A 288,358-nucleotide genomic window follows, 5' to 3' on the forward strand; every position below is an offset into this window, starting at 1 on the left:
CAAAATCCGAAATGGAGCGAAATGGACCTTCAAAATCATCCGAAATGGACTCAAAATCCGAAATGGAGCGAAATGGACCTTCAAAATCATCCGAAATGGACTCAAAATCCGAAATGGAGCGAAATGGACCTTCAAAATCATCCGAAATGGACTCAAAATCCGAAATGGAGCGGAATGGACCTTCAAAATCATCCGAAATGGATTAGGGTTAGGGTTAGGGTTAGGGTTGTTAGGGTTAGGGTTAGGGTTAGGGTTAGGGTTGTTAGGGTTAGGGTTGTTAGGGTTAGGGTTAGGGGTACTTAATTAACATTACATTTTATTCATTCCTCACCTGTTTTAGATCAGTATTTTAACATTTAATTTTACTACTGAATCACCATCCATTTCGGATGTTATTGAGGTTGGTTTAATATGTTGTGTATGAAATGAAATGAAAAGTGTAGGCTATGGGGAAGTTATTGGTTATTTTGAGGTCCATTTCGCTCCATTTCGGATTTTGAGGTCCATTTCGCTCCATTTCGGATTTTGAGGTCCATTTCGCTCCATTTCGGATTTTAGTGAGACCCCGTAGGGAGAGGAACATGGCGGCTGGTCCACAAGAGTTAGCAAAAGGGGACAGCATGAATCGGAGACCACATAGGGAGAGGAACATGGCGGCTGGTCCGCAAGAGTTAGTAAAAAGGAACAGGATGAATCGGAGACCACATAGGGAGAGGAACATGGCGGCTGGTCGACAAGAGTTAGTAAAAAGGGACAGGATGAATCGGAGACCACATCGGGAGAGGAACATGGCAGCTGGTCCACAAGAGTTAGTAACAAGTACAAAAAGTTTTAATTAAAACAAAAGCCGCGTCGATATTACACAATGCCTAGATGCAGCTGTGCCTATAACGTCGATGTTATAGGCACAGGACATTCCTATTGATTCGATTACTTGATGTTATTTTTGTGCAAAGTGAAAATATATCTCGGCAATTTCCCGTGTGTGGCGACGAATTTTTAATATATCTCGGCATTTTCCCTTCTGTTATTTCAGGCGGTGTATGACTGACCATGCCACGATTTAAAAAATGTATATCTCGGCAATTTCCCGTGTGTGGCGACACGTGAACGAAGCTATGCTCCTCTCTCCACATTATTGTGACGACGTATAAATTAAATATTTCATCGTGACGATTGTCATCAAATGGACGAATTTTTAATATATCTCGGCATTTTCCCATCTGTTATTTCGGGCGGTGTATGACTGACCATGCCGCGATTTAAACAAAATATATATATCTCGGCATTTTCCCGTCTCTTATTTCGGGCGGTGTATGAGTGACCATGCCGCGATTTAAAAAAAAAAATCTCAATGGACTTGAAGTTACAGGCCTTTGAGGATTCATTTCGTTCTATAAAGGGCAACTTTCATCGGATTTTCTTCCCGTTTTTTTTCAACCGAGTCTAAAACTATGTTAGCGACTGTGAAAAATGAAATGATATATCGAATTTTATTTAAAATAAAACTGTGTGAGAGAGGAAGACACCACGGGCCTACAAAACAGGCCTCAAAGCTATGCGAGTTAATAAAATGGTGGATATTTGTTTATATGAAGGCTCTCCCAGAATGGGTGGAGCTATGGTTCCCAGAATGGGTGGAGCTTTGAGGTTTTGTCTTCTCTGCAAGAACAAGAACAACAAGAAGAAGAACAACAACAACAGCAGCGGGCACTCTATGAGCAGCGTCTGTGACGCAGCTAAAAAAGGGACAGGATGAATCTGAGACCACATCGGGAGAGGAACATGGCGGCTGGTCCACACGAGATAGTAAAAAGGGAAAGGATGAACCGGAGAACACATCGGGAGAGGAGCATGGCGGCTTGTCCACAAGAGTTAGTAAAAAGGGACATTGTAGCGGTTACCGCTGGATGCACACAATCGCCTTGCACCGGCCAGAACACGGCCAGACACGCCTCTCCCGAGCATGCCCGGACTCACTGTTCCCGGGCACGCCCGAACCTCCCGGGCACGCCCGGTCTCGTCTTTCCCGGGCATGCCCGCTCTCGCCTTTCCAGGGCTCGCCCAGAGCGTCCGAGCATGCCCGCTATCGCCTTTCCAGGGCTCGCCCAGAGCGTCCGGGCATGCCCGCTATCGCCTTTCCAGGGCTCGCCCAGAGCGTCCGGGCATGCCCGCTATCGCCTTTCCAGGGCTCGCCCAGAGCATCCGGGCATGCCCGCTCTCGCCTTTCCAGTGCTCGTCCAGAGCACCCGGGCACGCCCAGCCTCGACTGGCCAGGCCGCAGCCAAACATGCCCGGGCAGGTCCAGACTCGCCTTTCCAAGGCTCGCCCTTGACACCCGGGCATGCCCGGTATAGCTTTTGCCGGGCAAACCTCCCGACATAAATGTGTATATATATTGCTGCCCGATAAACGGGCTTTTGTCAGAATACCTGAGCTGTTTTGTTTTAATAAAGCAACTCGGACGAATTCCGTCTTTGGTCGCGTCACTTCTTTCGACTCGCGTTGGAGCGCAGCTCCTTCACTGGTGACCTACCGACATGGACACGGCAGTGACTCTTAAACTGCCTACCTTCTGGGAGGCTCACGCGGCTGTTTGGTTCGCCCAGACGGACTCCCAGTTCGCCCTGCGAGGCATCACCGCGGACGACACCCGCTTCCACCACGTCGTGGCAGCGCTCGGTTCCGCCACCGCGGCCCGCGCCCTGAGCCTCCTCGAGCACCCGCCGGCTGCCGACAAGTATGACGCGCTGAAGACGCTCCTCCTCGATGCTTTCACCCTCTCATCGGCGGCACGCGCACGGCGCCTGCTCGACCTGCCGAGCTCGGCGACACGCGCCCGTCCGAGCGCATGGACTATATGCTCTCGTTGCTCGGTGAGCACTCTCCGGATTTTCTGTTCTGCGAGTTGTTCCTTCACCAGCTTCCGACACGACGGCCGGGGCCTCCACCTGACCAGGCGTGGTGTTATTTCCACGCCAGGTTCAGACAGAAGGCTCGGACGTGCCGACCCCCGTGCACTTTCGGCAAGTCGGGAAACGGCCGGGCCGGCGTTCATTCCCAGCCATGAGCGCCGGCCATTCGGGCAACTTGCTTTTTATTTGGGACAAAGCGTCCGGGCGGCGTTTCCTTTGTGACACCGGCACCCAACTGAGCGTCATACCCGCCTCCGAGCAGGACAGGCGGGACGCCGTTTGCGGCCCCTCTTTGGTCGCTGCTAATGGCTCGGCCATACGCACTTTCGGCCCGCGCAACGTCACCCTCTGCTTCGGCAGCCAGCGCTTTCAGTGGACCTTTGTGACCGCCTGCGTCCCCATGGCTTTGCTGGGCGCCGACTTCCTCTGCGCGCACGGGCTGCTGGTCGACGTCAAACGTCATCGCCTTGTCAACGCCGAGACCTTCAGCTCCCTGGCGTGCACGATGAGCATCTCCGCGCCGACCGAACTGGCGTGCGCCCTCCCGACGGCGAACGTGTTCGCTCACCTGCTCGTGGAATTCCCGGCCCTCACACGGCCGATGTTTTCGGCCGTCGCAGTGCGGCATGGGATCGAGCACCACATACCCACTACGGGCCCGCCGGTCTACGCCAGGGCCCGCCGCCTCGACCCGGCCAAGCTCGCCATGGCAAAGGCCGAGTTCGACGCATTGGAGCACCTCGGCATCGTGCGGCGCTCCAATAGCGCGTGGGCCTCACCACTGCACATCGTGCCAAAGCCGGGGGGCGGATGGCGCCCGTGTGGCGACTACCGCCGCCTCAACGACGCTACCACCCCCGACAGGTACCCGATCCCGCACATCCAGGACTTTTCCACCCGTTTGGCGGGACGGGTCATATTTTCCAAAATTGACCTGATACGGGGATACCACCAGGTACCTGTCCGGGCGGCCGACGTCCCGAAGACGGCCGTCATCACGCCGTTCGGCCTGTTCGAATTTTTGAGGATGCCGTTTGGCCTCAAGAACGCGGCCCAGGCGTTCCAGCGCTTAATGGACGGCGTGCTGCGCGACCTGCCATTTCTTTTCGTCTATCTGGACGACATCCTCGTCGCCAGCACGTCCCGCGCCGAGCACCTCCTCCACCTCCGAACACTGTTCGGTCGCCTCAGCGAGCATGGCTTAATTGTCAACCCGGCCAAATGCCACTTCGGCACGACGACCGTTGACTTTTTGGGCCACCGCATCACCAAGACCGGGGCCGTGCCGCTGCCGACCAAGGTCGAGGCCATCACCACGTTCCCGCGTCCCCGTTCCATCAAGGCCCTACAAGAGTTCCTCGGCATGGTGAATTTTTATCACCGATTCGTGCCCCGCGCTGCTCAGCTCATGCGGCCCCTTTACGAGGCCCTCCGGGGCAAGCCTGCCAAGCATGACATCGTTTGGTCCGCAGCCATGGACGCGGCCTTCGCGAGCGCAAAACGGGCCCTTGCAGACGCAACGCTGCTGGCTCACCCGGTGCTCAACGCGCCCATCGCCCTCACTATGGACACCTCCAACTACGCGGTGGGCGCCGTCCATGAACAATGGGTGGACAGGGTTTGGCAGCCACTCGCTTTTTTCAGCCGGCAGCTCCGGCCGAACGAGTTAAAATACAGCACGTTCGACCGCGAGCTGCTCGGTCTATTCCTGGCCGTTCGCCATTTCCGACACCTCCTGGAGGGCCGCCCGTTCACGGCTTTCGTCGACCACAAGCCGTTGGTCTACGCAATGGCCAAAGTCACGGAGCCGTGGTCGGCCCGCCAGCAGCGCCACCTCTCCGCCGTGTCTGAATTCACCACGGACATCCGGCACGTCGCCGGCAAAGGCAACGCTGTGGCCGACTGTCTTTCTCGGGCCAGCGTGAACGCGGTCCACCTCGGCGTGGACTTCACGCTCATGGCGGCCGACCAGACCACCGACACCTCGGTGCAGGCCCTCCGGGCGGTGGACACGGGCCTCCGCCTGGCCGACATCCCCTTCGCGGGCACCGTCCTGCTCTGCGACGTCTCCCAGGGCCAGTCTCGCCCCATCGTGCCCGTTTCCTGGCAGCGCCGCATCTTCGCCTCCATCCATGGCCTTTCTCACCCGGGCCGGAAAGCTTCTCAGAAGCTGGTGTCGGCGCGTTTCGTCTGGCACGGCCTTCGACGGAACGTCCGCGACTGGGCCAACGCCTGCACGGCCTGCCAGCGGGCCAAGGTCCACCGCCACACCCAGGCCCCGCTGGCACCTTTCACCGTGCCTGCACGGCGTTTCGACCACGTCCACGTGGACCTGGTGGGTCCCCTGCCCCCATCGCGGGGGTTCACCCACCTGCTCACCATGGTGGACAGGACCACCAGGTGGGCGGAGGCCGTGCCCCTCACCTCCACCACCACTGCCGACGTGGCGCAGGCGTTCATCGCCACCTGGTTCACGCGCTTCGGTGCACCGGCGGACATCTCGTCCGACCGCGGCCCACAGTTCACGTACGAACTTTGGGGCGTGGTCGCCCGCTCTTTGGGGGTCACGCTGCACCACACCACGGCCTGCCACCCCCAAGCCAACGGGTTGTGCGAGCGGTTTCACCGCTCCAGGAAGGCCGCACTCATGGCCGGCCTTCAGGACGACGGTTGGACCGACCGGCTGCCGTGGGTCCTTTTGGGCCTCTGCACGGCCCCCAAGGAGGACCTCCGGGCGTCCGCCGCCGAGCTCGTCTACGGCCAGCCGCTCCGCTTCCCGGGCGAGTTCGTGCCCGACGCTACCAGTCCCTGGTCCGCCGCACACCAGCGCTCGGACCTCCAGGAGGCCGCCCGCCGATTTGCCCCCGTGCCAACGTCCCGCCACGGTGGCCCCCAGTCCTACGTCCCCCCGGCGCTTCGCACAGCGGAGTACGTCTTTGTGCATCATGACGCGCACCGGGGGCAACTCCGGCCGCCGTACGACGGGCCCTTCCGGGTCCTGCGACGGGGCGACAAGTCCTTTGTCGTCGACGTTGGCGGCCGGTCGGACCGGATCTCTGTGGACCGCCTCAAACCAGCGCACATGGACGTCGACGCACCACCACGTCGGACCCCTCCCCATGACCCTCCAGGGGTCGCTTCGGCCGGGTCATCCGGACCCCCCTTAAATTGACCCTGCCGGTGCAGGTCGATTCTGGAGGGGCGTGTGTAGTGGTTACCGCTGGATGCACACAATCGCCTTGCACCGGCCAGAACACGGCCAGACGCGCCTCTCCCGGGCATGCCCGGACTCACTGTTCCCGGGCACGCCCGAACCTCCCGGGCACGCCCAGTCTCGTCTTTCCCGGGCTCGCCCAGAGCGTCCGGGCATGCCCGCTCTCGCCTTTCCAGGGCTCGCCCAGAGCGTCCGGGCATGCCCGCTATCGCCTTTCCAGGGCTCGTCCAGAGCGTCCGGGCATGTCCGCTATCGCCTTTCCAGGGCTCGCCCAGAGCGTCCGGGCATGCCCGCTATCGCCTTTCCAGGGCTCGCCCAGAGCGTCCGCGCATGCCCGCTCTCGCCTTTCCAGTGCTCGTCCAGAGCGCCCGGGCACGCCCAGCCTCGACTGGCCAGGCCGCAGCCAAACACGCCCGGGCAGGTCCAGACTCGCCTTTCCAAGGCTCGCCCTTGACACCCGGGCATGCCCGGTATAGCTTTTGCCGGGCAAACCTCCCGACATAAATGTGTATATATATTGCTGCCCGATAAACGGGCTTTTGTCAGAATACCTGAGCTGTTTTGTTTTAATAAAGCAACTCGGACGAATTCCGTCTTTGGTCGCGTCACTTCTTTCGACTCGCGTTGGAGCGCAGCTCCTTCAACATGATGAATCTGAGACCACATAGGGAGAGGAATATGGCGACTGGTCCACAAGAGTTAGTAAAAAGGGACAAGATGAATCTGAGACCACATAGGGAGAGGAACATAAGGGCTTGTCCACAAGAGTTAGTAAAAAGGGACATCCGTGTCCTTTCCTCCGTGTCCTTTCCTCCTGACAAGGTGGAAAAGTTTCTGTCAACCCTCGACTCTGATTCTGCAACTGGACCCGACGGCATCAGCCCACGGGTCCTAAAATCCTGCTCTGCTGCTCTGTCTCACCCTCTCTCTGTTCTCTTCACCCTCTCTTTTGCTCAAGGTCAACTGCCATCTGCTTGGAAATCAGCCAACATCACCGCTTTGCACAAAAAAGGTGCAAAAACAGATCCTAGCAACTACAGACCAATCAGCCTTCTCCCAATTATCAGCAAAGTCATGGAATCCATCATTGCTTCGGATATGAAATCTTTCCTCTTCTCCAATGGCTTGATCTCTGATCATCAATTTGGTTTCAGACCAGGTCACTCTACTCTGGACATGCTGCTTCTGCTGTCTCAACAATGGATGGAGGTCCTCAATGCCAAACAGGAAATTAGAGCTGTCTCCCTCGACATATCACGTGCCTTCGACACGGTCTGGCACCCCGCTCTGCTCACCAAACTCTCCTCCTTTGGTATCCATGGAAATCTCCACGCATGGCTGGCGGACTTCCTCTCTAGTCGTCGTCAACGTGTGGCCCTGAATGGGTTTCTCTCATCTCCTCTTCCTGTTCAGGCTGGAGTTCCCCAAGGCAGTGTTCTGGGCCCCGTGCTTTTTCTGGTCTTCATCAATGATCTCTCTGACTCTCTCGAAAATCCTCTCTATCTCTTTGCTGATGACTCCACTCTCTGCCGCTCCATTCCTCTTCCCTCAGATCGGCAGTCTGCTGCCTCCTCACTCTCTGAAGACCTGGACAAAATCACAGACTGGTCAAACAAGTGGAACATGTCTTTCAATCCTGACAAATCTCACACTCTTACTATGTCTCTCCGAAAAGATCGACTGGACAACCCTCCCATCTACTTTCTCAACAATCCTCTCCAAGAAGTTCTGTCGCTCAAGATTTTGGGTCTCACTATCTGCCATGATCTTTCTTGGGAAAACCACATTTCCAAGCTGGCCTCCAAAGCCAGTCGCCGACTGGGCATCCTCCGTCGTGCGAAGTCCTTCCTCGGCACACCTGAGCTCCTCACCACATACAAGGCTTTCATCCGCAGCTCAATGGAATACTGTTCTCCCCTATGGGCCGGTGTTCCTGCCTCACACCTAGCTCGGCTTCACGCTGTTGAAACCAAAGCTTTCAGAATTATTGGAATCTCCCGCGATGAAGCTATCTCTGAGGGCCTTTCACTCACTCACCGCAGGCAGGTAGGTGGTCTTTCTGTCTTCTACCGACTCCTCTCCGGCCTTGCACCCCCAGCTCTCTCTGTGCTCTGTCCCCCAAATATTCCTACAGGTCGCACAAGATCTGCCAGCAACCCTCTGATGGTTAAACTGCCGAAATCTCGGCTCTCTGCTCACCTTCACTCTTTCATTCCTCTTTTCTCCCGCCTCTGGAACAAACTCCCTCACTCCCTTCAATCCCACTCCTCCCTCCAGGTCTTTAAAACAGCTGTTCACCACCATCTCTTATCTTCCCCCATCCAAAACCTTGATCTTTTCTACCCCCGCTAATTCACCCCAGATCCACCTTGTTTGAAATTCCAACTTCTTTCCTGGAAGTCCTGGCAGTGTCCATATGTTTTATACCTCTCCCACCGCCCCCTTCCCACGCCCCCCCCCCCAAGCCCTCGCCCTCTCTCAGATCTCTCGATGTCTCCATGTCTCTCGGTCACTGCTCTCAAATGTTGTGTTTGTGTCCTTCCCCCTCTCTCCCCATCTTGTCTACCGCTCCCTATGTTATATGTTTTATGTGTCGGTTTGTCTTTCTGTGTGATTAATGTTCGCTCTTTCACGAGCCTCGACCTTGTATACAAAAAAAAAAAAAAAAAAAAAAAAAAGGGACATGATGAATCTGAGACCACATAGGGAGAGGAATATGGCGACTGGTCCACAAGAGTTAGTAAAAAGGGACAGGATGAATCTGAGAACACATCGGGAGCGGAACATGGCGGCTGGTCCACAAGAGTTAGTAAAAAGGGACAGGATTAATCTGAGAACACATCGGGAGCGGAACATGGCGACTGGTCCACAAGAGTTAGTAAAAAGGGACAGGATGAATCTGAGAACACATCGGGAGCGGAACATGGCGACTGGTCCACAAGAGTTAGTAAAAAGGGACAGGATGAATCTGAGAACACATCGGGAGCGGAACATGGCGACTGGTCCACAAGAGTTAGTAAAAAGGGACAGGATGAATCTGAGACCACATAGGGAGAGGAGCATGGCGGCTTGTCCACAACAGTTAGTAAAAAGGGACAGGATGAATCTGAGAACACATCGGGAGCGGAACATGGCGGCTGGTCCACAAGAGTTAGTAAAAAGGGACATGTTGAATAGGAGACCACATCGGGAGAGGAACATGGCGGCTGGTCCACAAGAGTTAGTAAAAAGGGACAGGATGAATCGGAGAACACATCGGGAGAGGAACATGGCGGCTGGTCCAAAAGAGTTAGTAAAAAGGGACAGGATGAATCTGAGACCACATAGGGAGAGGAGCATGGCGGCTTGTCCACAACAGTTAGTAAAAAGGGACAGCATGAATCGGAGACCACATTCGGAGAGGAACATGGCGGCTGGTCCACAAGAGTTAGTAAAAAGGGACAGGATGAATCTGAGACCACATAGGGAGAGGAGCATGGCGGCTTGTCCACAACAGTTAGTAAAAAGGGACAGGATGAATCTGAGACCACCTAGGGAGAGGAACATTGCGGCTGGTCTACAAGAGTTAGTAAAAAGGGACAGCATGAATCGGAGACCACATTCGGAGAGGAACATGGCGGCTGGTCCACAACAGTTAGTAAAAAGGGACAGGATGAATCGGAGACCACCAAGTGGTTCTTGGCAGAACATCGAGTCACTAAAATGCAGGTTTTCACCAAACGGTGGCACCGTTGAATATACAGGTGTCACCGTGGTATGAAAATTAGGTTCATGATGATTGCAACTTTTGCTTTAAATCATTTGACATTTTATTCAATTATGGGCTTTGTCGAAGTTCAGCTCTCAATGTGAACAGTAGCGATAAAACCGGGTTCAATGGGTCATGCTCACACATCGTCACCAAGGTAAGAGCTGAATCACAAGTTTCTCGATCCTTGGGAATCAAGGAATCCCTCGACGGGCTAGAATTCCTCGTACAGTCACACCAAATATGTTACGTTTAAAACATGGCGGCCTACACAGGCAGCAAACATGGAATCCAATGTTAAATACACATGCAATCACATGACATGTAGGAAACAAACAACTGGATATAAACAAGTCTTTGATGTTTGTTAGGATGCGTGTTCTGCTTAGTGTTAGGATGAGTGTTAGGATGAGTGTTCGGATGAGTGTTCGGATGAGTGTTCGGATGAGTGTTCGGATGAGTGTTAGGATGATTGTTCGGATGATTGTTAGAATGATTGTTAGAATGATTGTTTGAATGATTGTTAGAATGATTGTTGGAATGATTGTTGGAATGATTGTTAGAATGATTGTTAGAATGATTGTTGAAATAATTGTTGGAATGATTGTTGGAATGATTGTCAAGCATGATTGTCAAGGATGATTGTTCGGTTAATTGTTCGATTGTTTGTTCAGATGAGTGTTAGAATAAGTGTTAGAATGAGTGTTAGAATAAGTGTTAGAATGAGTGTTAGAATGAGTGTGAGGATGTTTCTTAGGATGTTTGTTCGGATGATTGTTAGGATGAGTGTTAGGATGAGTGTTAGAATGAGTGTGAGGATGTTTCTTAGGATGTTTGTTTGGATGAGTGTTAGGATGAGTGTTATGATGAGTGTTAGGATGAGTGTTAGGATGAGTGTTAGAATGAGTGTTAGGATGTTTCTCAGGATGTTTGTTCGGATGAGTGTTAGGATGAGTGTTAGAATGAATCATTTCATTTTCATTTCATTCATTTTCATTTCATTCATTTTCATTTCATTTTCAGAATCATTGGAATCTCCCGCGATGACGCTATCTCCGAGGGCCTTTCACTTACTCACCGCAGGCAGGTTGGTGGTCTTTCCGTCTTCTACCGACTCCTCTCCGGCCTTGCTCCCCCAGCTCTCTCTGGGCTCTGTCCCCCAAATATTCCCGCAGGTCGCACAAGATCTGCCTGCAACCCTCGTATGGTTAAACTGCCAAAATCAAGACTCTCTGCTCACCTTCACTCCTTCATTCCTCTTTTCTCCCGCCTCTGGAACAAACTCCCTCACTCTCTTCAATCCCACTCCTCCCTCCAGGTCTTTAAAACGGATGTTCACCACCATCTCTTATCTTCCCCAATCCAAAACCTTGATCTTTTCTACCCCCGCTAATTTCACCCCAAATCCACTTTTTTGAGGTGACTTTTGTCTTCTTTCCTGGAAGTCCTTGCGTTTTATACCTATCTTGCCTCCCCCCAGGCCCTCTCCCTCCCACACATCTCCCGATGTCCCTGCTTAAAATGTTGTGTTTGTGTGCTTCCTCCCCTTCTCTCCCAATCTTGTCGACCGCTCCCCAATTTATATACTTTGTTTGCTTGTTTGTTTGATTTGTTTGCTTGATAAATGTTAGCTCTTTCACGAGCCTCGACTCTGTATGCAAAAAAAAAGAAAAAAGAAAAAAAAGAGTGTTGGAATGAGTGTTAGATTGAGTGTTAGAATGAGTGTTAGAATGAGTGTTAGAATGAGTGTTAGGATGTTTCTTAGGATGTTTGTTCAGGTGAGTGTTAGGGTGAGTGTTAGGATGAGTGTTAGAATGAGTGTTAGAATGAGTGTTAGAATGAGTGTTAGAATGAGTGTTAGAATGAGTGTTAGGATGATTGTTAGGATGATTGTTAGGATGTTTGTTAGGTTGATTGTTAGGATGTTTGTTAGGATGAGTGTTGGGATGAGTGTTAAGATGAGTGTTAATATGAGTGTCAGGATGCTTGTTCGGATGATTGTTGGGATGTTTGTTAGGATGATTGTTTGTTTAATTAGGAAGATTGTTGGGATGATTGTTGGGATGAGTGTTGGGATGATTGTCAGGATGATTGTCAGGATGATTGTTAGATTGTTTATTAGGATGATTGTTGGGATGATTGTTCGGATGTTTGTTAGGATGTTTGTTCGGATGATTGTTGGGATGAGTGTTAGGATGTTTCTTAGGATATTTGTTCGGATGAGTGTTAGGATGAGTGTTAGGATGCTTGTTGGGATGTTTGTTAGGATGATTGTTAGGATGAGTGTTAGGATGAGTGTAAGGATGAGTGTTGGGATGATTTTTAGGATGATTGTTTGTTTAATCAGGAAGATTGTTGGGATGATTGTTTTGATGATTGTTGGGATGATTGTTGGGATGATTGTTTGGCTGATTGTTAGGATATTTGTTAGGATGATTGTTTGGCTGAGTGTTGGGATGTTTGTTAGGATGTTTGTTAGGATGATTGTTAGGATGAGTGTTGGGATGAGTGTTGGGATGAGTGTTGGGATGAGTGTTGGGATAAGTGTTGGGATAAGTGTTGGGATAAGTGTTAGGATGAGTGTTAAATGTGACCTGGGTTTTTATCTACAACGGGGAGAGTAATAGTTGGAGATGTTCGATTGTTGTGTTGTTTGTGTTGTTTGTGTTGATCGTTTTGGGAACCAGTACGCATAATCACGTGGTTCTGGCATTAACACTAACAATGGAAATCAAGATGGTGGCAAATGAGGAAACTCGGAGGTGGAACGGAGAATAATTATACATTTTCATCAACTTTATGCTGATGATGATTACCTGTCCATGACATCCGCATTTGAGATGTAAAAAATGACTAAAGATGGAGGTGGAAGCGCACACACTGAAGCACCTTGATAAACAATGCAAACACAAAGTCGGATGAACATCTCACCTTGACTATCACAAGGTGTCCTGCGCTGTAAACTGAGATAATTTAAAAATGTAATGTATGTATCGTTATTTAGTTATACAAGCTTTAATTACATTTAAATGAAAGTCCTGGTAAAATTCTGATTATGATTCTGATGTAGCAGATTCTTTACAGAGTGTTGGTGCTGCAAAGCAGTTTCTTAGCAAGGGTTAGACTGGGTGGTTTGCTATTGCCTTCCCAGCACTAATGAAGGGAGGAATTTGTAATTTGTTCAGGGTGCCGGCGATAGCTCGCCTACTCTTCGTGAAGGACATCGAGGTGTCTTTAACGTTCACCAACTAATGTTGGCCTGTTTAACGTACACCCTAGGGAAGGCACACACATTAATGATTCACCTAATATGTGATACACTATGTGTGTGTGTGTGTGTGTGTGTGTGTGTGTGTGTGTGTGTGTGTGTGTGTGTGTGTGCGCTTCTGTGCATGTGCTTGGGTGTGTGTGTATGTGTGTGTATGTGTGTGTATGTGTGTGTGCGTGTGTGTGTGTGTGTGTGTGTGTGTGTGTGTGTGTGCATCGGCGGCACAGTCGCGCTTCCAAAAATGATGCAGCCACAGGTTGCATACGCAATGACAATCCAGGTGTTACACTTGATTGCATGACCAGGAATGGAGGAACTGTCGTTTACTTTATTAGTGTATTATAGTATTACTTTGTATATAGTATTACTTTAGTAAAAAAAAAAAAAAATAGTATTACTTTGCAGATTTGAAACAATAACTTTTTGATTTTCAAGTAAATTATGCATTGAGCGTTGAGGGACATGTTAAGGATGCGACACCGAACGTATCGCGCACCGATGTAAACATTAAATCAAATGTTCCAGAAAGATCTCCAAGGTGCATTTGAGATTTTGAATCAATTCCATCTCAAAACTAGATGGTATTCACAGAATACTTACACTGCGCAGTCAACTTGTTGCGTGCCAACTCTTTTGTTTTTGAAGGCTTTTTTTTCTTTGATCCAATATGGCTGCCCGACCACGTGACCTATGACGTCATAGTTATCATTATAATATTCTACAGGAGGAGGTGATACCTTGGTCAAAATTTCGTGTCCATTGGAATAAACAATTGCAGAGAAAAAAAAATTTCATACCGATTGGATGAAGCATTATACTTGTCGAATGATGACGTCATAATGAAGGTACCGATGACATCATCATTATCATAACTTACTCCCCATGGGGATTACTTGACACGTTTTTCCAAGATTACATCCGTACCATGTGACCTATGACGCCATAGTTACGAATAAAAAATTCTACATGCGGAGGCGCTCCTATGGTAAAATCTCTTATCAATCGGACCAACGCGAAGAAAATGAACTTTAAAAATTCATACACATATGTTACGTGTACGCAACCGATCGCCTAACCGTGTTTCGCTTCACAAGTACAGGGAAACTAGCAAATTGTGAGGGTTCAATAAACATTTTGGCCTATCATTACCTATATAAACATATTAACACCTCTCTTCTTGAGTCTGATCATCATAATCATCATCATTACATGCATGCATAATCATCATTACATGCATGCATAATCATCATCATTACATGCATGCATAATCATTATTACATTTATTCGAATTTAATGGAATGTAATCGAATCATCAATCATCATTACGAATCTGGATCTTCACCAATATCTCATCATTTTGTCCTTGTCACATACGCTACATCTCTGCCAAATTTCGTCCGAATCCGTCCACAACGTTTTGAGATATATTGTTCACAAACGGACACACAGACAGGGGTGAAAACATAACCTACATCTACCTTTGATGGCGGAGGTAATAACAATAATGTTGATGATGATGATGATGATGATGCATGCAGGTAATGATGATGATGCATGCAGATAATGATGATTATGATGCATGCATGTAATGATGATGCGTGCATGTAATGATGATCATTATGCATGCATGTGATGATGATTATGCATGCATGTGATGATGATGATTATGCATGCAAGTATGATGATGATTATGCATGCATGTAATGATGATTATGCATGCATGTAATGATGATGATTATGCACGCATGTAACGATGATGATTCTGCATGCATGTAATAATGATGATTGTGCATGTATATAATGATGATTCTGCATGCATGTAATGATGATGATTATGCATGCATGTAACGGATGATTATGCATGCATGTAATGATTATGCATGCACGTAATGATGATGATTATGCATGCATGTAATGATGATGATTATGCATGCATGTAATGATGATGATTATTGTTGCGTGTAATGATGATGATTATGCATGCATGTAATAATGATGATTGTGCATGCATATAATGATGATTCTGCATGCATGTAATGATGATGATTATGCACGCATGTAACGGATGATTATGCATGTATGTAATGATTATGCATGCATGTAATGATGATGATTATGCATGCATGTAATGATGATGATTATGCATGCATGTAATGATGATGATTATTGTTGCGTGTAATGATGATGATTATGCATGCATGTGATGATGATGATTATGCATGCATGTAATGGTGATGATTATGCATGCATGTAATGATGATGATTATGCACGCATGTAACGATGATGATTCTGCATGCATGTAATGATGATGATTATGCATGCAAATAACGATGATGATTCTGCATGCATGTAATAATGATGATTATGCATGCATGTAACGATGATGATTATGCATGCATGTAACGATGATGATTCTGCATGCATGTAATGATGATGATTATGCATGCATGTAATAATGATGATTATGCATGCATGTAATAATGATGATTATGCATGCATGTGATGATTATGCATGCATGTAACGATGATGATTATGCATGCATGTAACGATGATGATTCTGCATGCATGTAATAATGATGATTCTGCATGCATGTAATAATGATGATTATGCATGCATGTAATAATGATGATTATGCATGTATGTGATGATTATGTATGCACGTCATGATGATGATGCATGCATGCATGTAATGCTGATGATGCATGCATGCATGTAATGATGATGATGATTCTGCAATGATGATGACTCGAAGACGATTCGATTAAATTTTGGTGAAGAATGTTTCTACATTATATAAATTCTGTATTGTGATTTTCTGGTCCACTCTGAGATACAAAAGGTAAACTGTTCACCAGGTGGAGGAATATGCTCTCTACTGAGTACCGTTCTAGTTATTACATTATTAACATACACCTATGGTTTGTTATACTCAGAAAGGTTTTGAGATGATTTCATGGGATGTAATGTTCATATTAAAGAATGACTGAATAAAGTGTAAAAGACAGGTACAAACAGGATTGGATAAGATGGCTAAATAGGGTGTGCAGGTGTGCGCACGAACATAAAGCACAGACACACTGCGGGTTTAAATCTCTCTCTGCACATTAACGTTCTTGGGGGAAAATGTTAAAACCCCAACACAAGCCGTTGATAAATGGAAGAGATTGCGAATCGTCGGACAAACAGCAGCAACATATTCCGGGGATGTTAACAGGTCATTATGAGCTCCTGTTACGCTTTGTCACAGGCATATGAGCAAAAGGTGTTTAATAGATTACCTGGGCATTAAATCTGCTGCACTTTTCCTTTTATTTTGTCTATGCCATGTTTCCTTATTAACCCTTTCCTTTGTGTGTGCGCATCTTAATCATTGTACCTGAGCTGTTACCTTTTAAATAATCCTGGCTTGGCATAGTTTGTCTCCCCAACTGAACACCTGGATCATGATGCAGGTAATGATGATGATGATGCACGCAGGTAATTGAGGTTCGAATCCCGCGTACCATACATTGTCTACCGATGTGTTTGTAATTCATGTAAAAGTGCATTGATATCTACTCATGTCTTTGTCCGGCATGTGTTGTATGCACATGTGATGTGATGTATGCACATGTAATGTGATGTGATGTATGCACATGTGATGTGATGTATGCACATGTGATGTGATGTGATGTGATGTATGCACATGTGATGTGATGTATGCACATGTGATGTGATGTGTTGTATGCACATGTGATGTGATGTATGCACATGTGATGTGATGTGATGTGATGTGATGTGATGTATGCACATGTGATGTGGTGTGATGTATGCACATGTGATGTGGTGTGATGTATGCACATGTGATGTGGTGTGATGTATGCACATGTGATGTGATGTGATGTATGCACATGTGATGTGATGTGATGTATGCACATGTGATGTGATGTAATGTATGCACATGTGATGTGACGTGTTGTATGCACATGATCCTTCATGACCTGATATCGCATTGTCTGGTATGCAGCCTCTGGCTGCTGGTTGCATCATTTCTGGAAGCACGGCTGTTAGTTAACTTTTGCCCATTTTGCCGACATCGGAAGGATGACAGGCTAAGTAAACCGACTTGGTGTTATTTTACAGTCCGACGGGGTCTCAAACCCAGGACCCTAAGATGTTAAACGAACCACCTTAACAGTTAAGCCACCACCAATCCAAAAATACTGCCTCGCTGCCAAATCAAACTACTGGCTTGCCACCACCAATTCAAACTACTGCCTCACCACCACCAATTCAAACTACTGCCTCACCACCACCAATTCAAACTTCTCCCTTGCCACCACCAATTCAAACTACTGCCTCACCACCACCAATTCAAACTACTGCCTCACCACCATTTGCAACTTTTGGTAACCATGTCCTTGGTGCCTAATTTTGAAATACTCACTTGCTGCTTGCATCAGACGAATGAGGGTGGCTTACCTCGGAGGCTATGCTGGGCTGCCTCTCCCACCTTCCGGTTACACTTGTGGACATTAAAGACCGGACAACACTTTTACATTTGTGGGAACTTGTACCATGGCTAAAGATGAAATCCCTCAATTGGTTGAAGGCCTCGGTCGGTTGCACCTTACAATAAATATCATAACGACCTTGCTGTTGACATCTCTCAAGAAACAAACACCGACTTTGCCCGAAGTTTCAATGTTTGGAAATCTTCTGGAACAACCTATGGTTTTGTGTTTGTATGAAACATTTCCAAAAGAGGGATAGTTGTCGCTCTCATAAAACAAGGACCTGCGCACCAAACACAATCAGTACAAGTGAAGTACACTCGAGGTAGTTGAAGCACAGGCCAGAAAATGGATTCAAAATCAATTAATATTTTGGCTTCAGAAGATTTTCGATGGTAGATTTAATGATTATGATTAGTTCAGTCGCAGCTTAAATTAATTCCTATGACACTGCATGCAAGTTCTCTAAATATCAATGTGTGTGTTTGAATTCAGGTTATGATACTCCATTGAACAAAGAAGATCCGGAAAAGTACTTCAACAGCACTCAGGTAGAAGGAAGGAACCTATCGAAATGAAAATGATGGATTCTACCAACTGAAAACCGATGGTGTCAGAGAACCTCAGTGTGAGGCACGGCCGAAGTTTCGAGCGTTCGCCCATCATCAGTTCCTTATGCCCTGCCAAAGGTCGAAAGCAGAGTGGACCACTCAGCCACATTCCACGGTGCCCTCCTCTCAAGCTGTGCAGGTCTGCTTTTCTCCACTGCCGGTGTGCACACCTGTCGTCTCCAGGAGAATTGGCCACCACATCCTCGTTTTTTCTCCACTGCCGGTGTGCACACCTGTCATCTCCAGGAGAATAGGCCACCACATCCTCGTTTTTTATCCACTGCCGGTGTGCACACCTGTCATCTCCAGGAGAATAGGCCACCACATCCTCGTTTTTTCTCCACTGCCGGTGTGCACACCTGTCATCTCCAGGAGAATAGGCCACCACATCCTCGTTTTTTATCGACTGCCGGTGTGCACACCTGTCGTCTCCAGGAGAATAGGCCACAACATCCTCGTTTTTTCTCCACTGCCGGTGTGCACACCTATCGTCTCCAGAATAGGCCACCACATCCTCGTTTTTTCTCCACTGCCGGCGTGCACACCTGTCATCTCCAGGAGAATAGGCCACCACATCCTCGTTTTTTCTCCACTGCCGGGGTGCACACCTGTCGTCTCCAGAATAGGCCACCACATCCACGTTTTTTCTCCACTGCCGGCGTGCACACCTGTCATCTCCAGGAGAATAGGCCACCACATCCTCGTTTTTTCTCCACTGCCGGTGTGCACACCTGTCATCTCCAGGAGAATAGGCCACCACATCCTCGTTTTTTATCGACTGCCGGTGTGCACACCTGTCGTCTCCAGGAGAATAGGCCACAACATCCTCGTTTTTTCTCCACTGCCGGTGTGCACACCTGTCGTCTCCAGAATAGGCCACCACATCCACGTTTTTTCTCCACTGCCGGCATGCACACCTGTCATCTCCAGAACATTAGGTCACCACGTACTCGTTGTTTCACTGATGGATGATCTGAGAGGTACAGATGCTTGATTGTGTGCTACTTCGGGGACAAACTGGACGGGCGTTAATTGGTTCATTTGATTGCAGAACTGGGCCTAGAGCGTAGCGGGCATTAATTGCAGTAGTTGAATCCACTTCTGGACCCATTTTGATTACAAAATCAAATCCTTTCGCTGCATGTATTTGTGCGCTCTCTTGATGAAGATTTCGTTTTGTTAGCGGGACTTTAATGGGTTTTAAAGATTGCTTAGGCTTTACAACACCGCGCCACCCCTCCGGTGGCATTACATCGATTACGTGCCACATGTCGATGTTCAGGCGTTTTGCTTTTTCTCTTAGTCCTGACCAAGGTGGGTTCCTGCAGTTGTTACAAGTTGAAGATTTCCCTTTCCTGTTCATTCTCCGGGCCGGTGTGCCGCCCTGGGACGTAGGCAGTGGTACTGCGAAAACGAACTGTTATTTGCACCAAAAAGAACAAATTACATGTCCTGTCGTACAAATTTCCCCAAGGGTCATCACCTGACACTCGAGGGTACTCACAAAACTACAAAACACGATAAAGAACGACTGAATCCATCATGGTGCCGTAGCATCGAAAATGCACAAGATGTGTATATATATATATATATATATATACACTAGCCGAAAGCACCCGGCGTTGCCCGAGTTCTTTTTGAATGATTTTACTACTATAATTCAGCTTTTACACACGGCCGTAGAAGATTGACTACTATAATTCAGCTCAGCTTTTAATTGCGAAATGGGCCCAGCCCGGCCGAGGTGGGCCTCGACCGGTCTCGCCACCTAGCCTATAACCTTCCCAGGGCCCGTCCTGACATTTTTTGTTGTCGAGGTTTCCTCCTATCTTTCACCGTTCAGGAGATTAGCGCGTGCAGACAAACAAACAAACAAACAAACAAGAAGACGTCATGTGCACGATACTTGCAAAAACCGCCCCCCCCCCCCCCCAAAAAGTTTTCCATTGATTCAGCAAATTGTACATTTCATGAAGATTAAAATTTACAATCTTGATCAAAGCTCGGGTCAACAGGATGAAAACTGACGATTTTTCAGATGAAAAATGATGATTTTGGAAGGTTGACCTTGAGTTGACCTTTGACATTTTGACCTCAAAAATAGTTAGTTTCCCTATTTAGTGACTCAATGTGCAAATGCTGTTCAATTTTAAAGTCAATCGGATGAAAATTGAGGATATTAAAAATTTGGCCTATGTTGACCTCAAAAATAGATGGTGGTTGAATTCAGTGACCATATATATAAATCCTCTTAGAAGTTCAAGTCAATCAAATGAAAATTGGTGATTTTAGAAATTTGGCCTATGTTGACCTTTTGGCCTGTGTTTACCTAAAATATAATACGTGGTTGAATTCAGTGACCAGATATGCAAGTCCTCTTCAAATTTCAAGTCAATTGGATGAAAATTGAGGATTTTAGAAATTTGGCCTATGTTGACCTTTTGGCCTATGTTGACCTTTTGGCCTATGTTGACCTCAAGTATACTTGGTGGTTGAATTCAGTGACCAGATTATGCAAGTCCTCTTCAAATTTCAAGTCAATTGGATGAAAATTGAGGATTTTAGAAATTTGGCCTATGTTGACCATTTGGCCTATTTTGACCTCAAGAATACTTGCTGGTTGAATTCATTGACCAGATATGCAAGTCCTCTTAAAATTTCAAGTCAATTGGATGAAAATTGAGGATTTTAGAAATTTAGCAAAGTTGGTGACCTTTGGCCTATGTTGACCTTTTGACCTATTGACCCCAAAAACAATGCTGTTCAATTTTAAAGTCAATTGGATGACAAATAGGCAAATAGGCAATAGGCAAAAAGTATGCTTTTGACCAACTCTACAATTTGGTGAAGTTTCGTGAAGATCAGTTGAAAATTGTGACCTGCAGATCGGTGACAAACAAACAGACAAACAGAACCACAAACACAACCGACCAATATACTTGAAAAATCTTCGATTTTGCAACTAACAAACAAAAACTTTCTTTTATATATATAGAAGATAGAAGATATATATATAAATTATTGTAGGGCACCATCATGATCATCCTGACACCACAAGTTCAAATCACACACACACACACACACACACACACACACACACACACACACACACACACACACACACACACACACACACACACACACACACACACACACACACACACACACACACACACTCCAAATTTAGAGCCAAATTGAGTTAAATGCACCAAAATAATATTTTGAGTCAATGTTGCTCTTCATGACTCTTCGGAACCAAACATTTGTATCTATAATGCCCCTTATTAAAGGGAAGCTGAACTTCAAGTCCAATTTGCTCCAAATTATGGACATGTCTTGGTTTTCTTTCTCAGGAGGTTCATGTCCAAGTCCCGACACAATAATCTCTCTCCAGTGAAAAAGTTTCAGCGAAAGCGAGTGTCGTTGTCATGAAAGATAAACATCATCTCCCGGGTCCGTTACCGATTGTAAAAATTGGATTGGTGATTTCAAACTTATCAAAATAGATGGACACAAACCCAAAGTTACCCTTATCCAAGGAGCTCGTCTGATTTTGTCCAATGGTAACATATCACGAATGAGCATTGGCTGGATCTATACGGATCGAGGTGCAGTTTAAATATGTTCAAGGAATCAATGGGTAGATAGAATGGGAAAATTAAATTTTTCACATTCCGGAAATGGTCGGGAAATGGTCGGGGAATGGTCTGGAAATGGTCTGGAAATGGTCGGCAAATGGTCGGCAAATGGTCGGGGAATGGTCTGGGAATGGTCTGGGAATGGTCATGGATTAGGCGTAGATTGGTCTGGAAATGGTCTGCGAATGGTCATGGATTAGTCATAGATTGGTCTGGAAATGGTCATGATTAGTCGTGGAATGGTCTGGGAATGGTCTGGGAATGGTCATGGATTAGTCGTAGATTGGTCTGGAAATGGTCATGATTAGTCGTGGAATGGTCTGGGAATGGTCTGGGAATCGCCTGGGAATCGTTTGAGAATGGTCAATTATGCTATTGTAATTGTATTTAAAAATAAACACTCAATTGTTAAAACATAGCCATGATGATTCTATTACTCCAGAGATTATAAATTTCTAATCTGGGCTAAGTTAATGATATAGGAGAGAAATATATGATAAAACCGTGTAATTGTCATCGGGGAGCTCCAGGAACATTGGCATATTTGAATGAGTCGACTTCACGGCGAGGACAGCGATTCGTGGATCCCACAAGGAGCACGTTAAGGACTTCATATTACTATATAGAGCTCATTGGGATGGACCCCAATAATGTATGGACACACAATTGAACATCCTCAACCAGGTGACCCTCTGTACATCAAAGTACCTCCGGTGTTCGAATCTCCCCGAGCGAGTGTAACATCCACAGTTTCAGAGCCTTCGTGCATCCTTCCCCACATCAGCACCTTTAGCCGCCCACACTCCCCCCTCTCCTCCTCGGCTGACAGATAATATACTGACTTCTCCACAATGAGCTCCAAGGAGGCCATTTTTCTGACAGATAGACGCGGCTCGCCGCGGTACGTTGAAGGACAAAGCAGATGGAGGGTAGTTAACAGTGCCGAATGGAAGGCAATAAAATATCCCTGTGACTACGGTTTAACCCGCTCAGCCTCCCATCCTCCTGGAAAATGCTTCTTTCTTGTCACTTCCTCGCAGCACGAACCAAGGTGGCGAGCAATTCGACCTGTGGCCTCGGAAACCAATTTTTGGATCCTTCTGCCATTATTTTACCTCTCGAACGTGATCTGCAAGTCCTGGGTTTTAGGCATTGCTCGTGATCGTTAACACACCTTAGAAGTTATAGTCCTTGGCAACAAACATTCGGTTTAACAAGACCAATGGTCTAACAATGGCGTAGCCAGGCTTGTTTGGTATGTCAGTTGAAGACCTGGGTGAGGATACCAGTTAGCAGGTAGTAAATAATGCAAGTATTAAATTTTTTACAATCAATTTCACATTCCTGTGCCACCTTCAGTCGAACGTCAGGCATTGACAGCAGGTTCGTGAAGGACTTGGACAAACAAACATGCCCAGTCTGATTGCTGCTACATCAAGTCAATGGCGAAACTGAATATGGTGAATCCGCGAATGTCATGGATGGAAACCCTTAAGTCATTTCCTCATTCAGCTTTAAACTCGATATCTCCATATTTTCATTTCAAACAGAATCATTCCAATCACAAATTAATACTATGGTATTAATAAATCAAATATATCATGTTAAATCACGTCTGTATTGAGATATTATCAAACCAGCAAAACATTATCATCCATCCACTTCCGGATTCGGGAGCAATGTCGGTGTCGATCGCATTTCAAAATCATAATTGTATTGAGGAATTTCGGGAATATCCTACCTACCTTACGACACCAGCTGGGACCCCAAAACATTCCACAGAAGGTTATTGTCCCCCGTCGCACAGCGTAGCGAAAGGGGGACTATAGCTTTCCCCTCCGTCCGTGTGTCCGTGCGTGCGTGCGTGTGTGCGTGCGTGTTTGCGGGCGTGCGTGCGTAAGCGAAGGACCGCATTCGAATTTGGTGTGTGGGTGCAACCCACGTCAAAATCCAAGATGGCCGCCGCCATGTATGTCTGATGCCATGTATGTCCTAACCTTGTGAGATGAATATCTTGAAAAATAAGCGAAGTACCAACTTCTAATCTGGTGTGTGGGTGTATCTCGGCATAAGGAAGAACGCTATTGAAAATTGGGTCGCCACGTCAAAATCCAAGATGGCCGCCGCCATGTATGTCTGAACCTTGTAAGATGAATATCTTGAAAAATAAGCGAAGTACCAACTTCTAATCTGGTGTGTGGGTGTATCTCGGCATAAGGAAGAACGCTGTTTACAATTGGGTCGCCACGTCAAAATCCAAGATGGCCGCCGCCATGTATGTCTGAACCTTGTGAGATGAATATCTTGAAAACTAAGCGAAGTACCAACTTCTAATTTGATGTGTGGGTGTATCTCGGCATAAGGAAGAACGCTATTGAAAATTGGGTCGCCACGTCAAAATCCAAGATGGCTGCCGCCATGTATGTCTGAACCTTGTAAGATGAATATCTTGAAAAATAAGCGAAGTACCAACTTCTAATCTGGTGTGTGGGTGTATCTCTGCATAAGGACGAACGCTGTTTACAATTGGGTCGCCACGTCAAAATCCAAGATGGCCGCCGCCATGTATGTCTGAACTTTGTAAGATGAATATCTTGAAAAATAAGCGAAGTACCAACTTCTAATCTGGTGTGTGGGTGTATCTCGGCATAAGGAAGAACACTATTGTAAATTGGGTCGCCACGTCAAAATCCAAGATGGCCGCCACCATATATATGTCTGCAACTTGTGAGCGTAATATCTTGAAAAATAAGCAAAGTACCAACTTCTAATCTGGTGTGTGGGTGTATCTAGGCATACGGAAGAACGCTATTGAAAATTGGGTCGCCACGTCAAAATCCAAGATGGCCGCCGCCATGTATGTCTGAACCTTGTGAGCAGAATATCTTGAAAAATACGTGAGGTACCAACTTCTAATCTGGTGTGTGGGTGTATCTAGGCATACGGAAGAACGCTATTGAAAATTGGGTGGCCACGTCAAAATCCAAGATGGCCGCCTCCATGTATGTCTGAACCTTGTGAGCGAAATATCATATCATCGCATGTTTTCTGCATCTTCCACTTTGTCAACTCACATCACTTCACCGACAGGGGACCTAGGCGTAACGCTTTTTATATTGCCTTTTAGTTAGACATGCAACTGTAATGGTTCCTAAACCCTGTCCCCTTGTCATGTGACCAGATCCTCAGCTCTGATTAGTGGACGCTTGTGAGAGACGTGCACTACGTCATCAAAAGTATGCGGACACCCCTTCTAATTAGTGGACTCGCTATTTCAGCCACACCCATTGTTGACAGGTATATATAATCAAGCACACATCCATGCAATCTCCATAGACAAACATTGGCAGTAGAATGGACTGTACAGAAGAGCTCAGTGACTTTCAACGTGGCACCATCATAGGATGCCATCTTTCCAACAAGTCAGTTTGTCAAATTTCTGCCCTGCTAGAGCTGCCCGGGTCAACCTTAAGTGCTGTTACTGTGAAGTGGAAACGTCTAGGAGCAACAACAGCTCAGCCGCAGAGTGGTAGGCCACGCAAGCTCGCAGAACAGGACCGCCGAGTGCTGAACCACGTAGCAGGTAAAAATCGTCTGTCCTCGGTTGCAACACTCACTACCAAGTTCCAACACTCACTGCTCACTACCGAGTTGCAACACTCACGACCAAGTGAGCAGAACAACTGTTCGTCGGGAGCTTCAGGAAATGGGTTTCCATTCCTGAGCAGCCATACACAAGCCTAAGATCACCATGCGCAATGCCAAGCATCGGCTGGAGTGGTGTAAAGCTCGCCGCCATTGGACTTGAGCAGTTGAAACATGTTCTCTGGAGTGATGAATCACGCTTCACCATCTGGCAGTCCGACAGACGAATCTGGGTTTGGCGGATGCCAGGAGAACGCTACCTTCCCGAATGCATAGTGCCAACTGTGAAGTTTGGTGGAGGGGGAATAATGGTCTGGGGCTGTTTTTCCTGGTTCGGGCTAGGCCCCTTAGTTCCAGTGAAGGGAAATCTTAACGCTGCAGCATACAATGACATTCTAGAGATTGTGTGCTTCCAACTTTGTGGCAACAGTTTGTGGAAGGCCCTTTTCTGTTTCAGCATGACAATGCCCCCATGCACAAAGTGAGGTCCATACAGAAATGGTTTGTCGAGATAGGTGTGGATGAACTTGACTGGCCTGCACAGAGCCCTGACCTCAACCCCATCGAACACCTTTGGAATGAATTGGAACGCCGACTGTGAGCCAGGCCCAATCACCCAACATCAGTGCCCGACCCACCAATGCTCTTGTGACTGAATGGAAGCAAATCCCCACAGTAATGTTCCAACATCTAGTGGAAAGCCTTCCCAGAAGAGTGGAGGCTGTTATAGCAGCAAAAAGGGGGGTTTGGGGGGGGGGTGGACCATCTCCATATTAATGCCCATGATTTTGGTATGAGATATTTGATGCTCGGATGTCCACATACTTTTGGTCATGTAGTGTACATACAAACACCGGATGACAGACAAACGCTGTTGCAGATGGCATTTCCCTATGGGCTACACCGTAAAAACTGTATCACACTACCACATACCGCTACTGGGCCTTGCTTTACCTCCTTGACCTTGCACCTCCTCTATGACCAGTGGGCAACTGGAAACTCCAGCAGTTGGAAGCTGCAATACTGAGCAATACCTCTAACTGTCCAACTCAAGGAGGTCACCACTGAGTAATATTCACTCCCAGAAGGCACAGGTTTGATTCCCATGTCCTTTTTTGTATACATTGTCAAGGCTCATGGAAGAGCCAGAACACTAACAGGATCAGGATGTAAATGATAAAAACAGGACGCAGAACATGCATGCATGGAGTGGACAAGATAGACACGGAAGGAAACTCCAAGGAGGGAAAACTGGTAAATTGGAAGGACGAGGGATTTGGATGGAGTTTGTTAATGCGTTACAATTGATCAAGTTATTGTACTTTCCATGACGTACGTACATGTCTTTTTTGTGAAAGTCATGAAGTCATACAATGGATTTTAAAAAATACAAAGTTTAGGCTCATTGAAGAACAGGCATGTAATGTGACAGAGGGAATAACGGCAATGTACAGACAGTGGGACAACAGGTGGATATAATAAGCAGGTAAATAAATGTTGAAAGAAAGTAGGATAGAGGAGAGCAGAGTGGAGGTATCGCAATAACCTGGAGAATGACCTGAGATGGTGATACACTACCACCTTGGAGTCCTGGAAGGATGAGACAACCTGAGATGGTGATAGACTACCACCTTGAAATCCTGGAAGGAAGAGTGGAATTCACTGCCTCAGGAGGAAGTTCCACAAGCAGGAGAAGGCAAGTATTGGGTCTGGATTTGGGGAGTTCAACAAGGAGGTTATTGATGAAACAATGCTGGGAAGGTAAGGAGGTTGGAAGAGCAGGGGCAGCAAGACTGGTATAGAGGAGGTAGAAAAAGAAAAAGGCCACCAACCTCTCTGTCAATGGGAGAGCATCAGGCCTTGTGCTTCAGCTTTTGTGCATGGAAATGGAAATGACATTGAAGGATTTGGATTGCACAGAATCCCTGAGAAGGCAAGATGGGAGGAAGGGCAGACAGTGGCCCATAGAGGAGAACAGTATTCCATTAAGTTTAGAGCAATTGGGTCTTTTAGATCTTTCAAGAGAGGCAGTGCAAGAGAGAGACAGACAGACAGAGAGATTCTTCTTCTTTTTTTGACTTTTGACTTTTGAGGTCCTTTTATTACAAAATTATAAAAGTGTGTATGTACAATTTAAAAATCGAAAATCCCAACAAAACGGGAGAGAATATGAAAGCAAGGAAACATCGAATATAACAATTAATCAGTTCATTTACAAAACATAAAATAAAGCAATACTACCAAAACTATATAAAGACTCGGTTATTTAAGAAAGAGATAATACCAACTCATTTTGGCGAACTTCACCAACATTTTCTAAACACCATTTTCCCACAAACACATCAAGTTCAGCCATCGTCTTGGAAAAATTAAATTCAAGATTTAACCTTGCAGAAACAAGCACAGCAAAAAACGTCATGACGTTGCATTGGTGAAGCGGTTTACCGTTACGCTTCTCCTTTCTGGACAAGTATGTAGCAAGTTTTGCTGTTGCGACAAAAAAAACACAACAGTTCATATTTTTTGTCTTGTGTACATTTCTTTTTGAACCCAAAAATAAAGGAACGAAAAGTAAATCTGAAATTCAATTTGTGAGACACAAAGTTCAACCAGTTAAATAATGGAAAGAGTCTTTCACAGCCAATGGATGAATGAAATACATCCTCATTTACAGAGCAAAAGAGGCAGCATGCAGATATTGGGGCAAAATTCCTCACATATGTATTGCATGGGATGATCCAGTGGGCAATGCGCCACTGGAGATCCCCTGTTCTTTTGGTGATTTGCTTACAATACATCGCTTCCCATACAGGTTCAGTGGGGGGCCCGGCAGGGAGTAGTCTCTTCCAGCGTGCTACTCCGTTTAATGGAGAAACACCGAGAATTAGGGACACGCAACACCTATACAGGCTCTTGCTGCTAGCAGCTTGCAATTCATTTGTCCCTGTGCTAACAGGTGGAAGTTCTCTGCAGGAGCAGTCAAAAATCCGTTTCGGCATATATGACTCATCATATATGAAATATGACCCTTTCCAGGCATCCAGGGGATGGCCATGTGTGTTCTGAGTCCATAATACCCATAGCTGATGACCTTTTTGTACGACTTTCCTCCGTATTAAGCCGATTGTCCTCTTGGATCGAATTCCTGTCATATTTGAAATTTCTTCCACAGTCTTCCACCCTACACCAGAATTTGGCCGTAGGTGCCATACTTTGTTCATCCCTGCATCAATGAAGTGTTGGCACAAATCACGGCTCTTGAATACATCGGGAAGAGAGGGTTGAAAAAAAGAGGTTCAGGTTCAACTTCAACATCCCTGGGGAGTATGTGTCCACTTTGCGACTGACGGTAAGACCTTTCCAGGCATAGAGAAGGCTCTGGTAGAATATAGGGAGCGTTGAAGTATCCACATACTTGAGGTGGGTCAGGAATACTTCAAGACAGGAATACTTCAAGGTCAAGAATACTTCAAGTATCAATGATTTTTCAGAATCATTGGAATCTCCCGCGATGAAGCTAACTCCGAGGGCCTTTCACTCACTCACCGCAGGCAGATTGGTGGTCTTTCTGTCTTCTACCGACTCCTCTCCGGCCTTGCTCCCCCAGCTCTCTCTGGGCTCTGTCCCCCAAATATTCCTACAGGTCGCACAAGATCTGCCTGCAACCCTCTTATGGTTAAACTGCCGAAATCTAGGCTCTCTGCTCACCTTCACTCCTTCTTTCCTCTTTTCTCCCGCCTCTGGAACAAACTCCCCCCACTTCCTTCAATCCCACTCCTCCCTCCATGTCTTTAAAACAGCTGTTCACCACCATCTCTTATCTTCCCCTATACAAAACCTTGATCTTTTCTACCCCCGCTAATTCACCTCAGATCCACTTTTTTGAAATTCCAACTTCGCTCCTGGAAGTCCTTGCAGTGTGCATATGTTTTATACCTCTCCCACCTCCCCCCAAACCCTCTCCCTCCCACAGATCTCTCGATGTCCCTGCCCTCAAATGTTGTGTTTTTGTCCTTCCCCCTCTCTCCCCATCTTGTCTACCGCTCCCCTTATTATATGTTTTATGTGCCGGTTTGACTTTTTGTGTGATTAATGTTAGCTCATTCACGAGCCTCGATCTTGTATCCAAAATAAATAAATAAATAAAAAGACCATAGGCGAGTCTGCCCGCCTGTTGCAAAATATGACAGGCCAATGGGTGGTTTGGCAGGTGCTCAACATATAGAAGGTGCTGAATGGACCACAAGCGAAAGGCCATGAGGCAGGATTTCACGTGAACAAGGCCTTGGCCTCCTTCAGATGAAGTATGGCATATTACGATTGGCCGCAGCCAATGATGGCCTCCCCCAAAAAAGTCCACAAGTTTGGTCTGGATCATTCAAAGCAGCACTTCCTGCGGTTGTAGGCAAATACAACGATCCCATAAAGTTGCACCAACCAAGTTATTGGCAACTAAGACACGGCCCTTAAATGAAAGGCGCGGTCGGGCTCTTTTCCACAGGTTCAGTCTCCTCTCCATTTCTCCAATCAAGCCTTCCCAATTGTTGTTCATAAATTGTGTGGAACCAAGGGACACACCAAGGTAGTCGATACCATCTGCCTTCCATTCTAAGTTTTCTGGAAGAATAGGTAGATGTGTCAAGACAGGGAGGCAACTATTAAGGTAAGGCACCCAAATAGCTTTGCTTTTCCTCCAATTAACTTTCAGGGAAGAAGCCTGGTAAAGGTTCTCAAGGATTTAACAAGAGCATCAATATCCTGTTTGCTTCTGATTATGACGGACACATCATCTGCATACGCTGATATAGCCAATGGTGGACTCCTTGGGAAACACGTCAGGCCAGAGATATTCTCCCTGAGCGTACAAAGTAATGACTCCATCGCTAATGCAAAAAGCAATCCTGAGACTGGGCAACCCTGCCGTACCCCTCTCTGAACCTGTATGGGGGAAACGAGTTCATTGTTTACCTTAATTACACTAGAGATGTCAGTGTACAATAGAGATATTAAGGCTCTGAAATTAACCCCACACCCACATGCTTCCAGAACACGCCACAAAAAAAACATGATCAATACTGTCAAAGGCTTTTTCAAGGTCTAGAAACATTATTCCAAAATCATTTTGATCGTGGTGAGTGCCCATTAAATCCCAAACAAAAAAAATGTTGTTGTAAATGGATCGACTGGGGATGCAGAAAGTCTGATCCGGTAGGACCAGGTCAATGACCCTCTCAATGACTTTCAGACGATTTGCCATCGCTTTTGAAAACAGTTTGTAGTCGGTGCACAATACTGAAACTGGTCTCCAATTCTTCATCCGCCGGAGATCTCCTGACTTTGGGAGGAGACTCACCACTGCTCTCCTTAGACTTAATGGCATTGCACCAGTTCGCAGGGATTCTTGGATTACATTTAAGAGTTCTGGACCTAAAAGGTCCCAAAATTCCAAGTAAAACTCAGCTGGTAGGCCATCAATTCCTGGAGCTTTTCCAGATTCCATTTCAGCCGGAGCACATTCTAATTCAGGAAGGGTTAATGGCACATCCAGCTCCAGCCGTTATCTCAGTCAGGGATGGGAGATGGGAGGTAAAGAGTTTCATCTTATCCTCACAAACATCTTTTTTTGGAAACAGTTCTGAAAAACAACTACTGCTATCCATAGATTGCGAAAGGCTTCCTTAAAAAAGGCTTCATCCAAAAGCCTCGTGTTAAATTTCCAATAGGCACTAGTATGCTTAAACTGAGGAAAGGATAAGCCCATAGTGACCAGGTGGTGGTCAGAGAAGATAGATGGGACAATATTTGAGAAGGTTATCATATTCCTAAAACGTGGGGTGATGTACCATCTGTCAAGCCTCGGTAAGGACACTTGACCATTGGAACATCGACACCATGTGTATTGTTGGTCATTTGGGTGTATCAAGCGCCATACATCAAGAAAACCCACGACGGAAAGTAAATGGGAGAGGTCACCATGGGCTTCGGGATGTGGTTCTGGTGAGTTTCTGTCCAATTTGGGCTCAAATGTGCAATTAAAATCACCCCCCATGCATATGCACTGATTGAGGTCAAACAATTTTAATTGGTTTACCACGACAGTAAAGAAAGTTTTACGGTCAGTACTTTCACTCGGTGCATATACATTAAAAATAATAAATTTTAGGTTATTAATCACCAGTTCCAGGGAAGCAATCCGGCCCTTTATCACCTCCTGAAAGAGGCAAGAGTCAGGTACAAGTCCTGGTTTTAACAAGAACCCAACTCCCGCAGATACAGACGACATGTTACTGAAGAAGCATTTACCTTTAAAAATGCTGCTCCAGTCATGTTCAACCTTCTCAATGATACGAGTTTCCTGCAGTAAGATCACATCAACTTGTTTCCGTTTGAATAAACTATTTACTTGGATCCGGTGGATGTTATTCACCCCACCACCATTTATATTAAGAGTTGCCAGAGTGAGCGTCTCCATATTTGTTTGTGAATTTTGTCTGACGCTGAGAAAACTTAAACTTTGCCTTTGTTATTATTTTATTTTGTCGATGGAACTCTGATTTTGTTTGGTTTAGTTCCTCAGATTTTTTTTAGGACCAGTTTTGCAGCCTGAATAAAGGAAGCCAAGTTGGGGAAATGATCAAAAATGACAACATTCCGTTGTCTGTACGTTTCATTGAGAAAAGAGAGCACAAGATGAGGAGGGACTTGGGGCTGAACTTCCATTGATTGTGATACAACCGTCACATCCACCTCCTCCTCTGATTCCGATAAGTCAGACATTGCCCCAGAGGGGTCTGGGTCAATACCCACAGCAATTCCTGTTTTACGAACAAGTCTGCCAGCGTCTGGGGGGTCCCCAGATTGTTGGGTTTGGGAAACATCGGCAGTCTGACTGCGACTTTCCTCAAATGGAGTCAAATCTTTGTTTCCACACTCCTGTGGATTTGCGTTTACACCCTCATTTGCTAAAAGGGCATAATTATGTTGGACCATAGTGTGATCACCTTCAGGTGGTCGGATCAATGACGTATCATTCACTGACTCACTGTCAGCCATATTTACATCATCACCCTCGTCCGTGCGGGAAATGGAAGCACTTTGTTGTACCATTTGAATCCCGTTACACTTTTCCAGGTGTTCCGTTTCATTTATTTGGTCCACGTTTTGCATTGAGATTTCAGGAGTATCCTGAAGAGTTTCTGCACGGAAGGTCTGCACATCGAGCATAACCTTTTTAACCGCACCAGGTGTGCACTCATCAATCTGCACTCATCAAGTGCTCTTCGTTTACCAGTCATTAACTTAGACTCAGTATCCATAGCAACGCTTTGCAGAGGAGGAATAACATTGGAGGTTGAGCTGCTGGTTTCACCCTCATTGGGAACATTAAGCCGTGCATTAACGTGTACCTCCTCCTCATTGGGAATGTTAATTTGTGGAGTCACGGAAACCTCCTCCTTACACACCGCATCAGTGTGACCTTTTTTTCCACACCTGACACACGAGGGTTTGGGACAAAACCGTTTTAAATGCCCAAACACTCCGCACTGAAAACACGTTAAGGTGGCGGACGATGCGTACAGCTGGTAGTTTGTGTCCTCAAGGTTTATTTTGAACGAGATATTGAGACCCGTATCGTCCCCACGGTCTGGTAGGACCATGTACACCTGCCTCGGGAAACTCATGAGGTGTTTAACACGTTCATTCCGACAGCCAAGAGGAATTGTGGAGATTCTGGACACCATTTTACCATAATGCGATAACACGGTCATAATCCTGTCATTGGAAATAAATGGAGGGGCGTTCGATATAATGACTCTCGTCGTGGGAGTCAACATCGGCGACGCCATCATGAAATGACCACTCGCTGTGCTTATTCCGGCACTTACAACGTAATGGATGAGTTCATCATCTGAAACGAAAACAACTACCTTCTGATTCATACGTGACGCAGCACGAATATTTTCATCACCAATAATATTCCAAACTGCGAGAATAATGTCCTCTTGTCGGCGTTCTTGCCGCGTTCTTGAGCCCAAAAGGCATACGGAGGAATTCGAAAAGCCCGAACGGTGTAATCACCGCGGTCTTAGGAACGTCCTGCGGCTGGACGGGGACCTGGTGGTAACCACGAACGAGGTCCACCTTAGGAAAAAAAAACTTTACCAGCCAAACGGGCAGAAAAATCCTGGATGTGCGGGATTGGGTAGCGGTCAGGGGTAGTAGCGTCGTTAAGGCGGCGATAATCCCCGCACAGGCGCCAACCGCCACCCGGCTTCGGCGCAATGTGGAGAGGCGAGGCCCACGGGCTGTCGGACCGTCGCACGATGCCAAGGCGCTCCATGTCGAACTCCGCCTTTGCGATAGCGAGTTTCGCCAGGTCGAGGCGCCGAGCCCGGGCGTAGACAGGTGGAGCGGTGGTTGGAATGTGATGCACCACCCCGTGCTTGACGGCAACGGCCGAAAAGGTGGGCCGTGTAAGGGCTGGGAACTCGGTGAGGAGGCGGCGAACTTATCGGAGGTCGAGAGCGTGCACGCAAGCCTCGTCAAGGCAGACCCGCTCATCGAGCATGGAAGATAACTGAATGTCTCCGCATTAATGAGCCGCCGATTTTTGACATCCACCAATAGGCCGTTGGCGCAGAGGAAATCAGCGCCCAGCAAGGGGGTGGACACCCTCGACGTGACAAAATCCCATGTAAACCGCTGCCCGCCCAAGCACAGTGCCACGGTCCATTTGCCAAATGTCTGAATAGCACTGCCGTTGGCGGCTTCCAGGGCGGGGCTGTGACTCCCGGCCTCCTGGTCCGATTCCGACGCAGGTAGAATGCTCACCTGGGCCCCTGTGTCGCAGAGGACACGACGTCCGGAGTCGGTGTCTGAAATGAACAACAAACTTCCCGAATGGCTGACGCTCATGGCAGTTAACGAGTGCCAGCCATCCAGTTTCCCGACTCGCTGAAGCTGCAGGGTGGCCGGCATGCCTTGGCCTTGGGCCCAAACCTTGCGTGATAAAAGCACAAGCCTGGGGCCTTCCGCCACTGGGCCGTAATGGCGGCCGCGACGGTGTCCGCCAGCGGCGCAGGCTCGACGGGGCCAAAGTCCCATGCAGCCACACTACATTGCTGTCTGGGGGAGAAATACTTGTCTGCTTCCCTGACCAGGGCGCAGAAATCCTTAATAGACGAGTTGGCCAGGGCTGTCCGTACCTGACCTGGTAGCTGTTGCAGGAACAGTTCTTTGAAGAGGAAACATGGCCGGTGGCTGCCCAGGAGAGACAACATGTGGTCCATCAGCTCCGACGGCTTGGAGTCGCCCAGCCTGGGTAGAGAAAGTAGCTGACAGGCGCGCTCGGCCTCAGTGAGCTCGAAGGTTTCGAGCAGCAGCACCTTTAGCGTCTCGTACTTGCGGCCCTTCGGAGGATCCTGGAGAAGGCTCACCACTCTGGTCGCAGTGGAGCCGCTGAGCGCAGACACGACATAATAATACTTCGTGTCATTGGCAGAAATGCTCCGAATGGCGAATTGAGCCTCAGCTTGTGCGAACCAAATGGCAGCTTGTCGTTCCCAAAACTCTGGCAGTTTAATCAAAACTGCGCTTGTCGCCATGTTCGTTTGAAGCTCCGAAAACGTTCGGGAGCAAGTCGGGGTCACCAATGTAGGAGTTGTGGACAACGAGAGGGCGAGACACTTCGTGGGTTGATCAAAGCTCCTTTATTCCAACAGAACTAAACTAATACCGGAACTCATGCATCTTTTATAACACAAAATCACTCTTAAGGGGGCGTGGCTCCAACAACCGAGCGCACGCCACGCCCATACCATCAATAGCCCCAATGGCCCCGTGCCTGTGGATTATGTCTCAATGGGGTAACCCCCACACTCTACAGGAACTCCGTCGGGAGGAACGCACACGAACGCATGCTTCCTGGTTAAACCCTCAGATCCCTCACATCAAGAGCATGCATTCGCCATGTCTGGGATATTATCGCCCCCTTCTTGTCCGAACCGGACAAGAAGGTATCAAATCTAAATAAATCAAGCAAAAATGAAAAACCAAAAACGCATTACAAGCATAAACAGGGCTTACAAAGCGTCGTCAAAATCGGGTAGGCCGCACCTAAAATAGGCCCGCTCTCAATCTCTCTCTCTCTCGAACACAAAGGAGTCGAAAACCAGAGAACAAAACACCAGAGGCACATGGGATGTAGAAGGAAAGGAGAAAAGGGATGGGGGGGGGGGGGGGCTGTAGGGACAAAACCAATACACTGACGGCTCACCACAAAACAGAGCAGCTGCATATGGCGGCCATGACGCCACACCCAAATCACAACAGCCAGCAGGGGGTGAGAGAGAGAGAGAGACAGAGACAGAGAGACAGAGACAGAGGCAGACATACACAGACGCACACAAACACAAACACAAACACATACACATACATATACACATACAGTCACGTGAAAAAGTAAGTACACCCCAAGTAAAGTTTTGACTTTTTCAACATATTTCAACATACAGCTATTTGATCTTCATTTCAACAATATTGAGAGATAAAGGTGATATAAGATAACAAATATCATGAAACATTTACATTTTGTAGTCTATTGTATAATTTAAATAAACATAAATGCAAATTTCACATGTGGAAAAAGTAAGTACTACATGTAACTACATGTATCACCACTTCAAATACCTAAAATTAGAATCGGGTGCACCAGCTCAGGTACAAATGATTAGAACATCGTCAGAGAGGATCTTGGAGGAACCTGTCTTATTTAAACCTCAGACATTTAGGTTGGTTTGCTCTTTGTTGTTGAAGTGTGCGGCGTCACCATGCCTAGATCAAAAGAGCTCTGTGAGGCCTTCAGAAAGAAGGTTATAGATACCTACAAGTCTGGGAAGGGATTTAAAAAGATCTCCAAATAATTTGAAATCAATCATTCGACTGTCCGGAAGATCATCTACAGGTGGAGAAGATTCCAAACAACTGCCAACTTGTTCAGGCCAGGCCGCCCCAGCAAGGTCAGCCCGAGAGCAGACCACAAGATGCTGAAAGAAGTCTCTAAGAACCCCAGAATGTCATCACGGAACCTACAGGTAGCTCTTGCCACTGTTGATGTCAAAGTGCACGAGTCTACCATTAGAAAGAGGCTGCACAAATTTGATCTACATGGGAGGTGTGCCAGGAGGAAACGTTTGCTGTCCAGAAAGAACATCAGGGCAAGACTAAAGTTTGCCAATGAATACCTCGGCAAAGACCAGCACTTCTGGAACAATGTGCTCTGGACAGATGAGTCAAAGGTAGAGCTATTTGGCCACAGTACCAGAAGACATGTTTGGCGAAAACCAAAGACAGCATTTGGCCACAAGAACCTGATACCAACTGTAAAGCATGGTGGTGGAAATATTATGGTTTGGGGCAGCTTTGCTGCATCAGGGCCTGGGCAGCTCAACATCATAGAACCCACGATGAATTCTTCATTGTACCAGAGGGTGCTTGAGGATAATGTGAGGCCATCTGTCGGAAAGTTGAAGCTCAACCGAAGGTGGACCTTACAACATGACAATGACCCTAAACATACCAGTAAATCCACCAAGGAATGGCTGAAAAGAAAGAAATGGAGGGTTCTGGAATGGCCAAGTCAAAGCCCGGATCTAAATCCCATCGAGATGTTGTGGGGGGATTTGAAACGAGCTGTGCATGCAAGAAACCCCTCAAACATCGCACACCTGAAAGAATTCTGCATGGAGGAGTGGGCAAAAATTTCTCCCAGTCGATGTCAGAGACTGGTAGACAGTTATTAGAAACACCTACTTGAGGTTGTTTCTGCCAAAGGGGGCAATACCACCTATTAGAGCCAAGGGTGTACTTACTTTTTCCACATGCGAAATTTGCATTTATGTTTATTTAAATTATACAATGGAGTAGAAAATGTAAATGTTTCATGATATTTGTTATATTATATCACCTTTATCTCTCAATATTGTTGAAATGAAGATCAAATAGCTGTATGTTGAAATATGTTGAAAAAGTCAAAACTTTACATGGGGTGTACTTAATTTTTCACGTGACTGGTCTCCCATCTCGACCACCTCTGACATCAACTCATCCTGGGAATTCTTCCAAAGTAAATTGCTCTCTCTCATGCACAGATTTATCCCATCTCGTCTTCAGTTGTCATACCCTTCCTCCCGTCCATGGTACACGGAATCTTGTGGTGAGGCTGTTGCCCAGAAACAACTTGCCTTCGTCTCCTGGAAAGCAAATCCAACGGAGGGAAATCTCATTTCCTTTCACAAAGCCCGAAACAAGTGTGTGTCCACCCTCAGGAGAGCCAGGAAACAATATCTCTCCGTTCTCAAGACCGAACTCTCTTATCTGTCTCTCTCTTCCAAATCCTGGTGGCATCTGGTCAAATCTGTTTCTGGTGTTTGTTCCCCCTCCATCCCCTCCCTTACCTCAAACGGCTACACAGCTGACTCCACACGTGAAAAAGCTGAATGCCTCAACTCTGTGTTTGCCTCTAAATCTTGTGTCCCAAACCCATCCCTCTCTGTACCCACCATACCCAGTCGTACCCAGCTGCTCCTGGACTCCGTGTCCTTTCCTCCTGACAAGGTGGAAAAGTTTCTGTCAACCCTCGACTCTGATTCGACAACTGGACCTGACGGCATCAGCCCACGGGTCCTAAAATCATGTTCTTCCGCTCTTTCACTCCCTCTCTCTGTTCTCTTCACCCTCTCTTTTGCTCAAGGTCAACTGCCATCTGCTTGGAAATCAGCCAACATCACCGCTTTGCACAAAAAAGGTGCAAAAACAGATCCTAGCAACTACAGACCAATCAGCCTTCTCCCAATTATCAGCAAAGTCATGGAATCCATCATTGCTTTGGATATGAAATCTTTCCTCTTCTCCAATGGCTTGATCTCTGATCATCAATTTGGTTTTAGACCAGGTCACTCTACTCTGGACATGCTGCTTCTGCTGTCTCAACAATGGATGGAGGTCCTCAATGCCAAACAGGAAATTAGAGCTGTCACCCTCGACATATCACGTGCCTTCGATACGGTCTGGCACCCCGCTCTGCTCACCAAACTCTCCTCCTTTGGTATCCATGGAAATCTCCACGCATGGCTGGCGGACTTCCTCTCTAGTCGTCGTCAACGTGTGGCCCTGAATGGGTTTCTCTCATCTCCTCTTCCTGTTCAGGCTGGAGTTCCCCAAGGCAGAGTTCTGGGCCCTGTGCTTTTTCTGGTCTTCATCAATGATCTCTCTGACTCTCTTGAAAATCCTCTCTATCTCTTTGCTGATGACTCCACTCTCTGCCGCTCCATTCCTCATCCCTCAGATCGGCAGTCTGCAGCCTCCTCACTCTCTGCAGACCTGGACAAAATCACAGACTGGGCAAACAAGTGGAACATGTCTTTCAATCCTGACAAATCTCACACTCTTACGATGTCTCTCCGAAAAGACCGCCTGGACAACCCTCCCATCTACTTTCTGAATAATCCTCTCCAAGAAGTTCTGTCACTCAAGCTTTTGGGTCTCACTATCTGCCATGATCTTTCCTGGGAAAACCACATTTCCAAGCTGGCCTCCAAAGCCAGTCGCTGACTGGGCATCCTCCGTCGTGCGAAGTCCTTCCTTGGCACCCCTGAGCTCCTCACCACATACAAGCCTTTCATACGCAGCTCAATGGAGTACTGCTCTCCCCTCTGGGCTGGTGCTCCTGCCTCACACCTTGCTCGTCTTCACGCTGTTGAAACCAAAGCGTTCAGAATCATTGGAATCTCCCGCGATGACGCTATCTCCGAGGGCCTTTCACTTAATCACCGCAGGCAGGTTGGTGGTCTTTCCGTCTTCTACCGACTCCTCTCCGGCCTTGCTCCCCCAGCTCTCTCTGGGCTCTGTCCCCCAAATATTCCTGCAGGTCGCACAAGATCTGCCTGCAACCCTCTTATGGTTAAACTGCCAAAATCAAGACTCTCTGCTCACCTTCACTCCGTCATTCCTCTTTTCTCCTGCCTCTGGAACAAACTCCCTCACTCTCTTCAATCCCACTCCTCCCTCCAGGTATTTAAAACAGCTGTTCACCACCATCTCTTATCTTCCCCAATCCAAAACCTTGATCTTTTCTACCCCCGCTAATTTCACCCCAAATCCACTTTTTTGAGGTGAATTCTGACTTCTTTCCTGGAAGTCCTTGGTGTCCTTGCGTTTTATACCTATCCTGCCTCCCCCCAGGCCCTCTCCCTCCAAAAACATCTCCCGATGTCCCTGCTCTCAAATGTTGTGTTTGTGTGCTTCCTCCCCTTCTCTCCCCATCTTGTCGACCGCTCCCCTTTATATATACTTTGTTTGCTCGTTTGTTTGATTTGTTTGTTTGATAAATGTTGGCTCTTTCACGAGCCTCGACTCTGTATACAAAAAAAAAAAAAAAAAAAAAAAGACTGTACACACACACACACACACACACACACACACACACACACACACACACACACACACACACACACACACACACACACACACACACACACACACACACACGTTTAGCCTCACCCATCAACTCAGCTGTACGCTCCTCCAGGAGTGTCCGGTAAAGTACACGTGTCTCATGTAGCGGCTACGAAAACTCGTCACATTCAGTAGCAGAGCCTGCTAGGACATGCATAAGGAGTGGATGGTAAGGTGTGCAATTTTACCATTCGAGTAAATGTCTGAGTGGTACCTGTTATTTAAAATATGCCTGTCGCTGCACTCACTATAGCATTACCGAGATTAAAACACCTGTCCCAACGAGGTGTGTTTTTGCCCCCTCACCTTTAAACATCCCCAAACAGTATGAAAAGATAGCGATCGATTAGCAAAGTTAGGAGCAGCCATGGAGCAGAGAATAGCGCGGTTTAACATGAGCGCATCTGACTCGCACTCGAATTCCAGCGCGGCGGTGGCTGAGCCCCCCATGCGGTGCTTCGCCCTGGCATGGCAATTTATTTCGCACGTTCCGCGGCTGCCAGCGATAAGCGCAGGAGCAGACTCTCATTTCATGGCTGCCCGCCGAGCCGGGCACAGGCACCCTGCGTCTCCTCACCGGGAGAGACTAATGCGATCGGGACTCCCGGCTTTTCCTCGCTCGGCTAAAAACCGCCGGCCCCTGTGAATCTCGCCGCACTTCTGGCATAAACTTACCTTTTTATTCACCTTGGAGTTCGTTTCAGGTGAATGCGTACGAGGCGTGATGCAAAGCCGCGCGAGCAGGTCCTCCCTCGAAGGACGAACTGCTTTGGTGAACTCAAACAATTATGCGAGGAAGGGCTGGGGAGATAAACCGCTCAACGGATGTTCCTCGAAACCTCGTTGTTTATAAACGAGTCTCACACCGAGCATGAAGGAGCATTCGGTCCATTTTCGGGAAACATTCTTGGTGTTTGCGCATCACCTGGGGCACTGCGATGATCCCATCGACTTGGGACCTCGGTATCTGCTCCATTTATTTATACAAGCAAGAAACGTGAAAATAATCGACTTCTACTTTCAGGAAGAACATGCCCTTGGAAGTACAATTTGGGATTTTAAAATTGGAGTTGTACAGATTTTATCATTTCGGTTGAGCCAGGAAAACGCAGGGGTCGGCCAGGTGGCGGCCGAAGAGATGCAGTCGCCAAATGGCCAAGGATGACCCGTGCGATTTCATGAAACATCACTTTGTTCCGATCTAGATCTACACTTCACGTCCATCCGTCATACAGGTGAAGTTAACAGGACACATGTCGATGTATTTCCACAGTGTCATTGAATCGACTTCCTGGTTTTCAGCTCACCTGGAACGTAGTTCTTGGGGATCTTATACGATGGCGCGCGTCCGTCCGTCACTCCGTAAACACTTGCAACTTCTTCTCCGAAACTGCTGAACGGATTGTGACCAAACTTGGCACAAATGATACTTGGTATGTTGTGACTAAAGTTTGTTCACGGCATTAAAAAAGGGTCAGGGTCTAAGGGGGTTTACCGGGGGTCAAAGTGGATCCAGGTTTGACCCCCCAAAAAGGGTATTTGCTTTTTCCTCTGAAACCACACACACGATTTCGATGAAACTTGACCTCAACCTTCATCACCCGTGAACCTTCATCACCCTTCATCATCAACGATTTGAGGTCTAAGGAGGTCTCAGGTGGGGATAAGGAGGGGGCGGGGAGTTCCCCCCAAAATAGGTATTTTGTTTGTTTTTTGAAGTCTCATGATTATGTTAGAATGATTCTGTATGCTGCCCTGTCTCCTAGCAACCATTGAAATTGTTTTAAAATACCTTTAGTCAGTGCAGTATACTGTTTATTCTACCAGGTGAGCGACAGGGGTATTGCCCCTATTTATTTAACAATAACCAAAAACTCAAGACCGTTAACAGTTCCATTCTTCCATGAGCCTCAACTTCGTATTAAAATAAAGTTTGATTATTAAAAAGCTATTGAAATCCTTAACGTTCCACATTCGAATTGAACATCCAAACATTTATACCAACAATAAAACACAATGTCTATCGAATACCAGAAGTCACATGATGTTGGTAACAACAAACCCTTTAAAAACAACTGGATATCCTGAGTTGTAGACCACTTTTTCACAAATCAACCACTAATGATCGATCTGATCATTCTCACCTGAATTGATTGCTCAAGATACCTGGAACTCGAGTTCAAATCACACGTGTTTAATATATAACTATCATAATTCGTGCATTGTCTGTGAATGTCTGAAGTCACATGAAAGTACACACATGAATGTCTGTTCACGTCTTTGTCCTGCAGGTAGTTTGTGCAGTCCATGCTCCTCAATGAAGCTTAAAATCAACGTAAACAACAACAACATTAAAACAACGCATCGCCTTCAACATTCTACTTAATCGTCTCACAAGGGACCGTCCTATTGATGAAAGGTCGGATCCAATCAAATATCAAAACTTTCGAGGACTCACGTGGGATAGAAAGCACCAGCAAGATGGCGGAAGAGCGAGGGAACGATGAAAAATGATGGTCGGAAAGGAGGCTGCAGGTATTGAATGTTCAGCAAAAGCAAACCTGATCCAAAATGAAACCAGAGCGACGTCGACGGAGATGGCGCACTATCACAAATCCCCACGCTTCCCACTTAACGTAAAGTTAAAAGTTGACAAAAAAGTCCCTCCAGGAATGGCCCAAAGTCAAATTTTGAGTTACATTTTTATGCCTCCACCGACAAAGTCGCCGGAGGCATTATGTTTTCGGGTTGTCCGTCCATCCATCCATCCTTCCGTCCGTCCGTACGGGCTAAACCTCGTTTTTCTCAGCAACCATATGTCCGATTGAGACGAAACTTTCAGGGTAGGAGTGACACCCATGCAGAATGTTTTTATGATAATTGTGATGTCATAGGTCACGTGGTATTACAGCCATCTTGGATTAAACGTAAATAATGAAATAATTATTTCTCGGAAACCGCTGAATGGAAAACTTTGAAACTTGGCACATTGTCAAGTACTCCCAATGGGGAACGAAAGCATAATAATGATGACATAATGGGTGAAGTGGTATACCAGCCAAAAATGTTTTAATGGAATTCCTTATCCTAAAAATCGGAAATTGCATGCACATCATCTATGACCAATTTGTATTGAAATATTAAATTTATGACATCATAGGTCACATGGTTTGGCAGCCATATTGGATTGAAGGAAAATATTAAATAATTATATCCCTGAAACCGCTCACCCTATCGATGCGAAATTTTACAAACTAGCAACGGTACCCACCCTATGGGTGGGGCTTCAATTGGGAGGCCCAAATGAAAAGGTAAAATATCAGAAATTGAAGGCTTTTTTTATTTTAAATGATTCATATAAACATCAGTTAAATCATATCACACGCAAATCATCAAAATCTAAACAGTATCTTACTATAATTCACCAAATGTCCCACAATGATCGATACACTATGATCGTGATGATCGTGATCATGAATCGTGATCGATAATCGTGTTCACAATCGCTATGTCGTATGTACTCCCAATACGTGTTTCCTTCAGTTGAAATGGGTTAGAATTCTCTCAAGCAGGGATTCAACCCGTGTCCTTATAAAAGGTCTTTGTCCGAGGTCACCGAGTTCGATCCGTGCAGCGATCGGTGCAGCTGTTTGTGCAGCACCCGGGAAAACAACATCGTCACAATGAAAACATCATCACAATGAACGTTATGCGAACGCCAATGTAATGCGGGAGTCCAAACCTGAGAATTCTGGAGACTAAAGCTGAAATTGGGAAAACTAAATAGCCTATTTTACTCCTGGAGATCCCAGGATTATCCACCCAAAATATCGTTGCGATCGGTTCAGCAGTTTTTACGGTACCGTCAAACAGACAGACAGACGGACATTTGGTGAATTATAGTAAGATATCATCTAACAGCACTGTTGCATATAGTTTGAAAATGATGATGTCATAGGTCATGTGGTTTAGCAGCCATCTTGGATAGAAAAACGAACCTTATCCAATCAACACAAAACTTCACAAATGTGATCCCTTACCCATACATATGCAGAGTGAGGGCATCTACCCGTTGTGGGCCTATGTGGAGGCATATTGGTGACACAGTCGCATTGTTTTAGTTTTTCCCATTTTGACCCCTGTGACCCCAAGTCACCACCCCCAGGGGGTGGGGCCAAAATGATACTGCTCTTGCACCGTTGTGCCAGGTGGTGATCATAACTACCAAGTTTGGTGAGTTTCTACCCAACTGTTTAGGAGGAGATAGTGTGACGGACGGACAGAGATGGAGCCGATTACAATAGCTACCTGTTTTTTTTTTTACCAAAAAGCAGGGGAATAATACCATTACATACAATATAACTACAACGGCACTCCGTAGAGTGTATACCACTGCCAGGATGAACAGTTTATGATTTGAATCACACTGATAGGCCAGATCTGGAGCGGTACCTGAACCAAAACTGAATCAGCTTCTTCTGGTCACCTACCCAACTCAGGTCCCAAGATTTCAATTGAATCCATCGACAACATTTTGAGATATCGTGCTATTTATCATTTTTGGCCCTATCTATCAATTGTGAGGAATCACTAAAATTCTAGTGTCCGTATCCGCATCTTCTTCAAAATCGAATCAATTATTCATTGTCACACACACATCCTGTCCACCAGGTTTTGTCTGAATCAGTCCATAGCTTTTTGAGATGTCTTGCTCACAGTCAAACAAACAGACAGACAGACAGAGAAACAGGTCTACCTTCAGTGGCGGAGGTATTTACTACCATTTTCTTAAGCTGATCATACCTATAGAAGCATAACGATGATGGCATTTTGTTCTGACTGTCACTTGGAAATCGTTTTCATGAGACAGTTCAGGACTGACAGCTGACTGGGGAAGCAAAAGGACTTCCTGCAATCATGAATCAGGCACCTTGTCACGGCTTTATCTTGATTTGAAAAAAACAGACCAACCATCTTGTCTGCTCGGTGTATTTAAAACGACCTCTCAGAGAGGACGACGTGGCAATGACATGGCATTGAAAGCACATCCCAAAGGAAGCCACAGACTGGACTCTCAGGGGAACTTATCGGGTTCAAATGAGCCTGACAAACCCCCCACTAGTCTCTGATTAACAGTTAACAGTTCCACTTAACAAAACGTTTTATGCAATAGGCTTTTCACCTCCCAGCAGAATTGATATTGAGTGTTCATGCTGAGAAAATGTAAATTCCATCTTCTAAAGCTGTCTCTTGCCAAGGAGGCAAAACTTCAACTGATTAAAGTAAATGTGCTCTTCCTTCCCCACCCAACTCCAAATCAATGGAACATCAGAGGCTTGCATTCTGGGTAAATGACTACAGCGCACCGTTCAGAGGTGCCGCTTACAACATCTGTTGATGATCCTTCAGGAGCGACAAGGTGAGTCCAAGATGCTTCAGCATTGAAATACATGTTAACAGATAAAAAATCTACATGTAGATCGAGCTGTTTGAAAAGGAGGAAAGGATTGAAGGCCGGACAGAACTTTCTTCATCTTCTGGGGCAAGAAAGGCACAGAGTCCGGGAGGACGTCGGTGTTAGGTTGAGGATCGAGAGGGAATGGACATTCAAATTTCAGAGATGAACACCGAGCTGAGATAGTCAGTTTTATCTCGAACAGTCTGCAGTGAAGTCCTTTGTGGTGAGGGAAGCGACGGAGGAGGAACGAACACCAAAGGTGGACTTGACAAGACACCACCATGACTTTGTGCCACAAGGTTTGTGGAAGGAGACTGCTTGTAGAGATCCATCCTGAGATTTACCAAATGGTGTTTTATGGCTTACTGAAGGATGGACTTGTACGCAAGCTTTACGATCGAAAGTTATGTCCAACAAAACATAAAAGTTGCTCTAAGTCAGGTTAGCCTTCCATTTTGAAAAAGGAAGGTGCTCGGACGCAACCGCTCCAGTTCAGTGTACTAGGACCAAGAGGATGGATGGGGTAGCTGAAGACAGGATGGGATATTGGGATAACCAGGTGCATGGAAGAGTAAGGTCTTATGAGATTTGGTGAGGAATGAGGGAAGGAGTTAGAGGATGAGCAGGATGGGGCGGCCACTGGTCAATCGTGCAAAGCTCAACCCGAGCATGCAGGTACAAGGTACGACAAAGCAACCTCGTGTACACCTGCAGGAGTAAAAATCTTCCAAACTATCCAGACATGGCAGGAACGTTTCTCTCATGGGATTCATGTCCCAGGCAATGCACTCTCAAAAGAGCAAAATTAATATTTTATTATGTACGAAGATTGCTGCAGTTCATCACAAAAGGCGTCGCTCCAAGACACTTTCATACAACGTGACAATGGAGAAAAACTTGTTTGAACCGGAATTTATGTTTTTGCCTCATTGATGTCCGGACGTGGCTTCCACATCTTGCAATTCTATTATTGATAAATGGCAGAGAGGCCAATTATGTAATCCAGCACATCATGTAGGTTGAAGCATTTAAATGCAAATTTATTGAGTTAGGGGCCATCTATTAATTACTTATGCAAATATGGTGAAATTTTTGACTCCATCCCCCCCACTCAATTTCCCATATCCTCCCATTAACCCATCTCCTCTCAACCTCATTCCAATTTGCTCTCCACTCTCTCCCATCTCTCATCTATCATCTTTCATTCCCATCCTTCTCCCGATTTCAAGTTTCTCACGTTAGAACCCCTGAGATTTTACGGTTAAGTCATAAATAGAGGCCAATAACTCACTTTTGATTAGAACTCTTCAAATTACATCACGCGTTCAACAATAGAAGTGTATCTTTCTGTGCTGTTGTCATGAACACAGTTATCACAAAGCAAAGGTTATCAGCATCACTGCACTACGCACACATTATAACATCAATATCTACTCCTGCTTTGTCCTCTACTTAAAAATTGCCTTCGTTTTAAATTTGGAGCACTGCCTCTACTCCACACTGCGCCATCAGGTCAACCATACACTGCACCAATGAATGTAACATCTGCACCTGCCTCAATGTCTCACTGCACCATCATGTTCGATTATAACATCTCAAGGTGCTCACATACTGTGGCTGGGTCGTTGCCCTGGTTTTATAATTCAGACTTTGTACTGACGAAAGTTTGTAAACCATCTCGTCTTCATGTTCGCTTCGTTAAACGGGCCATTTCCTCCAACTACTTGGAATCATCTGCTCCTCAACTGGCTCTGTTACTTGGAGCGTGGTTACCATCTTCAGGATGTGATCATCCAGCTACGACGCTGGATGCTGGATCACATTCTAAACGCTGGATCACATCCTAAAGATGGTAACCACACGTGTGTGTGTGATTACCGTAAACTGGGGCTACTTTGAATCACAGCGCTACTTTGAACACACATGTAAGAAAATGATTTATGATATACACTTAGTTAATAATAAAAAAGTTTTAAATAAAACAAGATATTATTTAGTTTAATTGATTTTGTGTTTGTTTATTATTTAAAATGTGGACATTAATGATATTGACCAAGCCCGATTCAAAATGGCCGACACCTCATGCTGAGCACATGGTATGCAGCAAACTGTCTTAAACTTTCACCTCCTGACTTGTAAGTATAACTCATTTTTTCCTAAAATACTAACATAATATTAAGTAATAATTACTCTATTGGGGTACCAAATCTTAGTCAATATGGTTTGGGTATAGGATCACAGGGGTCAATTGACCATTACCCATGCATGTTTTCGTCACAATCGGGGTTATTTTGAACGTGTTCAAAGTAACCCCGGTAATAGAAAATCGTGTAACACCAAGGAAATAATACATTGATTGACAAATGTAAAGCTGTTCTTTGGATGTCTGTAAGCACAAATATTATATTAAAGTCTGTATTCTATACCTCACCCGACACGTGTTCATTTTCAGGTATCCGATCTGGTAAAACATGGTCCGAACGTACAAACGGGTTGAAGGTCCCAGGCAGTACCGCAACTACACAACTGAGCAACTACATATGGCAGTCCGTGCAGTGGAGCAAGGCACAATGAGCCAAAGAGAGGCACACAAATCATTCAACATTCCAGCGAGAACACTGCACAATAAACTCAAGGGAAAACATACCAAAAAACCCGGACATCCTACAGTATTCACTATTGAAGAGGAGCAGGCTTTTGCCGATCATTTGAAGATTGTCGCTGATTGGGGATTTCCATTCGATTTAAAAGACCTCCGGATGTTGGCACATTCCTATCTGGAAAAACAAGGGAGAATGGTGGCGCAGTTCCACAATAATTTTCCATCATTTGATTGGGCAAATTATTTCATGAAGCGTCACCCCACTCTAGGACACGGGGTTATTAAGCGGCTACCAGACAGTGACGAAAATGATGCTGCCATACCTACAACGGTGTCAGAAGTAGTCGTAGGGATTCTGAAGAATATGCGTGGGGTTGGAGACCAGCAAGATCCCCCCAAAAAGAGAAGGAAGAAAATATCTGTAGAGCCGGGGAAAAGCATAAGTGCAGAGGACTTACAGGAACCAACCAGCAATGCCATCGATGACATAATCAGTCATGGGTCACAGAGTGATGATGGCAGCATTGATGACGCAGAGACAGAATCAAGCGAAGTAGAAGAAAGCGAGGATCAGATAAGTGATAGCATCGAGTCTGAAGAGGAAGTCCTGCCAGATGACATAGTACCATCCATTGGCAACTATTATGTTGTAAAATTCCAAGTGAAAACTTCTGTCAAATTTGATGTGGCCAAATTAGTGATAGTCGATGAAGATGAATGCACTATGAAGTTCATGAGGTCATCGAAGAAAGTTGACAATAAATTTGTTTGGCCATCCGTACCTGATGAGGGTAATGTTACTGTAAACCAGTTGGTTAGACTGCTGAGTCCCCCAAAAGAGGAAATAAGGGGTTGACTTACATTCAATGCGAAGGAACTGCAAAACTTTAAAATGCAGTAGGAGGGGAGGGTGGGGACACATACCCCAATGTGATATGACCACTATACAAAGGGTTATTTTGCACCGTCCATTCCGTCGATTTGTTCTTCACTATTGGAACCGTATTACTGTAATTTCACATGTTTCTTGTGATTGTATTGCCTTGGTAAAGCGCAATACAAGTAATATAATTGTTAACGGAAGTTTTATGATAAAATGGTGCCATATTCCTCATTATGCCGATTTTCAAATTTTTCACAATCCAAAATTGATATCCAGTACCGGTATTATTTTTAAAAAGTTTTCTGAAATGTTGTTTTTGATTCATTTTATTTTTTAAAACAGTTATAGCGTTCAATGACACCCCAACAGAGGGGTTCCTTTGACTATGTATAGCAAATTCACACAGATTCAAAGTAGCCCCATTCGCGGGGTTACTGTGAACACCTAATTTCTTTAAAATATATATATTTATATGCACAGCTAAGCAGTTTTGATGCATGCTATCATTAGCTTCATTCAGTCCCCCTATTTGAGTAATGAAAGGAGTGAGATATATTTATTACATTAGCCAGGGTTCTATGGGAAAGGGAAAAAATGTTCAAAGTAGCCCCAGTTTACGGTACCATCTTTAGGATGTGATCATCCATCGATGACGTGTGTGTGGTTACCACGTTTAGTATGTCATCATCCCTCTATGACGTGTGTGGTTGTGAACTCCAAGTATCTGAGATATGTTAAAAGAAAGAAGTAAAGATTAACAACACCATATCATGTACGATAGAGCTACTATTCAACGAGATCTGAGCAAAGAGTTGATGTATGATTACCTGGAGAATAATCAGAAGATAAGGTATGGAGAGTGGTGTGAACTTGTGTAATATTGATACCGATAGTTTCATAGTAGATATTTTAAAAATGAAGATTATTATCAAGATATTAAAGATTTTGATACATTATATGATACCTTAGATTATCGAGGAGGTGAACCTCTCTTTTAGCGCTGGAAACAAAATGGTAATTGGAAAGTTTCAGGATGAACTTAGACACAAGATAATAACACAATTTTATGCATTAAAATATAAAATGTCTGCCTTGGAAACGGGTGATAATGAAAATAAATCAAAACGAATCAAGAAAGGGGCCGTAAACAAAATGATCATTCTCCCGTACTATCATTATTCTATTGTGATGAAAAATAAAGAATACACAAAGATGAATACACGAGGAAGTTATAAACACGACAATAAGTTGTAAAAATAATAAGTCATAAACACCATAAGTTATAAACACGATAACAAGTTATAAACACAATAATAAATTATAAAAATAACAAGTTATAAACACCATAACAAGTTATAAACACGATAACAAGTTGTAAACACAATAATAAGTTATAAACACAATAATAAATTATAAAAATAACAAGTTATAAACACCATAACAAGTTATAAACACGATAACAAGTTATAAACACGATAACAAGTTTTAAACACAATAATAAGTTATAAACATGATAAGTTATAAACACGATAATAAGTTATAAAAATAACAAGTTATAAACACAATAATAAGTTATAAACATGATAAGTTATAAACACGATAATAAGTTATAAAAATAATAAGTCATAAACACCATAAGTTATAAACACGATAACAAGTTATAAACACAATAACAAATTATAAAAATAACAAGTTATAAACACCATAACAAGTTATAAACACGATAACAAGTTATAAACACGATAACAAGTTTTAAACACAATAATAAGTTATAAACATGATAAGTTATAAACACGATAATAAGTTATAAAAATAACAAGTTATAAACACAATAATAAGTTATAAACATGATAAGTTATAAACACGATAATAAGTTATAAAAATAACAAGTTATAAACACAATAATAAGTTATAAACATGATAAGTTATAAACACGATAATAAGTTATAAAAATAATAAGTCATAAACACCATAAGTTATAAACACGATAACAAGTTATAAACACAATAACAAATTATAAAAATAACAAGTCATAAACACCATAACAAGTTATAAACACGATAACAAGTTATAAACACGATAACAAGTTTTAAACACAATAACAAGTTATAAACATGATAAGTTATAAACACGATAATAAGTTATAAAAATAACAAGTTATAAACACAATAATAAGTTATAAACATGATAAGTTATAAACACGATAATAAGTTATAAAAATAATAAGTCATAAACACCATAAGTTATAAACACGATAACAAGTTATAAACACAATAACAAATTATAAAAATAACAAGTTATAAACACCATAACAAGTTATAAACACGATAACAAGTTATAAACACGATAACAAGTTATAAACACAATAATAAGTTATAAACACAATAATAAATTATAAAAATAACACGTTATAAACACAATAATAAGTTATAAACACAATAATAAGTTATAAACACAATAATAAATTATAAAAATAACAAGTTATAAACACGATAACAAGTTATAAACACGATAACAAGTTATAAACACGATAACAAGTTATAAACACAATAATAAGTTATAAACACAATAATAACTTATAAACACAATAATAACTTATAAACATGATAAGTTATACACACCATAACAAGTTATAAACACGATAATAAGTGATAAACATGATAAGTTAAAACACCATAACTTAAAACACATTAATAAGTTAAAACACCATAACAAGTTATAAACACAATAATAAGTTATAAACACAATAATAAGTTATAAACACAATAACAAGAAGACGTCATGTGGAGCACGATACTTCCAAAATCCGCTCCCCACCCCCAAGAAAAAAATTTCCATTGATAAAGCAAATTGTTCATTTCATCAAGATTAAAATTGACAATCTTGAACAAGCTCGGGTCAACACGAAGAAAAGTGACGATTTTTCAGATGAAAAATGATGATTTTGTAAGGTTGACCTTGAGTTGACCTTTGACCTTATGACCTCAAAAATAGTTCGTTTCCCTATTTAGTGACTCAATGTGCAAATGCTGTTCAATGTTCAAGTCAATCGGATGAAAAGTGAGGATTTAAAAAACTTGGCCTATGTTGACCTTTTGGCCTACGTTGACCTCAAAAATAGTTGGTGGTTGAATTCAGTGCCCATCCATGTAAATCCTCTTAGAATTTCAAATCAATCAAATGAAAGTTGTTGATTTTAGAAATTCGGCCTATGTTGACCTTTTGGCCGATGTTCACCTAAATTATAATTTGTGGTTGAATTCAGTGACCAGATATGCAAGTCATCTTCAAATTTCAAGTCAAGTGTATGAAAATTGAGGATTTTAGAAATTTGGCCTATGTTGACCTTTTGGCCAATGTTGACCTATTGGCCGATGTTGACCTCAAAAATACTTGGTGGTTGAATTCAGTGACCAGATATGCAAGTCCTCTTCAAATTTCAAGTCAATCGGATGAAAATTGAGGATTTTAGAAATTTGGCCTATGTTGACGTTTTGGCCTATGTTGACCTCAAATATACTTGGTGGTTGAATTCATTGACCAGATATGCAAGTCCTCTTCAAATTTCAAGTCAATCGGATGAAAATTGAGGATTTTAGAAATTTGGCCGATGTTGACCTTTTGGCCTATGTTGACCTTTTGGCCTATGTTGACCTCAAATATAATTGGTGGTTGAATTCAGTGACCAGATATGCAAGTTCTCTTCAAATTTCAAGTCAATCGGATGAAAATTGAGGATTTTAGAAATTTGGCCTATGTTGACCTTTTGGCCTATGTTGACCTCAAATATACTTGGTGGTTGAATTCAGTGACCAGATATGCAAGTCCTCTTCAAAATTTCAAGTCAATCAGATGAAAATTGAGGATTTTAGAAATTTGGCCTATGTTGACCTTTTGGCCTATGTTGACCTCAAATATACTTGGTGATTGAATTCAGTGACCAGATATGCAAGTCCTCTTCAAATTTCAAGTCAATCGGATGAAAATTGAGGATTTTAGAAATTTGGCCGATGTTGACCTTTTGGCCTATGTTGACCTCAAATATACTTGGTGATTGAATTCATTGACCAGATATGCAATTCCTCTTCAAATTTCAAGTCAATCGGATGAAAATTGAGGATTTTAGAAATTTGGCCGATGTTGACCTTTTGGCCTATGTTGACCTTTTAGCCTATGTTGACCTCAAATATAATTGGTGGTTGAATTCAGTGACCAGATATGCAAGTTCTCTTCAAATTTCAAGTGAATCGGATGAAAATTGAGGATTTTAGAAATTTGGCCTATGTTGACCTTTTGGCCTATGTTGACCTCAAATATACTTGGTGGTTGAATTCAGTGACCAGATATGCAAGTCCTCTTCAAATTTCAAGTCAATCAGATGAAAATTGAGGATTTTAGAAATTTGGCCTATGTTGACCTTTTGGCCTATGTTGACCTCAAATATACTTGGTGGTTGAATTTAGTGGCCCATCTCCACCGATTGCTCAGTTTGGCCGGGCGGCCAGCTCGAGGAAGAGTCCAGGTTGTTCCAAACTTCTTCCATTGAATTATGGAGGTCAATGTGCTCTTGGGAACCTTCAATGCAACAGAGATTTTTGTTATAGGCTTCCCCAGATCTGTGCCTCGACACAATCCTGTCTCTGAGCTCTGCAGGCAGTTCCTTCGACCTCATGGCTTGGTTTTTACTCTGATACGCATTGTCAGCTGTGAGACCTTATATAGACAGGTGTGTGCCTTTCCAAATCATGTCCAATCAATTCAATTTACCACAGGTGGACTCCAATCAAGGTGTAGAAACATCTCAAAGACGATCAAGAGAAATGGGAGGCACCTGAGCTAAATTTCAAGTGTCATAGCAAAGGGTATGAATACTTATGTAAATGTGATATTTCAGTTTTTTCTTTTTAATAAATTTGCAAATCTTTCTAAAATCCTGTTTTCTCTTTGTCATTATGGGGTATTGAGTGTAGATTGATGAGGGAAAAAATGAATTTAAACGATTTCAGCATAAGGCTGCAACATAACAAAATGTGAAAAAAGTGGAAGGGTCTGAATACTTTCTGAATGCACTGTATATGGACATGCCGCTGCCAACTGATCTTGTTGCAGATTTCTTTTTTGCTAGACAGAGTTAAGAGCGAGGGGCATCCTTTCACGCTTTTCTCAAGTCCCTTCTGCTGTTGTGCACCGCCCCCTTCCTATTTCATCTTCAGGCAGGCGCTACATGATGTCATCCTTAGAGAATAATCAGTTTTCACTCCATTTGCTTGTTGTACACCGCTCCTTTCCTATGCCATCTTCAAACGCTGCATGACGTCATTGCTGGACACCGAAGGGGGTGTGACGATGACACGCACTGTAAGGGAGTACTCAGTTTTCACTCCGGTTGTTTTCTTTTCTTTCTTTCTTTCTTTCTTGTTTGTTTTCTCGTTTGTCCGGGCGATATCTCAGCCACCTTTTGAGCGAGGAAGCTGCAATTTCGGCACAATAGTGAGCAAGTACTTTGGCAAAAATTGTATGTTTTGGTTTTTGATTATCAATTAATTGATTAATTACTTAATTATTATCAATTTATTAATTACTTATTTTCTCTCATCTGGGCAATATCTCTGGCACCTTTTGAGTTCGGAAGCTGATATTTGGACACGACAATGATCAAGTGATTTGGCTGTAAACAGTATTTTCGATTTATTGACTAATTAATTATTTATTGAATTTTTCGATTAACTAATTTATTCATTGATTAAATAATTTTGAAAAAGTTACAGATTTGGATAAAACAGTGGTGTTTTAGGTGTGGTATTTGATTAATAAATTTATTATTTTATAATTATTATTCATTTTAATTATACAATTAATCAATCAATTAATTGTACACCGCTCCCTCCCAATTGCGTCTCCATGTGCGGCAAGGCAGCATCGCCAGGCAATGCAGATAATAATTTGCCAGGCGATGGAGGGCACCACGTCAATGTCACGTGCTGGAGGATATGTTATTTATTTATTTGGCATGAGGGCAGTGTAATGTACTTTTAATGTGTCTGTACTTGTTTGCTTTTTCGTTACTCCGGCCCTGATATCCGTCTTTTCATGATTATGGAGCTGCTAACTCACAGTTGTTTTTATTCTCATAAGTCCTCGTTGTTTTGTGATTTGATGCATCATTGCACTATAACCATTTTTTTTTAGAAGTGAATTAGGTATTTGCATGCAGGACACCTATATATTAATATTTGTGTACTTCAGTGGCACCTGAAAATAATGTCTAACCCCCCCCCCCCCAAAAAAAAAACAAACAAACTAGGTCCTGTAGCAATGCTAATTACCAGTGAAAAATCACCTTCCAAAATAAAAATAAAAATTTTTTTGGCCAGAAATTATGGAAAATAAATTTTCCCTAAATATTGTGGTAGTCTGAGCAATGACGGTACATACTCATTTTCCTCTTCCCACCCCCATTGGATCCTCAGATCTTGGATCTTCGAGCCATTATATAGATCTTGGATCCTCAGAACATCCGGGTGTTTTGGTTGAGTAAAATAAATTTGGGCCTGGCCTTGTCTGGTATGTTTCCCTGTGTCACCTCTTTCATTATCCACCCTCCTCTTTATTCTGTTATTTCCCCCAGTCACCTGTTATTATACCAGTCTGCCACTCCTCCAGAATCTTACCTTCTCTCAACCATATATGCAACAGCCTTTTCGGCCAACTTACTTCAATCTCTCCCACTGCAATTATTATCTCCACACGTACCTCATGAATGTCCGGCGCTTTCCCCCTTTTTCCTTTTTAATGCTGTCTGCACCTCTGCCTCCTTAATCTAAACTACTTACACATTCCCATCTACATAGCTTGGTAACTCCAGCTCATCATTACCTACTCTCTGGTTCAACAACTCCTAGAAATAGCATTCAATATCTGCAGTACAGCCCCATCGGTGTTACTTCCCGTCTCCATCCTTGATTGCCAGCCCACCTCAACGTCACGTCCTCACAATACTCATCACAGCTGTCTCGAGCTATTATATAGATCATAGCCTTCCCACCATCCTCATCTAACTTGCTGTACATATCCGCTTCCATATCATTCCTTACCTTATCCACACCTCTCTTTGCTACTTTCTTCTTCTGCCCATACAAGTGCAACAATGCTGTTGACCTCCTACCTCCTAGATCTTCTTAATCCTCTTCCAAATGTCCTCCTTCTCGGAAACTACCTTTGCTACATTCTCCATCCACCAAGATGAATATAATACTTTTAAAATAAGGAGAAGTTTTAAAATGTCATAACCCCGTGGTTTTAGTAATTTTGCTGTACGGAGTTAAAGGTCGCCAGTTAGCCATCTTTGTTCGGATTACAAAAGAAAATCTTCTGCATACTGTTATTAATTTTGGGGTAGTAATATATAGATTCAGGTAGATCTGTATAGGTAGATGCTCCGATGATCAGGGGTGGGAAGAACCATTTCCATGTACATAAGTAGAGGACCTGTTTAGCCCAGATGACGGATTAGGCTTGTACATTTGTGGTCATACGAGGATGGCCTTGTGCTAATTATCGTAGGGATTATGTTAATTCCCCTGTGTGTAAGCTCTTGTGATTTATTTATCCTTCGTCCCATATGGCAACGCACGTAGACACTAGGCAGGCCCAAAAGCACCACACACACTAATTAAATTACCCTACAATAAAACTCACTGGAAGTGCAGGCAGGAAGCACCCACGCATTGCGCCAACATGGCTATAAAACATCGCTCAGGCAAGCCGAGAGCCACGCCCAGAAGGACTCGCTATTGGGCGGGAGTTGACCAATGAAAGGCCAGAGAAAGGAAGGACTTGTGATTGGCCAGGGGCGGAGCAAGGAGCGACCCGCTGATTGGTAGAAGAAAGCGATGGACTGATTGGCCACCGACCGATGGCATGAGGAGGAGAGCGTGAAGCGCTCGGCCGATGGTGAAGGACTGATGTGGGAAGAACATTCTAGAGGTCGAGAGGCGATGGACTGATTGGAAGGGAGGACCGATGACGTCGGGACAGAGGACGTAAAAACCACGGCTGACCGGCATTTTCCCCCTCTCGTTTTTGGATCTCTTTGCGCCCGGACCTCGTTCTTCTCATTGACCCTGGACTCTTGCTGGTTGGACGATGGACGGTGGAGAGACAGTGGAGCGCTGACGATTTCCGTCCACTGCGTTCACATGCGAGCCACGAGCGTACAAGTGAGGCTTGCTGCTGCAGTGTATGCTGGCCTAGCAGCGCGGAACAAGAGGTTCGCGCCAACGACCGGGCTGCCTTCTTCCCGCCAAGCACGGAGCCGCATCTGGACGGCGAGTTTGGGGCCGACACTGTTCCTGACAGGATACTTCAGCCCATTTGAGCTAGGTGCACTAAATAAAATCACACACCATTCCTTTCCACGTTATTTTATCCCTTCGTCCATGTTTAAGTCTGGTGTGAGGGATCGCAATTTAGGATATTTATTTACCGTCGCGTTCTTGTTACCGGCGTTCTGTTAAATAAACCTGTTTATTTTTGTATATTCTAAATCTGTTTTCATGTGAGTTTATTTCCTGCAGGCTTTAAAGACTGCTCGGTGGATCGCGTCAGGTAAAACTTCCAGCTTCTTCTTCTTTCTTACTCCCACGTGTAGATATAAAATGCACTATTGAACCGAACGCCTTGAATTAACGCTTGATTTACTTACCGTGATTTCCCGGTCTTCACCCAGGGGAATCACGCGACAATATGTATACTCTCATGGATTGTCTTTGTGCCAAGTTTGAACAAAATCAGACCATACATGTTCCTTGTCTTTAAAAAGTGAAAGCTGAAATATAAACTTGAAGATTAATTAAAATAAATACATTAGTAGATGCAGGTAGGCCTTGCAATGTCGGCCTGACACGTGGACCCCCTCTTACCACCAGTTCCTCACCTACCAAGAGTGACTCTCACACAGAGATATACCAATCAGTAATGGACACACAAACGCCGAAACGAGCCAGGAGGTGAGTGGTGAGTTGCGGAAGGGGGAGACAATAGGGCTGCGCAAGTCTTGGTGATCGGCCATGAAATGTCAAAGTTCATTTTAAAGGGATAGTGTGGTTCAATTCGATTCGATTCAAGGTAGGAATGGGTAGATTTAGACATAGAGCAAACTGATCGATTATATCAACGAGGGAGGGCTTAAAATAAATGTAATAACTTCTTTAGTACTCGAAGTGCCACTTAATCAAAACAAAGCCAAAAATTCCAGGAACGTTGGTGAAAAACACCACCAATGAAATGTTAATGATATCATCACATATGATATATTCACGTGTCCTTAAACCTTTAGTTCCCACACATTTGAAAACAAAGAAAAACTTTGGAGTCACGTTCATCCAAAGTGTCTTGTGGTCGAGACCCCAGGGTCGAATTGTTCCTGCCGAAGGGTTCGTGCGCCATGTTTGTTCGCTAGCAATGGCGTGGACTTACACACAACTTTAATTACCAAAACTGCTTCTTTTCTTTGGCCCTAAAGTACCATCGGGATTAACGCACGAGTGTTGGGCGCACACGAACAAACCGCTGACATGGGAATTGTGGGCCGCCTCGTACAATGGATTCCTGTCCAAATTAAATTAAACAGGGGACTATTGAGCTGTACACGGCACCTCTTCGATTCGTGCTCGTTCAGACTTTTAACTCCTTCCTTGTCCTCGAGACTGAACTTAGGGTATGGCAATGTGATGGGAACGCTTTACTCAGACTTGGGATGTGCTGTTCCGATTAGGGCTCACTTTCAAATGAGGAACACGTGGTGAACAAGAGAAACAAACAGATATAGAAAGGACCTCCTGACAACTGAAATTGTGTGTACACACACACACACACACACACACACACACACACACACACACACACACACACACACACACACACACACACCCATACAATACACACACACAGACACAGACACAGACAATACACACACACAGACACAGACAATACACACACAGACACAGACAATACACACACAGACACAGACACAGACAATACACACACACAATCACAGACAATACACACAGACAATACACGCAGACACAGACAATACACACACAGATACAGGACACACACACACACACACACACACACACACACACATCACACACACACACATCACACACACACATCACACACACACCAACCACACGTACACACATACAAAGACACAAATCAAACACAAACACAAACACACACACACCCACACAATAGACACACAGACGCAGCCAATACAAACACAGACACAGACAATACAAACAAAGACACAGACAATACACACAGATACAGGACACACACACACACACACACACACACACACACACACAGACGCAGCCAATACAAACACAGACGCAGACAATACACACACACACACACACACACACACACACACACACACACACACACACACACACACACACACACACACACACACATACAAACACACAAAACACACACCAACCACACACACACACATACAAACAAACAAATCAAACACAAACACACACAAACAAACACCAACCCTCCAAACCACAATGTGCATATTTTTCCCACAATGCAAAGCTTCATCTGTTTGATAAAGGGGGGCAGCATGTATTTTAAAAGTCAGTTGTAATGGAGATACCACGAGGTGAAGAAGTGGATGAAGTTGAGCCCACAATGGTTATTTGGTGCCAGAGGGTCGTGACATTTCCATCCCTCTGGGCCTTCCCAGGTCAATTGTGAGTAATGACCTTGGGAAATGGCAGTCCACAGGTCATGTGGATGTTGAAAACAAAAGAGGAAAAAATATTGACAGATGGGTCCAGAGGAATGTGAAATAATGGAATGGCTCAACATGACACTTCGTACCATATCACAGGTACCAATATTGGGTGGAAAGTGTGGCTAACAGGAAGTACCACCATATTAGAAATGCAATCAACGGTTCCAAAGTACTCGCATTACGTATTCGTCCTTACTGTCCCAATACTTTCAACAATATAATAAAGATGTAAGTTATCCAGAGCAATGTGTGCAATCCTAAAATAAGCACCATCATGAAATAGTGAAACGAATCTTTTCTGCTTCATTAGTTGTGGCTAATTGTTTGCTTTATGACTCATTCATTATCATCACATACCAAACGCTACCATTTGGGAGATGAACATCGAAGTGCTGGAGCTACAGTTATAGGAGATGGTAAATTAAATTGGAGGGTGTGGGGTGTGGGTCACGATGGGGTGTGGGTGAGGGTGGGGTGTGGGTGAGGGTGGCATGTGGGTGGCATGTGGGTGAGGGTGGCATGTGGGTGAGGGTGGCATGTGGGTGAGGGTGGCATGTGGGTGAGGGTGGCATGTGGGTGAGGGTGGCATGTGGGTGAGGGTGGCATGTGGGTGAGGTTACAACCTCGAGGTAAAAGTCATGGACACAAAATGCACATTAAATAACTTTTATTCTCTTATAATCACAGTCAGGTGGGTATGCGGTCATGCTGCGTGTACCGACGACCTGGTGATGTCACCTGGACAAGTTTGCTTGATTCTCTTGATAAAATGTTCCTAAGATGAGCCAGGTTTGGGGCAGATTCGGTACTATCAGAGGCTTTGGGTCCGGAGGTTGAACTGGTGTTGTTTCGAGGCAACTCAAGAGGTATCCTGAATCATGCTAGCCCTACATTTCCAGCACCAGGTATCACAACTATAGGCCAACTATCGGGGCAGCCTCTTCATGGTGGCTTGACCTCCCAACGCAAGTCGGGGGCCAAATCTTCCCCATCCTCATACTAACAGATCAGATGTACTAGAATCCTCAGACAAACAGAACAGATTTACTAGGATCGTCAGACAAACAGAACAGATTTACGAGAATCCTCAGACAAACAGAACAGATTTACTAGGATCCACAGACAAACAGAACAGATTTACGAGAATCCTCAGACAAACAGAACAGATTTACTAGGATCCTCAGACAAACAGATCAGATTTACCAGGATCCTCAGAATAATAGATCAGATTTATGAGGATCCTCAGACTAACGGATCAGATCTACTAGGCTCCTCAGACAAACAGAACATATTTACTAGGATCCTCAGACTAACAGATCAGATTTACTAGAATCCTCAGACGAACAGATCAGATTTACTAGGATCCTCAGACTAACAGGTCAGATTTTCCAGGATCCTCAGACAAACAGATCAGATTTACCAGGATCCTCAGACAAACAGAACAGATTTACCAGGACCCTCAGACAAACAGAACAGATTTACTAGGATCCTCAGACTAACAGATCGATTTACTGAGATCCTCCGACTAACAGATCAGATTTACTAGGATCCTCACACTAACAGATCAATTTACCGAGATCCTCCGACTAACAGATCAGATTTACTAGGATCCTCAGACAAACAGAACAGATTTACTAGGATCCTCAGACTAACAGTTCGATTTACCGAGATCCTCCGACTCACAGATCGATTTACTGAGATCCTCCGACTAACAGATCAGATTTACTAGGATCCTCAGACTAACAGATCGATTTACCGAGATCCTCAGACTAACAGATCAGATTCACTGAGATCCTCCGACTAACAGATCGATTTACCGAGATCCTCCGACATAACAGATCAGATTTACTAGGATCCTCAGACTAACAGATCGATTTACCGAGATCCTCAGACTAACAGATCAGATTCACCGAGATCCTCCGACTAACAGATCGATTTACCGAGATCCTCCGACTCACAGATCGATTTACCGAGATCCTCCGACTAACAGATCAGATTTACCGGATCCTCAGACTAACAGATCGATTTAGCGGGATCCTCAAACTAACAAATCAGATTTTGTGTGGTGTTTATTCGATGCTGTGTTTGTGTGGTTTATTGACGATGTAGATTTATGTTCAATCCAACATGGCTGCCGAACCACGTGACCGATGACGTCATCAATTTAATTCTCCCATACATTTTTTGGGTAGATGGCGCTCAACAAATTTCAAATTGATCGGATCGAGCGTTCTACTTGTCTAATTATGAGGTCATAATTAAGGCACCGATGACACCATCATGAATATATGTTGTGCCCTCTGGGGAGTGCTTGACAATGAGCCAAGTTTCAATTTTTTTCCCATGGAGTGGTTTCAGAGATAAAGAGGTGAATTGTTTTTAGTTTTTTTTTTCCAATATGGCTGCCGAACTATGTGAGGTATGACCTCAGAATTAACATATTCTACAAGAGTCACTGCATGCATCGGACCAACGATTGAAGAACTTCCGTTTTAAACTTCCGTTTTGGTTCTCCGGGTGAGGTTGTGCATCTCTGAGCTCGTCCACGTCGATCAAAGTTAAGTTCTTTTTTCTCAAAGTTAAGTATTTTGTTTTGCTGTGTTTGTGCCCACTGTGTTTCTGGTTCGTCGATTTTGCATTTCGTGCAAAATTGGGTATTAGTCAGTCTGTTTAGTCGTTTGTGTTTTTGGGGCCTGGTTAGCCTCGAGGCCTGCCCAATCACGTCGTATGGTCTTTTGTTATTCACGTTCGATCTCTCTCTGGATTGTTTTTTTTCACCCCCTACTTTTTCCCGAACCTCTTTGTTTGATGTCTTAAATACAAAAAGAAAAAGAAAAAATAATAATAATAATTACCTGCTCTCGTGTTCTTCCCGCCCATGCCGACGTGTTCTTCCCACCCGTGTAAACGTGTTCTTCCCTCCCCCGCCGTGTCCACGTGTTCAAACGGTGGTTTTTCTTTTAAAATGTTTAAACTCCCCTCTGCCATGTTGTATTCATTTGTATAGACAACTCACTTTTTGTCTTCCTGTTCAAAAGGCTGCAATCAATTTGCTCATTAAATCCTTCCATCACAAAAAAAATTTCAATCTCGTACAGTTCTTTCTTTCTTCATTCTCTAAACTCACACTCATTCCACCCACCCCTCCTGAAACGTTCTCAAACAGATCTCTGATTTGAATATCTCAAGAAACCCAGTCTGTAACAAATGTTTGATTTTCTCTAATCATTCAAAACTTTCAAATTTTTCCCCCATCCCTCCCCTCAAATCTCTCCCCTCACCCCTCTCCTTCAAAACTCCCAACCCACCCCTTCTCTTCAAAACTCCCAACTCACCCTCAAATTTCCCCCCTCACCCCTCTCCTCAAATGTCCCTGCTCACCACTCCCCCTCAATTTCCCTCCCCTCACCCCTAAAATTTTCCACCTCACCCCACCCCTTCAAAACTCCCGCCTCACCATTTTTCTTCAATTCTCCCCTCTCCCCCCTCCTCCTCAAAGTTGTCTCTTGACTCCTCCACAAAGCTGCCTCCTCCCCGCTTCCTCTCCCTTCCAACTCATTCCTCCACATCCTCCAACCATCGACTTCACTCTGCCGCCCCTCAAACAACACCTCACTGTGCCTCATCCCATCACCTTTTGTCCTCCTCATCCTTTCCCTTCTCCTAGCTTTCCTGCAATCTCTGACACACTGTCAACAACTCTCCCTACCTCCCCCTCTCCTCCCTCATCTTTCCATATCCCTCCCCTCCCCTGTCCTGTATCCGATGCTTCCCCTCCCTCTTCCTTAATGGTATGGACCTCAAACATCCGCGGTCTTCACTCAAACCTGATTGATCTCTCCATACAGGTTGCTTCTGACAAACCAGACTTAATCTGCTTAACATAAACTTTCCTCCTTCATGATGTCTTTGATTCCTTAATTTATCTTCCTGGTTACTCCCTCCTCCGGTATGATAGACCTGAGCCTCGTCCTGGTGGCAAGGTTGCTATTTTTTTATCAAAAACTCTCTTCCTCACTGTCCCTGCACTGCACTCTCTCCACCCCAACCCCAGGAGTACCTCTGGCTACGGCTTCCCCTACCACCTTCTATCCACTCATCCAAACTCTCTCTTCCTCATATGTGGCGCCTTCAACTGTCATCATGCCAGCTGGCTGGGGGTGGGTACCTCTCTCACCAGCCATGGCTCTTCAGCAAAGGACTTCTGCAACTCGTTAGGACTGACACAATTTGTCAATTTCCCGACCCGGATCTCAGTCAACGGATCATCTTCTCTTCTAGACTTGGTTATGACAAACTTCCCTGCAAATGTCTGCTGCTCTTCTTCTGCTCCAATCGGTTCGTCTGATCATGTGCTTGTTAAAGTGGACATCTCTCTGGCCATTCTCAGAGAGCCTCCTCAGTGTCGATGAGTCTGGCATTCAGGCATTAATCACCCGGACTGGTCTTCCATCTCCACTGGCTGACATCAACTCATCCTGGGAATTCTTCCAAAGAAAACTTGCTCTCTCTCTCATGCACAGATTTATCCCATCTCGTCTTCAGTTGTCATACTCTTCCTCTCGTCCATGGTACACTGAATCTTGTGGTGAGGCAGTTGCCATGAAACAACTTGCCTTTGCCTCATGGAAGGAAAATCCAACGGAAGGCAATCTCATTTCCTTTCACAAAGCCCGAAACAAGTGTGTGTCCACCCTCAGGAGAGCCAGGAAACAATATCTCTCTACTCTCAAGACTGAACTCTCAAACCTGTCTCCCTCTTCCAAATCCTGTCTCCCTCTTCCAAATCCTGTCTCCCTCTTCCAAATGTCTCTCAAAAGACCATCTGGAAAACCCTCCTATCTACTTTCTCAACAATCCTCTCCAAGAAGTTCTGTCGCTCAAGCTTTTGGGTCTCACTATCTGACATGATCTTTCTTGGCAAAACCACATTTCCAAGCTGGCCTCCAAAGCCAGTCGCCGACTGGGCATCCTCCGTCGTGCGAAGTCCTACCTTGGCACACCTGAGCTCCTCACCACATACAAGGCTTTCATCCGCAGCTCAATGTAATACTGTCCCCCCCTCTGGGCCGGTGCACCTGCCTCACACTTGGCTCGGCTTCACGCTGTATAAACCAAAGCTTTTAGGATCATTGGAATCTCCCGCGATGAAGCTGATTCTGAGGGCCTTTCACTCTCTCACCACACCCGTTAATACACCTCAAATCCACCTCTTTCAATCCTTAACTACATTCCTGAAATTCCTTGGAGTGTCAATTTGTTTCGTACCATGTACCCCTTCCCTCCCTCCAGCCCTCTCCCTTCGAACAGATCTCCCGATGTTCCTGTCCTCTACTGTTGTGCTTGTGTGCTTCCCTCTCTCTCCCCATCTGGTCTCCCTCCCCACCTTATTGTTTTACGTATCCGTTTATGTTTTTTGTTTATGTGCTAATATGTGTGTGATGTGCTAGCTCTTAAACGAGCCTCGATCTTGTATACAAAAAAAATAAAAAATTATCATGTTCTGTGCAGAGAAACAAACACAAACACAGACAGACAAACAAACAAACAAACAAACAAACGGACACGAATGCAATTTGGGTAATAAACCTTCATTTTGTCATATCAATAACCCAAATATTTGGATGCACTGCAATGGAATCTTTGAAGGACAATTCCAACAGCGAGAAATCCACCCGACATTACTATTGACAACCACACATAAGGGAAACCAGTCACGTGGATTATCACAAGGTTAGATTAACAACAGTCCTTGGACAGTGCTGTTTCTGCCTTTGTCTCGAAAAATGCCATGCCACCTAAAAAAAAAAAAAGTAAATCCAAACGTTACGATAAACCTAAGCACATGTACTATAGGCTGAGGACCAAAGTACATGGTAAACCTTACCTGAGTGATACACCCTGCATCTTGAGTCAAAGGCCAAAGATGAACCGTCTAACAACAAACACAGGCATGCTGACCCCAAGGCCCCAATGCAAGGTGTAACAAGCTCCACATGCTGTTTCTGCCTTAATGGCATCATCAGCGGGACAGGTGAAAAAAAAATACCCAGCTTACAGGCAAGGTCCACCATGAATGCAAGGGTGATGAAAACATTGAAAAGTGTCACTAGCACAGATAGAAAGAAGCAAAAATAGAAACAAACAAGAAAGAGCAATCAGAGATTGCAGACCCTTGCCAGGATGTTTTCAGTGGTTTTTAAGGCTTTTGTGTTAAAACAAATATGGCGGCAGAACCACGTGACCGATGACGTCATCATTATTTGTTTTCTAAACTAATTTATTCCTAGATTATGCTCAAGAAATTTCATCTTGATCGGATGAAGTTTTGTATTTGTCAAATTATGACGCCATAATTGAGGCACCTATGGCATCATCATTAACATATTTTATTCCCCATGGAGAATTATTTACAATGAGCCATGTCTCAATTTTTTCTATGCAGCACTTTCGGAGATATAGAGGTGCAAAGGTTTTCGTTTTTTTCAAGATGGCGCCCATACCACGTGACCTATGACGTCAAAATTATCATTAAAAAAATTATACACTTGGAGTTGCACCTATGGTGGAAATTTCCTGTCTATCGAACCAACGGTTGCCGAGAAAATCATATTTATTCTGTGTGGACAAACAGACAAACAAACAGACAGACAGAAAAATGAAAAATCGGTTAGAGACTGAGGACTTGTCGGAATGTACTTTTCTTTTTTGATTTGCCAACCACTCCCCGCCATCACAGTCGTCTCTCCAATGCACAATCCCACGAGATATGCGGAAAGGACGACCCAAAACCAATTATCTTCTTTTTGATTCGTATATAAACATCATTAAAAGTAAATAATGACCTCTGCCAAAGTTAAAACGACGTGGGTTTAATCCCCACATGAGAGAATTCCACATAGCTATTTGGGCGGTGTATAAGCTGACAGATCGCTGTCTCCATCGATCTTGCCAAGGCCGTAACACCTGTCGGCTCAAAATCCTTCTAACTGTTGACTTGGTAGTTTTTACAATGAAGGAAACACGTATTGGGAGTACATATGACATAGCGATTGTGAATGTGACAGCTCTGAGGCGTGTTTCGCTTCGCATCGCAGTGACGGCGAGCACCAACATGGCGGCTGTAAGATTAAAATCTGGCTTCAAGCCCTCTCACTACCCAAAGCCTTCAACCAGACATATTAACATGCTCCTCCCCCTTCATTCCCAGTCTTCAAAGCAAAGCGGTAAAAATTGTTGTGTCGCCATTATATATTACGAGCAACGGTACCCGCCCTAAGGGCGGGGCTTCAATTTGACGTTCAATTCAAACATTTTGGGTGACCTTGAGCTTGACCTTGGGCCTAGAGAGTTAAAAACTGAGCACTGTCTATTCCAGGGCAAGACAAATGTGTGTAATTATTTGTTTTCTAAACTATTTTATTCCTAGATTATGCTCAATAAATTTCATCTTGATCGGATGAAGTTTTGTACTTGTCGAATTATGACATCATAATGGAGGCACCTACGACATCATCATTAACATATTTTATTCCCCATGGAGAGTTCTTTACAATGAGCCATGTCTCAACTTTTTCTATTCAGCACTTTCGGAGATATAGAGGTGCAAAGTCTTTCGGTTTTCCAAGATGGCGGTCGAACCATGTGACCGATGATGTCATTATTTTTTTTTTCTCCACCAGTTTATGCTGAAAAGGCGCTCAAGAAATTTCATCTTGATTGGATGAAGTTTTGTACTTGTAGAATTATCGAATTATGACGTCATAATGGAGGCCTCAGGCCCAGAGAGTTAAAAATTGGGCATAGTCTATTCCAGGGCAAGGCAACTATGTGTGTAAAGTATGGCGATGGTATGTGCAACGATGTAGACGTAGTACTGCGCACAGACAGACAGACGGACAGACAAACCAACCAACCAACATACTTGCCGGAATTTTTTTCCGGCAGGTAACAAAGAGACAAAGAAACGGACTCAACTGCAATTCCTTCTCCTGCGAGGGTAACAAGTTGGAAAGGAAGTGAAGACACAAGGATAAAACTGAAAAAAGAAGAAGAAGAAGGGGTATTTATAATGTCGAAGAGCTAACAAACTGTTTTGGCAAACATGGCATTCATTAGCATAATGATTAGATTAACGAATCACAGGGAAGATTACTTAGTGCGTCACTTCCTCAAGCTGCCATCAGCCAAGGCTTCAGTGTTGTGACGTTTGTGACGACTTGATTTGACCAATCACACAAGGGGCCTGTTCCCTAGTTAGCCGCACGGATTATGGATCCTTTGGATTAAGCTGAAATGACAAGGCATGTTCATTATGACTTCGTAATAAGGCATCATGTCTGACACATCAATGTTGTTACTGCATTCTATTTGATATTGGGCCAGATTTTTAACGAGTGTCGCTTGACCCGTGTAATGGCACGACGAGGGATGCTCGAGCAGGTGTTTCATCGTCCCCAGGTGGACATCGTGTAAAGATCACGCCATGCGCTCCATCTCTCAGCTCCACTTCCAGAATTCTTAGAACCCGGCCTGAAATTCCCTCTTTTGGAGGAGAACACAATGGCCGACAGAGGACCGATGCCCATAATACCTATCTGTAGGATTTTCATAGGATATGATCCACTGAAGACTTTGTGGACAAAAGGAACTTATCGTATAGCAGAAAGACATGTTAATGGTCTCCACAGTGAAATGTTTAAATAGTGACACTATACATGACGTCACAATACCTGGGATAAATATTAATTGTGTTAGACCTATAGCTCGACTTGATATGATAAATACATCCATCTTTTGGGGTTGCACCTGCGAAATAAGCCATTTTGAGTCTCTCAAACATACAAAAACACGAACAAATCATTCATTTATTCATTATGAGAATGACATCTTTCATTCAGGATAACATGCACAAAAGTACGTTCCATCGAGTACAAATGTACCATGCACGAACAAACTGCACAAACAAACACCGATCCATTTGCTTTTGCTGTTATAAAAATGTCAAAGATGTCGCCTCCTTGCCCGCCATTAATGAGAAACACATCACTGACGAGAGTGGTGAGAGGAGGATGCTGGGACGGTGGTGAGAGGGGGATGCTGGGACGGTGGTGAGAGGGGGATGCTGGGACGGTGGTGAGAGGGGGATGCTGGGACGGTGGTGAGAGGGGGATGCTGGGACGATGGTGAGAGGGGGATGCTGGGACGGTGGTGAGAGGGGGATCCTGGGACGGTGGTGAGAGGGGGATCCTGGGACGGTGGTGAGAGGGGGATCCTGGGCACAGGAAGGCATTACCATGGGATAATCAGCATTTCTCGATACCCCGCCCATGCAGTTTGCATTTTGGGTCCCGCACAGGGGTCCAGCACACGACAGCATAGATGTCCAGAACAGGGGTCCAGAACAGGGGTCCAGAACAGGGGTCCAGAACAGGGGTCTAGAACAGGGGTCTAGAACAGGGGTTCAGAACAGGGGTGCAGAACAGGGGGTCCAGAACAGGGTTCCAGAACAGGGGTGCAGAACAGGAGTCTAGAACAGCAGTCCCACACTGAAGTCCTGTACAGGGGTCCAGCACAGAGGTCCCGTAAAAGGGCCCCACACAGGGTTCCAGAACAGGGGTCAAGAAGGACCAGCATAGGAGTCCAACACTCCACAGCATAGAGGTCCCACAAAGGTGTCCTGCACACGGGTCTAGTCCATGGGTCCAGAACAGGGGTCCCACACTGGAGTTCCACACTGGGTCCCGCACTGGGGTCCCACACTGGGGTCCCACACTGGGGTCCCACACTGGGGTGCCACACTGGGGTTCCACACTGCGGTCCCACACTGGGGTCCCACACTGGGGTTCCACACTGGGGTTCCACGCTGGGGTTCCACGCTGGGGTTCCACGCTGGGGTTCCACGCTGGGTCCCGCGCAGGGGTCCCGCGCAGGGGTCCCGTGCAGGGGTCCCGTGCAGGGGTCCCGTGCAGGAGTCTCGCACAGGAGTCCCGCACAGGAGTCCCGCACAGGGGCCCCGCACAGGGGACCCGCACAGGAGTCCCACACAGGAATCCTTCACAGGGGTCCCATCATCCATTAAACGCCACCGGAAATTTGGGAAGTTTTGAAGTCGATAAATGCGAAAAAATGCGATTGGTCACACATTTGTGAGCAGAATGTTTGTGATTCGATTTTGGAAAAATAGTAAAATGTTCTCATTTGCTGTGGCGACATTTGTCCCTTTTCAATATAAAAATCAGGAAAACAAATGTTGAAAACACCATGATGTTGTGGGAGCTGTGCTCGCACGATAAAATCGGACAAAATGGACGACGACAGGAATTAGGTTTCTCTGAGCTATTTATTCCCAGCTCACTCAAACGAACTCCAAAGCACTGAATCAGCCCATCGAACGGGCGGAAATATATATCAGAAACTCAACACACAAAAGCCACGCATCTCAGGCAGGGCGTGGTATGCAAATAGATAAGCCACGCCTCTCAACGGGGCGTGGTATGCAAGGCAAGCGTTCGCCCGGTAAAGGCAAGTCTCAACACGCCCGGGCGAGTCCGGACACGTGACCGCTCGCCGGTTGCGTCATCGGCCGGTGCAGGGTAATTGTGTCATGCTACCGGTAACCGCTACACGTGCCCCCCCCCCAGAATTAACATGCACCGGGAGAGTCAGTTTGGGGGGGGGTCTTGATGACCCGGCCGAAACGACCCCTGACGATTCGTGTGGGGGTGGTAGGTGGCGGGGCGGTGGATGGTCGGGCGGGGGGCCTGGTTGACGGGGGACGGCCCCGACGTGGAGGAAGGGCCAACCGTGGAGGTTGGTCGAGGTCCAAATGGGCCGGCTTGAGGCGGTCCACGGAGATGCAGTCCGCCTTGCCGCCGATGTCGATGGTGAACGACTTGTCGTCCCTTTTCAGGACCCGGAAAGGTCCATCGTACGGCGGCCGGAGCGGTCCCCGGTGTGCGTCGTGCCGGATAAAAACGTACTCCGCAGTGCGAAGTGCTGGGGGGACGTGGGGTTGGGGGCAGCCATGGTGGGACGTGGGCATGGGGGCAAATCTCCTGGCGGCCTCCTGGAGGACCGAGCGTTGGCGAGCCGCGGCCCAGGGGCCGGTGGCATCAGGGATGAATTCGCCCGGCACGCGCAGTGGCTGGCCGTAGACCAGCTCGGCGGTGGAAGACTGGAGGTCCTCTTTAGGGACCGTTCGGAGGCCCAATAGGACCCACGGGAGCCTGTCGGCCCAACCGTCATCCTGGAGGCTGGCCCTGAGAGCGGCCTTCATCGAGCGGTGGAACCGCTTGCACAAGCCGTTGGCTTGGGGATGGTAGGCCGTGGTGCGGTGAAGCTTGACCCCCAAGGCCTCGGCGACCGTGCCCCAAAGCTCGGAGGTGAATTGCGGGCCTCTATCGGAGGAGATGTCCGAGGGGGCGCCGAAACGGGCAATCCAGGTGCCAATTAAGGCCTGCGCCACGTCGGCGGATGTTGTTGATGCCAGCGGGACGGCCTCCAGCCACCTGGTGGTCCTGTCCATCATTGTGAGGAGGGGGGTGAAGCCCCGCGAGGAGGGAAGAGGTCCCACCAGGTCCACCTTGACGTGGTCGAAGCTCCGCGCGGGCACGTCGAATGGTGCCAACGGGGCCTGGGTGTGCCGGTGGACCTTCGTGCGCTGGCAGGCAACACAGGCATTGGCCCAGTCGCGGACGTCTTTACGGAGCCCGTGCCAGACGAATTTCTCTGCCTCGAGCTTCTGTGATGCTTTCCGGCCCGGGTGGGAAAGGCCATGGAGGGCGTCAAAAATGTGCCGCCGCCATCCGGTGAGCACGATGGGGCGAGGTTGGCCCAGGGAGACGTCGCACAGGAGAACTGTGCCTGTGTCCTCGAAGGGGACATCGGCCAACCGCAGGCCTGTGTCCGCTGTCCGGAGGGCTTGCACCGTGGGGTCGGTGGTCTGGTCGGCCACCATGCGGGCGAAGTCCACACCCAGGTGGACGGCGTTCGTGCCGGACCGGGAGAGGCAATCGGCCACAGCGTTGTCCTTGCCCGCGACATGCCGGATGTCCGTCATAAATTCGGACACGGCAGAGAGGTGGCGCTGCTGGCGGGCCGACCATGGCTCCGTAACCTTGGCCATGGAGAAGACCAGGGGTTTGTGGTCCACAAACGCCGTGAACGGGCGGCCCTCCAAAAGATGGCGGAAGTGGCGAACAGCCAGGTAAAGGCCGAGGAGCTCGCGGTCGAAAGCGCTATACTTGCGCTCGTTAGGGCGAAGCTGCCGGCTGAAGAAGGCCAGCGGTTGCCAAGTTCCGTTCACCCACTGTTCATGCACGGCGCCCACCGCGTAGTCGGAAGCATCCGTGGTGAGGGCGATGGATGCGTCGAGCACCGGGTGCGCCAGCATGGTCGCGTTGGCGAGGGCCAGATTAGCGCCCGTGAACGCTGCTTCCATCTCTGTGGTCCAGGCGACGACGTGCTTGGCCGGCTTGCCCCGGAGGGCTTCGTACAGGGGGAGCATGAGTTGGGGGGCGCGAGGCACGAACTGGTGGTAGAAATTTACCATCCCCAAAAATTCCTGTAGGGCCTTGATGGAGCGAGGGCGTGGGAAACTTGTGACTGCCTCCACCTTGGTAGGCAGCGGGATGGCCCCGCGCTTCGTGATGCGGTGCCCCAGGAAGTCGACGGCCGTTACGCCAAACTGCATTTCACTGGGATGATGATGAGGCCGTGCTGGCCGAGGCGCTCAAAAAGCGTGCGCAGGTGGACGAGGTGCTCTGCCTGGGAAATGCTGGCGATGAGCATGTCATCCAGGTAGACGAACAGAAAGGTGAGATCGCGTAGCACACTGTCCATCAGCCGCTGGAAGGCCTGGGCCGTGTTCTTAAGGCCGAACGGCATTCAGAGGAACACGAAGAGGCCAAAAGGTGTAATTACAGCTGTCTTTGGAACGTCGGCCGGCCGGACAGGAACCTGGTGGTAGCCCCGAATGAGGTCGACCTTGGAGAAGATCACCCGCCCCGCCAAACGGGCGGAAAAGTCCTGTATGTGTGGTATCGGGTACCGGTCGGGGGTGGTGGCGTCGTTGAGGCGGCGGTAATCGCCGCATGTTCGCCATCCTCCACCCGGTTTGGGCACAATGTGCAGTGGCGAGGCCCACGTGCTATTCGAGCACCGCACAATTCCCAATCGCTCCAGCGCGTCGAATTCCACCTTCACTACGGCGAGTTTGGCCGGGTCGAGGCGGCGAGCCCTGGCGTAGACCGGTGGACCTGTGGTCGGGATGTGGTGTTTGACGCCGTGCTTGATGGCGACGGCCGAAAACGTCGGCTGCGTGAGGGCGGGAAACTCGGCGAGTAGGCGGGTGAAATCGTCCACGGCCGGGAGCGCGCAGGCTAGCTTGGTCGGAGCGGCGCTGCTCAATGAGCAAGCGAGCGAGCTGAAGGTCTCCGCGTTGATGAGCCGACGCCGTTTGACGTCGACCAAAAGCCCATGCGCGCAAAGAAAATCTGCACCCAGCAAGGCCGTGGGCACGTTCGCCGTGATGAAGTCCCACCTGAAGCACTGGCCCCCGAAGCAGAATGCGACGCTGCGCGAACCGAAGGTGCGGATGGAGGAACCGTTTGCGGCGACCAAAGCGGGGCCGCAAAGCACGGCCTGTTTTCCTCCACCGAGGCGGGTATCATGCTCAGCTGAGCGCCGGTGTCACACAAAAAACGCCGCCCGGACTCCGTGTCCGTGATAAACAGAAGGCTGCCTGAATGGCCGACGCCCATGGCAGGCAGCGAGTGCCGGCCTGGTCGTTTCCCGACCTGCCAAAAGTGCATGGTGGGCGGCAAGTTCTGGCCTTCTGCCCGAACCTGGCGTGGTAATAGCACATGGTCTGCTCTGGTGGAGGCTCCAGCGGTCGCGTCGGCTTCGGTCGACTGGGCGTCGCGGCGGCCGCTGCCGCCAGTGGCGCTGACTCAGCCGGTGGAGGCGCCGGTTGTGGCGCGGGCGTTGCCTCGGTCGGCCCAGGGTCCCAGGCGGCCGCTCCGACGTGTTGCCTGGCCGAGCAAAATTTATCGGCCTCCTTGGCCAGGGCGCGAGGGTCCGTGATGGGCGAATTAGCCAAAGCTAACCGTACCTGCCTGGGTAGCCACTCGAGGAACAGCTTGCGGAAGAGGAAGTCCGGGCTGTGGTCACCGAGAAGAGCAAGCATGCGGTCCATGCTTTTGGACGGACAGGCTTCGCCCAGCTCCGGGAGTTCGAGTAGTTGTCGTGCGCGTTCAGTCTCCGTGAGTCCAAACGCACCGAGGAGTAGGTCTTTGAGCGCGCCGTATTTGTCGGCGTCCGGCGGGTGCTGTAGGAAGCTCAGAACCCGGGAAGCGGAGGAGGCGTTGAGCGCGGAGACCACGTGGTGGTAGCGCGTCGTGTCCTCCGTAATGTTCCGCAGGGCAAATTGAGAATCCGCTTGAGCAAACCAAACGGCTGCATGAGATTCCCAAAAGCCCGGCAGCTTCAAAGCTACAGCTGACTCCATCGCCGTGTTCGTAGAAAGGGGTCACCAATTGTGGGAGCTGTGCTCGCACGATAAAATCGGCCAAAATGGATGACGCCAGGAATTAGGTTTCTCTGAGCTATTTATTCCCAGCTCACTCAAACGAACTCCAAAGCACTGAATACGCCCATCGAACGGGCGGCAATATATCAGAAACTCAACACACAAAAGCCACGCCTCTCAGGCGGGGCGTGGTATGCAAATAGATAAGCCACGTCTCTCAACGGGGCGTGGTATGCAAGGCAAGCGTTCGCCTGGTAAAGGCAAGTCTCAACACGCCCGGGCGAGTCCGGACACGTGACCGCTCGCCGGTTGCGTCATCGGCCGGTGCAGGGTAATTGTGTCATGCTACCGGTAACCGCTACAGTCATATTATATCGGAATTTTACAAGCGAAAAGGAAATGCAAGCATTCCATTGTGATAACCAACACCTCGTCCGATTATCCCCCAAAAGCAAGATGACAACGACGTGATTGGTAAACATTTCAATACTGAAAGGTAAGAGCGTCACGTGATTCAACTGAATAACCTTCGGTGGATCAGGGATGACACGTTACGTGTCAGTACGCCAGGTGTGCCCTCACTGGGACTCCATCAGCGACTCGGCGTTTGCAAAACGCGGACGCGAAGACAATCGGACACAGTGAAAGGAGAGAAATTTAAATAGCACCAGACTTGTTTGGGATGCTAAGCTAGCACAACAGAGAAAAGGCCTCAATGTGAAAATGACGGAGTGTCGGTTTGAGACGTGCCATCTGACCAGGCGGCGCATGCGGCGAGCCGAGCGGAGAATGGGCCGCCGCTGGATATGCGACGAGATAAAAACACCGCGCCTTTATCTCCATCCAGCAGGCATTCGCCTCGGAGAGGAAGAGCACAAACGGCTCCGCTCGCAATTGCGCGGACCAGGCCGCCAGTGGACGCACGCACGCACAGTCTGGTGATAAAAGGTACGCCGCAGCTGCAGTAACTCTTTCAATAATTGTCTGCGAATAACAATTTGTACAATTTATTCCAAAGCGAACATCTTCTTTTTTTAAACCCCGGCTATTAAACACTTCATTTGGACGCCATTGTGTGTCACAGATCGTAGTTGAGGGCTTGGATCCACCGCTGGGCCCATATCCATTCGATCCGATGGAGAAATACTCTCACATTGGTCAAAGACTTGGATTTACATCCCAATACCACAAACTCGAATGTTAAAGCATTGTCCCACTTCATCATGTGTCAGAATCCAAACATCACGATACATACGGCAGACGAGAGTTTAACCAAGTGATTGATAAAGGAGGAATCGATAGGAAAGGGAACCTTTTGTTCATTGAGTAAGTATGGTATGGATTGCTTCATTTCACATTCCATGCACCCATGACCACACTCTGTTTCAAGAATGTCCATTTGTCCACAAGTCCTGATTGACCAGCGGTTGAGAACCAATCCAAGACGGATCACCACATTATGGTAAGGTGATGGATGGCAGGGATTGACGATTGGTAAGGTGATGGATGGCAGGGATTGACGAAAATGCCAAGGAACGATGAAACATTGGAGGATCCACTGGTGAGTGCTAGCAAATAGGACATCCGGCTCCAAAGGATAGCCTACTCATGAATACAAAGCCATTCCTGTGAAGCACCAGGGATAAGAGTATGATCGGGTCGAAAATCAAACCCAGGTTGAACACTTCAAAGGTGAGTTCACAACACCTGAGCTATCTTGTCAGACCAGGTTCAACATCGATGAAGAAGAATTGATTTCATGTCACTCATTTTCCTTTACGGCAAATAAAATGTTAATAACGGACGTCACGTCTTATTGGCCAGAACTACGGACGGATTAATTCCACCAGAACTACGGACGGGATAATTCCACCAGAACTATGGACGGGATAATTCCACCAGAACTACGGACGGGATAATTCCAGCAGAACTGCGGACGGGATAATTCCACCAGAACTACGGACGGGATAAATCCACCAGAACTACGGACGGATTAATTCCACCAGAACTACGGACGGATTAATTCCACCAGAACTACGGACGGATTAATTCCACCAGAACTACGGACGGGATATTTCCACCAGAACTACGGATGGGATAATTCCACCAGAACTATGGAGGGTTAATTCCAAAAGAACTACGGACGGGATAATTCCACCAGAACTACGGACGGGATAATTCCAACAGAACTACGGACGGGATAATTCCACCAGAACTACGGACGGGATAATTCCACCAGAACTATGGACGGGTTAATTCCACCAGAACTACGGACGGGTTAATTCCACCAGAACTACGGACGGATTAATTCCACCAGAACTACGGACGGGATAATTCCACCAGAACTATGGACGGGATAATTCCACCAGAACTACGGACGGGATAATTCCAGCAGAACTACGGACGGGATAATTCTACCAGAACTATGGAGGGTTAATTCCACCAGAACTACGGATGGGATAATTCTACCAGAACTACGGACGGATTAATTCCACCAGAACTACGGATGGGATAATTCCACCAGAACTATGGAGGGTTAATTCCAAAAGAACTACGGACGGGATAATTCCACCAGAACTACGGACGGGATAATTCCACCAGAACTACGGATGGGATAATTCCACCAGAACTACGGAGGGTTAATTCCACCAGAACTACGGACACGATAATTCCACAAGAAATACGGACGGGATAATTCCACCAGAACTATGGACGGGTTAATTCCACCAGAACTACGGACGGGATATTTCCACCAGAACTACGGAGGGTTAATTCCTCCGGAACTACGGATGGGATAATTCCACCGGAACTACGGACGGGATAATTCCACCAGAACTACGGACGCGATAATTCCACCGGAACTACGGACGGGTTAATTCCACCAGAACTACGGATGGGTTAATTCCACCAGAACTACAGATGGGTTAATTCCACCAGAATTATCTTTCTTGGGAAAACCACATTTCCAAGCTGACCTCCAAAGCCAGTCGCCGACTGGGCATCCTCCGTCGTGCGAAGTCCTTCCTAGGCACACCTGAGCTCCTCACCACATACAAGGCTTTCATCCGCAGCTCAATGGAATACTGTTCTCCCCTATGGGCTGGTGCTCCTGCCTCACAACTGGCTCGGCTTCACGCTGTTGAATCCAAAGCTTTCAGAATCATTGGAATCTCCCGCGATGAAGCTATCTCTGAGGGCCTTTCACTCACTCACCGCAGGCAGGTAGGTGGTCTTTCTGTCTTCTACCGACTCCTCTCCGGCCTTGCTCCCCCAGCTCTCTCTGTGCTCTGTCCCCCAAATATTCCTACAGGTCGCACAAGATCTGCCAGCAACCCTCTGATGGTTAAACTGCCGAAATCTCGGCTCTCTGCTCACCTTCACTCTTTCATTCCTCTTTTCTCCTGCCTCTGGAACAAACTCCCACACTCCCTTCAATCCCACTCCTCCCTCCAGGTCTTTAAAACAGCTGTTCACCACCATCTCTTATCTTCCCCCATCCAAAACCTTGATCTTTTTTACCCCCACTAATTCACCCCAGATCCACCTTGCTTGAAATTCCAACTTCCTTCCTGGAAGTCCTGGCAGTGTCCATATGTTTTATACCTCTCCCACCCCCCCCCCCCCCCGCTTCCCATGCCTCCCCCCCAAAGCCCTCTCCCTCCCACAGATCTCTCGATGTCTCCATGTCTCTCGGTCCCTGCTCTCAAATGTTGTGTTTGTGTCCTTCCCCCTCTCTCCCCATCTTGTCTACAGCTCCCGATGTTATTTGTTTTATGTGTCTCTTTGTCTTTCTGTGTGATTAATGTTCGCTCTTTCACGAGCCTCGATCTTGTATACAACAAAAAAACAAAACAAAAAACAAAAAAAAAACTACAGATGGGTTAATTCCACCAGAACTATGGAAGGGTTAATTCCACCAGAACTACGGACGGATTAATTCCACCAGAACTACGGACGGATTAATTCCACCAGAACTACGGACGGGATAATTCCACCAGAACTACGGACGGGATAATTCCACCAGAACTACGGACGGGATAATTCCACCAGAACTACGGAAGGGATAATTCCACCAGAACTACGGACGGGATAATTCCACCAGAACTACGGACGGGTTTATTCCATCAGAACTACGGACGGGTTAATTCCACCAGAACTACGGACGGGATAATTCCAGCAGAACTACGGACAGGATAATTCCACCAGAACTACGGACGGGTTAATTCCACCAGAACTATGGACGGGATAATTCCACCAGAACTATGGACGTGTTAATTCCACCAGAACTACGGACGGGATAATTCCACCAGAACTACGGACGGGATAATTCCACCAGAACTACGGACGGGATAATTCCACCAGAACTACAGACGGGATAATTCCACCAGAACGACGGAGGGATAATTTCACCGGAACTACGGACGGGATAATTCCACCGGAACTACGGACGGGATAATTCCACCAGAACTACGGACGAGATAATTCCACCGGAACTACGGACGGGTTAATTCCACCGGAAACTACGGATGGGTTAATTCCACCAGAACTACGGACGGGTTAATTCCACCAGAACTACGGATGGGTTAATTCCACCAGAACTACGGAAGGGTTAATTCCACCAGAACTACGGATGGGATAATTCCACCAGCTCTACGGATGGGTTTATTCCACCAGAACTACGGACGGGATAATTCTACCAGAACTACGGACGGGATAATTCCACCAGAACTACGGACGGGATAATTCCACCAGAACTACGGATGGGATAATTCCACCAGAACTATGGACGGGATAATTCCACCAGAACTACGGACGGGTTTATTCCACCAGAACTACGGATGGGATAATTCCCCGGAACTACGGACGGGATAATTCCACCAGAACTACGGAGGGTTAATTCCACCAGAACTACGGACGGGATAATTCCACCAGAACTACGGACAGGATAATTCCACCAGAACTACGGATGGGTTAATTCCACCAGAACTACGGACGGGATAATTCCACCAGAACTACGGAGGTTTAATTCCACCAGAACTACGGACGGGATAATTCCACTGGAACTACGGACGGGATAATTCCACCAGAACTACAGACGAGATAATTCCACCAGAACTACGGAGGGTTAATTCCACCGGAACTACGGACGGGATAATTCCACCGGAACTACGGACGGGATAATTCCACCAGAACTACAGACGAGATAATTCCACCGGAACTATGGATGGGTTAATTCCACCAGAACTACGGATGGGTTAATTCCAGCAGAACTACGGACGGGATAATTCTACCAGAGCTACGGATGGATTAATTCCACCAGAACTGCGGATGGATTTATTCCACCAGAACTACGGACGGGATAATTCCACCAGAACTACGGACGGGATAATTCCACCAGAACTACGGACGGGATAATTCCACCAGAACTACGGATGGGTTTATTCCATCAGAACTACGGACGGGTTAATTCCACCAGAACTATGGACGGGATAATTCCACCAGAACTACGGACGGGACAATTCCACCAGAACTACTGACGGGGTAATTCCACCAGAACTACGGACTGGTTAATTCCACCAGAACTACGGACGGGATAATTCCACCAGAACTACTGATGGGGTAATTCCACCAGAACTACGGCCTGGTTTTTCCACCAGAACTACAGAAGGGATAATTCCACCAGAACTACGGACGGATTAATTCCACCAGAACTATGGATGGGTTTATTCCACCAGAACTACGGAAGGGATAATTCCACCAGAACTACGGATGGGATAATTCCACCAGAACTACGGACGGGGTAATTCCACCAGAACTACGGACTGGTTAATTCCACCAGAACTACGGACGGGATAATTCCACCAGAACTACGGACGGGGTAATTCCACCAGAACTACGGACTGGTTAATTCCACCAGAACTACGGACGGGATAATTCTACCAGAACTATGGACGGATTAATTCCACCAGAACTACGGATGGGTTTATTCCACCAGAACTACGGAAGGGATAATTCCACCAGAACTACGGATGGCTTTATTCCATCAGAACTACGGAAGGGATAATTCCACCAGAACTACGGACGGGATAATTCCACCAGAACTACGGACGGGATAATTCCACCGGAACTACGGAGGGTTAATTCCACCGGAACTACGGATGGGTTAATTCCACCAGAAATACGGATGGGTTAATTCCACCAGAACTACGGACGGGTTAATTCCACCAGAACTACGGACGGGATAATTCCACCAGAACTACGGACGGGATAATTCCACCAGAACTACGGACGGAATAATTCCACCAGAACTACGGACGGGATAATTCCACCAGAACTTTGGAGATCTCGCGAGATCTCGGAGACGGTGGGAGGGATTTTCGAAGCTCCACACGGTCTCCACGTTTTTCGAAGTTAAGTCTGTTCACAATTGTATTTTGTCGAAACTGTATTTATCTTTCGGTGTGTGAAGTTATTGTGTGCAACTTTGGTTGTTTCTCGGTGTTTATCTTTCATAAATTGATCGTCTGTTTGCCGTGTCGCGAGCAAGGCCTTTGCCGCGTCGCGAACGATTTGAAATCGAAGTTAAGTGATTGTTCCCATTTGTATTTTCGTTAAAACTGTATTTATTTATGGTGTTGTACGTATATTGTGTCCCGACGAAGATTTTTCGGTGCAAATCTTTCATACCTGTATTGAAAATCGTGTTAATTCGTGTCGTGTCTTGAGGCCTTGTACAGTGTGCACTGTACAACCTTGAGGCTTTGTTTTTCTCTCAGTGGTCCGTCGTTTGTGATCCAATAACTTTCGTTCTCTGTATTCCCAGGCTTTTCACCCATAGCCTACTTCCTTGTGTAAATCTCAACTCAAAAAAAAACAAACAAACAAAAAAAACAACAACATTTCCTTCTCTGTTCTCATTCGTTTATTCATTCTTATTCGTTCGTTCGTTCTTCGACCACGTGTTTCTCCCCCATTTCCCCAGATAGTTTTCACTCATTAACCTTCAATGTTTACACTTTCCCCTCAAGTTATGTATTCCGTCATATTTTATAACACCTTTTTCTTCTTCTTCTTTAAAAGGCTGCTTTCGACTTGCTCACCAAATCAATTCATCCCAAAAAAAATATCCATCTCCTATAGTGCCTTTTTTCTACATTCCCTAAACTCTCCTGCACTCCATCCTCCATCCAGCGTCCTTAAACGTATTTTTAACTCGAAGGTCACAAGAAACTCATTTTGCAATAAATGTTCGTTTCCCATAAATCGTACACTTTCAAAAATCCAATCTCACCCCTCCCCTCCAAATCTTCCCCATAACCCCTCCCCTCCAAATCTTCCCCATCACCCCTCCCCTCCAAATCTTCCCCATCACCCATCCCTTTCAAATCTCCCCCCTTGCCCCCTCCCTCCTAAACTACCCCCTCACCCCTCCCCGCCAAGACGCCCCCTCGCCCCTCCCCTCCTAGACTCCTGCCTCACCCCTCCCCTCCAAATCTCCCCCATATCCCATCCCTTTCAAATCCCTCCCCTTGTCCCTTCCCTCCCAAACTCCCCCCTCACCCCTCCCCTTCAAATCTCCCCACCCTCATTGCTTCTCAATTTCCCCCCTCTCACTCCCCCTCCTCAAAGCGTCCTCCCCGCTTCTTCCCCCTTCAAACTCTCACCTCCATCTCCCCCAACCTTCTGCCTCGCTCTTCCCCCTCCTCAAATAACACCTCATTGTGGCTCACCCAATCACCATCAAACCTTTTGTCCGCCCCATCCTTCCCTTTCTCCGAGCTATTCTGAAATCTCTGACACACCTTCAACAGCTCTCCCTACCTCTTCCACCTCTTCCACATCTTACCCTACCCCTCCTCCCCCCTGTTCTGTATCTGATGCTCCCCCTTCCTCTTCATTAACGGTATGGACCTCAAACATCCGGGGCCTTCGTTCAAACTTAACTGATCTCTCCATACAGGTTGCTTCTGTCAAACCAGACGTGATCTGCTTAACAGAAACTTTCCTCCTTTATGATGTCTCTGATTCCATAGTATCTCTCCCGGGCTACTCCCTCCTCCGGTATGATAGACCTGAGCCTCGTCCTGGAGGCGGGGTTGCTATCTTTATCAAAAACTCTCTTCCTCACTCGCCCTGCACTGCACTCTCTCCACCTCACCCCCAGGAATACCTCTGGCTACGGCTTCCCCTTCGCTCCCACCTCTTGTTCATATGTGTGTTGTACCGTCCACCAAACAGTGATGACTCCATCTACATCTCGCTGTCTGATGATATGGACCAACTTCTATCTACTCATCCCAACTCTCTCTTCCTCATATGTGGTGATTTCAACTGTCATCATGCCAGTTGGCTGGGTGTGGGTACCTCTCTCACCAGCCATGGCTCCTCAGCAAAGGACTTCTGCGACTCACTGGGACTGACACAATCTGTCAATTTCCCGACCCGGATCTCAGTCAACGGAACATCTTCTCTTCTGGACTTGGTTATGACTAACTTCCCTGAAAATGTCTGCTGCTCTTCTTCTGCTCCGATCGGATCATCTGATCATGTCCTTGTTAAAGTGGACATCTCTCTGACCATCCTCAGGGAGCCTGCTCAGCGTCGACGAGTCTGGCATTTCACTCAGGCCAACTGGCACGGTCTTCAAGCAGCCATCAATCATCTGGACTGGTCTCCCATCTCTACCACCTCTGACATCAACTCATCCTGGGAATTCTTCCAAAGTAAATTGCTCTCTCTCATGCACAGATTTATCCCATCTCGTCTTCAGTTGTCATACCCTTCCTCCCATCCATGGTACACGGAATCTTGTGGTGAGGCTGTTGCCCAGAAACAACTTGCCTTCGTCTCCTGGAAAGCAAATCCAACGGAAGGAAATCTCATTTCCTTTCACAAAGCCCGAAACAAGTGTGTGTCCACCCTCAGGAGAGCCAGGAAACAATATCTCTCCGTTCTCAAGACCGAACTCTCTTATCTGTCTCCCTCTTCCAAATCCTGGTGGCGTCTGGTCAAATCCGTTTCTGGTGTTTGTTCCCCCTCCATCCCCTCCCTTACCTCAAACGGCTACACAGCTGACTCCGCACGTGAAAAAGCTGAATGCCTCAACTCTGTGTTTGCCTCTAAATCTTGTGTCCCAAACCCATCCCTCTCTGTACCCACCATACCCAGTCGTACCCTGCTGCTCCTGGACTCCGTGTCCTTTCCTCCTGACAAGGTGGAAAAGTTTCTGTCAACCCTCGACTCTGATTCTGCAACTGGACCCGACGGCATCAGCCCACGGGTCCTAAAATCCTGCTCTGCTGCTCTATCGCACCCTCTCTCTGTTCTCTTCACCCTCTCTTTTGCTCAAGGTTAACTGCCATCTGCTTGGAAATCAGCCAACATCACCGCTTTGCACAAAAAAGGTGCAAAAACAGATCCTAGCAACTACAGACCAATCAGCCTTCTCCCAATTATCAGCAAAGTCATGGAATCCATCATTGCTTCGGATATGAAATCTTTCCTCTTCTCCAATGGCTTGATCTCTGATCATCAATTTGGTTTCAGACCAGGTCACTCTACTCTGGACATGCTGCTTCTGCTGTCTCAACAATGGATGGAGGTCCTCAATGCCAAACAGGAAATTAGAGCTGTCTCCCTCGACATATCACGTGCCTTCGACACGGTCTGGCACCCCGCTCTGCTCACCAAACTCTCCTCCTTTGGTATCCATGGAAATCTGCACGCATGGCTGGCGGACTTCCTCTCTAGTCGTCGTCAATGTGTGGCCCTGAATGGGTTTCTCTCATCTCCTCTTCCTGTTCAGGCTGGAGTTCCCCAAGGCAGTGTTCTGGGCCCCGTGCTTTTTCTGGTCTTCATCAATGATCTCTCTGACTCTCTCGAAAATCCTCTCTATCTCTTTGCTGATGACTCCACTCTCTGCCGCTCCATTCCTCTTCCCTCAGATCGGCAGTCTGCAGCCTCCTCACTCTCTGAAGACCTGGACAAAATCACAGACTGGTCAAACAAATGGAACATGTCTTTCAATCCTGACAAATCTCACACTCTTACTATGTCTCTCCGAAAAGATCGACTGGACAACCCTCCCATCTACTTTCTCAACAATCCTCTCCAAGAAGTTCTGTCGCTCAAGATTTTGGGTCTCACTATCTGCCATGATCTTTCTTGGGAAAACCACATTTCCAAGCTGGCCTCCAAAGCCAGTCGCCGACTGGGCATCCTCCGTCGTGCGAAGTCCTTCCTCGGCACACCTGAGCTCCTCACCACATACAAGGCTTTCATCCGCAGCTCAATGGAATACTGTTCTCCCCTATGGGCCGGTGCTCCTGCCTCACACCTAGCTCGGCTTCACGCTGTTGAAACCAAAGCTTTCAGAATTATTGGAATCTCCCGCGATGAAGCTATCTCTGAGGGCCTTTCACTCACTCACCGCAGGCAGGTAGGTGGTCTTTCTGTCTTCTACCGACTCCTCTCCGGCCTTGCACCCCCAGCTCTCTCTGTGCTCTGTCCCCCAAATATTCCTACAGGTCGCACAAGATCTGCCAGCAACCCTCTGATGGTTAAACTGCCGAAATCTCGGCTCTCTGCTCACCTTCACTCTTTCATTCCTCTTTTCTCCCGCCTCTGGAACAAACTCCCTCACTCCCTTCAATCCCACTCCTCCCTCCAGGTCTTTAAAACAGCTGTTCACCACCATCTCTTATCTTCCCCCATCCAAAACCTTGAACTTTTCTACCCCCGCTAATTCACCCCAGATCCACCTTGTTTGAAATTCCAACTTCTTTCCTGGAAGTCCTGGCAGTGTCCATATGTTTTATACCTCTCCCACCGCCCCCTTCCCATGCCCCCCCCCCCCAAAGCCCTCGCCTTCTCTCAGATCTCTCTATGTCTCCATGTCTCTCGGTCCCTGCTTTCAAATGTTGTGTTTGTGTCCTTCCCCCTCTCTCCCCATCTTGTCTACCGCTCCCGATGTTATATGTTTTATGTGTCGGTTTGTCTTTGTGTGTGATTAATGTTCGCTCTTTCACGAGCCTCGATCTTGTATACAAAAAAAAAAAAAAAAAAAAAAAAAAAAAACTACGGACGGGTTAATTCCACCAGAACTATGGACGGGTTAATTCCACCAGAACTACGGACGGGATAATTCAACCAGAACTCGGACGGGTTAATTCCACCAGAACTACGGATGGGATAATTCCACCAGAACTACGGACGGGATAATTCCACCAGAACTACGGACGGGTTAATTCCACCAGAAATACGGACGGGATAATTCCACCAGAAATACGGAGGGTTAATTCCACCGGAACTACGGATGGGATAATTCCACCGGAACTACGGACGGGATAATTCCACCGGAACTACGGACGAGATAATTCCACCGGAACTACGGACGGGTTAATTCCACCAGAACTACGGATGGGTTAATTCCACCAGAACTACGGATGGGATAATCTACCAGAACTATGGAAGGATTAATTCCACCAGAACTATGGATGGGTTTATTCCACAAGAACTACGGACGGGATAATTCCACCAGAACTACGGACGGGATAATTCCACCAGACCTACGGACGGGATAATTCCACCAGAACTACGGACAGGTTAATTCCACCAGAACTACGGACGGGTTAATTCCACCAGAACTACGGAAGGGGATAATTCCACCAGAACTACTGATGGGGTAAAATCTAGCAGAACTACGGACTGCTTAATTCCACCAGAACTACGGACGGGATAATTCTACCAGAACTACAGATGGGTTTCTTCCACCAGAACTACGGATGGGATAATTCCACCAGAACTACGGATGGGATAATTCCACCAAAACTACGGACGGGATAATTCCACCAGAACTACGGACAGGTTTATTCCACCAGAACTACTGACGGGTTTATTCCATCAGAACTACGGATGGGTTAATTCCACTAGAAATACGGATGGGTTAATTCCACCAGAACTACAGACAGATTAATTCCACCAGAACTACGGACGGGATAATTCCACCAGAACTACGGATGGGATAATTCCACCAGAACTACGGACGGGATAATTCCACCAGAACTTCGGACGGGATAATTCCACCAGAACTACAGACGGGATAATTCCACCAGAACTACGGACGGGATAATTCCACCAGAACTACCGATGGGATAATTCCACCAGAACTATGGACGGGTTAATTCCACCAGAACTACAGATGGGTTAATTCCACCATAACTACAGACGGGATAATTACACCAGAACTATGGATGGGATAATTCCACCAGAACTACGGACGGGATAATTCCACCAGAACTACGGACTGGTTAATTCCACCAGAACTACGGACGGCTTAATTCCACCAGAACTACGGACGGCTTAATTCCATCAGAACTACGGACGGGTTAATTCCACCAGAACTACAGACGGGTTAATTCCACCAGAACTACGGTCGGGTTAATTACACCAGAACTACGGACGGGTTAATTCCACCAGAACTATGGATGGGTTAATTCCACCAGAACTACGGACGAGTTAATTCCACCAGAACTACGGACGGATTAATTCCACCAGAACTACGGACAGGATAATTCCACCAGAACTACGGATGGGATAATTCCACCGTACACCGTAGTTCTGCGGACGGGATAATTCCACCAGTTAATGTTTGTGGAGGAAAAAGAAAAAACGCGGCAAAGAAACACACACACACAGGCACACCACACACACTATCACAAACACAGAGAGAGAGAGAGAGAGAGAGAGAGAGAGAGAGAGAGAGAGAGAGAGCGAGAGTGCGAGAGATAGAGAGAGCGAGAGCGCGAGAGAGAGAGAGAGAGAGAGAGCGAGAACGCGAGAGAGAGAGAGAGAGAGAGAGCGAGAACGCGAGAGAGAGAGAGAGAGAGCGAGAACGCGAGAGAGAGAGAGAGAGAGAGAGAGAGAGAGAGAGAGAGAGAGAGCGAGAGAGAGGACGACCATGAGAGAGGTGTACTTACTTGGGGTGTACCCTTTCATGGGGTGTACTTACTTTTTCACGTGACTGTACAGCCGTGAAGCGCATCGAGGCTGCGAGCGGACTTATTTGATATTGGTCGTGAATGAGTTGAGGCTAACCGGGGGGAGGGATTGCCCGCGACATCGTCCTTTATTGCAATTGCAATTAAACCCGAGTCTCAGGTTTTATTACCAAGCGTGAGTTATTGTTGGAGAAAAAGCAAGAACCTCCATTACAGGCCTATATGCCATTTTGTCCTTGGAGACTGTCCACTTGGTAAAGCTTGTTTTGTCATTGGAATTCCCATATCGACATTGCCATGTGGAGCACCGTTGGTTTACATATAGGTTCAATTCCCATATCGACCTCTCTCCTCGTAACTCCTCGTCTGCCTCCATGCTGATACCTGCCTGTTCTCGTTGTTCTGCACGGCTTCAACCAGGATGGGGATCCATGCACAGTCTTTGGGGAATGGTGCATTCCACTCACCTTTGGAGTGTCGTGAGTTTATTACTTTCAGAGTAATGGGGGGAATGATGGTACCATCATATGTATTGTTCATTTGATGCAAGTGATATTTTCATTGTAATTTCTTTAATAGTGTTATCATTGTGTATGTGTGAGTTCTTAATAGAATTACTTGTTTTGTTCCACCATTGTATTCGTGTGGTTTTAAAATGACTTATTAGAACACTCAAAATAACAAATCTTTCTGCCGCATTCCCTCTCAAGACTCTGAGGTGCAACTTAACCGGGGTTTAGGGAGGTAATACATAATATATATATATATATATATATATACTAGCTGAGGTACCCGGCTTTGCCTGGGTTGAATAAGAATAATACAAATATATGATGAAAAGAACATGTATATTTTAGAGCAATATCACAGTACATTTCCTACATGACGTTTTTTCAATTTTCAATTTCTCAAAACCTCTGGGTATACAACATTTCTGGTTTTCTTACGTGGTGCCAAGACATAAAGATTGCTTGGTTTTCCAACCCTCGAGCAGCCCACGTACAGCTGGCCATGGGCAAACACTTGTTCTGTGAAGTTCAGGCCTACAACCTTCATTGATTGCCCCTGCGCCATGTTGATGGACATAGCAAAACATAGCCTGATGGGGGAACTGAATCCTCTTGAAGGAGAATGGAAGGTCAGGTGGAATAAGTGGTATCCTTGGAATGAATACTTTCTCTCCTCTGTATTGTCCTGAGAGGATGGTTGCCTCTAGGACATGCGGCATCATTTGCTGGATTGTCAATCGTGTTCCATTACACAGCTTTGGTGGATCAAGATTCCTTCGAAGCATGATTGGTGCTCCCACCTTGAGAATCAACCTGTGTGTTGGGAGTCCTTGAGGCTGACGACTGTTGAGAAACTCAGTTGGGAGGTTTACTGCCTGATCTTCATGTCACTTTGGCAAGAGAATCATAATTTCTTTCATGACCGGGCAGCGAACGTCACTATGTGCGACATTACGTCACTCCTACGGACGTGAAAACATTTGTTTTCCTTAAAATAAATAAAATAGTACATAAATTAACAATAAAAGAAGCTAAAAACAATTTAAAATACAATAAAAAGCACATTAAAATATATAAATATGTACGTACAGTATACTGTACGTATGCGCAACCGCTGATTCTCATTCAAAACAGAGGCGACGTACAGTATTCCTTTACTGTCTGTGTTAGCCATGTGTCCGAAGAAGGATAATGCTAGTGTTTCCAAGCGTAATGTGGTTACGATGGACGACAAGGTAAATCTGATTAAAAGGTATGGAAAAGGTGGAAAAGTGTCGGTGATAGCGCATAGACCTTATCGCGAATCGGAACCGCAATGCGTCATGGGATCGGAAAGGGGCAATAGCGCCGCCACAAACTACACCATGGAATTGCAGCTGGCCAGTTTTTTAAACCATTGATATTAAAATAAAAAGTAGCCTATAACCACTGGAATTTTTTGCTGATTCCGAATTTGTATCTAAAACTTTTCTCCGATGTGTAGTTCTTGAGTTATAAGTGGACATCCAGACAGACAGACACACACACACACACACAGACACTCCTCCTTTATATATATGTATATATATATATATATATATATATATATATATATATATATATATACATACATATATATATATACATATATATATATATATATATATATATATATATATATATATATATATATATATATATATATATATATATATATATATATATATATATATATATATATATTATAGATAGATATATATATTGTTAGGGTTTTGAGAACCCTGCACTTTGTAAATTGTTGTAAGTTGTAAATATAGCCCTTTGTAAATCATTCCTTTTTGTAAATACCTCCATTCTTTGTAAAGGTCAAAGGTCGTCCCCTAGTTTGTCCACATTGCAACACGTAGCAAATCATAGGCCCTCTTCGTAGTTATTTCATTAGTATGTGTTTCAGGTAAGGCTGTGTTTCCAATAGTTGACTCTACATTGCATCAATCAACTAAGATAGGTCCCCTTCCAATGCCCCAATCGTCTCTTCAAAGTGCCAGTAACAGTTGGGCTGTTTTCGTTGGCGTCCGTCGCCATTGCATTGGGCTGTTTTCAGCGGCGTTCGCCGCCGTTGCATTAGGCTGTTTCGTTGGCATTACACCGCCAAAACTCCATTGCACACGAGGCCAAGATCGGAGAAGAAGGGGGGAAGAGCCGCCACATCACGGGCGTGGGACCTCATTGTCATCAAAGGTGGAGACAGAGAGCCCTTGCCGGCCAACCAGCGCTGAGGTGAGACAACCGGTAGGCGTGTCATCGGAGTTGGCGGCTGGATCGCACCACGCGCAATATAAGCGCGAGCACAAGCCTTTTCATGGCAGATGAGTGAGGGAGCACGACCCGAGAAGTTCAGAGAGGAGGGAGAGAGGATCGACCATTCATTTTCTTGACGCGAACATCCTGCGGCGAATGAGAGTCGGCACGCTCGTGGGCGATACCAACCAGCACTGACGACCGGGTTTTCGCCACTGAACCAAGGGCGAGGGCGTGCACGCGGGGCACCGACGTCGTGCCGCGATCCCCGGACCTCCCTGCCGCCAGCTCTGTGGACCGTCTGCCCTTCTCATCCCTCCAGCCATTCCTGCCTGCAATTCCCTATCCGTGTGAGTCTGTCTGTATTGTCCTGTGGGTTTAAGTAAGACTGTTTAAGGATTTGCTCTGTGTCTTCTTCTTCTTCTGTAAATTACTTTCGTTCCCTTCTTCTTTGGTTTTGGTTTTTGTGTAAATAATTAATAAATCCCTGCTCCTTCTTATTCGTTGGTTTCTTTCTCGTCCGATCGTCTTCGTGTTTTCCCTATTGAATATCTGTGGCACGATTTCGGCAGAACCGTTTTTGAATCGGGTTAGTCTATTGCTAACGGCTCGGATTCCGGATTGCTAAACCGCTCAGCAAACTCCATCTCGTCCGGGATTCGAGCAGTACTTGTCTCCCTGTTTTGTGGAGGGATTGATAAAGGTATTCGGGATAATACCTGGACCAATAACCCTGATCAATCCCACCCCGCAAAAGAGCGTTACAAGTACCAGGACCGGTCGGACGGCCAGCTTAAGACAAGGGGATTAACCCCCCCTTGCTAACGGGAGTGCTGTCACCCGGATCCGTAACAATATATATATATATATATATATATATATACATATATATACATATATATACATATACATACATATATATACATAACATATATACATACATATAATACATATACATATATATACATATATATATATATATATATATATATATATACATATATATACATATACATATATATATATATATATATATATATATACATATATATACATATACATATATATATATATATATATATATATACATATATATACATATACATATATATATATATATATATATATATATATATATATATATACATATATATACATATACATATACATATATATACATATACATATATATATATATATATATATATATATATAATATATATATATATATATATAATATATATATATATATATATATACATATATATACATATACATATATATATATATATATATATATATATATATATATATATATATATACATACATATACATATATATATATATATATATATATATATATATATATATATATATATATATATATATATACATACATATACATATATATATATATATATATATATATATATATATATATATATAATATACATATATATATACATATATATATATGCCATGTGGCAAACTATAGAAAATAAGGTACATTCGAAAATCTCATGTGCATACTGCACTACCCTTGTGTTATTAAGAGGAACCACGTAATGCTCCAGAAAAGTTCATAAAAAGGGCGCTCTACATACGTATATAGGTTAAAATACATTTAATTCTTCATGCAGGTGGATGAATTAAATTGTCAGCCCTTTATTTCATGAAAAATAAGAACTACTCACAGTCGACAAGATTTGGAATACTGCTTTCCTTTATTGGCTGGCTCCCCAGCATCATATACATCTCCAGGATTCTGTGGAATCGCAAGCTCAACATTATTGGCATCTTCTGCGATGATGGCGAAGCACAAAGCCTGCTGCGCTCTCAGGACAGACAGTGTCAGTGGCCTCCCTGTTTATAACCCCATCTCCTCCGGTCTGGCTCCCTCTACTCTCTCAGCCTTCGTATCCTTACCAACTCCAGAACACACGCTTTACCCTAACCCCATCAAAGTTAAACTCACAAAATCCAGACCAAGTGCACATTCCAAGTCCTTTGTTCCCTCTTTGTCTCATTTGTGGAACCCTTTTCCATAGACTGTTCAATCACTCTTTTGCCCTCTCCTCTTTTCTTATATGTTCATTCCCTTGAATATTGCATCCCTCTGTTAACGCACTGTCTTCAATATGAGATTATTGCCATCTTGTCACTTCAATTTTTCATGAGTCTCAATCTTGTATTGAAGAATATGAAAAGAGAAAAGGACCCACAGTAGCCTGGAGCATGTACTGGGTTCAGTCGGGTTAATGGGGATAGAAAAGATTGCATTTATGGATGGGGAATGACATGACATGAAAGGATGTTGCACCGTTTGCTTGAAGCCTTCAAGGAACAGTGGGATTGAGTAACCTCAAGAAGGCAGGTCCAGAAACGGGAAGAAAAGAGTTGAGGTGAGCAGTTAACCTGGATTTTGGAAATTTAACCAGGAGGGGGTTATTGGAAGAATGCGTGCATCCTGGAGTTGCTGGAAGGTGTCATAGGGCTGAGAGAGCAGATGGAGCTAGACCCCAGTGAAAATGACCCAGCATGCCATGCAGAAGTGCAAATGGGCATTTTGTATTACCTAAGTTTACCTTAAGGTGTAATTCAATGTGAAACGATTGGAATTAGATCAAAACAACTGGGCCGTTCAAGATATTTTTGGGTCACGTCGCAGGTTCCACCGTTTTGCTCACCTGTGTGCACCACACAAGCGACCGGTATGCTTGCGAGCGCATCAAAGGTGCAGAATATAAACCACAATTTTATTTAAAATGGATGCAAGCCATAAAATATTGATGTGCAATTTTCATTGTACACACATTCCTGGATGTTCTTGTTTTTAGAAATGAAATCACTTTGCAGGTGTGCTTGAATGCCATAAATATATGAATCGGTGAATACGACCACTGTGGGAAACATATTAGCGTTTAAACTTTTGATGGGGTTAGGTCTTTCATTGCAATAAATCTGGCATTTCTTTTGAAAACCAAAATACCACTGATTTGATCTCTGACGTTTAATTTATGAATGGCTTGATCATTATAACCAGGGTAAAGTAACTTGATGACAGCTATCTGATGTCGCAGCAATTAGTCGCGGCAGAACCATTGCAAAAAAAACCAAAAAAAAAAAACCATCGCAAGGTGCTCGTTGGATGATCCAAAGGTAGCTGATTGGAAGGCGCACAGAGGATGATTCAACCATCACCGATTGGAAGGCGCACTGAGGATGATCCAACTATCGGTGATTGGAAGGCGCACAGAGGATGATTCAACTATCGGTGATTGGAAGGCGCACTGAGGATGATCCAACTATCGGTGATTGGAAGGCGCACAGAGGATGATTCAACTATCGGTGATTGGAAGGCGCACAGAGGACGATTCAACCATCGGTGATTGGAAGGCGCACAGAGGACGATTCAACTATCGGTGATTGGAAGGCGCACAGAGGATGATTCAACTATCGGTGATTGGAAGGCGCACAGAGGACGATTCAACCATCACCGATTGGAAGGCGCACTGAGGATGATCCAACTATCGGTGATTGGAAGGCGCACAGAGGATGATTCAATCATCACCGATTGGAAGGCGCACAGAGGATGATTCAACCATCACCGATCGGAAGGCGCACTGGGGATGATCCAACTATCGGTGATTGGAAGGCGCACAGAGGATGATTCAATCATCACCGATTGGAAGGCGCACAGAGGATGATTCAACCATCACCGATTGGAAGGCGCAAAGAGGATGATTCAATCATCACCGATTGGAAGGTGCACAGAGGATGATTCACCCATCACCGATTGGAAGGCACACAGAGGATGATTCAACCATCACCGATTGGAAGACCTGCACAGAGGATGATCCAACCATCACCGATTGGGTGGTGCACAGAGGATGATCCAACTATCGGTGATTGGAAGGCGCACAGAGGATGATTAAACCATCACCGATTGGAAGGCGCACTGAGGATGATCCAACTGTCGGTGATTGGAAGGCGCACTGAGGATGATCCATCTATCGGTGATCGGAAGGCGCACAGAGGATGATTCAACCATCACCGATTGGAAGGCGCACTGAGGATGAACTAACTATCGGTGATTGGAGGTGCACTGAGGATGATCCAACTATTGGTGATTGAAGGCACACAGAGGATGATTCAACCATCACCGATTGGAAGGCACACTGAGGATGATCCAACTATCGGTGATTGGAAGGCGCACAGAGGATGATTCAACCATCACCGATTGGAAGGCACACAGAGGATGATTCAACCATCACCGATTGGAAGGCGCACAGAGGATGATTCAACCATCACCGATTGGAAGGCGCACAGAGGATGATTCAATCATCACCGATTGGAAGGTGCACACAGGATGATTCAACCATCACCGATTGGAAGGCGCACAGAGGATGATTCAACCATCACCGATTGGAAGGCACACAGAGGATGATCCAACCATCACCGATTTGAAGGCGCACAGAGGATGATCCAACCATCACGGATTAGGTGGTGCACAGGGGATGTTTATTTTGACTAAATCAAGATATCTTCTGGCACTCGAGATACCTTGTCGGGAATGTTTCTGCTCGAGGGGTCGAAGATGAAATTAGATATTTACTGTGTGCATACAAACATAGACAAGAGATGATAAAACAGCCGCACACACAGGTGGAGACGCATGACGATAGGTGCAAAGACTATGATCGGAATTTCGCTGAAAAACATGGCGTCGGTCGATGAAGCTGAAACCGCTGGTACTCATTAATCAATTGTGTTGCAGTAATGAAAAAAAATTGATTGGTGAGGAAAGTGTGATTTTTTATTACAAAATGTAACCCACAAATCTGATCACCTTATAACGCGTGAAGAAAGGAATGAAATAAATGACCAAATACAGCATTGAAGTATCAAGAGGAACCCCAAAAGTCAAAGATGGAGTCATCAGGAAGTACCCAGATAGGATTCGGATTTCAACTGCTACCGGTACTCGTATACCCTCAAACCAATCCAGGCACAGTCAGATAAACTTTACAAAAAATATATGCAAGATAGCACGCACACACAGACAGACAGGACAGGACAGACAGACACACACACACACACACACACACACACACACACACACACACACACACAGAAAGAGACAGACAGACACAGACAGACAGACAGGACAGCCTGGACAGACACAGAGAAAGACAGACAGACAGACACTCACACACACACACACACACACACACACACACACACACACACACACACAGAAACAGAAACAGACACAGACAGACACCGAAACACACACATGACCTGATTGTAGTTCACCTGACCTGATTGTCGTTCACCTGATCCAGGATAACACGAATGATTTATTTCCCCTCATGTTTCCCCTACGAGAGACGTGTACGGTGTACCATACTCCACCAATTAAAAATGTAAATGGTGGGAAGGAATTTCGGTTTATATGATGCTCACTCCTGGGATGTCTCTACCTCGGTTGCTTGTACTACCACTCCACTGGGGGCCTTTTGTACGCAACATTTGATGCCTACCTCAAGGTGCATTGAATCGTTCAAGAGCCAATGGTGAAATGTGGACTCGAACCACGTGGACAACAAAATGTGGACTCGTACCAAGTGGACAACAGAATGTGAACTCATACCACGTGGACAACAAAATGTGGACTCGTACCACGTGGAGAACAAAATGTGGACTCGTACCAGGTGGAGAACAAAATGGGGACTCGTACCACGTGGAAAACAAAATGTGGACTCGTACCACGTGGACAACAAAATGCGGACTCGTACCACATGGACAACAAAATGCGGACTTGTACCATGTGGAAAACTAAATGTGGACTCGTACCACGTGGACAACAAAATGTGGACTCGTACCATGTGGACAACAAAATGCGGACTCGTACCATGTGGAGAACAAAATGTGGACTCGTACCATGTGGAGAACAAAATGCGGACTCATACCACGTGGAAAACAAAATGTGGACTCGTACCACATGGAGAACAAAATGTGGACTCGTACCATGTGGAGAACAAAATGTGGACTCGTACCACGTGGAAAACAAAATGCGGACTCGTACCACGTGGAAAACAAAATGCGGACTCGTACCACGTGGAGAACAAAATGCCGACTCGTACCACGTGGACAACAAAATGCGGACTCGTACCATGTGGAGAACAAAATGTGGACTCGTACCACTTGGACAACAAAATGTGGACTCGTACCATGTGGAGAACAAAATGTGGACTCGTACCATGTGGAGAACAAAATGCGGAATCGTACCACGTGGAGAACAAAATGCGGACTCGTACCACGTGGAGAACAAAATGTGGACTCGTACCACGTGGAAAACAAAATGCGGACTCGTACCACGTGGAGAACAAAATGTGGACTCGTACCATGTGGAGAACAAAATGTGGACACGTACCACATGGAAAACAAAATGCGGACTCGGACCACGTGGAGACCAAAATGTGGACTCGTACCAGGTGGAGAACAAAATGGGGACTCGTACCACGTGGACAACAAAATGCGGACTCGTACCACATGGACTACAAACTGTGGACAACAAAATGAGGAGTATGTGAATTACCTGCTCAATGAAGGTGATTAGTAAGCCAGTTAGGTTTACTGAATCCTAACAGAGACAAGGTAATTATTGTGAACGTCACAAGTAAAATGTTCAGTAGTAGTGTCTCAAACTCCCAAATGTGGTGGTTGGCAGGTCTAGTGTGCCTTCGGTCTAGTGTGCCTTCGGTCTAGTGTGCCTAGTGTTACCCTGACAATGAATAAAGATCACACATTCACACCAAAAACACACCATGATAATGAATAAAGATCAGAGATTCACACCAAAAACCCACCCTGATAATGAATAAAGAGCACAGATTCACACCAAAAACACACCATGATAATGAATAAAGATCACACATTCACACCAAAAACCCACCCTGATAATGAATAAAGATCACACGTTCACACCAAAAACCGACCCTGATAATGAATAAAGATCACACATTCACACCAAAAACCCACCCTGATAATGAATAAAGATCACACATTCACACCAAAAACCGACCCTGATAATGAATAAAGATCACACATTCACACCAAAAACGCACCCTGATAATGAATAAAGATCACACATTCACACCAAAAACCCACCCTGATAATGAATAAAGATCACACATTCACACCAAAAACACACCATGATATAATGAATAAAGATCACACATTCACACCAAAAACACACCATGATAATGAATAAAGATCACACATTCACACCAAAAACACACCCTGAAAATGAATAAATATCACACATTCACACCAAAAACCCACCCTGATAATGAATAAAGATCACACATTCACACCAAAAACACACCATGATAATGAATAAAGATCACACATTCACACCAAAAACACACCATGATAATGAATAAATGTCACACATTCACACCAAAAACACACCCTGAAAATGAATAAATATCACACATTCACACCAAAAACCCACCCTGATAATGAATAAAGATCACACATTCACACCAAAAACCCACCCTGATAATGAATAAAGATCACACATTCACACCAAAAACCCACCCTGATAATGAATAAAGATCACACATTCACACCAAAAACCCACCCTGAAAATGAATAAATATCACACATTCACACCAAAAACCCACCCTGATAATGAATAAAGATCACACATTCACACCAAAAACCCACTCTGATAATGAATAAATATCACACATTCACACCAAAAACCCACCCTGATAATGAATAAAGATCACACGTTCACACCAAAAACCCACCCTGAAAATGAATAAATATCACACATTCACACCAAAAACCCACCCTGATAATGAATAAAGATCACACATTCACACCAAAAACCCACCCTGAAAATGAATAAAGATCACACATTCACACCAAAAACCCACCCTGATAATGAATAAAGATCACACGTTCACACCAAAAACCCACCCTGATAATGAATAAAGATCACACATTCACACCAAAAACCCACCCTGATAATGAATAAAGATCACACATTCACACCAAAAACCCACCTTGATAATGAATAAAGATCACACATTCACACCAAAAACCCACCCTGATAATGAATAAAGATCACACATTCACACCAAAAACCCACCCTGATAATGAATAAAGATCACACGTTCACACCAAAAACCTACCATGATAATGAATAAAGATCACACGTTCACACCAAAAACCCACCCTGATAATGAATAAAGATCACACGTTCACACCAAAAACCCACCCTGATAATGAATAAAGATCACACGTTCACACCAAAAACCCACCCTGATAATGAATAAAGATCACACGTTCACACCAAAAACCCACCCTGATAATGAATAAAGATCACACGTTCACACCAAAAACCTACCATGATAATGAATAAAGATCACACGTTCACACCAAAAACCCACCCTGATAATGAATAAAGATCACACGTTCACACCAAAAACCCACCCTGATAATGAATAAAGATCACACGTTCACACCAAAAACCTACCATGATAATGAATAAAGATCACACGTTCACACCAAAAACCCACCCTGATAATGAATAAAGATCACACGTTCACACCAAAAACCCACCCTGATAATGAATAAAGATCACACGTTCACACCAAAAACCTACCATGATAATGAATAAAGATCACACATTCACACCAAAAACCCACCCTGATAATGAATAAAGATCACACGTTCACACCAAAAACCCACCCTGATAATGAATAAAGATCACACATTCACACCAAAAACCCACCCTGATAATGAATAAAGATCACACATTCACACCAAAAACCTACCATGATTATGAATAAAGATCACACGTTCACACCAAAAACCCACCCTGATAATGAATAAAGATCACACGTTCACACCAAAAACCCACCCTGATAATGAATAAAGATCACACATTCACACCAAAAACCCACCCTGATAATGAATAAAGATCACACGTTCACACCAAAAACCTACCATGATAATGAATAAAGATCACACGTTCACACCAAAACCCACCCTGATAATGAATAAAGATCACACGTTCACACCAAAAACCCACCCTGATAATGAATAAAGATCACACGTTCACACCAAAAACCTACCATGATAATGAATAAAGATCACACATTCACACCAAAAACCCACCCTGATAATGAATAAAGATCACACATTCACACCAAAAACCCACCCTGATAATGAATAAAGATCACACGTTCACACCAAAAACACACCCTGATAATGAATAAAGATCACACATTCACACCAAAAACCCACCCTGATAATGAATAAAGATCACACATTCACACCAAAAACCCACCCTGATAATGAATATAGATCACACGTTCACACCAAAAACCCACCCTGATAATGAATAAAGATCACACATTCACACCAAAAACCCACCCTGATAATGAATAAAGATTACACGTTCACACCAAAAACCCACCCTGATAATGAATAAAGATCACACATTCACACCAAAAACCCACCCTGATAATGAATAAAGATCACACGTTCACACCAAAAACCTACCATGATAATGAATAAAGATCACACATTCACACCAAAAACCCACCCTGATAATGAATAAAGATCACACATTCACACCAAAAACCCACCCTGATAATGAATAAAGATCACACGTTCACACCAAAAACACACCCTGATAATGAATAAAGATCACACATTCACACCAAAAACCCACCCTGATAATGAATAAAGATCACACATTCACACCAAAAACCCACCCTGATAATGAATAAAGATCACACATTCACACCAAAAACCCACCCTGATAATGAATAAATATCACACATTCACACCAAAAACCCACCCTGATAATGAATAAATATCACACATTCACACCAAAAACCCACCCTGATAATGAATAAAGATCACACATTCACACCAAAAACCCACCCTGATAATGAATAAAGATCACACATTCACACCAAAAACCCACCCTGATAATGAATAAAGATCACACATTCACACCAAAAACACACCATGATAATGAATAAAGATCACACATTCACACCAAAAACCCACCCTGATAATGAATAAAGATCACACATTCACACCAAAAACCCACCCTGATAATGAATAAATATCACACATTCACACCAAAAACCCACCCTGATAATGAATAAATATCACACATTCACACCAAAAACCCACCCTGATAAAGAATAAAGATCACACGTTCACACCAAAAACCCACCCTGATAATGAATAAAGATCACACATTCACACCAAAAACCCACCCTGATAATGAATAAAGATCACACATTCACACCAAAAACCCACCCTGATAATGAATAAATATCACACATTCACACCAAAAACCTACCATGATAATGAATAAATATCACACATTCACACCAAAAACCCACCCTGATAATGAATAAAGATCACACGTTCACACCAAAAACCCACCCTGATAATGAATAAAGATCACACATTCACACCAAAAACCCACCCTGATAATGAATAAAGATCACACATTCACACCAAAAACCCACCCTGATAATGAATAAAGATCACACGTTCACACCAAAAACCCACCCTGATAATGAATAAAGATCACACGTTCACACCAAAAACCCACCCTGATAATGAATAAAGATCACACGTTCACACCAAAAACCCACCCTGATAATGAATAAAGATCACACATTCACACCAAAAACCCACCCTGATAATGAATAAAGATCACACATTCACACCAAAAACCCACCCTGATAATGAATAAAGATCACACATTCACACCAAAAACCCACCCTGATAATGAATAAAGATCACACATTCACACCAAAAACCCACCCTGATAATGAATAAAGATCACACATTCACACCAAAAACCCACCCTGATAATGAATAAATATCACACATTCACACCAAAAACCCACCCTGATAATGAATAAATATCACACATTCACACCAAAAACCCACCCTGATAATGAATAAAGATCACACGTTCACACCAAAAACACACCATGATAATGAATAAAGATCACACATTCACACCAAAAACACACCATGATAATGAATAAAGATCACACGTTCACACCAAAAACCCACCCTGATAATGAATAAAGATCACACATTCACACCAAAAACACACCATGATAATGAATAAAGATCACACATTCACACCAAAAACCCACCCTGATAATGAATAAAGATCACACATTCACACCAAAAACCCACCCTGATAATGAATAAATATCACACATTCACACCAAAAACCCACCCTGATAATGAATAAATATCACACATTCACACCAAAAACCCACCCTGATAATGAATAAAGATCACACGTTCACACCAAAAACCCACCCTGATAATGAATAAAGATCACACATTCACACCAAAAACCCACCCTGATAATGAATAAAGATCACACGTTCACACCAAAAACCCACCCTGATAATGAATAAAGATCACACGTTCACACCAAAAACCCACCCTGATAATGAATAAAGATCACACATTCACACCAAAAACCCACCCTGATAATGAATAAAGATCACACATTCACACCAAAAACCCAACCTGATAATGAATAAAGATCACACGTTCACACCAAAAACCCACCCTGATAATGAATAAAGATCACACGTTCACACCAAAAACCCACCCTGATAATGAATAAAGATCACACGTTCACACCAAAAACCCACCCTGATAATGAATAAAGATCACACATTCACACCAAAAACCCACCCTGATAATGAATAAAGATCACACATTCACACCAAAAACCCACCCTGATAATGAATAAAGATCACACATTCACACCAAAAACCCACCCTGATAATGAATAAAGATCACACATTCACACCAAAAAGCCACCCTGATAATGAATAAAGATCACACGTTCACACCAAAAACCCACCCTGATAATGAATAAAGATCACACGTTCACACCAAAAACCCACCCTGACAATGAATAAAGATCACACATTCACACCAAAAACCCACCCTGATAATGAATAAAGATCACACGTTCACACCAAAAACCCACCCTGATAATGAATAAAGATCACACGTTCACACCAAAAACCCACCCTGATAATGAATAAAGATCACACATTCACACCAAAAACCCACCCTGATTAATGAATAAAGATCACACATTCACACCAAAAACCCACCCTGATAATGAATAAAGATCACACATTCACACCAAAAACCCAACCTGATAATGAATAAAGATCACACGTTCACACCAAAAACCCACCCTGATAATGAATAAAGATCACACGTTCACACCAAAAACCCACCCTGATAATGAATAAAGATCACACGTTCACACCAAAAACCCACCCTGATAATGAATAAAGATCACACGTTCACACCAAAAACCCACCCTGATAATGAATAAAGATCACACATTCACACCAAAAACCCACCCTGATAATGAATAAAGATCACACATTCACACCAAAAACACACCCTGATAATGAATAAAGATCACACATTCACACCAAAAACCCACCCTGATAATGAATAAAGATCACACGTTCACACCAAAAACCCACCCTGATAATGAATAAAGATCACACGTTCACACCAAAAACCCACCCTGATAATGAATAAAGATCACACGTTCACACCAAAAACCCACCCTGATAATGAATAAAGATCACACGTTCACACCAAAAACCCACCCTGATAATGAATAAAGATCACACATTCACACCAAAAACCCACCCTGATAATGAATAAAGATCACACATTCACACCAAAAACACACCCTGATAATGAATAAAGATCACACATTCACACCAAAAACCCACCCTGATAATGAATAAAGATCACACATTCACACCAAAAACACACCCTGATAATGAATAAAGATCACACATTCACACCAAAAACCCACCCTGATAATGAATAAAGATCACACGTTCACACCAAAAACCCACCCTGATAATGAATAAAGATCACACATTCACACCAAAAACCCACCATGATAATGAATAAAGATCACACATTCACACCAAAAACCCACCCTGATAATGAATAAAGATCACACATTCACACCAAAAACCCACCCTGATAATGAATAAAGATCACACATTCACACCAAAAACCCACCCTGATAATGAATAAAGATCACACATTCACACCAAAAACCCACCCTGATAATGAATAAAGATCACACATTCACACCAAAAACCCACCATGATAATGAATAAAGATCACACATTCACACCAAAAACCCACCCTGATAATGAATAAAGATCACACATTCACACCAAAAACCCACCATGATAATGAATAAAGATCACACGTTCACACCAAAAACCCACCCTGATAATGAATAAAGATCACACATTCACACCAAAAACCCACCATGATAATGAATAAAGATCACATATTCACACCAAAAACCCACCCTGATAATGAATAAAGATCACACATTCACACCAAAAACCCACCATGATAATGAATAAAGATCACACATTCACACCAAAAACCCACCCTGATAATGAATAAAGATCACACATTCACACTAAAAACCCACCATGATAATGAATAAAGATCACACATTCACACCAAAAACCCACCCTGATAATGAATAAAGATCACACATTCACACCAAAAACCCACCATGATAATGAATAAAGATCACACATTCACACCAAAAACCCACCCTGATAATGAATAAAGATCACACATTCACACCAAAAACCCACCATGATAATGAATAAAGATCACACGTTCACACCAAAAACCCACCCTGATAATGAATAAAGATCACACATTCACACCAAAAACCCACCATGATAATGAATAAAGATCACATATTCACACCAAAAACCCACCCTGATAATGAATAAAGATCACACATTCACACCAAAAACCCACCCTGATAATGAATAAAGATCACACATTCACACCAAAAACCCACCATGATAATGAATAAAGATCACACATTCACACCAAAAACCCACCCTGATAATGAATAAAGATCACACATTCACACCAAAAACACACCCTGATAATGAATAAAGATCACATATTCACACCAAAAACCCACCCTGATAATGAATAAAGATCACACATTCACACCAAAAACCCACCCTGATAATGAATAAAGATCACACGTTCACAGGAAGCAGCACAAGTTCTTCTTATCGTGTAATTACAGGGCAATGCGAGAGAGCTTAGTGCTCGTCGAATAACGTTACTGAAGATAATTATTATCGCTTTACATCATGGGGTTTCGGGTTAAAACAGTCCATGGTAAAGTGAAAAATTGAATAACATTCACTGTGGCAGAGGCCTTCCCCGGCGGGCCGCACCGACACAAGGCTACGCGAGAGGTAGGCCCTACGGGCTAGGCCTCGGCCTCGTTGCGGACATCGGCCTCTCTGCCGGAGCGGTGGACTTCACAAGGCCAGAACCCGGAAAGGCACAGAGCATGGCACGGCCAACTAAAGGGTTAATACGAGCCGTGCGTCTCCTTTATTGCAGGAAAATTATGCAAACGTGGATGAAATATTTCCACAAATGCGCAAATCATTAAGGCCGCGGTCAAAACTGCTGGCACCCTTTTTCACAAGACGAATTGAAGCAGTTAACGAGCACATTAGGCACAACTTGCACCTCGAGCGGCGCAATTGCAGGTTGTGTTTGCGATATCGCTTTCGCAGCATGAATATTGCAATGTGCGATGACTCATTAAATACCATTATTCATGGCGCATTTATTATGTTAATGAGTCACACAGCTGCTCGAGCAATAGCGACTTGCTGCTCACGGACAGAGCAACGAGGTCAGCTTTTCCTTTAACAAATACACTCCGGATGCCAACAAGTCCGTTAGAAACACACTATTACCTGGACGACTCGGGCCTGGTGACCGATCCGAGGGTGAACCTAGTCCGGGTAACGAGGGGATGTTCGTGAGAATAAATATCACTCACAGCAAATCATTTAGAGTGGGGATAATTCGGTAAAAACAAAATGGCATCGAAAAACCACGTTTCCAAACTGGAAAAGGGCATTATGACATCATAATGCGCAATATGAAATGGTTTATGGGATACCGGGAAAATGAATATGATGAGATATCGATGATCCAAATTATATTGTTTTGTCCCTTTGAAAAAAGGCACACAGGAAAAACACCAGTGTCAGCCAGATACACGAGATGGGCATGTATACATATACATACACACGCACACACACACACACACACACACACACACACACACACACACACACACACACACACACACACACACACACACACACAGCTTTTCACAGTGTCTCACATTCGTGGATGATAAAATGCATGCAAATATACAAAATAAATCCCCAAATAATCAAACTGATTGAGAAAGCAATGGAGCTCTGGAATCCCACATTGATATTACAGCACTCAGAAGGGAATATAGAAATACCAGATGTGAAGATACGGAGTGGAATCCTCCAGGGGGACAGTCATTCCCCCTCCCCCCTCTGTTTTGTCGGGCTCTGGACCCAGTAAGTAACCTCATCAATAAACTAGAACGGCACTCAGTAGAGAACATACCTCCGCCTGGTTGGCCATATCACTCAATGGTGAAGAATCACTTTAAAAATAATATAATTCTCATATCCGAATCCATATTCAGATGTTCACAAAAATCGAATCTGTTTGTCCTTGTCAGACACCCAACCAGTCTACCAAGTTTCGTCCAAATCCGTCCACAACCTTTTGAGATATCGTCGCGCGGACCCTTCCGGTTAACACCAGGGACCGCGGATGGACCAGAACCGCTTTAATGGAGGCGACGACCAAACACGGAATTCTACTTATGTAGCGCGAGAAGAAGAATGGAAGTGGAAGCTGTGGTAAAAGCGCTTACCTTCAGCGAACCGACGGCAGCTTCGATCCTGCAGGGAATTAATGAACTCACGAACGCCGAATCAGAATGTACAAAAATTAAGATTTAGTCACGGCACCCGATAACAAGGAACGTTGCCTAAATTGGGAACGTTGCCTAAATAATGGGCCTAAATTGGGATCCCACACACCTCACTTCGAATACGCACACAGGAATGGATGAAGGGAAAAGAATCGTCGTGTGGTGGAATGTGGTGCGTCTTAACTGTCCGTCGTCTTGTGTTGTCTGCCGTCCAAACACGGCTCCGTTCGGCCCCGCTCACGCGCCACCAGGCCTCGCTCCAATGCCCTCTCCGTTGCACACGAGGTCCCGCCCGTTCACAGCACCGTGCCCCGCTCCTGCACAAGCACCGAGCACCGCTCCAAGCACCGAGCACCGCTCCAAGCACAACGCAGATGGCGAGCCAACGACCACCAGGACCTCTCAAGACCAAGAAGAAGCGCAATAGCTTCAAGCATGTCGAGACAGCCAGAGAGCACAAGGGCTAGAGCTGCTGAAATGTCGTGCAGCGCACTTTTTAATCACCTGGGCGGTGACGTCAGCCTTGGCGCGCCACCAACCAGCGCCTTCCACCGAACCTTCCAGCGACTTCCCTCCAATGAAAAACCTCCTTCTTAGTTGCGTCTTTGCGCCTCCCGCACTGGTTGGCTGGAGGTTCGCGCCTAATGCGCTGACCAATCACAGGCGTCCTTGGCATGTTGCTATGCAAGTTCGTGATGCGACCGGCGGCAGCCATCATCGGCGGTGTCCTGGCCTGGTTTCCTGGCCGTTTTCTTCCAAAGTCATTGTCAGGGAAGGGAATTTAATTACTGTGTGCAATAAAGGGCCTATCTAAGTGTCTACAGGTGTGCGTTGCCATAAGGGACAACGGTTTGATCACCAGGTTTGACACACAAGGGTTTATCTTTATCCCTACACTATCTAACACTCGAACATCCTGGTATGTTCACAGGTATACTCTTACCCGACAAACCGGACTAAACACAGAACTTATTACAGGTAGATTCCCTATCGTGACAGACGAAGCATGTTACCTATTCAGATCTACCTGACTCTAGATATTGCTCTACCCTCCCGACATAACAATATTTTGTTCACAATTAAACAGACAGACAAACAGAAAATCGGTCAGAGACCGAGGACTTGCCGGAATGTACCTTTTTTTTTTAAATCGGCCATTTTGGATCAAAATGGCGGGAAATCTATACATGTATATACGCTAAGCAATTGAAGGTAACTGAGTAAGTGTATGCATATCTCTTGTCCTTTCAGAGTTATAGTGGTTTGAAATTATTTTAAATGAAAACTCAACCCCCCTGATTTCAAGTTTGGGTGACCTTGACAATAAGGATAATAAGAAAAAGAGCAATCAGAGATTGCAAACCCTCGCCAGGAGGTATTTTCAGTGGTTTTTAAGGCTTTTGTGTTAAAACAAATATGGCGGCCAAACTACGTGACCGATGACGTCATCATTATTTGTTTTCTAAAGTAATTTATTCCTTGATGATGCTCAAGAAATTCATCTTGATCGGATGAAGTTTTGTACTTGTCGAATTATGACATCATAATGGAGGCACCTATGACATCATCATTAACATATTTTATTCCCCATGGAGAGTTCTTTACAATGAGCCATGTCTCAATTTTTTCTATTCAGCACTTTCAGAGATAGAGGTGCAAAGTTTTTCGGTTTTTCCAAGATGGCGGCCGAACCACGTGACCGATGACGTCATCATTAATTTTTTTCTCCACCAGTTTATGCCGACATGTCGCTCAAGAAATTGCATTTTGATTGGATGAAGTTTTGTATTTGTCGAATTATCAAATTATGACGTCATAATGGAGGCCTTGGGCCGAGAGAGTTAAAAATTTGGCACAGTCTATTCCAGGGCAAGACAAATATGTGTGTAAAGTTTGGCGATTCTATGTGCAATGATGTAGATGTAGTACTGCGCACAGACAGACAAACAGACAAACCAACCAACATACTTGCCGGAATAGATTCCGGCAAGTAACAAACAGACAGGGGTGAAAACATAATCTCCATCCACCTTTGGTGGTGGAGGTAACAAGGACACGGATACACCCTAACAACCAATAGACAAACATCCAAAGAAATAGGAAAGGTGACACATCTACTCTACATGGATAATTTATAGCTCTTCTAGCCAAATGACAAAAAAAATCGACAAAAAAAGAAAAAAAAACTAGTAAAACGGTTTTCGGAGGACATTCAAATCGAATTTTGACTAGACAAGTGCACCAGGTGCACATTGATACAAGGTAAACCAACAAAAACAGACAACATGAGAATTGACCTTGAAACAACAATATAAGAGCGAGAAAACAGAGCTTCAAATACCTCGGAGTAGAAGACGGCCACCAAAATATGTCACAAACAAATGCACAGAATAACTACCAAGGAATACCTACGTAGAACGAAGCTGGTCCTGAAAACATACCGCTCCCCAAGAAACAAAATCAAAGCCATAAACCAACTCACAGTACCCAGTGTTCCAATATACTGTAGCTGCGGAATAATAAACCGGGCCCAATCAGAAATCAACAAGTTAGACATCAAAACAAGAAAACTCCTCACCATCCACAAAATGCTTTACAAAAACCAATGCATCCTGTACCTGCCAAGATGAGAGGGAGGGAGCGGCCTGTTGGAACTCAACCAGGTTCACAGAGCGACGAGTGAAGGACTAGCTGAGTATGTGAAATGCTCAACAGACAATCGGATGCAATTTGTAAATAAAGATGAACACAACAAACCTGAAAAAGTATCCCTAACTCACCTTGCAAAGAATTTCCAAAAACAGGTGTGAATAGAAGATTCCGCACAAGAAAATGAAACGGCAACAAATACAGCCTCAACAATTGCAAAAAAGACAAAATTAATATATAAAAAGAAATATCAAGAAATACACACCAACAACTGGGAGAATGCCAACAGAGCAGGAAAATACAAAAAATAAATGGACAGAGTCGGGATAGACAAAGAAGACTAAAAAGAGGTCAGCTCAACTGGGACGGAGAACGAATCATATTAAATGCCGAAGACCAAGGACACTGAATGGCATTTCTTGGCATTTCCTGGACTCCAATGAGCTTTGAGTATCTTGTTCCTGAACCTTATTAATTATTATTTCTTTCAATGAGCGACTCAGTGGTTGAGCGTGTAAAAGGCTCATTGTATTGACCTCATTGTATTGACCTCATTGTATTGATCCAGCCCATTTGGGTTAAATTGCCATGGATGTGCAGCTGAGAAGACAATAGAATACCACCCAAGTATTCCTTCCTACCCATGAACCTGGTGTTCGCTTAACAGCTAAGGTGTCTGGCTTAGACCACAATGTCCTGAGTTCAAGTTTCAAGGCTGGTACTCATTACCAGGTGGGTTGACTCAACCTGTCATCCTTCCATGGTTGGCAAAATGAGTACCAGCTTTCTGGGATGAATGAGCCATTCGGGTATCCTGTGTTGGAGTGGCGATCCGTCCAGGATTGTGCCCAATAGCCAAGAAACTACTCCGGCAGCCATATGAATCTGATGATTCCCTATATGTATCTGGAGATGCCAAAAGGAGTGATCATCATCATCATCATCATCATCATCATCATCATCATCATCATCATCCCATGCACTATATGGCTGAGTATGGTACATGGCATTGATGTATTGATGGTACGTGGCATGGATGTATTGATGATACGTGGATGGATGTATTGATGGTACGTGGCATGGATGGATGCATGGATGGTACGTGGCATGGATGGGTGGTATATGACATGGAATGGATGGATTTGCTTCTATCTATATATATATATAACTGAAAAACACAGTCCGTGAAGCCGTATGTCTGAGTCCGTTTGATTATACGTCTATTGATTATGACTGTTTGAATGTCGGTTGCATCCTGTCTATTAATTAAGTAGTCTAATAATAACATACTGTTGGAATATACCTTTCGACCATTTAGGCCTTTGACGACCCTTTGAGTCCCTAAAGACCCTTAAGAACACAAATACCCAAAAGACTTGGAAGATTCAAAGGACCCGAAGACCCCAAAGACCCAAAAGACACAAAAGACCCAAATTATCCAAAAGATTCAAAAGACCCCAAAAAACCCCTTCAAGACTTAAAAAGACCCCGAAGACCCCAAAAACCGAGAATATCCAAAAGTCCCAACCCCCAACACAAAGACCCAAAAGACCCTGCAACCCAAAATAACCCGAAGTCCCAAAATACCCTTAAAGACCCAGAGGACCCAAAGACCTTTAAAGACCCTGCCCACCTCAAAGACCCTGCACACCTCAAAGACACCTAAGATCCTGAGACCCTTAAGACCCCAAATACCTGTAAGACCCTTTAGACCCATTACACCAGCTTGGAAACCCTTGTCCATTTATAGCTTAAGACCACATGGACCTTTTCGATTTCAAATAAATTACCAATAAATAATATCATGTATATTACAAATAAATTTGTACAAAATAAATGTTTATATTATGATTGGTGTAAATATTGACAACACAGAAACTCGAATTCAGTCAGGTCATTATCCTCAGTTTAAGCAAGCCTGTGCCTCCACAGCGATGTGTGGTGAGGCGAGCGTCGCAAGCCAATCCACGCTATTAATCTACTATATAAGAGAGATGTCTGTCTGTCTGTGTCACCATTTTTCTCAGAGATGGCTGAATGGATCTTCGTCAAACTTTCAGAGGTTCATCAGTGAGTGCCTGGGAGTGTTTTAGGCCAAAGAAAATTATGAAAAAAAAGTTTTTAAAAAACGCTCTTTCGTACCTAAACCTTTTTGATTAATGACAGTTATAATTATAAACAAGTACACATTCACATAAAGAAATACAAAACAATTCGCAAACATTTGAATACAAATAAATCAAACAATTCAGGAAGTGGACGAAGTTGGTTGTACAGCTTCTTCTTCTTCCTGATCGGCATCACACTTAACTCAGAAACGTGATGAAGGCCACATTCACCCACCAGCATATATATGAACCCCCTTCCTCTCCTGCCTCCCTTCCCTTTCCCCCCTACCCCCATCCCTTACCCTCTACCCCCTCCCCCCCTTCCCCTGGCCCCTCCCCACCCTCCCCTTGCCCCTCCCCCCTCCCCCACCCGGCAACGCCAGGTACTTCTGCTCGTAATATATAGTTATATACTATCTGTCTGTATGTCACCACTTTTCTGAGAGATGGCCAAACTGATCTTTGTCAAACTTTCAAAAGGTCATCAGTCAGTGCCGGGGAGTGTATTAGGCAATAAAAAAAAGAAGAAGAAAAAAAGAAAGTTTCTTGAAAAAGAAAGTTTGATTTTGGGGGAATTTTTTTTTTAATTCGCTCAATAGTGCCCAAGCCTTTGTAGGTATGTGTAAGGTAATAGTAGGCCTAAATGGTCCCAACCACATTCCTTGGTGGGTGTAGGGAAGTGTTTTAGGTCCCCAGAAAATAAATAGAAGAAAAACAAATTTAATTTGCTCAAAATGCCAACCGGATTAGAACATCACCGGGAAACGCCAGGTACTCCTGAATACCTGATAGTATAAAAGGTACCAACTTTTACCCTCATAGGAATTGTATTGGGTACAGTTGTTAACCTATAGTGTATAATATAACTCACTAACAGTCCAGAAAGCTCAAGAATAACATCACTCCAGGAAGTTCTTACATACAGGACAGAAAACATTAAGTTTGACTATAAAAGTATTAAATATCAAACAGGTAACTTTCAATAAACGAAGTGGATTTTGGGTTCACAACACGGACGACACTGATTGCGCTGCTGAGGGCAAGACCATGAAAGGAGGACCGTTTTAAACAACTAAACTAGGTAGTGCATGTCCGAGACACTTTTACCCATTCTGTAAGTGTAAGAAAATGATCGGTGTGCAAAGCCGAACATGGATTGCATGCAGTGGGCTGAGCCATGCATGGATTGGCTGGATACAGTGGGCTGGGCCGTGCATGGATTGCATGGATGCAGTGGGCTGAGCCGTGCATGGATTGCATGGATGCAGTGGGAGGTGCCGTACTCGGATTGCATGGATGCAGTGTGAGGTGCCGCACATGGATTGCATGGATGCAAACGGCTGAGCCGTGCATGGATTGGACGGATGTAGTGGGAAGTGCCGCACATGGATTGCATGGATGCAGTGTGCTGAGCCATGCGTGCTTTGCATGGATGCATTGTGTGGAGCCGTACATGGATTGCATGGATGCAATCGGCTGAGCCGTGCATGGATTGGATGGATGTAGTGGGAAGTGCCTGACATAGATTGCATGGATGCAGTGTGCTGAGCCATGCATGCTTTTCATGGATGCATTGTGTGGAGCCGTACATGGATTGCATGGATGCTGTGTGCAGAACCCACTAAGCCCACCACCTTCTTCCAAATTCAAACTTTTCCTTCCCGAGAGCTTGCTTCTCTATCCTTCCAATCCACTCCCTGCATTCTCCTCTACCACTCATTATTAACCACATCCCTTGTTGTCCATGTCCATCTATTTTTTCCTTCAACCCTGCTGTTGGTGTTTCCCCACTCTCTCTAGTATTCCTTTTGGTCTGTTGCATCTTGATCCATTCAGTGTTCCAGCTCTTCCACGAGCCTTGACCTTTTATACCGTTACCGGTTTGGTGGAGCACGGGGCTCACAAGAGGGTGACTCGGGCACGCTGCTTAATCTCCGACACTAAAGCCACCAAACCAAGGATAACTCCTCCACACCCGACACGTTGCTAAGCAACCACGGACGCCATCTAGGATCTCCATACCAAACTTCGCGTTACCTTCCCAGTGATTTAGCCTCTCCCAAATGTGAACCATGCTCTCAACTTCCCACACCATCTTCTTATTACATACGTCTGAGCAAAACCATAGGTGGGATGTCGGCTATCTCACACAGTGAATCAATGGGTACAACTTCCCATCTATTTATTATATGCTATGTCTAGCCAATGGTGGAAACAGACAATCGTGCATGTTGGAACCAGTTTATGAAGGAGATAAATGCACATACACTACATGGCCAAAAGTATGTGGACACCCGAACATCACACCCTATGTGCTCGTCGAACATCTAATTCCAGAATCATGGCATTAATATGGAGTTGGTCCACCCTTTGCTGTTAGAACAGCCTCCACTCTTCTGGGAAGGCTTTCCACTAGATGTTGGAACATTGCGGCGGGGCTTTGCTTCCATTCAGCCACAAGAGAATTAGTGAGGTCGGTCACTGATGTTGGGCGATTAGGCCTGGCTCGCAGTCAGCGTTCCAATTCATCCCAAAGGTGTTCGATGGGGTTGAGGTCAGGGCTCTGTGCAGGCCAGTCAAGTTCTTCCACATCGATCTCGACAAACCATTTCTGTATGGACTTCGCTTTGTGCACGGGGGCATTGTCATGCTGAAACAGGAAAGGGCCTTCCCCAAACTGTTGCCACAAAGTTGGAAGCACACAATCGTCTAGAATGTCATTGTATGCTGTAGCATTAATATTTCCCTTCACTGGAATTAAGGGGCCCAGCGTGAACCATGAAACACAGACCCAGACCATTATTCCTCCTCCACCAAACTTTTCAGTTGGCACTATGCATTCGGGCAGGTAGCGTTCTCCTGGCATCCGCCAAACCCAGATTGATCTGTCGGACTGCCAGATGGTGAAGCGTGATTCATCACTCCAGAGAATGCATTTCCACTGCTCCAGAATCCAATGGCGGCGAGTTTTACACCACCCCAGCCGACGCTTGGCATTGCGCACGGTGATCTTAGGCTTGCGTGCGGCTCCTCGGCCATGGAAACCCATTTAATGAAGCTCACAACTAACAGTAGTTTTGCTGGCGTTGCTTCCATACGCAGTTTGGAACACGGTAGTGAGTGTTGTAACCAAGGACAGACGATTTTTATGCGCTACACGCTTCAGCACTCAGCAGTCCCGTTCTGTGAGCTTGTGTGGCCTACCACTTTGCAGCTGAGCTGTTGTTGCTCTTAGACATTTCCACTTCACAATAACAGCACTTACAGTTGACAGGGGCAGCTCTAACAGGGCAGAAATTTGACGAACTGACTTGTTGGAAAGATGGCATCCTATGACGGTGCCACGTTGAAAGTCACTGAGCTTTTCAGTAGGACCCATTCTACTGCCAATGTTTGTCTATGGAGATAGACAAACGTATGCAATGTCTGTGTGCTTGATTATATATACCTGTCAACAATGGGTGTGGCTGAAACAGCCGAGTTTGCATACTTTTGGCCATGTAGTGTATTTACAAGTACAAATATTTACAGAATACACTACTACACACAAGAGAGGTGCACCTCAGTCACTAAGAGGAAATTAGAGAGAATGAGAGAGACAGAAACCGTTCGAGGCATAGGGTCGACCTCTTTGCTCACGTGAGGCCCGTGGACTCAGGTTTTTTTTTTTTTTTTGTATACAGAGTCGAGGCTCGTGAAAGAGCTAAGATGGTCCCAAAATGACTGGGAGGGAGGAAATGGAGGAAATAAAAGGGAGGATGATGTGGTGCAACGTCGAAAGATGTGCGGCGTATGCAATGTAGCTCCAGAGGAAAGGATTGATACGCGTGTCATTCCTTGGTCCAGACAGGTCAAGAAGCTAATCGCCGATTGCTCTCTTTATCGCTCTCTTGAGCATCTCAGGTAAAATATTAGAAAGTAGAAACAGAAAGGAAAGATCGTGCAAGTCAGTGTGTCGGCCACTGCGTCCCAAGGTAAGCAGGTCACTGTTCACTCTTGGAGCCTCACTCCAGCGCAACTCGTCCCAATCCACCCTCAGATAAAGCAGGGAGGATCTCCTGGTCTCTCCTTCGGTTCTTTGGGCGAGAGTCAGCATCGTTCTCTGGAACGTCCAATCTTTTATGGAGCTTGATGCGAGGCCTGGATTCTGGGAACAAGGGTCGCTGTAAATCACATTGACCCTCGAGGGTCACGTTTCCATTGGTGTGCGAGACCTATAGCCTCCCTCAGCTTTGGTAGCGTAACCCTCATCTGCTGCCATGGGTCTCACCTTTTCCTTTTCCGTTTGGCACTTCCCTTCACTCACTCTTCGTGCAAAAATAGCTTTGAATGTTTGTTTTGTACTATAATATAATGTGTGCATAGTTTGTCGTGTGGGAAGGTGCAGGGGTGGAGATGTTTAAGAGAGATGGGGGAAAAGGATTGATGATGGGAGGGATTGGAAGGGATTGATGATGAGGGATTTTGTGAAGATACGGTGCTGGAGAGTTTTGAGTGGAAGGGGAGAGGGATTTTAGGACGCTAGAGGGTCAGGAGGGTCAGGGAAAGGGATTGGAATGGATTGATGGAGATTTCAGGGAAGTGGAGAATCCCAAAAGGGATAGAACCTGCTAAACACACAAAACATATATTCCCTGTGCCCTTTACGAGGGGAAAGGTAACCTAACTAAACACAATTACTATTGAAATATCTCAGGATCCTTTATGTGTTGAATGAATCACCCAGGTGTCTTTTCCATAGCCGCAACAATATTATAAAGGGGATGAAGTGCACCTTTTTAACAACCTCACCGTCACCGCCACCCCACCCTCTTAGACTAAGAGAACAACACCCTGATAGATGGGCATACTTACATCTTCAAAGCGGTGTTTCCATGATTCACCTTCCGATGAGGTCAAACAAAACGAAGAAACAAAGAAAAACACCTGTCGGGCACGTTGAAAACACACCTGTGGGGCACATTGAAAACACACCTGTGGGGCACATTGAAAACACACCTGTGGGGCACATTTAAAACACACCTGTGGGGCACATTTAAAACACACCTGTAGGGCACATTGTAAACACACCTGCAGGGCACAATGAAAACACACCTGTATGGCACATTGTAAACACCTGTAGGGCACATTGTAAACACACCTGCAGGGCACATTTAAAACACACCTGTGGGGCACATTGAAAACACACCTGTAGGGCACATTGTAAACACACCTGCAGGGCACAATGAAAACACACCTGTATGGCACATTGTAAACACCTGTAGGGCACATTGTAAACACACCTGCAGGGCACAATTAAAACACACCTGCAGGGCACAATGAAAACACACCTCTCGGGCACGGTGAAAACACACCTGTAGGCCACGTTGAAAACACACCTGTGGGGCACATTGTAAACACACCTGCAGGGCACAATGAAAACACACCTGTATGGCACATTGTAAACACACCTGTAGGGCACAATGAAAACACACCTGTAGGGCACAATGAAAACACACCTGTGGGGCACTTTGAAAACACACCTGAAGGCCACATTGTAAACACACCTGTAGGGCACATTGTAAACACACCTGTATGGCACATTGTAAACACACCTGTAGGGCACATTGTAAACACACCTGTATGGCACATTGTAAACACACCTGCAGGGCACATTGTAAACACACCTGTAAGGCACATTGTAAACACACCTTTAGGGCACATTGTAAACACACCTTTAGGGCACATTGTAAACACACCTTTAGGGCACATTGTAAACACACCTTTAGGGCACATTGTAAACACACCTGTAGGGCACATTGTAAACACACCTGTAGGGCACATTGTAAACACACCTGTAGGGCACATTGTAAACACACCTGTAGGGCTCATTGTAAACACGTGGTATGTAACATCCCTTTTAAATGTAATATTCACATCCCATTCACTTCTCTATTTGTAATCAACTTGCATACGTTCAACATATTCCACAGAGTTTAGTGCCAAGGTTCACATGGTCACACCGCTAGTGAATACGGGACAGCCGGCTTTATAATCACGTGCTCCACCACGCGGCGCCCACCTCCTGCCCTCCTCCCTCCCATCCCCAGCTCCAGAACGGCAGTCTCGAGCCCGATTGGATTCAATGGGATTGAAATCGAGTATTAGATCAATAGAAGATGGCGTTATCGATGCTTGCAGTCCACAATAATCAGAGTTCCACGATCCGAGGCGTTAATGAGGAATGTTACCGTGACTCGTAATGCATCACACGTTACACATCAACACCTGTACACGAGGCAATAACTTACAATCCCACCACACCGATGCAAAATTAAAATATGATAAAGTATTGTTTTCTTTGGCTCTTAACCCCGGTGTGCAAACTGATGACATCAAAGTTAAAATCCCATTTCAGTGGGAAACTCAGATTTACGCTCACAAGGCAGGTAGCCATTCATCTCTGACTCATTTCGTCCAAACTCTAATAACTACCTTGTCTGGCTGGGTGGACCAATTCCACCCCAATTAGGAGCCATGCGAGCTGCTTAGCAGCGCATTAAACATTCGCTTCGTGAACACAGCTCTCAATCCGCCTTGCCTCTGGGCTCCGGCGATTCGAGCGACGGTCACTGTGTACCGCACCACCAACAGCCAAAGGTCTTCACAAAGAACCAAAGAACCTTCCGGATTGGTAACTGTGTATAGGGTAAATGGTGATGGAAATCGAACCACGGTGTGCGTCAGGGATTTTCAAAGCAAGACGAATCCTTACAGGCCACAGAACATGGACTCGCACTGGCTGAGGATGGTGTCTGCTCTACCTACACCTGTGCCTCTACAGAGAATGATTGGACTATGAAGACCGTCATGTTTTTCATGCGCATCGAAGGAGGACTTTCATAGTCGGCGAATTACAAAATGTAACTGATAATAATGATAGTAATAACAATAAATAAACTACAACGACACAGTAGAGAGGATACCACCGCCTGGTTGACCATATCACTCAATGGTGAAGAATCACTTTAAAAACTCTACTAGCTGGATCTGCATCTTCACCAAAATTTAATCGATTCTTCCTTGTCACACACACAACCTGTCCACCAAGTTTCGTCCAAATCCATCCATAACTTTTTGAGATATCCTGCTATGTATCGTTTTTGGCCCGATCTCCCAATGATGAAGAATCACTTTAAAATTAAATAATTCTCATATCCGAATACATATTCAGATCTTCACCAAAATCGAATCGAATCGTCCTTGTCACACACACAACCTGTCCACCAAGTTTCGTCCAAATCCATCCATAACTTTTTGAGATATCCTGCTATGTATCGTTTTTGGCCCCGTCTCCCAATGGTGAAGAATCACTAAAACATTCTACCAACCGGATCCGAATCCGGATCTTCACCAAAATCTAATCATTTCATCCTTGTCGCGTACGCTACATTTCTGCCAAAGTTCTTCCGAATCCGTCCACAACTTTGAGATACTTTGGTCACACTCGGACAGACAGGGGTGAAAACAACCTCCATCCACCTTTGGTGGCAGAGGTAAAAATGACCTTTTAAGGAACTTCACCGGAAGAGAGGCCTGTAGGCCAATCAAGCATGTGCTATGGTTGCCAACCTATGGCAGTATAAGCTAGGTTTATCATTTTTAATTGCTTAGCATGAACCAAGTAGCCGCACATGTTGGTCAGGATTCGAACTACCAACCTCACAGACTCAAAGCGGACACGACCAGCAACACCATTATGTAAAACAAAGGTGGGACCATTTGTGGCCCGGTCTTCTCTCATTGGTTGTAATCGTAAGGGGGTATCTGCATTTATCAAGAGGTGTAAGGTGGTCCTCCCTGGGCCCGAAGTGTCCATCTTAATTTATATCAAGTTTACCTTTTAAAGACCAAGATCTGTTGTTTTCACACAAGCACATGCACATGCCCAGGTGTTCTACAGCGTGAGTCATAACTCCCAGGACGAAGTTTTATCTGCTTGTACAAGATTAGCTTTTTCCGTACACTGTGCATTCACTAAGTATTCACACCCCTTGCCTTTTTCACATTTTGTTATGTTGCAGTCTGAATTTAAAATGGATTAAATAGAGATATTTGTCAGAGATCAACATAAAATATGAATAATGTAAAAGTGGATTTTTTTTTTTTAGGAACTTTTACAAAGTAATTAAAAATGAAATACAGAAATATCGAATTTACATAAGTATTCAACCCTCTGAGTCAATACTTAGTAGAAGAGCCTTTGGCAGCAATTACAACTTCGAGTCTTCTTGGGTATGTCTGTCATCTTTGCACTTCTGGATTTGGGGAGTTTCTCCCATTCTTCCTTGCAGATTTGCTCAAGCTCCGTCAAATTGGATGGGGAGCGTCGGTGAACAGGAATCTTAAAGTCTTTCCACAGATTCTCAATGGGAATCAAGTCTGGGCTTTGACTTGGCCAATCAAGAAATTTCACGTTATTGTTCTGAAGCCATTCCAGTGTTGCTTTGGCTGTACGATTGGGGTCATTTTCCCGATGGAATGTAAATCTTCCCCTCAGTCTAAGGTCCTTTGCACTCTATAGCAGGTTCTCCTCAAGGAATTACCTATATTGCTCCATTTATTCTTCCCTCTATCCTTATAAGTCTCCCTGTCTCTGCCGCTTAAAAGCATCCCCATAGCATGATGCTGCTAGATTAATCGGTGACAACCCAATGGTGCGGTCATCCCAATGGTGCGGTCATCCCAATGATGCGGTCATCGCAATGGTGCGGTCAGTTTAACGTTTACATTCAGGCCAAAGAGTTCAACTTTCATCTCATCAGACCACAGAATATTTTGCCTCATACCTTGGACTTCATTGTAGAGTTTCTGTTCTCACATGTTCTGTCAACTGTGGGATCTTATATATAAAGGTGTGTTTCTTTGTAAATCATGTGCAGTCAATTGAATTCGCCACAGATGGACTCCAATCAAGTTGTAGAGACATCTCAAGGATGATCAAAGGAAATTGGATGTACCTGAGCTCGATTTGGGGTGTCATAGCAAAGGTGTCCAGGTGTTCTGACAATGGGTTATGCAACACGAGAGTAGGCCATTGTGCTCTCGATTTGAACCTTCCACAACCTGTACTCATTCAATTCACTCCGTCCTTCCATTTTCTCAAAGACTTTCGTGTATTTTCTGCGATCTTAGACATTTATCACACACAAGTCATTCTCAATCCCAATGATGTGGTCATCCCAATGGTGCGGTCATCTCAATGGTGCGGTCACCCCAATGATGCAGCCATCCCAATGATGCAGCCATCCCAATGATGCAGCCATCCCAATGATGCGGCAATCCCAATGATGCGGTCATCCCAAAGGTGCGGTCACCCCAAAGGTGCGGTCACCCCAATGGTGCGGTCATCACAATGGTGCGGCCATCCCAATGATGTGGTCATCCCAATGGTGCGGTCACCCAAATGGTGCGGTCACCCCAATGGTGCGGTCATCGCAATAGGGCGGTCACCCCAATGGTGCGGTCATCCCAATGATGCGGCCATCCCAATGGTGCGGCCATCCCAATGGTGCATCCACCCCAATGGTGCGGTCACCGCAATGGTGCGGTCACCCCAATGATGCGGTCACCCCAATGGTGTGGTCATCCCAATGATGCGGTCATCCCAATGGTGCGGTCACCCCAATGGTGCGGTCACCCCAATGATGCGGTCATCCCAATGGTGTGGTCATCCAAATGGTGTGGTCATCCCAATGGTGCGGTCACCCCAATGGTGCGGTCATCCCAATGGTGCGGTCACCCCAATGGTGCGGTCACCCCAATGGTGCGGTCACCCCAATGGTGCGGTCACCGCAATGGCACGGTCATCCCAATGATGCGGTCATCCCAATGATGTGGTCACCCCAATGGTGCGGTCACCCCAATGGTGCGGTCATCCCAATGATGCGGTCATCCCAATGGTGCGGTCACCCCAATGGTGCGGTCACCCCAATGGTGCGGTCACCCCAATGATGCGGTCATCCCAATGGTGTGGTCATCCAAATGGTGTGGTCATCCCAATGGTGCGGTCACCCCAATGGTGCGTTCACCCCAATGGTGCGGTCACCCCAATGGTGCGGTCATCCCAATGATGCGGTCATCCCAATGATGTATTCATCCTTCGTTATTCTAAAGTGTTGATCTCTTGCTTATCTGTTGACTTATTTTTGAATCTGACCAATCTTCCATTTTCCTTTCCCTTCCCTTCTATGCAATACATGGCTTTGTTCATCACCTAGCTACAGTTGTTGTTGGTTCCTCACCGAGCTGCAGTTGTTGTTGGTTCCTCACCTAGCTACAGTTGTTGTTGGTTCCTCACCGAGCTGCAGTTGTTGTTTCATCACCGAGCAACAGTTGTTGTTTCATCACCGAGCGACAGTTGTTGTTTCATCACCGAGCTACAGTTGTTATTGTTAGTTCATCACCGAGCTACAGTTGTTGTTGGTTCCTCACCAAGCGGCAGTTGTTGTTTCATCACCGAGCGACAGTTGTTGTTTCATCACCGAGCGACAGTTGTTGTTTCATCACCGAGCTACAGTTGTTATTGTTAGTTCATCACCGAGCTGCAGTTGTTGTTTCATCACCGAGCGACAGTTGTTGTTTCATCACCGAGCGACAGTTGTTGTTGTTAGTTCATCACCGTGCTACAGTTGTTGTTGGTTCCTCACCGAGCTGCAGTTGTTGTTTCATCACCGAGCGACAGTTGTTGTTTCATCACCGAGCGACAATTGTTGTTTCATCACCGAGCTACAGTTGTTATTGTTAGTTCATCACCGTGCTACAGTTGTTGTTGGTTCATCACCGAGCTGCAGTTGTTGTTGTCGGTTCATCACCGAGCTACAGTTGTTGTTTCATCACCGAGCTACAGTTGTTGTTGTTGGTTCATCACTGAGCTACAGTTGTTGTTGGTTGTTCATCACCTTTTCTCTACAGTTGTTGTTGGTTGTTCATCACCGATTCTCTACAGTTGCTGTTGGTTGTTCATCACCGTTTCTCTCCAGTTGCTGTTGATTGTTCATCACCGATTATCTACAGTTGCTGTTGGTTGTTCATCACCGATTCTCTACAGTTGTTGCTGGTTCATCACCGATTCTCTACAGTTGTTGCTGATTCATCACCGATTCTCTACAGCTGTTGTTGGTTGTTCATCACCGATTCTCTACAGTTGTTGTTGATTGTTCATCACCGTTTCTCTACTGTTGCTGTTGGTTGTTCATCACCGAATCTCTACTGTTGCTGTTGATAGTTCATCACCGTTTCTCTACAGTTGCTGTTGGTTGTTCATCACCGATTCTCTACAGTTGTTGTTGGTTGTTCATCACCGTTTCTCTACAGTTGCTGTTGGTTGTTCATCACCGATTCTCTACAGTTGTTGTTGGTTCATCACCGATTCTCTACTGTTGCTGTTGATTGTTCATCACCGATTCTCTACAGTTGCTGTTGGTTGTTCATCACCGATTCTCTGCAGCTGTTGTTGGTTCATCACCGATTCTCTACAGTTGCTGTTGGTTGTTCATCACCGATTCTCTACAGTTGTTGTTGGTTGTTCATCACCGATTCTCTGCAGCTGTTGTTGGTTCATCACCGATTCCCTACAGTTGCTGTTGGTTGTTCATCACCGATTCTCTACTGTTGCTGTTGATTGTTCATCACCGTTTCTCTACAGTTGCTGTTGGTTGTTCATCACCGATTCTCTACTGTTGCTGTTGGTTGTTCATCACCGATTCTCTACAGTTGTTGTTGGTTGTTCATCACCGATTCTCTACAGTTGCTGTTGATTGTTCATCACCGATTCTCTACAGTTGCTGTTGGTTGTTCATCACCGATTCTCTGCAGCTGTTGTTGGTTCATCACCGATTCCCTACAGTTGCTGTTGGTTGTTCATCACCGATTCTCTACTGTTGCTGTTGATTGTTCATCACCGTTTCTCTACAGTTGCTGTTGGTTGTTCATCACCGATTCTCTACAGTTGTTGTTGGTTCATCACCGATTCTCTACTGTTGCTGTTGATTGTTCATCACGGATTCTCTACAGTTGCTGTTGGTTGTTCATCACCGATTCTCTGCAGCTGTTGTTGGTTCATCACCGATTATCTACTGTTGCTGTTGGTTGTTCATCACCGATTCCCTACTGTTGCTGTTGGTTGTTCATCACCGATTCTCTACTGTTGCTGTTGGTTGTTCATCACCGATTCTCTACAGTTGTTGTTGGTTGTTCATCACCGATTCTCTGCAGCTGTTGTTGGTTCATCACCGATTCTCTGCAGCTGTTGTTGGTTCATCACCGATTCTCTACAGTTGCTGTTGGTTGTTCATCATCGATTCTCTACTGTTGCTGTTGGTTGTTCATCACCGATTCTCTACAGTTGTTGTTGGTTCATCGCTGATTCTCTACAGTTGTTGCTGCTTACTCACCGATTCTCTGCAGCTGTTGTTGGTTCATCACCGTTTCTCTACTGTTGCTGTTGGTTGTTCATCACCGATTCTCTACTGTTGCTGTTGGTTGTTCATCACCGATTCTCTACAGTTGTTGTTGGTTGTTCATCACCGATTCTCTACAGTTGTTGTTGGTTCATCGCCGATTCTCTACAGTTGTTGCTGCTTACTCACCGATTCTCTGCAGCTGTTGTTGGTTCATCACCGATTCTCTACTGTTGCTGTTGGTTGTTCATCACCGATTCTCTACTGTTGCTGTTGGTTGTTCATCACCGATTCTCTACAGTTGTTGTTGGTTGTTCATCACCGATTCTCTACAGTTGTTGTTGGTTCATCGCCGATTCTCTACAGTTGTTGCTGCTTACTCACCGATTCTCTGCAGCTGTTGTTGGTTCATCACCGATTCTCTACTGTTGCTGTTGGTTGTTCATCACCGATTCTCTACTGTTGCTGTTGGTTGTTCATCACCGATTCTCTACAGTTGTTGTTGGTTGTTCATCACCGATTCTCTACAGTTGTTGTTGGTTCATCGCTGATTCTCTACAGTTGTTGCTGCTTACTCACCGATTCTCTGCAGCTGTTGTTGGTTCATCACCGTTTCTCTACAGTTGCTGTTGGTTGTTCATCACCGATTCTCTGCAGCTGTTGTTGGTTCATCACCGTTTCTCTACAGTTGCTGTTGGTTGTTCATCACCGATTCTCTACTGTTGCTGTTGGTTGTTCATCACCGATTCTCTACTGTTGCTGTTGTTGGTTCATCACCGATTCTCTACTGTTGCTGTTGGTTGTTCATCACCGATTCTCTACAGTTGTTGTTGGTTGTTCATCACCGATTCTCTACAGTTGTTGTTGGTTCATCGCTGATTCTCTACAGTTGTTGCTGCTTACTCACCGATTCTCTGCAGCTGTTGTTGGTTCATCACCGTTTCTCTACTGTTGCTGTTGGTTGTTCATCACCGATTCTCTACAGTTGCTGTTGGTTGTTCATCACCGATTCTCTACAGTTGTTGTTGGTTCATCACCGATTCTCTACTGTTGCTGTTGATTGTTCATCACCGATTCTCTACAGTTGCTGTTGGTTGTTCATCACCGATTCTCTGCAGCTGTTGTTGGTTCATCACCGATTCTCTACTGTTGCTGTTGGTTGTTCATCACCGATTCTCTACAGTTGTTGTTGTTGGTTCATCACCGTTTGTTTACAGTTGTTGTTGGTTCATCACCGTTTTTTTTTTTTACAGTTGTTGGTTAATCACCGTTTTTTTTTGCAGTTGCTGGTTTATCACCGATTCTCCACAGTTGTTGTTGGTTCATCATCGTTTTTTTTTTTACAGTTGTTGGTTAATCACCGTTTTTTTTTGCAGTTGCTGGTTTATCACCGATTCTCCACAGTTGTTGCTGGTTCATCACCAATTCTCCACAGTTGTTGCTGGTTCATCACCGATTCTCTGCAGTTGTTGCTGGTTCATCATCGTTTGTTTACAGTTGTTGTTGTTGGTTCATCACCGTTTGTTTACAGTTGTTGTTGGTTCATCACCGTTTGTTTACAGTTGTTGGTTAATCACCGTTTTTAGCCGCGTTGCAGACGCTGCTCAGAGTGCCCTCTGCTGTTGTTGTTGTTGTTCTTCTTCTTCTTCTTCTTGTTCTTGCAGAGAAGACAAAACCTCAAAGCTCCACCCATTCTGGGAACCATAGCTCCACCCATTCTGGGAACCATAGCTCCACCCATTCTGGGAGAGCCTTCATATGAACAAATATCCACCAATATCCACCAAATATCCACCAATATCCACCAATATCCACCAATATCCACTAGATTCCTCCTCACTCACCACATTCAAAACATCACTAAAGACCCACCTGTTCAACACTGCATTCAACATTCAACCCACAGCATTTAACCCCTGACTGTCTCTTCTCCTTCTCCCTCCTTTTGCTTTAAATATTTCCCTATTGATTCTTGTCTTTTTGCAATTGTTGTTTTCATGTATTGTTATGCATTATGTTTTGCACTCTGTCAAAGCGCCTTTGGGCTTCTTGAAAAGCGCTATACAAAATAAATGAATTATTATTATTATTATTATTTTATTAACTCGCATAGCTTTGAGGCCTGTTTTGTAGGCCCGTGGTGTCTTCCTCTCTCACACAGTTTTATTTCAAATCAAATTCGATATATCATTTCATTTTGCACAGTCGCTAACATAGTTTTAGACTCGGTTGAAAAAAAACGGGAAGAAAATCCGATGAAAGTTGCCCTTTATAGAACGAAATGAATTCTCAAAGGCCTGTAACTTCAAGTCCATTGAGATTTTTTTTTTTTTAAATCGCGGCATGCTCAGTCATACACCGCCCGAAATAAGAGACGGGAAAATGCCGAGATATATATATATTTTGTTTAAATCGCGGCATGCTCAGTCATACACCGCCCGAAATAAGAGACGGGAAAATGCCGAGATATATATATTTTGTTTAAATCGCGGCATGCTCAGTCATACACCGCCCGAAATAACAGACGGGAAAATGCCGAGATATATATATTTTGTTTAAATCGCGGCATGGTCAGTCATACACCGCCTGAAATAACAGATGGGAAAATGCCGAGATATATTAAAAATTCGTCCATTTGATGACAATCGTCACGATGAAATATTTAATTTCTACGTCATCACAATAATGTGGAGAGAGGAGCATAGCTTCGTTCACGTGTCGCCACACACGGGAAATTGCCGAGATATATTTTTTTTAAATCGCGGCATGGTCAGTCATACACCGCCTGAAATAACAGATGGGAAAATGCCGAGATATATAAAAAATTCGTCGCCACACACGGGAAATTGCCGAGATATATTTTCACTTTGCACAAAAATAACATCAAGTAATCGAATCAATAGGAATGTCCTGTGCCTATAACATCGACGTTATAGGCACAGCTGCATCTAGGCATTGTGTAACATCGACGCGGCTTTTGTTTTAATTAAAACTTTTTGTACTTGTTTTTTTTACAGTTGTTGGTTCATTACCTTTGCTCTGCAGTTGTTGTTTAGTTGTTGGCACTTCAACGTTCAATTTCCCCTTGAAGATGCACCTATGATGTTAGCTTGGCCATCCCATTAGTGGATCCTCCTTTTCCCCCCAGGATTTCATTCCATAGTGGATGTTGTGATTTTTCCAATTCCAGGTGGACCTGCCACAATGGCGACACCTGGGTTTCATTGGTGAACCTCCAACACGTCAGATTGCATACACCTATTTATCAGGTAACAGTTTGAACAACTCTGAGTTTAATATCGTCTCATTGCTCCAATCAGTTTAACTCTTAAACAAATCCTCCTGTTATTGTGGGATTTTTTAAACATGTGAAAAATCTTCCTCCATGTATTCTGCAAATCTTTAACATTTCCATAAGGTCTCCATGTAAGTAACCCTGCCTTCCCAAACCTAAGTAACCCAATTCCAAAAGCTCAGCCATGCTTGAGATTCCCGTGGCTAATTGAGGACACCATTTGCCTTCAAAAGTCCGGATAAACTGCACCTGTGTCTAATGAGAAATACGTTCACAGTGTGGTCAGCGTGCGCGGTCCTTCAGCGAGGGGTTCGGACGAACGCACTCACCTGCAACCAAAGATGCGGGATAGATAATCAGCGGGGAGACTAAATGGCGCCCTGCAGCTCCAGCTCGACGCCAAGAGTCCGTTACAATCAGCAGCGGGAAACATGAAAAGCCGTAAACCTCATTAGCAGTGCCGTCGGCACCTTGAATCAATCTCCCACAAGAAAAAGAACTCTTCAACTCCAAGCTGTGCCTAAACATCAAATGCATGCTAAACAATCTAACACACACACACACACACACACACACACACACACACACACACACACACACACACACACACACACACAACTGGCTGGAACACAAGCCTATTGAGGGGTGCACACCTTGAATCAATCTCCCACAAGAAAAAGAACTCTTCAACTCCATGCTGTGCCTAAACATCAAATGCATGCTAAACAATCTAACACACACACAATCACACACGCAGTCACACAATCACACATGCAGTCACACACAGTCACGCATGCAGTCACACATAATCACACACGCAGTCACACATAATCATACGCACAGTCACACATAATCACATGCGCAGTCACACATAATCACACACGCAGTCACACATAATGACACGCTGTCACACAATCACACGTGCAGTCACACAATCACACGTGCAGTCACACAATCACACGCACAGTCACACAATCACACACGCAGTCACACATAATCACACACGCAGTCACACACAATCACACACGCAGTCACACATAATTGCACACACAGTTACACATTCACACACAATCACACACAATCACACACACAGTCACACATAATCACACACACAGTCACACATAATCACACACACACAGTCACACATAATCACACACACAGTCACACATAACCACACACACAGTCACACAATCACACACAGTCGTACATAATCACACACACAGTCACACATAATCACACAGTCACACATAATCACACATACAGTCACACATAATCACACACACAGTCACACACATAATCACACACACAGTCACACATAATCACACACACACAGTCACACATAATCACACAGTCACACATAATCACACATACAGTCACACATAATCACACACACAGTCACACACATAATCACACACACAGTCACACATAACCACACACACAGTCACACAATCACACACAGTCGTACATAATCACACACACAGTCACACATAATCACACAGTCACACATAATCACACATACAGGCACACATAATCACACACACAGTCACACACATAATCACACACACAGTCACACATAATCACACACACACAGTCACACATAATCACACACACAGTCACACATAATCACACACAGTCACACATAATCACACACACAGTCACACATAATCACACACACAGTCACACAATCTCACACACACAGTCACACAATCTCACACACACAGTCATGCAATCTCACACACACAGTCATGCAATCTCACACACACAGTCATGCAATCTCACACACACAGTCATGCAATCTCACACACAGTCACACAATCTCACACACACAGTCACACAATCTCACACACAGTCACACATAATCACACACAGTCACACACACAGTCACACATTATCACACACACAGTCACACATAATCACACATAATCACACACACAGTCACACATAATCACACACACAGTCACACACATAATCAAACACACAGTTACACATAATCACACACAGTCACACAATCTCACACACACAGTCACACATAATCACACACACAGTCACACATAATCACAAATAATCACACACACAGTCACACATAATCCCACACACAGTCACACATAGTCCGTCCGTGTGTGTGTGTGTGTGTGTGTGTATGTGTGTGTGTGTGTGTCCGCAACCACATCTCGGAGATGTATGGACCGATTTTGTTCATACTTGGCACAAAGACAACACATGATGGCATACATATGCTGATATGCACATCATTTTGTTTCGCGATGCGATCAAAGAAGGATCACTGGCGGCCATTTTAGTTGTAAAAAAAATAAAATAATATAAAAAACAACCCAATGTTCAACACGTCCTCAACCATTTCGCGGACGAGCATTTACTGATGTTGTTCAAACTTTTTGTCGTTTCCTTCTTGTTTATCGAGGATATTGATGTTCATTTAATCATGTTACTATGGTTCTTTTCCATTATATCCCAGGTAATGGAGAGCTCTGGTTATGCTTCAGAAAGGTTGGCATACATTGGGGTTGAGATGCGGCAAGCTCTGTCGGGTGGAGATGCGGCAAGCGCTGTCGGGTGGAGATGCGGCAAGCTCTGTCGGGTGGAGATGCGGCAAGCTCTGTCGGGTGGAGATGCGGCAAGCTCTCTCGGATGGAGATGCGGCAAGCTCTGTCGGGTGGAGATGCGGCAAGCTCTGTCGGGTGGAGATGCGGCAAGCTCTGTCGGGTGGAGATGCGGCAAGCTCTGTCGGGTGGAGATGCGGCAAGCTCTGTCGGGTGGAGATGCGGCAAGCTCTGTCGGGTGGAGATGCGGCAAGCTCTGTCGGGTGAAGATGCGGCAAGCTCTGTCTGGTGGAGATTCCGCAAGCTCTGTCTGGTGGAGATTCCGCAAGCTCTGTCTGGTGGAGATTCCGCAAGCTCTGTCTGGTGGAGATTCCGCAAGCTCTGTCTGGTGGAGATTCCGCAAGCTCTGTCTGGTGGAGATTCCGCAAGCTCTGTCTGGTGGAGATTCCGCAAGCTCTGTCTGGTGGAGATTCCGCAAGCTCTGTCTGGTGGAGATTCCGCAAGCTCTGTCTGGTGGGGATTCCGCAAGCTCTGTCTGGTGGAGATTCCGCAAGCTCTGTCTGGTGGAGATTCCGCAAGCTCTGCCTGGTGGAGATTCCGCAAGCTCTGTCTGGTGGAGATTCCGCAAGCTCTGTCTGGTGGAGATTCCGCAAGCTCTGTCGGGTGGAGATTCCGCAAGCTCTGTCGGGTGGAGATTCCGCAAGCTCTGTCGGGTGGAGATTCCGCAAGCTCTGTCGGGTGGAGATTCCGCAAGCTCTGTCGGGTGGAGATGCGGCAAGCTCTGTCTGGTGGAGATTCCGCAAGCTCTGTCGGGTGGAGATGCGGCAAGCTCTGTCTGGTGGAGATTCCGCAAGCTCTGTCGGGTGAAGATGCGGCAAGCTCTGTCTGGTAGAGATTCCGCAAGCTCTGTCTGGTGGAGATTCCCAAGCTCTGTCTGGTGGAGATTCCGCAAGCTCTGTCTGGTGGAGATTCCGCAAGCTCTGTCTGGTGGAGATTCCGCAAGCTCTGTCTGGTGGAGATTCCACAAGCTCTGCCTGGTGGAGATTCCGCAAGCTCTGCCTGGTGGGGATTCCGCAAGCTCTGTCTGGTGGGGATTCCGCAAGCTCTGTCTGGTGGAGATTCCACAAGCTCTGTCTGGTGGAGTTTCCGCAAGCTCTGCCTGGTGGAGATTCCGCAAGCTCTGTCTGGTGGAGATTCCACAAGCTCTGTCGGGTGGAGATTCCGCAAGCTCTGTCGGGTGGAGATTCCGCAAGCTCTGTCGGGTGGAGATTCCGCAAGCTCTGTCGGGTGGAGATTCCGCAAGCTCTGTCGGGTGGAGATGCGGCAAGCTCTGTCTGGTGGAGATTCCACAAGCTTTGTCGGGTGAAGATGCAGCAAGCTCTGTCTGGTAGAGATTCCGCAAGCTCTGTCTGGTGGAGATTCCCAAGCTCTGTCTGGTGGAGATTCCGCAAGCTCTGTCGGGTGGAGATGCGGCAAGCTCTGTCTGGTGGAGATTCCACAAGCTCTGTCTGGTGGAGATGTGGCAAGCTCTGTCGGGTGAAGATGCGGCAAGCTCTGTCTGGTGGAGATTCCGCAAGCTCTGTCTGGTAGAGATTCCGCAAGCTCTGTCTGGTGGAGATTCCGCAAGCTCTGTCTGGTGGAGATTCCGCAAGCTCTGTCGGGTGGAGATTCCGCAAGCTCTGTCGGGTGGAGATTCCGCAAGCTCTGTCGGGTGGAGATTCCGCAAGCTCTGTCGGGTGGAGATGCGGCAAGCTCTGTCTGGTGGAGATTCCGCAAGCTCTGTCTGGTGGAGATTCCGCAAGCTCTGTCTGGTGGAGATTCCGCAAGCTCTGTCTGGTGGAGATTCCCAATCTCTGTCTGGTGGAGATGCCGCAAGCTCTGTCAGGTGGAGATGCGGCAAGCTCTGTCTGGTGGAGATTCCGCAAGCTCTGTCTGGTGGAGATGTAGCAAGCTCTGTCGGGTGAAGATGCGGCAAGCTCTGTCTGGTGGAGATTCCGCAAGCTCTGTCTGGTGGAGATTCCGCACGCTCTGTCTGGTGGAGATTCCGCAAGCTCTGTCTGGAGATTCTGCAAGCTCTGTCTGTTGGAGATTCCGCAAGCTCTGTCTGTTGGAGATTCCGCAAGCTCTGTCTGGTGGAGATTCCGCAAGCTCTGTCTGGTGGAGATTCCGCAAGCTCTGTCTGGTGGAGATTCCGCAAGCTCTGCCTGGTGGAGATTGCGCAAGCTCTGTCTGGTGGAGATTCCGCAAGCTCTGTCTGGTGGAGATTCCGCAAGCTCTGTCTGGTGGAGATTCCGCAAGCTCTGCCTGGTGGAGATTCCGCAAGCTCTGTCTGGTGGAGATTCCGCAAGCTCTGTCGGGTGGAGATTCCGCAATCTCTGTCGGGTGGAGATTCCGCAAGCTCTGTCGGGTGGAGATTCCGCAAGCTCTGTCGGGTGGAGATTCCGCAAGCTCTGTTGGGTGGAGATTCGGCAAGCTCTGTCGGGTGGAGATTCCACAAGCTCTGTCGGTCTTCATGGATAGGGAGGTTTGCCCTGGTTTGAATAGTTAATGAGGGATGATAATACACCTTCCACAGGTAAGCATGTCCATCCTGTGCCTATATGGTCTTCTTGTTCATTGACCTTCAGATGTTCACAATATTGGTCAGGCCTAGTTCCAGAGTTACAAGATGGCTCAATTTGGACCTCTACATCATGGAAAGTTACCTTTAATCCAGCATTTGCTAACCGGTTATCCACATGGAAAGTGTGTTATACCACCGTCCCAGATGGATTCCTACAAATCTGTGCCGACAGAGTATTCCTCCATCAAGTTTTAAGTCCTTAGTGAGTATATGGTTTTTCTGCTTTATGATAGTACCATTATAAAAGCCCATCAAAATGACGGGATGGAACAGTTTATTAGACGGTGCAGCCTCGTGAGCGTGCTAAAGTCTGAAGCCCCAGCCTAGTTTCAGGTGTGCTTATTGTACACCGCACCTTTCCTATGCTATCTCCAGGCATTGCAAATCGTCATCGCTGGGCACCGAAGGGGGCTCGGCAGTGACGCACGCTGAAAGAGAGTACTCAGTTTTCACCCTGGTTGTTTGTTTTCTTTCTTTCTTTCTTTCTTGTTTGTTTGTTTGTTTGTTTGTTTGTCCGGGCGATATCTCAGCCATCCTTTGAGCTAGGAAGCTAAAATTTCGGCACAATAGTGAGCAAGTCCTTTGTCAAAAATGATATTTTTTGTTTTTTGATTAATCAATTAATTGATGATTTATTTAATTATTAGCGATTAATTAAGTACTTATTTAATTAATTAAATTTCATTTCTCTTCTGACCATTAACTCAGGCACCTTTTGAGTTAGGAAGCTGATATTTGGACATGCCAATGACCAGGTGATTTGGCTGCAAAGGATATTTTTGATTGATTAATTAATCAATTAATCAATTAATCGATTAATTATTTAATCGAATCGATAATCTCAACCCTCCCCTCCAAATCTTCCCCATCACCCCTTCCCTCCAAAACTTCCCCATCACCCCTTCCCTCCAAATCTTCCCCATCACCCCTCCCCTTCAAAACTTCCCCATCACCCCTCCCCTCCAAATCTACCCCCTTGCCCCTCCCCTCCAAATCTTCCCCATCCCCCATCCCTTTCAAATCTTCCCCCGTGCCCCTCCCCTCCAAATCTTCCCCATCACCCCTTCCCTCCAAAATTTCCCCATCACCCCTCCCCTCCAAAACTTCCCCATCACCCCTCCCCTCTAAATCTACCCCCTTGCCCCTCCCCTCCAAATCATCCCCATCACCCATCTCTTTCAAATCTTCCCCCTTGCCCCTCCCCTCCAAATCTTCCCCATCACCCATCCCTTTCAAATCTTCCCCCTTGCCCCTCCAAATCTTCCCCATCACCCCTTCCCTCCAAAACTTCCCCATCACCCCTCCCCTCCAAAACTTCCCCAACACCCCTCCCCTCTAAATCTACCCCCTTGCCCCTCCCCTCCAAATCATCCCCATCACCCATCTCTTTCAAATTTCCCCCTTGCCCCTCCCCTCCAAATCTTCCCCATCACCCATCCCTTTCAAATCTCCCCCCTTACCCCTTCCCTCCTAAACTCCCCCCACACCCCTCCCCTCCGAGACTCTCCCTCGCTCCTCCCCTCCTAGACTCCCCTCTCACCCCTCCTCCTCAAAGCGTCCTCCCCGCTTCTTCCCCCTTCCAACTTTCACCTTCATCTCCCTCAACCTTCTGCCTCACTCTTCCCCCTCCTCAAATAACACCTCACTGTGCCTCACCCAATCACCATCAAACCTTTTGTCCACCCCATTCTTCCCTTTCTCCAAGCTATTCTGAAATCTCTGACACACCTTCAACAGCTCTCGCTACCTCTTCCACATCGTACCCTACCGCTCCCCCCCCCCCCCCGTTCTGTGTCCGATGCTCCCCCTTCCTCTTCCTTAACAGTATGGACCTCAAACATCCGGGGCCTTCGCTCAAACTTGACTGATCTCTCCATACAGGTTGCTTCTGACAAACCAGACGTGATCTGCTTAACAGAAACTTTCCTCCTTCATAAAAAAAAAACCACCTTTAGAGGCCATTTTTCCCCACAAGCGGGGGTTGGCCTTTTTCGGGGACCGTGGTTGTTGTTGTTTTTTGGTCCCCTTTTGGAAGCAATGTTTTACGGCCGGATGCCCTTCCTGACGCCAACCCTTCTTGCTGCCTTTTATGACAAACAGGGAATTACCAGTGAACTGGTACTCAATTTGCCGACCTCGGAAGGATTACAGGCTGAGTCAACCCCCCTGGACGTTAATTCAGCGATCGACCGGGATTCGAACCCAGGATCCTAGGATCCTAAGCTGGCACCCTAGCCACTAGCCCAACACCAGGCACCAACACCAGGCCGCTAGCCCTAGGCCGCTAGCCCAACCTCCTTCATGATGTCTCTGATTCCTTGGTATCTCTCCCAGGTTACTCCCTCCTCCGGTATGATAGACCTGAGCCTCGTCCTGGAGGTGGGGTTGCTATCTTTATTTAAAAAACTCTCTTCCTCACTCACCCTGCACTGCCCTCTCTCCACCTCACCCCCAGGAATACCTTTGGCTACGGCTTCCCCTTCGCTCCCACCTTTTGTTCCTATGTGTGTTGTACCGTCCACCAAACAGTGATGACTCAATCTTCATCTCGCTGTCTGATAATATGGACCAACTTCTATCTACCCATCCCAACTCTCTCTTCCTCACATGTGGTGATTTCAACTGTCACCATGCCAGTTGGCTGGGTGTGGGTACCTCTCTCACCAGCCATGGATCTTCAGCAAAGGACTTCTGTGACTCATGGGACTGACACAATCTGTCAATTTCCCGACCCGGATCTCAGTCAACGGAGCATCTTCTCTTCTGGACTTGGTTATGACTAACTTCCCTGAAAATGTCTGCTGCTCTTCTTCTGCTCCAAATCGGCTCATCTGATCATGTGCTTGTTAAAGTGGACATCTCTCTGACCATTCTCAGAGAGTCTCCTCAGCATCGACGAGTCTGGCATTTCACTCAGGCCAACTGGCACAGTCTTCAAGCAGCCATCAATCATCTGGACTGGTCTCCCATCTCTACTGCCTCTGACATCAACTCATCCTGGGAATTCTTCCAAAGTAAATTGCTCTCTCTCATGCACAGATTTATCCCATCTCGTCTTCAGTTGTCATACCCGTCCTCCCGTTCCGTTCCCCAATCTTGTGGTGAGGCTATTGCCCAGAAACAACTTGCTTTCGTCTCCTGGAAAGCAAATCCAACGGAAGGAAATCTCATTTCCTTTCACAAAGCCCGAAACAAGTGTGTGTCCACCCTCAGGAGAGCCAGGAAACAATATCTCTCCGTTCTCAGGACCGAACTCTCTTATCTGTCTCCCTCTTCCAAATCCTGGTGGCGTCTGGTCAAATCTGTTTCTGGTGTTTGTTCCCCCTCCATCCCCTCCCTCACCTCAAATGGCCACACGGCTGACTCCGCACGTGAAAAAGCTGAATGCCTCAACTATGTGTTTGCCTCTAAATCTTGTGTCCCAAACCCATTCCTCTCTGTACTCACCATACCCAGTCGTACCCAGCTGCTCCTGTGTCCTTTCCTCCTGACGAGGTGGAAAAGTTTCTGTCAACTCTCGACTCTGATTCTGCAACTGGACCTGACGGCATCAGCCCACGGGTCCTAAAATCCTGTTCTTCCGCTCTTTCACTTCCTCTCTCTGTTCTCTTCACCCTCTCTTTTGCTCAAGGTCATCTGCCATCTGCTTGGAAATTTGCCAACATCACCGCTTTGCACAAAAAATGTGCAAAAACAGATACCAGCAACTACAGACCAATCAGCCTTCTCCCAATTATCAGCAAAGTCATGGAATCCATCATTGCTTCAGATATGAAATCTTTCCTCTTCTCCAATGTCTTGATCTCTGAACATCAATTTGGTTTCAGACCTGGTCAGTCCACTCTGGACATGCTGCTTCTGCTTTCTCAACAATGGATGGAGGTCCTCAATGCCAAACAGGAAATTAGAGCTGTCTCCCTTGACATATCACGTGCCTTCGATACGGTTTGGCACCCTGCTCTGCTCACCAAACTCTCCTCTTTTGGTATCCATGGAAATCTCCACGCATGGCTGGCGGACTTCCTCTCTAGTTGTAGTCAACGTGTGGCCCTGAATGGGTTTCTCTCATCTCCTCTTCCTGTTCAGGCTGGAGTTCCCCAAAGCAGTGTTCTGGGCCCTGTGCTTTTTCTGGTCTTCATCAATGATCTCTCTGACTCTCTTGAAAATCCTCTCTATCTCTTTGCTGATGACTCTACTCTCTGTCGCTCCATTCTTCATCCCTCAGATCAGCAGTCTGCAGCCTCCTCACTCTCTGCAGACCTGGACAAAATCATAGACTGGGCAAACAAGTGGAACATGTCTTTCAATCCTGACAAATCTCACACTCTTACGATGTCTCTCTGAAAAGACCGACTGGACAACCCTCCCATCCACTTTCTGAATAATCCTCTCCAAGAAGTTCTGTCACTCAAGCTTTTGGGTCTCACTGTCTGCCATGATCTTTCCTGGGAAAACTACATTTCAAATCTGGCCTCCAAAGCCAGTCGCCGACTGGGCATCCTCCGTCGTGCGAAGTCCTTCCTTGGCACACCTGAGCTCCTCACCACATACAAGGCTTTCATCCGCAGCTCAATGGAATACTGCTCTCCCCTCTGGGTTGGTGCTCCTGCCTCACACCTAGCTCGTCTTCATGCTGTTGAAACCAAAGCATTCAGAATCATTGGAATCTCCTGCATTGAAGCTAACTCCAAGGGCCTCTCACTCACTCACCGCAGGCAGGTTGGTGGTCTTTCCGTCTTCTACCGACTCCTCTCTGGCCTTGCCCCCCCCAGCTCTCTCTGGGCTCTGTCCCACAAATATTCCTACAGGTCGCACAAGATCTGCCTGCAACCCTCTTATGGTTAAACTGCCAAAATCAAGACTCTCTGCTCACCTTCACTCCTTCATTCCTCTTTTCTCCCACCTCTGGAACAAACTCCCTCTCTCTTCAATCCCACTCCACCCTCCAGGTCTTTAAAACAGCTGTTCACCACCATCTCTTATCTTCCCCCATCCAAAACCTTGATCTTTTCTACCGCTGCTAATTTCACCCCAATTCCACTTTTTTGAAATACCAACTTCTGTCCTGGAAGTCCTTGGTGTCCTTGTCTTTTATACTTCTCCCACCCACCCCTGCACACGCCTCCTCCCCCCAAACCCTCTCCCTCCCACACATCTCCCTGCTCTCAAATGTTGTCTTTGTGTGCTTCCCCTTCTCTCCCCATCTTGTCTTCCGCTCCCTCTTTTTATATATTTTGTTTGTCTGGTTGATTTGTTTGTGAAGTAAATGTCAGCCCTTTCACGAGCCCCGATTCAGTATACAAAAAATAATAATAATAATAATTCCTTTCTCTTCTGACCATTAACTCAGGCACCTTTTGAGTTCGGAAGCTGATATTTGGACATGCCAATGACCGGGTCATTTGGCTGCAAAGGCTATTTTTGATTTATTAATTACTCAATTAATCAATTAATCGATTAATTATTAAATTATTCGATTAATGACTAATTTTTTTTTTTTCAGTTACAGATTCTGATGTAATGGTGGTGGTTTATGTGTTCTGTGACCGAATTGATTAATAATTTAAATTTTTAATGATTATTATTTATTTATTTTCATTATTAATCATTTATTTATTTTCTTTCTCATTTGGCCAATATCTCAGGCACCTTTTGAGCTGGGAAGCTAATATTTGGACATGACAGTGACCAAGTGATGTGGCTGTCAAGGATATTTTTGATTTATTGATTAATCATTTAATCGATTAATTATTTATTGATTAATCGATTAATTATTTATTGATTAATTAATTATTTAATTTTTTATTAATGACTTATTTAATTAAATTTCTAAAAGATACATCTTCGGGTGAAGCACTCGTGGTTTAGTTATCCTATTAGCCAATTGATTAAGAAAATATTTTGTGATAATCTTTTATTGATTGTAATTATACAATTAATCAATCAATTAGTGTACACCTCTCCCTCCCAATGCAGCCTCTATGAGCTGCACTGCGGTATTGCCGGGCGCCGGAGGCACCCCGGCAATGCCGCGCTGTAGGATATTTTATTATTTGGCATGGGGGCCGTGTACTTTGAATGTATCTGTACTTGTTTTACCTTTTCGTTGAACATATGCTGGTGAATCTGTCGTTCATCATGTTTGAGGCAAGTATGATCACGTTCACAAAGAAGAAGAAGAAGAAGCCTTACCTCAACTTCGACTGCTTCCGGTATTGTTTGATTGTTTGTGTTCTAATGTCTACTGATTGTTTTGTACTTATTTATGCGAATGTGTACTTGTATATAAGTGTCATTAATCAAAAATGCTTAGGTACGATAGAGCGATTTAAAAAAACCAAAAAAACCAAAACCTAACACTCCCAATCATTCACTGATGAACCTCTGAAAGTTTGACGAAGATCCGTTCAGCCATCTCTGAGAAAAATGGCGACACACACACACACACACACACACACACACACACACACACACACACACACACACACACACACACACACACACACACACACACGGCTCTCTGATATAGTAGATCAGATGGATGTAAATGAAACTCGTTTTACTCTGCACATGTTGCACATCACGTGCAGCAAATTTCACATCCCTGCACCTTGTATTTATTGTTATTTTAAAAATAACGGTTCGGCACACCACCCTTGATGCTCGGTTTGCAAACCACAGTCTACAATTCCAACAGAAGACACATAATTACTCTTTTTATGGAAAATGTTTTTCGAGTTTGTTTTATCCTCAAAAATAGACCAGAGTGAACACATTCACGTGTTAAAAGATTGGCCTTTACAACCTACCCTTTTGAAGGGGGACAGACATCTGTACAAACACAGACATTGTGTTATATATGGTCGATAGTGAGAGCAAGGTCGTCCGGACACGTTCATTTGCACGAGTTTGTACGTGACATATCGCGTGCATGTACATTGGAGGAATGGTACCAAGATGGCCGCTTGAGGTCATCCTTTTTTGAGGGTTCTGAAAAATGCTCAAAAACTGTTGAGTGGGCGATTCCAACCTTCACTCAAAGTCGTGTAACAAATAGATTCCATGAACTAATGTCATCAGATCGACCAACCAGCAACTCACAATCCAAAAAAGGTCCCTTTTCAAGGCCTATGAACCCCAAGCAAAAACCAGGCCTCCAAATAATCAAAGTACATCGACCGATTTCCCTTTAATATTGTCTCAATTTCCCTTCGAGACAACATTGATGTTTGATCACCGCAAGAAAGCCGGAATGAACACATTGGATGCGGTGCGTGACCGCATTGTGGCCTTCCAGCACCCTTAACGTATCATCGCAACCTACATCGATAACCGGTCATGTGGTCATGTGCGAGCGTGCCGCACAAGTTGATGATTTCCTCAAACACGCACCAGCACAAAGTTCAAGAGTAAATATTAATGAAGTCGCAAAATCGCACCATTATTTATCATTCCAGTGGGGTGGCACAATGCGCACGACATTATCTTTTGGTCTCGCACTGCAGTGGAGTCCCTCAAATCTCTTCAGGCCACAAAGTAAATTCCACTTCCTGAGGAGGGTCACCGAGGAGCAAGTTCAATAAACTGACGTAATCAGTGTAAAGTGCAAACTCCCAATACAATTTTGAGCAAATGCTGGATGGGTGCGAGTTTTATTACATGATTACTGTGGGGATATAGGCAATACGTGTATGTTTGGTCATGCTTTGATAATGCAAAATGAAATGAGTTTTGTGAGCTGGTGCATGACATTTGGGGGTGCGGGATAAGAGGCGTAGGTTTCCAGTAGGCGGTGCTCAACAGCTTCGTGGGGAGGCGTGGTTTTGCAGTGGGCGGGGCTTAAGGGTAAGCAGAGTTCTGATGAAAGAACCAACTCTAACCCAATCGGATGTCAACAACAAGCCTGTGCCACAGACGACAGGTGGTTGAAGTTGAAATCAGATATTTTTCAATGTAACAGACCATTGAAAGCAGGTGTTTGATTATGATAAAATGCTTCCTTTTCGAATCACAACATACGCACATTGGCTTAGCGGTTCGGGTGCCGGCTTGGGATCCTAGGATCCTGGGTTCGTTGGCTTAGCGGTTCGGGTGCCGGCTTGGGATCCTAGGATCCTGGGTTCGTTGGCTTAGCGGTTAGGGTGCTGGCTTGGGATCCTAGGATCCTGGGTTTATTGGCTTAGCGGTTAGGGTGCCGGCTTGGGATCCTAGGATCCTGGGTTTATTGGCTTAGCGGTTAGGGTGCCGGCTTGGGATCCTAGGATCCTGGGTTTATTGGCTTAGCGGTTAGGGTGCTGGCTTGGGATCCTAGGATCCTGGGTTTATTGGCTTAGCGGTTAGGGTGCCGGCTTGGGATCCTAGGATCCTGGGTTTATTGGCTTAGCGGTTAGGGTGCTGGCTTGGGATCCTAGGATCCTGGGTTTATTGGCTTAGCGGTTTGGGTGCCGGCTTGGGATCCTAGGATCCTGGGTTCGTTGGCTTAGCGGTGAGGGTGCTGGCTTGGGATCCTAGGATCCTGGGTTCGAATCCCGGTCGGTCGCTGAATTAACGCCAGGGGGTTGACAGCCCGTCATCCTTCCGAGGTCGGCAAATTGCGTACCAGTTCACTGGTAATTCCCTGTGTGTCGCAAAAGGCGACGAACAGGGTTGGCGGCAGGAAGGGCATCCGGCCATAAAACATTGCTTCAAAAAGGGGACCACCGCGCCCGAAAATCACGACAATCACGACACACGACTTGTACATTCAATTACAATTACCTATTGCCATTTCCCCCTGACGGATGCTAAATAATGCTCAACGAATTGAAAGACTTTGCTCTTGCCGGCAAATGTTGATCGCAAATGAACAACGGACACCAAGATGACCGGACACCAATGATGCGACAATATGAAGCTTAAATCGGCCGTGACCGTGCAGGTAGCTACGGGGAAAATGGCAATAGGTAATTGTAATTGAATGTACAAGTACAATTATAAAATGACGTTTCATAACGATTGCCCGTTTTCCATGTAGCCCCGACCTTGCATGGTCTGCCCTGATGCTTTTCGCCATGAATCAAGATTGATGAAGGCCGTTGTATGGAAGGTGTAGTTACGTACCCTATACAAGTGACATCAAGATGCTTCTCATAAATGAAAATCAGAGCAAGTTTTCCGAATTCTGCATGGATACTTTCTTACACAAACACATTCTGTTTTTCTCACTATAAGGCATCAATTTTACAATTGAATAATGAGATGGGATGTGCGAGTCTACTGCAGGATGTACTGGTGTGCAACAATCAAATTTACTCTTCATCAAAACACAGTAAATGACTATACTCCTACTATACTCCCTTAATGGTGCAGGATATTCTCACCTTTTTGTGAGTTCGGGCGGGGGAAGTTTTTCGCCAAAGTTTTTCACAAATCCGGTCAGGACTGAAATCCAACTAGAGGTGACTAGGGCATAAATTTATCATTCGTTTAGTGCACTGGAGATACAGGTAGTGGACAAATAAATGGAAACACCAATGTAAAGTCACTGAATGGAGGGTGTAGGAGCACCACGTTCGGCCAGTGCGGCATGTATGCGCAATGGCATAGAGTCCACCAGAGTCTGGAATTCTGCAGGACGGATGCGGCAACATCCTTCCATGAAAAAGTGAATCAACTCGCACCTGTTTGATGGAGGTGGAAGACGCCGTCTCGGGCGTCATTCCAGAAAATCCCATAAATGCTCGATTCGGTTCATATTGAGTGACTGAGAAGGCCATGATGTATGGTTAACATCAGTGTCATGCTCATCAAACCATTGGGTGACCGCACGTGCACTGTGGATTGGGGCATTGGGGTCTCATATCCTCCATCATTGCAGATATGCTAGCCATAATTATAGGAACTAGGCCTGTGCAGCTCCCGAAGGTGGCCGGAGGCATGGATGTTTTCAGGTTGTCCGTCGTTCCGTCTAAGTACGTACGTCCGTACGGGCTAAGCCTCGTTTTTCTCAACAACCACATGTCCGATTGAAACAAAACTTTCAGGATAGGAGCGACACCCATGCAAAATGTTTTATGACAATTGTGATGTCATAGGTCACGTGGTATAGCAGCCATGTTGGATTAAACACGAATAATGAAAAAACATTTTTCGGCAACTGCTGAATGGAAAAAATTGAAACTTGGCTCATTGGCAAGCACTCGCAATGGGGGAACAAAAGCATGATAATGATGACAGCATTGGTGAAGTGGTACACTATCCATAAATATTTTTTATTGAATTCATTGTCCTAAAAATCTGAAATTGCATGCACATGATCTATGACCCATTTGTATTGAAATATTAAATTTATCAAATCATAAGTCACATGATTTGGCAGCCATATTGGACTGCAGGAAAATATTAAATAATTACATCTCAGAAACAGCTTATCCCATCGATGTGAAACTTTACAAATGTCATCTAACACCATTGCTGCATATAGTTTGAAAATGATGATGTCATAGGTCACGTGATTGGGCAGCCATATTAGGTTGATACATATACATACACACATGCATACACACACACACACACACACACACACACACACACACACACGTCAATAGTTGAAGTCATAACCTTTGGAATAATTAAATATCACAAACAGTTATTAGTAATAATAATAATCATAAGTAGTTATTAAGTCACAGGTTATGTCCAATGGGAATTTTTAACTGTTGTTTATGTTATGTTTATGTTTCAGAAAACTACTGGAGACAGCTGACCCCATGAGGTATAAAAAGTGAGAAAAAGTGGAAGCCCATTTTGAGGGGCTATTTAATGGGGTGTGTATACGAAGGTTGCCTGAAAACTGGTAGAATGTGCATACACATTGTGCAGCAATCACACCACAAATCCTCCAAAATGTGAGAGACAGCTTCATCTGTCGAATTAATATTACTTCTCGACTCCAGGGAGGACAATTCGACCACTTATTGTAAGATTTGTAAAAATATTTAAAATCCTATTGGATGTGACTTGTGACTCATCCTGTCCATGTGGCGTATATCCCCATGCTCTTTGAGCCAAAGAAAGCTGCCAAGAGATACACAGGTGAGGCCTTTGTTGTTTCAATACCTACCTGCGTTCCTCTGCAGATGCAGACATTCACAAGTGGTAAATGCCCCCCTCAGTCACCGGACCGGTTTCCTCAATTGTTCGCGAATCATCAGCGTCAGCATAGACAGGAACGTGCACCAGCGAGACTCCCTGGTGCGCATTTGTCCACGCTGTCGCTGAAGCGCTGACCTTGTGTCGCTTTTTTGGTCGTTTTTTTTTTGTGTGCAAGATCGAGGCTCGTGTAAGAGCTAACCTTGATCACAAAAAGACAAACTGACACATAAAACATATGATAAAGGGAGTGGGAGACGAGATGGATAGCAGGGACATTGGGAGATCTGTGGGAGGGAGATTGGGGGGATGAGGCATGGGAAGGGGGGGAGAGGAGAGGTAAAAAAAACAAACACATGGACACTGCTCGGACTTCCAGGAAAGAAGTTGGTATTTCAAAAAAGTGGATCTGGGGTGAATTAGCGGGGGTAGAAAAGATCAAGGTTTTGGATGGGGGAAGATAAGAGATGGTGGTGAACGGCTGTTTTAAAGACCTGGAGGGAATAGTGGGATTGAAGGGAGTGGGGGAGTTTGTTCCAGAGGCGGGAGAAAAGAGGAATGAAAGAGTGAAGGTGTATAGCATCAATCGGATGAAATTCGGATGACATCAATGATGATGACATCAATCGGATGCATGAAATCGGACAAAAGAGTGAATCATCAATCTTTATGCATCAATCGGATGAAAATTGATGATTTTAGAAATTTGACAAAGATGATGAGCTTTGGCCTATATCGACCTTTTGACCTCCATCAGCAAGCTTCTTGCTTATGACCAACTCTACCATTTGGTGAAGTTTCGTGAAGATCGGTTTGAAATTGTGACCTGTGGGCAATTGACAAGCAAACAAAGAGAATAACGCACAAGACCAACCAATATACCTGGGAAATCTTCGATTTTCACAAGTAATAAGCAATAACAAGTGCTTTTCATTTTGACTGAAGACAGGTAAAGAACCTGAATAACATGCCACAATGATTTGATTCCATGAGCCAATGAGCCATAACCTTTATAGAGCGTTGGTGCTGCCAAAGCAGGTTCTTGGCAAGGATTATACTGGGTGGTTTGCCATTGCTTTCCCAGCATTGATTGTCCATGCTCCATCCATTTATATGTTGAGCATAAAGCAAGGAAATGGCACATAGCATTTTTAAAGTATTTGGGACGACTCGGGTTCGAACCACCGACCACTCACTCAGAGCGGATGCTCTAACCATTGCAGCACAGAATCTGGTTTTATTTCTCCTTAAAATAAATAATCTTGTTGAAAATCTACTTCCTTCAAATAACTGAACTAACCACATTATATTAATTGGATAATTGCTGAGAGCAATGTTTATTGAAACATCCTTTTCATCTTCACAAGCGGAGACTTGCACGGCACCATTGTGGCACAGTCAGGCCCAAGTGACGTGTTCACAAAAGAGACAAAGCTGTGTTTTGACTCCAGGGCACAAAACAACTGAGCCGAATCTGCCGACACCACGATCCGGACAAATCGCATTGTACCGGTTTCATGTCACAACCAGAATGCTCGGATCCAAATAATTTGAGCTTCCCGGGATGGCTGGAGTAGAAACAAAAAAAAACGGCGCAAAAAGTTTGGATCCTCATTTCATCACCAAAAAGCAATTCGTTCCCTGCAAAGTACCATCTCCTTGGAAGTTTCTTCCTGGGTGCCACTCCAACAGGTCCTTTGTAGACACTGCGTTGCCGGTTAAATGGATGGGGCCGGCGTCACAAATTTCTTGGCAACAGACGGTACCTTTCTCCAGGCGATCGGAAGCAAGACACACAGGCAATTTGTTCCCAACAGAAGGTGGGGTAATGGAGCCAATTAGAGAGAAAACCTCCTCCAGGGTAAACAGTTGGGAGAAAGGGGGACCGGCATGTGACGGTGGATTAACAAAAGCGCACAGTGTTCTCTGGGATGAACCATCAACACTTGTCCCGTCATTGTCGACTGTTTAACAAGAGGCACAGTGAGGTAGACAATCACATCTCCCAACCTCCTGATTTACAGAACATGCAGAGAAGCAGAAAAAACAATCTCAACCTTTCAACAGCAAGAAGAAAGACCTGGGTCATGAAGAAACATGGCAGGAGATTCATCAAATGCTATTCTGAGTTTGAGACGGGATGTTGTCATGATCGGAGTCTGTTGCTAGTCGGGTCATTGTCCAGAGAAAGCGTTGAGAGGGCGACGCACTGTCACCACTCGTTGAGACGGCGACCGCACTGTCGCCGCACATTCAGAAGGAAGCACCGTTGCCGCTCGTTGACAGGGATTCCCTGCCGCCGCTCGTTGAGACGGCGCAGCACTGCCGCCGGCCGGTGAGACGGCGCAGCACTGCCGCCGGCCGGTGAGACGGCGCCACACTGCCGCCGCCCGTTGAGACGGCGCCGCACTGCCGCCGCCCGTTGAGACGGCGTCGCACTGCCGCCGCCCGTTGAGACGGCGTCGCACTGCCGCCGCCCGTTGAGACGGTGCAGCACTGCCGCCGCCCAGTGAGACGGCGCAGCACTGCCGCTGCCCGGTGAGACGACGCAGCACTGCCGCCACCCGGTGAGATGGCGCCACACTGCCGCCGCCCGGTGAGACGGCGCAGCACTTCCGCCACCCGTTGAGACGGCGCCGCACTGCCGCTGCCCATTGAGATGGCGGCACACTGCCGCCGCCCGTTGAGATGGCGCCACACTGCCGCCGCCCGTTGAGATGGCGCTGCACTGCCGCCGCCCGTTGACGGCACCACACTGCCGCCGCCCGTTGAGATGGCGCCGCACTGCGGCCGCCCGTTGACGGTGCTGCACTGCCGCCGCACGTTGAGATGGCGTCGCACTGCCGCCGCCCGTTGAGATGGCGTCACACTGCCGCCGCCCGTTGAGATGGCGCCACACTGCCGCCGACCATTGAGATAGCGTCACACTGCCGCCGCCCATTGAGATGGCGCGACACTGCCGCCGTCGGTTGAGGGCGCAGCACTGCCGCCGCCCGTTGACGGCCCGCACTGCCGTCGCCCGTTGACGGCGCCACACTGCCACCACCCGTTGACGGCGCCGCACTCCCGCCGCCCGTTGAGACAGTGCCGCACTGCCGCTGCCCGTTGAGACGGCGCCGCACTGCCGCCGCCGATGAGACGGCGCCGTACTGCCACCGCCCGTTAAGACGGCGCCGCACTGCCCCCGCCCATGGAGATGGAGCCGTACTGCCGCCACCCATGGAGACGGAGCCGCACTGCCCCCGCCCGTGGAGACGGAGCCGTACTGCCGCCGCCCGTGGAGACGGAGCCGCACTGCCACCGCCCGTTGAGACTGAGCCACACTGCCGTCGCCCGTGGAGACGGAGCCGCACTGCCACCACCCGTGGAGACTGAGCCGCACTGCCACCACCCGTGGAGACTGAGCCGCACTGCTGCCGCCCGTGGAGACGGAGCCGCACTGCCGCCGCCCGTGGAGACGGAGCCGCACTGCCGCCGCCCATGGAGACGGAGCCGCACTGCCGCCGCCCGTGGAGACGGGGCCGCACTGCCGCCGCCCGTGGAGACGGAGCTGCACTGCCGCCGCCCGTGGAGACAGAGCCGCACTGCCGCCGCCCGTGGAGACAGAGCCGCACTGTCGCCGCGCATGGTGACGGAGCCGCACTGCCGCCGCCCGTGGAGACGGCGCCGCACTTCCGCCGGTGGAGAAGGCGCCGCACTGCCGCCGCCGGTGGAGACGGAGTCGCACTGCCGCCGCCTGTGGAGACGGCGCCGCACTGTCACCGCCCATTGAGATGGCACCTCACTGCCGCCGCCCATTGAGACGGTGCCGCACTGTCTGCATGCGTTTAAATGGCGACCCACTGTCGCCACTCGTTGAGACAGTGACGCACTGTCTGCATGCGTTTAAACGGCGACCCACTGTCGCCACTAGTTGATTCGGCGATGCACTGTCTCCACACGTAGAGAAGGTGACACACTGTTGTCACACATTGACAGGGTGACACACTTTCACCACGTGTTGAGATGGAGACGCACTCACCGCCTCTGCCTTCCTAAGACTAGTCATCTGATGAGGTCACTCCAGCATGGCTAAGACACCTCTTGGGAACCATTTTAGATTTTGTCACCCAAAGTTGAGCTTTATTAATACAGCGCAAGTTCTGGATCCAATTGATGAACTGATGTGTTAAGTCACTTTGCCATCAAAATGAAAGCACATAACCTTAAATCATCTCGAATATCTAAGGGCAATTGTGTCAATTTGCTTTGTTGTGATCCTGACAGTTAAAGACTTAGGGAGGTGGTCAAAATGTTTGTTGAATGAGTAGAATTGTTTACCTGGTGCTATTCACAAGGTGGAGTCCCAGTTTGGATGCTCAGGTAAGAGTCCTTACATTTTGTGATCACCAGGACGCATTCGGCTTTCCCGTTATTGTCAATGTTGTTTCTTCTCTTCCATGGTGAAATAAAATGAGTGAGCGTTTATTATCCCACCAACCCTCCATCACCCCTCAACCACCCAATGCAATTTGATTGCACAACTACATCCCCTTCACCCGAGGAATAAAATCTCCGGCTCATTTTTAATGAATTTTCAGTATTATTGCCTCAAACGGAAGAATTTGATAACATCTCCACATCTAGACTGTTCAAAATGGCACACACAATGGCAATGTGAGACCCCGGTTGCCTTTATGAACAATCTCGAAGATTGCATAACGGAGACAAATGACGTCACAACCTCATCATTGAGAACAATGAAACACACTTATGGTAATCAAAAGGTTTCCTGAGATTACTCGAGTCGATTGCACGAATTCACGTGAGTGTTGGATTTTCGGTGAATGTCGGATTATAATTCACACGAGTGTTAGATTTGGGATAACAATTTCACTTGGCTCCTCCATCTCATGGCAGAACCATGAAAGCACCTGGTGAGAATCCCAGGAGATAATCGAAAGGACAATACATGTTAACTAGACCTTTGTTTGCATTAATCATAGACCCTGAACACACAATCACAAAATGGCAAATGGATTTATTATTAAATGAAAAATCCTCTCTCCTCCATCATCGATCAAGTAATAATTATATATTTGCAGAGAGCATTAAAATTGATTCGATTGCTGCAGATATTGTCAGTCGAGGTGATTGCGAGGTTTCCACGAATGTCTTGCCACCTCCCAGTGGTGGCATGACACGTCATACCACACCACATACCACATACCACATACCACATACAACATACAACATACAACTAATGATTCATGAGATGTTTTCTCTCCAATTATTTTTCATTCCAAGCAATGGCAATAGTACACACATAAATCGTACCTGTACATGAATTACACGGATACGAGTAGACATTGCGCAAACAGCTGTATATGGGGAATGGGATTTGAACCTAGGGTCCCGACATCTCTAGCCAGGGGAACACAAACAGGTGAATCCATTTTACATTAACAAAGAAAATTAAAATGTTGGTGTTCCTTGGACTATTGTGAGCATCTCATTCCGATAACCTATCAAACACCACATGCAGTAAGGAATGCTCTCAGATGAATCAAAATTGATCAGATATTTTAAAAAGCAAATATTTTATCAGCAATTCCCAAAATGAGGAAGTTCTAATCCTCAAAAAAATTCCAACTTGCACTGCATTCCCTCCTCCGGAAATAAATGGTCTTTCCCAAAGTGACTTGTGATTACTTTAACAATTAAATATTCATCAAAAGCAAAAAAAAATACTTCACAATAGGCCAAGATCGCTCTTTCAAATGAAATGAAGGTATATTCGCTCACGTAACCCAAATATTCACTGAGGTACCAGACATATTTGCTCACGTACCCGCCATGTTCACATACCCAACATATTCGCTAAAGTATCTGACATTCTCTCACGTACCCGACATATTCGCATTCCCGACAAAATTGCTAATGTACCCAACATATTCCCTCAAATACCCAAAATATTCGCCACCGACATATTTGCATTCCCAACATATTCCCTCATGTACCCGACATATTCCCTCAAATACCCAAAATATTCGCCCCCGACATATTTGCATTCCCAACCTATTCCCTCAAATACCCGACATATCTGCTCAAATGCAAGACATATTCCCTCGCGTACCCGACATATTCGCTCACATACCTGACATATTCCTTCTCGTATCCAACATGTTAGCTCACGTACCCGACATATTCCCTCAAATACCCGACATATTCCCTCAAATACGACATATTCGCCGCCGACATATTTGCTCAAATACAAGACATATCCCCTCGTGTATCCGACATATTCGCTCACATGCCTGACATATTCCTTCACGTACCCAACATGTTAGCTCACGTACCCGACTTATTCCCTCAAATACCCGACATATTCGCCCCCGGCATATCTTACTATAATTCACCAAATGTCCGTCCGTCTGTCTGTCTGTTTGAAGGTACCGTAAAAACTGCTGAACCGATCGCAACGATATTTTGGGTCGATAATCCTGGGATCTCCAGGAGTAAAATAGGCTATTTAGTTTTCCCAATTTCAGCTTTGGTCTCCAGCATTCTCAGGTTTGGACTCCCGCATAACATTAGTGTTCACATAACGTTCATTGTTCTCATTGTGACGATGTTGTTTTCCCGGGTGCCACACAAACGGCTGCACCGATCGCTGCACAGCTGCACCGATCGAACTCGGTGACCTCGGACAAAGACCTTTTATAAGGACACGGGTTGAATCCCTGCTTGAGAGAATTCCATCCCCCTCGCCGCCATCACGTCACGGCCGTCTCTCCAATTTACAATCCCACGAGATATGCGGAAAGGACGACCCAAAACCAATATAAACATCATTAAACATCATTAAAAGTAAATAATGACCTCGGCCAAAGTTCAAACGACATTTAATCTCTACATGAGAGAATTCCACATAGCTATTTGGGTGGTGTATACGCCAACAGATCGCTGTCTCCCTCGATCTTGCCAAAGCCGTAACACCTATCGGCTCAAAATCCTTTTAACTGTTGATTTGGTAGTCTTTACAATGAAGGAAACATTAACAGTTGTTAAAACTTTATTTTGTGATTAATTTGTGATTGGAGATATGTTGTTTAAAATTAAAAACGAGATATCGAGTTCAATTCAAGTGAATGACGACATGCCGTGACGGTTTCTACTTTCTGAACGTGAACTTCGCGGATCGCCATATGCAGATTCGCCACGGTCCCACGATCGATGTTTCTATAAGTGAACTTACCCATTTGTTGCGAATGGCTAGGTTTTTCATGGAAGTCCTTCACGAACTTGCTGTCCATGTCTGACGTGCGACTGAAGGTGCGACAGGAATGTGGAATTTATTGGTATTAAAGCCTGGCGTTACGCGCGCTGCTTGCGAGCAAGGAGGAAGCAGACAAGTGGTAACTTATAAGCGTCTTTATTTCAGGAGCTCACTGTAACACTGGTGCGCTCCGGGCTGTGCGCCCGGTGTATATCATGAGGCCACGCCTACCCCTCGGGCGTGGCCACCGCCCACTTGGTGCGCGGAATGATGTCACCACGCCAGTGGGCTTTTGTGTCCGCCACACGCGCCCCCCCCCCCCCCAGAATTCCCGCGCACCTGGAGGGCCAGTTTTCTGGGCAGACGAATGACCCAGCCGAAGCGCCCCCTGGCGATCGGCGGCGTCCGGGGTGCAGGGATGCCAGGTGGGATGCCCCTGGCTGCCCCTGGGATGGGTGCAGGACCGGGGGGCGGCGTGGCGGCGGGGCTGGGCGGTGCCGGGGGTCCGCCCGCAGGGGGGCGGCCCCGACGTGGGGGTCGGGCCACTGGCGGTGGATGGTCCACGTCGAGGTGGGCCGGCTTGAGGCGGTCTACCGAAACGCGGTCAGGAGTACCGCCGATGTCCAGGGTGAAGTGCTTCGCCCCAGTCTCCAGCACGTGGAAAGGCCCGACGTACGGGGGCCGCAGTGGTGTCCGGTGGGCATCGTGGCGGACGAAGACGTACTCCGCCGTGCGAAGCTCCGGGGCGACGTGCGTCGGTGGGTGCCCGTGGCATGCCGTTGGCACCGGGGCGAACCTCTGGGCGGTCTCTTGCAGAGCGGAGCGCTGCTGTGCCGCGGACCATGGTGCCGTGGAGTCGGGGAGGAACTCGCCCGGCACCCGCAGGGGTTGCCCGAAGACCAACTCCGCCACGGATGCGCGCAGGTCCTCCTTGGGCGCCGTCCGGAGGCCCAGCAGGACCCAGGGGAGCCTGTCGACCCAGCCGCCATCGCGGAGGGTGGCCCGGAGCGCGGCCTTCAATGAGCGGTGAAATCGCTCACACAGGCCGTTAGCCTGGGGGTGGTAGGCCGTGGTTCGGTGCAGCCCTACCCTGAGCCCCTGCGTGACCGCCCCCCAGAGCTCCGAGGTGAACTGGGGGCCGCGGTCGGACGAGATGTCTGAGGGGGCGCCGAACCGGGCGACCCAGGTGGCGATGAAAGCCTGCGCGACATCGGCCGCCGTTGTCGACGCCAAGGGCACGGCCTCCGGCCACCGGGTGGTGCGGTCCACCATGGTGAGGACGTAGGTGAAACCCCGCGAGGGGGGCAGAGGTCCCACCAGGTCCACGTGGACGTGGTCAAACCGGCGTTCCGGCGCCTTGAATGGGGCCAACGGGGCCTGGGTGTGCCGGTGCACCTTGGCGCGCTGGCACGCGAGGCACGTCCTGGCCCAGCCGCGGACGGCCTTCCGGAGGCCATGCCAGACGAACTTGTCGGCGATCAGCCTTTGGGAGGCCCTCGCGCCCGGGCGGGACAGGCCGTGGATGGCGTCAAACACCTGGCGCTGCCAGCCCGCGGGCACGATGGGGCGAGGACGCCCGAGGGAGACGTCGCTCAAGAGGGCCGCGCCCGCGCCGTCGAACGGCACCTCGGTGACGCGGAGGCCCGTGACGGCGGTCCGCAAGGCCTGGACGTCGGGGTCAGCGGCCTGGTCCGCTGCCATCCGGGCATAGTCGATGCCGAGGTGGACTGCGTGGGCGACGGCCCGGGAAAGGCAATCCACCACCGGGTTGTCCTTCCCCGCGACGTGCTGGATGTCCGTCGTGTACTCGGATACGGCCGAGAGGTGACGCTGCTGCCGGGCCGACCACGGCTCGGTGACCTTGCCCATCGCGAAGATCAGCGGCTTGTGGTCGACGAAGGCAGTGAACGCACGGCCCTCAAGCAGATGGTGGAAATGCCTGACCGCCAAGTGAAGCCCGAGCAACTCGCGGTCGAAGGTACTGTAACGGCGTTCGGGCGGGCGAAGCTGCCGGCTAAAGAACGCCAGCGGTTGCCAAGCTCCACGCACCCATTGCTCGTGCACCGCGCCCACCGCGTAGTCCGAGGCATCGGTGGTGAGGTCGATCGGTGCATCGGGCGCCGGGTGCGCGAGCATGGTGGCGTTAGCCAAGGCGAGCTTCGCGCCCGTGAATGCCGTGTCCATCTGCTCGGTTCAGGTAACGTCGCCTTTGCCCGGCTTACCTCGGAGAGCTTCGTGCAGGGGGCGCAGGAGCTGGGCGATACGGGGCAGGAACCGATGGTAAAAGTTCACCATGCCCAGGAACTCCTGCAGCCCTCTGGTCGTGCGGGGGCGCGGAAACCCCTTCACCGCCTCCACCTTGGCCGGCAGGGGGACGGCTCCGTGCCTGGTGACACGGTGCCCCAGAAAATCGATTATGGCGGCGCCGAACGGGCACTTTGCGGGGTTCACAATCAGGCCATGCTGGCCCAGGCGTTCGAAGAGCATGCGGAGGTGGCGTAGGTGCTCTTCGCGGGACGCGCTGGCGACGACGATATTGTCCAGGTAGACGTAGACAAAATCCAAGTCGCGCAGGACGCTGTCCATCAGTCGCTGGAATGCCTGAGCCGCATTCTTCAGACCGAAGGGCATGCGCAGGAACTCGAAGAGTCCGAATGGCGTGATGACCGCCGTCTTCGGGACGTCCTCCGGCCTGACGGGGACCTGATGGTAGCCGCGTATGAGGTCCACCTTCGAGAAGAAGGACCTGCCCGCCAAACGGGCGGAAAAGTCCTGAATGTGGGGGACGGGGTAGCGGTCGGGAGTCGTGGCGTCATTGAGACGGTGATAGTCCCCACGCGGTCGCCATCCCCCGCCGGGCTTCGGCACAATGTGCAGCGGCGACGCCCAAGCGCTCTCTGAGCACCGAACGATGCCGAGTCTCGCTCCAGGGTAGCGAACGCCGCTTTTGCCACCGCCAGCTTCGTCGGCTCGAGGCGGCATGCCCGGGCGTAGACCGGTGGCCCGACGGTGGGGATGTGATGGGCCACCCCGTGCTTGACGGCCCCCGCTGAGAAGGTGGGCCGCGTGAGGGCCGGGAAGCCGGCGAGGAGGCGGGTGAATGCGTCTGCTGCCGGAAGCGTACAGACCAACGTGGCCGGAACCGAACTGTTCGGCAAGCCGCTTGGCAAGCCGCTCGTTGAGCTGGGCAACGCACAAGCGAGCGAGCTGAACGTCTCGGCCTGGACAAGACGTCTGCGCTTGACGTCGACCAGGAGCCCATTAGCGCACAGGAAGTCCGCGCCAAGCAGTGCCATGGGCACGTCGGCGGTGACGAACGTCCATCGGAAAACCTGCCCTCCGAACCGCAGAGAGAGGCAGCGTTTTCCGTACGTACGGATGGGCGTCCCGTTCGCGGCAAGCAGCGCGGGGCCCCCACCCGCGGCGTGCTTGTCTGACGTGCCGGCGGGAACGACACTCACCTGCGCTCCCGTGTCGCACAGGTAACGGCACCCAGAGAAGGTGTCCATTATGAACAGCAGGCTGCTCGAACGGCCGGCGCTCATCGCCATTATTGGGCACCGGCCCGAGCGTTTCCCGACCTGTTGAAGGAGCATGGCGGATGACACTGCCGAGCTTCGTGGCCGAACTTGGCGTGGAACCAGCACCAGGTGGTGGAGCTGGAGGAGCGCGGCTGGCTCCGCCAGGCCGGTGGGGTTGGCGGGTTTCCCCGCGGTGGCGGTTTTCGCCGCGGCGGTGGCCGGGGCGTGGCGGCGGTCACGAGGTGCGTATCAGCATACTGCGTATGCTGTATAAGCTGATGCTGTGGAACAGCAGCATCAGCAGCATCAGCAGCATCAGCTTCGAGGGCCGTGACGGCCACGCCGACTCTCGCCTGCGTGTCCGAAGCGGCGAAGTACCTGTCCGCCTCGGCTGCCAATGCTCGGGGTTCCGTTAGCCCGGTCCCGGCCAACGCGAGGCGAACCTGCGCCGGAAGTTGGCGACGGAAAAGCACCCGGAATAGAGAACCGGGGGCTTCGTCGCCCAACAGTGACAGCATATGGTCCATTCGGACCGACGGGCGCGTGTCACCGAGCTCGGGGAGATCCAGGAGGCGGTCGGCCCGTGCGTCGTCCGTGAGGCCGAACGTGGCTAGGAGTAGCCTCTTGAGTGCCTCGTATTTGTGGCCGTCCGGTGGGTGGTGAAGGACGGACACAACTCGAGCGGCCGTGCCGGGCCCGAGGGAGGCGACGACGTGGCAATAGCGCGTGTCATCGCTGGTGAGGCACCGAAGCTGAAATTGGGCTTCGGCCTGGACGAACCAGACTTCGGCCTGAGCCTCCCAAAATTCGGGAAGTTTGATGAAGTTGGCCATGGCAATGGCGTCGCGTGTGGAAGGATCGCTCCGGCAGATCCAACGTCGAGGGGGTCACCAGTAAAGCGCGGCGTTACGCGCGCTGCTTGCGAGCAAGGAGGAAGCGGACAAGTGGTAACTTATAAGCGTCTTTATTTCAGGAGCTCACTGTAACACTGGCGCGCTCCGGGCTGCACGCCCGGGTTATATCATGAGGCCACGCCTACCCCTCGGGCGTGGCCACCGCCCACTTGGTGCGCGGAATGATGTCACCACGCCAGTGGGCTTTTGTGTCCGCCACAGTATCATGCTTTAACATTCGCCGAATCTGCATTGCCTGTTTGCTTCTGGCCTCCCACCCATGCATAGCACGGGTATCTCCCTAATCTAGTTTGCTCAAATACAAGACATATTCCCTCGCGTACCCAACATATTCGCTCACATACCTGACATATTCCTTCTCATACCCAACATGTTAGCTCACTTAGCCGACATATTCACTCAAGTACCCAACACATTTGCTCACATAACCAACATATTCGCTCACGTACCCGGTATACCCAACATATTCGCTCATGTACCCAACATATTCGCTCACGTACCCGGTATACCCGACATATTCGCTCACGTACCCAACATATTCGCTCACATACCCGGTATACCCGACATATTCGCTCACGTACCCGGTATACCCGACATATTCGCTCACGTACCCAATATATTCACATACCTGATATATTTGAATACTCGACATATTCGCTCATGCACCCGCCATGTTCACATACCCGACATATTGGCTCACATAGCCAACATATTCATTCGCTCACATACATGGTATTCTCTCATGTACCCGACATATTCCCACACATACCCGACATATTCCCACACATACCCGACATATTCCCACACATACGCGACATATTCCCACACATACCCGACATATTCCCACACGTACCCGACATATTCCGACACATACCCGACGTATTCCCACACGTACCCGACATATTCCGACACATACCCGACGTATTCGCTCATGTACCTGACAGACATTGGCATTGAACCAAATTCGCAAACCTAAAGAGCATTTTGCTCAAAGCTGCATCTGTTTGACTCTGCGTGGTCTTCCTCGGACGTGCGCTCTCAAACGCGCAATGCACAAATTGAAATTAACACTAAACACCGATCGGAGTGAAATTAAAATATAAGGGAAGAATGGGAGAACATGGTCGGTGCTCAAAATATTCGCCCACAAAGGAGAAGCATACCAACGGAGGCAAATGGTGTGTAAAGGAAACTCAATGTGCCATCAATACGTTGAACAACTACAGGGAATCACAAAATGTTAACTTTATAACAGGAAACATGGATAGGAGGAAAAAACAAACAAACAAAAAAAACAACAAGCCTCCCAAGCACCACAACTACAAAGGAACACTTGGGGGGAGAGACAGAGGGCAGAGGTGAGGAAGAAGAATCCCGATTATAAAACAAGATGGAATAAAAAGATGCCTTTGGGTGACATATTTTGTTTTTATAAAAGTTCACGAAGTTATTTGGCCAAACATTCAGTCATTCCAAGTGCATCATCCCATGTGTAATATTTGCCAAGTGCATCATTCCAAGTGCATCATTTGAGGCACATCATTTCAAGAACATCATTTCAAGCGCATCATCTGACATGCATCAGTCTATGTGCATATTCACAGGTGTAATATTTTCCAAGTGCATCATTTGAGGCACATCATTCCATTCACATCATCCCATGCGCATCATTCCATATACTTCATTCCATGTGTAATATTTTCCAAGTGCATCATTCGAGGCACATCATTCCACACGCATCATTCCACGCGCATCACCCAATGTGCATCACCCAATGTGCATCACCCAATGTGCATCACCCAATGTGCATCACCCAATGTGCATCACCCAATGTGCATCATCCCATGTGCATCATTCCATGTGCATCATTCCATGTGCATCATTCCATGTGCGTCATCCCATGCAAATCATTTCATGCACATAATTCCAAGTGGAATGACAAACCAGGTGGAGTGTTTGCAAAGAGTCATTCATTAAATACCATTTATCTTGCTTTATAATCAATTTGCATTGGGAGGATGAAATAAAGGAACCAAAAGCTCTGCGGACCTCATCTATTTCCATCAGTCAGTTACGTGGGAAAGGAGGAACCACCAAACATCTCGCATGGCGCATGTCAGCTCACGACAGGTAGTGTGTTAGAACGGATATAAATTTGAGTCTGGAGACACGAAGAGCAGACGTGAGTACACGGAGGGCCATTGTACATTTTCATGGGAAACCCACTTCCATCGATGGGGACTTACCACGTGACCGGGAGTCATAAGGATCAGACGACGCAAACAAGGAAATTCTAAGGCTGGAACAATGCATGAAGTTGTGTCACACAAAAGGTTACATATCTTTGTGTATTCGCGATCACGAATCCTTTTGATACCTCACACACATTGCAAATGTCTACCTTTTAGCAAAGAGTTTGATATTGTTGGAGAAGCTGCTGGCATTGGCATCGTTATTTCCATCACCATGTGGTCCTCATGAAAAGCTACTCCATGATCCGTATGCTCGAGTGAGCGTGTGCGCGCCACGCCGCAAGAATAAAATTAAACTAAAGATTAGCCTCTGAAAGTCTGACAATGATTGAGATGGAATTGGTGCCAATGTGTCTGTTGGGGAAAGCTGCTTTCACTGCGCCATAATAAATAAGCTAAACCTAATGATATTCCAGATGTTCCAGTGCAACTGGAAGCTAGCAACCGTAAGTAAACTTCGAGGAGCTGGTGAACACACCGGAGGTAAAAAAAAAAAGAAAAAGCATTCAAAATGCCCTCCCTAATGCCCTCCCTAATGCCCAATTGTCATGAATTTTATGATCGTTTGTTATTTGCAATGGCTGAGTAATGATGGAACAGCCGAGCACGGTTTCGTATTCACCCCTCTGCGTGCCGACAGATGCCACGTAGTGGGCAATGTGGTGCAGGTACTGGCTGGTATCCAAGGAGGCGTAATGTTGCACTATCGAGAAAAAAAAATTAAATAATTTTTAAAATCTCGAGTTAAGTGTACAGAATTCCTGGATTCCATACCAGCCATCAGTCAGTCATTGTGCACCGAACCCTTCGCTATACGCGCAATGTCTGTACGCTGCGCGGACGACAGATATTAATGTTCGAGCGTTGCCCTTTACCGTCATTAAAAGTTTTCCAAAACGGAGGAAGAAACCGAGAGAGAGGTGAGACGGACAAAATTGTTGTAAGAAAGCCTGTAGGAATGAATAGCGATTGCAAGATGAACATTGTGCCATGCCACCGTGGAAGGTGAAGCTTTAAGTGACAAAGATCCCAAAATTGTGATGAGAGCAAACAGCTTGAGTTTGTGGATGAAAGAGCAACGAAGCATCTCCGCAACACAGCTGCAATTATTCTGAACACCACAGTCTGCAACAGCCCCCAAGACACAGCCATAAGGCACGAGATTCCAAGATGATTACCTTTACGAGGATGAAACCATTTTGTGGGGACAGGGGTACCCTGCCACTTAAGGTTGGATGTATTTATCACACTCCGAGGAAGGCCGTAATCTACATATTCGCTCATGACACAATTAACAATGACAATTATTTTGATTAATGAATCCGTTTATTTTTAATGAATTATTATTATTTATTTATTAATGAATTATTATATATTTATTTTTAAATTACTTTTTTTTTTTTGCCAACACAATGCTCATGACAAAATTAACAATGACACAATTAACAATGACACAATTAACAATGACAATTATTTTGATTAATGAATTCGTGTATTTTTAATGAATTTTCATTTATTATTTATTTATTAATGAATTTTTATTTATTTATTTTATAATTATATTTTATCAAAAAAATTTTTGCCAACACAATGCTCATGACACAATTTAATTGTTTTGACACAACGTTGTCCAAATAGCACTCCTTCGTCCACGTCAGTAGACGGCCAAAGGTGTAAGATCGCATGAGGGAATTTAAGAACTGGCTCAGTGGTAAAGGTGATCTGCGCTCGGTTAACCAAGCAGGCTTGGGTCTGCAGTTCCTTAAGAAACGTCCTTGTAAAGATCGACGTTTATGGCCACGTGCATGTTAACGAGTACGTCCTCATGTCGATACTGTTCATCACCCAGTGGCCTAATTCTGGGTACATTAACACATAAAACACCATCTGTGGTCTTCGTGACCAAGACGCTCTCATGGTTCTTGAGATGAAGGAAAACAATGCAAGGACAAAGGGAACTTACCCTTTGTCGTACTTTACACAAACAGTCAATAATCGAAATAATGAGATGTTTGATACTGGCGTCAGCTGATATCCATATTATGAACTATTGTGACTCCAACAGTGGAAGATTTCCTCAAAATATGCAGTTCTCATTGAGACAAGCTTTAATGATCTTGACGTTTCATGACCGTGCATCCATCCTGCTCCTGCGCCATTTTTGTCCTTTTCTTTCAGCGTTTGCCAAATTGGCCCAAGACGAGGAAGAATTTATTACAGTGCGAGCATGGGGACTTCAGTGGGGCCTACGATAACTCAGCCCACCATGACGATCAACAGGACTATGACTAGTGATCACAAGGAAGTTTAAGCAAAGGGGGCTCATCCATGTCGAGTTGCGAGGCGGTTGGATATCCAGACAATGAAACAGGGGGAAAAAAAAAGGGGAGAATTATACAGATAAGCCTGTGGGTTCCAGGGTGAGACTCATTCAGCCAAAATGACCTGACATCACATGCCAGGGCAAGGGGGTCAACAACACCAGTGAAGCCAACTGCATCCAGAAGCACGCTACGAGGGCACTCGCCAAAGCGAGGGCAGAAATTTCTCTCGATAACTTCATCTGGTGTGGTTGTGAATATGAAAGGAATCAGACTTTAATAGGCTCGGTCGTGGAACCACTTCATTTCATTTTTCATTTATCTTATTAACCTGCAATATTGCACGCGTTACGCCGTGTGGTCCCCCGCCTCCTCATCAGCTTTTAGGAGAAGGCCTTTTGAGCCCTCAGGACTACAAGCAAGAACGTCCATCAAAGCATAGCTAAATTTAGCGAGAGTCATTTTTCCGTTACAAAAACTTGCCACAGGGCAAAGAAAATAAATGTTTCTAATCAAGGTTACATGGCATATCCCGGGCACCTTGTACAAGAAAATATTAAGTGGCACCGTTCCACGCTTGTCCGGCGCGGTTTAAAAACCGAGGGCCGCCTCGGGCCACAAGCGCAAGGCCGCGTAAGGACGTCGAAGGCCCGAACCAAAGCACCTGGTCAAACATCAACACGAGCGGCAGAAAGTTTGGAAGGACGGAAGCTCGTGGGTGTCCATTGGCGGTTTCAGGGGGTGGAGGGCCATGGTGACGAAGTGTCTGCCAGGAGGTGGTTGCATAATGAGAAAGATAATCAGCAATATATGAAAAGTTTTCATCATATCTTGGCACAAAACGAAGCTCATACAAGGTCGTTATATTATATATAACTACTTTACTTTTGGCACACCGGGAGTGAAATAGGAGCTTATTAAAAGTTACCATGTTAAAGGACTATGAACTGCGATGGAGTTTTGGTACTTATAGCAACAACAACAAAAAAAACCTCAATCAAAAGTCATCCACAACTGCCATCCTTTATTGGACTTTCCAATGAGCACCTAAAAAATTTAAATAAAAACACTTCACTACCTGTAGTAGAGGAAACTTACTGCAGCAAAATTTTAGCAACAATCACTCAACATGGCAATGGCGTTCATGGAGAAGACACCGATGGAAACGCCAACACTGAACCACCACAAAGGCAGTGACATCTCAAACCCAACTCTCCAAAAAACACATGGAGAACACACCGATAGAAACACCAAAACAGAACCACCACAGAGGCAGTGACATCTCAAACACAACTCTCCAAAAAACACATGGAGAACAAACCGATAGAAACACCAAAACAGAACCACCACAGAGGCAGTGACATCTCAAACCCAACTCTCCAAAAAACACATGGAGAACACACCGATAGAAACACCAAAACAGAACCACCACAGAGGCAGTGACATCTCAAACCCAACTCTCCAAAAAACACATGGAGAACACACCGATAGAAACACCAACACTGATCCATCACAGAGGCAGTGACATCTCAAACCCAACTCTCCAAAAAACACGTGGAGAACACACCGATAGAAACACCAAAACAGAACCACCACAGAGGCAGTGACATCTCAAACCCAACTCTCCAAAAAACACATGGAGAACAAACCGATAGAAACACCAAAACAGAACCACCACAGAGGCAGTGACATCTCAAACCCAACTCTCCAAAAAACACATGGAGAACACACCGATAGAAACACCAACACTGATCCACCACAGAGGCAGTGACATCTCAAACCCAACTCTCCAAAAAACACATGGAGAACACACCGATAGAAACACCAACACTGATCCACCACAGAGGCAGTGACATCTCAAACCCAACTCTCCAAAAAACACATGGAGAACACACCGATAGAAACACCAACACTGACCCACCACAAAGGCAGTGACATCTCAAAGCCAACTCTCCAAAAAACACATGGAGAACACACCGATAGAAACACCAAAACAGAACCACCACAGAGGCAGTGACATCTCAAACCCAACTCTCCAAAAAACACATGGAGAACACACCGATAGAAACACCAACACTGATCCATCACAGAGGCAGTGACATCTCAAACCCAACTCTCCAAAAAACACATGGAGAACACACCGATAGAAACACCAACACTGATCCACCACAGAGGCAGTGACATCTCAAACCCAACTCTCCAAAAAACACATGGAGAACACACCGATAGAAACACCAACACTGATCCACCACAGAGGCAGTGACATCTCAAACCCAACTCGTACCCCAAGAGGATAGCATCTGGATCGCACCACACTTTCCGAAAAACCCTCCATCCCTAATCGGCCACAGAGAGAATGCGGGTTCAATGGGGCCTCTTGGGCACGTACAGAAATCAAGACAAAAAACACATTTCAAGTAGGAAACACCTTTGCCGAAGTAGCCCTGAGCAGTTTGATTTAAAATAAACAGCACATGATGTTCACACATGCCGAGCGTTATTACTCGCCGACATGTTTCTGCTTCGACCTTGGCTTTAATCTTGGCTGCTCGATGGTGGTGAGCAGAGGAGGAGGAGGAGGAAAATTCAAATTGTGAACGGTAGTTGGTGCGGCCATACCCTCCTTCCCCACCCAGGCACATTTAATAGTTATGTTTTAAATGCCACCTATAGGTTTCACCAATAGGGCTCACCGGTCTCACCACGACGACGGTGCCACCCCACCCGGATACTTCACGATGGGTCCTCTGGGTGCCACAAGTGCACTTAAAACACAATAACCTGCGAAATGGAGGGGTTCCTGGGAACGGTCGCCTCCGGATGGTACTTCACGATGGTAAACACCACTCGGTGGTGAAATGAATCGCACAAGTACGTCATCTACAGTGAAAGGCACAACCCTCATCGAGAATACTTCAAAACATCGGTTTTCATCGAATTTGCTGATTTAATTAGCCGATTATAGGTACTAATTCCATTTGGCGAACACAATGATAATTATACGATATGGAATCACCTTTTTCCTTCTATAGCTAGTAGCTATTTTTACGTCAAGTCGATACCAAAGCTGGTACAATATATACTTTGAGGTCAATATTTTGCTATTTGCTTTTCAAGGTAAGAGTCCTCTTCTGGAACTTGAAAGAGAGAATTCAAAATCACAAACAATGTATTCCTCCCCATCTCTCTCCAATACCAAGGAACCAAACTTATTTTTTTAAGCAGAGTTATAAAGTCTCCCAAACAACTTGTTACCCTTGCCAGAGGACAGGGTATTGCATTTGGGTCTCTTTGTCTGTCTGTCTGTCTGTCTTCACAGGATGTGAGTGCTTTTCACAACCGTTGGTCTGATTGCCAAGAAATTTCCACCATAGGAGCAACTCCTCCTGTATAATTTTTTAAATTATAATTATGACATCATAAGTCATGTGGTAGGGCACAATCTTGGACGAAAAAAAATTTTGCAGCTCTAAATCTCCAAAATCCCTCCATGGAGAACTACAGCAATGCGACTGTGTCGCCAATATACGTCTGCGTAGTCCCTGCGAGTGACAATGGGTAGATGCCCTAGTTTGGCGTTCCGCAACCTATGGGTCGCAAAGGATTTTCAATGGGTCGCACGATCGTTTCAGAAATCGCGGGGGAAAAAAAAAAACAAAAAAAAAACAATCGACGATTTACTTCTCCCGACTGAACAGAACAGAGATCAAACTAACGCCGGCACAAACTTTATAGTGTGGACTCTTCTACCGCGCTGTACCGATGTACCGCGCGTGCATCCGGTCAATCAGATCATACGTTTAGTTTCCGACACCCGAATGTCCATTGCTTTTCATTCGAAAGATTGAGCTGTGAGCGTAAGGTATTCACCATTGCTAGAAAGTATCAGCCTGTGTTCCTGAACTATGGGTTCACCTTGAATATCGATAAGCACAATGTTCATCGACCACAGTGTGTGATATGCCTTGACGTGTTGGCCAACGAGTCCCTCAGGCCCCAAAAGCTGAACCGGCACCTCGAGAAGAAACATGGAGATCATGTCAACAAGTCGCGGGAGTTTTTTCTCCAGTAATGAGTTTGGCTGTTTTTCCGTCGAAGGGACCGACCAAAGCCAGCTACCTGGTGGCGGAGAAGATAGCCAAAGAAAAGAAACCGTACACTATTGCGGGTAAGTTTTTGTTTTTTTTCGTGAAAGTATTTCACTGCATTGGCGGTTTGTGGGTTCATAAAGTAATACATGGCGCTGTAAGTACAGTTAATTTAGTTTTTCATTTCGTCTTTAGAATATCGATGTGTCGGGTTCTTGCTTACTATTACTCGTGCCATGTATACGTTGGTATATCACAACTTCGTAAGTTTTATTGTTTGTTGCAATACAGCCATTCTTAAACTTTGCCTCTTTTTTTAAAGTACGTACGGCAATCGCATCGTACATATTGAATTTTTATAATGCCTTGGATTCTTGGAACAAAATCGAGATTAATCATAAAGTGAAAGAAATGTTCATGTGTTATTTTATTTATCTTGTACTAGGGCATGCCCGTACTATATCTATATCTAAAATTATATCCCCCCCTCTATTTACATGAAATGGTTTGGTCCATGAAATGTTTTGGTCCATTCGCAACGCCAAAGCGAACGGCGAACGCTTTACATGAAATGGTTTGGTGCATGAAATGTTTTGGTCCATTCGCAACGCCAAAGCGAACGGCGAACGGCTTGCGAGTACAGTGACAATCCCCCCGGGGTTTTAATTAGTTTTAAAACGGAGCTTGGCAACCGCTGGCGTTCTTTAGCCGGCAGCTTCGCCCGCCCGAACGCCGTTACAGTACCTTCGACCGCGAATTGCTCGGACTTCACTTGGCGGTCAGGCACTTCCGCCATCTGCTCGTGCGAGTACAGTGACAATCCCCCCCCCCCCCCTCTATTTACATGAAATGGTTTTTATTAGTTTTAAAACATAGTTTAACGCCAACATAGCGGCAACATAGTTTGCAAACGTGAAATAAATGAATACGCTCTCAAATGTGCCATCCGAGGCAGAGTGTGTCCTCCACGTTCGGCACACGCGATAGCTCGCTGCTCTCTGATTGGTTGAATCGTTTTTTGGACATAGCTCGGTAAGTAATTGTCCGATTAATATGAAACCTTGAAAAGGCACATCCTCGGGTCCCCAGCAATATACCTGGCAAGTTAAAAGTATATCGGACCCGTGGTTGTCGAGAAACAGCGGTCACAGACAAACAAACAAACGTACAAACGTACAAACGTACAAACGTACAAACGTACAAACAAACACACAGAGATTACTGGAATTATAGATAGATTGCAGAGCAACTCATCCTGCCATGCGCCAAGGCGATGTGCAGAGAAGTGCTTGGAGGGACGGCGGCTTCCAAGATAAGCACCATTCCGCTTTCTGCCGACACGATTCGCCGACGGATAATAGACATGGGCGAAGACATCGACCACCAGCTGTACGCAAACCTAGAGGCCAACAAGTTTGTCATCCAGTTGGACGAGTCAATGGACATCGCACAGAAGGCGTTGATCCTCATCTTGGTTCGTTATCGGCATGGCAATGATTTTATGGAGGATCTTCTGGCATGTGACGAGCTACAGACCAAGACCACGGCCGCAAAAATATTCGCAGTCGTCAACAAACACATCATATTGCAGAGCCTCAGGTGGGAAGACTGTGTTGGCGTTTGTACCGATGGTGCGGCATCGATGACCGGTCGGCGCAGCGGTGTCATTAAGCTCATCCAAGATGTGGCACCAGAGGCAAGCTGGACCCACTGCTTCGTCCACCGCCAGGCATTAGCGGCGAAAGAGACGTCACCTGGACTTGCCGAAGTAATGGATATTGCAGTGAAAACAATCAACCATCTCAGGAAGAGCGCCCTAAATTCGAGGTTGTTCGCAGAGCTGTGTAAGGAGCAAGATGCAGAACACACCACGGTGCTGTATTTTGCAGCTGTTCGCTGGCTCTCCAGAGGAGATGCTTTGGCAAGATTGTATGAACTTCGGGACCAGGTCCTCGCATTCTTGGAGGTGGCTCAGTCAGACCTGGCAGTCTACGACAAAAACAGCAAATTCATCGCAACATTGGCATACATGGCCGACATCTTCAACTTGTTGAACAATCTGAACATATCGTTCCAGGGCAAAACGAACAAGCAGGCGAAATCCGTGTTCGTAATGTATGACAAGATGGCGGCGTTCAAGTCAAAGCTGGATCTATGGAAGAGAAGAGTACAGACCAATGATGAATTTGACATGTTCGAAAACCTGGATGATCTGCTCAGCAAGAGTGTTGAGGAACGTGTGGACATTAAGGATGTCATCGTCGAACATCTGGTGAACCTGCGCAAACGATTTGACGAATACTTTCCTGTTGATCCACGCGTGGAGAAGAAGTGGATCCGAGACCCTTATTCGGTCGACGTTCAGCAGTGCTGCAACTTGTCCAACAGATTGAAAGAGGACTTGATCGACATCGTGTCCGACGGTACACTTGAGACGCTGTTCAGGAAGGACACTTTAGTAAGGTTTTGGCTGACAGTGTCTCATGAGGACCCAGAGATTGCACATCTCGCGGTAAAGTTCCTGATGCCATTCACGACGACGTGGATGTGTGAGGCAGGTTTCTCAACGGTGACGTATCTGAAGTCCAGGTATCGAAACACACTGGAGACGGTGGCCCTGTGCGCCGACCTGAGACGACGTGGATGTGTGAGGCAGGTTTCTCAACGGTGATATATCTGAAGTCCAGGTATCGAAACACACTGGAGACGGTGGCCCTGTGCTCCAACCTGACAATCGCATTGTCGCCACTTCAAAGCCGAATCGATGATCTCGCACCCAATATGCAAAGTCAACCATCGCACTGATGTGGATAATCCACATCTACAATGTTGCTAACGGAACATTTGAATTCGGCTTGTAAGTTTCACTTTCGGGTTTAATCAGTGAAACTTGTTTATTTCATGTTGTTCATGATAACGGAACATTGAACCTGGATATAAGTTCAGGTGCATTTCGGGTTTTTTCAGTAAAAGTTATTCTTCTTTTGTTTATCAGTTCATGTTACATTTTAAGTTCATCGTCTATTCACGATGAAGATTAAAATAAATTCAAACACCTTATCTTGGCGTGTCACTTTAATAATTAAAGTTTTATTCTATTTCACAAAAGATACACCGCCAATGAATGTTGAGATTCATCTTCATCTTCATCATCTTCATCTTCATCTTCTTCATCTTCTTCATTAAATCTTCATCCGGATTCATCGTAGGGGCGGATTCATCTCTTCCGAAGCTGCTAACAAGGCGGGGAGTTTACGCCTGATTGGCTGACAATAATATCAAGGGGGCGGGGTCTGTGATCGAAGTTGCTGCCCATTCTCAAGGGGGCGTGGTCTCTCGCTCTCTCTCTCCTCATGGTCGTGAAGATCCGCACAAAATACACAATGAGGACAGTGCTTGGTGTGATTGTCGTCACTTTGCTTTATTGTTCAATTACGAATTGTACTTCTGTACAAAGATGATGAACCGAACCCTTAGCAAGATATTAACGTCGTAAGCAATCGATATTTCCATGACGGTTTGTGGGGGGAGGCGGGGGGGTTCGATGGGTCGCGACTGGGTGCCTGGGTTTTTTATTGGGTCCTGGGCTAAAAAGGTTGCGGAACGCAGCCCTAGTTCACTGTCCTAAAAATAAACAAGTTTGATTTAAATCCCTTAAGCTGTTTTCAAGTATCAAATTTTTCCTTGACCGGACAGGTTTCACATCGATCGGTGAAGCGGTTTCGGAGAAGGAGGTTTTTTAAAAAATATCGGATTTCAAGCTAATATGGCAGCCAAGCCACATGACATATGACATATGACCTTAAAAAATGTGCACCCTGCATATGTATGGGTAGGGGATGACGTTTGTGAGGTTTTGTGCTGATCGGATAAGACTTTCGATCCAAGATGGCTGCCAAACCACATGACCTACGACATCATTTTCAAACTATATGCAGCAATGGTGTTAGATGATATTTGTAAAGTTTCACATTGACAGGGTAAGCGGTTTCAGAGATATAATTATTTAATATTTTCCTTCAAACCAATATGGCTGCCACATCATGTGACCGATGATATTTTTTTCATCAACTATTAATCGCCATGCCTAGTAAGTGACACACAAAGTTTCGAATTGATCGCTTTGGGAGTTGTTTTTTTATGGTTTTAGGTTAAATCCAATATGGCTGCCAAACCATGTGACCTATCATATAAATTTAATATTTTAATATAAATGGGTCATTGAGCATGTGCATGCAATTTCAGATTTTTTGGATAAGGAATTCGACTAAAACATTTTTGGTTGGTGTCCCACTTCACCTATGATGTCATCATCATCATGATTTTGTTCCCCATTGGGAGTACTTGACAATGTACCAAGTTTCAAATTTTTCAATTCAGCGGTTTCTGAGAAATATTTTTTACTTATTTGCGTTTAATCCAAGATGGCTGCCATACCACATGAACTATATGACGTCACAATTATCATAAAAACATTCTGCATGGGTGTCACTCCTACCCTCAAAGTTTTGTCTCAATCAGATATGTGGTTGCTGAGAAAAAAGACGTTTAGCCCGTACGGATGGACAACCCAAAAACATTCTGCATCCGGCCACCTTTAGAGGCGGAGGCATAAAAATTGAAATGATCGTGATTTAAAATTGAGAAAAAAGTCATCGGTCAAGTGGTTCGGTAGCCATATTGGATTTTTTTTTTGTATACAAGATCGAGGCTGTGTAAGAGCTAACAATCACAAAAAAAAAAAACGGACACATAAAACATGATAAAGGGAGTGGGAGACAAGATTGGGAGAGAGAGGGAAGCACACAAGTACAACAGCAGAGAACAGGCACATCGGAAGATCTGTGGGAGGGAGATGGCATGGGGAGAGGGTTTGGGGGGAGGTGGCATGGGAAGGGTGGGTGGGTGGGAGAGGTATAAAACACATGGACATGAACACTGCAAGGACTTCCAGGAAAGAAGTTGGTATTTCAAAAAAGTGGATCTGGGGTGAATTAACAGGGGAAGAAAAGATCAAGGTTTTGGATGGGGGAAGATAAGAGATGGTGGTGAACAGCTGTTTTAAAGACCTGGAGGGAGGAGTGGGTTTGAAGAGAGTGAGGGAGTTTGTTCCAGAGGTGGGAGTAAAGAGGATTGAAGGAGTGAAGGTGAGCAGAGAGCCTTGATTTTGGCAGTTTAACCATAAGAGGGTTGCTGGCAGGTCTTGTGCGACATGTAGGAATATTTGGGGGACAGAGCACGGACAGAGCTGGGGGAGCAAGGCCGGAGAGGAGTCGGTAGAAGACAGAACGACCACCAACCTGCCTGTGGTGAGTGAGTGAAAGACCCTTGGAGTTCGCTTCATCGCGGGAGATTCCAATGATTCTGAAAGCTTTGGTTTCAACAGCGTGAAGGCGAGCTAGGTGTGAGGTAGGAGCACCGGACCAGAGGGGGGAACAGTATTCCATTGAGCTGCGGATGAAAGCCTTGTATGTGGTGAGGAGCTCAGGTGTGCCAGGGAAGGACTTAGCACGACGGAGGATGCCCAGTCGGCGACTGGCTTTGGAGGCCAGATTGGAAATGTGGTTTTCCCAAGAAAGATCATGGCAGATCGTGAGACCCAAAAGATTGAGCGACAGGACTTCTTGTAGAGGATTGTTGAGAAAGTAGATGGGAGGGTTTCCAGTCGGTCTTTTCAGAAAGACATAGTGAGAGTGTGAGATTTGTAAATAACATAAATATGAGAAATATGATATATAAGATTATATGATATATAAATACGAGATTGAACATGAATCAACGTCAGCAATAAACCACACAAACACAGCAGCAAATAAACACCACACAAAATACACCACACAAACACAGTAGCTAACCAGAACGGCACTCAGTAGAGAGCACACCTCCGCAAAGTGAACAGTTTACGTTGTGTATCCCAGAGTAGACCAGAAAATCACAATACAGAATCACATTTAATCAAAATCATCCGGCCACAACTTTGAGATATTCTCTTTCATTTTTGGCCTTATCTCGCAATGGTGAAGAATCACTTAAAATATTAAATAATTCTCATATCCGAATCCATATTCAGATCTTCACCAAAATCGAATCGAATCGTCCTCGTCACACACCTAACCTGTCCACCAAGTTTCGTCCAAATCCGTCCACAACTTTTTGAGATATCCTGCTATGCATCGTTTTTGGCTCGATCTCCCAATGGTGAAGAATCACTTAAAAATTTCTACTAGCCGGATCCGAATCCGGATCGTCACCAAAATGTAATCATTTCGTCCTCGTCACAAACGCTACCTCTGCCAAATTTCGTCCGAATCCGTCCACAACTTCGAGATATTTTGTTCACAAACGGACAGACAGACAGGGGTGAAAACATAACCTCATCCACCTTCGGTGGCGGAGGTAATAAAAACCACACAAAACACACCACACAAACACGTCCCGGCGAAGGTGTGCAATCTCCGATTGCTCTTTTTTGCTCTCCTTTGTGACGGCCACGTGTCGTGGAACAAGCATGACTCCGATGATATTACTTTCATCACAACTGTCAAAAGCAAACCCCGTTCAAGCGCTGTGCGGTCCGCTTTCCATCTACTCAGTGTCCGTTTGAGCAGGATAACTCATTTTATATCACAATGTCCAATCCTAAAGATTGATTTCAACTTCCTGATGTGCAACGGATTCTTCCTCAAACGACTGGAAGGACGAATAGACTCCAATGAGGCCCAATCCTTTCTTCTCTTTTTTTTTTTTTTTTTTTTTTTTTTTTAACACACGGACAGGGGTGAAAGTGAAACAGACAGACAGGGGTGAAAACATAACCTCCATGACAAATCTTACAATGTTCAGTTCTTAGAAGTCGCTTCTCTCCAACTTGCTCGTATCCGAATTCTGAATCTTTCACGCAAAACACTTTTCTCAATGTCGTCTAAAACCCCGAGTACAACGAGGATTCTGTCTCGAAAAAGGGAACACGGGCAATGTCTCGGTTTGCATCTGTGGGAGAAAATCCACGTGTTTGGTTACAAATCACAACATCGTTTTCGTGATCAAATTTTCTGGGCAATCATCACTTTTCATCGAGACGCGAGACTCCGCTGCTCAAGAGCCATATCAATAATTATCAGTTTCATGCAACTTAGTTTGCATTTTCCACCATTTAAAAATGACCAAGATTCAAATATTTGAGAGGGAAGTTTTATGGAACACAAAAGGATAATCAAATAAATAAATACGATTTGAAAGATCTGTAGAATTGAAAGAGAAGTTCAAAAAGGTCACCAGCCAAATGACTGATTTAATTACTTAAGTGGGTTCTGTCCAGAGACAAAATATTACAAAATTAGAGAGTGATGGTTTGTCCTTCCACAAAACACTTTTCGAAATCTCTGACCAAGTGAAGGTTGTGATCTGGTGTTGCGGCTGGAGACCCTTTCTCTGCCAGTCAAACGATCACTTTACTGGTTAAAAGGTAACAGTTTGGGTAAACAATTGGACAATCAATCAAACAGGTGAGCGCCTAGACAGAAAAGGGTTGGTTTTTATTTCAACATCATGCCAAATGACATCACGATCAAAACGACAGTGCCTTCATTAAGTATTCACACCCCTTGACGTTTTCACATTTTGTTGTTAAAGCCTGAATTTAAAATGGTTTAAATTGAGATTTTTTTTATCACCGATCTACGCTTAGTACCCAATAATGTCAAAGTGGATTTATGTTTTGAAATTTTTCAAAATAATTAAAAGATGAAAATCTGGAATGTCTTGAGTCAATAAGTGTACAACACCTTTGCTATGACACTCCAAATAGAGCTCATCAGGTGCATCCAATTTCCTTTGATCATCCTTGCGATATTTCTACAACGTGATTGTAGAAATGGGTCTGCAATCTTGAGTCAACTTGATTGGAGTGCACTTGTGGCCAATTAAATTGATTGGACATGATTTAGAAAGAAACACACCTTTCTATACAAGATACCACAGTTCACAATGCATGTCAGAGCAGAAACTCAACCATGAAGTACAAGGAACTGTACATAGAACTCCGAGATAGAATTGTGAGGAGGCATAGATCTGGGGAAGGGTATAAAACAATTTCTAGAGTGTTGAAAGTTCCCAAGAGCACAGTGAGCTCCATCATTAGGAAATGGAAAGAATATGGAACGACCCAGACTCTTCCTTGACCTGGCCGTCCGACCAAACTGAGCAACCGGGAAAGAAGGACCTTGGTCAGGGATGTGATCAATAACCCAACGACCAATCTGACAGAACTACAGAGTTCCTTGGCTGAGATGGGAGAATCTTTTGGAAGTACAACAGTCTCTGCAGCAATACACAAATCTTGGCTTTATGGGAGAGTGCCCAGATGGAATCCACTCCTGAGAGAAAGGCACACGGCAGCACACCTGGAGTTTGCAAAAAGGCACATGAAAGACTGACAACAGGAGGCAAAATATTCTGTGGTCTGACGAGATGAAAGTCGAACTCTTTGGCCTGAATGTAAAGCGTTATGTCTGGCGTAAACTGAGCGCAGCTCATCACCGATCTAATCTTATACAACCCCTGCTATGATGCATGGTGGTGGCAGCATCATGCTATGGAGATGCTTTTAAGCAGAAGGGACTGAGAGACTTGTAAGGATACAGGGAACAATGAATGGACCTAAATACAGGCAAATCCTTGAGGAGAATCTGCTTCAGAGTGCAAAAGAACCGAAACTGCGGAGAAGATTTACATTCCAACAGGAAAATGACCCCAGGCATACAGCCAAAGCTACAGGCAAATAATCTGTGGAAAGACTTGAAGATTGCTGAGCTCCCCATCCAACTTGACAGAACTTGAGCAAATCTGCAGGGAAGAATGGGAGAAACTCCCCAAATCCAGATGTACAAAGCTGATACGAAGCTGATGCTTTAATGCAAGTACAGGCCTGTTGTACACCAAATGTTAAATAAAATGTATGTACAGGCCAGTTGTACACCAAGCATGTACAGGTCAGATGTATACCAGGCATGTTCACCAAATGTTAAATGCAATGTACGGACAGGCGGGATGTATACCAAATGTTAAATGGAATGCATGTACAGACCGGATGTATACCAAGCAAGTACACGCCGGATGTATATCAAATGTTGGATGGAATGTACGTACAGGTCAGATGCATACCAAATGTTGGATGGAATGCATATACAGGCTGGACGTATACCAGGCATGTACACCAAATGTTAAATGGAATGCATGTACAGACCGGATGTATACCAAGCAAGTACACGCTGGATGTATATCAAATGTTGGATGGAATGTACGTACAGGTCAGATGTATACCAAATGTTGGATGGAATGCATATACAGGCTGGACGTATACCAGGCATGTACACCAGATGTTAAATGCAATGTACGGACAGGCGGGATGTATACCAAATGTTAAATGGAATGTACGTACAGGTCGGATGTATACCAAATGTTGGATGGAATGCATGTACAGACCAGATGTATACCAAATGTTGGATGGAAGGCATGTACAGCCCCTATGTACACAAAGTCTTAAATGGAATGCATGTACAGGCCGGATGTACACCAAACATGTGCAGGCCAGATGTATACCAAATGTTGCATGGAATGCAAGTGCAGACCAGATGTACACCAAATGTTGGATGGAATGCATGTAGAGGCCAGTTGTACACCAAATGTTAAATAAAATGCATGTACAGGCCAGATGTGCACCAAATGTTAAATAAAATGCATGTACAGGCCAGATGTGCACCAAACGTTAAACAAAATGCATGTACAGGCCGGATGTACACCAAACATGTACAGGCCAGATGTATACCAAATGTTGCATGGAATGCATGTACAGGCCGGATGTACACCAAATATGTACAGGCCGGATTGTACGCACGTGTACATGTACGCACCTAACCTAAAGAACACAAACTCACATGGAGTAAGCTCTCAGCCGGAACCATTGGAAATTTTAATGATTCCTGGCTACTTTCACAACTAATTAATAACAGCAATGAGGGAATAATAAAAGGGGCATTTCATTCCAACAACGTTAAAAACTTTTCATCAACTGTGAGTATCACAAGAACATCAATAAATGAGAGAATCAATACATAATTAGGTGAAACTAAATGCTTTCCCGTAAAACGTTTGTTCCGCGCATTAATTCATGAGAGGAGAGGAGAGGCCTGTTGGAGAAATTTATACTTTGCCTGGAATGCTGGATCGTTCTGCCCTTCCATACAATATGCGTTCTGCCGTTATCAATTTTATTTATCCCCTACTAGCACAGCAGCGGCCATGACATTCACTCATCCTCCTGACAAATGTATTATCTAGCACGAGCAGCTGTTAATCAGGGCCTCCTCGTCCGACCGGCCGCCATGTCACAGCGATTCTCCGCGCCGCCGTCACCCATCGGCGACTCCCTTCCTGGAGCGATATCAGCAGGTCGGCCATTACCGGGCCTCGTGCCCCGGTCCCCCTCCTTCCCTCGGCCCCTGTATTCCATTATGGCCGAACATATTCAGCATGCGTCGATTCACAAGCAGCCGCGCCATACTCTGTGACCACACGAATGACTCGCCTTCACGAATCCGATTCATGCTCATTCGACGCACCCTCGCTCAGCCCCCTCTCTCCGGCTCGGTCCCTTCAAAATTATTATTACAGAACTCCATTTTTGCAGTCGTTATTTGTAGCCTTGCAAAATGTAATTCGCCAAAACACCCATAAGTGACAAGCCATTCCGATGAGAAACGCGCGATTGACGCACTCGCCAATGTGCACGCGTCGTATTACAAAGTCTTACTCAGGCATTTTGGCTGCACTTGCAGCACCAAGGTATAGATTGGGGGTGTTTAGGGGCAGGCGAGATGCTTAACTACTATTTGGAATACAGCATATAAACACAACACGAGTACATTTGTCAAGGGTTTCCTTCAATTACGCACAATGAGCCAATTTCCATCCATCAATGCAAGTTTCATGATTGGGAAGAGGCTGAAGAAAATGGCCGCATCGGCTTCGACATCGATTTTGCGCCAACAGCCTAAATCCGTGAAAAAGTTCCTGACAAATTCTCCGCGGGTCTATACCGCGAGGAGGCTCGAGCAAGGAGAGTGGAGGGAAAGCCGCCGCTTAAAGCTGAAAATCTGGGAAGCAGAGCCCCTGGCGGTATTTGGGCCGCCAGCTGGCCACTCCGTGGAACACGCTGCGCAGGGAGAGGCCGAGGTCTCATCCTGATGATGAATATAAGGAGCAACAAGATTTCCTACACAAACAAAACCAGAGGCAGGATATCAGACGAGGATGCATACGTTATGATTTATGGGAGCGAGACGTGCGCAATGAACGTAGAGCAGCAACGAAGGCTGGAAAGGGTGGAAATGCGAATGGTTTGGTGGATGTGCGGAGTATCGTTGAGAGAGAGGAAGACAAATGATGGATTGCGAAAGATGATGGGAATAGAGCCTGTGATTGATGCTGTGAAGAGGAACAGGTTGAGATGGTTTGGTCATGTGTTGAGGAAGGATGAAAGTGACTGGTTGAGAAGAGTGATGGAAATTGATGTAGAAGGAAGTAGAGGACGGGGAAGACCGAGAAAGACTTGGCTAAAGATGGTGGAAGAAGAAATGCGGGCAAGGGGGTTAACAAGGGGAGATGCAGAAAATAGGGCAAAATGGAGAAGATTGTCATGGGGACCGCAAGGCTAACCCCCGCTCTAGCAGGGAAAATGGCCTTAAAATGCCTGTTGTTGTTGTTGTTGTTGATGCATATGCAGGAGGAAGAAATCATGCAAATGGAGCCTCTCAAGAACCTCTCTCCATCATTTCCCCAACATCCAGGTTCCGGTTCATTCCAACACCAAAATCTGCTGACAGGATGCACATGAACAAGGTAGAGGTCAAAGATCGCAATCCTGATGAGCAATTTGACATATTTTAATTTCAGGACCCAAGCTTTTATGGCCGACTCGACGTCACCGCTCGAGGATGGCACGATCCACAATTCGGCGAACCCTACCGACAACACCTGAATGGGAACGGTGTTTGAACTTGACTTCGCAGGACATAAAAACGAGAATCAACGCACTACCGAGTTATCATGCTGCCACACAAGGTCAAAGGTCATTCCTCAGCATGGCTGTTCGAGGTACATTTCACGGCTGTCCAACCTCATCAAAGTGCGAGGGTGAACAGCTCAGAGGCTGAGATTTCATTTGATGATGAAATCACAGGAAAATGCAATCAAAATAGTCGTTTGAAGCCGATGGCATGACAAATATGGTCGCAAGTCTTCACTAGAAGGCTTCATTTGCGTCCTGGAACGCAAGGTCGTCGTCGTCGTCCCGACACTCTTGTAAAGCAAGGAAAAGCAGATTTTCCAAGATGCTGCTTCGATTAACAAATCGTATGGGCCTGGCTCGTGGTGAGCAAAAGGGCTTGTTACAGGGGGGGGGGTCTTCGGTCTTAATCTCCAAACGTGGCTATCTCCACCGTGCACAAAGTGCGTGTGGACAGATGGGATGGCGACGTACGTTTGTGACGATTGCTGTCCACAGCCACCGGAGGATTAAAAATGAGCAAAGAGTTTCTCACCAAACCCTTAACACCCGTCTATTTTGAAAAAAACGGGTTTTACTTAAATCCGTTTTGGAGGATGTCGGGATTGATGCCTCGTCATGCCACAAGAATGCTTAAAGTCAACTGCAAGGCATGGGCTGGGATCCCATGCAAGCAGGTAACCCCTCTCGAAGGGTCATTAATGAGACTTCTGGGTTTTAATCTAGAACCGGTTAGTCGTCTTGAAACGAGCTCGCTTTCCAGAAACTTACAATCCAAATCAAGTTCTCATCACTGGATCACCAGTGTATCTGTTGGAACCCATCTGTGGATCGGTCCCATCGGCCGATGGGTCTGCATTGTCATTTCTCGTGCATCCACAGATGGGTCAGACCCATCGGCCGATGGGACCGATCCACAGATGGGTTCCAACATATCCACCATTGCTGCAGAACCGCGTTGTCAGAGATAAACGAGTTTAAGAAAACAATGAATGGTTTAAAACAAAACGAGAGTAATCGATGATCCATGGATGTTATTGCGAAGCAAGCGCGGCTTCATTAATAAATTCCTCCATGGAAACGTCTAGAAGGTCGAGCGAAACGACACTTAAATCACATACCTATGACGTCATATTACAGGGAATACATGACCATGGTTTATGAATCAAGGGTGAAACATTTCAGGTTTTACATTTTCACAAAGATGCCCAAGACCCCCCATTACCCCCCCATCAACCCCCATTAAGGGGCGTTTTGATGAACCAAACATGGAGTACTATTGAAATATTCACATTCCACATTCACCTTTAGCACTTTCACGCCAGTTAATAACTTTTGACATTTAAAACTCGTTTTTAAAGAAAAGAAAAATCAATCAAACGAATGAGGTTTATATTGCTGTACCACAGACCAATTTGCATCAAAGGGAGAGCAAATTGTCCATCTCGCAACTGGAGGTAATTGCACAGCAACTGCTCGGCGAGTCTCCAGGTAGACACGGTCACTCAGGTATGTACGATCTGGACTTGGGACACGGGCAAATCGTATCAATATCACACAGATGAAAGTAATCCTCATGGCCACACGATTCACCAAGTCATTCGGAGACATTAAACGATTCTGTCAATGAAGATTGGACACGGGGAGGTCGTTTGGCCCATCACACCTATGCTATATCAACAGCTCAGCATTCCCAGTGCCTCAAGGTAGTAGTGCTAATTATAATAGTCAATTTTGCCATTGCATCTTAACACAATGGCCTGCCCTTTATTTAAAAAAATACCTTGGGATGTTTAACGTACAAAACTTTGGGGCAAACAAGCCGGCCGGCTTAAATGTCACTACGCGAACAGCTGTGTACTTGGAGATGCCACGTTTACCTGCTGGCAAGGTACCAGAGAGTGGGAATTTTGGGGTTCAGTGGACGCTGTCAGGGATTTAACCAAAGGTAAGCACCCAATGGCTATCACATTCCCAACAGAGCTATTTTGCTGCTGCTCTACCTGGAAGGTGTCGTGATTTCCCTAATACCCCTCTACCCATGTTATGGTTTCTGGGATAATACTTCCTCCGCCATACCCCTTGCGGTGACCAAGTGGCAAAGAATTGAAGCTCACATGCTGGAACGAATGACTTATTGCTATAAACGAGTCACCTTAAAGTTGGTTACGAGAAGAGGTTGAAGTTGTATCTTCAGATAAATTGCTCAGTTCTAATCATGGAATGCTGAATATGTACAATATGGAGGTTACGTAACCATCTTTGAGAGTAGTGGGGTATCTCCGGCTTCAGTAAAGGCATCAATATTATTCATGACGAGTAAGCTTTCTAAATTATCAGATGACACAAACATTGGAGGTAGAGAGGGTAGCAGAGATGGGTTCATCAGATTCAGGAAAGTCTCGATACTTTTAAAGATTGGGAGATGCAGTTTAACATCAAGAAAAAAATTTGGTTTCAGACCAGGTCACTCTACTCTGGACATGCTGCTTCTGCTGTCTCAACAATGGATGGAGGTCCTCAATGCCAAACAGGAAATTAGAGCCGTCTCCCTTGACATATCACGTGCCTTCGATACGGTCTGGCACCCCGCTCTGGTCACCAAACTCTCCTCCTATGGTATCCATGGAAAGCAGCCTCCTCACTGCAGCCTTCCTCACTCTCTGCAGACCTGGACAAAATCACAGACTGGTCAAACAAGTGGAGCATGTCTTTCAATCCTGACAAATCTCACACTCTTACGATGTCTCTCCGAAAAGACCGACTGGACAACCCCCCCATCCACTTTCTGAATAATCCTCTCCAAGAAGTTCTGTCACTCAAGCTTTTGGGTCTCACTATCTGCCATGATCTTTGCTGGGAAAACCACATTTCAAATCTGGCCTCCAAAGCCAGTCGCCGACTGGGTATCCTCCGTCGTGCGAAGTCCTTCCTTGGCACACCTGAGCTCCTCACCACATACAAGGCTTTCATCTGCAGCTCAATGGAATGCTGCTCTCCCCTCTGGGCTGGTGCTCCTGCCTCACACCTAGCTCGTCTTCACGCTGTTGAAGCCAAAGCTTTCAGAATCATTGGAATCTCCTGCGATGAGGCTATCTCCGAGGGCCTTTCACTTACTCACCGCAGGCAGGTTGGGGGTCTTTCTGTCTTCTACCGACTCCTCTCCGGCCTTGCTCCCCCAGCTCTCTCTGTGCTCTGTCCCCCAAATATTCCTACAGTTCACACAAGATCTGCCTGCAACTCTCTTATGGTTAAACTGCCAAAATCAAGACTCTCTGCTCACCTTCACTCTTTCATTCCTCTTTTCTCCCACCTCTGGAACAAACTCCCTCACTCTCTTCAATCCCACTCCTCCCTCCAGGTCTTTAAAACAGCTGTTCACCACCATCTCTTATCGTCCCCCATCGAAAACCTTGATCTTTTCTACCCCTATTAATTTCACCCCAGATTCACCTTTTTGAAATACCAATTTCCTTCCTGGAAGTCCTTGCAGTATCCTTGTGTTTTATACTTCTCCCACCCCTCCCCCTCCTTCTCATGCCTCCTCCCCCCAAGCCTCCTCCCTCTCACAGATCTCCCGATGTCCCTGCTCTCAAATGTTGTGTTTGTGTGCTTCCCCTTCTCTCCCCATCTTGTCATTCTCTTTCACGAGCCTCGATCCTGTATACCAAAAAAAGAAGAAAAAAAAAGAAGGTATGTAAACGTAAGGTGCTGGGAATGAGTAGGAATAATGAAAATAGGGATTATATAAAACAAGGGGTAGTCTTAGAGAATGTCACACAAGAGTAGGATCTGGTCGTGATAATACATATAGTATGGGGTAAGGAGACAGCAAGCACAGGGCCAGGCAGGTATAGGTAAAGCTAATTGGGTTTAAGGTGTAGGGGGATAAATTATAAATCAAAGGAGGTAATATTAACACTATCGGAATTTAATGAAATTTAATGAGGCCTCATCTAGAATATTGTGCACAGTTTGCGTCACCACATCTGAAGAAGGCCATATCTGCCATAGAATGGTTCAGTGTAAGATCAGTTCAACTTGATCAATCCAGGGTAAGCTATGAGGAGCAGATGAAGGATACAGAACTTTATACATTGGAAAGAAGGCGATTGAGAGAGGGTCTGATGGAGATTTTGAAGATACTGGAGGGTGTGGATAAGATAGGTACAGTGGAGTTTTGCAACAGAGTAGAAAGTGTTAGGCCAGAGCTTGAGGGAAAGGAAGATGAGAGTTAGGATAGTTTTAAGGCAGCGGTCTTTCATTTTTCATTTGGACAGTGGTTAATGCATTGGTCTCCCAGGAAAGTTAGTGGCGCTTTTGGGGGGGGGGGGGGTGGATAGATTTACATTAGAATTGGATAGGTACGTGGACGCATTGGAGATCAAGTGGTAAGGTATCCAGTTGCATTGGAGATAGAGTGGAATGGGGAAATTGGCAGGACTTGTTGGGAGCTTGTGAGTGGATGTTTGATGGATACTGGGGTTGGTGCAGTACAGGCATGATGGGCCGAATTGCCTCCTCGGGCACCAAAGTTCCTTATGTTTCATCAAAGTTGGGCCAAGTTCTTCATTGTGACCAAATTGATGTGAAAGGAACATTATATTTGTATATGATTCACGATGCAATCCCAAGGTTCGCTTCCATCACAAGTGCGGAGTCGAGTTGACCGAGCATGTTCAGTGTTCAATTAAAAGCCATGTGAATGGATTTTTGTGTCAGATGGTAAAGGATGAACTGTGGTCTGAGGTATGGAAGTCAACTCGGCAACGTCAACTCGACTCCGCACATGGAATATTGGCTTAAAGATGAAAATTTGGAAAAGCATGTGAAGGATTGCCTTGCCATAATATTCTCAATAAATTAATTTATCGAGGGCAATACCAAATGAAGGAAAATTCACCATCGTATTCATGGACAGTCATGTCAGCCATCATGACGTATTAGAATCTTAGATCCTTCAATGGGGCATGGTATGAGATGCCACATGCAGACGTATATCGGTTTGGTCACCATAGAGCTCGCTCATTTGAGAAAACAAATTTATTGTGAAATCATAGGCAAACAAGCTACCTGGGGCACCTTTCAGCTGAGAAATGGAAGTAAAGAAAAAATAAATAAAAGCCTTTGGTTTATGGGAAGATTTTTGTGCCCGAGTCACATTCAGTTAAAATTGGTGGTTAAGACGCAGTGGTGCAAAAGTACCACAAAGATGTCCATTGTAATAATGGGTTCTACAAAATCAGTTTGTAGATACAGTTAAAGCATAAACTTTGCTCATGTGTCATGTCACCTTATTGGACTTAAGTTTTCAAGTTCTTGGTTGTGGTTGCTTCTCTTCACCCTCGGTGATCTGCTCCCAAAAGGTTATTCTTGACCCTCAGTGATCTGCTCCCAAAAGGTTAATCTTGACCCTCAGTGATCCGCTTCCAAAAAGTTAATCTCGACCCTCAGTGATCCACTTCCAAAAAGTTAATCTTGACCCTCAGTGATCCGCTTCCGAAAAGTTAATCTTAACCCTCAGTGATATGCTTCCAAAAAGTTAATCTTGACCCTCAGTGATCCGCTTCCAAAAAGTTAATCTTGACCCTCAGTGGACCACGTCCGAAAGGTTAATCTTGACCCTCAATGATCTGCTTCCAAAAAGTTAATCTTGACCCTCAGTGAGCCGCTTCCAAAAGGTTAACCTTGACCCTCAGTGATCCGCTTCCAAAAAGTTAATCTTGACCCTCAGTGATCCGCTTCCAAAAAGTTAATCTTAACCCTCAGTGATCTGCTTCCGAAAGGTTAATCTTGACCCTCAGTGATCTGCTTCCAAAAAGTTAATCTTAACCCTCAGTGATCCGCTTCCAAAAAGTTAATCTTGACCCTCAGTGATCCGCTTCCAAAAAGTTAATCTTGACCCTCAGTGGTGCACTTCCAAAAGGTTAATCTTGACCCTCAGTGATCTGCTTCCAAAAGGTTAATCTCGACCCTCAGTGATCTGCTTCCAAAAGGTTAATCTTGACCCTCAGTGATCTGCTTCCAAAAGGTTAATCTTGACCCTCAGTGATCTGCTTCCAAAAGGTTATTCTTGACCCTCAGTGATCCGCTTCCAAAAGGTTAATCTTGACGCTCAGTGATCTGCTTCCGAAAGGTTAATCTTGACCCTCAGTGATCTGCTTCCAAAAGGTTATTCTTGACCCTCAGTGATCTGCTTCCAAAAGGTTAATCTTGACGCTCAGTGATCTGCTTCCAAAAGGTTAATCTTGACCCTCAGTGATCTGCTTCCAAAAGGTTAATCTTGACGCTCAGTGATCTTCTGGGCAATATCTAATTTAAAAAAAGTTAGATTCAGATGAAAAAGTGGTGGTTTTGGTGTGCTATTAGCCAGCTCATTAATAAATTCATTATTTTATGATTATTATTTATTTATTAATCACATTTATTTTCTTTCTCATCTGTGCAATATCTCAGGCACCTTTTGAGCCAAGCTGATATTTGGACATGACAGTGAGCAAGAGATTTGGCGATTAAGGATATTTTTGAATTATTGATTAATCAATCAATTAATTATTATTGATTAATCAAGTAATCTATTTTTTGAAAATTTGATTAATTATTGATTATTCAATTAATTTTCAAAGTGTTACAGCTTCGGTTGAAACACGTGTTTCATGCAAGGTATTGGCCAACTGATTAACAAATCAATTATTTTACGATTATTATTTATTTTAATTACGCAATTAATCCTATCAATTATTGTACACCTCTCCCTACCAATCCGGAGTCCAGAAGACCTGTGTTCTATTCCTGGTCTGGGCATGTAATTTTCCCACATATATCAATTTAGTTATTTATAAACCTGTTCATTAATCGAGAGCCTGGTGTTGGCTTAGCGGTCAGGGTGCCGGCTTGGGATCCTCGGATCCTGGGTTCGAATCCCGGTCGATCGCTGAATTAACGCCAGGGGGGTTGACTCAGCCTGTCATCCTTCCGAGGTCGGCAAATTGAGTACCAGCTTGCTGGGATGAATGATCCCGGTGTGTACCCTGGTTTAGAATAGGTACACCGTATCCCTGCGCATGGTAAGAGCATGACCAAGGGTTGGCGTCAGGGAGGGCATCCGGCCATAAAAACATTGCCTCAAACAGGGAACCATGATTGTCATGGCTAACCCCCGCTCTAGCGGGGAAAATGGGCTTAAAATGACCATTCATTCATTCATTTCATTAATCGAATTGCTTCACCACACCCCCATTGGTATTTATAATAGAGGACATGGATTTGTCCCCCCATTGGAGGAAGACACTTGTGTTTAGGCTGTTCGTGCTCCTATGGTTAGCAGCGAGTGCCCCGGAAGCATTGACCGAAAGAGTGGCTATAGTCTATGAATCAATATAAAAATATATTAATATAAAATATATATATTAAAAAAAAAATACATACATACATATATGTATAATATAAAATAACAATATATATAATATATACCCAGAGTATGTGTGTATATGTGTAAATATATATAAACATACTAGTGTGGTGCTGGGCACACACGTTAAACAAAGGTAGGCCACAACGCTTTGGGTTAACTCGAGCTCTTTATTCGTTGCTCACTCGTCAGCACTGCCGTGCTCGGGGCTGCGAGTCCGCGTGTATATCTGGAGGCCACGCCTCACCTGGGGCGTGGCCGACAGCCACTGGTGTGCGGAATTACGTCACTGCGCCAGCGAGCCATCGTGTCCGCCACACGCGCCCCCCCAGAATTCCCGCGCACCTGAAGGGTCAGTTTGCGGGGCAACCGGATGACCCGGCCGAAGCGCCCTCTGGCGCCTGGCGGCGTCTGGGCTGCCGGGATGCCATCTGGGATGCCTCTGGCGGCATCTGAGATGGGTGCAGGGCAGGGGGGTGGCGTGACGGCAGGGTTGGGCGATGCCGGGGGCCTGGGGGGCGCCCCCGACGCGGGGGCAGAGCCGCTGGCAGGGGGTAGTCCAAGTCGAGGTGGGCCGGCTTGAGGCGGTCCACGGAGACGCGGTCAGGAGTACCGCCGATGTCCAGGGTGAAATGCTTCACCCCGGTCTCCAGCACGAGGAAGGGCCCGTCGTACGGGGGCCGCAGCGGTGTCCGGTGGGTGTCGTGGTGGACGAACACGTACTCCGCCGTGCGAAGCTCCGGGGCGACGTGCGTTGGCGGGCAACCGTGGTGCGCCGTCGGCACCGGGGCGAACCTCCGGGCGGTCTCCTGCAGGGCGGAGCGCTGCTGCGCCGCGGACCATGGTGCCGTGGAGTCGGGGAGGAACTCGCCCGGCACCCGCAGCGGTTGTCCGAAGACCAACTCCGCCGCGGATGCGTGCCGTCCTGAGGCCCAGCAGGACCCAGGGGAGCCTGTCGAACCAGCCGCCGTCGCGGAGGCTGGCCCGGAGCATGGCCTTCATGGCGCGATGGAAATGCCCGCACAGGCCTTTGGCCTGGGGGGGGGGGGGGTAGGCCGTGGTGCGGTGCAGCTGGACGCCGAGCGCCCGCGCTACCGCCCTCCAGAGCTCCGAGGTGAACTGGGGGCCGCGGTTGGACGAGATGTCCGAGGGGGCGCCGAACCGAGCAACCCAAGTGGTGATGAACGCCTGCGCGACGTCCGCCGCCGTCATTGCTGCCAAAGGCACGGCCTCCGGCCACCAGGTGGTGCGGTCCACCATGGTGAGGACGTGGGTGAAACCCCGCGAGGGGGGCAGAGGTCCCACCAAGTCCACGTGAACATGGTCGAACCAACGTTCGGGCACCGGAAACGTGGCCAGCGGGGCCTGGGTGTGGCGGTGGACCTTCGCACGCTGGCACGCGAGGCACGTCCTGGCCCAATCGCGGATGGCCTTCGGGAGGCCATGCCAGACGAACTTGTCGGCGACCAGCTTCTGGGAGGCCTTCGTGCCCGGGTGGGACAGGCCGTGGATGGCGTCAAAAACCCAGCGGGCACGATGGGGCGAGGCCGGCCGAGGGAGATGTCGCACAAGAGGGCCGCGCCCACGCCGTCAAACGGTGACGCGGAGGCCCGTGACAGCGGTCCGAAAAGCCTTGACGGCGGGGTCGGCGGACTGGTCCGCCGCCATCCAGGCATAGTCGTTCCCGAGGTGGACCGCGTGAGCGACGGACCGGGAAAGGCAATCCGCCACTGGGTTGTCCTTCCCCCGACGTGCCAGATGTCCGTCATGTACTCGGACACAGCTGAGAGGTGACGCTGCTGCCGGGCCGACCACGGCTCGGCGACCTTGGCCATCGAGAAAACCAGGGGCTTGTGGTCGACGAAGGCCACGAACGGGCGGCCCTCGAGCAGATGGCGGAAGTGCCGGACCGCCAGGTGGAGCCCGAGCAGCTCGCGGTCGAAGGTACTGTACCGCCGTTCGTGCGGGCAGAGCTGCCGGCTAAAAAACGCCAGCGGCTGCCAAGCTCCCTTCACCCATTGCTCGTGCACCACGCCCACCGCGTAGTCCGACGCGTCGGTGGTGAGGGCGATTGGTGCATCGGGCGCCGGGTGCGCGAACATGGTGGCGTTAGCCGAGGCGAGCTTCACGCCCACGAACGCCGCGTCCATCGGCTTGGTCCAGGCAACGTCGCCTTTGCACGGCTTCCCTCGGAGGGCCTCGTGCAAGGGGCGCAGGAGCTGGGTGATGCGGGGCAGGAAACGGTGATAAAAGTTCACCATGCCCAGGAACTCCTGGAGCCCCTTGATCGTGCGGGGGCGCGGAAAACCCCTGACAGCCTCCACCTTGGCCGGTAAGGGGATGGCCCCGTGCCTGGTGACGCGGTGCCTCAAAAAGTCGATTTCGGTGACGCCGAACCGGCACTTGGCGGGGTTGATGATCAGGCCATGCCGGCCCAGGCATTCGAAGAGCGTGCGGAGATGGCGGAGGTGCTCCTCACGGGACGCGCTTGCGACGAGGATGTCGTCCAGGTAGACGTACACGAAGTCCAAGTCGCGCAAGACGCTGTCCATAAGCCGCTGGAACGCCTGGGCCGCATTCTTCAACCCGAAGGGCATCCGCAGAAACTCGAAGAGGCCGAATGGTGTGATGACGGCCGTCTTCGGTATGTCCTCCAGCCTGACGGGGACCTGGTGGTATCCGCGGATGAGGTCCACCTTGGAGAAGAGGGACATTTTCGCCAACCGGGTGGAAAAGTCCTGGATGTGAGGGACCGGGTAGCGGTCGGGGGTGGTAGCATCGTTGAGGCGGCGGTAGTCACCACACGGCCGCCACCCGCCGCCGGGCTTGGGCACAATGTGCAGCGGCGATGCCCATGCGCTGTTGGAGTGCCGGACAATGCCCAGTCGCTCCAGCATGGCGAACTCCTCCTGCGCCACGGCGAGCTTCGCCGGGTCGAGGCGGCGCGCCCGGGCGTAGACCGGTGGCCCGACGGTGGGGATGTGATGCTCCACCCCGTGCTTGATGGCCACCGCCGAGAAAGTGGGCTGCGTGAGGGCCGGGAAACTGGCAAGGAGGCGGGTGAACTCGTCCGCTGCCGGAAGCGTGCAGACCAACCTCGCCGGGACCAAACCGCTCAGCAAGCCGCTTGGCGAGCCGCTCGGTGAGCTGCCCAGGGAGCTGCTCAATGAACTGCTCAGCGCGCAAGCAAGCGAGCTGAAGGTTTCGGCTTGGACAAGGCGTCTGTGCCTCACGTCCACCAGCAGCCCATGCGCACAGAGGAAGTCCGCTCCGAGTAGGCCCATGGGGACACTAGCGGTAACGAACGACCACTGAAAGCGCTGCCCCCCGAACCGCAGCGAGAGACAATGCTTCCCGAACGTGCGGATGGGCGTGCCATTGGTGGCAAGCAAAGCGGGGCCCCGGCCCTCAGCTTGCTTGTCAGACGCGGAGGCAGGGAGGATGCTCACCTGCGCTCCCGTGTCGCACAGGAAGCGACGACCAGAGGAGGTGTCTTTTATGAACAGAAGGCTGCCAGTATGGCCGACGCTCATGGCAGGAAGCGAGCGCCGGCCTGGCCGTTTCCTGACCTGCCAAAAGTACAAGGCGGGCGGCAGGACCTGTCCTTGTGGCCGAACCTGGTATGGAAGTGGCACCAAGTCTGGCCCGGTGGTGGTTGTCGCGCCGGTTGTGATGACGTTGGTGGGCGGGGCGTGGCGGCGGCCACGTGCGGATCCGCCAAACCGGCGCCGTTTTCGGGAGGATCCGAACGCCATGCCATGTGGCGATCCAAACCACTCGCGCCGTGCGCGGCACCGGGATCCACGACGGCCGTGCTATATGCCGGCCGTGCGTCATGGGCCGCGAAAAACTTGTCCGCCTCCCTGGCCAGGGTGGGCGGGTCCGTAATGGTCGAACCAGCCAGCGCGAGCCGCACCTGTACAGGTAGCTGCGGAGGAAGAGAGCACGGAAAAGGAAATCCACGTGGCCGTCGCCGAGCAGGGACAGCATGTAATCCATGCGGGCGGACGGTCGTGTGTCACCGAGGACGGGAAGGTCCAAAAGACGGTCAGCGCGGTTGGCCTCCGTGAGGCCAAACGTGTCGAGGAGAAGTCGCTTGAGCGCCGCGTACTTGCTCTCGTCCGGCGGGTGCCGGAGGAAGGACACGACTCGGGCGGCCGTGCCGGATCCAAGGGCAGCGACCACGTAAAAGTACCTCGTGTCGTCCGCCGTGATGCCCCGGAGCTGGAATTGGGCCTCGGCCTGTAGAAACCAGGTGTCGGCCTGCGCTTCCCAGAACTCCGGTAGCTTGTTCGTAACAGCGTTGGTGGCCATAGCGCGTTCAGGGACCAGCAACGGCTGAACCAGTCGGAGGTCACCAGTGTGGTGCTGGGCACACACGTTAAACAAAGGTAGGCCACAACGCTTTGGGTTAACTCGAGCTCTTTATTCGTTGCTCACTCGTCAGCACTGCCGTGCTCGGGGCTGCGAGCCCACGTGTATATCTGGAGGCCACACCTCACCTGGGGCGTGGCCGACACCCACTGGTGCGCGGAATTACGTCACTGCGCCAGCGAGCCATTGTGTCCGCCACACTAGCAAAAGTACCCGGCGTTGCAGGGTAACGAGGAGTCGCTTCCTGACGGGAATATGATATACGCAATCTGGGTCCATCACCTCGAGGGCATTTTAAAAACAGATCGCAAGTACACTGGAGCAGTGGAGTATCGAGTAAAAATGACGCCCAGAGCGAGAGATGTCAAATTGCCACCCCTTGTAACTTCCCACAAGTCTGAAGTGTGTGTGTGTGTGTGTGTGTGTGTGTGTGTGTGTGTGTGTGTGTGTGTGTGTGTGTGTGTGTGTGTCACCGTGTGTAAAGAAGAAGAAGATGTCCGAATACAAACGGACGTGGACGGGCTTTGCATTTTCAGATGCTTTCTGGTTTAGCAGTTGCAACTGGAACTACCCCCACTCCACCCCTTTATTTAATTTCCACGCACGGTTAAAAACCACAATGTGATAAGCTCCACAAACTCTTAATCCGAACCAATCTTCAGAATTGACTCACAGTACTAGCTGTACCAACTACTAAAATAGTGTCCTTTGCTAAAAAAACAAAAACCGTTTCATTAAAAAAAACGCGTCTGAGCAGTTCCCATGGAAGTAAGAATCAAGTTAAAAACGATTATCAAGTTAAATTTTAAAAAAAACTAACCCCAGAATGAGAATCACAGCCACGCTTAAATAAATGCATAAATACACTTAGTTATAAAATCGAGCGATATGGTAATTTTGTTAGATTTCACTCCAGATTTGGAAATTATTTCGTTAACAGCATCCAATCCTCATATCAGAATCCAGATTTTGATGATATGCTTCAATCATGTAATGATAATAAATCGATCATGTTTCCAAGGCAAGGCACATTTGAGTAGGCTGAAACAAAGTGGCGGCTTAAGAACCCTGCGAGGTGCAGTGAGATGAGTGGGATGTGCAGTGGGATGATGATCAAGATGGCAGGCCAGCATATTGGTAGGCCACGACATTGGGGTTTCCGGATTCACGGAAGGTTCGTATCGAGTCACTTTCAAAATCATAATTTTATTGAGGAATTTTTGAAACCTCCTACCTACCTTACAACATCCGCTGGGACCCCCAAAACGTTTCACTGGAGGTTTGGCGGGGCTAGCCCCAAAACTGAGGGAGTAGTTTGGGGACGGACAGACAGACAGACACTCCTGTTTTATAATATAGACTAGCGTGACTTGGCGCGCTCTGCGCGCCTCACCACACGTCGGGTGAGGGATATGCATATTTTACCATTTCGGTGTCTTTTGGGTCTTCAGGGCCATTTGGGTCTTCAGGGTATTTTGGGTCTTCAGGATCCTCTGGGCCTTTAAGTGTATTTTGAGTCTTTTGTGTCTTCAGGGGCTTTTGTTTCCTCTGAGTCTTGAAGAGTATTTGGGGTATTTAGGTTATTTGGGGTCTGTAAGGGTCTTTAAGGGTCTTTTGGGTCTCCAGGGCCATTTGGGTCTTCAGGGTCGTTTGGGTCTTTTGGGCTCTTCAGGGTCTTCAGGGTTCTTGGTGGTATTAAGGGTTTTGGGGGAATTAAAGGATCATCAAAGGTCTGAGGGGGCTCAGTAGTCTAAACGTAATTAAGAGGGTTAATTAAGAGGATGCTAATAATTTTATTTGAAGAAGAAGACGTTTTGGTCGCATACATAACCATATACGTTTGCTCTATTATAATAAGATACACACAAATATGGCTTAAACAATGCAGAAATCAAGAAAATGACCAAATACCAGGCCCTCAAAAATGAAGTCAAGAGATCTTGGAAGCTGAAGAGCATCAAAATTGTACCAGTGATAATTGGAGCAACGGGAATGATGAAGAAGAGCCTCCCTGAGATTTTAAAAACCATCCCCGGGAATGTTACTTTGTTACCACAAATTAATTACAACTGGAGGCAAACCGGGGTTCTGTGACGATCCTGAAAAGATTCCTCGGAACAAAACTCTGAAAAAGTTGAACAGCTTGGTCCATGAACTGCGATCCCTTACCGAAAAAGAGGTGGATATTTTGGGTCCTGGGAGGAGGCAGTTCCACCTCCTGAATGTTTGATCATTAACTCTAACCTTGAGACCGACTCACGGCTGATTGGGAGTTTAGCATCAACATTGTGAATTATGGGAAAACCTCTGACTTAATTAATTATCCCAAAGGAAATGATGCCATCTACAGTTTATAACCTGGTCCAGGTATATATACTGGTAAATAACCTGTTTGATCTGGTGTCGTACAACGCAGATCTTGTCCAAATAATTTGTTTTGGATCCTCACGATCTGTGGCAGATGACTCTTTGGTTGAGGGCATAGCAGGAAATTCAAATGGAAAATCTTTAGTCGATACATACCGAACAAAAGGATCAAGGCGCGGCCCAATCACCCAAGAAACACGGTATACACATCTGAGACTGGACCGGTGCAAGGTCAAAAAGATGTGGAAAAGAAGGATGGTTACAAAAGCACAATCTGTTGAAATTGGAAGCTTAAAGAATTCCAATGTTCATCAGAATTTGTGACCTCATAGGCCATTGGGTATCACCTTCAAACTATATTACAAAGAGAGCCGTTTGTCTGTCACCATTCTTGTCAGAGATGGATGAACGGATCTTCGTCAAATTTGAGAGGTTCGTCAATGAGTGCCAGGGAGTGATTTACGCAAAAAAGTTTTTATTTTAATTTGAAAAAGAAAAGTTGGATTTTTTTCTTTTTTGATTATTGCTGCATAGTTCCTAATCTGAGCCTGGTGTTGCCTTAGCGGTTAGGGTGCCAGCTTGGGATCCTAGGATCCTGGGTTCGAATCCTGGTCGATCGCTGAATTAACACCAGGGGGGCTGAGGCCTGTCATCCTTCCGAGGTCAGCTAATTGAGTACCAGTTCACTGGTAATTCCCTGTGTGTCGCAAGAGGCGACTAACAGGGTTGGCGGCAGGAAGGGCATCCGGCCGTAAAACATTGCTTCAAAAAGGGGACCACGGTGCCTGAAAAAGGGGACCACGGCGCCTGAAAAGGGGGACCACGGCGCCTGAAAAGGGGGACCACGGCGCCCAAAAAAGGTCAACCCCTGCTCTGCGGGGAAAAATGGCCTCTAAAGGTGGTTCTTTCATAGTTCCTAATCTGTTTTAGCGACATGAAAGCTGATATTAAATGACCCTTAACCCCATTCTTTAGTGTGTGTAGGGAAGCATTTTAGGCCCCCTGCAAAAAAATAGACCGAGCAACACCGGGTACCTCTGGTAGTAAACGATAAAATTTTGTTTTGCATTTAGCACAACAGGCCTCATTTACGTGTGGCACTGGGAAAGTAAATCATATATGGACAAATAGGATAACAATGGGCACAGGGTCATGAAAAAAACCCCACAAGTTTTGGTGAATTGAATACATCAAGACCCTGGCGAGCAGCTCAGAGAACCACGACAAATACTGTGGGCAACGCCATTGGCACGACACGCAACCAGGACCCAACCACACAATGGCCAACGGGTAATGCGGGACAACCACGCCAAACCACCAGCCTCAAGGGCATTCAATTATAACAACTCATCAGGGTAATTGTGCCGTGTCCGCACCGTTATTTGATGGCCATTAGTACTGAAAATGAACCCCGAGGCAAGCAGCAGGAACCATCAACCTTCACGGGGACGTCCAGTACGTGCCACTCGAGCACAGTGTACACAGTTAGCGTCAAGAGTGGCTCTCATGCTCCTTTACATACCGTGTGGGGCAAAACCATCCACTCTGACCCTGCACAAACACATATGTGTTGTGTCCATAACCTGTAGAAGCGACATCTGTGATTTCAACCTGGCCTTGTGGTAAAGATTGTGCTGAACTGTTTGCCATTACCTTGTCAGGAATCACTTGAGGAATTTGCAATCTGTTCAGGGTGTCGGTGCTAACTCGCCTACTCTTCATGAAAGACGCCATGGAGTCTTTAATGTCCATCTACTAATGATGGCAGACAAGACATACAGTTTCGCGTCCAATGTAGGGACCATGCCCTCATTAATTCAATGACTGAGACATATCTTCTATCTTCTTCTATACATATAAAATAAAGTTTTTGTTTGTTTGTTTGTTTGCACGCGCTAATCTCCTGAACGGTGAAAGATAGGAGGAAACCTCAAACTAAAAATGTCGGGACGGGCCCCGGGAAGGTTATAGGCTAGGTGGCGAGGCCGGTCGAGGCCATCTCGGCCGGGCTGGGCCCATTCCGCAATTAAAAGATGAGCTTAATTATAGTAGTCAATCTTCTACGGCCACGAGTAAAAGCTGAATTATAGTAGTAAATTCATGCAAAAAGAACTAAGAATGTCGGGACGGCCCCGGGAAAGTTATAGTCTAGGTGGTGAGGCCGGTCGAGGCCGCTTCGGCCGGGCTGGGCCCATTTCGCAATTAAAAGCTGAGCTGAATTATAGTAGTCAATCTTCTACGGCCACGAGTAAAAGCTGAATTATATTAGTAAATTCATTCAAAAAGAACTAAGAATGTCGGGACGGGCCCCGGGAAAGTTATAGTCTAGGTGGTGAGGCCGGTCGAGGCCGCTTCGGCCGGGCTGGGCCCATTTCGCAATTAAAAGCTGAGCTGAATTATAGTAGTCAATCTTCTACGGCCACGAGTAAAAGCTGAATTATAGTAGTAAATTCATTCAAAAAGAACTAAGAATGTCGGGACGGGCCCCGGGAAAGTTATAGTCTAGGTGGTGAGGCCGGTCGAGGCCGCTTCGGCCGGGCTGGGCCCATTTCGCAATTAAAAGCTGAGCTGAATTATAGTAGTCAATCTTCTACGGCCACGAGTAAAAGCTGAATTATAGTAGTAATTTCATTCAAAAAGAACTTAAAATGTTGGGACGGGCCCCGGGAATGTTATAATCTAGGTGGCGAGGCCGGTTGAGGCCACTTCGGCCAGGCTGGGCCCATTTCGCAATTAAAAGCTGAGCTGAATTATAGTAGTCAATCTTCTACAGCCACGGGTAAAAGCTGAATTATAGTAGTAAATTCATTCAAAAAGAACTCGGGCAATGCCAGTGTAAATAAATACATGACAACACCACAAAAACAACACACACACACACACACACACACACACACACACACACACACACACACACACACACACACACACACACACACACACACACACACACACAGGGAGCAATAGCCAAATCGGAAGTGCGCTCGCCATCAAGCTGTTTAGTATGGATTTTATTCAAAACAGCAGAGCCAGGTGTGGGTGTTGCCTCCCAAAGCATGCCATTCTTCATAAGAACATCAACGCCTGAAATCCCTTTTCCTTCAAGTTGTGCACTTGAAATATCCCATTATCTTTCGAAAAAAGTAAACTGTGGTCCATTGGTACCCTTGCCAAAATTTCCTGCTTGTGGTTAACTATCATTAAAACTACCTGTAGTCATTGATGTGTTGGAGCATGGATGTGATCCAGGAATGAAGGACCAAACAGCATGCTCCCAAGCCTACCTTTTCCGAGCCTACCTTTCCTCGTAATACAGCATTATATGCCAGAGCAACTGTTTCGTTTAATCACAGCTTGCCAAGAGAACAATGCTTCGGCCTGTGCAGTCTATGGATGCAGAAAAAAGTTGTCAAGTAGAATATTACAAACTAGGCCTCTTCATGTCATATTTCCCAAGACATTGGAACCAGAAACACAAGTGAGGGCATCCCAGAGGCCTCTAAATGTGTGGATATGGCCACATGGGAGTTCACATCCTCCAAACATTACAGGTAGTGAATGGTCCATCAACATTGGAAACTACTTGGTCCGTGTCATGGCACATTGAAGCTCTTGGAAGGTAAATAACTGGTTCTCGTGCAGGTTCCTTGATACACATGTGGGTAAAACAACACTTAGATCCTTCAAATGTTGAGAAAACCGTTTGTTGATATGATATAGTTATAGTGTCATGTTTAGACACGGCGAAGTAAACTGCACGGATCTTATAACCAAGTGCATCTCATGCACATTCAAGCACTACCTACGTCGGCCATAGTGAGGAGAGCAAACACAATACCACCTGAGTACACTTACAATGAAGGACTGATAGAACACAGATAAACATTGCCAAGGTTATAAGATCCTTTCATAAAACTCTTTGATTTGTTCAATTAACTTGCAACACACAACAGGTACTCATGTGAGGAGGCGGAATGGCATCTGCAAAATAGGGAATAAAAGGGAAAACGACGGTGAATCAGGGACAAATGAGGTGGCGCAATGGAGAAGAAATACATGTTTCAACATCAACGTTAGCCAAGTGTCATGGGGTTTAGTGAGTCTGTCAGAGGAGCTTGGGGAGAGGGAGAGGGTGAAGATATGTTTGGAAATCAACCCACACACTGGAAAAGTGAAAGGCTCAAAGAGACCGATAAATTAACGAGACTTTGTCCGATTGTGGAAGCAATGTTTGGACCAAATCATGAAACCATATTTTGCTGTTGTGTTTGAGAAGAACAAACCCCGCTTTCGGAGTTCCCCAAATTTGAGGATGAGAAGATGTCTGTGGAGGGAATCCACAACCCAAAGAAGGCACTGTACCGTCACCTAGATCCCGCAAGGCGTTAGCAATCCAAGCCAAGCGGCGTGAATCTTTGGTCCATTTTAGGGACATTGTGCAAAGGGATGCAAATGCTCCAGGAAAGTTATCGGATTAAACCCTGACTCATTAGGGTGATTGCTCGGAGTCAGGCGTGACTATGAAGGTAGCCTGCCATTCCCAATTCAGTTTTACGTCCTAAAATCAATGTACCTGCCAAAGACAATAATACGGTTCGCCACCGATTGGGTTAAAGGCAACCCTTAAGAATACAGTGACGTACAAATTAACATTTTCACAAATAAAACGTCTCACCGAAAGCATTTATGGGAAATGTTTTCCCATGTGAAGAGGACGTTCCCCTATTAATTTGTATAAATGGCAAACATTGACAAAACTAGATGGCACTAGGTAGAGCGCACAACTTGTAGGCCGGATCTGCATCCGGACCGTAATCAAAATATAATCAGCGTACGCTTGTCCTGCACCCAACTCTTCCACCAAGTTTTGTTGTAATCAGTTCATATCCTTTTGATATATCGTGTAATAATATTTATTTAAATATATATGTATATATATTGTTGCGGATATGGGATTTGCATCCATCCATATCCGCTTGTAAATATTCCCCTATTTCCTCAATACTTCCCAACTATCCCCAATCTCCCATTCCCTAGTCCTATTTTCTGTAAACAACACTCTGTAGACCGGACCTCCCCCTATTTCCCCCATTAAATGTCGTGCCCAGGTTCACCGCATGTCATGTAAGACAACTATAGGACATCTTGCTAGTTATTCTTAGTCTATGTCAGTTAAGGACTCGTTTCCATTAATTCTGACTCTTCGTTGCACCAGAATGTGATTGTATGGCACCGTTAGGAAGTTTAGGACCTCCCAATACCTCCCCGCAGCTCTTCCTCACGGTTCAGCAACAACAACAACAACAACAACAACAGCAGCGGCGAGCGCGGGGAGTGCGCGTCCTCACTCCGGCTTGGTTGGTAGGGGGTGTTGGGAGGGCACCAGGCCTTTCCAACGAGCCGCCATCGAACATGTGCTCGATGGGGTTACCAAATAGGGGCTCCCTGTCAGCTCCTCGTCAAGGGCGGAGCCCGGTAACCCCCGCACCCAATGGGAGCGGCGGACCGGTCCCATCTGGTGCGGAGCCAACCAGCCGAGGGCGTGTGACTCCCCGCTGAGCATGCACAGGAAGAGGGAGGTGACGTCAGATGCGCGCTGAGCTTGGAGAAAGAAAGACGCCACCTCCGAGCGCTGTGAGGCCTCCCTGCATCTCTTGGACCGTGCTTGATCCTGTCCCCGAGCCAAGGTGCACCTTGTGCTATCGACTACCTGTCCTTCCCTGCCATCAATCCCTGTGTAAGTCAGCCTTGTTCCGTTTGTCTGTGGTCTGTCGGGGATAAGATAAGACTCTAACTAAGTGCCCATCTCTTCTGTGTTTTTTTACCTCACTCTACCTTGTAATCTACCGCTTTTCTCCACCACTAATTATATCCTCCTCCGGAGGTCTTGAGAACTGTACCCCTTGCGTCGTTTCATCTATCCCAGTCGTTGTGTCCTTTCCATCATTGATTTAGCGTAGCGCGATTTGGCCAACGTTCGAGTGGAATCGGGTGAGTTGGGGAAGAATCGGGGGAACTGTTAGGTCGCGGTGGACCATCCGCTCGGCCCATAATAACATCTAATCCGCGATCCGTAACAATTGTTGTCAGGAGTTGGGATTCGAACCTGGGACTAAATTTATTTAGCCCAAATTTTGGACACCAATTGTGTTATTACCGTAACAATTGGTGTCTAGGAGTGAGATACGAGGCCCGAAGCGCGCTTAACGCGCTCAAAATTACAAGCAGTTGGAAATCGTTTTGTTTTAAAAGGAAAACCCGAATTTTGAAAGTCGCGCTATGGCAGATCAAGACGGCTGGGTTCCGGTAGAGGAGAGTGAGGCAGGGTCGATCCAGGACCAAATTGAGGGACATGAGGAGAGCGAAGCAGTGAGGGTGGCAGGTTCGCAAAATGGCGTCCTCGCGCATGAGGTTACGGGCGCGCAAAATGGCGCCTCGCACATGGCTACGGCGGCCGCACCCGCTGCACAAGTGGGAGGGGATGGCCCAAATGCAGGCCCTCATGGAGCAATTTATGGTACAAATGCAGGCGTCCCTCAACCTGCAGAAGGACGAGATGAGGGCTGATAGTGAGCGATTGGAGGGCAGAATGGGGGGCAAAATGGGAGAAATGGGGGAACGGTTAGAACAAAAGATGGGGTCCAATAGCGGGAAATTGAGGAATGACATGGTGGCCCAGATCGGAGGGTTAGGGAGTAGAATAGAGGGATTAGACAATAGATTAGGGGAAATACAGGAGGGGTTAACGGGGGTAGAAAACAGAATGGCCGCTCAAGAGAATCAAATGGAAGGGATGAAAAAGGGGTTAGAGGGGTTAGAAAACAGTATGGAAGGCAAATTGAGGGACATGAGGAACCAAGCGGAAAGGGAAGTTTAAAAAATGGGGCAGCAGATAGAGGGGGTCAGAATGGGGGTAGAAACTAAATTGGATGCTCACAGGGAGGAAATGGAGCAGATGAGGGTGGCATCTGGGCAGGAGATGCAAGTGATGGGAGAGGAGATCAGAAGAGGTGTGAGTGAGGAGGTCGTAGGAGTGCGCGAGGAGGTGAGGCACTGTAAGGAGCGCATGGAGAAGGAGGTGAGAAAGGGGACTGTAAAATTGCAAGGTGGTATAGAGGAGTTGACGCTGGGAGTAGAACAACTGACAGTGGGACAAAAGGAGTTGGGGGTCAGGTAAAGAAGAACACAGCGGTAATAGAGGGTTTAAAATCGACACAGAAGGAGATGAAAAAGGACGTAGGGGTAATTAAAAAAGAGTGTCAGACGGTACATGAGGACCTGACGAGGAAAATGAACAAGGTGGTAGAGGTGATGGAGGTTAAAGAGCGGGAGGTGCAGGAGCACATAGAAAAAAATAAGGTGGAGTTAGAGGAAGAACTTAAGGGGGCGCACGAGTAGATGAAGGAGGTGAAGCAGAAATTAGAAGAAGTGGAAGAAGGGGTGAGCGAAATTAAGAAGCGACGGAGAGAGGATAAGAAAGAGATAAAGGAGGAAGTAAAAGAATTGGTCCAAAGTCTGTGTTCGGATCGTGATGATGTGCTCATTAACCGGATGAGGGATTCGCAGGTGATGGAGGAGAAGCGAAGAGAAGGAGGACCCGGTGTAAGTGGTGACCAATATGGTCGTGCGTATGATGCGCCAGGTGATTTAATAAGCTTGGGGGTCGAGATGGACCCGGATGTTCGTGAGAGGCCAAGAGTGAGGTGTATGGCTGGTCCGGAGGGTATGGAACGAGGGTGCGAGCGAGACGGTCCGGTGATGGGAGGGGTGCGAGGTGTGAGTGAGCAAGGTTGTGGTGGTATGGAATGGGTAGCGGGTTGCGGAAGTGTGACCCATGCATCGACACCAACAGGGGTAGTTTTTAGAGCGACAGGGGAGGCACGGGAGCCCCTTGGGGGTAATGTACTGTGGGGGCCCGGCCGGTTCGGCCCCGCGCTGACCCCGCAAGGGGCGACGCACAGGGTCCGGCAGGCGGGCAACGACTCACATACGAGGTGGTCCCACAAGGTCCCACTCGCGCCGTATGACGGTGGGTAAGGGTGGCATCCCTGCCACCCTTCCCATGATGGGGGCAAATGCGCTATAGATTATGGGGTGTATGGCAGTGAAAACTAGCCCAGGTGGGTTAGGATATTGTGTGTAGGGCCCTAGAAGATGACATTAGGTGACATTAAGGTTTAGATAGTGACTGATACCTGTAGAGGGGACGCAGGTAGATTAGAGCGGATGATAATGACGAGGGAGCGCAATAGTTTAAAGGGACGACTGGGAAGCGCAAGTTTCAGAGGGGAGTAGTTAGATGAGATGATGCTGTGTGAGAACTGGACAGGTGTGTGGAGCAGTGTATGAGTAGTGAGTGTTGTGGATCAGCGCGAATGCGCTTGGGGGAGAGAAGGGTGCAGGCGGCACCAAGTATGAGAGCACAGGTGTGCAAGTACAGGTGTGTGGAATACATGGAGTATTGGAATGAGTGGTGTGGAGAAAGTTGGAGTAAGTGGTACGGAGTGGTGTGCATGGTGCGAAGGTGTGGATGGGGGAAGAGTGGACCCCTTTTCACGAGTACCCGGGGAGGGTAGTTTAAAGAATAGTTAGAAGGTATAGGTAAATTGTGGTTGGATATTGGCATTTGTGGTGCGGATGCAGAATGGTATTGTGGATGGGTGCATTAGTGTGGTGAAATTGGCTGGTCGTGTGGCCTGTTAGTATGAGTGTGAATGGTTGGGCACTCCGCCACTGTTAGATGTCAGCCAGGTGAGGCCGCAGGTGGGCTCTGGGAGCCATTAGTGTCAGTGGGTGCCGGAGGATCCTGGGTGTGGATCGGGCAGCCCGTGCCAGAGAGGGCACTGAGGGGGTGAGAGTGCGAGAGGGCCTTCCCCAGTTAGTTAGGTTAGGGTGAGGAGCAGGTGAGCTCGGTAGGCAACAACAGTGGTGGAGGTGTGCAGGTGGGCGGACCAGCTGGGAGCGTCACACGACCCAGCCACCGAAATTGTGCGGGGGCACCGAGTGTTGAATCGGGGGAGTGAGACCCCAACTTGAGAAGCACCACAGTTTGGTCAATGGGAATTGGTTTTTAGAACCCATAGTGTAAGTGGGCCAATGGATTGGCAGAAAGACCCCGGGTAATGTAAAGTTGTTAAAGTCATTTAGGAAATAGTTAGGATTGATGAACCTGTCGCACCATACGCAGCCACTTACCTGAGGTGATGATGATGACTCCACACCTGTGTTCCTTTGTTCTGTGTTGCAGGAAAGGAGAATTGCTGTGTGGATTTGTGAGACGCATCACGACGTGGATGAGACATTGGGGTGATTCCATCTCTCCCTCCTTAGGAGGGACTGATGATGAATTGGTGATGGCAAATTTTGATGTTGAGTTGGAGATGGCAAATTTTGATGAGAGTTGGAAATGGCAAATTTGATTGGTTAGGAGGGAGAGAAGACGAATTTGGTTTATGGGAGGAACGGGGAAGACAGTAGGGACGTTTGTTGATGTGTAAAGTAGATGTTTATGGGTAGTGTTGTGTTTTGTGGATACAGTAAGGGGTAAGGGAGGGGCAATGTAGGTTACCTGGTGGGGGGGGGGGGGGCGTACGGTAGGAACGTACCTGTCTCACCTGGTTCCCATGTGCCCCCAGTGTGCATTACGTAGTATTGCGTGCACTTTTGCGCCCTTACCACCTTACTCACTTGTCTTCTTTTGTCTCCCACCTCCGAGGATCTGGCTTTGGGGCAGAGAGAGAGGGGAGAGAGGTGCTGGCTCCGCAGTTGTGGGCCTGTACTTCCGTTGCTTGCTGCCTGGATCGATACACCATATGGACCGCAATTTTTGTGGCCGCCCACAATGGACCGCAGTTCTTTTGCGGTCAAGCACCACCCGTGGATGGACCTCTGGGTCAACGTGGCACCTATGCCATACAGGTGAACCACTTTTAGTTGGCCCCCCTGACGGCCACAATTTAGAAATGGACGCGGTTGGCGCCTTTCTTTATTTCTAAAGAAGCCAGAAGGCCAAGTGCACTCCATGAAGGCAAGACCAGCGGCAGAACATCGGCCGGCTGCGACACCACCGGTGACCAGGGACACTTGATTGTGCATTTATTATTGAACACTTTATTGGTGCACCAGATGGTGCTGACTGTGCATAATGGGGTGGTGCTTTTGGTGCTTGGGCGGGGTGCTCTGCACATTATTAAAGGCCGTAGGGCCACAGGGCACTCGTGGGTTGGTGTATCGATGCTGGCATGCGTGCTCTCTCTATGCATAACATCTGCATGTGTTCCTCAAAGAACAGGTCCTGGATCATAGTGTAAATATCAGTGTAGTCTTGTGTAAATGATGCTCCCTACCGGCTGTATGTTTAGTTTGAGGATGCTTTCCGCGATTCGGTTATCCTGTGGGTGTGTTTCTGTTCGGAGAAGGGTGCAACGTCGCAGGGGGACATATTTACTCATTTGTGAACATCTATAAAACTGTCGCACTCAGGGTTGAGTTAATAGTAGAGGGAACTACATCTGAGTGCCACACTAAAGTAGGTAAAAATTTATCGGGTCGGGGCGCCCCGAGGTAGAGAAGGGTGCAATGTTGCGGATATGGGATTTGCATCCATCCATATCCGCTTGTAAATATTCCCCTATTTCCTCAATACTTCCCAACTATCCCCAATCCCCCATTCCCTAGTCCCATTTTCTGTAAACAACACTCTGTAGACCCGACCTCCCCCTATTTCCCCCATTAAATGTCGTGCCCAGGTTCACCGCATCTCATGTAAGACAACTATAGGACATCTTGCTAGTTATTCTTAGTCTATGTCAGTTAAGGACTCATTTCCATTAATTCTGACTCTTCGTTGCACCAGAATGTGATTGTATGGCACCGTTAGGAAGTTTAGGACCTCCCAATACCTCCCCGCAGCTCTTCCTCACGGTTCAGCAACAACAACACCAACAACAACAGGAGCAGCGGCGAGCACGGGGAGTGCGCGTCCTCACTCCGGCTTGGTTGGTAGGGGGTGTTGGGAGGGCACCAGGCCTTTCCAACGAGCCGCCATCGAACATGTGCTCGACGGGGTTACCAAATAGGGGCTCCCTGTCAGCTCCTCGTCAAGGGCGGAGCCCGGTAACCCCCGCACCCAATGGGAGCGGCGGACCGGTCCCATCTGAGGCGGAGCCAACCAGCCGAGGGCGTGTGACTCCCCACTGAGCATGCGCAGGAAGAGGGAGGTGACGTCATATGCGCGCTGAGCTTGGAGAAAGAAAGACGCCACCTCCGAGCGCTGTGAGGCCTCCCTGCATCTCTTGGACCGTGCTTGATCCTGTCCCCGAGCCAAGGTGCACCTTGTGCTATCGACTACCTGTCCTTCCCTGCCATCAATCCCTGTGTAAGTCAGCCTTGTTCCGTTTGTCTGTGGTCTGTCGGGGATAAGATAAGACTGTAACTAAGTGCCCATCTCTTCTGTGTTTTTTTACCTCACTCTACCTTGTAATCTACCCCTTTTCTCCACCACTAATTATATCCTCCTCCGGAGGTCTTGAGAACTGTACCCCTTGCGTCGTTTCATCTATCCCAGTCGTTGTGTCCTTTCCATCATTGATTTAGCGTAGCGCGATTTGGCCAACGTTCGAGTGGAATCGGGTGAGTTGGGGAAGAATCGGGGGAACTGTTAGGTTGCGGTGGACCATCCGCTCGGCCCATAATAACATCTAATCCGCGATCCGTAACAATATATATATATATATATATATATATATATATATATATATATATATATATATATATATACATACACACAGACTTGGCATTTAATATGGAATATTTCTTTTTTCTTGACTTGGGTTTACTTTCTTAACTCGGTATATCAATCTGGTGAGTTTCTTTTACACTTTGGTGATTTATTTGTTAAAAGAACCATGTCACTGATTGTCTGTCGCAGCAAGAAGTCAACAACAGGATTATATCACAGGTGGCGTGGCAAAATGTACGGACAGGTGCATTTGATGATTGGCTTCACAGTCGGGTATACAAGGGTTGTTGCGTTCTGTATTAGTGGAAAACAACTGCTGCACGTCTCCAAAAGTTATTGCCGCTTCCTCTGGAGATGGTCCATCAACTCGACAATGCTGTTTGTCATGGAGTGGTGGCTTTACGAAATTACGGCATGAAACAGCGTGCTATTACTCGGCAGTATGGCATCACTCAAGGTCAGGTGTCAAAGATCCTGAAACGAAATGCTCAGAGGGGTGTCCCTACCCCAATACCGAGGCCAGGACGTCCCCGCAGAACCACAAGGAGGGATGATCGCCAGCTGCACCGGTTAGTCCGCAATGGCCGTACCAGGTCAGCTAATCGGCTTAGGGCTGAGTGGCAGCAACTGACAAATGTGCCTGTATCCAGAAGGCTAGTCAACCAACGACAGGTTCAAGCAGGCTATCGTGCCAGGCATCCCCTGAGAAAGCCACGCCTGACCAGGCAACACTGCCAGCGCCGATTGCAGTGGGCCAGAGAGCACCGTCAATGGCAGCCAGGACACTGGAATCACGTGATCTTCAGTGACGAGTCTAGATTTCTGGTCTATCGTCAAGATGGCCACGTCCGAGTGCGCAGACAAGTGCATGAAGCCTACAACAAAGATTGTATAGTGCCAAGAGTCCAAGCTGGAGGTGGTGGGGTGACCGTTTGGGCTGCTTTTCATGCAGGGGGAAAAACTGACCTGGTTGTTCTTTCTTTTTTTTCTTTTTTTTTTTTTTTTTTTTTTTTTTTTTTTTTTTTTTTTTTTTTTTTTTTTTTTTTTTTTTTTTTTTTTTTTTTTTTCTTTTTTTTTTTCTTTTTTTTTTTTTTGTATACAATATCGAGGCTCGTGAAAGAGCGAACATTAATCACACAGAAAGACAAACCGACACATAAAACATATAACATAGGGAGCGGTAGACAAGATGGGGAGAGAGGGGGAAGGAACACAAAACACAACATTTGAGAGCAGGGACCGAGAGACATGGAGACATCGAGAGATCTGAGAGAGGGCGAGGGCTTTGGGGGGGGGGCGTGGGAAGGGGGCAGTGGGAGAGGTATAAAACATATGGACACTGCCAGGACTTCCAGGAAAGGAGTTGGAATTTCAAACAAGGTGGATCTGGGGTGAATTAGCGGGGGTAGAAAAGATCAAGGTTTTGGATGGGGGAAGATAAGAGATGGTGGTGAACAGCTGTTTTAAAGACCTGGAGGGAGGAGTGGGATTGAAGGGAGTGAGGGAGTTTGTTCCAGAGGCGGGAGAAAAGAGGAATGAAAGAGTGAAGGTGAGCGGAGAGCCGAGATTTCGGCAGTTTAACCATCAGAGGGTTGCTGGCAGATCTTGTGCGACCTGTAGGAATATTTGGGGGACAGAGCACAGAGAGAGCTGGGGGTGCAAGGCCGGAGAGGAGTCGGTAGAAGACAGAAAGACCACCTACCTGCCTGCGGTGAGTGAGTGAAAGGCCCTCAGAGATAGCTTCATCGCGGGAGATTCCAATAATTCTGAAAGCTTTGGTTTCAACAGCGTGAAGCCGAGCTAGGTGTGAGGCAGGAGCACCGGCCCATAGGGGAGAACAGTATTCCATTGAGCTGCGGATGAAAGCCTTGTATGTGGTGAGGAGCTCAGGTGTGCCGAGGAAGGACTTCGCACGACGGAGGATGCCCAGTCGGCGACTGGCTTTGGAGGCCAGCTTGGAAATGTGGTTTTCCCAAGAAAGATCATGGCAGATAGTGAGACCCAAAATCTTGAGCGACAGAACTTCTTGGAGAGGATTGTTGAGAAAGTAGATGGGAGGGTTGTCCAGTCGATCTTTTCGGAGAGACATAGTAAGAGTGTGAGATTTGTCAGGATTGAAAGACATGTTCCACTTGTTTGACCAGTCTGTGATTTTGTCCAGGTCTTCAGAGAGTGAGGAGGCAGCAGACTGCCGATCTGAGGGAAGAGGAATGGAGCGGCAGAGAGTGGAGTCATCAGCAAAGAGATAGAGAGGATTTTCGAGAGAGTCAGAGAGATCATTGATGAAGACCAGAAAAAGCACGGGGCCCAGAACACTGCCTTGGGGAACTCCAGCCTGAACAGGAAGAGGAGATGAGAGAAACCCATTCAGGGCCACACGTTGACGACGACTAGAGAGGAAGTCCGCCAGCCATGCGTGGAGATTTCCATGGATACCAAAGGAGGAGAGTTTGGTGAGCAAAGCGGGGTGCCAGACCGTGTCGAAGGCACGTGATATGTCGAGGGAGACAGCTCTAATTTCCTGTTTGGCATTGAGGACCTCCATCCATTGTTGAGACAGCAGAAGCAGCATGTCCAGAGTAGAGTGACCTGGTCTGAAACCAAATTGATGATCAGAGATCAAGCCATTGGAGAAGAGGAAAGATTTCATATCAGAAGCAATGATGGATTCCATGACTTTGCTGATAATTGGGAGAAGGCTGATTGGTCTGTAATTGCTAGGATCTGTTTTTGCACCTTTTTTGTGCAAAGCGGTGATGTTGGCTGATTTCCAAGCAGATGGCAGTTGACCTTGAGCAAAAGAGAGGGTGAAGAGAACAGAGAGAGGGTGAGATAGAGCAGCAGAGCAGGATTTTAGGACCCGTGGGCTGATGCCGTCGGGTCCAGTTGCAGAATCAGAGTCGAGGGTTGACAGAAACTTTTCCACCTTGTCAGGAGGAAAGGACACGGAGTCCAGGAGCAGCAGGGTACGACTGGGTATGGTGGGTACAGAGAGGGATGGGTTTGGGACACAAGATTTAGAGGCAAACACAGAGTTGAGGCATTCAGCTTTTTCACGTGCGGAGTCAGCTGTGTAGCCGTTTGAGGTAAGGGAGGGGATGGAGGGGGAACAAACACCAGAAACGGATTTGACCAGACGCCACCAGGATTTGGAAGAGGGAGACAGATAAGAGAGTTCGGTCTTGAGAACGGAGAGATATTGTTTCCTGGCTCTCCTGAGGGTGGACACACACTTGTTTCGGGCTTTGTGAAAGGAAATGAGATTTCCTTCCGTTGGATTTGCTTTCCAGGAGACGAAGGCAAGTTGTTTCTGGGCAACAGCCTCACCACAAGATTCCGTGTACCATGGACGGGAGGAAGGGTATGACAACTGAAGACGAGATGGGATAAATCTGTGCATGAGAGAGAGCAATTTACTTTGGAAGAATTCCCAGGATGAGTTGATGTCAGAGGTGGTAGAGATGGGAGACCAGTCCAGATGATTGATGGCTGCTTGAAGACCGTGCCAGTTGGCCTGAGTGAAATGCCAGACTCGTCGACGCTGAGCAGGCTCCCTGAGGATGGTCAGAGAGATGTCCACTTTAACAAGGACATGATCAGATGATCCGATCGGAGCAGAAGAAGAGCAGCAGACATTTTCAGGGAAGTTAGTCATAACCAAGTCCAGAAGAGAAGATGTTCCGTTGACTGAGATCCGGGTCGGGAAATTGACAGATTGTGTCAGTCCCAGTGAGTCGCAGAAGTCCTTTGCTGAGGAGCCATGGCTGGTGAGAGAGGTACCCACACCCAGCCAACTGGCATGATGACAGTTGAAATCACCACATATGAGGAAGAGAGAGTTGGGATGAGTAGATAGAAGTTGGTCCATATCATCAGACAGCGAGATGTAGATGGAGTCATCACTGTTTGGTGGACGGTACAACACACATATGAACAAGAGGTGGGAGCGAAGGGGAAGCCGTAGCCAGAGGTATTCCTGGGGGTGAGGTGGAGAGAGTGCAGTGCAGGGCGAGTGAGGAAGAGAGTTTTTGATAAAGATAGCAACCCCGCCTCCAGGACGAGGCTCAGGTCTATCATACCGGAGGAGGGAGTAGCCCGGGAGAGATACTATGGAATCAGAGACATCATAAAGGAGGAAAGTTTCTGTTAAGCAGATCACGTCTGGTTTGACAGAAGCAACCTGTATGGAGAGATCAGTTAAGTTTGAACGAAGGCCCCGGATGTTTGAGGTCCATACCGTTAATGAAGAGGAAGGGGGAGCATCAGATACAGAACAGGGGGGAGGAGGGGTAGGGTAAGATGTGGAAGAGGTGGAAGAGGTAGGGAGAGCTGTTGAAGGTGTGTCAGAGATTTCAGAATAGCTCGGAGAAAGGGAAGGATGGGGCGGACAAAAGGTTTGATGGTGATTGGGTGAGCCACAATGAGGTGTTATTTGAGGAGGGGGAAGAGCGAGGCAGAAGGTTGGGGGAGATGGAGGTGAGAGTTTGAAGGGGGAAGAAGCGGGGAGGACGCTTTGAGGAGGGGGAGTGAGCGGGGGGAAATTGAGAAGCAATGAGGGTGGGGAGATTTGAAGGGGAGGGGTGAGGGGGGAGTTTGGGAGGGAAGGGACAAGGGGAGGGATTTGAAAGGGATGGGATATGGGGGAGATTTGGAGGGGAGGGGTGAGGCAGGAGTCTAGGAGGGGAGGGGCGAGGGGGCGTCTTGGCGGGGAGGGGTGAGGGAGTAGTTTAGGAGGGAGGGGGCAAGGGGGGAGATTTGAAAGGGATGGGTGATGGGGAAGATTTGGAGGGGAGGGGTGATGGGGAAGATTTGGAGGGGAGGGGTTATGGGGAAGATTTGGAGGGGAGGGGTGAGATTGGATTTTTGAAAGTGTACGATTTATGGGAAACGAACATTTATTGCAATTCTGAATGGAAACCTGAACCAGTTCAAGTACAGGGCCATTCTGGAAGAAACATTGCTTCCATTTGCTCGTGCAGCCTTTCGAGGAAACTTTGTCTTCCAAGATGACAATGCACAGCCTCATCATGCTCGCATGATCCAACACTTTCTTGCTGACCATGGTGTAGAGCATATGGAGTGGCCTGCCATGTCCCCGGATATGAATGCGATAGAGAACTTGTGGGCAGAATTAACGCGTCAAATCGAGCACTTGGACCAGCAGCCGACCTCTGTGCGTGAATTGCAGCAGGCTATTGTCACTGCATGGCAAGCGATTCCTATCCAAAACTTGGCAAATCTCGTGAACAGCATGCCTCGACGTGTACGTGCTCTCCTGAATGCTCGTGGGGGTTACACGAAGTACTGAAGTGTAATTTTACTGTCTGTAATCCCAGTCGTAATTTAACTTTTGTTTTTGTTAAAAAAAATTTTTGGCTAATGTGCAAAATAAAGAGATACTTCTGGAAAACGTACAGACGTTTAACACAGTACTGTCCGTGAATTGAGTTCGATATCAGTGTACATCACTTTCAAGGATCAATTTATTTGTTTTGAAATGTCAAATGTGGTTTTTGTTTCTTTTAAAGGTCACATTAACAAAATCTAGAATAATTTCAACATAATTCCAATGAACTTTTGGTTCTAAGTCAACTTGAAAAGTAAGTTCACTCCCACAAAAAAATATTCCATATTAAATGCCAAGTCTGTATATATATATATATATATAGTTTCTGACCCCACATCTAAATGGTGAAGAATCGCTTTAAAACTTCCAGTATCTGGATCCGGATCCAGATCTTCACCAGAATCTAATCAATTTGTCCTTGGCACACACCCAACCTGTCCATCAAGTTTTGCCCCAATCCGTTCATAGGTTTTTGAGATATCCTGCTGACAGACGGACAGCGGTGAAAACTTTGGTGGCAAAGGTGAACAAGTATGTTAACAGCTCAGTCAGACTCTGGCCCACTTGCCAAGTCAGAATGTGCTCCATTCACTATCCTGGATGTTGGTAGGAATAACCAGTGAAAATAAGCAGTTGCATCACTTCCTTCTATAGGATCAAGTTGGTGAAGTAAGATATCAGCAAACATCCACAAAGCGGATGCCAAAAGACCGGCTCGACACGACAAAGCAACAATCGGCCAATTACAAGGGCTCTTGGAAAGTCAAACAATTTACAATATTACATCAAACACAAACCCTTTGCTACTCTGGAACCAGAAACCACATGACATACTGGACACTGCCGTCTGCCGCATGTAATGTGAGCAACCAGATGTGCCTGCTGCAAACCAAGAAGACCTGGAGAGGTAGCCGGGAAGATCACAAAATAATAATTTTTTTAGTTATGTTCTATACATGCATCATGGAAGAGCAGATCGACGGATGGCAATGGATCAACATACAGAATGGGAAAGTGAAAACAGGGGGATAACAACAAACTGATGCCTCACAGCACAAGTACAAGGGTGTACAAGGGTGTGCAAGGGTGTGCAAGGGTGTGCAAGGGTGTGCAAGGGTGTGCAAGGTTGTATAATGGTGGGAACAGGGACTTGGCGGATGTAGAAAAGCTCGGTGGTGGAAATGGGAGAGAGCATGAGGTGACGGTGGGCAGCAAACTCAAATTCCGAACAGAATTGCTTGAGGGATATGAAAGATTGGAGGGGAACGTTGAGGTTAGACCTCAAGTGGGTAACATGGAAAGTATTTTTTGGCAGAATGCATGTTACCTGGAAAGGTAGGAGCTAGGTGAAAAGGGAAGATAGTTGAACAAGCAAGACCCAATTATAACCGGTTAAAACCTGTAAAACCATAAATCGGCCGACAGTGAGCAGACCTCCGGCTATGAGCAGACCACATAAGGCAGATCCTGAAATTCACTATTTTTGAAACTTTTTAAATCACGTCCAAAGAATGATATATCCCCGGTTTACATTAGAGACGCGTTCCTGGAAATCTGAGTATAAATCAAAAACGTTTTTCCCGTTGGCTGAATTTTAAAAAAACAGGATGCATTCCTGGGCAGTAATCAGATAATAAGGGATCACTCTTACTACAATGGAGCAAACGTATGATGGAGCAAACGTATAAGGTTAAGTATGTATGTATATTTGTGACCAAAACGTCTCCTTCAAATCTACCATATGAAACAGTCAGTTTGTGTGTTTGTACAGATGTCTGTCCCCCTTGATAAGGGTAGGTTTTAAAGGCCCATCTTTTAACACGAATGTGTGTTTAGTACGGTCTATTTTGAAGATTTAAAAAAACTCGGAAAACATTTTCCATGAAAGAGCAATTGTGTCTTCTATTGGAATTGTAGACGGTGGCTTGCAAACAGCCGCAATGGCTGTGTACAGAAGCGCTTTTTATTTTAACAACAATAAATACAAGGTGGAGGAAGGTAAAATTCGCTATGCATGATGTGCAGTGCGTGCAGAGTAAAACAGGTTTTCATTTATGTCTGTAAGATGTCTAATAAAGAAGTTATAAGCACACCAAATATTCCTACAGGTCGCACAAGATCTGCCAGTAACCCTCTTCTGGTGAAATTGCCAAAATCGAGACTTTCTGCTCACCTTCACTCTTTCATCCCTCTTTTCTCCGACCTCTGGAACAAACTCCCTCACTCTCTTCAATCCCACTCCTCCCTCCAAGTCTTTAAAACAGCTGTTCACCACCATCTCTTATATTCCCCCATCCAAAACCTTGATCTTTTCTACCCCTGTTAATTCACCCCAGATCCACATTTTTGCAATACCGACTTCTTTCCTGGAAGTCCTAGCAGTGTCCATGTGTTTTATACTTCTCCCACCCCCACCATCCCCCTTCCCATGCCTCCTAAAAGCGCTCCCTCTCCCACAGATCTCCCCATGTCCCTGCTCTCAAATGTTGTACTTGTGTGATACCCCCTCTCCTCATCTTGTCTCCCGCTCCCTTTATTATGTTTTATGTGTCCGTTTGTTTTGTTGTGATTACTGTTGGCTCTTACACGAGCCACGATCTTGTTTCCAAAAAAAAAAAAAAAAAACAAAAAAAAAACGACACCGACGCTTCAGACTTTGCGACGCCAAACAAGGTTGCACCGTCGAATAAACTGTTCCGACCGTCATGTTTGACGGGATTTTTACAAGTAAATATATAAAACCGGAAATCATGGTCTGTGATGCGGTGAACTCATGTGACAATTTATCTATTAATTACGAACTGCTTGAACGTTGCTTGCATCCTGTCTTTTAATTATGTACATCGATTAACTACATACCATTGGAATATACAGTATATACCTTTCGACCCTTTAGACTGCTGGGACCCCTTAGGGCTTACACCTTTGAAGACCCTTAAAAATACCAAGACCCATAAAGACGCAAAATAACACGAAGATTCAAAGACCCCGAAGACGCAAACTACCCCGGAGACGCAAACTACCCCGGAGACGCAAACTACCCCGGAGACGCAACCCACCCCGGAGACGCAACCCACCCCGGAGACGCAACCCACCCCGGAGACGCAACCCACCCCGGAGACGCAACCCACCCCGGAGACGCAAACCACCAGGGAGACGCAAACCACCCCGGAGACGCAAACCACCCCGGAGACGCAAACCACCCCGGAGACGCAAACCACCCCGGAGACGCAAACCACCCCGGAGACGCAAACCACCCCGGAGACGGAAACCACCCCGGAGACGCAAACCACCCCGGAGACGCAAACCACCCCGGAGACGCAAACCACCCCGGAGACGCAAACCACCCCGGAGACGCAAACCACCCCGGAGACGCAAAATACCCCGGAGACGCAAACCACCCCGGAGACGCAAACTACCCCGGAGACGCAAACTACCCCGGAGACGCAAACTACCCCGGAGACGCAAACTACCCCGGAGACGCAAACTACCCCGGAGACGCAAACCGCCCCGGAGATGCAAACCGCCCCGGAGACGCAAACCGCCCCGGAGACGCAAACCGCCCCGGAGACGCAAACCGCCCCGGAGACGCAAAATGCCCCGGAGACGCAAACCACCCCGGAGACGCAAACCACCCCGGAGACGGAAACCACCCCGGAGACGCAAACCACCCCGGAGACGCAAACCACCCCGGAGACGCAAACCACCCCGGAGACGCAAACCACCCCGGAGACGCAAACCACCCCGGAGACGCAAAATACCCCGGAGACGCAAACCACCCCGGAGACGCAAACTACCCCGGAGACGCAAACTACCCCGGAGACGCAAACTACCCCGGAGACGCAAACTACCCCGGAGACGCAAACTACCCCGGAGACGCAAACCGCCCCGGAGATGCAAACCGCCCCGGAGACGCAAACCGCCCCGGAGACGCAAACCGCCCCGGAGACGCAAACCGCCCCGGAGACGCAAAATGCCCCGGAGACGCAAACTGCCCCGGAGCCGCAAACTACCCCGGAGACGCAAACTACCCCGGAGACGCAAACTACCCCGGAGACGCAAACTACCCCGGAGACGCAAACTACCCCGGAGACGCAAACTACCCCGGAGACGCAAACTACCCCGGAGACGCAAACTACCCCGGAGACGCAAACTACCCCGGAGACGCAAACTACCCCGGAGACGCAAACTACCCCGGAGACGCAAACTACCCCGGAGACGCAAACTACCCCGGAGACGCAAACCACCCCGGAGACGCAAAATACCCCGGAGACGCAAACCACCCCGGAGACGCAAAATGCCCCGGAGACGCAAACTGCCCCGGAGACGCAAACTACCCCGGAGACGCAAACTACCCCGGAGACGCAAACTACCCCGGAGACGCAAACTACCCCGGAGACGCAAACTACCCCGGAGACGCAAACTACCCCGGAGAGGCAAACTACCCCGGAGAGGCAAACTACCCCGGAGAGGCAAACTACCCCGGAGACGCAAACTACCCCGGAGACGTAAACTACCCCGGAGACGCAAACTACCCCGGAGACGCAAACTACCCCGGAGACGCAAACTACCCCGGAGACGCAAACTACCCCGGAGACGCAAACTACCCCGGAGACGCAAACTACCCCGGAGACGCAAACTACCCCGGAGACGCAAACTACCCCGGAGACGCAAACTACCCCGGAGACGCAAAATACCCCGGAGACGCAAACTACCCCGGAGACGCAAACTACCCCGGAGACGCAAACTACCCCGGAGACGCAAACTACCCCGGAGACGCAAACTACCCCGGAGACGCAAACTACCCCGGAGACGCAAACTACCCCGGAGATGCAAACTACCCCGGAGACGCAAACTACCCCGGAGACGCAAACTACCCCGGAGACGCAAACTACCCCGGAGACGCAAACTACCCCGGAGACGCAAAATACCCCGGAGACTCAAAATACCCCGGAGACACAAAATACCCCGGAGACACAAAATACCCCGGAGACACAAAATACCCCGGAGACACAAAATACCCCGGAGACACAAAATACCCCGGAGACACAAAATACCCAGAAGACACAAAATACCCAGAAGATACAAAATCCCCAGAAGACACAAAATACCCAGAAGACACAAAAATACCCAGAAGACACAAAATACCCAGAAGACACAAAATACCCAGAAGACACAAAATACCCAGAAGACACCAAAGATCCTTAAAGACTTAAAAGATGAAGAGGACCCAAAATAACCCAAAAGACCCAAAAGACCGAGAGGTCCCAAAATAATCTGAAGACCCAAAATAACCTGAAGATCTAAAACACCAAAAAGACCTAAAAGATCTGAAAGACCCAAGAGACCCAAAAGACCCCCCCCCCCACCTCCCAAGACCATTAAAGACCCAAAAGGACAGGAGACCAAATGGAAAGGAGCCACGGGCGAGGAGGTTGGTCGGAGGATACAAGCTATTGCACGTAGTTGGGGGGTGGAAGGGGTAATGGTGTGGGAATAATAGTATCTGAAGAGATCAGCCGGCAGGTGGTCAGAATAGAAAGATATGAAGGATGGATAGTTATGGCGTGGGTGACGATACAGAGGTAAATGGCGTATGCTATGTCGTTATATGGGCCACAAATGGGAAGGACTGGAGCGGAGAAGCAGGAAACCAGGGACGCACTGGAGAGGATAATGGGAATGGTTGAGATGAAGGTGATGCTGTGCATTGCCAGGGGACTTTAACGTGCATGCCGGAGTAGCAAAGCCAGGTGAAGAGGGATGTGTTGGTTAATTTGGTTGGTGGAACGAGGAAGAGAGAGGGCCAAGAGCTGGTGGCGAGAAATGGAATGGCCATAGCTGGTTCATTCTTTCAAAAGTGGGAAAGCCACAACATTACCTATAGGTGTGAACAGCATAGAACATCATTGGATTTGGTGGTGGTAGGGAAGCGACAATTGTGGAGGGTTAATGATTGCAAGGCAGTGGTGGGAGAGCATGTTACCACCCAGCACAAGCCTGTGGCGTTTGTGGTGAGGATGAAGAAAAGGAGTGGGGTTAAGAGCAGGGGTCTGAAGATGAGGTGGGGGAAGTGTATGGGGCAAAGTCATTGTAGAGTACAAGGAGAGGGTGAGGGCCAGGTATGAGCAACTTTGTGAAGTGGAGGATTTGGAGGAAGAGTGGAAGAAGTACAAAGAGGCATTTAGTTAGGGGAATTGCAGATGTCAGGAAAGGATGCATCGTCCAGGGATAGAAACCAGGTATGGTGGACGGAGGAAGTTGCAAAAGCAGTTGGTGAAAAGAGGGAGGTTTGTAAGAGGAGAGAGAAGATTAAGGATAGAGGGAGGCAGCTGGCAGCTGCAGGGTTGCTACACCTGTATGGGCAGAAGAAGACGGCAGCAAAGAGAGCTGTGGATCAGGTGAGGAATGATATGGAAGAGGAGATGTACAAGTTAGAAGAGGATGGTGGGAAGAAGATCATCTATAAATTGACTCGTGGCAGGGATGAGGATAGCAATGACATGAAGGGAGGGGTGGCAGCGATTTAGGATGGTGGCGGGAGGCTAGTGACAGACAAGGGTGCAGTATTGAAGGTGTAGGAAGGATAATTCAAAGAGCTGTTGAACTGGGAAGGAAGCAACGGCGAGCTGGACCTACCGAATTATGTGGAGGGGAAAGTGGATTTTATGGAGATCACTGAAGAGGAAGGGCAGACGGCATTGAAGAGGATGAAGAAGTGACGAGTGCCAGACATGGATGAGGTGTGTAGAGAGATGATAATTGCAGCGAGAGAAGTCGGAGTCAGTTGGACGAAGAGGTTGTTGAATGTATGTATGAGAGAGGGTTCAATTCTTGAGGATTGGAGGACAGGGGTGATTTTGCCGATATAGAAGGGGAATGGCGATGTTCAAGATTCGGGGAAATACAAGAGAACTACACTCCCAAGTCATGCAATAGTGGTGCTGGAGAGGATTCTGGATGGGAGGATATAAGGAAGAGTGGAGAAGGAGATCGGAGAAGACAGGGATGAGGATAGCAATGAAAGGGTAGAAAGATGATGGATGGCATGTTCACACTAAGACAGCTGGTGGAGAAGAGGTTGGAGGTGCAAGATGAAATGGCATTGGGAATTGTGGACCTGAATAAGGCCTACAATACTGCCCCAATAGAGAGGGTGATGGTGACACCGAGATAGATGGGAGTGCCGGACACAGAAGTTACATTGGTGGAAGGGATATACAAGGAAATGTAGGGAAGATATTTGCTTGGTGCTGGGATGTCTGAGGAGTTCAGTGTGTGAACATCGGTTTGAGGCAGAGAAGCGCACTCAGCCCACTCATGTTTAGCATGTTGATGGAGCTGGTGAGCAGGAAGGTGAACATGAGGGGTAGTATGGGGAGGATGTTGTATGCGGAAGATCTGGCTCTTGTGGTGGAGAATAGATGGGAGATGAAGGAAGTACTGGGGGAGTGTAAGGAGGCATTTGGGAAGCGTGGGCTAAATATGAGTACAGAGAAGATTGTACTGCAGGTGGGTTGGGCAGCAGAGAAAAGAAATGAATATCATGTTAGAGGAGAAATATCAGACGGGGAAATTGATTTCAGTATCTGGGGTGAGGAGGAGGAAGGGGATGGGGAAACAGTGACCGGGGATAATAAGTCCGCGGCAGAGGTGAGGAGGAGTGAAGGGAGTAATGGGGACAAAGATATCAAGGGGATTGAAAGAGAAGGTGCTGATGTCGTTATTGAAAGCGAAGGTGTAACGTCGGGCTACCTTTACAGTCTGGAGACGGTTACCAATTTAATTATTGAAACAATTTTTCCTTGTCACACACCCAACCTGTCCACCAAATTTTGTCTGAGTCCGTCTATAACTGTATGAGATCTCTCAATGGTGAAAATATATATATATTCTCGTATCAGGATCCGGATCCAGATCTTCACCAAAATCTAATTAATCCATCCTTTTCACACTCCGATCCTAACCTCTCCTCCAAATTTCATCCAAAATCCACCCACAACTTTGAGATATTCTGCTCACAGACAGACAAATAGACAGACAGACATAGGTGAAAACATAACCTTCGTCCACCTATGGTGGGCGGAGATAATAAGCAAATGTAGAACATGGATAAATGTATATTTTAATAAATTACTGCACGTAAATGCATACTGTACTCAGCAAAAAAAAGTAGTGTGTAATGCATGTCGATGCCCGAGATGTTTGGGTGACGATTAGAGAGATTACTGAGACAGTGAGGCAGAGCTTTCTGTGGTTGGAGGTGATGGGATTTCCTGATGTTCGACGAAGAGAAGAGTGGTTTGGACAGTTTTCTTCTTCTTCTTCTTTGGTATACTGTACCTCCTTATGGCAATTCCACTCATTATGAAGGGTTTGGAAAAAATATATTCCTAATGAAAATCAGACAATCTCTCGATAACAGGCAAAGTACGACTGGAATCAAACTCAAACCCGGTGACACTAGCAGTGAGACACAGCCGAGAGGGCAAGTGAGAGAGAAGGGCTTTGGGGTGGTGGGAGGGAACAAAATCCTGGACTGGAGCATAGGATTCTGCATCAGGATCATGCAAGAAATGCCATCAAAAAACAAAACCAAGACAAGACATGCCAACAAAGCCCAGAGACACAGCCATTGTACCTTCATGTCCATAAGTGTGAAACATAAACATCAACGTGCGCTGATACAGTTGTCTGGTCCTCGAGGCACAAAATCAAAAACAATTACATCACAGCAATCACAACGCTCCTTTTCTTGGTAATTACCTTCGACTTCTTCGACGCAGATCATTTCACGTGTTCGACAAGTCTCACCTTGTTCTTGAGTGTCGTCCTGATCGTAGACCGGTTAAGTAACAGGATAGCGTTTCATAATGTCCAATTTCATTCCAACGCAAGGGTCTTGCATTTGGTCGACGTATGAGCATCACTTGCTCGTATTAATGGTGTCTTACACGTCGCTGACATTCCTAGTGTCATGAAAACCTGAGCAGAGAGATTACATCACAGGTTACTTCTGGATAGAAGTTGAAAAACTAATTGTCCCCATGAAAAAGCGTTAACATGAAAGTTATGAAGCGTAAATCGAAAAGTGTCCGTACTTTGTTAAAGGTGTTAAGTAAAAAAAACGTAAATCGAGGACTCCCTATCATTTTTGACCCCGTGTCCCAAAAATGAAGAATCTCTAAAATTTCTTCGATTTCAACGTATAATACGGATTCAGATCTTCGACAAAATCGAATCAATTCATCCTCGTCACACACCCGACATGTCATCAAATTTCAGCTGCATCTGTCCACAACTTTTAGATATCCTGCTCACAACCAAACAGACATGGGTGAAAACAACCTCCGCCCACCTTCACTGGCGGAGGTGATCATGTTGATGTTCGTGAAGTGAAACCTTAAGATGGGCATGAAAATCAATATAATATTAACAAGGAGCTGATACTCTCGGTCCCCCGGCTTTTGGGTGGTATGAGGTATACATCTGAGTAATACAAAAGATACACCTTGAACGTTTTTTTGAAATATCACGTACACGAGCCAAGTTACGGAGATGGTTGCCATGGCAAGATAATTCAGCCATTCACAGCCGTGATCTAATCAGGTTGGGATAATGTCAAGAGGAACATGCACCTGGAATATGAAAGCTAAATGGTTAACGGTTTTTTTTTAAATATAGCGCACACAAAAGTACATGGACGGATGATCCGGTCGGTCGCACGGAGTTCATTTTAATGTTCCCGTCTCCTACCTTTTATTGGTTAATAAGTTATATCGTTTCACATTGGCACCATTATATACTCTTATTAAAAAGTGAAACCTCTGTTAATGGGTGACGTCTTATTTCAAAGGCCACATACACGAGCAATAAAAGGAGGGGGGCGGAGGGGAAGCAATCTTTTAGGGGTAACTTGTAACGGGAAGAGCTAATCCCATGATCCTGTGCGATTCACATCGTATATCTAATGAGAGCAAACTTAGAGCATATAGAGAATAAAAATATATACGCAGAGCTTTAAAAAAAGAACAAAGACTTCGTACCAGCATCGCCACGGTCACTCGCAGGATATTTCCTGCAACTTTACATTCGGGTCTGCCAGAAAGTACTGCACCCCCACCCAAAGCAGAAACAAGGATATCGAAGTCAAATCCGACATGTGTGATCTGTAAGGCCCATTATGATTTGTGCAACGATTACTCATATCCGGGACGGGTCCTCATATCCGGGATGTGCACAAAAGCTGCATCAAGTCCATCTTGTACTTGCTTTTGCCCAATGACTCCGAGACACGATAAGGAGTACGTTCACTTGCGTTATCGGCTCCTGATTGAACAAGGGAGTACCAAGTGTAGGTTGTTAAATTTGTCTGCCCCAAACACCACGTGCCATGGTCCAAGTACAGATTTCGGGAGAACGAAGGATGCTTGGAGTGAACTGAAAATTAAAAAATTATTCCGAATTACTTTCGATTTCATTTCTTTTATTGAGTTCTTCAAACGTTTTCACCTTTAAATCAGGAGCCAAAAGACAGTCTAACAAATGAGCTCTTCGACAAGGCGACGGTAATATCATTCCGTTATGAAACACCAGCAGCATCCAACCGTGACATCACATCAGCAATGGACAAAATCGTATTGGCGGTCCTCCGTGGACCCTCCATGGCAGGAATCAAAGCACGAAACGAGCAAACGCTGGTCGTGGCCCAAAACCTGCACCGTCAAGGCCCCAGAGCCTGGAATGCAAGACGTGTCCTAATGATAAGAGACGAGCAAAACCTTGTGGGACCTCCACGCAAGAGAGTGGAAGGTACAGTTGAAACGGAATGATCAACGGTAAATTGCAAATAAAGTGGAGGGAAATAGGGTGAAGCGTTTTCTATTTTCTCACTTTGATTGGCATTTCAAGGTGAGTCAGTGTGCCACACACAGGACGATGAACCATACCCCTACCTGGGTATGCATGACCACGGGGTAAAGGACACCTGTTACCACTGGTTTACCGTAACGCCAATCATTAGCTGCTTTCCATAGTGACGATTCATGGTCCATATCATTTGGTCTTCCTTAAGGCTCGGGATGAGACAACATGGAGGTAAAGGTGGTTTTAACATTGGTCTGTGCAATCACAAGAAGACATTTTTCATCATACAATATGGTGGAGATTTACATGAATATTTATTACACAGATCTTGATTAAAAGACCGAGTGATGGCATTTTTAATATACGGTTGCTGAGGCTCATGGAAAAATTGAATAGAGTGAATGATTCAACAGAAATGGGCAAACGGCCCACCAAGAACGCATGGAAGGGATGGGAAGGGGTGGCGGCATGACGAGGGTATGACGACGGCATGCCACGGTCACATAGTAACCGTTTAGTTGTCTCGCCTGGGTTCGATTCCCAAGCAGACCATATAAACTGCCCGATCGATGCTTCACAGGGTTCATCAATGTGCGAGGGCCATTGCTCGGATGGACTTTAAGCTTGCTATCCTGTATGCCAGACTTAGGTGTTGGACATCCAATATCCCAAAGTGTCAAGAGTAGGAAATATATCGCCGGTACCTCAAACAAGCTACAAAGTCCTACCCTGGTCAGCTCCAACCAAACGTCAGTCCTGACCAGCCAGTTCGTGAAAGACTTCGGCCAAAAACGTTCCTCAGCTGACCTCACGAGCATATGAATGATTGAGGAGTTGTAGATGAAATGGTGACAGCATCTCAGAGGGTACCTGCCTGTTTCTGGTGCTTGCCAAAGGCAGATCCGTGTTGCTAAAGCCGACCCATGGAAAGGAATACACTGGGTGGTTTGCCTTTGCATCCTCAAGTAATTTGCCAGGGTGAGAATTTGGAACTTCACAAAAGCCACCGTAGTCAGAAGCTTTAACATCCACCCACTAATGCTAGCAGACAGGACACCAGGCTTAATGACCATTTGACAAACGACACATTCTTTGATGCCACGCTCCACCTGCGGAGCACTGAAGAGACCGTTTATAGTCGGGTATTGAACTCACAGCAGACAGATCAAAGGTAAGTGTGCTACCTCTTACACCACCTTCTCAGACCTTAATTGGAGTATAAAAATTCAACGTAGAGATGGAAAAGAGCACCAGGTCACAGCAAGGAACAGAATTTAACACCAGGAGTGAGGAGCATATTCTATGGTACCTTGGAATTTACACTCCAATCCCTAAGGTATCCAAAGCTGGGTACCATTAGAGAAGCATGTCAAAATGAACGTGCCAGGTAACAAGACTTCGATGGACATCTTAAACTTGCTTAGGTTGCCTATTCTATTATACGTCGAACTTGTGCTTTTGAGAAGTATCTTCATCCGAAGGCCCAACTTCACACCCAGCAGCAGGTACCTAATCCCTAAGAATGATACCATTCTTGCGTATACCGTTTACCTCGCTTATTCGTTTTACCTCGCTCTATATCCTGATTAATACAACTACGAACAGCTCAAAGGGGAAGAAGACTCGGCTAGGGTGGAGAACGCGACAGTTATGGGAAAACGACATCGTTCATAAAACAAGAGGGTGCTCACTTCGTGCGCACATTGTGTTACAAAATACCTGGAATGTATGAACTCTGTTTAATTCACAATTTATTTTAATAAATCCAAATCTAAATTTTTATAAACGTGAAATCAAAGCATTTATAAAGTATTGGACCAAGTTGTAATCTTATTCTCCCTTTTAGGGCAAAATGCATGTCGTGCTCTACACAGAGCGGTAACTCACTCTCACACCGGGATCTTGCAATCAAAGTCCTTTGCCCTGGAAATCAATGGAGATATCAAATACGGGAAAACGCAGGTCAGGATAAATGCACAAAACACTGAGAAACCTCTTACAATTTGAAACATTTCGTCACCCAACCCTCCAATGGTCTCACAAAAGTACATCACAAGAGCAGCAGGAACCTTGGAAATGGAAAACAGGAAAAAGCAACTTACATTGTTCCACAGACAGGAAGTTTTTTTTTTTTAAAGCAAAGAAGGGAAGGAAATGAAATTATATGGGAAGAGTGTGTGGATTGAAACAGGTGTGGCTCCCTCAAGGTATCTATAGGTACGTGCACGTGGACACACACACACACACACACACACACACACACACACACACACACACACACACACACACACACACACACACACACACACACACACACACACTCGGACATCGAAACAGCACGGAAATCCAAAGTGTCGTTTCAACAATCCGGCGGGGACACGGAACAAGGCGCAGGACGAGGAGTGAGGATCGTGCTGGAGCTACTTAACGAATGTCCTTGTCAAGGTGTCTCGGTGTAAAACAAATCAAATTATGAGCGAGCAACACTCCTGCCGAACACGATAACTACGGCTTTTGAAGTATTATTATGAGCTGTGGCAGGAATTCTAAATCCCAGCGTGACAGTTACGGAAACACCAAAAAAAAAAATTGTTCCCCCCTCCCCCCACCCCCATTCCCCCTTCCCCTCCTCCTCCTCCTCCTCCTCCTCTCTCCGGTGACTTCATGCACGACCCATAAGCCTCCGGTCACAGACCCGTGTAATAGTCCCATGGCATCAAGTCACCCATGGGTGGATGTCGGCGATTTACCTTGGGAGGCTAAAGAAAATGAACAAAACACACCATCCCTGAAAAAGCACATGATGGACAATATTTAAAAGGTTGGACAGAGTGACACAGTATGGCAAATATAAATAATGAGAATTCCTGCCTTTTGGTCCTTAAAGTCTATCCTGAGGGAAGGAGTGGAATTTGACACCATGGCAAATACTGCTGAAGCTATTCTCAAAATAAAGAATTATTTTGCATTTTTAGTAAGCCGCACCACCTGCACCACCGTTCTTGATAACTTCCAATCAGCATCATGGACGGTGTCATTCATAGCAGGAAAAGGTGACATCTTGGATTGCAAGAGGTACGAAAGAAATATCCTAGCGCACGGCCAGTACCTGTTTGGACAAAGGTATCCGCAGCATCACCTGCTCCGATGTTGCTTCAACTGTACGCTTCTACATTGATGACACCTCTATCGACCAAAAGGTCCACTCAGAACCATGTCAATCGAGAAGATATTTAATAATGAATGAAGTGTTCATCAGTGAAGTTCCTTCGGATGCGCAAAAAGTACAGAATTTATCTTCAACATTAATAAATCTCGATATGGCCGAATGGCACCTGCGTCAGGTTTGGGTACCTCGTGACGCTCAAGCGATTAGTCCAAAAATCTCAAAGATTTTGATTCATCAACAAAGCAGCTTGTTTAACATCCTGGTAGGTGAATCAAATTGAACGTCAAATTTGGAGGTAAATTCACTCGAAGAACACATCAGGATCGAGAACGACACCTGGACCTTTAACTGCACTCGGTCCCCTTGACCAAAATGGAGACAAAGTGGGACGATAATAAAAAAAAGATCACCATCTGGGATCTTCGAGATGAAAGGTAAGTACCTCTCGCTCCTCCTTCGAAGAACTGACTGTTCAGCGTCCGCATCTCTCATTTCACCATTCCTCGAGTGATGGATTTCCTAAACATAACGGATGATCCGCTTGCCCGCCGTATGCACCTTGGTGGAATTAAAAACAAAATAATCATTGTGTGCGCAGAAATCATCGGTACATGATAATTATAATGTAGAGAGTCTGTGGCGTCTTTCAGAAAAAAAATCCATCACGGAGCGATTTGCAAACACGAAGAGAAATTGTGATGTGAAACACAATCCGATACTCAAGTGAAGGTGATGAGGTGAACCAGCACGTTGGGTGGTGCCCCGAGCTTGCTCACACACCCAAGGAGAGGTCTTATCTCCAGGAATATCAAAGGGTAAACACCGGTTTCTTCAGAAGATGAAGTAACATCAGAGTGCTTTGTTGGGGCCTACTTAGTACCTCAGTGTTGGAGCCTCATCATCATCATCATAGTACAGGATCACGGAGCACTTAATACACCTTAACTTGCGGCCATGTACCTGGGCTGGCACAACTGGCTCATTCGCCCATGTGCGTCTCTTTGAGGGACCGAGGTTCGACCAAGCAAGCGATCCTGACCGAAAGGGTTGTTGGTAGATTCATCATGGTGGCCAAAAATAATAAAAATAATAATAATTTAAAATAATAATAATAATAATAATAATAATAAATATATATATATATATATATATATATATATATCACAAAAAAAATCCACATAGGAAGGAATTTAAATTTGTGTGAAAATGGTCAAAAGGTCCATCATGCTTTCAAACATCGCGATATCTACAACATCCAAAAAGTTCATGGGAACAAATGGTCGAACTGGCTCGGCGGCTCCACCAATGCGACGTTTTCGGCAAGTTAATGGCAAAGTTAAACAAACATGGCCAAATAAACCATGGGAGGAAACAGGTGTGGTGTATACCCCGGAAATGACCTCACAATATGATGACGAAACAGCCAACATTGATGTTCACTGTTCCAATCCCAATTTTATATATATATATATATATATATATATATATATATATATATATATATATATATATATATATATATATATAGTACAACATTATTAATACGAGACATGCAAACAATTCGATACACGAGTTGCAATGTGATTGGTTGATCTACAAGTCAGTGGTCAAACATCATAAGATGGGCAACAAAAGTTTCTCTTATATCATTTTGTTACAATTTTACTGGATAATTAAATAATGTTCGATTTCAATTTTTTAAGCCTCGAACTTACTGATCAACATTTGTGCATGTGTGACACACACACACACACACACACACACACACACACACACACACACACACACACACACACACACACACACACACACACACACACACACACCTTTCTGTCGGGACCGGCGGAGGCGACGCCGCTTGAACCGTTGTCGGGAAGGTTGCACGGTTGCGCTCTTGCTCAGGTGCGCAGGTTCGGGAAGCGCCATGAGGTGCGATGGAGCGATTCCTGCCCAAACTGGGACCAGCGAGCACGGTTAACGCGAGGGTCTTGGGCAGCTGCGGCGTTCGAGTCGATGGACCACCTCGGTAACCTGTTACAACAGCAACACGTGCTTTTGACTCCCACGGATGGCGTCCCGAACTGTGCCGCGCCGCCACACGCAGGTGCACACACCGTTAAAAAGACCGCATGCTCACTCAACACTGTTTGCCTTAAAGTACCAAGAACAGTAGTTACACGAAGTTCGACCGGTAGAGTAGGCGGTGATTGATTGTAACCGCCTCTCGGAACTCTCACTTCGCTCTCGATTTGAGCGCCAAGACCCGTCGCAAGCACCTGCCTATAAAGACATGCGCTGGACTCGCGGCCGAGGGGCGGAGCGAAAACGACGAACGCCTCCCACCAATCAGGGCTCAAGAGGGAGTGACGTTGGAGCCGCCTTGGGTCGAGCGTTCCGCAGTGTCTCGCGGGGACAGATGGGTTTACGCGACCACCTCGTAGGTGTGGATCGCTCGGGGCGAACACCTGGGTTGTTTGCACCGCTCGGTCTGTTTAAGAGGGCTTGTGCACGGCGGCACGTGACCACGAAGCACCTTGTAACACCGTGATACCTGGACACTTTGGTTCGCTCATAATGGCATCACAATAGCAATCATAACATTTAATGAGGGATGGTGCAACTCTTCACTACGTTGTGATCGTCACACGTAAACGTGATGGACAGGTTTACATGAAACCGACAACTATATATATATATATTAACATGAATTGTACCTTCTACAATCTACATGAACACAAAGTAAATGGATCCAATGGCACATGATGGTGATGATGATGATGATGATTTATTTTGGGCAATAATGGTGATGATGATGATGATTTATTTTGGCCACATAATGGTGATGACAATGATGCTGATGCTGATGATTTATTTTGGGCACATAAAGGTGATGATGATTTATTTTGGGCACATAAAGGTGATGACAATGATGATGATGATGATGATGATGATGATGATGATGATTTATTTTGGGCACATAAAGGTGATGACAATGATGATGATGAGGATGAGGATGATGATTTATTTTGGGCACATAATGGTGATGATGACGATGATGATTTCTTTTGGGCACATAAAGGTGATGACAATGATGATGATGATTTCTTTTGGGCACATAAAGGAGATGACAATGATGATGAGGATGATGATGATTTCTTTTGGGCACATAAAGGTGATGACAATGATGATGATGATGATGATGATTTATTTTGGGCACATAAAGGTGATGATGACGATGATGATTTCTTTTGGGCACATAAAGGTGATGATGCTGATGATTATTTATTTTGGGCACATAAAGGTGATGACAATGATGATGATTTCTTTTGGGCACATAAAGGTGATGACAATGATGAAGATTATGAGGATGATGATGATTTATTTTGGGCACATAAAGGTGATGACAATGATGATTTCTTTTGGGCACATAAAGGTGATGACAATGATGATGGTGATGATGATGATGATTTCCTTTGGGCACATAAAGGTGATGACAATGATGATGATGCTGATGATGATTTATTTTGGGCACATAAAGTTGATGACAATGATGATGGTGATTTATTTTGGGCACAAAGGTGATGACAATGATGATGATGATGATTTCTTCTGAGCACATAAAGGTGATGACAATGATGATGACAATGATGATGACGATGATGATGATTTCTTCTGAGCACATAAAGGTGATGACAATGATGATGATGATTCCTTCTGAGCACATAAAGGTGATGACAATGATGATGACGATGATGATGATGATTTATTTTGGGCATATAAAGGTGATGATGATGCTGATTATTTATTTTGGGCACATGAAGGTGATGACAATGATGATGATGATGATTTCTTCTGAGTACATAAAGGTAATGACAATGATGATGACGATGATGATGATGATTTCTTCTGAGCACATAAAGGTGATGACAATGATGATGATGATGATAATTTAGTTTGGGCACATAAAGGTGATGATGACGATGATGATTTCGTTTGGGCACATAAAGGAGATGACAATGATGATGATGATGATTTATTTTGGGCACATAAAGGTGGTGACAATGATGATGATGATGATTTATTTTGGGCACATAAAGGTGGTGACAATGATGATGATTTATTTTGGGCACATAAAGGTGATGACAATGATGATGATGATGAGGGTGATGATAATTTATTTTGGGCACATAAAGGTGACGATAATGATGATTTATTTTGGGCACATAAAGGTGATGACAATGATGATGATGATGATGATGAATTTTGGGTACATAAAGGTGATGACACTGATAATGATGATGATTTATTTTGGGCATATAAAGGTGATGACAATGATGATGATGGTGATAATTTATTTTGGGCACATAAAGGTGATGATGACGATGATTTCTTTTGGGCACATAAAGGAGATGACAATGATGATGATTTATTTTGGGCACATAAAGGTGATGACAATGATGATGATGATGAGGATGATGATTATTTATTTTGGGCACATAAAGGTGATGATAATGATGATTTATTTTGGGCACATAAAGGTGATGAATGATGATGGTGATGATTTATTTTGGGCACAAAGGTGATGACAATGATGATGATTTATTTTGGGCACATGAAGGTGATTACAATGATGACGATGATGATTTACTTTGGGCACATAAAGGTGATGACAATGATGATGATGATGAGGGTGATGATAATTTATTTTGGGCACATAAGGGTGATGACAATGATGATGATGATGATGATGAGGATTTATTTTGGGCACATAAAGGTGATGACAATGATGATGGTGATGATTTGTTTTGGGCACAAAGGTGATGACAATGATGATGATGATGATGATTTATTTTGGGCACATAAATGGTAATGACAATGACAATGATGATGATGATTTATTTTGTGCACATAAAGGTGATGATATTGATGATGATGATGATTTATTTTGGGCACATAAAGGTGATGACATTGATGATGAGGGTGATAATTTATTTTGGGCACATAAAGGTGATGATGACGATGATGATTTCTTTTGGGCACATAAAGGAGATGACAATGATGATGATTTATTTTGGGCACATAAAGGTGATGACAATGATGATGATGCTGATGAGGATGATGATGATTTATTTTGGGCACATAAAGGTGATGATAATGATGATTTATTTTGGGCACATAAAGGTGATGACAATGATGATGGTGATGATTTATTTTGGGCACAAAGGTGATGACAATGATGATGATGATGATTTATTTTGGGCACATAAAGGTAATGACAATGACAATGATGATTTATTTTGTGCACATAAAGGTGATGATATTGATGATGATGAGGATGAGGATGATTTATTTTGGGCACATAAAGGTGATGACAATGATGATGATGATGAGGGTGATAATTTATTTTGGGCACATAAAGGTGATGACAATGATGATGATGATGAGGGTGATAATTTATTTTGGGCACATAAAGGTGATGACAATGATGATGATGAGAATGATGATTTATTTTGGGCACATAAAGGTGATGACAATGATGAGCATGATGATGATGATGATTTATTTTGTGCACATAAAGGTGATGATAATGATAATGATGATGAGAATGTTGATTTATTTTGGGCACATAAGGGTGATGACAATGATGATGATATATTTTGGGCACATAAAGATGATGACAATGATGATGATGAGGATGATGATGATTTCTTTTGGGCACATAAAGGTGATGACAATGATGATGATGAGGATGATGATGATGATTTATTTTGGGCACATAAAGGTGATGACGCCGATGATTTCTTTTGGGCACATAAAGGTGATGATGATGATGCTGATGATGCTGATGATTATTTATTTTGGGCACATGAAGGTGATGACAATGATGATGATGATGATTTCTTTTGGGCACATAAAGGTGATGACAATGATGATGATGCTGATGACACATAAAGGTGATGATAATGAATGATGCTGATGCCGATAATGATAAATATGATGCTAATGGCACATAAAGGTGATGATTATGAATGATGATGATGATGATGGCACATAAAGGTGATGATCATAAATGCTGATGATGATGATGATGGTAAGGATGATGCCGATGGCACATAAAGGTGATGACAACGAATGACGATGATGATGCTGAGGAAGATGATGCTGATGATGATGCTACTGATGGCACATAAAGGTGATGACATGATGATGCTGATGATGATGAAGATTATATCTGATGCCTAACGAAGGTGTATTGACCACATCAAAATCTCCCTTCATTGTGGGGTCTATGGGGGGCGATGTTTTACCCCCACATTCCCCAAAATCGGTATTTTCTCTCTTCTCCGAAACGACACACACGATTTTGATGAAACTTGCCCAAAACCTTCATCACCCGTGATATACCAATGTTTGTTCATGGCATTAAAAAAATATCAGGGGCTGAGGAGGGTTGTGGGGGGTTTGAGTGACTGGTGCTCCTGATCCAGGTGAGCTTCAGGACCCGCAGTCCCATTTTTGCTTGCCTCATTGGGGCAATCCCCAAAACGTTGGATGTAGAAAAATTTCGACTCCAGCAGTAATTCTTGGAGAAAATGCCAGGGGCGTAGAAAATGCCCCTTTATATGATATGTCCGATGTGGCAAACTATACAAAAAGAAGGGACATTCCATAGCTTGTGCAAAATGCCAAACAATAGAGAGGAAGGGACATTCAAAAAAATCTCGTGTGCATGCTGAACTACCCTTGTGTTATTAGGAGGAACCAAGTAATGCTCGAGAAAAGTTCATATAAAGGGGCACCAATTTGTTTCATACAGCTGCATAAAGAAGTAAATGTATTTTTTTTTGCCATATGTAGAGTGCCCCTTTCTATGAACTCAGCCTTTGGACAGAATAACTGCAGTCAAGCGCTTCCCATAGCCATGAATAAGCTTCCTACACCTCTCTACTGGCAGTTTGGCCCACTCTTCTTGTACAAACTTCTCCAGTTCTCCCAGATTTGAAGGGTACCTTCTCCCAACTGCTGTTTTCAGATCTCCCAACAGGTGTTAAATGGGATTTAGATCTGGACTCATTGCCGGGCACTTCACAACAGTCCAGCGTTTTGTCTTGAACCATTCCTGGGTGCTTTTTGAAGTGTATTTGGGGTCATTGTCCTGCTGCAAGACCCATGACCTTCGACGAAGACCCAGCTTTCTGACACTGGGTTGAACACTGCGCTCCAAAATGCCTTGGTAATCTCCTGATTTCATGATGCCATGAACACATTCAAGGTACCCAGTGCCAGAGGCAGCACAGCAACCCCAAAACATCACTGAACCTCCTCCATATTTGACTGTAGGGAAGGTGTTCTTTTCTTTGAAGGCTTCATTTTATTTTCTGTAAATATAGAGATGATGTGCTTTAACAAAAAGCTCTAATTTGGTCTCATCTGTCCACAGGACATTCTCCCAGAGGGATTTTTGGCTTGTTCAGGTGTGTTTTGGCAAACTCCAGTCGGGCTTTCTTATGTCTCTCTCTCTCAGCAGTGGGGTCCTCCTAAATCTCCTACCTTAGAACCCCATTTCATTGAGTTGGTGACAGATGGTGTGAGTTGAAACTGTCGTACCTTGTGTCTGAAGTTCAGCTTGAATCTGTTTGGCAGTTGATTGAGGTGCTTTCTCCACCATTTGAACAATCCTTTGTTGTAATCTTTGATCAAGGTATCTCTTGCGGCCACGTCCAGAGGTTGACTGCAGTGCCATGGGCCTTGAACTTCCTGATAACATTGCGTACGGTGGACACAGGAACATCAAGATCTCTGGGGATGGACTTGTAGCCTTGAGATTGTCCATGCTTGGCTACAATCTTGTGTCTGAGCTCCTCAGACAATTCTCTGGTTTTCTTTCTTTTCTCCATGCTCATCGCGGTGCACACAGTGACACAAAACAGCAGAATGACTCCTTTTCTCTGTTGAAACTGGTTGAATGAGTGATTTTTATATTACAGGCACCCGCAACGCACCATAAATGAGTTCAATTCCAAAGTAAAGGAGAATCACCTGCTTGAACTCTAATTATTTCTAACAACTTGTAAAATGTGCCAATAATATTGTTGCGGTTTTGCGAATAAAGGATGACCCCCTCTCATAGGTAGTTGCACCACAACATGTAGCCTCGCTGTAGTTCAGTTATTTCTTAGTAAATGTAAGCGAAGTCTCCTTTCCTGTGTTAGTTTGCATTGAGCAGGCCAGTAAGTTAGGTGTTCTTTGGGCTAGAATGCCACGTGCTAGGCCTGGAACAAGTCTGGCAGGCCGAAGGGAGGAGCTGCAGAGGAGTGGCCGGTAAGCGGCGAGCAGCCCATCAGAGCTCAAGGGGAGTGGCTAACAACGACAGCGAGAGGAGGGGCTTGGAACATTCGGGTAGGACCGGGTAGGGTCGATATAAGACACTGCCCGAGCCCTCCCGCATCAGAGTCGCCCAGCCCCTCAGCCTACGAGTGCAGCAGTGACCAAGTCTGAGCTTTTGTGAGAGCATTGTGGCAGTCGCCCAGCCCCCTCAGTCTGTCAGTGCAGAGTTCCCCAGAGAGCGTTGTGAGTCAGAGTCGGAGAGAGAGTGCCCCAGTGAATGAGTCAGAGTACCAGTGACCAAGTCCCAGTGAGAAAGAGACGTTGTAGTCACGAGTGAAGGCAATCGGGTGCTTGTTATAGCCCTCTCTGTACACGAACTCTCCCTGTGCCCTGCGCTCTGCGGCTGTGAATAACGCGCTTGTGAAGATGATCTATTCCGGGGCCACAGACGCACGATCTCCCTGCCTGCGCTCCCAGCACACATGCCGCGAACATCCGAGGGCCACGCCCGGCGAGCTGTCCGGAGTGAACGATGCCAAGGCGCGTTTGGAGCGCGAACTTGTCCTTCCTTCTTTTCCCTGCGTGAGTGAGTGGGCCCTTGTCTGGATATAAAAGACTGAGTAAGCATCTGCTCTGTGTCCCTTCTCTTTATCCTGATCATTGTACATTGTAAATACACCTGTGTTCTTTCTTCTATTTGATATTTCCCGTCATTTCCATCCATTGGCCTAGCACTGTATGAATAAAACCGCTCCATCGGGTTCAATACGAAGAATGGCATGAGTCACGTGATACGCAAACCGCTCGGGCATATTAGATTGGCGTGGCTTGTGCGAGCTCCCTGTCCCCGTTTTCGTGGCAGCGTGGGTACCGAAGGTACGTGTGGATTCGACCTGATACCCTTCCGCACGCTGGCTACGGGAGTGGCGACTCGGCCTCGTGGACTCGAAGGCCCGAAGGGGGAAAAGAGGTTTAACCCCCCCCCCCCCTTTGTACGGCGACGGGCTTTGACAGATCCGCAACAAATTGGTGTCCGGGAGTGGGATAATTGCACCGAGAGTGCGCTTCACGCACTCGAAATTACGAGCGAACGAAATTTAGTTTGTAAAATCAAATTTATATTCGTACGATGGCTGGCCAAGACGGTCAAATGCCGGTGGGAATAATAGACGATGAAGAACTAATGGCCCAGGACCGGCAGGAAGGGTTGGTAGAAGGTGAGGAAGTTGAAGAGGGGGTGGCAGCAGGGGAAGAAAATGGCGGCGCTTCGCACGTGGCCGCGAGAGCCGAGCCCGTGGTGCCAGGGGACTGGGGCCTTTTTGTGGCACAAATCAGCGCATACATGGCAGAGTCGAAATGTGAAATGAACAAAATGGGGGATCGATTGGCTAATCGAATGGTTGCCCAGGGGGACAAATCCACCCAGGAAATGAAGGAAATGAAAGATGGGTTGGAAAACAAGATGGGTGGTCAAATGGAAAAATTGGGGGAAGAAATAAAGGAATCCAGGTGTAACATGGAAAAATTGAGGGAGGGGTCCAGGTGCGATATGCAGAAGATAAGGGCAGAGTCGAGAAAGGACATTAAAAAAATGGGGGAGGAGATCAGGCGCAAGCTGAGCGGGAAGGTCGCAGTGGTACGCGACGAGGTGATGTGGTACGGGGAACGCATGGAGAGTGGGGTGAAGCGGAGCACAGCCAAGTTGACCAGGGCTATGGGAGTAGCGACGCGGGGTGTAGAGGGGCCGACGATCGTGAAATTGGAAAAGGAAATTTTTGGGGGTGCTGGTGAAGGCTGCGTTGGAAAAGGAAATTTTAGGGGCGCCGACGATCGTCATGGTAGAAAAAAGACTTGGGGCTGAAGAGACGGGAGGAGAGACAGAAGAGAAGGGGAGCAAATCACGGGAGGAGGTGATGGAATCTGCGCAAAGTTCGTGTTTGCACCGTGAAGCCGTGCTTGCTAACCCAATAAAAAGTTTGCAGGTGCTGGTGGAGAAGGAGCCCCGAGGTGAGAAAGAATGGCGCGAATGTGTTTGGCGCGAACGGGTGCTCGGCGCGCTTGGGAGAGAAGCGAGATCCGGGCATTCGCAGAAGGCCCATTGTGCGGTGTGAGAGGGAGTGCGTGGAGCGAGAATGTGTTACGGAGTGTGTAACGAGAGACGAGTGTGCACCGGAGTGTGCGAGAACTGTGTGTGGAAGAAGAATGCACACCGGAGTGTGTGTGGGAGGAGTGTGCACCGAGTGTACAATGGAGTGTGTGAGAGACGAGTGTGCACCGGAGTGTACAACGGAGTGTGTGAGAGACGAGTGTGCACCAGAGTGTGCGAGGACCGAGTGTGTGGAAAAAGAGTGCACACCAGAGTGTGTGGGAAGCGTGTGCACCGGAGTGTGCGATAGCGGAGCGTGAGGGAGAATGCACACCGCAGTGTGTGTGTGGGAAGCGTGTGCACCGGAGTGTGCGACAGCAGAGCGTGAGGGAGAATGCACACTGGAGTGTGTGTGGGAAGCGTGTGCACCGGTGTGCGATAGCGGAGCGTGAGCGAGAATGCACACCACAGTGTGTGTGCGGTGCGTGTGCTCCTGGTTGTGCGGTAACGGAGTGTGTGAAAGGCGCGTGTGCACCTGGGCGTGCGAGTGTGGAGTGGGTCGCGTGTGGTGAGGACGCGGCTCATGCATCGACACTGACCGGGGTAGCGCGTAGTGGGACGGGTAGCGTACGCGTGCCCCCGGTGAGTTGTGTGCTGCAGGGACCGGAGGGGATCGGGGCTGCGTCAGTCTCGCAAGGACCGGCGTGCACGGTTCGTGCCTCCGGCACCCACACGGTATGGTTGGTGCCGTATGGCGGCAAGGGCGATTGGCCGGGTTCAAGCGGAGGTAGGATTTGTCGTAGCCACGCACCTTGTCGGGTGAGGTGCTCCGACCGTGGCCGGCTGGGTCATCGTGCGTGGGACCGCGAGGCCCCGCACAGGGATGGAGCCCGGCACCTGGGCCCATCAATCCCTCCCCCCTTGGATCGAAAATGCCGGACGGACACCCCATACAGGCGACCAACCACCCGCATGAATCGCTCAGCCCTTCGAGGTCGAGCTGTGACCACGTACCTCTGCATGGAGGGGCTCATGGTTTAGAGGACTGGAGGGAGCAGTGTACCCCACGTGGGGGAATAGTAGTGTCACCATTACTCACATGGGGGGGGGGCAGGAGCATTAGTTGAGGGGGATGGCAGTGTTAGGCCCATGGAGGGGCCAGCAATGGTTGCCTCCATGGGGCAACGAAGCTAGCCGAGGGAGGGATAGAATAATTGATAGGGATTTAGAAGACAGTAGGGACAAAAGAATTAAGTCGTGACACCTGAACTATAGAGGGGACGTAGAGAGTTGAGGTGGTTGTTAAAGAAAAGGGCGTGCATAGTGTAAAGGGACGACGGGGAAGCATGAGTTTAGGGGAAATTAGGCAGATAGATAATGGTGTGTTTGAGGAGTTGTGTTGTAGTGTGAGAGGAATTGAGGAGTGAGAACAAAAGGTGTGCAGAATAAAAGGTGTGGAATGCTTGGTGTGGAATAAAATGTGTGGAATGCATAGTGCGGAGGAGTGAATGGGGGGAAATGGAACCCAATCGCGAAAGCCCTGGGTGGGTAGTGTAAAGCCAGGTAGAGGGCATAGGCAAATTACATGGATATTGACACCTGTGGTGCGGGCAGTGGAAAGAAGTGTTTTGTAGGGTGCATGAGACTGTGGAATGGCTGGGCATGTGGCTTAATTGGTGTGTGTAGTTATTGAGGCACTCCGTCACTGGTAGCTTGTCGGCCAGGTAAGGCTGCAGGTAGGCTCTGGGAGCCGGTTTGGTTAGTTGTGAGTGGGGCCAGAGGTTCCCAGGAGACCCGGGTTGCCAGATGCCGAGGTGGGCAGAGAGGGGGTAAGTGCCAGGGAGGGCCTTCCCTAGTTAGTGTAGTTGTCAGGAGCAGGCTAGCTCTGAGGCGGCTTCAGTGGCGGAGGTGCGCAGGTAGGTAGACCTGCTAGTGGAGCCACACGACCCAGCCCCGAAATTGTGTGAGGGCACAGTGTGAAAATTTGTGGGGTGAGACCCAAATTCTGAGGGCACCACAGTGTGGGCAATGGGAATTCGGGTTCTTAGAAGAACCACATAGTTTAAAGAGGCCGATTGGCAGGGTACGACCCCGGGTAGTTTAAGTGTAAATGTCAGTAGAGTAGTTAGGATGAGAAATCCCATCGCTCCATACACAGCCAGTCACCAAGGAGGATGAGCTCCACACAAAGGCTCTGTAAGCCGTTTGGAAAATGAGACGCATCACGACATAGGTGAGACATTGTTGTGTTCCATCCCTTCCTTCCTGGGAGGGATTTGGAGACGAATTTGGCATAGAGGGGGATATGGGAGACAAGACGTAGGGACGGATTGTAAATACAAGGGGGGCTCGGGTAGTGTAGCCAATGGTGGGGGTTACGGACGGTTAGGGACGAGTTTGCTCTGCTCGCTCTACTGCGTCCCTCGGATCGCACCAGGCATGGTGATGCCTCCAGGGACCATCACCATGGTGATGCCTGGTCACCTTGTTTTTTGCGTGCGACCGTGTGCCTTTCCGTTTTGCTTGTTGTGCCTTGTCTTCATTCCTCCCCGCCCCAGGACCATTTTGGAGGCCGAACTGTGCAGCACCTTGCTGCCATGCCCTTGCTACACTTGTGCAGCCAAACTGTGCAGCATCTTGCTGCCAGTCCTTTTGCTGCACCATTGCTACATCTGTGCAGCACTTTGCTGCCAAACCCACCTTGCTGCACCCTTGTCACACTTATGGACCACAAGCCTTGTGGCCTCGCACCTCTGCTGTGCAGCATCTTGCTGCAAAATCATCTTGCACCTTCGGACCACTTGTTGAGTGGCACTGATGCCACGCAGTTGGACCACATGAGTGGCCCTGCTGGCCAATGAAAAGAAAGTGTGTGCAATTGTGCTTTGTGTGCCAGGAAGGAAGATGTGGAAGATTAGATGGCCCTGATGCTTCATATGGCCTGTATGCCGGTCAGGGCCAGCCGGTTTTGTTAGCCGCACACAGAAGACGCAAGATGCAAGATGCAAGCAGCAAGTGCCACATGAGTGTTTTGTTTCTCTCCTCCAATTTATTCCTAAAGTACAGGTCCTGGGTCACAGCATTGTCAATAAAGATAAGTTCTCTGCATGTAAATATAAGAATGTGCCCACCGGCTATGTGTGTAGTTTGAAAATTCCGGAAATACTCGGGTAGTTGTGCGTGTGAGTCTGTTAGTCTAGCTGCTCAATGCATTAGGGGGGACATATTTCGTGTTAAAAATGTCGCACACATGGGTCAAAATAAATGCTAGGGGGATTACACCTATGTGTCACATTTAAAAGTAATGGTATATTTGCATGCCAGGCTCTACCGGTCATTCCACTGTTGGGGTCGAGTCTGGTGAGAAAGGGGGGTAGTGTTGCGGTTTTGCGAATAAAGGATGCCCCCCTCGTAGGTACTTGCACCACAACATGTAGCCTCGCTTTAGTTCAGTTATTTCTTTGTAAATGTAAGCATAGACTCCTTTCCTGTGTTCGTTTGCGTTGAGCAGGCCAGTAAGTTAGGTGTTCTTTGGGCTAGAATGCCATGTGCTAGGCCTGGAACAAGTCTGGCAGGCCGAAGGGAGGAGCTGCAGGGGAGTGGCCGGTAAGCGGCGAGCAGCCCATCGGAGCTCATGGGGAGTGGCTAACAACGGCAGCGAGAGGAGGGGCTTGGAACATTTGGGTAGGACCGGGGAGGGGGGATATAAGACCCTGCCCTGAGCCCCCCCTGCATCAGAGTCGCCCAGCCCCTCAGCCTACGAGTTCAGCAGTGACCAACTCTGAACTTTTGTGAGAGTGTTGTGCCAGTCGCCCAGCCCCTCAGTCTGTCAGTGAAGAGTGCCCCAAAGAGCGTTGTGAGTCAGTCAGAATCGGAGAGAGAGTGCCCCAGTGAACGAGTCAGTCAAAGTACCAGTGACCAAGTCCTAGTGAGAAAGAGACATTGTAGTCACGAGTGAAGGCAATCGGGTGCTTGTTATAGCCCTCTCTGTACACGAACTCTCCCTGTGCCCCGCGCTCTGCGGCTGTGAAGACGATCCATTCCGGGGCCACAGACGCACGATCTCCCTGCCTGCGCTCCCAGCACACGTGCCACGAACATCAAAGGGCCACACCCGGCGAGCTGTCCGGAGTGAACGGCGCCAAGGCGCGTTTGGAGCACGAACTTGTCCTTCCTTCTTTTCCCTGCGTGAGTGAGTGGGCCCTTGTCCGGGAATAAGTTAAGACTGATTAAGCATCTGCTCTGTGTCCATTCTCTTTATCCTGATCATTGTACATTGTAAATAAACCTGTGTTCTTTCTTCTATTTGATCGTTCCCATCATTTCCATCCATTGGCCTAGCACTGTACGAATAAAACCGCTCAATCGGGTTCAATACGAAGTAACGGCACGAGTCACGTGATACGCAAACCGCTCGGGCGTATTCAATTGGCGTGGCTTGTGCGAGGTCCAGTCCCCGTTCTCATGGCGGCATGGGTACCGAAGGTACGTGTGAATTCGACCCGATTCCCTTCCACACGCTCGCTACGGGAGTGGCGACTCGGCCTCGTAGACTCGAAGGCCCGAAGGGGGGAAAGGGGTTTAACCCCCGCTCTGTACGTCGACGGGCTTCGAGAGATCCGCAACAATATTGTCTGGACTATTTTCGGATTCATGTGTGGAATAAGCTAAGATTAAGGACTTTTGTCAGCTTTTTTTTTTTGTTTTGTTCCACTGCAAAACAAAGAAATACATACCAGGGTGTCCTAAAACCTTAGCCCCCCCCCCCCCCTGCCCATCCCAATGTAGGAGAGGTAGGGAGAAACCACGAATATGGCAAAAAAGCTTTATTATTCGACATCTCATGTGCACAGTGTCGTGAAAATCAACCACAGACACGACTTGTACCTTGGGTAGGTTTAATATCATTTAGACTGTGGTAACATCCTGTGAAATACATTCATGCAATAGACATCAGAATCGGAGTATTACATGGCAAAAGACCGATATCAATAGGCAAAGCAAGCAAGTCCAGCATATAGGGGCATACATACCATTCAAACTACAGGACTATATGTCACAGTAAGTGTCGCTGGAGTGTCCTTGTGCCGCGGTTGTACCGGGTCTTATAGACGCCCCTTTAGTGGGATAAGTGAGCACTCCTGGGTTCACCTTCAGTATAATTTCACTACATTCTCCCCGCCGTTAAAACTATACTGCCGCTAGGCAGGTCACAAGCAAGCGTCAGCAATAATCGAATGGGGTACATCAATCCATGTCAGTCGGTCCACCCGTAGCGGTCGGGCCGGCGAACTACCCTGCCAGTTCGTGTCCGGAGACTACCGGGTACGGCGTCCCCAAGCCCGGAGTCCCCCGCGTCGGAATAGCTACCGGAGGTGGGTGTCGGAGGGGGCACCCCTGAGCCATCAGGCAAGGGGGTGGGCGACGACGGTAGTGACGGCAGTAGTTCCATAGAGGAAGCTTCGGTAGAGTCCATAGACTCGTAGATTGGTTCGTCGATATCCCTGTCGTCGACCCCACAAGGGGCGAGATGGCGTACAGAGACAGTAGACTCGCCTCCGTCTGCCGTGATCACACGAGCATGCTCGGGATTAGCCTGGAGTACCCGCACCTTATCAACAAGGGGGTCGTACTTGCTAGTGCGAACCGCTCGTTTGAGATAGGCCGGCCCAGGCTCAGCGAGCCAGCTGGGTAAAGATTGGATACTACCCGAGCTTCTAGGGTGGTGGAACAGTCTTTCGTGAGGAGTCTGGTTGGTGGCTGTACAAAGGAGAGCCCGGATCGAGTTTAGAGCCACAGGTAGTGACCACGCCCATTTATTGAGGCCCCGGCCGAGGGTCCTGAGGCTTAGCATGACGGCCCTCCATATAATCCCATTAAAGCGTTCGATCTGCACATTCGCCTGGGGCCGGTACGGGGTAGTGTAGCTCGAAGCGACATTATTTTGGAGCAAGTAGCCCCTCACCTCCTGAGACAGGAACACCACACCCCGATCAGTATGCACGTAGGCCGGATACCCAAACATAGAAAACAAATTCTGCAGGCACCGTATAACCGTGGCAGCCGACATATCCCCGCACGTATAAGCAAAGGGGAATCGCGAATACTCATCAACGATAGTGAGCAGATAACGAGAGTTACTCGACACCGGCAGCGGCCCTTTGAAGTCCATCGCCAATCGCTCCCACGGTCTAGTAGCCCTAACCAGCGTCCCCATAGGAGGGTTGTAACAACGCAGTTTGAGCTCCGCACAGATAGTGCAATCACGGCAGATCCGGCGGATGTCCTCAATCGAGTACGGCAGATTACCACTGCGCACAAAATGCGCGAAACGCGCCACCCCGGGATGACACATAGTGCCGTGGAAAGCGCGCAGTCCCTCTAAAGTTACAACCCCCGCGCAAGTGGCCGGCCTCAATAAGGCGTCGGCGACCAGGTTATCCTTCCCCGGGCGGTATTTGATGGTGCAGCAGAAGTCGGCGAGTTCGATATGCCAACGAGTGATTTTCTCATTCTTAATGCGTTGAGCATGTAAGGTGTCATACATTAATGCAACGCTTTGTTGGCCCGTGACGATTTGGAAACACCGCCCGAGCAAGTACGGCCGCCATCGCCCAATTGATTCGACAATCGCGTACGCTTCCTTTTCGACAGACGAATGCCTCCGCTCAGCGGAGGTGAGAGTCCGCGAAAAGTAAGCCACTGGGTGCCCCCCTTGGGAGAGAGTCGCCGCTATCGCATGATCCGAGGCATCACTTTCCAAGACGAAAGATGCACTCTCGGCAATTGTCGCTACAGCGGTGCCAGCGATATCGGCTTTAAGGCCCTCGAAGGCCGCCATGGCGGCCGGGCCCATGGGGAACGTGTCGCAGGCCACGAGGGGGCGGAGCTTCGCGGAGAAATTTTGCACCCACTTTGAATAGTGGGTGAACAGCCCAAGAGCGCGTTTCAGCAAAGCCCGATCGCTAGGCGGAGCCATATCGAGCAAAGGTCGCAGACGCTCCTTATCCGGAGAGACAGAGCCATGGGTCACGGTGTACCCCAGAAGATCTACCGTGCGTAGAGAGTAACGACACTTAGCCTCATTCATGGTTCGGCGATATTTCTGCGCGACCTCGAGGAAGCGCTTCAGATTAGCGTCGTGATGCCCCTGGTCATACCCACAAACCGTAAGATTGTCCAGATAGACAAAGACATCGGTCAATTCTCCTTCGTAACGAGGTCATCCATAGCCCTCTGAAAACATGAGACCCCGTTAGTTACCCCAAAAGGGAGTCGAGTGAACTGGTACAACCGTTGACCCGATTCAAAGGCTGTATAGATGCGATCTGCCCTAGAGATGGGGACCTGATGATACGCACTACGCAGATCGAGAGTGCTGTAAACGGAGTACAGGGCCACCTGGCATACCAGTGCATCCATCCCCGGTAAGGGGTAGGCATCCAGCTGTGTAAAACGATTAATCGTCTGTGAGTAGTCGATTACCATGCGCCGGCGATGGGCCTCACTTCGCACCACTAATACTTGGGCCCGCCACGGCGACTGACTGGGTTCTATAATACCGTCCTTTAAGAGCTGGGCCGTTTCTTCTGCAATGAATTGCGCGTCTGCGCGAGAGTAGCGCCACGATTTTACGGCTACAGGGGTACAATCAGTGGTCAGGTTGGGGGACAGCGAGAGAGGCTCCACGTCCATCTGAGCGAAAGACGCAAACAGAAAAGGAGGGTCAGGCCCACCGAAGTCCATTTCCAAAACGTCCATGTCGCTTAAGGAAATCGTGTCCTAACAGAACGTCGGCACATAACGCAGGTAATACCATGAGATACATGTCTGGGAACATGCGTCCCTTTATCACAAGTTTCAATCGACATGCCCCTTTTGTGCTCAGCCGAAGTCCTTGGGAGGCCATGAAGATCTGTCGTGTAGTCCCGAGAACTGGCCACCCATGTTGATGCACTAGTCGTTGATCGATAAAACTATCCGTAGACCCCGTGTCGATTAAGGCTTGCGCAAAAACGCCCTCAACCTTGAGCGGAATGATGGCCTGCGCAAGGCCGGAAGGCCCGGCAGGTATTGTGCCATCCGGGCGAGAAGATCGCGCCTCGCGAGTGGATCCCACACCGGCTGCAGTTTTCCGGTCGTTCGGGCAGCCCGTGTAGGACCCCCGTAACAAGGGCATAGTTGGCCGCGCTGGAGCAGGAGCATGTAAATCGTAAAAGCCACTGTCAGAGGACGTTCCCACACCGGCTGCAGTTTGCCGGTCGTTCAGGCAGCCCGTGGAGGACCCTCGTGACAAGCGCATAGTTGGCTGTGCTGGAGCAAGTGCGTGTAATTCGTAAGAGCCGCCGTCAGAGGGCGCTCGAGTCATGCGTAGAGGATCACTGCCATCCACCGTTCCATGAGCTGGTGTGGTAGCGTGTAATTCGTAAAAGCCGCCGTCAGATGGCGCTCGAGTCCCGTGCAGCATTCGCTGCGAATCCAGAGGAGTTGGCAAAGCAGTACCTCGTTGCTTGTTTGAGGTGGGCGTCCGGACGCCAGCCAAGGCCGATCGCTCCGTGGCCGGTCGTGGTCGCGCCAGTTGTTTAGATGGCTCAATGTCCCCCACCAAGGTCGAGCGTGCAGCCAGGGGCCCACGAGGAGGGGAGATGCTCTTCAAGGCCGGGCGGGGCGCTCCGCTCGGTGCGCAGTCCGTTGGCTCAGCGATAAGCCCATTCAAGGCTGCGTGGGCTCGCGTACCTCACGCGGACTTCTTGCAGACTTTCGCGAAATGGCCCTTGGTGGAGCACAGATGGCATATTGCCTCCCGAGCCGGGCATTCTAATCTGGGGTGCTGCCGATTGCCACAAAAATAACACTTCGCGTACCGTTCAGGCCGTGGCCGGGCAGCGGTAGCAGCAGTCAGGCCGGAAGCCGAGTCCGCTTCAGGAGCACCCAGAGACTCGGCCATGGTCGAGTCCTCCCCCATATCCTCGGCGGTAACCCTCTCCGGTCGCGCGAGTTGAGAAGTCCCCGCCACGACTTGTGGGTGGTCATAAGCGGTAGATTGTTCACGGGCATCTGTAAAGACGTGAGCCAGCCATAGTGCCTCCGTAAATGTCAGCTCCGCGGTCTCCAAGAGTCGGAGCCTCAAGGTTCCCGAGCTGATTCCAGAGATGAAAGAATCTCGGAGAAGGTCATCCTGAACTTGCTCGTGTGTCCGTACCTCCTGAGCGCTGTCCGCAAGGAGGTGTCGCAGCTCCTGTGCGTAGCGATCGATCGATTCCAATGGTTGTTGTCGCCGCTGGGAGAGCTGATGCCGGCCGTGCACGGCGCTCCGTTTCTTTATGTATAGTCACTTTAGCTCGGCCAGAGCAGTGGCATACGTCTCAAATCGAGCAATGCACCGGTAAACGCGGTGATGGACCTTCGACTGTAACACGGACAGCTTCACCGCGGCGGTGGGCTCTGTTTCATGCGCAGCGAAGTAATTCTCCAGCGTTTTGAGCCAGTGGGTGAACTCCGACCCCGACTCCTCGGCTTGTGCGTCGGCGTCGAGGATCGGTACCATGATCATCTTGGGTTCAGCCATTTCGTAGATTTAAATGATATTAAATGTCGTGAAAATCAACCACAGACACGACTTGTACCTTGGGTAGGTTTAATATCATTTAGATCTGTGGTAACATCCTGTGAAATACATTCATGCAATAGACATCAGAATCGGAGTATTACATGGGAAAAGACCGATATCAATAGGCAAAGCAAGCAAGTCCAGCATACAGGGGCGTACATACCATTCAAACTACAGGACTATATGTCACAGTAAGTGTTGCTGGAGTGTCCTTGTGCCGGGGTTGTCCCGGGTCTTATAGACGCCCCTTTAGTGGGATAAGCGAGCACTCCCGGGTTCACCTTCAGTATAATTTCACTACACACAGTTTCAAAGCTTTGCTTCAATATTTGGTGTACCCACCGCCGGCCGACCGAACTGCCTCCAAACGCGCAGGGTAGGATTCCAAGAGAGACACAAACAAGTCATGATCAACTCCATTTCTTCGAGGACGTTAGTCAAAACTGTGAGAAGCTCTTCCCTGTAGTGGGGCAACTTAGCATAACAATTGTGCATTTTGTGAGGAGAGCACCAAATTTGGCACACTAGTAGACTATCATATTATGAAAAGATCTGGATATTGGGCCATCTCAGATTCAGAGATTTGATTTTTGCAAGATTTCGATTCGATTGGGATCGAAGAGAACACCTTCGTCGTCTTCTGTACAGTGAAGTTGCCAGCCCTGAATTCTCTGGCTACATCTGGGTGCTTCATTGGGAGTGCAACCATGTCCCTCAGGTGAACAGGGACCCACCTGGCATAGTGTGTGTGGTCTAAGGCATGGAACCATGGGACCAGTTCCGTCAGGGCATCAAGGTACATCGTGAATGAAGCCTGCCGCAGAGAACGCACGCATACCAGTACCAACATCTCTATTTCCAGCACAGTTGCCCAGTACTGAAAGTTGGGAATGTCTTCTCCTCTCTGGTGACACCGGTCTTCAAACTCAGGCAGGTCTTCTGCATCATCAGCATACGTCATACAGTGGCGTTCATACGCACGGTGTTGCAGGATGTGCAGTGCCACTGCAGTGATTTGATGAGCTCTTCTTGTGCAGGTGACGTCGGCAGCTCGCAGGAAGGAGTCGGCCGTCCCTGGCGTTGCAATCTCAGCTTGCAAATCTGCAAAACCTGCAAATCTTGCAAAAATCAAATCTCTGAATCTGAGATGGCCCAATATCCAGATCTTTTCATAATATGATAGTCTACTCGTGTGCCAAATTTGGTGCTTTCCTCACAAAATGCACAATTGTTATGCTATATTTAGCTTAGCTGCCGGACTACTGGTGTTCTGGAGGCGTTGTTCAACTCTGTCCTTGAGTATCGCCCCCAAATGTTCACAGGCGTTGAGGTCAGGCGATGCTCGCGGCCACTCATCGTTTCCGAAAAAATCGACCTTGTTCGCCTTCAGAAGATTCTGGGTCGCCAGTGCGCTCATGCACAGGGCTCGGTCGTGCAGAAACGTGGTCTCCTTGATGCTGAGGACATTTCCTGGGTTCCGTAAGAACAGAATAACATGGCGGGTCAGCACAACGTCTCGGAGGTATTTGCCGTCTCATGATTGTCCTTGCTCTTTGATGACCCACATCAACCTTTTCGCTGTGAACATCAAGAAGGCGCCAACGCACCGCGCTGTCTTCGATTTCTCTCAAATCTTGAGTTCTTGTGGAATGTCATCATTGTGAAGAGCCCAAAGTCTGTCGTTCTGGAAGTTGGGACGTCGAGCCTCATAAATGAAAAATTCATCAGAAAGGGCCAGGAAAAGAAAATCATCAGAGGTCCACTCGCTCAAAAACTCACAAAACCACATTCGATCCTCGACGTTCTTCTCCGTCAGCTTCGGTGCTGGAATTTGGTGAAAAGCCTTTGCGCCAATGGACTGAAGGAATCTGTGGATACTTGATAAGCTCTTCTTCTTCCCTCGAACCCATTCAATCTCCTTTTGGAGCCCTCGAATGCTTTTCTTCTCCTTGGCAAGCGACTCAATGATGATATCCCTGCTTTCCTGAGACAAACATTGTGCAGTCTGTTCGGGCCGGCTGTCCATCCCGCAATCGAAGGGATCACGGTTCCAATTGCATTTGACGAAGTCCTCAGACCTGTTCAGGTACTTGGCAACCCAGGATCGGGATATGGTTCCCGGCGTCTGATCCCTGGCGACTCGGAACGCGATAGCCATGATGCGGCATATCCACCTTTTCTTCTCGAAATCACCCGACCACGACATCACTTCACAAAATCTGCAACAGAACAAGAAAGGCTCATTAGATCATTATGAAATTTGGTATTTGAGATGCCAAATGAATGATTCTTCCCGCTATATGCCCGCCATTGTACAGTGGCGACCCAGTAGAGCTGGGAAGGGGTGGGGGGGGGGGGGCAAGGTGTTGGGACACCCTGTATGTGGATACCAAAATATTGTCGTGCCAATCCCTTCGGTTAATACCAGGGCTCGCGGAGGACCGAATGGCTTTAATGGAGGCAACGACCAAGTACGGATTTTGCTATAAAAGCACGGGAGAAAGAAGGGAAGGAGAAGAAGCGGCAGCATGTACCTGTAGCGTTCTCACCGGAAGCCTTCAACCCTGCGGAAAGTAACTCACGAACGACAACCCAATTCAATGCACAAAAAGAAACACGTTTATTTCCGAACCCGAGACACAAGGGAACACGACGGTGAATAAATAATGCTCCTAAATCGGGATCCCGCACTCACACTTCGACAACAGCACAGGGGAAATGAATTAATAAAATAAATGTCTCGTCGTGTATTGTAAGAGGTCATGCATGCTTATCTGTCTGTAGTCTGTGTGTCTGTCGTCCAACGCGACCCCCTCAGTCCGCCTCGCCCGTGTGCTCCGCCAGGCCCCGAGCGACCTGCTCAGCAGCGCGCTCCACTCCAACCCCTCGTCGGTCCAACACACGAGGTCATGCTCACTCCGAGCACCAAGCACCACAATGAACCAAAAGCACCACGCACCCAACGCAGGGCCAGCGATCCCCACATGAAGCCAATCTCCAACCCGAAGGGGACGATCTCCAACACGAGGTCCAGCACAAAGAGAGGCAAAATGTCGGCCAGCGAGTCCTTTTGTCACCGTGCGTGTGACGTCACTCCTTTCTCTGCCCCAACCAAAGCCTCATCTCTCGACCTCTCGAATGTTCTGACTCCGCTGGTGCCCTCCCATTGGCCAAGTGCTTCCCGCCCTGTGATGTTGCTCGCCCCTCCCCCTGGCCAATCAACAGTCCTCCTGGGCGTGGCTCCCAGCCTTGCTCGCGGCTCGTTGCTAGCCCAGCTGGTGGTGTGGCTGGCTGCGGCCCATGCAGCGGTGCCCCGATCTGGCTTCCTGCCTGTTTTCTTCCAAGGTCATTGTAAGGGAACTAATTAATGTGTGCACTAAGGACCTATCTAAGTGTTTATATGAGAATGCGTTACCATAAGGGACAAAGGTTTGGTGACATGGGGGAAACGATGAATGAGGGAACTTTATCCATAGTCCCTGCACTATTTAGCAAGCGCCGCCCCCCCCCCCCTCCCCCACCTCTCGCGGCGGGGACACCAATACAGCTTATACTGACAAACTGGACTAAACATAGAACTTATTACAGGTAGATTCCCTATCACGACAGTCGGATACCTACTTATACAGATCTATCTGGCTCTAGATATTCCTCTACCCAAATTCATAACAATATTTTTTAATTGCAACAATTTTCTGGAAGAAATGGTACATTATTTGAAAAAAGTTCAAGGGTGCCAATATTTTTGGCCACGACTGTATAACGGGGCCTTTTCTATGCCCCTGGCATTTTTCCCAAGAATAATGTGCGTGTTAATAACGTGTGTGTTTATAACGTGTGTGTTTATAACGTGTGTGTTTATAACGTGTGTGTTTATAACGTGTGTGTTTATAACGTGTGTGTTTATAACGTGTGTGTTTAAAACGTGTGTGTTTAAAACGTGTGTGTTTAAAACTTGTGTGTTTGTAACGTGTCTGTTTGTAACGTGTGCGTTTATAACGTCTGTGTTTATAATGTTTGTGTTTATAACATGTGTGTTTATAACGTATGTGTGTTTATAACGTATGTGTTTATAACGTGTGTTTATAACATTTGTGTTTATAACATGTGTTTATTGCATGTGTGTTTATAGCATGGGTGTTTATAACATGTGTGTTTATAACGTGTGTATCTAACATCTGTGTTTATAACATTTGTGTTTTAACGTTTCTGTTTATAACATTTGTGTTCATAACATGTGTGTTTATAATGTGTGCATCTCTAACATGGGTGTTTATAACGTGTGTTTATGTATGCGTCTAACATGGGTGTTTATAACATGTGTTTATCCTGTTTGTGTTTATAACGTTTGTGTTTAAAACGTGATTATAACATATGTGTTTATAACACGTGTGTTTATAACGTTTGTTTTTATAACGTGTGTTTTTAAAACGGTGTTTATAACGTTTGAGTTTATAATGCCTGTGTTTGTAACATGTGTATTTATAACGTGTGTGTCTCTAACATGGGTGTTTATAACGTGTGTTTCTTATGTGTGCGTCTAACATGGGTGTTTATAACATGTGTTTATCCTGTTTGTGTTTATAATGTTTGTGTTTAAAACGTGTGATTATAACATATGTGTTCATAACACGTGTGTTTATAACGTTTGTGTTTATAACGTGTGTTTATAACGTGTATTTATAACATTTGTGTTCATAACGTGTTTTTTAAAAGGTGTTTATAACGTTTGAGTTTATAATGCCTGTGTTTGTAACATGTGTATTTATAACGTGTGTTTATAACGTCTGTGTTGATAACATGTGTTTTTATAACGTGTGTTTATAACATTTGTGTTTATAACATGTGTTTATTGCATGTGTGTTTATAGCATGGGTGTTTATAACATGTGTTTATAACGTGTGTATCTAACATCTGTGTTTATAACATTTGTGTTTTAACGTTTCTGTTTATAACATTTGTGTTCATAACATGTGTGTTTATAACGTGTGCATCTCTAACATGGGTGTTTATAACGTGTGTTTATGTGTGCGTCTAACATGGGTGTTTATAACATGTGTTTATCCTGTTTGTGTTTATAACGTGTGTTTATAACGTTTGTGTTTAAAACGTGTGATTATAACATATGTGTTCATAACACGTGTGTTAATAACGTTTGTGTTTATAACGTGTGTTTATAACGTGTATTTATAACATTTGTGTTCATAACGTGTTTTTAAAACGGTGTTTATAACGTTTGAGTTTATAATGCCTGTGTTTGTAACATGTGTATTTATAACGTGTGTTTATAACGTCTGTGTTGATAACATGCGTTTTTATAACGTGTGTTTATAATGTGTGTGTTTATAACATATGTGTTTATAATGTGTGTATTTATGACGTGTGTTTATAACGTCTGTGTTGATAACATGTTTTTATAACGTGTGTTTATAACGTGTGTGTTTATAACGTGTGTGTTTATAACCTGTGTGTTTATAACCTGTGTGTTTATAACGTGTGTATATAACATCTGTGTTTATAACATTTGTGTTCATGTTATGGTTTGTGACCTTTTTCTTCTCCCTTCCCCCACACCCCCCTGTGAGTTAGACCAAGTGGTTTGGTCCATGTGTATAAAGCCTATGATTGGCTGTGAAGCGGGGGAGACCAAGGCTTTCAGGCTTTGACCACCTGTCGGTATTTTCGGCAGAACTTTATGCAATTATTGTTTTGGCTCTTGAATGGATTATAGACTTTTATCCCCTCAGTGTGGTCATATTTTCCAACTCTCTCTCGGCACTGATAGTGCTTTGGTCGTTCCAGCCTGGCAGTTGGAATGAATTGGTTCTGGAGGTAATTCACCTCGTAGGTTTGGCCCATTGGAGGGGCATGGTCGTCGATCTATGTTGGGTCCCGGCCCATGTGGGCATTGCAGGCAATGAAGTGTGTGATCAGGCGGCCAAACGTGCCCTCAAACTGGATTTCGAAACCCCGGTTCCGCTAGGCCAGGCAGACCTCTCTAATTTAATTAAACAGAAAATTAATGTTATATGGCAAAGTCAGTGGGACTCCTCCCCTAAGGGGAGGTGGTGTCACAAGGTGCATCCATCGATCGTGTCCTTGGGGTCGTCTCCCCGGCTCCCTCGCAGGGAGCAGTCTATCTTATCTCGACTTATAATTGGACATTGTTTTCTCAATTTTTATCTTCACAGGATCGGGTGCCATCCCTCAGGGTGGTGTGATCGGTGTAAGGTTCCCGAAGATCTGGACCATGTTTTTTCTTTTTGTCCGCGTTATAATAATGCTAGATCTCGTCTTCAGCTTTCTGTCCGCGGAATGGGGATCACGTGGCCAGGTCTGCCGGAAGCCTTTTGCTGGCTGGATCTGAAACATCCTGGGTTTTGTAGATCAGTTTTAAAGTTCATCAAAGATATGGGGTTAGCAGTGTGAGTCTCTAGTTTTTCTAGTGTAAACCTCCTGGTTTGGCTTTGTTTGGATGTTAGGGTGCGTGGCGTATATAGAGCCTCGCGGCTCTGAAAGCGTCATTAATCCATAAAAAAGAAGAAAGATGAAGAAGCGGGGGAGTGGCCAGCAAGGTGATTCAGAGGAGTGAGTGGCCATTTTGGAGGAGGGCTTATGGCAGAGTGCTTTTTCGGGGGTTGTCGAGTGTCCAGCTGCAATCTCTCCACCTGAAGGGTGACGTTGATCGAACTCTGGCTGCCTACCACTGGGGCCTGCCTTGGGGCTTACTCATGGACTTGCCTACTCCTACCCTCTTGTGCTGGGCCTGCCTTGGGGTCTACTTTTGGGCCTGCCCTGGAGCCTACTGTTGGGCCTGCCTTGGGGTCGACTCGTGGACTTGCCTACTCCTACCCTCTCGTGCTGGGCCTGCCTTGGGGCCTACTCGTGGACTTGCCGACTCCTACCCTCTCATGCTGGGCCTGCCTTGGGGCCTATTGTTGGGCCTGCCCTGGGGCCGACTGCTGGGCCTGCCTTGGGGCCTACTCGTGGACTTGCCTACTCCTACACTCATGCTGGGCCTGCCTTGGGGCCTACTGTTGGCCCTGCCATGGGGCCTACTACTGGGCCTGCCCTGGGGCCTACTGTTGGGCCTACTCTTGGACCTGCCTACTCTTGGACAGGCCTACTCTTGGACCGGCCTACTCTTGGACCGGCCTACTCTTGTACCGGCCTACTCTTGGACCGGCCTATTCTTGGACCGGCCTATTCTTGGACCGGCCTACTCTTGGACCGGCCTACTCTTGGACCAGCCTACTCTTGGACCGGCCTACTCTTGGACCAGCCTACTCTTGGACCAGCCTACTCTGGTTTTTCCCTCCCTTCTCCCTTGTTTTATGTGTAGGAAGAGATTTTTGTGTGATAATCCATAAATAAAGACAGTGTGATTGAAGGCTTGGCTTGGTGTGCTTCAGGCCATAACAAATTTGGGGCTCGTCCGGGATCTGAACCCGGGACCTCTCGCAAATTCAACAAATGTCTGCCCAGCCTGTCTTTTCAGGGTTCGGAACTTCTGCCGGTACGCTTCCGGAACTTGCTCATTGGCTGACAACACAGCCTTTTTAACAGCCTCATAATTCTGACTGATCCTCCGACAGAGCTGAATACACTTCCTGGGCTCTCCCTATGAACCCATTTTGTAGTAGCAGGGTCCAGTATTGTACGGGCCACTGAAGACGTTTTGCTATCTTTTCAAAAGACAGAAAAAACGTTTCCACCTCCTCCTCGTTAAACTTGGGAACAATCCTAATGTTTCGAGCCACATCAAAAGGCTTACTCTACGATCAAGAAAGAGGCGTTGAATCTGATTTTGGCTCTACAGCATTTTGAAATATATGTAACAAATGGCTCAAGCGATGTTACCATATATACTGATCACAATCCTCTGGTTTATCTGGGAAAGTTCAAGATGACGAATCAACGCCTTTTGCGATGGGGGCTTTTAGTACAGCCATACCCCTTGAAAATTGTACATATTTCGGGTTGAGATAACGTCATTGCAGATGCTCTATCTCGAGCTTGTTTTTTTTCCGTGTCCCTGCATATGAGCTATGATGCCTGTAAATGTCACAAGGAGAGATGGCTATTTGTTTATTGCTGCGCATGCGCAAGATTGGAGGTCATGTCTCTTCAAAGCTGTCCATGCGTGCACGCTTCCGAAGTTAAGTAATTTTTCACAATTATGTTTTTGTCGCAACTGTATCTTTCTTTCGGTGTGTGTACCTATTGGTGTGTCTTTATTCGGATTCTCAGTGTTGGTTTTTCATACCTGTGTACAGAATCGTCGGTTAGTTCGTGTCGCGTATTCTGAGGCCTAGTGTAGTAGGCTACCGTGTCCGACCTTGGCTTGAGGCTTTGTTTTTGTCTCAGCGGTTCTTTGATTGCGTTGCAATTACTTTCGGTCTCTGTTTTTCCCTGTCATTTCACCCCATACTTCCTTGTCTAAAATCTCAACTCAAAAAAAAAAAAACCCCAAAAATATTTCCTTCTCTGTTCTTATCTGTTTGTTCGTTCTTATTTGTTCGTTCGTTCTTCGACCACGTTGTTCGTGATCAATTGATCACGTTGTGAAAAATGTTTAAACTGCCCCCTGAAGAACTGTATTCTGTCATAAACGATAACACTTTTTTTTTTCTTTTCTTTTTTGTATACTGAATCGAGGCTCGTGAAAGAGCTGACATTTACTTCACAAACAAATCAACCAGACAAACAAAATATATAAAAAGAGGGAGCGGAAGACAAGAGAATGGGAAGCACACAAACACTTGAGAGCACACAACATTTAAGAGCAGGGAGATGTGTGGGAGGGAGAGGGCTTGCGGGGAGGAGGCGTGGGAAGGGGGGGGGGGGCTGGGAGAAGTATAAAACACAAGGACACCAAGGACTTCCAGGACAGAAGTTGGTATTTCAAAAAGTGGAATTGGGGTAAAATTATCGGGGATAGAAAAGATCAAGGTTTTGGATGGGGGAAGATAAGAGATGGTGGTGAACAGCTGTTTTAAAGACCTGGAGGGTGGAGTGGGATTGAAGAGAGTGAGGGAGTTTGTTCCAGAGGCGGGAGAAAAGAGGAATGAAGGAGTGAAGGTGAGCAGAGAGTCTTGATTTTGGCAGTTTAACCATAAGAGGGTTGCAGGCAGATCTTGTGCGACCTGTAGGAATATTTCTGGGACAGAGCCCAGAGAGAGCTGGGGGGGCAAGGCCAGAGAGGAGTCGGTAGAAGATGGAAAGACCACCAACCTGCCTGCGGTGAGTGAGTGAGTGAGAGGCCCTTGGAGTTAGCTTCATCGCGGGAGATTCCAATGATTCTGAATGCTTTGCTTTCAACAGCGTGAAGACGAGCTAGGTGTGAGGCAGGAGCACCAGCCCAGAGGGGAGAGCAGTATTCCATTGAGCTGCGGATGAAAGCCTTGTACGTGGTGAGGAGATCAGGTGTGCCAAGGAAGGACTTCGCACGACGGAGGATGCCCAGTCGGCAACTGGCTTTGGAGGCCAGATTTGAAATGTGGTTTTCCCAGGAAAGATCATAGCAGATAGTGAGACCCAAAAGTTGGAGTGACAGAACTTCTTGGAGAGGATTATTCAGAAAGTAGATGGGAGGGTTGTCAAGTCGGTCTTTTCGGAGAGACATCGTAAGAGTGTGAGATTTGTCAGGATTGAAAGACATGTTCCACTTGTTTGCCCAGTCTGTTATTTTGTCCAGGTCTGCAGAGAGTGAGGAGGCTGCAGACTGCCGATCTGAGGGATGAAGAATGGAGTGACAGAGAGTAGAGTCATCAGCAAAGAGATAGAGAGGATTTTCAAGAGAGTCAGAGAGATCATTTATGAAGACCAGAAAAAGCACAGGGCCCAGAACACTGCCTTGGGGAACTCCAGCCTGAACAGGAAGAGGAGATGAGAGAAACCCATTCAGGGCCACACGTTGACTACAACTAGAGAGGAAGTCCACCAGCCATGCGTGGAGATTTCCATGGATACCAACAGAGGAGAGTTTGGTGAGCAGAGCGGGGTGCCAGACCGTATCGAAGGCACGTGATATGTCAAGGGAGACAGTTCTAATTTCCTGTTTGGCATTGAGGCCCTCCATCCATTGCTGAGAAAGCAGTAGTAGCATGTCCAGAGTAGAGTGACCAGGTCTGAAACCAAATTGATGATCAGAGATCAAGCCATTGGAGAAGAGGAAAGATTTCATATCTGAAGCAATGATGGATTCCATGACTTTACTGATAATTGCGAGAAGGCTGATTGGTCTGTAGTTGCTGGGATCTGTTTTTGCACCTTTTTTGTGCAAAGCGGTGATGTTGGCAGATTTCCAAGCAGATGGCAGATGACCTTGAGCAAAAGAGAGTGTGAAGAGAACAGAGAGAGGGAGTGAAAGAGCGGAAGAACAAGATTTTAGGACCCGTGGGGATGCCGTCAGGTCCAGTTGCAGAATCAGAGACGAGGGTTGACAGAAACTTTTCCACCTTGTCAGGAGGAAAGGACACAGAGTCCAGGAGCATCTGGGTACGACTGGGTACGGTGGGGAGAGAAGATGGGGAGAGAAGGGGAGGAAGCACACAAACACAACATTTGAGAGCAGGGACATCGGGAGATGTGTGGGAGGGAGAGGGCCTGGGGGGAGGCAGGATAGGTATAAAACGCAAGGACACCAAGGACTTCCAGGAAAGAAGACAAAAGTCACCTCAAAAAAGTGGATTTGGGGTGAAATTAGCGGGGGTAGAAAAGATCAAGGTTTTGGATTGGGGAAGATAAGAGATGGTGGTGAACAGCCGTTTTAAAGACCTGGAGGGAGGAGTGGAATTGAAGAGAGTGAGGGAGTTTGTTCCAGAGGCGGGAGAAAAGAGGAATGAAGGAGTGAAGGTGAGCAGAGAGTCTTGATTTTGGCAGTTTAACCATAAGAGGGTTGCAGGCAGATCTTGTGCTATCTTTGTGCTATCTTTCGAAGTTAAGTAATTTTTCACAACTGTATCTTTCCTTCGGTGTGTGTACCTAATGGTGTGTCTTTATTCGGATTATCAGTGTTGGTTTTTCTTCTTCTTCTATAAAAGGTTGCTTTCAACTTGCTCACCAAATCTATTCATTCGAAAAAAAAATTCCATCTCTTATAGTGCATCTTTCATTCATTCCCTAAACTCTCCAGCACTCTACCCATCCTGCAGCGTCCTCAAACGTATTTTTGACTCGAATGTCTCAAGAAACTCATTTTTAAATAAATGTTCATTTCCCATTAATCATACACTTTTAAAAATCCAATCTCACCCCTCCCCTCCAAATCTTCCCCATCACCCCTTCCCTCCAAAACTTCCCCATCACCCCTCCCCTTCAAAACTTCCCCATCACCCCTCATCTCCAAATCTACCCCCTTGCCCCTCCCCTCCAAATCTTCCCCATCACCCATTCCTTTCAAATCTTCCCCCTTGCCCCTCCCCTCCAAATCTTCCCCATCACCCCTCCCCTCCAAATCTACCCCCTTGCCCCTCCCCTCCAAATCTTCCCCATCACCCATCTCTTTCAAATATTCCCCCTTGCCCCTCCCCTCCAAATCTTCCCTATCCCCCATCCCTTTCAAATCTTCCCCCTTGCCCCTCCCCTCCAAATCTTCCCCATCACCCCTTCCCTCCAAAACTTCCCCATCAACCCTCCCCTCCAAAACTTCCCCATCACCCCTCCCCTCTAAATCTACCACCTTGCCCCTCCCCTCCCAATCATCCTCATCACGCATCTCTTTCAAATTTTCCCCCTTGCCCCTCCCCTCCAAATCTTCCCCATCACCCATCCCTTTCAAATCTCCCCCCTTGCCCCTTCCCTCCTAAACTCCCCCCACATCCCTCCCCTCCGAGACTCTCTCGCTCCTCCCCTCCTAGAATCCCCTCTCACCCCTCCTCCTCAAAGCATCCTCCCCGCTTCTTCCCCCTTCCAACTTCCACCTTCATCTCCCCCAACCTTCTGCCTCACTCTTCCCCCTCCTCAAATAACACTTCACTGCGCCTCACCCAATCACCATCAAACCTTTTGTCCGCCCCATTCTTCCCTTTCTCCAAGCTATTCTGAAATCTGACACCTTCAACAGCTCTCCCTACCTCTTCCTCCTCTTCCACATCTTACCCTACCGCTCCCCCCCCCCCCCCCCGTTCTGTAACCGATGCTCCCCCTTCCTCTTCATTAACGGTATGGACCTCAAACATCCGGGGCCTTCGCTCAAACTTGACTGATCTCTCCATACAGGTTGATTCTGAAAAACCAGACGTGATCTGCTTAACAGAAACTTTCCTCCTTCATGATGTCTCCGATTCCTTGGTATCTCTCCCAGGTTACTCCCTCCTCCGGTATGATAGACCTGAGCCTCGTCCTGGAGGTGGGGTTGCTATCTTTATTAAAAAAACTCTTCCTCACTCGCCCTGCACTGCCCTTTCTCCACCTCACCCCCAGGAATACCTTTGACTACGGCTTCCCCATCGCTCCCACCTTTTGTTCATATGTGTGTTGTTCCGTCCACCAAACAGTGATGACTCGATCTACATCTTGCTGTCTGATAATATGGACCAACTTCTATCTACCCATCCCAACTCTCTTCCTCATATGTGGTGATTTCAATTGTCACCATGCCAGTTGGCTGGGTGTGGGTACCTCTCACCAGCCATGGCTCTTCAGCAAAGGACTTCTGTGACTCACTGGGACTGACACAATCTGTCATTTTCCCGACCCGGATCTCAGTCAATGGAGCATCTTCTCTTCTGGACTTGGTTATGACTAACTTCCCTGAAAATGTCTGCTGCTCTTCTTCTGCTCCAATCGGCTCATTTGATCATGTGCTTGTTAAAGTGGACATCTCTCTCTGACCATTCTCAGAGAGCCTCCTCAGCATCGACGAGTCTGGCATTTCACTCAGGCCAACTGGCACGGTCTTCAAGCAGCCATCAATCATCTGGACTGGTCTCCCATCTCTACGGCCTCTGACATCAACTCATCCTGGGAATTCTTCCAAAGTAAATTGCTCTCTCTCATGCACAGATTTATCCCATCTCGTCTTCAGTTGTCATACCCTTCCTCCCGTCCATGGTACACGGAATCTTGTGGTGAGGCTATTGCCCAGAAACAACTCGCTTTCGTCTCCTGGAAAGCAAATCCAATGGAAGGAAATCTCATTTCCTTTCACAAAGCCCGAAACAAGTGTGTCCACCCTCAGGAGAGCCAGGAAACAACATCTCTCCGTTCTCAGGACCGAACTCTCTTATCTGTCTCCCTCTTTCAAATCCTGGTGGCATCTGGTCAAATCTGTCTCTGGTGTTTGTTCCCCCTCCATCCCCTCCCTCACCTCAAATGGCCACATGGCTGACTCCGCACGTGAAAAAGCTGAATGCCTCAACTCTGTGTTTGCCTCTAAATCTTGTGTCCCAAACCCATCCCTCTCTGTACCCACCGTACCCAGCTGCTCCTGGACTCTGTCCTTTCCTCCTGAAAAGGTGGAAAAGTTTCTGTCAACCCTCGACTCTGATGGCATCAGCCCACGGGTCCTAAAATCCTGTTCCTCCACTCTTTCACTCCCTCTCTGTTCTCTTCACCCTCTTTTGCTCAAGGTCATCTGCCATCTGCTTGGACATCTGCGAACATCACCGCTTTTTCACAAAAAGGTGCAAAAATGGATGCCAGCAACTACAGACCAATCAGCCTTCTCCCAATTATCAGCAAAGTCATGGAATCCATCATTGCTTCAGATATGAAATCTTTCCTCTTCTCCAATGGCTTGATCTCTGATCATCAATTTGGTTTCAGACCTGGTCACTCTACTCTGGACATGCTGCTTCTGCTTTCTCAACAATGGATGGAGGTCGTCAATGCCAAACAGGAAATTAGAGCTGTCTTCCTTGACATATCACGTGCCTTCGATACGGTCTGGCACCCCGCTCTGCTCACCAAACTCTCCTCTTTTGGTATCCATGGAAATCTCCACGCATGGCTGGCGGACTTCCTCTCTAGTCAACGTGTGGCACTGAATGGGTTTCTCTCATCTCCTCTTCAGGCTGGAGTTCCCCAAGGCAGTGTTCTTGGCCCTGTGCTTTTTCTGGTCTTCATCAATGATCTCTCTGACTCTCTTGAAAATCCTCTATCTCTTTGCTGATGACTCTACTCTCTGTCGCTCCATTCTTCGTCCCTCAGATCGGCAGTCTGCAGCCTCTTCACTCTCTGCAGACCTTGACAAAATCACAGACTGGGCAAACAAGTGGAACATGTATTTCAATCCTGACAAATCTCACACTCCTACGATGTCTCTCTGAAAAGACCGACTGGATAACCCTTCATTCCACTTTCTGAATAATCCTCTAAGAAGTTCTGTCACTCAAGCTTTTGGGTCTCACTATCTGCCATGATCGTTCCTGGGAAAACCACATTTCAAATCTAGCCTCCAAAGCCAGTCGCCGATTGGGCATCCTCCGTCGGGCGAAGTCCTTCCTTGGCACACCTTAGCTCCTCACCACATACAAGGCTTTCATCCGCAGCTCAATGGAATACTGCTCTCCCCTCTGGGCTGGTGCTCCTGCCTCACAACTAGCTCGTCTTCACGCTGTTGAAACCAAAGCGTTCAGAATCATTGGAATCTCCCGCGATGAAGCCAACTCCAAGGGCCTCTTACTCACTCACCGCAGGCAGGTTGGTGGCCTTTCCGTCTTCTACCGACTCCTCTCTGGCCTTTCCCCCCCCCCCCCCCCCAGCTCTCTCTGGGCTCTGTACCGCAAATATTCCTTCAGGTCGCACAAGATCTGCCTGCAACCCTCTTATGTTTAAACTGCCAAAATCAAGACTCTCTGCTCACCTTCACTCCTTCATTCCTCTTTTCTCCCACCTCTGGAACAAACTCCCTCACTCTCTTCAATCCCACTCCACCCTCCAGGTCTTTAAAACAGCTGTTCACCACCATCTCTTATCTTCCCCCATCCAAAACCTTGATCTTTTCTACCCCTGCTAATTTCACCCCAATTCCACCTTTTTGAAATACCAACTTGTGTCCTGGAAGTCCTTGGTGTCCCTGTGTTTTATACAGGGGTGTCCCTGTGTTTATACAGTTTTATACAGTCTCTGATAACAATGAAATGGTATTAATTAATCAAAGTTCCACACAGTTGCAGTTTTAACTTAAAATATTGTGGGCACTTGAAAGGTGGAGGCTCTCGCACAGACGCATAGTACTACAAGCACTGTCCATCGCAGTCACACAGTGATGTGCAGGGCAGATTTGCCCTGGAGCATTTACAGTTGCCTTTACAGGCCGACTTACAATGGCAGCTTGTAAGCTCTGAACATGCCTCCTGTATCAGTGGTATTGTGGTCCAAATTGGTGTCCAAGAAGTCCCTGTTTTCATCCAGCCCCAATCAGCTGGTGATGGAAGTTCTGGGTAGGGCACAAGTGCCTGACTCCATACGTGTCCAGCCTGAAAACATGCACGTTTTAGGTGTTGTTCGAAGGCGTCTGCTGTTGGGGGAATGTGATCAATTGTTCTTGCCTTCTACGTGAACAAGTGTCGGCGCATGTCATTCACTGTCTTTATCTCGGTAGTCCAGTCATAGAGGATGGCAACATATCGTTCTATGCTCTGTAGTTCCATAGTAATAGCATCCACAGATGGCCTATAAGTGAGAGAATGAAAGGTCTGCGTGATGCTGGGGTATGCCTCCCAAACCTTCCAGGCTGTCTTTTTCCCAATTTGGGCAAAAAATGACACTGTGTCGCAGCCAGTGAAGGCATGAAATAATGGCAAAGACTCGGACTTCCTGCGGCCAAGGCCGGTGGCAATTTTATGGATGGCAAGGTAGCGGTAGCTTTTACCAGTGCCAATGGCAATCCAGAGTTCCTCCACACCGTGAGACTGGTTGGTAAAGTAGTGTGCTATTGCCAAGACCACAATATCAGAATCTACAGTTCGAATCAATACCCGTTTTCTCCCCTTTTTCACGGCATCCAGGACATTTTTTGGGGATTTTTTTGAATTTTCTGAATTTTTGGGCGCCCCTCAGGAAAACAATTGTATAGGTCCATACTACATCTGTGCCAAATTTGGTGCTTTCCTGAAAAAATGAACGATGCTTCCTCTTAACTGCCTAACTATAAGCATTTCCCGGAAAGTACCTACATAGTCCCGAAGGTTAGAGTTCTCCGTCTCTTCGAGGAATCTCTTTCACTACTGGGGAAACACAAACCCTATTGCCAGCCAAATCATTTCCCAATAGGAAACTAATACCCTGTATGGAGAGAGTGGGGACTATTCCTACCATCACCGGTCCTGTGACCAAATCAGACTTCAAGTTCACCCTATGTAAGGGGACTGGGACATAACGACCTGCAATGCCCTGGATTAAGGCACTCGCTTTCCCCGAACTACTCAAAGTCAATGGTAAAACGTTAGACAGCATCAACGACTGGGCGGCCTCAGTATCCCTCAAAATAACGACCGACTTGACTTCCCCATCCCAAGACACTTGGCCCTTGGAAACAAAATGTTTATAACGGTCCTGTCCGGGGCTCGTAAAGTCAGCAGTATCCTCAGCTTTAACTAAAAGGGCACATTCATGGTGACTGTCCACTTTGGTTCGAACCAATGCAATCGGTCGAACGGAGTCTCCCTGCTTCTCCTCCCTTTGCAATTTCCAACAATTCGACTTCAGATGTCCCCTCTGTTTACAGTAATAACATGTGGGGGCCGGTCCCCGGCGAGATGCCTGACTCGACCACTCAAACTGTCTACCCAGAGACGGCCGCACCAGTGGACCCCTATAGTCTGTCCACTTCCCCTCTGACCGGTCCTCACTAACCCCCTTCTTGTTATCCCAGGTCATACCATAATGCGGAAAACCAAGGCCTCTCTTATGGATAAGTTCATAATCTTCGGCACCAACAGCAGCTTTTTTCAACTCACCAACCTTATGATCCGTAAGATGTGTCCTAATGTCCAAAGGGATACTGTTCCTAAATTCTTCCATCAAGATAACCTCCCTTAGATTACCATAGGTCCTATCCACTTGGAGAGAACGATACCACCAATCAAAACTCATTTTCTTATCCCTTGCAAATTCAACAAATGTCTGTTTAGCCTGTCTTTTTAAGGTTCGGAACTTCTGCCGGTATGCTTCCGGAACTTGCTCATAGGCTGACAACACAGCCTTTTTAACAGCCTCATAATTATTCTCTGACTGATCCTCCGACAGAGCTGAATACACTTCCTGGGCTCTCCCAATGAACCCACTTTGTAGTAGCAGGGTCCAGTATTGTACGGGCCACTGAAAACATTTTGCTATCTTTTCAAAAGACAGAAAAAACGTTTCCACCTCCTCCTCGTTAAACTTTGTAACAAGCCTAATGTTCCGAGCCACATCAAAGGAACGGGAGAGATCATTTTGACCCCCACCTGAATTTCTAATTTTCTTAACTCAAACTCTCGTTGCCGTTCTTCTTTTTCTCTTTCAAACTTTGCTTTTCTTCCTTTTCTCTTTCAAACTCTCTTTGCTTTTCTTTGTCTTCTAACTTTAGTCTGAGCTGTCTTTCTTCTGATTCTATCCAGGCTAATTCCAAGGCTTCACTCCTCCATTTTACCCATGGTTCTAAACCCATGTGACTGACAATAGCCGAAACAATCTCCGCCTTTTTCATACGAGATGTCTGACTAACCCCAAGATGATCAGCTACAGCTCGTAACTCTACCTTACATATTATAGTCCAGTCATTCTAGCGAACTTTTACCCCTAACCCACCACTAATTGCAAGAGAAAAAAAAATGATATTTTTCTGAAACCTGTCGATCCTCTGAACAAATACATAAAATTATACTCAATTATAATGAGTGGATCATACTTTATTTTCAGATTGAACGAGAGCCGTGAACGAGAGGTGGAGTGACGCTTGCAGTGAGAGATTTGATCAGTGTGCTGGGGACAGTTAAACGCTGTGGTCATTGTGAATGTAAGTCGTATTATATTTAATTTATAATTGTTTAAGGTTTTATTTTTATTTTTAAAAGCAGTTTTTTAACATTTAATTTTATAATAAACATGTTCAAATTTTGTATTTTTATGAACCTATACATTTATAGTAGGACAACACAGGGAATAAAATGTAATCCTAAGTTCCCTCTCTTTTCAGCAACATGGGTGATATCGACTGTGTCTTCTGTAAGAAACCCCTCTCCAGTGATCCAACCAGTACACTGATGGATAAAGGTTGTACGAGGATCGAAGAAGCTGGATGTGAGCGTGGTGAAGAAGTCCAAGTCCATCCAGGACAGGCAGTTCATACAGATTGTCGTAGGGTGTTCTGCAATGTGAGAGACATTGAACTTTCTCTGAAGCGAAAACGTGTTTCATCTGAAGCAGACAAAGGGAGGTGCCTTCGTTCAATGGATTCAGCGTTTGACTACAGAACTCAGTGTCTTTTCTGTGGTAATCCTGACAAGTACCAGGGGAGGAAAAAGGACCATATGTTGATCCAGGTTAAGACATTCGACTTCCAAAATCATGTGTCTGCTGACTGTGAAAATCGATCTGACAACTGGTCGGGTACTGTGAGGAGCAGAATGGCATTTGTTGGCGATGTATACGCAGCAAATGCGGTATACCATAAGGTGTGCAGTGTTAACTTTCATACAAAGAAACAGATACCACTCAAATTCCAATCGGAAGAGGTGTCTTCATCAAAAAAGCAGAAGCTTGGTCGACCCAAGGACCAGATCAGACATGAAGCGTTTCTGAAGGTGGCAAAGTACCTTGAGGAAAATGATGAGGAACTAACCACAATTAGTGATTTAATTGGGAAAATGGAGGACTTCCTAGTAGACACTGGCTGTGATGCATATGGTTTTTCATACATGAAGGATAACCTTTTCAATCACTTTGGTGATAAGATCATAATTGCAGACATTAATGGAAAATCAAATGTTGTGACATTTAGGGGTGTGGCATCGTCGATTCTTCATGACTTCTATCGTCAGCAAAAGGAAAGGGACCCTGAAACAGAAAAGTTGCACCTGATCAAGACAGCTGCTGATCTCATTACAAGTGACATAAAAGAGGTATCTCAAAATAAGGACATTTACCTGACTACTCTCGATATGTCCACTGTCAATGCTGCAACCAAGTTCCTCCCTGTCACTAAAGCTCTTGCTCGAAATGCTATTTGTGGGGAAAGGAAAAGACTAAAATCTGCTCACTGGGACAGGCGATCATGCAAGCCGCGAGGCCTAGGATCCTTCAAGCTCCACTGTTGGTGGGTCTTGGAATCCAAATGCACTTACATTTTGGTTCTCGATTTCTCATAGACACGCTCTTTGCACATGGGTATAGTTGTTCATACACGGAGGTGCAAACGTATGAGCGCAGCGCAGCAGTCACGTGTGGAACAGACATCCCTGGTTTTACCCCTGGACATTTCATCCAATATGTGGCGGACAATGTTGACCATGACATCTGCACATTAAATGGGGAGAAACACATTCCATGGTATGGGCATTATTGCGAGTGTGACCCCGAAAACAGTCTGGACACTTCAGATTGCCCGTAGAGCTGTCTCGGCAGAGGACATCGCACAAGTGGGGCGAATCAATATACGACCTTTCACATCAGCATGTGGAGGAATGCAGTCCTTTCTCCACGAGAAGCTTCCAGCCTGTACCGACTTGAGACAAATCAGCTCAAATGTTGACCTCCTCTGGAAGGTTTCGCTTACTGTTCGATCACCTCGGCCCTCTTGGACAGGAATGATGCACATGGTACACAAGGGAGAACATCCGGGTGAGGCATCAATAATGTTTCTGCCCATGATTGATCTCAGTCCAAGTGACTTGGACTGCATCAACTCCACACTGCATTTCGTTTGTGAACATGCGCAGAGATATGGTGTAACCCCGATACTGACATTTGATCAGCCACTTTGGTGGAAAGCTCACCATAGTCAAGAGCGAGCCAGCGGACAGCAAACTTCACTTGATTGTTCTAAGACGAGGAGGATTCCTAGGAGGACGAGGAGGACTAGGAGGAGGACGAAAGACTGTGCCCATCAGAAAAGGAGTGAGCGACCATCAGTGAAGGTGTCTTTTTCTCAAACCATGACGCTTTCTGTCAAGAAGGAAGAGTTTCTTCGGAACAAGGAGAACAAGCAACAATTCATAGACATTATTGGTAAGAAACTGGAAGAATCTCATTGTGAAGTGCTTCATGCGAGTGGGGATGCGGACCTACTCATAGCAACAACTGCAGTTTGTAGCTCTTCAAAATCCAACACTGTTCTTGTTGGCGAAGACACTGACTTGTTGATACTACTGTGCTACTATTTTCGCAAGAATACTGCGCACACTCTCTACTTAATGTCGGAGCCGAAAAAGGGTTCATTGAATCCAAGACAATACTTGGACATTGGCAAAGTCAGAGAGGCTCTGGGTGATACTGTCTGTGAAAACATTCTCTTCATCCATGTGTACCTGGGATGCGACACGACATCAAGTGTCTTTGGGATCGGCAAAGGCACTGGACTCAAACTGTTCAAGGACAATGAAATGTTCCAGCAAGAGGCCCTAATTTTCGGCAATAAAGAGTCAACACAGGATGAGGTCATTGCTGCAGGAGACAGAGCAATGGTTTGTGTGTACGGAGGCAAACCATCAGACAATTTGAACGAATTGAGGGTAGCAAAATTTCATGCTAAGGTGACAACAAACAAAACATCGTTGCACCCACGGGTACTTCCGCCCACGAGCTCAGCTTCCAGATATCACAGCCTACGGGTATTCCAACAGGTTCAGGAGTGGAAAGGACACAAACTCAACCCGCTTGACTGGGGATGGAGGATCATGGACACCAGGATGATCCCTATGCATTCTGACCTCGCTGCAGCACCAGACTATCTCCTAAAGCTGGTTAGGTGTTCTTGCAAGGGTAGTTGCAGTGATAAACGTTGTGGTTGTCGGAAACTTTGGCTGCCTTGCACATTTGCATGTAGGGAGTGCAGAGGTATTTGTGCAAATGCAGACGAATCAGTGGACGTTTTCGAGGATGCTGATAGTGACCATGGAAGAGACGAAGTGACGTGTTAAATATTGTGAACGGACAGAAGGACATTGGGTACAAATAGTTGTGGTAGTGTATTCAAACATGGTTAAATAAATAATTTAGAGTTGATTTGGTGTATTATTAAGAGTGATATTGTCATATAATTAATTTCCAAACATTGCGGTAGTCCGAAAAGTTCCCAAATCGGAAAGGACCTGAAAAACCATGTTCCACTCAATATATTTAAGTATAATTTTGGGCAGATATTTAGTAGACATCAAGGTCTCAGAAGAGTATTACTTCGTTTCTCTTGCAATTAGTGGCGGGTCCATTCACATTTTGACTGGACTAATAACAGTTCTACATCTTGCACCGATAGCCCCTTCTTCTCCACAAATTCCTTCACTTCAAAATCCATCTCCTCAGCCATGGTGTATGACTGCAGTAAATATAGAAGTACCAGAACCGTAAACAAAAGTCAAATTACCTGCCAATGAGAAAACTTAAAAATGAGAAAGAAAAAAAAACCAACCTAAGACAGGTATCATATAATCCAGATCCCGCACGAGCCCCCAATTTGTTACGGCCTGAAGCACACCAAGCCAAGCCTTCAAACACACTGTCTTTATTTATGGATTATCACACGAAAATCTCTTCCCACACATAAAACCCAGATGGGAGAAAAAAGGGAAAAACCCAAATAGGCCAGTCCAAGACTAGGCACACGCAGGTCCAAGAGTAGGCAGGTCCAAGGGTAGGCAGGTCCAAGGGTAGGCAGGTCCAAGGGTAGGCAGGTCCAAGGGTAGGCAGGTCCAAGGGTAGGCAGGTCCAAGGGTAGGCAGGTCCAAGGGTAGGCAGGTCCAAGGGTAGGCAGGTCCAAGGGTGGTAGGCAGGTCCAAGGGTAGGCAGGTCCAAGGGTAGGCAGGTCCAAGGGTAGGCCGGTCCAAGGGTAGGCCGGTCCAAGGGTAGGCCGGTCCAAGGGTAGGCCGGTCCAAGGGTAGGCCCAACAGTAGGCCCCAGGGCAGGCCCAGTAGTGGGCCCCAAGGCAGGCCCAACAGTGGGACCCAGGGCAGGCGCAGTGGTATGCCACAGTGCAGGCCCAACACGAGAGGGTCGGAGTAGGCAAGTCCACGAGTAGGCCCCAAGGCAGGCCCAACAGTAGTAGGCAGCAAGAGTTCGATAAACGTCACCCTTCAGGAAGAGAGATTGCAGCTGGACACTCCACAACCCCCGAAAAAGCACTCTGCCACAAGCCCTCCTCCTCCAAAATGGCCACTCACTCCTCTGAATCACCTTCCTGGCCACTCCCCTGCCCCCCAGCCAATCATAAACTGTATACACATGGACCAAACCACTTGGTCTAACTCACAGGGGGGTGTGGGGGGAAGGAAGAAGAAAAAGGTCACAAACCGTAACATTACTCTTGGACCTGCCTGTTCTTGGACCTGCCTACTCTTGGACTTGCCTACTCTTGGACTTGCCTACTCTTGGACTGGCCTCCTCTTGGACTGGCCTACTCTTGGACTTGCCTACTCTGGACTTGCCTACTCTTGGACTGGCCAACTCTGGTTTTTCCCTCTCTTCTCCCTTCTTTGTTTTATGTGTGGGAAGAGATTTTCGTGTGATAATCCATAAATAAAGATAGTGTGATTGAAGGCTTGGCTTGGTGTGCTTTAGGCCGTAACAGTTCATAACATGTGTGTTTATAACGTGTGCGTCTCTAACATGGGTGTTTCTAACGTGTGTTTCTTACGTGTGCGTCGCGAACATGGGTGTTTATAACGTGTGTTTATCCTGTTTGTGTTTACAACGTGTGTTTATAACGTTTGTGTTTAAAACGTGAGATTATAATATATGTGTTTATAACACGTGTGTTTATAATGTTTGTTTTTATAACGTGTGTTTTTAAAACGTGTGTTTACAACGTTTGAGTTTATAACGTTTGTGTTTATAACGTTTGTGTTTATAACGTTTGTGTTTATAACGTTTGTGTTTATAACGTGTGTGTTTTAACGTGTGTTTATAACATGTGAGTTTATAATGCCTGTGTTTGTAACATGTGTATTTATAACGTGTGCTTATAACGTCTGTGTTGATAACATGTGTTTTTATAATGTGTGTTTATAATGTGTGTGTTTATAACATGTGTGTTTATAATGTGTGTGTTTATAACGTGTGTTTTTAACGTATGTGTTTATGACATGGGTGTTTATAACGTGTGTGTTTATAACGTGTGTGTTTATAACGTATGTTTATAACATGTGTGTTTATAACATTTGTGTTTATAACGGTTGTGTTTATAACATATATGTTTGCAACATTGGTGTTTATAACGTTTGTGTTTGTAGCAAATGTGTTTATAACATGGGCGTTTCTAACGTTTGTGTTGATGACGTGTGTTTATAACATGTGTTTATAATGTGTGTTTAACACTTTTGTGTTTGTAACATGTGTTTATAACGTGTGTGTTTATAACATGTGTTTATAATTTTCGTGTTTATAACATGTGTGTTTACAGCATGTTTTTAATCTTTGTGTTTATAATATGTGTGTTTATAACGTGTGCTGAAAACGTTTGTGTTTACAACGGTTGTGTTTACAACGGTTGTGTTTATAACATATCTGTTTATAACATATGTTTATAACTTTTGTTTATAACATGTGTGTTTATAATCTTTGTGTTTATAATATGTGTGTTTATCACATGTGCTTATAACGTTTGTGTTTACAACGGTTGTGTTTACAACGGTTGTGTTTATAACATATCTCTTTATAACATTGGTGTTTATAACGTTTGTGTTTATAATGTGTGTGTTTATAACATGTGTTTTTATAACCTGTGTTTATAATGTTTGTCTTATAACATGTGTTTATAATAGTGTTTATAACGTGTGTTTATAACATGTGTGTTTATAACGTGTGCTTATAATGTGTGTTTATAACATGTGTTTTTATAACGTGTGTTTATAATGTTTGTGTTTATAACATGTGTTTATAATAGTGTTTATAACATGTGTTTATAACGTGTGTTTATAACATGTGTGTTTGTAACGTGTGTGTTTATGACAATTTTGTTTATAACATATGTCTTTATAATATGGGCATTTATAATGTTGTGTTTATAACGTATGTGTTTATGACATGTGTGTTCATAACGTGTGTTTATAACGTTTGTGTTTGTGGCATGTGTGTTTATAGTATTTGTGTTTATAATGTGTGTGTTTATAACATTTGTGTTTAGTACATGTGTGTTTATAACGTAACGTTTGTGTTTATATGGTCGGCTTGGACATTTTCCATGAAAACTCTTTATTAAATTACGTGGTTTTGCTGAGAAAAACAAAATATATTCCTCCACGTATATGATATACAGTATACGTGTGTTACAATGATAACATATTGAGAAATGTTAACATTTGACAGGTGCATATCAAATAAGATGACCATGTATCAAGTGTTCCCAAATAATCCTGACTGTGGGGTAAGTTGGACCATGTTCTGGAGTTAGTTGGAACATGCTGTGTGGTAAGTGAAATGTGAGTGCAAATGGGTAGAGCAGCGGAGTGAGTGAGAGTGAGTCGAACAGGTGGAGTGAGTGAGAGTGGGTAGAACAGGCTGAGTGAGTGAGAGTGGGTAGAACAGGCGGAGTGAGTGAGAGTGAGTCGAACAGGTGGAGTGAGTGAGAGTGGGTAGAACAGGTGGAGTGAGTGAGAGTGGGTAGAACAGGTGGAGTGAGTGAGAGTGGGTAGAACAGGTGGAGTGATTGAGAGGTGGTATAACAGGTGGAGTGAGTGAGAGTGGGTAGAACAGGCTGAGTGAGTGAGAGTAGGTAGAACAGGTGGAGTGATTGAGAGGTGGTATAACAGGTGGAGTGAGTGAGAGTTGGTAGAACAGGTGGAGTGAGTGAGAGTTGGTAGAACAGGCTGAGTGAGTGAGAGTGGGTAGAACAGGTGGAGTGAGTGAGAGTGGGTAGAACAGGCTGAGTGAGTGAGAGTGGGTAGAACAGGTGGAGTGAGTGAGAGTTAGTAGAACAGGCTGAGTGAGTGAGTGGGTAGAACAGGCTGAGTGAGAGTGGGTAGAACAGGCTGAGTGAGTGAGAGTGGGTAGAACAGGTGGAGTGAGTGAGAGTGGGTAGAACAGGCTGAGTGAGTGAGTTGATAGAACAGGCGGAGTGAGTGAAGTAGGTATAACAGGCTGAGTGACTGAGAGTGGGTAGAACAGGCTGAGTGAGTGAGAGTGGGTATAACAGGTGGAGTGAGTGAGAGTGGGTTGAACAGGCTGAGTGAGTGAGAGTGGGTAGAACAGGCTGAGTGAGTGAGAGTGGGTTTAACAGGTGGAGTGAGTGAGAGTGGGTATAACAGGTGGAGTGAGTGAGAGTGCGTATAACAGGTGGAGTGAGTGAGAGTGCGTATAACAGGTGGAGTGAGTAGAACAGGTGGAGTGAGTGAGAGTGGGTAGAACAGGTGGAGTGAGTGAGAGTGGGTAGAACAGGTGAAGTGAGTGAGAGTGGGTAGAACAGGTGGAGTGAGTGAGAGTGAGTCGAACAGGCTGAGTGAGTGAGAGTTGAGAGAACAGGTGGAGTGAGTGAGAGTGGGTAGAACAGGTGGATTGAGTGAGAGTGGGTAGAACAGGCTGAGTGAGTGAGAGTTGAGAGAACAGGTGGAGTGAGTGAGAGTTGGTAGAACAGGTGGAGTGAGTGAGAGTGGGTAGAACAGGCTGAGTGAGTGAGAGTGGGTAGAACAGGCTGAGTGAGTGAGAGTTGAGAGAACAGGTGGAGTGAGTGAGAGTTGGTAGAACAGGTGGAGTGAGTGAGAGTGGGTAGAACAGGCTGAGTGAGTGAGAGTTGGTAGAACAGGTAGAGTGAGTGAGAGTTGGTATAACAGGTCGAGTGAGTGAGAGTTGGTAGAACAGGTGGAGTGAGTGAGGGTTGGTAAAACATGCAGAGTGAGTGAGAGTGGGCAGAACAGGCTGAGTGAGTGAGAGTTGAGAGAACAGGTGGAGTGAGTGAGAGTTGATAGAACAGGTAGAGTGAGTGAGAGTTGGTATAACAGGTGGAGTGAGTGAGAGTTGGTAGAACAGGTGGAGTGAGTGAGAGTGGGTAGCACAGGCTGAGTGAGTGAGAGTTGGTAGAACAGGTAGAGTGAGTGAGAGTTGGTATAACAGGTGGAGTGAGTGAGAGTTGGTAGAACAGGTGGAGTGAGTGAGAGGTGGTATAACAGGTGGAGTGAGTGAGAGTGGGTAGAACAGGCTGATTGAGTGAGAGTTGGTAGAACAGGCAGAGTGAGTGAGAGTTGGTAGAACAGGCTGAGTGAGTGAGAGTTGGTAGAACAGGTGGAGTGAGTGAGAGGTGGTATAACAGGTGGAGTGAGTGAGAGTTGGTAGAACAGGCTGAGCGAGTGAGAGTGGGTAGAACATGCAGAGTAAGTGAGAGTGGGTAGAACAGGCGGATTGAGTGAGAGTGAGTAGAACAGGTGGAGTGAGTGAGAGGTGGTATAACAGGTGGAGTGAGTGAGAGTTGGTAGAACAGGCTGAGCGAGTGAGAGTGGGTAGAACATGCAGAGTAAGTGAGAGTGGGTAGAACAGGCGGATTGAGTGAGAGTGAGTAGAACAGGTGGAGTGAGTGAGAGGTGGTATAACAGGTGGAGTGAGTGAGAGTGGGTAGGTCAGGCTGAGTGAGTGAGAGTTGGTAGAACAGGAAGAGTGAGTGAGAGTTGGTATAACAGGTGGAGTGAGTGAGAGTTGGTATAACAGGTGGGGTGAGTGAGAGTGGGTAGGACAGGCTGAGTGAGCGAGAGTTGATAGAACAGGCGGAGTGAGTGAGCGTGGGTAGAACAGGTGGAGTGAGTGAGAGTGGGTAGAACAGGCTGAGTGAGTGAGAGTGGGTAGAAGAGGTGGAGTGAGTGAGAGTGGGTAGAACAGGTGGAGTGAGTTAGAGTGGGTAGAACAGGTGGAGTGAGTGAGAGTGGGTAGAACAGGTGGAGTGAGTGAGAGTGGGGAGAACAGGTGGATTGAGTGAGAGTGAGTAGAACAAGCTGAGTGAGTGAGAGTTGAGAGAACAGGTGGAGTGAGTGAGAGTTGGTAGAACAGGTGGAGTGAGTGAGAGTAGGTAGAACAGGCTGAGTGAGTGAGAGTGGGTAGAACAGGCTGAGTGAGTGAGAGTTGAGAGAACAGGTGGAGTGAGTGATAGTTGGTAGAACAGGTGGAGTGAGTGAGAGTGGGTAGAACAAGCTGAGTGAGTGAGAGTTGGTAGAACAGGTAGAGTGAGTGAGAGTTGGTATAACAGGTGGAGTGAGTGAGAGTTGGTAGAACAGGTGGAGTGAGTGAGAGTGGGTAGAACAGGCTGAGTGAGTGAGAGTGGGTAGAACAGGTGGATTGAGTGAGAGTGGGTAGAACAGGCTGAGTGAGTGAGAGTTGAGAGAACAGGTGGAGTGAGTGAGAGTTGGTAGAACAGGTGGAGTGAGTGAGAGATGGTGTAACAGGTGGAGTGAGTGAGAGTGGGTAGAACAGGCTGAGTGAGTGAGAGTTGGTTGAACAGGTAGGGTGAGTGAGAGTTGGTATAACAGGTGGAGTGAGTGAGAGTTGGTATAACAGGTGGGGTGAGTGAGAGTGGGTAGGACAGGCTGAGTGAGAGAGAGTTGATAGAACAGGCGGAGTGAGTGAGCGTGGGTAGAACAGGCGGAGTGAGTGAGAGTGGGTAGAAGAGGTGGAGTGAGTGAGAGTGGGTAGAACAGGTGGAGCGAGTGAGAGTGGGTAGAACAGGTGGAGTGAGCGAGAGTGGGTAGAACAGGTGGAGTGAGTGAGAGTGGGTAGAACAGGCTGAGTGAGTGAGAGTTGGTAGAACAGGTGGAGTGAGTGAGAGTGGGTAGAACAGGTGGAGAGAGTGAGAGTGGGTAGAACAGGTGGCGTGGGTGAGAGTGGGTAGAACAGATGGAGTGTGTGAGTGGGTAGGACAGGTGGAGTGAGTGAGAGTGGTTAGAACATGTGGAGTGAGTGAGGGTGCCAAGTGGGTGCCTGTTTTTAAAGCCCGTGCTTCATGTATTGAGGAAGAAGACGCTGGACCTCAGATTTCATGTCGTGGTTTCATGTATAATTTATTACAATCAGAGACCAGTGTAAATTCCGCGTAATGTTAAATGGACTTCAATTCCTCAAGCCCGTCCCACCACCACTGCCACTCACTCCCCAAACCCAACCCCAAGCCTGTCCCTTCTCCCACCACAATTCTATGCTCTCCGAGGTCGGTGAAGGCTCGTGCAAGGTCGGTGAAGGCTCGGGCAAGGTCGGTGAAGGCTCGGGCAAGGTCGGTGAAGGCTCAATCAAAGTCGGTGAAGGCTCGGTCGAGGTCGGTGAAGGCTCGGTCGAGGTCGGTGAAGGCTCGGTCGAGGTCGGTAAAGGCTCAATCAAAGTCGGTGAAGGCTCGGTCGAGGTCGGTGAAGGCTCGGTCGAGGTCGGTGAAGGCTCGGGCGAGGTCGGTGAAGGCTCGGGCGAGGTCGCTGAAGGCTCGGTCGAGGTCGGTGAAAGCTCGGTCGGGGTCGGTGAAGGCTCGGGCGAGGTCGGTGAAGGCTCGGTCGAGGTCGGTGAAGCCACGGTCGAGGTCGGTGAAGGCTCTGGCGAGGTCAGTGAAGGCTCGGTCGAGGTCGCTGAAGGCTCGGTCGAGGTCGGTGAAGGCTCGGGCGAGGTTGGTGAAGCCTCGGTCGAGGTCGGTGAAGGCTCGGGTGAGGTCGGTGAAGGCTCTGGCGAGGTCGGTGAAGGCTCGGGTGAGGTCGGTGAAGGCTCTGGCGAGGTCGGTGAAGGCTCTGGCGAGGTCGGTGAAGGCTCTGGCGAGGTCAGTGAAGGCTCGGTCGAGGTCGCTGAAGCCTCGGGCGAGGCCGGTGAAGCCTCGGTCGAGGTCGGTGAAAGCTTGGTCGAGGTCGGTGAAGCCTCGGGCGAGGTCGGTGAAGCTTCGGTTGACACAGCTGAATAAATTTTTTGGAGGAACGAACCTTTTAGTTTAGACCTTCGGACACTTTAGAACCCTTGGACTCCTGTGACCCTTTCGATGCCATAGACCCCTTTAGACCTTTTGAACTTACCCTTTAGACCACTTACAGCTGATACCATTTCAACCTGAGAGACATTTTAGGTCGTTCAGGCACTTGAGTCGTTTTAGACCCCTTGACTATTTCAACCATTTAGATCCTTTAAATACCCTTATACCACTTATACCCCATAGATCCTTTAGACCCTTTAGATGTTCAGATGGTTAAGTACCTTTATTGACACTCAGTACCCCCTTTAGACTCCTTAGACCTCAACAACTATTGGAACATACCCTTTGTACCTTAAGCCACCTTAAAGACCCTTTGTACTCCTTGAGACACAAACTGATTTTGGAAGATATCCTTTACACTCCATAGACCCTTTTTGTCCTTTCGACCCATTAGACCTTTACACCGATTCCATCCCTGAGACCAGCATTTCATTTAGACCCTCCAGATTTTGGGTAGACCCCTTTAAACCCCTTTGTGCGCACACCACAACCATGCATTAGTCTTCTTGCAATATACAAACAATAGTTTTTCACTAAGTAATGTGCAAGAGTGGGTACTCTCCGAGTCAAATTGATAAAGTGATGGATTGAATGAATGTGGTGTTGATAGAGCACAGGCATGCTGATGTGCCAAATGTGACAAAGTTCCATGTTCTATGTACTTTCACGACTTTGAGGCTGAAAAAGCACGTGATTTATATGTCGCAAACACAAGGAATGGTCCTTCATCACGATCGCCTTCCTGCGTTGTTATCCTACATCTCCAGCTTTGCTGAATCAAGCAAACGGTGCGGATATCAAACTGTGTGAGATGCACACGGATTGTTTGTTCGCCATTGCGCGATGTGGTGTCAACGTGCGCTCAACCGAGTGCTGGGAATGGGGATTCCGAAACAAATTATAAACTCATCGTGGATCCTTTAACCCGTTAACATCTGTTATCGTCAACACAAAATATAACAAGAAATATAACACAACACGAAATATAACAGCACGAATATATAACACAACACGAATATATAACGCAGCACGAATATATAACACAACACAAAATATAACAGCACGAATGTATAACACGGCACGAATGTAAAATACAGTACTCGGTGACTTGCACAGAGTGACTGGCACCCTGAACCAAAAGGGCTACCACAGCATTTTGCAGCACCATGCAATACCCTCTGGTATACGCCGAGTTGGTCAGGGGTTCATCCTACAGCAAGATAATGACCCTAAACACACCTCCAGGCTATGTCAAAACTACCTTCGAGGAAAACAACAAGAAGGTTCAAACCATGGAATGGCCAGCATAGTCTCCAAACTTAAACCCCGTCGAGCTGGTTTGGGATAAACTGGACAGAAGAGTGAAAGCAAAGAAACCTACAAGTGCAACACATTTGTGGGAACTTCTGCAACAGTGTTGGGAAGAACTTCCCGAACAATATTAGATTTCCATTGTAGAAAGAATGCCACGAGTGTGTTCGGCGGTTATATCTGCAAAAGGTGGCCACTTTGCTGAGTCAAAAATTTGAATTAAATTTAGTTAAACAAAATGATTCTATGATTTGTTTTTTATCTCCAATTGTTTATTTGTTCTATGCTTAATTTCAGAGTACATCGAGACATTAAACTGCGTAAATTTCAATAAAAACTAGAAAAATTGAGGTGTTCTAAAACTTTTTACCGGTAGTGTAGCACAACACGAAAGATAACACAACCCGAAATATAACACAACACGAAATATAACACAACACGAAATATAACACAACAGGCAATATAACACAACACGAAATATAACACAACACGAAATATAACACAACACGAAATATAACAACACGAAATACAACACAACACGAAATATAACACAACACGAAATATAACACAACACGAAATATAACACAACACGAAATATAACACAACACGAAATATAACACAACACGAAAGATAACACAACCCGAAATATAACACAACACGAAATATAACACAACACGAAATATAACACAACACGAAATATAACACAACAGGCAATATAACACAACACGAAATATAACACAACACGAAATATAACACAACACGAAATATAACAACACGAAATACAACACAACACGAAATATAACACAACACGAAATATAACACAACACGAAATATAACACAACACGAAATATAACACAGCACGAAATATAACACAACACGAAATATAACACAACAGGAAATATAACACAACACGAAATATAACGCAGCACGAAATACAACACAACACGAAATACAACACAACACGAAATATAACACAACACGAAATATAACACAACACGAAATATAACACAACACGAAATATAACACAACACGAAATATAACACAACAGGCAATATAACACAACACGAAATATAACACAACACGAAATATAACACAACACGAAATATAACAACACGAAATACAACACAACACGAAATATAACACAACACGAAATATAACACAACACTAAATATAACAACACGAAATACAACACAACACGAAATATAACACAACACGAAATATAACACAACACGAAATATAACACAGCACGAAATATAACACAACACGAAATATAACACAACAGGAAATATAACACAACACGAAATATAACACAACACGAAATATAACTACGTGTGAAATGTTTTTAAAACTGAAAAAATGATGTCAAAAACCTCAATCACACACAGCAGCCTCACTGTCTATTCAAAACCTCAATCAGACACAGCAACCTCACGGTCTATTCAAAACCTCAATCAGACACAGCAACCTCGTGGTATATTCAAAACCTCAATCACACACAGCAGCCTCACTGTCTATTCAAAACCTCAATCAGACACAGCAACCTCATGGTATATTCAAAACCTCAACCACACACAACAACCTCACTGTCTATTCAAAACAACAACCACACACAACATCCTCACGGTCTATTCAAAACCTCAATCACACACAACAACCTCACGGTCTATTCAAAACCTCAATCACACACAGCATCCCCATGGTCTATTCAAAACCTCAATCACACACAGCAACCTCACGGTCTATTCAAAATCTCAATCACACACAACAACCTCACGGTCTATTCAAAACCTAAATCACACACAGCATCCTCATGGTCTATTCAAAACCTCAATCACACAGAGCATCCTCACGGTCTATTCAAAACCTCAATCACACACAGCATCCTCACGGTCTATTCAAAACCTCAATCACACACAACATCCTCATGGTCTATTCAAAACCTCAATCACACACAACATCCTCACGGTCTAGTCAAAACCTCAATCACACACAGCATCCTCATGGTCTATTCAAAACCTCAATCACACACAACGTCCTCACTGTCTATTCAAAACCTCAATCACACACAACATCCTCACGGTCTATTCAAAACCTCAATCACACACAACATCCTCACGGTCTAGTCAAAACCTCAATCACACACAGCATCCTCACGGTCTATTCAAAACCTCAATCACACACAACATCCTCACGGTCTAGTCAAAACCTCAATCACACACAGCATCCTCAGGGTCTATTCAAAACCTCAATCACACACAACATCCACACTGTCTATTCAAAACCTCAATCACACACAACATCCTCACGGTCTATTCAAAACCTCAATCACACACAGCATCCTCACGGTCTAGTCAAAACCTCAATCACACACAGCATCCTCACGGTCTATTCAAAACCTCAATCACACACAACATCCTCACGGTCTAGTCAAAACCTCAATCACACACAGCATCCTCAGGGTCTATTCAAAACCTCAATCACACACAACATCCACACTGTCTATTCAAAACCTCAATCACACACAACATCCTCACGGTCTATTCAAAACCTCACTCACACACAGCATCCTCACGGTCTATTCAAAAGCTCAATCACACACAACAACCTCATGGTCTAGTCAAAACCTCAATCACACACAGCATCCTCATGGTCTATTCAAAACCTCAATCACACACAACATCCACACTGTCTATTCAAAACCTCAATCACACACAACATCCTCACGGTCTATTCAAAACCTCAATCACACACAGCATCCTCACGGTCTATTCAAAAGCTCAATCACACACAACAACCTCACGGTCTATTCAAAACCTCAATCACACACAGCATCCTTATGGTCTATTAAAAACCTCAATCACACACAACATCCTCACGGTCTATTCAAAATCTCAATCACACACATAATATCCATAGCCATCATAACCATAGCCATGACACATGTCTCCAAAATAACCATAGCCACAATACCCATAGGCATAATAACCATAGCCATAATAACCATATCCATAAAAACCATAGGCATAATAACCATATCCATAATAACCATATGCATAATAACCATAGCCATAATAACCATATCCATAATAACCATAGGCATAATAACCATAGGCATAATAACCATATGCATAATAACCATATCCATAATAACCATAGGCATAATACCATAGCCATAATAACCATATCCATAAAAACCATAGGCATAATAACCATAGCCATAATAACCATATCCATAATAACCATAGGCATAATAACCATAGGCATAATAACCATATGCATAATAACCATAGCCATAATAACCATAGCCATAATAACCATATCCATAATAACCATAGCCATAATAACCATATCCATAATAATCATAGCCATAATAACCATATCCATAATAACCATAGCCATAATACCCATAGCCATAATACCCATAGGCATAATAACCATATCCATAATAACCATAGCTATAATAACCATAGCCATAATACCCACAGCCATAATAACCACAGCCAAAATAACCATAGCCATAATAACCATAGCCATAATATCCATAACCCTAATAACCATAGCCATAATACCCATAACTATATTAACCATAGCCATAATACCCATAGCCATAATAACCATAGCTATAATAACCATAGCCATAGCCATAATAACCACAGCTATAATAACCATAGCCATAATACCCATAGCCATAATAACCACAACCACAATACCCATAGCCATACTAACCATAGCCATAATAACCATAGCCATAATATCGATAACCCTAATAACCATAGCCATAATACCCATAGCCATAATACCCACAGCCATAATATCCATAGCCATAATAACCACAGCCATAATAACCACAGCCATAATAACCACAGCCATAATATCCATAGCCATAATAACCATAGCCATAATAACCACAGCCATAATAACCACAGCCATAATAACAATAGCCATAATAACCGTAGCCATAATACCCATAACTATAATAACCATAGCCATAATATCCATAGACATAATATCCATAACCATAATAACCATAGCCATAATACCCATAGCCATAATAACCACAGCCATAAAACCATAGCAATAATACCCATAGCCATAATAACCATAGCCATAATCACCATAGCCATAATAACCATATCCATAATAACCATGGCCATAATAACCATAGCCATAACAACCATAACCATAATAACCATCGCCAGAATACCCATAACCATAATAACCATAGCCATAATACCCATAGCCATATTAACCGTAGCCATAATACCCATAGCCATAATAACCATAGCCATAATAACCATAGCCATAATACCCATAGCCATAATAACCATAGCCATAATAATCATAGCCATAATAGCCATAGCCATAATAATAATAACCATAATAACCATATCCATAATAATCATAGCCATAATAACCATAGCCATAATAACCATAGCCATACTATCCACAGCCATAATAATCATAACCATAATAACCATAGCCATAATAACCATAACTATCATAACCATAGCCATAATAACCATAGCCATAATAACCATAGCCATAATAACCATAGCCAAACTAATCATAGCCATAATAACCATAGCCATAATAACCATAGCCATAATAACCATAGCCATAATAATCATAGCCATAATAACCATATCCATAATAACCATATCCTTAATAACCATAGCCATAATAACCATATCCATAATAACCATAGCCATAATAACCATATCCATAATAACCATAGCCATAATAACCATATCCATAATAACCATATCCTTAATAACCATATCCTTAATAACCATATCCATAATAACCATAGCCATAATAACCATATCCATAATAACCACAGCCATAATAACCATATCCATAATAACCACAGCCATAATAACCATATCCATAATAACCATATCCATAATATCCATATCCATAATAAACATAGCCATAATAACCACAGCCATAATAACCATATCCATAATAACCATATCCATAATATCCATATCCATAATAACCATAGCCATAATAACCATAGTCATAATAACCATAGCCATAATAACCATATCCATAATAACTATATCCATAATAACCATAGCCATAATAACCATAGCCATAATAACCATAGCCATAATATCCATAGCCTTAATAATCATAGCCATAATAACCATAGCCATAATAACCATAGCCATAATAATCATAGCCATAATAATCATAGCCATAATAACCATAGCCATAATATCCATAGCCTTAATAATCATAGCCATAATAACCATAGCCATAATAACCATAGCCATAATAACCATAGCCATAATAATCATAGCCATAATAACCATAGCCATAATAATCATAGCCATAATAACCATAGCCATAATATCCATAGCCTTAATAATCATAGCCATAATAACCATAGCCATAATAACCATAGCCATAATAACCATAGCCATAATAACCATAGCCATAATAATCATAGCCATAATAACCATAGCCATAATATCCATAGCCTTAATAATCATAGCCATAATAACCATAGCCATAATAACCATAGCCATAATAACCATAGCCATAATAATCATAGCCATAATAACCATAGCCATAATAACCATAGCCATAATAATCATAGCCATAATAATCATAGCCATAATAAATAACCATAGCCATAATAACCACAGCCATAATAACCATATCCATAATAACCATATCCATAATAACTATAGCCATAATAACCATAGTCATAATAACCATAGCCATAATAACCATATCCATAATAACTATAGCCATAATAACCATAGTCATAATAACCATAGCCATAATAACCATATCCATAATAACCATAGCCATAATAACCATTGCCATAATAACCATAGCCATAATAATCATAGCCATAATAACCATAGCCATAATAACCATAGCCATAATAATCATAGACATAATAATCATAGCCATAATAAATAACCATAGCCATAATAACCACAGCCATAATAACCATATCCATAATAACCATATCCATAATAACCATAGCCATAATAACCATAGTCATAATAACCATAGCCATAATAACCATATCCATAATAACTATATCCATAATAACCATAGCCATAATAACCATAGCCATAATAACCATAGCCATAATATCCATAGCCTTAATAACCATAGCCATAATACCCATAGCCATATTAACCATGACCATAATACCCATAACCATAATAACCATAACCATAATAACCATAACCATAATACCCATAACCATAATACCCATAATCATAATAACCATAACCATAATAACCATAGCCATAATACCCATAGCCATATTAACCATAGCCATAATAACCATAACCATAATACCCATAACCATAATAACCATAACCATAATAACCATAATACCCATAACCATAATACCAATAGCCATAATACCCATAACTATAATAACCATAACCATAATAACCATAATACCCATAACCATAATACCAATAGCCATAATACCCATAACTATAATAACCATAACCATAATATCCCTCGATAACCTTTCAAATTTAAGCTGATGGTGGGATTTGGGCCGACTTTGCTTGGAAAAAAAACTATTGGGGCACAATATAGTCATTCAGTCCAAAATAAAAGGTCCTTACAATGTGCCTTTTATTACAAATCACAAGAGCTCCACATCCGATTGGCTTGTTCCACCCCGTCCTTAAGCGATCCTTCAATCGAAGGTCTCTTGAAAACAGTCACGTGATCACCACTGGATTCCCTTATCATCCACGACCGATCGACCATTCTGCTTCCAGGGCGTCGTTTGTGTTCAAGCATTTCCCGGGATTGAGAACCGATCGTGGACAGGTAGCGATCCGTCGCAGGAACAGGTCACCACCCGTCGCAGGGACAGGTTGCGATCCGTCGCAGGAACAGGTCACCACCCGTCGCAGGGACAGGTTGCGATCCGTCGCAGGGACAGGTTGCGATCCGTCGCAGGAACAGGTTATGATCCGTCGCAGGAACAGGTTATGATCCGTCGCAGGAACAGGTTATGATCCGTCGCAGGAACAGGTTGCGATCCTTCGCAGGGACAGGTTGCGATCCTTCGCAGGGACAGGTTGCAATCGTCGCAGGGACAGGTTGCGATCTGTCGCAGGAACAGGTTGTGATCCGTCGCAGGGACAGGTTGCGATTCGTCGCAGGGACAGGTTGCGATCCGTCGCAGGGACAGGTTGCGATCCTTCGCAGGGACAGGTTGCAATCGTCGCAGGGACAGGTTGCGATCTGTCGCAGGAACAGGTTGTGATACGTCGCAGGGACAGGTTGCGATCCGTCGCAGGGACAGGTTGCGATCCGTCGCAGGAACAGGTTATGATCCGTCACAGGGACAGGTTGTGTTCCGTCGCAGGGACAGGTTGCGATCCGTCGCAGGGATAGGTTGTCATCCGTCGTAGGGACAGGTTGCAATCCGTCGCAGGGACAGGTTGCGATCCATCGCAGGGACAGGTTGTGATCCGTCGCAGGGACAGGTTGCGATCCGTCGCAGGGACAGGTCGCGATCCGTCGCAGGGACAGGTTGCGATCCGTCGCAGGGTGAAAGAGTTAGGGGAGCAATTGGTAATTTATCCAGGCCATCCAAGCACCCAAGGGCCGAATTTTTGGAAAGACACCATGACCCTTTAACGATCCCAGAAGTGAAGGTCTCCATGACAGTCTATAGTGGTATCGGGAGTCAAACCCGGACGCTAACCTTGGAGCTAACCCTCAGCACGTGTCCGCGCGTACCTGTGCAAAAGGACCTTGCCATGTAAAGAGCTAACCCTTCAGCACGTGTCCGCGCGTACCTGTGCTAAAGGACCTTGCCATGTAAAGAGCTAACCCTCAGCACGTGTCCGCGCGTACCTGTGCTAAAGGACCTTGCCATGTAAAGAGCTAACCCTCAGCACGTGTCCCCGCGTACCTGTGCTAAAGGACCTTGCCATGCAAAGCGGAAAGAAAGGGTTAATTTCACTTTCGCTGCTGTCGATTCCTGCTCCAGCTTATCTGATCAATGGCGACATCTGTGAGCGACGTCTCATCTGTTTTTCTCTCTTCGTCAAGACGCGGCAGAGTTGCACGCAATGTCCGCAGAGCACACACCTGGATGTCCTTGAGCCGGTGGACTTTCGAATAAACGTGGCAGTCAGTATTCGACTCTCTTCCTGCAAGGAAAATGGCGCAAGCTTTGTATAGTTAATTATACGATACAGTGTTATGATACTTAATTACACGGTGTTATTATGATAGTTAATTATACAGTGTATTATACAGTGTTATTATGAAAGTTAATTATACAGTGTATTATACAGTGTTATTATGAAAGTTAATTACACAGTGTTATTATGAGAGTTAATTATGCAGTGTATTATACAGTGTTATTATGATAGTTAATAACACTGTTATTATGATAGTTAATTATACAATGTATTATACAGTGTTATTATGATAGTTAATTACACAGTGTTATTATGAGAGTTAATTATACAGTGTTATTATTATAGTTAATTACACAGTGTTATTATGAGAGTTAATTATACAGTGTTATTATGAGAGTGCATTATACAGTGTTATTATGAGAGGGCATTATGCAGTGTTATTATGAGAGTTCATTATACAGTGTTATTATGAGAGTGTATTATACAGTGTTATTATGAGAGTTCATTATACAGTGTTATTATGAGAGTGTATTATACAGTGTTATTATGAGAGTTCATTATACAGTGTTATTATGAGTGTATTATAGTGTTATTATGAGAGTTAATTATACAGTGTTATTATGAGAGTTAATTACACTGTGTTATCATGAGAGTTAATAATACAGTGTTATTATGATACTTAATTATCGTGTTATCATGATAGTTAATTATACAGTGTATTATACAGTGTTATTATGATAGTTACTTACGCAGTGTTATTATGACAGTTAATTATACAGTGTATTATACAGTGTTATTATGAGAGTTAATTATACAGTGTTATTATGATAGTTAATTATACAGTGTTATTATGAGAGTACATTATACAGTGTTATTATGAGAGTTAATAATGCAGTGTTATGATGATAGTTAATTATACAGTGTTATTATGATTGTTAATTACACAGTGTTATTATGAGTGTATTATACAGTGTTATTATGAGTGTATTATACAGTGTTATTATGAGAGTTCATTATGCAGTGTTATTATGAGAGTTCATTACACAGTGTTATTATGAGTATATTATACAGTGTTATGATGAGAGTTCATTATACAGTGTTATTATGAGAGACTATTATACAGTGTTATTATGAGTTCATTATACAGTGTTATTATGAGAGTTAATTATACAGTGTTATTATGAGAGTGTATTATACAGTGTTATTATGAGTTAATTATACAGTGTTATCATGAGAGTTAATTATACAGTGTTATTATGATACATAATTATACAGTGTTATCATGATAGTTAATTATACAGTGTATTATACAGTGTTATTATGATAGTTAATTATGCAGTGTTATTATGATAGTTAATTATACAGTGTATTATACAGTGTTATTATGAGAGTTAATTACAGTGTTATTATGATAGTTAATTATAAAGTGTATTATACAGTGTTATTATGAGAGTGTATTATACAGTGTTATTATGAGAGTGTATTATGCATTGTTATTATGAGAGTTCATTATACAGTGTTATTATGAGAGTGTATTATACAGTGTTATTATGAGAGTTAATTATACAGTGTTATTATGAGAGTTAATTATACAGTGTTATCATGAGAGCTAATTATACAGTGTATTATACAGTGTTATTATGATAGTTAATTATGCGGTGTTATTATGACAGTTAATTATACAGTGTATTATACAGTGTTATTATGAGAGTTAATTATACAGTGTTATTATAATCATTAATTATGCAGTGTTATTATGATAGTTAATTATACAGTGTATTATACAGTGTTATTATGAGAGTTAATTATACAGTGTAATTATAATAGTTAATCATACAGTGTTATTATGATAGTTAATTTTACAGTGTTATTATGATAGTTAATTATGCAGTGTTATTATGAGAGTGCATTATAGGTTCGTGAAAGAGCTAACATTTATCACACAAACAAATCATGCAGACAAACAAACAAAGTATACAAAAAGGGGAGCGGTAGACAAGATGGGGAGAGAAGCGGAAGCACATAAACACAACATTTGAGAGCAGGGACATCGGGAATGTGTGGGAGGGAAAGGGCTTCGGGGGAGGAGGCGTGGGAAGGGGGGGGGGGGGGGGGGGGAGAAGTATAAACACAAGGACACCAAGGACTTCCATGAAAGAGGTTGGTATTAAAAAAAAGCGGATTTGGGGTGAAATTAGCGGGGGTAGAAAAGATCAAGGTTTTGGATGGGGGATGATAAGAGAAGGTGGTGAACAGCTGTTTTAAAGACCTGGAGGGAGGAGTGGGATTGAAGAGCGTGAGGGAGTTTGTTCCAGAGGCGGGAGAAAAGAGGAATGAAGGAGTGAAGGTGAGCAGAGAGTCTTGATTTTGGCAGTTTAACCATAAGAGGGTTGCAGGCAGATCTTGTGCGACCTGTAGGAATATTTGGGGGACAGAGCACAGACAGAGCTGAGGAGGGCAAGGCCGGAGAGGAGTCGGTAGAAGACAGAAAGACCATCAACCTGCCTGCGGTGAGTAAGTGAAAGACCCTCGGAGTTAGCTTCATCGCGGGAGATTCCAATGATTCTGAAAGCTTTGGTTTCAACAGCGTGATGATGAGCTAGGTGTGAGGCAGGAGCACCGGCCCAGAGGGGAGAGCAGTATTCCATTGAGCTGCGGATGAAAGCCTTGTATGTGGTGAGGAGCTCAGGTGTGCCAAGGAAGGACTTTGCACGACGGAGGATGCCCAATCGGCGACTGGCTTTGGAGGCCAGATTTGAAATGTGGTTTTCCTAGGAAAGATCATGGCAGATAGTGAGACCCAAAAGCTTGAGTGACAGAACTTCGTGGAAAGGATTATTCCGAAAGTGGATGGGAGGGTTGTCCAGTCGGTCTTTTCGGAGAGACATCGTAAGACTGTGAGATTTGTCAGGATTGAAAGACATGTTCCACTTGTTTGACCCGTCTGTGATTTTGTCCAGGTCTGCAGAGAGTGAGGAGGCTGCAGACTGCCGATCTGAGGGATGAGGAATGGAGCGACAGAGAGTAGAGTCATCAGCAAAGAGATAGAGAGGATTTTCAAGAGAGTCAGAGAGATCATTGATAAAGACCAGAAAAAGCACAGGGCCAAGAACACTGCCTTGGGGAACTCCAGCCTGAACAGGAAGAGGAGATGAGAGAAACCCATTCAGGGCGACACGTTGACTACACTGGAGAAGAAGTCCGCCAGCCACGCGTGGAGATTTCCATGGATACCAAAGGAGGAGAGTTTGGTGAGCAGAGCGGGGTGCCAGACCGTATCGAAGGCACGTGATATGTCAAGGGAGACAGCTCTAATTTCCTGTTTGGCATTGAGGACCTCCATCCATTGTTGAGAAAGCAGAAGCAGCATGTCCAGAGTGGAGTGACCTGGTCTGAAACCAAATTGATGATCAGAGATCAAGCCATTGGAGAAGAGGAAAGATTTCATATCCGAAGCAATGATGGATTCCATGACATTGCTGATAATTAAGTTGCTAGGATCTGTTTTTGCACCTTTTTTGTGTAAAGCGGAGATGTTGGCTGATTTCCAAGCAGATGGCAGATGACCTTGAGCAAAAGAGAGGGTGAAGAGAACAGAGAGAGGGAGTGAAAGAGCGGATAGTTAATTATACAGTGTTATTATGAGAGCTAATTATACAGTGTTATTATGATAGTTAATTATACGATGTTATTATGAACTGAGAGTTAATCAAATAAACACGGGTCCGTGGGCCCATCGGCCCATCATCAACATCATCATCATCAACATTGGGACCATCGTGCCTGTGTGGATACAAGTGGACATTGGGCCCATCGTGCCTGTGTGGGTACAAGTGGACATTGGGCCCATTGTGCCTGTGTGGATACAAGTGGACATTGGGCCCATCGTGCCTTTGTGGTTACAAGTGGACATTGGGCTCATCTTGCCTGTGTGGTTACAAGTGGACATTGGGCTCATCGTGCCTGTGTGTTTACAAGTGGACTTTGGGCTCATCGTGCCTGTGTGGTTTCAAGTGGACATTGGGCCCATCGTGCCTGTGTGGTTACAAGTGGACATTGGGCTCATCGTGCCTGTGTGGGTACAAGTGGACATTGGGCCCATTGTGCCTGTGTGGGTACAAGTGGACGTTGGACCCATCGTGCCTGTGTGGTTACAAGTGGACATTGGGCTCATCGTGCCTGTGTGGGTACAAGTGGACATTGGGCCCATTGTGCCTGTGTGTGTACAAGTGGACATTGGGCCCATCGTGCCTGTGTGGGTACAAGTGGACATTGGGCCCATCGTGCCTGTGTGGGTACAAGTGGACATTGGGCCCATCGTGCCTGTGTGGGTACAAGTGGACATTGGGCCCATCATTATTTTTTAGTTTGTAAACGAAATGTTTCGATAATCAACTGAATGTTTGCGCGGTTTGTTTTTGTGATTTAAATCGCTAAAATTGTTTGTGTGTAAAAGCGCAAATCTCAAATGGTGACGGTGACGGTGTGCAGTTGAAGATTGTCGTGTGATCGTGGGTGGGATTTCGAGGTGTTCGTGCATCGATCATGAGTACGTGGTGTAACGATGGAGGTGGAGGCGACGATGCACGATGAGGGAGACAGGGTTGCTCCAGCGGGTATCACACGATGTGAGGGGTTGCTCCAGCGGGGGATCACACGACGTGAGGGTTGCTCCAGCGGGGGATCACACGACGTGAGGGGTTGCTCCAGCGGGGATCACACGATGTGAGGGGTTGCTCCAGCCGGGTTCACACGATGTGAGGGGTTGCTCCAGCGGGGTTCACACGATGTGAGGGGTTGCTCCAGCGGGGGATCCCACGACGTGAGCAGTTGCTCCACCGGGGGATCCCACGACGTGAGGGGTTGCTCCAGCGGGGATCACACGATGTGAGGAGTTGCTCCAGCTGGGGATCCCACGACGTGAGGAGTTGCTCCAGTGGGGGATCCCACGACGTGAGCAGTTGCTCCAGCGGGGATCCCACCACGCGAGGAGTTGCTCCAGCAGGGGATCACACGATGTGAGGGGTTGCTTCAGCAGTGGATCATACGACGTGAGGGGTTGCTCCAGCGCGGGATCCCACGACGTGAGGGGTTGCTCCAGCGGGGATCCCACGACGTGAGGAGGTTGCTCCAGCGGGGATCACACGACGTGAGGAGTTGCTCCAGTGGGGGCTCCCACGACGTGAGGGGTTGCTCCAGCGGGGACTCACAGGACGTGAGGAATTGCTCCAGCGGGGATGACGTGACATGAGGGGTTGCTCCAGCGGGGATCCCACGACGTGAGGGGTTGTTCCAGCGCGGATCCCACGACGTGAGGGGTTGCTCCAGCGCGGATCCCACGACGTGAGGGTTGCTCCAGCGCGGGATCCCACGACGTGAGGGGTTGCTCCAGCGGGGATCCCACGACGTGATGTGTTGTTCCAGCAGGGATCACATGACGTGAGGGGTTGCTCCAGCGGGGATCACACGACGTGAGGGGTTGCTCCAGCGGGGATCCCACGACGTGAGGGGTTTCTCCAGCGGGGATCACACGACATGAGGGGTTGCTCCAGCGGGGATCACACGACGTGAGTAGTTGCTCCAGTGGGGATCACACGACGTGAGGGATTGTTCCAGCGGGGATCACACGACGTGAGGGGTTGCTCCAGCGGCGATCACACGACGTGAGGGGTTGCTTCAGTGGGGATCACACGACGTGAGCGGTTGCTCCAGTGGGGATCACACGACGTGAGGGGCTGCTCCAGCGGGTATCACACGATGTGAGGACGTTGCTACAGCGCTGGATCCCATGACGTGAGGGGTTGCTCCAGCAGGGATCCCACGACGTGAGGGCGTTGCCCCAGTGGGGGATCCCATGACGTGAGGAGTTGCTCCAGCGGGGATCACATGACGTCGCTGTTGTTATGACCTGGCCCTTGTGTGAACGGCTCGGGGTACTGCCAATTGCTCCGGAGATCCTAATCGATGTGCTCGGGAGACCAATACATTCCCCGTGGGCAGGTCACGCCCTATGAGCAATCAGAAGTGACCAAGCCAAGCCACCATCCAAATGCTGACGCAATTATACACCCGCCAATCTTCAACACACAGTATGCCAATTCAGAAATGCAATGCAAATTCAAAACAGGGGAATAAATGCAAATACTTCACTCAAAATCATGAAAAAACACAGGGTGCAACACCAAGGAAAAGATAAATCATAAGTAAAAGAAATCCCACTGATATGCAGCGGCAAAGATCAAGTAATTAAAGGACAGACAGGCGCCAAGACAAAACAGACAAGACAATTAAACGACCCACCCGGTATCCCTCGCTAATCCTAAAGGGGAGGGAGAGGGTAGCAAAATAACAAATAAATATTTGCCAGGATATAAAGGAAATAAAAGGTAAAATAAAACTGGGAGGGGAGTAGGGGAGGGGTGGGGAATTCAGGCCTGTTTCAGATGGCGTCCTGGCTGCCTCGCCCTAGCCACGTGTCCCGAGGGTGGAGCCTCCCCTCCACTCTTCTCTTTCTCAGTGGGTGTATTCAAACTCCACAGACGACTTGCCCAGAGCAGTTCCTGCAAGACCATGAAGCTATACGTTGCCTCCGGCCGGCTCAGATGAAACTTGATGAGGAGCAAAAGCTTCTGGCTCCCTCTCCCACCCCCTCACGATCGATCCCACGTGCACCGAGAAAAGCCTCCTCCACCCAAATCTCTCCTGCATCAACTGTCCCTCCAACAGGCAGCCCTCAGAGAGATTAATCAAAAATCCTCAAAAAGCTCACACAGGCTGAGTTTCCCATCAAAACTTGGACCGTACGTGCTGCGTTCGGTTTTCGCCTATCTCCACTGATCCAACGCACTCTTCTTCCTCCGCCCTCTCCTCTTCTTTCTTTCTTCCCAAAGGTTCTTTCTCTATTCAATTATGTAGAGCTACGGTGGGAGGGAGAAAGTCGACAAGGAAGATCTTTATTTTTCTTTTAACAAAAGAATAAAAATAAAGTCGATAGGGGATGAAGAAAGAAAAGAGCAAATATGGTTTCACGCCCAGCCCGGAATTTCACATAAGGTACACCCTAACGATCACAGCTTCTCGTCATTGCAAGCCCAGCCCCATCAGTGTACCATCATTAAACAATCCACCCCAAGAGTGTAACACTGCTCCCATCCTTCTTCCAGAGCCGTCCCGGCTCGACTATATTATCGAATCTAAGCAAATGCGGGTTCTCTACTCTACACCCCTGTTTAGTCCTACAACACAGAACATATACTGACGCAAAATTCAAAACATAGGGAGCATGGTCCTCCATCACAATAGAGTCGCATGGCACAGTTCAAAAAAATAAAAAAAATAATAATAAACAACAACAACAAAAAAACAACTGTTGCGTCCTGATGGTTTACAGGATTCAAGCGACAGCAAGCAAGGTAACCAACTTGCATCCCTCCCTCTCTCTTCCAAGGTTGAGGCGATGATGGTGAACGCCACGCAGAATATTGCCAGTAGCTTCCGCCTAATCTAGGGGAGGGAAGTGGGGAACAAAGACAACAACCCCTCCCAATAGACCTATCCCCGCATCCTCTCAAGTCAAGTCATAGTCGCGGCGATAAGCTGGACGCTGAATATTGCGTTTTCCCCTTCCACTTTGGCCGGCCAAATTGTTATTACCGATTCCATCCCCTGGGTCATGCTGTTGTGGGGTGCAGTTATTTGGGGTGTGGGTTTTCGGTCTTTTCCACAACTTCTTTTGGCCGAGTCATACCCACTCAGGAATGGAGTCCCCATTATATTCCCTTAGCCTGTTCCGGTGGAGGACGCGTGGCGCAACTCGCTGTCCCTGCCGCATGTGATAAATGACGTCATTTTCTTGCACCATCACTAGACACGGACCCTGCCAACGATCGGCAAACTTGCGACAGAGTCCTCTCTGCCGCCTCATGTTGCTCAACCACACCAGGTCTCCCTCCTTAAACTGCTTTCCCCGGGCTTGTGTGTCGTACCTAGTTTTCATGCGCTGTGCGGAGCGCTGCAACCTGTCCCGAGCAAACTGATGCGCCTGTTCAATATCACGTTGAAGGCCTTCGACATAGTGGAGCCTGGTCTGGACGTGTTGATCGGGTGGTCCTCCATAAATCAAATCTGGGGGGAGTCTTAGTTCTCGACCATACATCAGGAGTGCGGGTGTGCAACCGGTGGCTTCGCTCACCGCCGTTCTGCATGACAGTAGAATCAGCGGTAATCCCTCATCCCAGTCGGTGTGACTATCATTCACATACATTGCCAGCTGGGTACCCAGGGTTCGATTGAAACGTTCTACCATGCTGTCGGATTGAGGATGGTAAGGACTGGTTCGAGTTTTCCATCTACCTAGAAGCTCACACATTGCTCGAAAAACCTCACACTCAAAATTGCTTCCCTGATCTGAATGTAGCTCAGAAGGGATGCCGTACTGGGTGAAGAAACCGTCCACAAGTGCCCGCGCAACTGTATTCGCATCTATACTTGCCCATGCATAAGCCTCGGGCCACTTCGTAAAGTAGTCCATAGCGACTAGGATGCACCGGTTTCCCGGGGCGGTTTCTGGAAAATGTCCTGTAATATCCACGGCCACTCTCTCCAGGGGTGCTCGCACTTGGTAGAATTGCAACGGGGCTAATTCTTTCCTCGAGGGGCCCTTCTTAGCAGAACACTTATCACAGTTGCGACACCAGGCCTCCACGTCTCTTTTGCAATGGATCCAATAAAAAAATTCCGATCTGCTTTCGCGTTTTATTTACCCCAAAGTGGCCCATTGCCTTTGGTCCGTGATAGTGCCCCAATATTTCAGACTTCTTCCGCTGTGGTGTTACCAGTAACCACACATACTTGTTTGTGGCGGCCACTGCCCACCTCCGGTAAAGCACTCCATCACCCAAGCCGAGACTGTCCCATTGTCCCCAGTACACTTTCAAGTCTGGCGTAAGAGTTGCTACCTCTTCCCAGTCCATTCGTTGGTTCGCCTCCTTCCAGGTAATGACCATGTTCAAGTCAGAGTCTTCTCGTTGTGTCACACCAAAGTCTGTCAGCAAATCATTATCACTCTCTGTGGGTTGCACACTTCCACGTATTACACACACATGATCATTCTGGTTGTTCTCCTCCTCCTACTCCCTCTTGTCCTTTCTTTCATAATAGCGGCAACCTTGCTCAATGCATGGTCTTCTAGACAAGGCATCGGCGTTGGCATGGAGCCGACCCGGGCGATGCA

The sequence above is a fragment of the Myxine glutinosa genome, chromosome 6 (assembly GCF_964187855.1).
Source record: "Myxine glutinosa chromosome 6, kmMyxGlut1.1, whole genome shotgun sequence".
NCBI classification, from domain to species: Eukaryota; Metazoa; Chordata; class Myxini; order Myxiniformes; family Myxinidae; genus Myxine; species Myxine glutinosa.